Raw genomic sequence first — 252812 nt, 5'->3', positions numbered from 1 at the left:
TGATATTCTTTAGGGACTGGTGGTCAATCCTCCAATCTTATAAAATGAAATGCACACAAGATAATGCTCCTCCGATGGTAATACCATCTGAAGTCTACAATATATATGAATGCATTACAAATTAGCAAGATCATGAAATACATTGTTGAAGCAAGCTGATATGATATTCTGATTATAAGAATATTCTTTTGTAACACAACAAATTAGCCCGGAAAATGCAAGTTTAGCGATCACTTCCACAATATCCAAACACATAACCAAGTGAAATATACCTAAGAGATAAGACTCGAAGCTGATTTAAATCTTATTACAACCACTGAACTTCTGATAACATTGGTTTGATACAAACTGAAACACGTTGCAAACACCACTATATGCTTATACAACCCCAAAATGAAGGAAACGCACCCAAAAATGAAACAACAGTTGATAAGGCACTCCAAACTGCTACTAAACACACTAAAACACATTATATCAGATTCGTGAATATTTTTAAACATGTGCAGGTCTGAAACAAAGTATTTGTTGCTGGTCCAGTGGTTGTACAGACCTAGGAAAACCCCCACAACACATCATAAATCATCTTTCTCCAATGCCAAAAGGGGCAACAATGTTAGGGATGGCCTAGGTGCCACTAAACTCACACAAATCACCTGAAAATGGGCAGCAAACAGCATAAGACATCACAGGCCCAACAGGTATAGATACGTGAGAGAGTAGTGCTAATTCAATGCCCCCCCAACACTAGACAGATGAGGTGGAAGGATGCTCTAGATAAGGACGTTGCTTCCTACCAGGTGGGGGGAATACAACCTAGCATGGGGTATGGTGTTAGAATATTTAATCTTTACTTGGCTTAGGTTTATTTGTATTTAGTTTAGGATATTCCTTTGAAATTCCTACATGTAATTTGTCCTCTAGTACATGTGTGAGGACAAGTAATTTCTTTTATTTTTCTTTATTAAGGAATATTAGATTTCCTCCATAAGAGGATGTGGACACATGGCACACACATTTTATGAATGGTGGCATTTATAGATTTGGGAGTTACTTTGTAACTCCTCTCCTCATCTCTATTTAAGAGATGTCTCCTCTCTCATTTCTTCTTAATGAAATTATCGTAAAGAGCTTCTTGCTCTCTCTATCTCTCTCTCTCTCATTTTAGGCATTGCCTCATTCATAATATCACAAGGGGTTTTTCTTTGCTTTTCCCCTTTCCAAAGTTCTTGTGCCTCCTTCACATTTGGGTGATTGCTCCAAGGTTTTTGCATTTCTCTTGGTAACATTTACTTCATCAATAAACTTACTTGGATTTTGTTTTTCTTTCCTTGCTCTTGTATTTCCTTTCATGGTATCAGAGCAGGTTTCTAATCCTTGTTTTAAGTTGACATTGATAAAGGTTACCATTCTGTGGAGTTCACCTTCTTGGAGGCATTCTTGAGAGGAGAAGAAGTTCTTTCTCTAATATTTTCTACTGTGCAGGTTTTTTATTTCAAATTTTAATTTTTTTTTCAAACTTGTTAACAAGTTTGCCTACAGGTTTAATCTTCTATTCTAGTTTTTTATTAAAAAAAAAGCTTTGGAAAGCTTGCCCCCAAAGTTTTTTCTTTTTGGTTTAAACTTGTGGCTTTGGAAGGCTTGCCGCCAAAGTTTCTGTTTTTCTTATTGTGAATAGTTTGGAAGGTTTACCGCCAAACTTAGCCTCCTTAATCTGTTTGGTCGGCTTGCCGCCAAAACTGATTTATTAATAACTTGCTTTCTCTATTTATTTGGAGATTCTAACATTTTATTTCACTTGCAGATTATTACTAGTTTATTTTTCTTTTCTAACTATTTCTGTTTGATTCAGAGATATATTTTAGTTAGTTTTTTTCTAACATTTTCTGCAGGTTCTGTATTTGTTTATTACCAATACTTTCTTCACTTATTTCTTAAATCTATTAATAGTTCAAAACAAGTTAAGAGGCTGTATTTTGTGTTATTCTGATTGTTTCTTTAGTATCTGTTGTTGTTTATTCTTTTTGTTAAGGAAGATATATATTATTTCACTTGTTTGGCAGAGCTATCTCCCTTAACTTGTAAATTTATTTTCTTTATATGTTGTTCGTGTTCCTGCATTCTCAGTTTTTGTATCTTTATCTGCTGCATGATTCTTTGTTTTAGAAATAAAAGTGCTTTCAAAGGCTTTCAATATTCGGCAGTTTTTTGATTTTGCAATCAATAGTTTCTGGTTTATTCTTGCTTACGTTTCTGAGCTAATCATTCCATTTGCAGTAATAGATTTTAATATTTCAGCATAGTAATCAAAATAATGCCTCTCTGTTTTGTTTTTTCTGTTCTACCAATCTCCTATGTTAACGTCTTCTGTAATTTTTTTCGCTGACCAGTCACTTTAATGATGGTAAATTAACTCTTCCCTGCATGCATTGAATTCCATTTTAACTTTATGGTTTCTTATTTTTTTGTTTGAATCTTATTTCATCTCATGCATCTCCGTTTAAACTTTTCTTTTACGTATAAACTTTATTTAAAACTTTATAAAGTTGTCTTTCACGTATAATTTCTTACTTTCTTTAGCATAAAGTAAAGTCTCTTTCACATACGGTAAACTTTATTTTTAAGTTAAAGATTAGTTTATTTTTAAAAAAAGTTTCTAATAAAGGTTTTTAATTAATTTTTTTATAAATAGTTTTTATAAAATTTTTAAATTTTTTAATAATATATTTTTTAATATAAGTTTGTTTAAACAAAATTAAAGTTATTTTTTAAAATAATTAAAATTTATTATTAAGGATTTAAAAAATATATTTTTCGATCTATAATATTTTTAAAGCAAATTTGGTTATTTTAATTAAGGAGGTTAATTTTCGTTTTTTACTCAAGTGGTTATTTTTTCAATAAAAGGGGCATTTTTATTTCGAATCATTAGTTTACTATCATGTCTACTTTGATTCCTGAAATTACGTTAAATAGTAGTAATTATCATTCATGGAAAACACATATCTCGTTTATTTTTCGTTTCAAACACCTTTTGGATGTTGCAACTGATAAAACCTTTGAGCCTGCTACAACTGCTCCTCAAGCTGACCAAGATAGATGGAAGGCTCAAAATGAGGAAGCACTTGGTTTAATTGGTATTTCAATGGTTCCTGATTTGTATGTTTTAATTGGAAATTGTACAAAAGCGTATGAAGCTTGGGAAATTTTAAAAACAACTTATGATAGCTCAAATGAATCCCGAAAAATTCAGCTTCAAGATCAACTCGAAGATCTCAGGTATACGGATTTTAAAACTATGGATGAATTCTTATTAAAGTTTGATTCTATAATAGTCAATTAATTGGTTTAGGAGTTACTCTAGCTGATTTACGTTTAATTCATCTTATTCTTAAAAAATGTCTTCCTCGTTAATTTCAACAATTTATTACGAATATTCATACTCAACTTGCTATTCCTAGTTTAGCTACTCAATTAACTTATGATATTTTTTGTAATTTATTACGTCAAGAGGAAGCTAAATTAATTCAATTTGGTACTCTTAAAAGTAGTGAACATGCTTTTATGTCTAAAAATCATAATAATAATAATAATAATAATAATTTTAGATCCAATAATAATAATCACAAGTCTTCTAATTATCAATCTCATTCTAAATCCTATCATAACAATTCTCATAATAATAATCATAATAATTCGTACAATAATCAAAGGAATAATTCTCAAACAAGACCCCATTGCACATATTGTGGGAAAGAAGGACATATTACTAATAATTGTTTTAAGAAGCAAAATGGTAAAAAACCCATGAACCAAAATAATCAAAATAATCAACAACATAAACCTCATTATAAGAAAGGTAATAATAATGATAAATCTTCTCGTCATGCATTTACATGTACTTATAATGTTTCTCAACCACTTGAGTGGATTATTGATTCTGGTGCATCTCAACATGTTACCTCTCATAAAGAATGTTTTGAATCTTTGCATCCTGATACTTCTAATATTCCTGTTCAATTAGCTTATAATCATAGTTGCAAAGTTGAAGCTATTGGTGATGTGAATGTTCCTAATGAGAAATTACATGATGTTCTTTATGTTCCTGAATTAAAATCAAATTTGATTTCAGTTCCTAAACTTTTTCAAGATTATAAGATTAACTTTTATAGGGGCATATGTTATATCATTGATCCAAAAACTAATCATGTTATTGCTACTGCTAAAATGGATAGTGATAACTTATTCAAGTTCTATGAATTTGCTCCTCCAAAGTATTCTTTGCTTACTACTGTTGATTTTACTATATGGCATGAAAGACTTGGCTATCTCAATTCTGATTATATTTCATTGATGCAAAAAGAAAATATGGTTGATGGATTGCCTAGTATTGTTCCTTCTCAAATTGTTTGCAATGGTTGCATGAGTGGTAAGATGCATAGGGAACCCTTTCCTCATGGTCAATCTTGGAGGGCATATACTAAATTGCATCTAGTTCATAGTGATCTTTTGGGTCCCATGGAGAATCCCCCCATCCAAGGTTCAAGGTATGCTCTTATCTTTGTTGATGATTTTTTAAGGAGAACATGGATATATTTCCTTCATAGTAAAGATCAAGCGCTTGATGTGTTTACTGAATTTCATATGTTTGTAGAAAGGCAATCTGGTTCTAAAATTAAGATTCTTCGCACTGACAATGGAAGAGAATATGTCAATAATGCATTTAATGCTTATTTGAAATCTTTTGGAATTAAACATGAGCTTACTATTCCTTATACACCACAACAAAATGGTGTGGCGGAACGGAAACATAGGACAATTGTTGAAATGGCAAGATGTTTATTGCATGCAAAAAATATGGATTACAAGTTTTGGGCTGAAGCTATGGCTTGTGTAACTTATTTAATTAATAGAACACCTACCAAAGCCTTAAAGGATAAAACTCCTGAAGAAGCCTGGTCTGGTAGAAAGCCCAATTTGCAGAATTTAAGAATTTTTGGTTCCATAGCTTATGTTCACAAACCTAAGGAGAAAAGAAAAAAATTAGATGCTAAATCTTCTCCTTTTATTTTTGTTGGTTATGATGAAAATACTAAAGGTTATAGAGTCTACCATCCTATTACTAACAAGGTAAAAGTTGCAAGAGATGTTTGTATTGCAGAAAAAGGCATTCACGATTGTTCTAAAGTAGAGGATGATGAACTTTCTCAAAGCAAAGTTGTGCTTGTGGAGGACCAACCTCCTTCTCTTAACCCTACTCCTAATGCATCTCTTTCTATTCCTTCTAGTGATAGTGATGATGATAATAATAACTCTACTCATGACTCTTTTTCTAGTGATGAATCCATTACTTCTAAAAGAAGACCTAAATGGTTTAAATCTTTAATTCAAGATAGTGATGAATACTTAGCTAGAATGGATAGAATTCAAGCTAGAATAGTTAATTATTGTAATTATGCTTTAATGACTACTATTATGAATTCTAATGATCCTTAAACATTTGATCAAGCTAAAAATCAACCACATTGGCAAAAAGCAATTAAGGAAGAATATGATACTTTAACTTCTAACCAAACTTGGGATTTAGTTCCCTTGCCTCATGGTAAAAATCTTGTTTCTTGCAAGTGGCTTTATAAAACTAAATTGAATGCTAATAATCAAGTTAGTAAATTTAAAGCTAGATTAGTTGCTAGAGGTTTTTTTGAAATTGAAGGCTTAGATTATACTGAAACTTTTGCTCCTGTTGCTAAAATGCCTACAATTAAACTTGTGCTTTCTTTAGCTTCTAGAATGAATTGGCCTAATCACCAAATGGATGTTAAAAGTGCTTTTCTTAATGGTGATTTACATGAGGAAATTTATATGTCTCAACCTCCTGGTTTTATTAAAGAAGGTAATGTGCACTTAGTTTGTAAATTAAAGAAATCAATTTATGGATTAAAGCAATCTCCTAGGGAGTGGTATTCAAAGATTAATGCATTCTTTCTTTTTCAAGGCTTTATTAGAAGTAAAAATGATCCTAACTTGTATATTAAACATAGTGAAGATGATATTAGCATTATTATCTTGTATGTAGATGATTTGATTCTTACTTCAAGTTCCAATACTTTGATTTCTGATATTAAGTTTCAACTTAATAAAAAATTTCAAATGACTGATTTAGGTCTTTTACATTATTTCTTAGGAATGCAAATTTGGCAAACCTCTAAAGGAATTTTCTTATCTCAAAGTAAATATGCTCAAGATCTCATAGATAAGTTTAAAATGAATGATGCTCACCATGTTTCAATTCCTATTGAATTAGGCACTAAGTTAATGCTTGATATGCAAACTCCTCTTGTTGATCCTACTTTGTATAGACAATTAGTTGGAAGTTTGAATTATTTAACTCTTACTAGGGGTATGTGCAAGCTAATGAGTCACAAATTCGTGGAAGTCTGAATAATTGGAAAACGCGCTCCGCAAAACAGGCCCGTTCTAAAAAACGGGGGCCCGTTAATGGTTCGGCCTCCCGAGCCGAAAGGTCACGGGGTGCCGAAGCTAAATAAAATGGGCCCCCGTTTTGAAATTCTATTTTTACCCTTTTTTTGGGCAAATTTTTCATTTTCACTGTGACAGTGAATTGACAAGAAGAGATCAAAAACGGGCCCCCGTGCTGTGGTTTCCACTTCAAGCCTCCACCACTATCCCAGGTACACATTCAATCATCTATTTTCACATTTCATAATTTTCTTGTATATTTTTCTTGTTTTTTTGTGTATTATTTAGTTTTTTTTGTATTATTTTAGTTTTTTTTATAGTAGCCTATAAATAAATTATTTTTTATATTTGTAAATTCTTGATTTTGATCTAAAATATTTTTGAACAGTTAACCCTAAACCGTAATCAACAAATTTAGAAATCAAAACCAAACCTAGATAAATAACAAAACGAAATCGACACAAACAAAAAAATGAAAATGAAATGGAAACAAAAACAAAAACGTTCGAAAATGAAATTGAAATAAAACCGAACATATGTACCTAAATTGTTCTTAATCCTCATTAGGCAGTACAAAAATTACCACTAAATTAGTATAACCTTAAAAGTAATTAACATTACTCTTCAAATTTTAGATATCAAAGTTTAGGCTTAGGTTTATGCCATGTCATGGCATAAAGGTCCTATTATGGTCCTATTATGTCATGTGATGGTATAAAAGGATCAATTATGGACACATTATGTCATGTCATGGCATAATAGGTCACATTATGCCATGACATTGCATAATGGGTTCATAGTTGGTCCTATTACATCATGTCATGGCATAATAGGACCTATTATGCCATCTTAGGTTTATGCCATGTCATGGCATAAAGGTCCTATTATGGTCCTATTATGTCATGTGATGGTATAAAAGGATCAATTATGGACACATTATGTCATGTCATGGCATAATAGGTCACATTATGCCATGATGGCATAATAGGACACATTATGACATGATGGCATAATATGTCCTATTATGCCATGACATTGCATAATGGGTTCATAGTTGGTCCTATTATATCATGTCATGGCATAATAGGACCTATTATGCCATGACATTGCATAATAGTCCACCTATTATGCCATCATGGCATAACAGGTCCATAATAGGACCTATTAAGCCACAACATGACATGATTTTCTCAAAAATTGCCAACTTCGTCATCTAATTCATCTCCAACATTGAAACTATGCTAATTCAACATGTTTACTTAGTATGATAGGACCAATTATGGACCTATTATGCCATGATGGCATAATATGTCCTATTATGCCATGACATTGCATAGTGGATCCATAGTTGGTCCTATTATGTCATGTCATGGCATAATAGGACCTATTATGCCATCATGGCATAATAGGTCCTATTATGCCATGACATTGCATAATAGTCCACCTATTATGCCATCATGACATAACAGGTCCATAATAGGACCTATTATGCCATCATGGCATAATAGGTCCTATTATGCCATGACATTGCATAATAGGTCCTATTATGCCATGACATTGCATAACAGTCCACCTATTATGCCATCATGGCATAACAGGTCCATAATAGGACCTATTAAGCCACAACATGACATGATTTTCTCAAAAATTGCCAACTTCATCATCTAATTCATCTCCAACACTGAAACTATGCTAATTCGACATGTTTACTTAGTATGATAGGACCAATTATGGACCTATTATGCCATGATGGCATAATAGGTCCTATTATGCCATGATGGCATAATAGGTCCTATTATGCCATGATGGCATAATAGGTCCTATTATTGCATGATGGTATAATAGGTCCTATTATGCCATGACATTGAATAATGGATCCATAGTTGGTCCTATTATGTCATCATGGCATAATAGGTCCTATTATGCCATGACATTGCATAATAGTCCACCTATTATGCCATCATGGCATAACAGGTCCATAATAGGACCTATTAAGCCACAACATGACACGATTTTCTCAAAAATTGCCAACTTCATCATCTAATTCATCTCCAACATTGAAACTATGCTAATTCGACATGTTTACTTAGTATGATAGGACCAATTATGGACCTATTATGCCTTGACATTGCATAATGGATCCATAGTTGGTCCTATTATGTCATGTCATGGCATAATAGGACCTATTATGCCATGGTCCTATTATGCCATGACATTGCATAATAGTCCACCTATTATGCCATCATGGCATAACAGGTCCATAATAGGACCTATTAAGCCACTGTTGTCCTCAATTTTTGATTTCAAAAATTGGACTATCACATGGAAATTTTTATTAAAAAATGAAAAATTTTACTCTATGGCACGCTTCCCGAGACATAAATTCGCCCAATCCTTGGACTGGATCGATTGTTGATCCATCCCCAAGCTACGTTTCGAATTTCATCGCGTTTCGAGTCCGTTTGCTATGATTTTGCTTCAATGTAGGGGAATTTTTTGATAATTACCAGTAACTGGTAATTTGTTTTTCAAAACCCCCTTGAAGCTTTTTGGTCTTGTAGGGGAATTTTTCTCCTATTACAAGTTTTTGGAAACTGGTAAAAAGGGTTTTAAAACCCCCTTTACTAGTAGAATGACTTTTAAGTGTTTTGTAAAACTTGTAAATGGGTTTTTAAAACTCCTTTACATGTTTTTATGACTTAAAGTTATTTTTATTTTTAAATAGAACTTGTAAATGGGATTTTAAAATCCCTTTACATGTTTTAAGTAAAATCACTTGTAAAGGGAATTCTATTTCCCTATTACAAGTAATTTAACTTGTATTTCCTTTTCTAAAACCCGAAATTTGCCTTAGAGGCAAAAATATGAACATTTTGAAAACTTCTTGTTTCATTTCTAAAACCCGAAATTTCTCCCATGCCTTTGCAAATTGATTTGGGTTAGAATTTTTTTGGAGGAAGGATAGGGATTCCTTCCAAATGCGGATTTTCTGCAACTTTGAAGGATTCAAACCCTTGTTCTACGCATCTATCAAACTGATTTTCGCCATTTGTTTTCTTCAACGTTTTTTTTTCTGAATCATGTATTTGTGCCATTTGCCATGGTTTGGAGGTTTGAATCTACCCTTTCCTAAGGCGTTTTTGATTTAATCATAAATGCGTTGGATTTCAAACTTCATTCAAACCGTTTTGTGCGCATTTTGGGGAATCGATTTGCAAAAACGCCCTAAAAACCAATCACGTTTTTTGCAAGTTTCGCACCTTTCTCATTCAAGGTATGCTTTCAATTCTAAATCATTTTTTCTTTCTCTTGTATTTAATGATGAATCAAATCATTTTCGAACTACTTCCTTGGTATTTTTCATGGCATTTTTATAGCAAATCGGTTTTTCTTTGGTCACCATGCATGGCTAAGTTTCTTCCTTTGTTTAATTTCTATTTAAAGGGTTTCATCTTCCATGTTTGGTTGACTCTACAAGCTTGGATCTCTTGTCATCTTTTCAAGGTAATTTTTATTTTTGTATTTCTTTCTTGTTTCTTTCCTTGCATTTTCTTGTTTAAGTTTTGGTTTTATTCATGTTCATATTGGGTTTATGAGAAGAAATTCCCCATTTCACAAAGAAATTTGTAAAGTAAAAGTTGTTCTTCCCCATTGAAAATTCTCCTTCTTTACTTGCATTCGGGTTTTAGAAACCCGATTGCAAGTAAGAGGAAAATTTGTGTTCTTCCCTTTTTTGGACAAAGACTTAACCTTCTTTGATCCAAAAGATCAAGTTTCAAAACAAGAAAAATGTGTTCTTCCCAATATATTCTTCCCAATTTGCAAAGAAATTTGCAAGTGTGAAAAGTTCTACCTCAAGATGTGTTCTTCCCTTTTTTGGACAAAGACTTAACCTTCTTTAGTCCAAAAATCAAGTTTCAATGACGAAAAAATCAAGTTCTTCCCAATTTCGGGTTTTGAAATCCGGATTGCAAGTTGAAAGTTCTTCCCATTTTGACATGACAAAGTTCCAAGTGATCTTCCCGAAATTCATTTTTACCTATCCGCTTCCAATTCCCTCATCCGTACTTATCATCTTCGTCATTTCCCGCATGCCTAAATACCTTTTTTTTTCGTCCATTCCTTCGATTTTTAGTTTGTAAATAAGTTTGCATTTGGATTTAGAAAACCAATTGCAAATGTGTTCTTCCCAACTTCCAAACTGAAAATTCATTCTCCTTCCATTTATTCATGCTTCGTGTTTTGCAAGTATAATTGCATTCCGAATTTAAAACCCAATTGCACGTTTGTACTTCCCTCTTGTGTACTTGCAAAACATGTTTCAAAACCCGAAATAAGTCAAAAGCTTATTTTTCCACCTCTTATATTTCCTCTCACAAAGTCAAAATACGAAAGTTGAACTTTCCCATTTGGAGGAGTGAAAATGTCTAAAGATACTGACTTTGATGTTGCCTTGATACTCTTGGATTTACATTGCAGCATTCCCAGTTGTTTCCAGATGACAGATGTATCATCATCTCCCACTCCAAAAAAGATGAAATACAGGTATGATAAATACCAGAATGAAGTTCCGCAGTCACAGATCTCCTCCTCCCTTGATCATATACTGAGATAGGGCATGTTGACATGTCCGAATTCATACAAAGGATTGAAGATCCGAAGGAGGGTGATATGCAACGGTTGCTGGACAGCCATATCCATCATGCCACATCCTTTCCAGTTGCTGCCCTAGAACTAGAATTTATTCTAGCATGTGCTCATCATTTTGACAAAGAGACACGAGTCATTAGAAATGATGACGGGGAAGTGATCATTCGCCTGGATGCAGAAGCTATAGAGAGGGTTTTCAAAATACCTTCCGAAACCATTTATAGAGAGATTTCCAAGCAAAGTGCAGCTGGATACTTTGCCAAAAGGGAGAAAAACTGTAAGCGTCATATCAACAAATGGATTCATGAACCTCGTACTGCGCTTACCAGATGGGCAAAGTTATATCAGTCAGATTTCAAGAATGAGATCGGTGATACTATTACTCTTCTTAGCCGTATGATGGGATTGGAGCATTCCAATGTTTTTGAACCTTGGATGTACCAATTTATTATGTTAGTAAGGCAGTCTCAGCACATCTGTTGGGGTGAAATCATCAGTGATGCTTTGTGTGAGCAACTTGCAGTCGTCCCTACTACCTTCACCTTCTACATGAATTCATATCTCGTGTATATTGCTGCGTCACTTAGACATTTCCCAGGTCTTTCCACCAAGGGTGACCGCATGCTTGTACCGGTTTGGGAATACTATGATCAGTTGCCTCTAAGATCAAGTAGGTCTCGTTTCAGAAGGGTTCAGGACGCTTTCTTTGGTCATTATTTGTGTCAATTTGACAAGAACCTGAAGAACAAAAGAGTCTCAGATGAAGCATGGGAAAAGGTGAAAGAATATGGTTGTTTGTTTCTCCAATTTCCAACTTTTACCTACATGAGAGTTGGATGCTATGGCGGGCAGCCTTACATGCTCCCACGGTACCCAACAGATAAGATTATTCTCATGGAGTTGGGAAGGCAGATCATGGCTATGCATACACACGAGTCAGTTAAGCACAAGGTTGGCATGGGTATTTCTTCCAACAACCCATTGAAGATTGGTCAATATTCTCTAATGATGGAGACTGAGTTGCAGGAAATTAGACTCAAAAGATTCAAACCTAGAGTTGATTTCGATTACCGAGGCATGAAGGAGAAGATCAAGAAGACCTTCATCCATGTACACCGGATAGAAGATATCTAGGCTGATCTTCGTACAGAAAAGGAGATTCGCAAGATGGATTACTGCCGACTCACTGCAGACCATATTGTGGATCTAAACCTCGTGAACGTGCCATAAGGTATGATTGATGATGGTAACGTTCTTGATCCTGACTTTGTCAATCAGAATGTTGATGAGGCTCCGCTTCCTTCTATCCACTGGTCCCACAAGGAAGGCACTTCTATCTTGGATAGATTTCAGTCAGTTCTTGCCAATACCAATATCTGGCTAAAGAATAATGGTGTCAAGCTCATTAAGATTAAGGTTGGGAAAGAAGATGATTCTATAGGTCCTCTTGGGCGGAAGTCTGAAATTCAACTAGACAACAAAGAAGGTGCATCCTCTTCTAGTATGAGGATTAAATTGCGAGTCAGCCGTGCAATGGTGCTTCCTCCTCAGGAAATAACAGTTCAAGGCAAGGAGAAGCCACAGTTGGAAATTCATGTGATTGATCCTGAAGCTTCAGAGGAAGAAACTCAATTTGATAATGCTCCTCAGTCACTTTCTACAGAGTCTCCACATAATTCTCTTTCTTCACTTCCTATTGAGGTACCCATGTTTCCTCCTGTGATAGATGTGAGCTCTCAATCTGCCCCTTTAGTTTCAGAATCTCCACAGAACGTCCTCCCACTTTCAGCAGTAGAACCATCTCAAGGCCATCCTCAGGAGAATTTGTTGAATATCTTTTTGGAAGATCCTTCATATGTACCTGTGTCTGATATTGATACTTCTATGACCTGTTTTGATGAGTTCATGACATCTTCATCACATCCTGCCGTCACTCAGCAGACTATGGTGGCTATCCAGATGGACACTTCTCCCAGGGTCACCACTGTTATTCAAACAGAAATTGCTTCTCCCTCTATCCCAGAATCAGAGTTAATGGCTTTACCTCCATGGCTCAGTTCCTTCATTGCAAAGAGGAAGAAGCAGGTGATCTCACCTGATCCCTTCGACTACCAACAGTTGAAACAATCAAAACCTAAAGCTGTTAAGAGGGCAAAGACAGTTTCAAGGGTGATCGTTGATGAAAACCGGATGAGAGTGGCAGAGATTGCTGAACCAATATCAGATAAACCAGTTGAAGAAATGCAAGCAGCTGATTATCGGATCACCAAAGTTCAACTGGGTAAGCAGACTCATGAGGTTGTCAAGCACGATGCTCAACAAACAGTGGCTACATTAGTACAACGGTATGATGAGGTGTTGACCAAGAAAGATCAACTGGAAGTAGAGAATCAAAGACTCATGGCAGCCATCCAAAGTATTACTCAACCTTCAAGTGGAGAAGGCCAAGTACCTATTTCTTCCAGGGTCAGCGAACCAATCCAGGGTATCGAGAGAGCCGCCCAAAAGGTTCAAGCCTTAGACACCTGGGTTGATCAACTGCATGACTTATGTTCACAAGTCATAAGACAGGTAATTGAAACGATGGTTAAATTGGAGATCATTGAAGATAAGTTGAATCAAATCTTGGGTGCTTTCAAACTAAATTTGGAGAAGGTTGAAGGAAATTTAGTTTCTTGGTGAAAGATGCCTCAACATCAGTTGGGCGTTCTTCAGGTGCATGACGTGATTCCTTCCAGAGTCACGTACATTGAATATGAGGAACTTCTGGAGAACAAATCTCTTGTTCTCAAATCACTCATTGAAGAAATTGATGAAACCTTAAAGTTGCGTGAAGAAGTCTTTCAAGATGTAACCTCCCATTGCAAAAAGGCATCCTGCGACATTTTAAATCAGAATGATGAGCTATTGCCCGAGGAAGAAGTTCTTGCAGACCTGCAACTCAAGATTCATGATGAATGGAGAAGTGAGAGATTCTCAGTCGCTTCCAATCAAATATTGATTAAGTATCAAACTGAGTTGCAAGAAATCCGATCAGCATTGGAAAAAGGCAATTCCACGCTATGCCAATGCCATGATGTCATCGTAAAAACTAGGGTGGTGGCTATGAACACTCATGAACCAGATCTTGATGAATTGCAGAAAGTTATTCAGAAGTTCGAATTGTTCGTATCTTCAAGAGTTGCAACTTAAGTGTTTTTAACACTTGTTGTAAAATTTTAAAATTGTAATTTCAGAATTGTAATTTCCCTTTCGGCAAGTTGTCATCACTTACATTTTTGTAATTATTGGTAAGGCAACTACAAGTTGTATCCGATTAGGACTGTAGTTGGAATAAGTCTTAGTTAGTTAATGAAGTCATAATTAGTTGTTGAATAGGTCTTGGTGGTTGAAGGAATTTCTCAAGTTAGTTAGGATCCTCCCACCTTTTTCTCAAGGCTCCTCTCCTATAAATAGAAGAGAGGGTCCTTTGTAATCGATATCTTTTGGGAAAGCAAGCAAAAACTCTGCCAAATTTACAGCAAGAAGTCTTTGAGCTTATGTATGTGAATTGAAGGTTTTGAAGAATAATAAAGAAAGATTACTCAAGTTTTGAGTCTTTGAGCTACAAGTTTGAGTTTCATTCTTTTTATTTATTCTATGCAAAGTGTTTCTAAAGGAGCTTAGTCCAATCTGATTTGAAGTCTTTGAGCTGCAAGTAGAGAAGATTAATTAAAATAGGAAATCTCTAGAAGGAGCAACAAGTCTTTGAGCTTGCGTCTGTTCTTGAGAAAAAATTATTGTTTGATAAGAAATAGCAACAAGTCTTTGAGCTTGCATTAGTTCTTGTCTTTGTGTTAAAAGAATAAATTATTCCAATCTTTGTGCTGTTGTCTTTTATTCATTGTAAAATTTTAGTATAGCAAAGGGTAGATAGGACTTCCAATAGTCAAGTCTTTGAGCTTGATATTGTTGTCCCGTCTCGAAGGAAGTGACGGAAGTCTTTGCGCTTTCAGGAAACTTCATTTCCTTTCTCTCATTTTACTTAAAAGTGGTTATTACTGTTCATATTCAATCGCTATCCTTTTCTGTGAAGAGAAAGGATATTGTCTTTCTTAAAGAAAGAAGGAAGACTGCTGTACCATCCTGTTTTTATTTCAGTTTTAGTTAGATAGGGGGAGCCTTCCCTTAATTAGGAGAGTTTTTACTCGTGTGCTGTGGTTGAAACCACAATTTTGTATATTTCCCCAAGTGTACAAAATTTTCAACCAACAGCCACAACATGACATGATTTTCTCAAAAATTGCCAACTTCATCATCTAATTCATCTCCAACACTGAAACTATGCTAATTCGACATGTTTACTTAGTATGATAGGACCAATTATGCCATGGCATAATAGGTCCTATTATGCCATGACATTGCATAATGGATCCATAGTTGGTCCTATTATGTCGTGTCATGGCATAATAGGTCCTATTATGCCATGGCATAATAGGTCCTATTATGCCATGACATTGCATGATAGTCCACCTATTATGCCATCATGGCATAACAGGTCCATAATAGGACCTATTAAGCCACAACATGACATGATTTTCTCAAAAATTGCCAACTTCATCATCTAATTCATCTCCAATACTAAAACTATGCTAATTCGACATGTTTACTTAGTATGATAGGACCAATTATGGACCTATTATGGCATAATAGGTCCTATTATGCCATCACATTGCATAATAGGTCCATAGTTGGTCCTATTATTAGATTTTTAAAAACTTATAAATATCCTGTGTATCATTTAACATATCCACACCTAAAGGATTTGGTTTTGCATAAAAATTAAAAAATAGAGAAAAGTAAACATAAAAAGTAAAAAGAGAGAACTGTTACAAAAAAATTGAGAAGATGAGTAACATATATCCACATCTCTACCAAAGTAGGGAGTATGAGTTGAACATGTGATGCCTACCTAGGTCTAGATATCTACCCAAGTAATCTTATCCTATCCTCTAGGTGCAAATATGCAATACAATAGTTAGGTAAATGCAAGAAAATAATGATGCACCAACAAAATGAATGTACACATTGGGGTGACACATAACATAAAAGAGAAACCACTAGATATCACATGATTTAATATTTTATGTTTACTTCATATTCTATTACTTCATGTGTTTTATCTCCTATTTTTACATTAAATTTAATCTTTATTAGTAACTACTAATTTCCCAAAATGATTGATGTCTTATACTTTCATCTTTGTTCTAGCTTATGATCTTCAAAACTATTTGCTTCACATGTATGTTCATATATAGTGTTTTTTTAATCTTATTAAAGCATTATCTTATGTTTGTATATTGGTTAATCTATCTTCTTAAAGTATTATCTTATGTTCATACATTGGCCTATTATTATAGAGAATATAATAGATTATCACTATTTGATGACGCATTTTTGCATCTTAATATCATATGATTGTGCCTCACATGACGATCTTATGATCATATCTTGGTTTATAGAGCGTAATGATCTTACATTTCAATATCTTATTTTAAGCACTTATCATCAATCATTATATATTCTTACACTAGAAGGAGGACCATCTTATTTTTCACTTCTTTATTGATCTTATGTATGAAATATTTTATATTGATTTTAATAGTTGATGTATTTTACAAGAAATGAATTTATTAAATTGAATATATAATAGATTTATGATGTTTCATTGAAAGTTTTTATTAAGTTTTGCGCGCAAATTTTATATTTAAATATTCAATAGTATGTACATGTATATTTTTTTAAGTTCAATATTATATTATATATTTCATGTGTATCTCATTCAACAACATAGAAATGTTACTATTTATAAATGTTTTTTTTTTAATTTAGTAAAATAGATTCTTCTTTGACATAGAGTTGTATATAATTCATGTATATCTTTATATATGCAGGAGTTCTTTGTTATCATGGATGTCTTTGACATAGATGAACTATTAGGTAAAAATCCCCCACCACAACCCACTCCTCCTCCTCCTCCACCTCCACCTCCACCTCCACAACAACCCCCTAGATTGGATGAAATTCGTTTAAGAGAACGAATTAATGAAAACCTACAAGTGATTGAACAGAACATTGCTGCTATCCAAAATGAGAAAATCACGCCACCCCATTTGATAGAGTTTGCAAAATCAATGCAAACTGTTGTCGAGTCAGTTAGATCTGTTGATTCTCAATTAGATCAATTTCATAGATGACGACAAAAGTTGTGCGATTTTTATGCCGATGGTTTAACTTATAGGCAAATCACTGATTTGAAAATAACCAAAGCTCATTTATGTCCATATTTTACCAACCCAAAAACAAGAGAACCAATGCAACCTAACCAGAAAAGAATTTCAATTAGGTGGTGTGTGCATCCAGAAATGGCTAGATACTTTTGGGATAGATGGTGGATGTTTTTTGATTATCCACCACATCGTAATTATGAGGTCCCTTTTTATTTTTTGAAGAAATTATACTGTGAGTTTGTAATGAACCAAAAAACAAATTATTTTGACATTAAGTCATTCCAGGGTGTTGGTCGTGGAATGCCACAACATAGATTAGGGGCACGGAGTAATAATCCCCTACTGGATCCACCCATAGTTCCACTTGTTGCTCCATCGATTCCTGTAGATGTCCAAAATACATCATTCATTTCGACATTAGATGCTTTGACTTCCCTCACAGGTAACCTGAGTGAGCAAGCTGCTCACATGGCATCTGCTCCTCGATGGATGCCACATATGTGTTCGAGTTGTCATGAGACGTGTGTAGGTCCTACTGCTGCTGTAGGATCTACTTCAGTTCCAGCTGAGCATGATGCAGCAGATGATAGTATGATGACATCTTATATGGATTTTCTTTGCTCGGATGTTCATCTTGACCAGGTATAGATATATATACATGTACATGTCAATCTTTTTATACTTCATTAAATATAGGTATAAACTAAGTGCATCTCTTTTTTTTATACAATCTAATACTTCATTAAATAAATTTTGTTTATGTAGATAAGGACTACACCTAATATTAGAGTCAATATTGCATCTACTGGAACACAACTCGGCACACCTTATGGGGTATAGTATAAATTTCTATCTAGACATTGTACTATCTTTTTAAGTTAATATGTTATCATCGTATACTATATAAATTTTCATGTTGATACATTGAATGCTTCTTTCTCCAGGATTCAGGTCATGAGGGACCCTCTACATCACATCGAGAAGAGGGTCTGACTATTGTGACACCATCTATGACATGTATCTTATAATTCTTAAATTAAATATGAACTCTTACAATATTGTAACTTAACTTGAAATTATTTAGTACACATATATATGTTCACTAAATATGATTTCATTAAATGCATGTATGCAGGTGGACACTACCATTAGGATAGGTTATCCTCATAATTTTGATCAGAGCCAATTTGAATGCACATCGACATCCTTTAAGGTATTAATATGTAATACTTAATTTGATCTTATTTTGACTCTTAATTTAAGATTTAATTGGACACTTTGAATTTGACCTTGTACAGGAGTTAGCTAGCACTAAATTTGGTGTTGATACTACACAAGATACTGCTAGAGGAGATATTGCTAGAGGATCTGATGAGCATATGGTAAGTTTGTAACTTAATTTATGAATTCTACTATATTTGATAAATGATTCTTTTAATAGTTAATTTCAAGTAATATTTTAATATTATTTTTTTATTGTACAGCATGAGACAGGTGGATCTGGACCACGTCCCGGGGACAAGAGAGATACTGCTAGAGGATCTGATGAGCATATGGTAAGTTTGTAACTTAATTTACGAATTCTACTATATTTGATAAATGATTCTTTTAATAGTTAATTTCAAGTAATATTTTAATATTATTTTTTTCTTGTACAACATGAGACAGGTGGATCTGGACCACGTCCTGGGGACGAGAGATACTGCTAGAGGATCTGATGAGCATATGGTAAGTTTGTAACTTAATTTACGAATTCTACTATATTTGATAAATGATTCTTTTAATAGTTAATTTCAAGTAATATTTTAATATTATTTTTTTCTTGTACAGCATGAGACAGGTGGATCTGGACCACGTCCCGGGGACAAGAGACCACGAGATGTTATTGATGATAGCACTTAGATTTTACTGTTTATTTGGCTTTGATATGTACTTTTTTATGGACTTTACACATTTGTTTACACGTGCACATACTTTATATATATGGATAGTTGCATAATAGGATTAGATCATATATATTTTGTGCATACTTTATATATTTTGTGCACATTAGATATTATGTGGAGTGAACATCATGTTACCATCACGTTTCCCCATCTTTCCATCCTTTAGAGGGTATTCTATATTTTTAAATCTCCTAACATCAACCATTTTTTGTCCAAACTCAGATGAAACATGTTCATGCAAACATTCACCTATCGAAGAATAGTTCCCACATAAATTGCAAAGGCCATAAATGCATGAACTGGAAAGAAATAATTGTTCATTAGGTGGTTTACAAAATAAACTTCCAATAAAATCTTTTATAGTTTCAGGTGGAACATAAACACCACAATCCTGCACAAAATCATTACCATGCAACATACAATGTATATATCGAAAAACATCATAATAGTAACGAAACTGAACATGAGTTTTACAACAACAAGATATTCTTTGTTTATTGATTTTAACATACCAGGGTTTGCATTTTTCAAATGATCTTTGACTAATTTGTAAATTCATAACACAGATTCATCACTAAATTTTTTAAAGAATTCAGTTTGAGTCATGTCAAGAATATGTTTTGGATGAGGATCATGAATTTTTGATCCCACCCTTAACTTTAAAACATCTCTAGCATTTGATGAAACTCTAGTGTTATCATGCCAAAATTTTGCAATTAATTGTTTAGTTTCATCATTTAATTTCATGTCCGACCTTTGAAGTCTACCACTAAAACTCCAACAATGGTTTAGTGGATCAATTTCAATTGTGTCTCTTCTTTTGGCTGCTCTTGACAAGGTTCTACGATGTAAGTTCAAATAGCCACTTATATCACTTAACATTCTTTTACTAACAATCATTTTGTCAACTATAGCAGTCGTTATAACTCTACGTGCTGCATTCTTATCTTTAGATCGACTTGTTTTTCCTATAGAATCGATGGCACTGGCAATAGTAGATACAACTTGCTTATATGATTCATCTATTCTTTTTGGTTTTGCATAAATACCTATTTTTTTCATGACTTTACGCATTTTTAACATTTTTATTAATTGTAGCATTAATTGACATTGGAATCCTAACTTTTTATTATAGAAAAATTGTTTATATAATCTGTTCGCATGTGTTCTGATTTGTCTCCAAGAAACTAACCCATTAAGATTATCTAGCACATTGCTATCAATAGTAAACAAATTACATTCATTTTCTTTCAGAGAGGGTGGTGTAATATTTTCAATTTTTATTTCTTTTCGTATTGGTGTATGAAATTTATATCCAGCTTCATTTAAATCAGCAATTTGATTGGCATCATAGTCATCGGGATTTAAAAACATACCAAGATTCGCATCCACATCAACATTTGCATCAACAGTCATACCCGTGTATGGTTCTACATTTCTTGCATCCATCATGATGTCTTCAATGGTCTCATCTACAATGGGTACTGAACTAGATGCTTCAGAAGTGTTATTCAATTGTCGTTGTTGTGATCTTTGATCTCTTTGGCGTTTTGCCTCCTCTCTTTGTGCTTGAATTTCGTCCACTATCATTGTCCTCTTTTTTTTCTTTTGACGTTGCTTAGAACCCATTTTTATAAACTCGTCTTCAAAAAATAATATCTTTTTACGGAGTTCTTCAAAAAATCGTGTAAAAAATATTAAAATGTACTGCCAAATGATGTAAAAAATCTTTGTCAGTACGGATTTCAATGATAGTGTGGTAAATCGATGCAATCTATATTTTTTTTTTACAGTAACAGTTATTTAGAAACAAGGGCCCGTTATTTAAATAACAGGCCCCTGTTTTTAAAACAGGGGCCCGTTATTAGATCCAACGGGCAAAAAATGGAACAGGCCCCTGTTTTAGAAATGGGGGCCCGTTATGTAAAATTTGAATTCACAACCCGCCACTTGCCTCGGGATTAGGCTCGGGATAGGCCTGGGATGGCCACACCTGAGACATGAACCTGCAAATTCAAAGCTCCATGAATGAAAGCACAAATATGATGAAATGAAATAGTTTGCGTGCCTCTAATCAGAGAATTTTTATACAAAATTGAAACCCATTTCAGATTATACTGTCTAGATTCTAAATATGTAAATTAATTTAAAAATTGATTATTTTAACTATTTTTCATTTAATTTATACTAAATCAGGTCCATAAATTTGAAATATTAACTAATTTTCTTAATTTAATAACTTTTTTATTTTAATGAATTTTGAAAAAAAAATTGTCATCAATCTACACAAAATTCTTTTCAATTTTAAAAAAAAAAATTCAAAAAAAGCTAAGTTTACGTCAAATTATGTGGGTCGTACACGTCAAATTTTTAAAAAGATAATTACGGCCATTGAAAAATTAATTAAAAAAAAATATTTGAAAAAAAAATACAGAAAAATATGCTCATCAATCTTCAGTGTGTTACAAACCATTTCCCAAAACGGTTTGAGAAAATAATTTTAATTGTGTCAAAAAGTGTGGGTCGTACACATACATGGTATGGTCCTGAAACAGACATTTTTAAAACATAGTTTTTAGAACTCCATTCAAAAAGTTATTTTTTATTATGTGGGTATTAAAATAAATTACATATTTGAAAAGTACACTCAGAGAGCTATCTTTTATATTACTGACTTTTTTTAAGATTCAATCTCTAAGTGTTTCAAAATTTAAGCTCAAGTGAGACAAAATCTGAAAAACAGGGAAAACACTTCCACTTTTTGGCCAAAAAGTGGACTCATCTTCTTGCACTGACCCCTAGGCCAGATATTGCTTATAGTGTTGGTTTGGTTTCAAGATTCATGTCTAAACCTCAACAAACACACTTTAAAGTCGCTAAGAGAATTTTAAGATATATTAAAGGAACTATTAATGTAGGTTTGTTTTATGATGCAAATTCTGATTTTACTTTAAAAGGTTTTACTGATTCCGATCTAGGTGGAGATCCCAATGATGGGAAATCTACTTGTGGTTATTGTTTTTTTGTTGGTTCAGGGGCAATTTCTTGGAATAGTAAAAAGCAACAATCTACCTCTCTTGGATCCACTGAAGCTAAGTACAAAGGATGCACTAATGCTTCCAAAGAAGTCTTGTGGCTTAGAAGACTACCTGAAAATTTGGGTCTACCTCAACACGAACCAACTCAATTGTATTGTGACAACCAAAGTGCCATTGCCTTGGCTAAAAATCCAGTTTTCCATGCAAGGACAAAACACATTTCTCTCCAACACCACTTTATTAGAGAACAAATTGAAGACAAACAAGTTTCACTCCTCTATTGCAAGGTGGAAGACCAAGTTGCAGATATTTTGACCAAGCCACTTTGTAAAGAAAAGTTCCAACTTCATTGTAAAAATCTTGGATTGCAAACCATTGAAGGGTTTGATGTAAACTCCCCAAGTAAAGCTTAAGGGGGGGTGTTAGAATATTTAATCTTTACTTGGCTTAGGTTTATTTGTATTTAGTTTAGGTTATTCTTTTGAAATTCCTACATGTAATTTGTCCTCTAGTACATGTGTGAGGACAAGTAATTTCTTTTATTTTTCTTTATTAAGGAATATTAGATTTCCTCCATAAGAGGATGTGGACACATGGCACACACATTTTATGAATGGTGGCATTCATAGATTTGGGAGTTACTTTGTAACTCCTCTCCTCATCTCTATTTAAGAGATGTCTCCTCTCTCATTTCTTCTTAATGAAATTATTGTAAAGAGCTTCTTGCTCTCTCTCTCTCTCTCTCTCTCTCTCTCTTATTTTAGGCATTGCCTCATTCATAATATCACAAGGGGTTTTTCTTTTCTTTTCCCCTTTCAAAAGTTCTTGTGCCTCCTTCACATTTGGGTGATTGTTCCAAGGTTTTTGCATTTCTCCTGGTAACATTTACTTCATCAATAAACTTACTTGGATTTTCTTTTTCTTTACTTGCTCTTGTATTTCCTTTCATATGGTACAAATTCAAACACCAAATAACTCCTCCAAAAGGTGCAAGAATGCAATCATAGCAACAATTCCAAATTGATTTAAATCATAGAAATTGAAAACCCAAAGCTTAACAAGTGGTACTTTTTGCACAGCTAAAGAGGTATGGCCCTTGTCAAAATCTCCACCAAGCTCTCCAAAAACCACCGAAATCTCAAACGCACAATAACAAACCTTTTAGCAAATCAAAACACATCAAAAATATTCATTTTTAATAACAAAATTGGAATTATTCATTTGCAACCAGTGCTCCATGGGGATATGTCCCCGCCTTAGTACCCCCATCCCATCTCCGAAACATTTTAGGGACTCGAGGACTTGGGGACTTGGGGTTCCATTGCCTAAGTCAGCGGTTTATACTACCAGTGACTCAAACTCAAGCTCCAATTTTGATACAGACCTACCAATTGTATCTGCTGATTAGGGACAACCATATATTTTCTATGTTTTTGTCAGTTTATAGTTGAAACTTAGAGCCTTTGGGCATTTTGTTATAATTCTTTTCTACTATGTATGCACATTGACAATGAAAGCATTTTAATTTTGTTAATTTGTTTGTCAATGCTCGTGAAATCTCAATTCAATTCTAATGTTGTGTATTATACTTCTACAATGTCTATGATGAATGCTTTAACAATGTTATAATATGAATATTTGAAATTTCTCTATTTTTTAATAGCCATGTCATGTTGCCATCCTTAACCCAAGAATCAAATTAAAATGTCTGTCCACTATCCATGATCCGGCATATCTAAGAGATGGCATCCTATACCGATCAGGCAATAAAATATAATAATATTCATTAATGGTCATGCCCGATCTGACATTAAATGAATAGTAAACCAATCGTAAGACTTCACGATTTTAATAATTGTAGTCATGCAACCATGCACACAATTGGTAACAGGTTGTGAGGAATGGAGAATATTATATGCATCATTTCTGCTCTCTAAATAACAGCAATCACATATTTGGTGAACTAATTTGCTAAAGGCATAGGAAATATCGTTAAGGCATGGAAAGGATTAGCATGAGATAAAGAGGTGACTGATTAAGGCTAAGACGACTCAAAAGGTAGCTGATTAAGTTGTGAAAGGGCAGCAATCAAACATTAAGAGTCGCTTCTCCCTCCTAAAATTGCAACTGTAGGAAAAGGCATAACTTCTCATCATCAATGGAGACATATAAAAGGCCATTCCAACATCCAAGAAGGGGATAAAAAAGGAGATCAGATTTTGTTAAGTTTATTTAAAATTCTGTTATCAAGAAGATAGGAGAGATGGAGATATAACCTGAAAGTTGTATTTGATCTGCTGTAGTGTGAATTGAAGGATGCAACACACTTATTGATTTCGGTGTGTTCATCCTCCTCAATGTATGCATGTTATATAAGTGGACGAGGGGTTACGTAGTGAAGAGATATGTCTTCTCACGTGGGAAGACACATCTCTTCCCTACGTACCACTCACCATAGCACGTTAACAAGCATTAGGATCATTTACTTGCCTGATCGGGAGGAGAGCGATTTGTTAAGAATTGCTTAATCAAAACCCTATAACATGTAACGGTGTAACCGGTGATAAATGCAATAATTTAATTTTGATTTATGCATTATTTGTTAACGTATATACTAAGACACATCTCTTCCCTACGTACCACTCACCACAGCACGTTAACAAGCATTACGATCATTTACTTGCCCGATCAGGAGGAGCGTGATTTGTTAAGAATCGCTTAATTAAAACCCTATAACATGTAACGGTGTAACCGGTGATAAATGCAATAATTTAATTTTGATTTATGCATTATTTGTTAACGTATATACTAATAGTTAATCTATTATTATATATGTTAACATGTAATCAAATTAATGCATCGGAATCATGAAATAGCACGATCGATGTTACAAGAATTTAACACTCCCTCTTAACTAGGGAGGACACATTTCATGTTAGAGAAAACATCACAATTCATCCATTTATTGTGAAGAGAAGAGATATCACACCATAGTGATATTCAGAGATATGGTTCAACAATGAATATCAAGTCTCATGATACTCACCGTAACTCATAGTTATCAAGTAAGGTATGTGCACTGGCATCAAGTCACATGATGCCTACCATACTGATAATGATTTCATGGCATGTCCACGAATATTATGTTCATAATATTCACCATGAAGATCTCTATCATAATTATGGTTTATTTAATGATATCGACCAACTGATATCTACCATAATGTCTCAGAGATATATATATACTATCATGACATGTCCACAGATATCAAGTCACATGATATCCATCAAGATAGATAAATTGATAATTGTAAAGTCGTCACCTTACAATATCAATTTGAAACAAGTGTTCATTATTGAAAAGTCGTCACCCTACAATAATGTTCACGGGGGGGGGGCATGGAGTCACACACATGACAAATAAAAGAGTTTACACATTAAACATCTTAAATATATTAGTATATCAGAATAAATGAGACTCTATCTCAAAATTAAATAATATTTTCAACCATACCAAGTTTATCTCTAAAGTAGAGTTCCGTGACTTGCTAAGACTCGCCAAAACTCGGCGAGTCACGAGCCGAGTCACCCTCAGCGAGTCCTGGGTGGTTCAGACCTGGACTCGACAAGTTTTGGCTGAGTCATGGCGAGTCACGTGACTCGGCTCGGACCCGGCGAGTCCCAAACCCATAACTTGGCCGGCGTAAACTGCCGAAAAAGCAAAAATAAAACATGTTAAAAAATGGTTTTACTTGCTTTTTTTTTCATTTATATTTTATGCTAAGTTGTAAAAGGCATCTCATTTCATTCTATTGAAAAAATAGGAGGAGAAGAGTGAGTTGTGAGGAAAAAGAAGAGAGCATAGTAGGGCAACCAGCAAGGAGGAGTAGAATTTCTTCAACAAATCACATTGGGGCAGTGTAATACTTGCATTTGGTGCATCAAAAGCTTGTTAGAGAGGATTGGAAAAAGGTTGCATTTCATTTCAACCTTCTTATAAGAGGTAAGATTTATATGTTTTGGTTTTTTGGGTGTTTTAAAAGCAAAATTTACATTTTTTTTTAGACATTTGTAATATGTATTCATTTCTTTCAAATAAATCAGCAAACCCTACCATGTAGATTGTTTTTTGTTTTCTCAAAACTTAAAGAAATCAGCAAACCCTACAATGTACATTTTTTTTGTTTAAAAATGTACATTGTAGGGTTTGCTGATTTCTTTATGTTTTGAAATGAAAAAAACAATCTACATGGTAGGTTTGCTAATTTCTTTGAAAAAAATGAAAACAAATTCTATTACATTGATTCTTGTATCAAAATCAAAACATTGCTATTATATATTTTTTTGTATTAATATATAATTTAACAATGGACAAATATTCATTTTTTTTGTAATTGTGTCTTATTCCAGCAACCTTCAACTTTTGAAAACAATGTCTAGTTCTAGTCCTCCTCATAGAGCAATCCCGGGTAGAAAAGATCTAGCTTGGAAATATACAGAACCTTTTCCTGGGCAAAAAATAGGAGAGGCAAAATGTAAATTTTGCAAAACAATCTTTCATGGAGGCATAAATAGATTGAAATACCACCTTGCTGACATACGTGGCCATGATGCAGAGCCTTGCGCAAAAGCACTTCCTGAGGCTATTTGTGAGTGCCAAGTGCTATTAGACACATTTGAGACTCGAAAAGAAATAAAGAAGAGGCAAAGGGAGGAGTTGGCTAAGACTAGCATTGGTTGTGTTGGAGATGCCTCTTCCATGCCTCTATATTGTCCTAGTGGGAGTGCTAGTGCTTTTGTTGCCGGCAGTGTCAGTGCTAGTGGGAGTATCAGTGCAACTCCAACCATTGGTCCTAGAGTTCGTAAATCTAGGATGGATTCATATTTTGAGCCATGCACTACTCCTGGTGCCCAACCTTCACTTGAGAGCATGGCTTGGAACAAAGAGGTACACAATAAGGCAAAAGGTGCAATTGGAAGATTTTGGTTTTATTGCAATATTCCATTCTTCGCAGCCAGGTAATTCCTTTTAGTTTTTATTTGATTGTTTTAAGTTTTTAAGTTGTTAATATTTTTAGTTTGTTTTGTGACTTTGTCTAAGACTCTAATATTTATAATTTTATACTTATCTTATTTAATTTATTTGTGATAGGTCTCCTTCTTGGCAGAACATGGTTGATGCCATTGCTATTTGTGGGGCGGGTTTCAAAGCCCCTTCTGATTCCGAGTTAAGTGGCCCAATTTTGATAGAATTGGTGGCTGATGTAAAAGCCACATTAGAGGATCAACGAGAGATATGGAAGAAGGGGGGTTGCACCATCATGACCGATGGTAGAACTGATAGGAGAAATCGGACGCTCCTAAATTTTCTTATTTCTTCTATAGGTGATTGAATAACTTGAATTTTATTTAATGATTCCTATTTTATTTTTGAGTTGAGATTTATTGAATGATCATTGATCACTATTTTTGCTTTGTTTTCAAATTTCAGGTGGCACCATGTTCGTGAAGTCCATTGATGCTTCCGCACATTCTAAAAATGCCACTTACCTATGTGAGGTTATAGAGGAGGTCATATATGAAGTGGATGAGGAGAATGTAGTACAAGTGGTGACCGATAATGCAGCAAATTATGTTGCTGCAAGTAAACTTTTGATGGAGAGGCACCCATCTATATTTTCGTCTCCATGTGCCGCCCATTGCATTGACCTCATGTTGGAGGACATTGGTAAGATTGCATGGATCAGGACATGTGTAGAGAAGGTAAAAAATATTTGCAAATTTGTATACAATCATGCATGGGTCCTGTTGATGTGTTTTTTATGCACATAACAATACAGAATAAATTACCAAAGTAATTTACCCTCTCTTGAACAAAATCACCTCAGATGCTAAGAATGAGATCAACTAAAATGATTCCAAGGTTTCTACATGTCAGCTCTTGACGAGTGGGTAAGTTCAATGGTTGATGTGAATTGTTGTGTTTCACTTGGGGACTTACGCAAATGTTTGGATTATCATGAATGATGCGGAATAGGTGTGCTGACCACTTAAGATTTATCAATATGGCTCTGGATTTACTTCTTACTAAAAAAGGGGGGAAAAAGAATAGTGTTCAGGAAATCTATTCTAAACCTAAGAATGTAGGAAATGATGAATGGATTTAGTGGAATCAAACTAGGCAAGGTCTCACAATCAGGTATTGACACAAGCTTAGTGCAATCATCTAAGGTATACTTAAAGATTTTCAGGCTATCACCATCAAACGTAGACACCATCCAAGTTGATGCTTGTCAACGGACGAGTGATAGTTGAAGTCATGCTTACTTAAATTCCAGTTGACCACACAAGGCGCACTTACCAGCAGCAAGAGGCTAGTGGTATGGATTAAGGATTCCACACAAGTGAATTCAACAAATCTTCCACTCAATCTAACATACATGAAAATAAATTCTAATCTAACTTGGAGGAATTGAGAACCATGAATGCAAATACAACATTTGAAGAGCAAAATCACGAACAATTGAACAATGATTAGGATTCAAATAGCTGTAACATATACCAACAATTCTACAAAAACTCTCTCTTACAAATGAGAGACAAAGGGGCATATATTGAGCCTCTTACAAAAATGGATGGCCTAGATTGGTCTAAGATCAACGGCCGAGATCATGCCAACAAAACCCTAGAATTGCCCTAATTAGGGTTACATAAAAAATGGCGCCGCCAACATATGGCCCAATGAAAAGATACCTAGTCATCAAATAGGGAATCTTCTAGAAGATTCCTTCCTTCCTTCATCTCTCTCTCTCCTAGCATACTCCAAGAATCTAACCAATACTGAATCTAACTCCTCCATGGAAATGCTAGGCAAGGTATCCTGCTGTAAATCAATCACGTCCAATGAATCCGAGCAAGCATTCAAAGTGTTCTCCCATTCTGGCATGAGCTTCTGCGAACTATGAACATGAACCAAAAAAGAGACTAAGTCATCTATCTGACTCTTCTTCAAAGAGTCCAACTGGAAAAAATACATAAATTTCATCTCGTCTCTTAATTCGGCTAAGTGTAAACCACTAGCATCACTAACATCAACACCCAATAATTCCTCAATCGAGGCAAGGATCTTCATCTGAATGTCCTGAATTAATCCTTCCATCTCCATACAACTCGATTGGGCGTTCTCATAAGCTGATTTCTTCAAGGCTAATGCACAATACCAGCCATGGAAATCGTATTTGTCTCCACTATGCACAATGTTCTCGCTGACCAAGGTGGAATTAGGAACCTTCTTCAATGCCAGGAGGCGTGGAATAGTCTTGTCTTGAATAGGCCGAAATTCTTCCCAAACTCCCTCCAAATACTGGATTCTGAATACGAGTGATGTTGTCTTATCATATGCATGAACAAACTGAGTAAGGAAATCATCTGCCTGCTTTCTTGTGCTTTCAATCCACTTTTCCACCTCCGAGTGTGTACCTCTCGCTACATCGCAGTGTGAATGTATTCCATGGTCAACTGCAATAGGGGAAATAAGGGTGGGATCTTCACGCTTTGTCCCTGCAATATACTCTCTGAGTCTAATATTTTCTTCTCTAGACCTTTCATTCTCTGCAACCGCTCTGCCTAACCTTGCATTGATTGCCTGGAGGTTGTCACCAATCTCCTGGAATTCCTGCTCTGTGGATGTACGACCAAGGGCGAATGAAGTGATTTGGAAATCCATAGGAGTAGCAATGTCCGCTGTCACGCCTGCAATAGGAACAACAATTTGCACAATCCGCTTTCCTGTCTCATCTCTAGCTATGCGATAAAATCTCCGCTCTCTTGGGCTCCTTCTCCTTAGCACTCCTAGCTAGGTAGTCATCAATATCATGAATAGGTTGTACTTCTATCATCTATTTACTTTTTTCCATACTCTTCTTCAACCATTCAGGAATAGCGGCCATCTCCATACCATCATTGAGACATATTTCGTGATCAAGTCCTTTCAATGCCGAGATAACTTCATCATTATCATCAGGATTATTCCTAGTCCAATCATATACATCATTTCCCAAACTAACTTCCAAAAGGACAGTAGGGGATCCCGGCTGGTCATCATTCTCCTCAGGAGGAGCAGATGTCGCTGTGGCATGAAATTCTTGAGTATTCTCTGGTAGTATCACTATGTTGGGACACTGTTGAGTCTCCTTATTCTGTTCTGTTACTTCAATCACTTCGATTGATGAGACACTAGGAGGGGGTGAAGGAAGGATAAGTGGAGGAATGATAGTCTTCTGTTTCTTCTTCACATCCTCAATCTTCTTCCCTCTGGCCTTGACTTCTCCTGGCGTGTTCTTCCTTCTCTTGGGAGCTTGACTCTCCTCTTCTGCATGAATCTTGACATCACTGACAGTCCTTTGATCATCCTTGGAAGTAGACTCTTCCGGCTTCATCCTTTCATAAGTGAAGGGAACACCCATGTCAACTAACTTATTCATCTGTATATGCACCCATAGGCAGGAGAAATTCAAGACCTCTCTCATCAATACATTCAAGTCAATCTCTTCTGACTCTGACCAATTTGGCAATAGGATTGCCTTCTTCATTTCACTCTCATACTGTGGATGTGTATGATCTCTATCATCTAATACCTGATCAGGAATGAGGAAAAATCCACACTTCCTCATGAAATCCACTGACATTCTGGACCACATTCTTCTCTTCACTGCTTGCTCGTCCATTAGGTTAGCCCAATAATCTTTTATGTCAATCTTATGAGTGAACTTCTCTCCTCTGATACTTCTGACCTTCTTGTCTGGATCAAATCTTTCTCTCTTCTTATATGTAGCAAATCGGTAGAATGCAATCTCCTCACTTGCAGTGCTGGCAGCTATGGCGGATTGGCAAACCTCCAATGTCTTCCCAATTGAAATAGGGAATGTCATTCCTGTCCTGTGCTTCTCTCTCTGGATAACATCGAACTCTAGAAGCTGTCTCACCACTTCCAACAATATCATTCTGTCGGTTGGATACCTAGGAAGTCTGTAGGGTTCAGATTGAAACCCATGAATCTTGAGGTATGTGAAAGTGGGAAACTGTATATACCACGATCCATATTTTTCTATTAACTCTGTTGCCTCCTTGGACAATCTTCTGTGGATTCCGCCTTGCAGCATCCGTGTGATGTACATAGTGAATGCATCATTCACTCTTTTGTAGTCTTCAATTCTATGCATGCTCAGCTGGGGGTAGCATTCATAACTCTTAAATTGTCCTTGCCCATTCCTGACTTCACCTTTGCATATTAATCCTCTGTATGAAACAAATCGTGCAAGCAGGTACATGTTGACGGGGATGAAATCGCATTGCTGCAAACTCCATACGGCCAACGCAGAATAGAATAGCCGACTGATTATCCTACTCTCTCTTGAGATAAGGAAGTCTCTAATGCTATTTTCTAAGTTTGATCAAAGGAGACAACCTCAAGGTTTCTTTTGTCAGGTCTTGACTGCAGGATCTCTCAGTGGCTTGATGTGTTTTTGCTGGAAACACAAGGGGACTTACGATTTGCAACAAGCTAGTCTGCTATGATTCTCGAATTACGCAATAAAAAGCAAAAGGAAAGGTTTAGGAGATCTAAAACTAACAACACGGGTATGCGAGTAGACAGATTCAACATAACCAATTCCTGCTTGGCCAGAATAGCTCACAACCTTGCAGGAACGGTGCAATATTCAAAGGGACTTGGAAGATTTTCAGACTGGAGACGCACGGCTAAGCACCCAATTCTGGCGCAGCTCAGACGGACACCTGCAATTGAACTAAGCACAATTAAAGGCTCAGGTTAACAACACAAAAGGATACACAATCAATATATCTTCAGTGGTATGATCCTGAATCTATCAAATACCTGCACACCCAAAATAGAAAGATCTATCTAAAATGCTGAAAGAAACCATGCAAACAGGATGAAAACAAGACAATAAACACCAAATCAATGTTCATATATTTGCTTCAGCTGCCATTACAACAATTTCTGCAGCATCTCTCTGCTACTGCTAAGATCTAACCTATTCTAACCTCTAAGATCTAACTATCTAACAAGCTCCGATTATCTCCAACTATCTAACAATCTAACCCTTTACAAAAGAAAGGCCTCTGCCTTTTATAGATATTACAATTTTGAATCAGAGGCCAGGATGGACTGCATCCAAGGGTCCTGATCTGTCTTCCAGAAGCTGGCAGCTTTAACCCATGCCGAATTAATTCTCAGTTATCCAACCAACCACAATTTCAACCACCTACAACTATTTTGGCATTAATTTGAGTCTATCCAACCTTCTTGGTGGTTGGGAATAGTTATCCACAAAAATATCTTGCACAGGACCCATAGGCAGTTTACAATAAAGCAATTACAGCTTTTTAGGAATTTCTAGACTTAAATCCAGCTATGTGCTTTTTGAGAATGCATAAACTTGCAGCATTCAGAGTGTTCTTTTGCTTTTTTTTTTGCCTTCAATTTCGCCGGTGGACTTTATCTTTGTTCAGTGGCACGGTTCCCAATGCTCAGTTGCTTTGATCCTGCATTGCATCTTTCTCTTCTAGCTTCCAGCACTTGGCCTTGGATTGCGATCCTTCCTTGATTTGCGTTTGAGGTTTTTCTCCTGGTTCTTCGATGACGTCCTGCGATCAATCAACCAATTTTATTTCATTAAATCAATTTGAAAAATTAATTAATTAATTTAACAAATATTAAATTTAATTACAACGTTTGGCTTGAGAATCTCTTTGTGAGATGTATCTTGAAAATGCTTCTCTTTTCTCTTTGAATGTGAAATCTGATCCTTGGTCTTGATGGTGTTTGGGTGATTTACTTCTGCGTGATTTTACCTTTGGAGTCTTGGGCGCTTTGAATGGGTTTTACGGCGTTTTGAAACTTCTTATGGCGCGATTCTCGAGGTTTGAAGAGCTTCTGCAAATTTTAAAACTCTAACTCTCATGCTTTTCTGGTTTTCGGAGCCTGGGAAGGGTTTATCAACTTCGAATTCCCTATACTGCTTCTTCGCGTTGCAGTTTTTGAAGTTTATGGTGAATTTCGAAGCATTGGCACTATTCTGCAAATTTCAAACTGCCCAAATTTCAAACTGCGTTTTCCAATCCTAAGGGCGAACTTCGTATGCCTTGGCATATTCTGCGATTTTGAAATAACTTCGGAGCATTCATGCCCTTTTGCAAATTTGGAAGTGTTTCAGACGTTTTGCATGTTTGGAATTTTGCGTTTTAACCCTCTGGCAAATTTCGGAGCGCTTGGGGTTTTTGTTCCAGCTGAAGGGTAATTTTCGGACCTTGAACACCTCTACAAATTAAAGAAAACTTCGGATCCTTTGTAAGATTTTGCAAACTCGGAGCATTAAACGTTTTTGCAAGTTTTCAAAATCTTTCACTTTTGGCTCCTAGGTCCGATTTTGAGGATTTAATATGAATTTCGGACCTGGAGGAGTTTTTGCAACTTTCGACGCTTTTCACATATTTCACATTTCGCCCCAGGGTCTGAAAATGAGGACTTAAGGCGAATTTCAGACCTTATGACATGTTTGGCGAATTTTTAAAGAAACTTCGGACCTAGGGGAGCTTTGCAAGATTTCGCACCTTTTAAAGGCAACTTCGGACCTAAACGCCACTTTGCAACTCTTCACATTTTTCAGTTTTCTCCCCAAGGTCCGAAAATGAGCATCCAAAGTATTTTCCGGAGCTAAACGCGTTTTTTGAAATTTCGCGATTTTAATACCAAATTCGGAGCTTAAGGTGTTTTCTGCAAGTTGGATTATTTTTGGACCCTAAGCACATTGTGTAAACTTTTGAAGACTTCGGACCCTTAGGTGCTTTCTACAACCTGTGCGAATTTCGGACCATCAACATGCTTCGCAAATTCCCTTAAAAAACTTTGGATCTATAAATGTGTTTTTTAAACATCGACGCACTTTCCATTTACCTCCCAGGGTCCGAAAATAGATGCTGTTAAGTGGATTTCGGACCTTGAAACATATTTTGCAAAATCGCATTTTTTAAACATTTCGCCCCAGGGTCCGAAAATGGACATTTAAAGTGTTTTCGGACCTTGAGGGTCTTTTGGCAACTTTATAACAAACTTTCAATTTCGGAGCTAGGGTCCGAAATTGGGCGTTTTAGTGAAATCCGGACCTAAACCACCTTTTGGCAACTTTTCACTTCTTCAACTTTTGGCTTCTGGGTCCAAAATTGAGCATTCTTATACTTTAAGTAATATTCCATATATACTTTCAGGATGTTTGAGAGTGGTTTCAGACCTCCAAGAGTTGTATTGCAAATTCTGGTTTTTGGAGGTTTCCTCAGTTTTTCAGAGTTAGTCAAATTTCAGGATTAGGACATTCCAGACTTAGCCAAATTTCAAGGTCAGGAAATTCCAGACTTAGCCAAATTTTAGGGCATTTGAAGATCAAGACGACATTTCAGACTCCATCACTCACCAACTTGACCCTTCATATCCCCTTCCTCTTCCGTAAAGACAGAAAGGCACAAAATCGGGGGGTCCCTGTCCAAGATAGGGATGGGTGTGCAATTCGCACAACAGTACACCAGGTAAGAAGTCATGGCGAATGACTTGGACCGCTCTACATTCCTCAGCTGAAAATCCAGATTGTCACTTATAATCTTGGACCAATTCACTAGTGTTCCTCTAAGACAATCCTGGATGAGGTAGAACATCCATCCATGAAATATTGCTCCCTGCGGCATCTCCATCACTCTGTTGAATAGGAATATCAAATCACTATATTCCTCCTTAAAATCTATGCACATAAGAGTCTTGGGAGCCTTTGAATGATGAGACCTAGACTCAATCATCCACTCTTTGTTAATTAAATTCTTACATACACCCATCTTCTTCGTGTATCTGTCTGCATAATCCTCCTTGGTCACATTCTTCATATCTGTTCCTCGTGGAATTCCGAACACCTCAGCAATGGCATCCTCAACAAGGTAGGCGATGACAACGCCCTTCAACGCCCTTAGGACTCTTGATCATTCTTGTGAGTGGATCGTAACATCGTGCACATTCCAAGATAAGCTCACTACACTGTATGGACTGTGGAAACCCAGCGGCATGGAAAATGCCACTCTTCATAATATTCGCATATGCTGGGGAGGGAACCAGATCTCTGACTCCGAACATCCGACGCTGCATCTGGTCGAAGTCCAGGAAATGCATGTTTGTATCTGTGATCTCCTTCCATCTAGATGAAATCTTAAACTCTGGGTAAAATCCAGTCTTCAACAGTTCTTTCCTTTCCTTGTATCCTGAGTTTGACATCGCACCTGTACGAAGCTCGAAGTTAGACTTAAGAAAGTAATACTTGCAATAAAATTCCTGACTTTCTAAAAATTTAGCTAATTTAGAGAATGGAGTCAGGAAAATAATCCATACACTTGGTAAATTTTAGCAATTGTTCAAAGTGTGACAACACTAAGGCATGGAAGCCTTCCATAAAATTCATTTATACCTCCTTATGCTTAGAAAATATGCAAGCAAAAATGCAAAGGAGTATACCAGATAAGTGATGACTAAGGAGAGGTGTGAAAGGTTGTGTTTACACACAATGAATGTCTGAAGACACCTTCTGCAGTCAACAATGGAGGTCAAAATTTCTGAAGACAACCTAAAAATCAGACTTTTAAAACATGTTGCAATCTTCAGAAATGTGCATAAAATCAATAAAAATCAGTTTTATTGATGAAAACAATCATTTTCTGAAATGTAAGTATGGCTGGTAAAATTTAGTTTTCTGAGGACAAGTCTGAAAATCGAATACTTCAGACTTACCAGCACCTTGCAAAGTGGTTTAAATCTCTGAAAATGATGAAAAATTGCTAAGGAAACAGCCCCAAGCAAATTCGCCAAAATTGGTTAGGTGGCTGGAAATGAAATTTTTTGAGGACAAACGCCTAACAATGGAGTTTTAGACCTGCAACAGCGATAAAATGGTCTAAAAAAATGCACAGAAAACTCCATAAAACACCTCCAAATGCTAAATGTTTAAGTTGGAATTAGCTGGGCAATAAAAACTTAAGTCTGAAAATTAATGGCAGCCATTAATGGAGGTCAAAATATGAAGCAAACCTCAGATCTGAAGCGAATCAGCAGGCTGGAAATGATGGCAGCCAAAAAGAATGCACGAAAACCATCAAAATGTGGCACCAAACCACCTCCTTAGCAAAATCGAATTTTCCCAACTATGTCGCCAAATTGAAATCTGAAGATTGATGTCAATGGCAGCCTTGATCTGCAGTAGCAAGGATGGTAGCAATCTGAAAAATCGCCCAAATTGGGATTGGATATCCCAAACACAAAAAATTGCCTTCCTTAGCAAAAATCGAAATTTTCATAATTCTGAAAAATGTTGCTAATGGCAGCAATCTGCAGCAATGAAGGTCTGAACAAGCAGCAAAAATGGTGGAGGAAAAATCGCCCAAGTCTCCAAACATGAATTTGCCAACTTTCACCAAAAAATGCTAAATTTGGAAAAAATCGCCAAACTTAGCAAAATCGAAATTCTGAAACTGGTCTTTAATGGCAGCCAAGAGGAATAGATCAGCAAACTGGAAAAAATGGAGGAAAATAAATCCTCAATCCCACACTTGACAAAAACGCCTTGCTAAAAATTCGCCCAACCTGGGGAAAAAAAATCGCTTTCATGGAGACACCTGACTGAAATAATAATAAAATAATGCTAAAGTTCCTCTCATATACTTGCTTTCACCTTTCTCTTTCACCACACATGCAATGTGGGATAAAATACTTGTATGAATACTTGCTTGGTGAAACCCTAACTTGCTTCTAGAAGGTTCAAACATTTAATAATTATTGCAAGTTATTAAATTTGCTTTTAAATTTTAAATAATCATTAAAAATTATTTAAAAGCAATAAAAAATGGGGCTTACTTATTAAAATATTGCAAATTAAATCCAAAATAAGCCTCCAGGGGAAAATCGATATAGGTTGGGATTGAAAAATCCCTTCAAAAATCACTAAGTGTCAAAATTTACCCCATAAGGGAAATTCGACCCATGCTTGGACAAAAATCCATGCTCAATTTCATCAAAATGCACACAAAAAACCTCCAGGGGAAAATCGATGTGAGTTTGGACAAAAATCCAGACAAAAATGCACTCAATTTGCAAAAATCACCCCCAGGGGAAATTGGATGTGTCTGGACAAAAATCCACACTCAAAACTCACTTAACTTGGAAAAATACCTCCCTAGTGGAAATTCGACCGCAATCTGGATGAAAATCCGGACTCAAAACTCTTCAAAATATTCCCAGTGGAAAATCGATCCCTGTTTGGATGAAAATCCAAACAAAAATCCTTACAAATATTCTCAGGGGAAATTCGACCTCTGTCTGGATGAAAATCCGAACAAAAATCCTCACTTAGTTGTCACAAAAATCGTGGTGGCAAATCGACCCAGGCATGGAATCATCCTCGCATTTCAGTCTGCACTCCTGGTGGAAAATTGATTGCAGTCTGGATAAATCTTGACACTTTGTCAAATTTTAGCACTTCCAGGGGAAATTCGACCCAGGTATGGATAAACAGTGAGGGAAATTAGTAGCCAGTATGGATTCCAAGGTAAACACATGTGTAGTATGGATTTTGAGTGGGGGAATGGGTTGGGTAGTCTGGAATGTGAGGGGAAAAGCACCTCTAGCATGGAATTTTGACCCTTTAACCCTTGGAACATGAATTTCCCTTAGGATTTTATCATTTTAACCACCCAAAATCACTCAGCGACTTTAAACTTGACTGGACTTATACTAATTTTCCATAAATATGAGCGAAATGCTAGGAAAATATTGGAATAAAGTGCGAAACCAACATAAATATTACCTTAGGAGCGAGAAAACAACTCCAAAAGGTCTGTGAATACCTTGGCACTTTAAAATCACTTAATGCGCGTGTTTAAAAACACGTTAATGTTCAAATGGTCAAACACTTAGCAAAACTTAGGATCATTAAAATATCAACTTTTTGCAACTTGATCCTATAACTTCAAAAACCCTAGACGACACTAGGCATGATCAAAACTCCGAGACTCAGGCACGGGAAACGCAAAATTGCCCACTAAGCAGCCAAAACCCTAACCTAACAACATATAAAGCTAGAAAGAGGGGGTCCCTGTTAGCAATGGGGCGATGTGTAAAAAGGTCACAATAGGTCCTTAACTCAATGAGGCAATACACGGGGCAGAAGGAGTTGGCTCATCCTGGAATCACTAGATTTGCCACTAACTTCATCACATTGCAATCCTTGATTCAGAGTAAGGCAACTTTGAGACGTATGTTTGTTGGTGAGGAGTGGACTTCGTCATCCTATGCTACGAGTGCTGCAGGAGTTGATGTTGGAGATTACATTTTTGATGAGCCATGCTTTTGGACCCCTTGTGCTGAGATTGTGAAGGTAAAATTTTTAAGCATTCTAATTTCTACCTTATGTTTTAAGTTTTAAGTTTATATTTTTATTCGTATTTTTCGTTTATTTGCTTATTTTCATTCACAATTTCACACTTACATTAACTGATATTACATATTGTTTCATAATATTTGCAATTCATTGAGCCCTTGGTAGTTCTCCTACGTGTTGCTGACGGGGAGAAGCCCGCAATGGGCTACATATACGAGGGCATGGATAGGGCCAAGGAGGGCACCAGATCTTCCTATGAAGGGGATGAGAGTAAGTATCGTCCCATTTGGAATATCATTGATAGGAGATGGCAGACCCAGCTTCATAGGCCCCTTCATGCAGCTGCTTATTACCTCAAGCCGGCATTCCATTTCTGCCCTGATTTCAAGGCAGATGAGGAGGTTCTTAGTGGGCTCTACTCAGTGATAGAGCGAATGTCGCCCAGTCATAACAGTAGTATAGTCCAGGAGCTAGAGGCTTTTTCTAATGCTAAAGGGGAGGTCTTCTCTCGTCTGCTTTGCAAAGAAAATCGGACAAAAATGCAGCCAGGTAAAATGTATATTTTAAGAAATTAAGAGCATAATTTTAATTATATGTTATTCAATTTGTTATTAATTATTAAATGAGGCTGATTTTTTTTTACTTTTTCTCATCTCAGATAGGTGGTGGCAGATGTTTGGTCCTAAAACACCAAATCTTCAACAGGTAGCCATTCGTACTTTGAGCCAGCCATGTAGTGCTTCCGGTTGTGAGTGCAATTGGAGTATGTTTGAGCACATACACTCCAAGAGGCGCAATAGACTATCTGTGGAGAGGTTGAATGATCTAGTCTTTGTTCATTACAACCTCCATCATAGACACAAATAGGTTATGGACCATGACAACACCCCAATCACGCTAGAGGAGATTGATCCAGAATTTGAGTGGATCAGTGAGGCTATAGATCCTATCTTTGGTGATGAGGACTTAGATTGGATCGACTAGGTAGATAGAGAGGCTGAGGTTGTAGCCATGGCAGAGGAGGACGTTAGAGCGCGAGGAGAGCCAGAGCTAGAGCCTGACACAACTGATGTTGGTGAGGGTAGAATGGAGTCACGGGCAGAGAGTATGGCTGTTGATGCATCCATGACCTACCTTAGAGTTAGATGCCTTCATAGGAAGGACCCAGGCTCCTCTGAGCCATAGACTTGTAGTTGTTTTACTTTTGATATATGTGTGGAACTGAAACATTTGAATTTTGATGTCATGGATTTCATATTCCATGACTTTTGTAATATTTTACATTTGACACTATTTATATATCTATGATTATTGGTTGCTATTTCCTTCAGCTACAATTTGCGTTTATACTAATCATAATGTGATCGATGTATACTTGACACTTGTGTATGTGATCAAATTAACTTCTATTTGATGATGTTATTGTGTATTTAAGGTTTGTTTAATAAAGGTTGCATGAAACAAGTTTTAAATCCTTAAAAATCAATAATTTCTTGGGTTTTTCACTTTGCCGAGTCCTAGACGATCCGAGTCCTGAGTCTCGAGTCGAGTCACCCTTGCCGAGTCCACGCCGAGTCTGAGTCCCATTTCTTTGCTCTAAAGTGTTCAATCTTGATCCTAGAGAGAGGCTTGGTAAGAATGTCTGCAATTTGATCACCTGTACTAATATAATTCAGTCGGATCACATTCCTTTCCACCATATCTCGAATATAGTGATAAGAAATCTCAATGTGTTTACACCTGTCATGAAATACTGGATTCATTGAAAGCTTGATGCAACTCTGATTGTCACTATAGATGACAATAGGATTTAAGGGCTGACCAAACAATCCTACAAGCAATTTCCGGAGCCATGTTGCTTCTCTTGCTCCCATGGAGGCTGCAATGTATTCAGCTTCTGTAGAACTCTGAGCAATTGAAAACTGTTTTCTACATATCCATGAGATCATTCCTGATCCTAGACTGAAGCAACATCCTGATGTGCTTTTCCTGTCAACTACGCTTCCAGCCCAATCAGAATCAGTGAATCCATGTAGGTCAAGGTCTACATGTTTATATTTCACACCAAAACCAATAGTTCCACGAAGATATCTCAAAATATACTTTGTAGCAAAAAGATGTATTTCCCTAGGTTCACACATGAACTGACTTAGTGCATTAACAACATAACATATATCAGGTCTTGTGTTTACCAAATACATCAGAGATCCAATAATCTGTCTGTAGAGGGTAGGATTTGCAAACTCTGATTCTGCAGCTGCTTCCTTTAGCTTGTGCAGATTTGTCTTCATAGGTGTGGTCATGGATCTACAATCCATCATTCCAAATCTCTTGAGTATATCAATGGTGTATTTTCCTTGATTAAGGATTATACCATCTGCCTGCTGCCAAACTTCCAATCCAAGGAAGTAGTGAAGAATTCCTAAATCTTTCATATCAAACTCAGAGGCTAATTCTTTCTTACATCGAGAAATAAAATTATCCTCTCCTATGATTAGTAGATCATCAACATAAAGAATAAGAATTAATAATTCACCATTGATTACCTTGTAGTAGAGATTTGGATCTGCTTCATTCTTGGAAAACCCTAATTCCAGGAGATAGTGATCAATTCTTTCATACCATGCTCTGGGGGCCTGTTTCAGTCCATATAGAGCTTTCTTTAATCATTCAGAAAAGCAATCTTAACATCCATTCGAGGGAATTTCCATCCTTTAGATGCTGCAATAGCCAAAATTGTTTGGACAGAAGTGTATCTAGCAACAGGAGCAAATGTCTTTTCATAGTCAATACCTTCTTTTTGTGAGAAACCTCTGGCAACAAACCTTGCTTTGTGCTTCTCAATGCTGCCATTTGATGCATGTTTGATTTTGAAGAGCCATTTAGAAGATACCACAGATTTGCCTTTAGGCCTAGGCATAATATCCCAGACATCATTTTTTAGAATTGACTGAAACTCTTGTGACATAGCATCTTTCCAAACTTGATGTTTGAGAGCATCTCCAACACAGAAAGGTTCTGCATCAATGATCTCACTCATCAAGGCAGTATAGCTAGAAAATAGGTTAGGTCTCTTACTTTCTCTGAAGGTCCCCTTTGGAGCAGCATAATTTTCAGCTTCTTGAAGCATCTTTTTAGCCCAAAGTGGTCTCTTCCTAGTTTCGGGATAATGTTCTTGTAAAGGTAAGTCTTGAACTTCATGCTCAACGTTTTCAGGGGTCTCCCTCTGAATCTCAGGGGTGGAAACCACATCCATGCTTGTAGGAGGATCTTGGTGTTCTAATTCATTAGAGCTTTTGGACCTCCTGAATGCTATGTCTTCTTCGAAGATGACATCTCTGCTTAGTTCAATTTGCCTTTGACCAGGTATGTATACTCTGTAAGCCTTAGAGGTTTCACTGTACCCAACAAATACTCCTTTCTTTCCAGAAGGTTCTAACTTTGATCTCTTTTCTTTGGGGACATGAATATAGACTGGACACCCAAAGATCCGGAGGTGACTTATGTCAGGTTTGTTACCAGTAAAGGCTTCTTCGGGGGTTTTATTATCAAGAAGAGAATGAGGGCATCTATTTTGAATGTACACAGTTGTCCTACATGCTTCAGCCCAAAATGAGGTTTCTATATTTTGGTCAAATAACATAGCTCTAGCAGCTTCTACTATAGTCCTATTCTTTCTTTCAGCTACCCCATTTTGTTGTGGGTTATAAGGTACAGTTAACTCCCTCTTAATCCGAGCATTTATACAATAATCTTTTAAAATATCAGAAGTGTATTCCCCCCCTTTGTTTATTCTTAAGGTTATGATTTTCTTACCTGTCATGTTTTCTGCAAGAGCTTTAAATTCCTTAAATTTAGAAAGGATTTCTTCAGACTCTTTGTACTTCAGAAAGTATATCCAGGTCTTCCTAGAATAATCATCTACAAATATTACATAATATAAAAATCCCCCTAAGGAGGGTACAGACATGGGTCCACATAAATCAGAATGAACTAATTCTAATACATTTTTGGATTTACTGTTGCTAGAATTGAAAGGACCCTTTAGTATTCTTTCCCAAGGCACACCCCTTGCATGCTCCTTCAGAATTTTAATTTAGCTTGGGTAAGCCAATCACCATCTTCTCTATCTTAGGTAGGGCATGGAAATGAAGGTGCCCTAATCTTTTGTGCCAAAGTTCATTCGAATCTAGAGTCTCATGAATCAAGGCTAGAGGTGGAGTGGTGCAAAGTCTGTAGAGGCTCCCTTGTCTTACTCCAATGGTGTGGGCTTTCTTGATGGTGGAGTTCTTTGGCCAAGCAAGTACCTTTACTTCCATAAAGGTTAATCTGTAACCCTTATCTTCAAGTGCAGAAATTGAGACAAGGTTTCTCTTTATACCAGGTACAAATAGAACTCTCGTCAGCTGTAGGGATATGCCTGACTTTAGGTTGATATTGCAGGTTCCTATTCCCATAATTGGATAATTTGCATCATCACCAATTGTCACTTCTTAATTTGAATTTTCCACAAGTGTATCTAGGTGCTCACGAAATCCAGTGATGTGTCGAGATTGTCCACTATCAATCACCCATGTGTTTACCCTCTGGGTGAATAGTTTAGAACATACAGATAGAATACTCAATGCAAAACAATAATGCCGTAGATACCAGTTAAGATCAAGCAAATATAAGAGATACTATTCCATTCATAATCATGTGTCTTTACAAGTGACCTTCCATGGTATATAAAGGTACCGAGGGGGTGCAAGGGACAACCGTCGTACCCGTAACTACCATCCCTCGGTTACCATACTAACAAAGACAAGTACTACTTAATTAACTACTATTTTATTCCCGTACAATATTACCGCCAACATCATCCCCCCAAAAAAACAAGGTCGTCTCTGGACGACTTACAAACAAAATGGGGAATACATTGTTACAACAGGACCCAAAATCAAAAACTAAGAGGGTGCAGAGGGTGTCCCTGATGAAGAGGGTGCCGATGCGCGGGGTGCGTCTGTCAAGCGAGCCCGTAACTCATAGACCTGCTCAGTCTGCTGCTTGAGGTCCCGCTCCGCAACCATCTGACGCTCCATCGCTGTTTTCACCATCATTGCCGCCTCCAAGACCTCTTTATCTTTCTGCTCTACCATCTCCAAGACACTCCCCAAGCGACTCTCCAACATAGCCCTGTCCTCGCGGGCTTCCGCCAACTCTACCTCCAAGGCACCCTTCGTCGACCTCTCCTCGGCTAACACTGAGTCCAAGGTAGCGCACTCTGCATCCCATGAGCCTTCTCCCGAGCCAATTGCTCTATGTGACTCCTCCATCTGCTAGAGTTGAGCAGCCAACTTGTATCATGCCAACACAATCTCCTGGCGTTGGGTCTCGGTACACTCAGCAATAGACTGCGTCCTCCGTAACTCATAGTAGGTCTCTCAGAAAACCTGCTCTATCCTCTGCAACAAGGACTGTCTACAGGTCTCACAAACCTGCTCGCGGAGGCCCCAATCCTCCAACATCTGTAAGGTTTCCGTAGCAGGCCATCCACCAGACTCAAAACATTGCGCAAAGTGTGTTGTGCACCTTCCCCTCATAAACCCGAGTAGCTGCTCCAACTCCTCATTTGTCTGAGCATCTCCCTGAGACCTCGCAGACGCTACCATCCGCCGAGCTTCCACAACCATATCTGCAAGGAACTGCTCTAATTCCCTATCACCCTCCACTCTCGAAGATGCTAGGACACCATCTCTGTGAGGACTCTCGAATGGCTCATCAATGCGGGAGGCTCGGGATCAACTCCTCCTCCTGTTTGGGACTCAGCACCAACTCACGAATGGGTGAGTGGTCGCTCTGCACAATCCGTGCTATCTCTGGTGAACTGTCTCCGAGTAGGTCCACAATCTCGTGCGGGCTCGTCTCATGCCGTGGGGAGAGGACTGCTACTCCAACTGGTGCTAGTGGCGTCATTTTGTACCGACTCAGCCATGCACTCATGTCCATCTGGGAAGGCATACCATTCCCTCCAAGCTGCTTTGCTCATATGGCTTCCCTATCCACCTTCCCACTACTGTCCCCAACCTCCACTACTGCCGTGAGACTCCTGTCATCGACCACGTGGTGCTCTGGGAAGGCTACGAATGTCGCGATTGCCTGTGGGGGGACCATAATCATGGGTGTCTGGCCCTGCCCTGCCCAAAACCAAGAATGGGCACTGCCAATACTGCCGCTCCAGAAAGAGGCCGAGTGGTACTCGCTGAGACCGTCTGCTTGGGTAACTCACCCGAGGGTCGTGTGGCTGGTACTGGCACAACTGAGAGAGATGGAGGTGTGGCCGTCTGTGCTACTGTAGAAGATGTTTCCCCCGTCTCCTCCTCCACCTGCTGTTCGCCTCTACCCACCATTCTGAAACTACCCTCGGTGACTTGTGATGTATTACTGGAGTCTTCTACCTCCTCACTCGGGCCACTAGACGCGGACTCCGACTCTGTCTCCACCTTAGACACCACCACCCGTCGCTTCTGTTTCTTGCCTGATTGTGTGTCTTCGCTCGGTGCCATCATATCCAAGTGAATCCAATAAAATATAGGGGGGAGTCCAGGGTGTACACGACCTTGTGGTGCCAAGTGTTGTGCGTCTGGTGAGCCCCGAAGGTGTACCACATCCAGGAAGAGTCCAATTGCATGGTAGGGCATGCAGAAGGTCCAGTGCTGGAGGGTCATGAATTCCTCCATCCTATCTGCTAGTACTGATGCCCAGTAATATACTACGCCATTACGGATGCCATTCACCAGCACCACCTGTGCCATGGCAATATCTGAAGCTCTACTAGCTCCCATCAGGCGGCTCTTCAATACATCGACAAGACACTGCCATATCCCCTCTCTCAGGAATGACTTCTTCAGACCTCTTCCTTTGCTTGCATGCTGGAGACTATCAAGTTTCGCTTGTGTGAGGCCGTCGCGACACATCAGCTTCAGAAGTTTATCTTTTAAATCTGGGGAGATTTTCTGCCCCTTGTCCACTTTCTTTCCTTGCATCCCCGGAATACCAAAAACTCTTGTAAATTCTGTCGAGGCGAAGGACACTGTAATCTGTTGGTGCTCGTAGTCAAATACGGACTGCCGCCTGTGTGGGTCATAGGCACCAATCATGGCCCGCAACACCACCTCAAAGTCCTTAATGCAAAAAATGGGCATCTAGATGGCCCACTGTGCCTGTGCAAGTTGTAGCTGTGTCTTCATAGGGTCGTCATGTGGGGTCTCATTCCACCATTTCCTACAATCTGTTCCAGTCAAACCCTCGAAGGTAATGGTGTCCATCGTCACATCATTCTTTGTTGCCATCTGCTACTGCACTTTAGGTTGCACCTTTTTCCCTTTACTTTTGCTGCTCTCAGCCATGCCACCCCTGACCTTCACACCCGAAGGCAAAATCCGAACAGCCTTCTTATTCCCAGAGGTTGACGACACTGTAGCAGGTAACTGCCGTAACTGCTTTTGCCAATTTTTCCCACCGCTGGCGTCTATTAAATAATTCCGCCTTTGTCTTTTGTGTCGTCTTTAATAAAAAAAAAATGGGTTAGAATACAAGCTTCTACACATGCCTATTTTTCCTCATGGGACCTTTCCTTTTCCTCCAACTGCTGCCCTTCGAAATTTTCCTTTGTTTTAAATGCTCTGCGGGGTAATATAAATCCCACTATGGTGAGACCACAGGCTCCACCGCATGGTGGGCAGGTAGGCTCCACTGTACGGTGAGCACGTGGTGCCACCGCACAGTGAGCGCTGCTTCACCGTACGGTGCACTTTACTATACGGTTCCACTTTTTTTTTTTTCTCCTTCCGTACAGCCCCATATGGCCGTACGGTTGCCTGCCGTGCGTTTTTTATTTATTTATTATTTCTTCGGGAGGGTTCGGGGTCGGTCGATCGCCTCTGCTCGTGATACAATTTTAATTTCGACCCATTGGTGCTGCTTGCAACCTCCCGTCCATCGAGTGTTCACAACTTCACTACCCTGTTCTCTGGCACCTCGCGGACTTTATATGGTCCTAACCATCGTACCTTGAATTTGCTTGGTTTAATCTCATTACGCCTATTATATTTCAGTACCAGTTGTCCTGGAGCAAACCTCATTCATTTCAAGTGCTTGTCATGCCACAACTTCCTCCTTTGTTGGGCTGCTTCCGTAGCCCATTGGGCCATCATTCTTTTCTCATCCAGCTTGTTCAAGACATACAATCTCCCCCTCAGGCTCTCCATGCCCCCCAGTCTGTTCTCGATTGCAATGCGAAGGCTTGGTACCATGAATTTAGCTGGCACAACAGCTTCCTGCTCGTACATGAGTTGGAACGGAGTCTAGCCGGTGGTCACCTTGTAGGTTGTGCGGTAGGCCCACAAGACCGAAGGTAATTTTTCTTCCCAGTCTTCTCCCTCGACACCGCAAGACTTGTAAATTACTCCCACAATAATCTTGTTGGTAGCCTCGGCCTGCCCATTGGCTCGCAAATAATAGGGGCTAGACAATGAATGAAATTTTTTAAATTCACTAGTGAGGAGTTTAATAACGTGGGTCACAAAATGTCCACCCTTGTTGCTGGTCAACTGCATAGGGATACCATACCGTGTAATGATTTTCTCATAAATGAATCTTGCTATACTTACGGTCGAGTTGTCAGGCAGGGCCCGCGCTTCAACCCACTTGGTTAAATATTTTGTGGCTACCACAATGTAGCGACATCTCCTGGCACAGTTGGCCTTGAGTGGCCTAATAAAATCCAACCCCCAACACTCGAATAGCTCCTAAGCATGCGAAGGGTTGAGGGGCATGAAATCCCTTTTTAGCAGCCTCCCTGCTCTCTGACACGTATCACAACCTACTACCCATTCTCTCGCATCATTATACAATGTGGGCCACCACAGGCCTGCTAGCAACACCTTTCTTGCCATAGTGTCTGGTCCCATATGGCCTCCCGCGGGCCCTTCATGTGCCTCCCTTAGAACGCTTGGCACCTCTTCCTCCATCACACACTAACGTAACACCTGGTCAGGTCCCTTTTTATACAACAGTCCATTAATCAACTGAAACGTGCGGCTTCTCAACACGAGTTTTCTTCATTCTCCCGGTGGCATACCTTGGGGGAATACGAAGGTGGAAAGATATTCCCCAATGGCAGTATACCATGGTGGCAGTACTGCGATCTTGAATAGGTGGGCATCTGGAAAGTCGTCATTCACCCCCTTTGGCGACTCTCCGGACCTAATCCAGGACAACTGGTCAGCAATGACATGGCTCTTGCCTGGCCGTACAATTATTGTGAACGTGAACTCCTGAAGGAGCAGTAGTCACCTGCTTATCCTATCTTGGATGATGGGTTTGTTTACCAGGTACATCAAAGCCTGGTGATCCACATAGAAGGTGAAGGGTGTCGCCAGCAAGTAGTGTCGAAATTTCTGTGCGGGATAGACCATTCCGAGGGCTTCCCTCTCGGTGGTACTGTAGTTCTTCTCGGCTTTCAACATTAACCGACTGGCAAAATAGATGGGATGGTCCAACCCATGTCCCCCTTCTTGCGCCAGTGTAGCCCCAATGGCATAGCTCGAGGCATCCACGTGTACGTGGAATTCTCGGTCCCAATTTGGATAGGCCAGAATGGGTGTTGCCACCAGTCTCCTCTTGAGTTCCTCGAATGCTTCCCCTTGTGCCGATTCCCATATGTATGGTTCGCCCTTGTCAGTTTGTCTAGTGGGAATGAAAGTTGGGCAAAGTTCTTAATGAACTTCTGGTAGTATCCAATGTGTTCCAAGGACTTGACTCCCGTCACATCAATGGGCGACTCCATTTCTACAATTACCCGTACCTTATCCGGGTCAGTTTTCAGTCCAACTTAACAAACGATATGGCCCAGCAACTTCCCTTGTGGTACCATGAATCTGCATTTCCGTGGATTTAAGGCGAGCCTGGCCCTTCGGCATCTCTTCATGCACTCTCTTAGCGCTACCAAGTGAGCGTCTTCGCTACTGAAAATTGACCAGTCATCCAAAAAGGCTTTAAAATTTCCCACCGACATCTTATCAAAGATGTGAAGGACTATCCTCTGGAAGGTTGCGGGAGCATTGCACAACCCGAACGGCATCCGGTTGTACACATAGACTCCATCCTCCACCACAAAGGTGGTCTTCAACTTGTCCTCCTCAGCTATCGAAATCTGGTTGTATCCTGAAAAGCCGTCGAGAAATGAGTACATTTCATGGCCAGCCACCTCCTCCAGGATGTTATCTGTGAAGGGTATAGGAAATGGGTCCTTGATGGTGATTGCGTTAAGGCACCGAAAATCCAAGCAGATGCGGATCTGGTTGGCCTCCTTCTTGAGTGAGATCACAATCGGCGAGACCCACTCACTTGTCTCCACTTGAAATATGATGCCGACCTCCAATATCCGTTCGATCTCTTCGTTCACTTTGGCAGCATAGTTCTTATTCATTCGGTACGGCCTCTTTCGTATCGGTTGGGCTCCCGGGACCAATGGTATCCGATGAACGCACATTTCTGGCGGGACACCCTTCCGATCCTTGTAGGACCAGGCGAATACGTCCTTGTATTCCATGAAGATTTTGAATTTTGCGGCCTTCAGCACCGGGCTCCAATCGTCACCCCCCCAGATATTTCGGGGGTTGGCAGTGTCTCCTTAGTTTGTCTCCTTCACGATGGGGTCTTCGTACCGCATTGGTCTATCCTTTGAAAATTCATACGCCGAAACATCATTTACTTTGGTGTCTCCCTCCTTGTATTCCGTGTATTCTGGCGGAAACTCCTCGCCTGGCTCGTCCTCAATTTGCAACATGTGACAAGCAGGCTGAAACACTTCATAATCTTCCATTTGCCAGTGGAAGAGTCCATTCAATGAGGAAGTGTCATCTTTTGAGGATTCACCGAGTTCAAGCACTCCTTCGTCGTTTGGTTCCCTCTCGTCTTTACCTTCATAGGACTCCCACTCCCATCTGTTTGAATCCTCTAAATCCGAGTCAGATGGCGCAAGTTCCTCGCCGACAACCTGGGTCCTCAGATCAATGGTGTATTTTTGCCCCCCTTTCTCCATGGAAAGGGTGTTCTTCCAGTCGTGGTTCACCTTTGCTGTAACCAACTACCCTCTCCCTAAGATGGTGTCATACCCCTTCTTCTTGAGTGGGATTACCACAAAATCTAGTAGGAAGGGTTGTGTGTCGATGGTCACCAATTGGACCATCAGGGTGCCGAGTGGCTTGATGTCGTGTTGGTCTGCTCCTACCAAGTTGAACGTGGGTGACCATAGTGTTGGCTTCCCGAGATTCTTCCACGTATCCTCTGGCAGCACATTGTAATGTCCCCTACTAGTTTAGGTCTGTTTTAACCATAATTAATCCTTCACAACACTCTTAAACTGCATTGATTAGGAGACAAAGCTTCATAACATGAATCCGATCATAATCTTATATCGAATTGATAACTTAATCTGATTGATAACCTCAATTTTATATATATATATATAAATTATTCTCATATAGTATTATATTATATATTATAGTAATTATAATCATTATATTATCCTTTATAATTATAAATATATATATATATATATATATATATATATATTTTATTACTAAATTCTACATAAGAACATTATCATGCCTCTTATATTAAGCATTCATACTGAGTACACTCCTATGCATACCACCAAGAGCAAGGGTGTTACCACCTATAACTTAATATCGGTTATGACCTGTTCTGATTCGTGGAAGTCACCAATAGAATGACCACGTCAAATTAGAGATTATATTATTATGAAGTTAGTATAGTGAAATAGATATTATCTAGAGGGTGCTATGATGCTGGATCCTTATTTAATATTCACAAGACTTGTCCAATGGATGATTGGTATAGACCGATTCGATGGGCTTTGTTGATGAGATGAAGCGATGCTTTTGAAAGTGTTTCCTACTTCTATTCACATCCTACGAAATGTACAACCTGATTGATGCCAAAGGCAATTACTCCATCAAGCAGATCCCACTATGAATACACATATTAGAACTCTGATAAATCTCCATATATTATTAGACACACTAGATTATCCAAATACCATTACTTATTATGCAAAATGCAAATCTATTAATGTTATTTACTGTATTGATTAGATTCACAGATTATTATCGTATATCCTCTATACATCTATTGGCAGTAATATCCATTAATTTATCCGCCTATGATTATAGTCTAACAGTTTACCGTATCATTCGATACTGAGTCTATACATTATATTTATTATATTTTTATATTACCAAATGCTTGCCATAGGCTTATCGTAAAGGAACTTACCTGGCACGGTTCCTTCTTAAATATTTAATCATCGTCTGGAAGCTTTTCTCCCGTAAATTCCTTCTTCCCTTTGACTGCCAGATCTTCTGTTGCTTTGCAGAGAGTGCAGACATGGCCTTAGGAAGCCTGACAGATCGGCAACGTAACTATTCGTTTGGCCTTTTCTTTTTCCTATCCGCTTCTGACTTATTCCTGAATGCTTTTTCCTTCTTGAATATGGTCTTGATCGCCATGCATTCGATAGTTATGGTTTTGATAGAAATTCTGAAACTTTGCTCCCAAAAGGGACGTCGGATAAGAATATCAATCTGATATATCTTTGGTTATGCAACAATAGGATCTCCTCAATGCAATATAACTGTAATCTTATAATTCTGTGTTGAATAAATAAAGATTTGATCATATATTTGAAGACAATAAGATCTTTTCTTTTTGTTCGCTCATTCTGTATATGTGCTTTATAATCCTATGTTCATTTGACGTAAAGTCCTGATTAATAGACTCCATGTGCGTGTGTATCTTAGCCTTGCATATGGCAGAACATATACCATCTCCGCTTTATAGTTCAAAGACTCCCATGAGAACTACCTGCTCTCCGCTCCCCCTTCCTCCCTTGTTAGAAATGCCTTATTATACACTTATATTTGAAAAGATAAGTCACAATGTAGAGGCGCAACTCATGTCTTCATAATTACTTTCTAATCACACCATTCCATGATAATTAATCTTTAAATTGTAATCAATATTAACACTATTTAGTTTGCGTAATTTGTAATAATAAATGAAAAGGTAATAAATAATGCAATACTTAAATATAACCTTAGTGTGGTTAAGGAGAGCGTTTAGTTTGTAGTCATAAATTGTTTATTTTGTAGATAGGTTTCTATCAATGATATGGTATTAATACGATATTAGTCCAAATAATAAATATAATGTATTTTGACAATATTTGTTATATTTTATATTTATTTTTTATGGTAAGTGTAATATTATATCATATTTTCAATATATCTATTTTATGTATTTAATGGTAAAAACTCCTTTTAATAGTTAATATAATATTAGTAATTGAAATATGGACATTATATTAAAGTAAAATAATAATCATCATAAATAATAAATATTAATAATTGTATATTAAAGGAAAATCGTGAAGTCTCATAAATGAGACAATTTTTCAATATTATTAAATGTTAATTATCGTCTTTATTTAATCCTATGCCCAAAGAGGGGTTATGACACACATTCACCCCCGAACCTCCGTCCACGTCTTTGAGGATAGCCCCGAGAATTCCCATCTCTACTACCGCAGGGTGCCAACCACTATTTAAGGGCAACAACATTGGGTCAGCCGAGGGGCTGACTGGAACTTCCGCCCGTGTCGCACACAAAGGTGCCTGTACAGTGGTTTGTACGGAACTGAAAATGGCGGTTCTCAGCTGTGGCATTGTGTCTAGAAGGTCCTTCACTCTTATCGGAACCTCCATCTACAGGACTTGCCTAATTATGTTATTTTCGGCTTCAGTACGGGATGATGTACTCACCACCTCTCTGTTCCGTCGTTCACCCGTCATCTCACACTCAATGTTGGCTTTTGCCTCCCGTAATCTCTCCTTCTCCGTACGGGGGTTGGGAAAAGTGGCCTTTTTGGTCTGAGCACGGGTGATTGCTAGTACTTCTTTCTCACCAGTCTTTTCAATGTTGAGGAGGTTAACCCCTGGCTTGGGGTAATTTGTCTCATCGTGGTCTCCAGGACCACACCATCTACACAAGTGTTGGGGTGCCTCCTCTTTCTGGCAATCCTGCGCAAAGTGTCCCCACTGGTTGCATGCCCAACACTGAATCATCGACCGTCCCTTGGCATCATACCACATTCGACTCCGATTATTGCTGTTATTATTGTTGCCTCTTCCTCCCCTTCGGTTACCTTTGTACCTGCCAGATGATGTCGTGGTGTTGGCTTGAGGCTACGATGTGCCTGCTGTCGCTGACAACTGCTCTTAGGTGAAGAGCACTTGGTTCTCACGTGTCTTCAAGTTGTAGTGACATTCTTTGGTAGAGTGTCCCAACACTTGGCAAATATCGCAAAAGGCCTTTTTTGGACAAGAGCCTTTTGTGTGACCTTCCTCCTTACATTTTGCGCACCATACTTCCTCATTTTTGCTGGTACTTCCCTCCATGCTCTTGAATTCCTTCATCATGCGATGCATATCCTTTTCAAGGGCTTGCACCTTTTTACTCGACCCCTCGTCACTGCTACTTCCATCAAAGGAGTCCTCCTCTCCAGAGGATCTGTCATTTTTCTTGGATGTCTTCCCTTCACTCTCCAGGTCCATTTCTCGGTTATAGGCATCGTCATAGGATGTGGGGGGTACAATTTTCATTTTCCTTCTGAGTGACGATTTTAAGCCCTCCACAAACCACCTTTCCTTCAACCCATCGCTGCGCTGGTTATCCATTCTTCCCAACAATTCCTTGAGGCGTCGGCTATATGCTCGGATGGTCTCACTTTTCCCTTGCTTGGTGCTCAAGATTTCTGCTACGATTTCATTATCATCTCTGAGGAGTCAAAACTCCTTTTCGAAGGCTTTGTGCAATTCATCCCAAGTTGTCAATTGGGTTTTGTCAGCATCCGAGTACCAATCGATGGCTACTCCTCATAGGATGGCAGGAAATTGCACCATCCATTCCGCCCTATCAGTCACGCCATTGGCCGACTAGATTGTCTCACATGTACGACAATGCCGTACGGGGTCTTCCTTCCCATCTCCGGTGAACTTCGACAACTTTTGCCGATTCGCCATTACGTTTCTTGGCGGCGGCCCGATCTGCCCTTCGGAACTTGAATTTGAACCTCCAAGAACTCCTCCTCCAAACACTGGTCCTCCGGAAGGTAATCCATCGAGATTTGGTCCGTTGGGTCCCACCAAGTTGCTCTGACTACCAGGGTGTGATGAGCCTACCCTGAACAAATTGCTTCTACTACCGTGACCTTGTGTCCTCTTGACACCTTCGGTCGCACCGGTATCCTCGACCTCTCTGTTCTCGATCTCTATCTCGTCTTCTCTCCTGGTCTCGGCACCTCTGTATGGCGTGTACGGCTCTACCGTACTCCCGTCACCGATCTCCTACAATGTTAGGGAAAGGTCCCCCAACCGTTTCCTGGTGGTTTCTATTAACGTGGAAACTTGGCCCTCACCAGAGCCATTGTTGTCATTTCCGCCGCTTCCTTCCTCGGCAATCCTCTTGAATCTTCTTCTTCGTTCTACTTGTTGTTCGAGAATTAATGCTCGTTGAGCGGCTTCAAAATCCCCAATGTATTCCTTCATATTTTTGTCCTTATTTAGCAGATTGGGCATTGATTCTAAATTCTTCGTATGCAATAGAACAAGGCATCATATAGAAAATAACACTTTTATTAATTCATCCCTAGTATACAATGTATGTCACTACAGTGGGGGTGTTCTTTGTTTTATTCTCCTTTGCCCCTACACATTCAGGGATTATTCACCCCTCGATCGGTTTCATTGCACTCCTCCTCTTGGCGCTCGTGAAACTCCTGTAGGATTTGCTGGCGTCGGTTCTCTCGATAGGTGTCTTCCCTGCGGTTTTGGAGAGCCAAAAATGCCTGTGTCAGAAGGTTGGGCAAATTGCTCATCAACCGATTTACCACTAGGCTTACACCAAGCGCACTCCAAACGTCGCCCTCTGGAACATCCTCGGTGGTGGCTTCCCTTCGTACGTGTGTTTCAATCGCCACTTGGAGGATGCAGGAGAAATCTTTCATGAGTGCTAGTTCTCCCTCAAACAGTTCTTTAGGTTCTTCGTCCACGTTACCACTCGCCACTTCGGCCAATGGTTGTCCCATTATCCGTGTGCCATGTAGTATATTCCCGTGCTCCGGATAAATTTCGGCAACAACGCCAGATGTTTACCCTCTGGGTGAATAGTTTACAACATACAGATAGAATAATCAATGCAAAACAATAATGCCATAGATACCAGATAAGATCAAGCAAATATAAGAGATACTATTCCATTCATAATCATGTGTCTTTGCAAGTGACCTTCCATGGTATATAAAGGTACCGAGGGGGTGCGAGGGACAACCGTCGCACCCGTAACTACCATCCCTCGGTTACCATACTAACAAAGACAAGTACTACTTAAGTAACTACTATTTTATTCCCGTACAATATTAATGCCAACACCATGTGTCGGAATTGGAGGCGACTTGACTAGAGAGGGCTGAGTAGACGACTAGTTTCTCGGAATCACTCCCTTTCTTAATTTCTGCCATTGAAGCCTATTGCCTGATCCTGTCTGGGAACTTCATTGCATTGTGCCCATATTGGTCACATTTGAAACATTGTACTTCAGAAATGTCTCTCTTCTTCTTTGAAGGCCTCTTTCCATTTGAGCCGGTTTCCCTCTTTCTCTTAAAGTTCTTCTTTCCTTTCTTGTGGGAATTAGAGTTTAGAACTTGAATGTCTTCATTAACATTGTTTTGTTTTATTCCTTTGTGACAAGCCGAGATTCCTCTTGAATGCAATCGGTTTTCAATCTATCAAACTTAGGAAATTCAGAACGAGCACTAATTCCTTGAATGAATGATTCCCATGAGGTAGGAAGTCCATTTAGGGCAATCATAGCAAGTTCTTTGTTGTCTACTAGATGTCCAATAGTAGATAGTTGATCCCTAAGCTCAGTGATCCTCAAAAAATAGGATGTAACTGTTTCTCCTTTATTCATCTTTATATGGTGTAGTTGATTCTTTAAGGTGAGAGCCCTGCTAGTGTTGTTGATTTCATAAATGTCAGCTAGGGCTTTGAACATCTGAAAAGCCATCTCATATTCAGAAATAACTGGTACAATGTGGTCTCTCATTGAATCCACAATTATCTTAAGAGCCTTCTCACTATCCTTGCTCCACTGAGTTTTCTTTGTATAATCAGAGGGTTCAGGAATTTCACTTTTGACATGGGAGTCAATTTTATTTTCTTTCAAAACAAGCATGATCCTGAATTTCCAAGATACAAAATTTGATGGTCCATCTAATCGATCTTCAAACCTAACTTTGGTTGCCATTAGAATTATAGGAATGTGATCTACTAAGGGCTGGGTGAAAGTCTATGAGATCGTTACAAAATATTAATATGATCTTCCTTAACTTCGCTCTGATACCATGTTAAGTTTATTTAAAATTCTATGATCAAGAAGATAGGAGAGATGGAGATATAACCTGAAAGTTGTATTTGATTTGCTGCATTGTGAATTGAAGGATGCAACACGCTTATTGATTTCGGTGTGTTCATCCTCCTCAATGTATGCATGTTATATAAGTGGATGAGGGGTTACGTAGTGAAGAGATATGTCTTCCCACGTGGGAAGACACATCTCTTCCCTACGTACCACTCACCACAGCACGTTAACAAGCATTAGGATCATTTACTTGCCCAATCAGGAGGAGCGCGATTTGTTAAGAATCGCTTAATCAAAACCCGATAACATGTAACGGTGTAGCCAGTGATAAATGCAATAATTTAATTTTGATTTATTCATTATTTGTTAACGTATATACTAATAGTTAATCTATTATTATATATGTTAACATGTAATCAAATTAATGCATCGGAATCATTAAATAGCACGACTGATGTTACAAGAATTTAACAGATTTGATATTGATAATAAATTGAAGCATACAGCAATTTGACCATATATTGTGATTTTGGTGTGAGTTTCTTGTCATATGCATAGCATAACGTATCCCCGTTATGGCTGTACAAATATAATTATTGTTCGTCTTTATACTTTCCTATGAATAACATAAGAAAGGAATGACAGTGTAATAATGCTTTCCTTCTCTAACTGTTCATATGATGATTAAGTAAATTATATGATGGATTATGTAATAACTTTCAATCTCACCCTCCAATTATGGACGGAGAATACAAGGAAGCAAGAGCACTAGTCTCCAACAAGTACACCAACCCCAAGTGTAGGCCAAGAGGCCAAGTTGACAAGGTCCTTGGTGCTCTTCGGCTTGTTGGAGAGGGATAGACTCGAGGCACCTTGTGTGATTCTCCTTGAGCTCCAGGTGTAGGGAGAGAAAGGGTTGTTGAATCCTTCATATACACTTTGCAATATATTAAGAATGATGAATATATGTTCTATCATGACTGTTAAGGCCCAAAAGTGCACCCGATACTAAGCTATTAAAACCTAGCACTTTGGGTAAACATGGGGACAATCACAAGTCTGTGGGTAAACTGTTATTATGATTGAACCTCCGGATAGGCCGGTTCCTCAAAAATGAGGTATCACTACTCTAACAAGACCTTAAGAAAAACCTTTGAGGAAAAGGGAGAGAGAATAAGAAATAAGGATGAAAGAACTGCTAACAACATAAACAAGGTGATACACCAAATGATCTGAAAGATTACAGAAAAACTCTTTTAAATGCACCTGTTCTACACATATGACATCTCTGAATTCATATCACAAAAGTGTTTCATACAAAGGGTTATTGCTCAAAAACTTGAAAGGAAATGACTTTCACAAACAATTATTTTGATAAACCACAATGCATGACCTGTGATTCATGCATGAGATAGAAAATTCAAGAAAGGTTATTTCACAAATAACACAAAAATGAAAATTGCTCTCAATCACACAATGAAAAATAACTCAGAAATGATAAGGCATAAACTGATATCTTTATTGAAATCTTCTGTCAAAACTGCAAAATGGGTTACAAGATACAAAACTCAGCTAGGCTTGAGAAAAAATCCAGAACCCCCTGAAACTGAAAACCTTCCTTCCTTTATGCAAAAAGCCTTCCAAAGGCAAGGAAGAGATGACTAGTGCTCAACTGAAAATCTCCATGAGTGATCTCCAAGTCAAAAATATCTTGAAATCCGAGTAGGGAAAGGAACCCCCACAAAAAGGCTTCAAACTTTGCATAATTGTGTGAAATCAGGTGTAAACACTTGGTCAATTGAAGGTTGACCCATGAAATACTCAAAATCAGGCTCTAAGTGCTGGAGAACTAGCCTAAACTCATGAATAACTGCATCCCAAGCCCAAATTCGACCCCAAGTTCTTGTGATAACTTCACCTATCTAAGGTTCAATATTTTTCTTCCATGTGCATATTGGGAATGATTTTAAAGACACAATTATAATAAATATTAATTGGATTTATAATCCATCCAATCAAATATTCATTTTACATTATCATGTGTATATGGAAGAAAAGTATTGAATCCTTAGTTAAAAGATGCAAAAAATTATAATTTCCTTTAAAGAGTATTGTTAGGAAATTTAACATGCAAAAAGTAATTAATTAAATATTTATTAATTATATAAATGTTGTTTAGAAAATAGCAATTTTTTACAACATTTATATAATTTAATAAATATGAAATTAATTTACATCTTTTAAATTTGATAAGTCTTTGAGGACTTAAGGGTTTTAAAGCCTCCCCACGGCTAGGCAAAGTTATAATAATACATAAGTGGGAGTTTGTGGAAACCTCGACCACCATGCATATATTACTTTCGCATTTCATAAATGAAATACAATCCCATAAAAATGGGCAAAAGCAAAACAAGAGGGCAATATAGCGATGAAAACCTAAAATGTTCCTCATTTTGCATTTGTAAACTTGGATGAAGACGAAACTGCCAAGCTGCTAGGGTTTGACTGAAGATGAAAATCTGGGAACTGCGTGTTTCACTCCTCTCTTCGGCAGTTGTCTATGACTCGAACAGGTCTACTCCATGCGTTGAAATTATAGGGTTTTCATAAAGCCATGGCATAACTCCATTATTGCAGAAAATGAGGTATTTTCAAAGCTTCAAACTGCGAATTTGACATTCTATTTGGCACGAGCTCTGTTAATGATATTTCATTTGCATTTTCTGGAAAAAGAAATCTCTGCATATTTCACTTATTCTGAAAGGAAATTTGACTCGCATAGCAGCAATATGTAGTTTTTACATTTTCTGAGAAATTTCCATATGAACATGATGGGTATATCTTCGCCATGAACGAGATTTCTGCAATTTTTTGAAAGGAATATCTGTAATTTTTTGGGTTATCTGCATTTTCGAAAAGGAAATTGGGGCTTTTGCTTGCATTTTAACTTTAAGAGAAATGGCTTGTTTCTTCGTAGATATTATCTTCAGTTTCAAAGGAAGAAAACTCTGCATTTTATACGAACCCTCTTTGTTATTTCCTGTTCTCTTTTGAAAATGAAATTCTGCAAAATTTTCATTTTCTGGGTTGTTCGTATAAAGGATGGAATATCTGCAATTTTTTTTTTGGGGTTCTCTTTATACTTTGAAAACAACATAAATAATTTTGTTTTTTACACTGTATCACCTCCTCAACTGTATCACTTCTTTCACTGTTCTTTTCTTGACCGCATCTTCATGGCCGCTTTTAAAGTTTTTTACAGGTCCATGTATATTGTATACTTGTCAAAGTTCCTCTCCATGCATCTTTGTACTGACCATTCTGCTATTTTGCCTTTGTTATTTTTCATGTTTGACACTTGACACACAACACTTCTCTGTTTGAATTCCTTTTGATTGTTACAAAGGCCTTTGATTTCTGAAGTTTTACTAACATGGAACTTATATTCATAACTCTGCCCTCTTATGCTTGATTCCTGCTATCACATATTATTCCTTAGCACTGTAATGTGTGGAGTATACTTGTCTTTTCATTACTGTCTTCTCTGCCATGTTTGTTTTTGAAAGCACTGTAACTTCCAAAATAACTGTGGTTTTCTATCAATTTACAATATTGATATTTGCATGACATATCCCTTCAGACTCCAAAAACTTGGGCTTTTCTTGTCTTTTTCCACTGCAGCAATCTGCATTTTCATGGCTGCCTTTACACCATCTTATGCTTCCTGTGTATACCTGCAAGTACCCTCTGAACAATCACATGGTTTTTATGAGCTGGGCTCAACCCTTGTGGGAGCCTCATTTAACCCCACTCATAATAGACCCTCTGAAATTTGCAATTCTTTACCTGTCTCTGCACATTAAACAAATAGTTAGAAAACAATAATTCTCCAAGCAATGAAGATGACCTTTTATTCTTTGTCTTCCAAGATGCTTATTTTTTTCTGTCAAGGGGAGCTTGATTATATGATGCAAATGTATAGGTAAGATCAGTAAGCATTCAGTCATTGCTTAGATCCATTGATCTAACCCACTTCACTTTTTTACTTTTTTACAGGACAAGGAGGAGACTGGAAGAGAAAGGATTCTAGAGTTGCAGGCTTACGACTTCGAGAGCAAACTTACGCCAGCCATATACCCCCAGGCAATGGCTGGTTCCTTTCTTATCTTATCTATGCATTTGCTTTATTTAATTCAATTTTTCTCCTTTGCATAGGAAAGTAAGGATTACTCTCACGATCTTGTGTGAGAGAAAATTTATTTGTAGATTACTTCTCGTAATCCTTTCAACCGTATAAAATATAATGAATCAAATAACAATTGAAGGATTTCACTTATGTGACTGTAATCTTTGCCTAGGTACTAAAATTTTCCATTGAATTGTAAATATAATGAAAATTTCAGTAACAATGACATAATGGAAATGTTGTCTAATTTGTTGTGCAGGTTCCAGACCAAGCTTTAGTTGACATTAGTGTCCTTCTATTGTTCTCTATGTACTAAAATTGTGATTCGAGGATTGAATATAAGAGGGTCCCATTAGGGGATATTACAAGCTGTCCCCTATCGGCCCCCCCTAAAAAATGGCTCAAAAGTATCCCTGTACCAGAAACACGTCCCGCCATCCCCCGTCATTCCCTTCCCCGAAACTTGGTGAAGCATAGCTTGCAATACAATTGTGACTTTAGGATGAAATAACCAAACCTAGATAGGAAGGTTTTTGTCCATAAAACAAGTATTTCTAAAGGTGTTTTGTTATCAAGAAATTTGAAAAGAACTCAAGTCTCACTCAGAGACAATAGAAAATATGAAAATGGTAACCCCTTTTTGTCCACAACTACCTCCTTTTATAACTTTTGTCGGTGAATAAAATATTAATTTCTCCTTTTTCAGCTCCATATTCACTTTAATATTTTTTTAAAAATTAAAGTGTGCAAAAATGTCACCTGTGAACACAAAAATACAAAAAGTAATTTTTGACAACTTAATTATTTAAATTATTTTTCCTCTTTATTAATACCAATTAGCTTATGGAAAAATATGGGAAATAAGCTAATGGCTAAATAATTACTTACATGCAAGAAGGGAACATTACAGTATTCTATCACCTTTAAAATTTGAACTAGCATGTTCTCATAGTGAAAACCAATACCTTTTGAATAACACCTCTATAGTATTTTTGTTGTAAAACCATACCTTGTGCTTGAGACAACATGAATACAGCCTTGTGTGCTAAGTTTAAATCAACCCATTACTAAATTACAATGTGTTAAAAAACAAATATAGTTGTCTACTACTCATTCTAAAGTTTAAAATTTAATTTAAATTTTGAAAATGTTGCCTCCCATTAATTCTAAACAGGAACACAATCCTTTGCTAAAGACCAATTCATTTTCTCTCTCCAAAGTGACAAAATTGAAAGTACAAGTTTTCAATCTCAAGGGTATCCAAAAGGGAAAGCATTTACATAATTAACCATTTATTGGGCTATGTTATTGTGTAATGTTCCCTTCCCAAGTTGTAATAAATCTACCCAGAGATGGTCTTTGAAGTAGACCCTCGATCTTTAAGAGAATTGTCCTCCCTTTCTATGTTGCTGTAATCCTCCGCTCTGCTGTGTATCCCTTTCCTTCTTTCTTTTTTTTCTTTATTCTGGTTAGCAATGATTGGCAGCTACTTTGTCTCCTTCTACAATGGCGGTTATCAAACCCTCATCATGCTTCACCTTTATTTCCACTTGATTATCGATACTTGGTCCAATGCTCTATAAGAGCAACCTAATAAGGATGAGAAATGAGAAGATAAACTGATTCCTCCCGAATGATGTTTGAATGGATTTGATATCCATTTTTATAGATGGTTCTAAGCGTCGAATGGGTGTCTCTTTCTTGCAACCTTAGTATGAGTATCTTCAGCACATCTTTTGACTTATGATTAATTAACCTTTTCATGATCGATGAGGCACATCCTTTCTTCATCGTCTCTCTTCATAAAATACCAATTACTTTATATTTGTTGTTCTAAATAACTAATCAACGTTGGCATCAATTTGACTGATTGCTGCCTGACATCGGGAGAGATGGTTATCGTTTCTTTGGAGATTACCAACATTAGTGGCAGTAGCATTTGATCTCGATTGCTTCTCAAGAAGCTCAAAACTTCTATTTGTGTCTGCATTGTTAAGATGGAATACTCATACAGACCACCTCGCCTCAAAGTCTAGTACATGACGCTTAATACTGTGGTGCTGGTATGCGAAGATATTCTAGTGGAAGATATCCATATCATCTATATTAATATTTCGACTTTTTCACAAGTTAATTGCCGTCTTCCTTTATGGACTACAACGCTGTCCAGTATGAACTTGTTTATTGTTCACAATATAGTTGAGAGGTGTCAATTACTTTTCACACATGCTGTTATGATGCAGCAACCATGACTTAATCAATCAATATCTTTTGGTGGCAATGGAATCAGATGTTTTTTCTGAAAATCATCATTTTCTATGTTATTCCTCTTCACACATCGATGGCAGTCTCAATCTTCATTGTTGCTCTCAACGTCCAATGACTTTGTCGTTTGTCAGAGAAACCATATGATTTTTCTGTGTCATTCGCTCCTTCATTTACTCAGCGTATCATGATGCATAATGAATCGGCTTCAACCATTATATTGGTCGATTATTACAAACTTAGTTTCTACGTGGAATTTCTTCGCTGATTAGTATTAACCTGCTATCTTACTAATAGTTCTCATTCACTTATTAGAATCATTCCCTAACATACGTAACTCTTGTAGAGATTAACCCATGATGAACTTGAAGGTAGAAACTAATGCTTTCCTAACAAGTCAACACATCCTCGATAATATTCGAGTGTTCAACACCAATCAAGATCCTAACATTTACGACACGTCATGACCATAGTCTTATCTTCTGGATTCGATGCATTATAATAAACTTCTTTCAAATTCCTTTATTCACAAGGAAGTTGGTAATACCCCGACTCATCATTGTTGATCTTGGGTTGTGTTGACTATTATGTAAGTAGATCATAAACTGTACATCATAAAGTCGATCATGTGTTGTATTTAAAGTTGATCATACATTGACCATACTTTGACCATTACTAATGACGTAAAGTCGGTTGTCACCCTCTAGCGAAGCCACTTGTTATAATGTTGTGTTGTGCGTCGCACACGCTCCCTGTCGCCGACATTCCTTTTTTGGGCCTTTTCGTCTTTGCCTTGTTGAGCTCTGTGCAGAGTGGCTTGCGTCCTTTTGAGCGTGCCCGTAATCAGTCCGTGAGATGGTGGTGTCATGAGCAGGAGCTTGTGAATCCATGAGATTAGTTGAGCCTTCGGGCATGAGATTCCAAGAGACAGTTAAATTCAAATCGCTTGAGTTTTCAGAATGGCTCAAATTGCCCGAGTTTTCAAAATGGCTCAAATCGCCTAAGTTTTCAAAGCACCTCAAAACAAGAAATTCGCATTTTGGAGGGCAAGTGCAAAAGTGCGAAATTTTCAAAATCCCATTAAACCCCGAAGTTCGCACTATTTAGTGAAAACGGAAGAAGTTAGAAGCTTGAAAAATGACTAAAAAGTGCAAAATTGGCAAAAGGAGTCAAAGTGCCGCACTTTGCAAATGCACTCAAAAGTCCGAAATTCGCCGTCCAAGGGATAAGTGACAAAAGTAAAAACTCGCAAATGGTCCATAAACCCCGAAAATAGCAATTTGAAGGGGGAAGTTTGAAAAAGTTTTAAAAACACCGAAATTGGCAAAAAGCCCAAAAACGCCGAAATTGGCAAAAGGTGCAAAAAGTGCGAAGTTTGCAAAACACCTAAAAGGTCCGAAGTTGCCAAACTTCTTCATATCGCCGAAGTTTGCATTTTCAAGTGAAAACGTAAAAAGGGAGTGTTAAACTAAAGTTTTCAAAAACCTCAAAAATGCCGAAGTTGGCAATCCACCCCAAATCGGCGAACTTCGCATGATCAAGGTAAATCGCAAGGATTTTAAAAATCGAAAAGTGCATCAAAAATGCCCAAGTTGGCAAAATGTCCTAAAACCCCGAAAATGGCATCATCAGAGAAAAGTTAAAAACTTACGAATTCCCTCCCATATCGCCGAATTTCGCATTTAGGGGATAAGTCGCGTGGAAATTAAAAATTCAAAACCTCTTCATAATCCTGAAAGTCGCACAGTGAGAAAAGTGAAAGTTTATGAAGCTCGCAAACTCCTTGAAAGGTCCGAAATTCGCCATCTAGGGCAAAATCGCGATTTGGGAGGCAAATGTAAGGAATTTGCAAATTGGCAAAGGCCCTAAAATCTCCGAAATTTGCAGTTCAAGGGAGAATCGCGATTTAAAGCCTTTCCGCCTCCTCCTAAACCCCGAAATTGTGAGCCAAGGCGTGGGTATAGATTTTTATGGTTTGTAAGAAGCAATAGAAAATGCCTAAGTTTGGCGACTGAAAGGAAGGCCATGAGATTTGAATTCCGAAGAACGCCACAGCTTCCACGCAGAGGTTTGGTGTTTGGTCGAAAAGAAAAACCCATTCAAACATTCAAGTTCAATCACCATTTCGCCCAAGGTAAGAATCGCTGTGTCTAAAGCATAGAAACGGGACTCGCCCAGACTCGGCGAGTCCGTTTACGAGTTAGGCCCGACGAGTAAACTCGCCAAACTCGCCAAACTCGGCGAGCCCCGAGCCCTAGACTCGGCCGGCGTCAAGCCAAAAGAAAAACACAAAAAAAATTATTTTGCAATGTTTTTTTAAGTCCGTTTTTTTTGTTAATTATCTTCTACCCCTAAAAGTGACTTTCATTTCATTCACTTGCAAAAAAAGGAGGAGTAAAGTGAGTTGGGAAGAAAAACAAGGGTGCATAGAAGAAAAACCAGCAAGGAGGAAGCTCAAGTTTTCTTCAATTTGTCACATTGGAGCTGCATTGTGTTTTGATTTGGTGCATCAAGAGTTGGATAGGAAGACTTTGCAGCTCATTTCAAGCTTGTTGTAAGAGGTAAGATTGTTTTTTTGAAGATTAGTTTGTTTCTTGTATGCAAAAATTCCATTTTCTATTCATTTATTTTGAAAGTTTTACATTTTCTTTCAAAATCTTTTGCATGTTTGTATGTAGCATGTAGTATGTAGTTGTAGTGTTGTACTATGTAGGGTTTGTAAATTTCTTTTTTTTAAAAGTAGGGTTTGACAAACCCTACTTTAGTTTTTTTGAATGTATGTAATATGTATTAATTTTATTTTTTATTTGTAATGTTTTATTGCAGCAAACTTCACTTTATTATTTGCCTCAACTTCAAGTTTCAGAAAACTATCCTAAAATGTCTACTTCAGCTTCTAGACCCCCCCCATTAGAAAGGACCCTACTTGGAAATATCATGAGGATTTTCCAGGGCAAGGAAAGGGGCAAACAAAATGTATGTTTTGCAAAACAATATTCCATGGAGGTATATATAGGCTGAAATACCATATTGTTGGTGTGCGTGGACATGATGCCGAACCATGCCTAAAAGCAGTCCTTGAGGCCATACATGAATGTTATGTAATGGTTGAGGAGATTGAAAGGAAAAAGAAACAAAAGGAGGATCGAGTGGCCATTGGGAGAGAGACAGTTTTAGGAAGAGGGACACAGTTAGGTTGTGTTGGAGGCCCTTCTTCCTTACCTCCATATCGTCCCACTCAGTTTGCTACTGCTGGTGCTTCTGTTTTTGCTTCTACTTCTATAAGTGGCAGTGCCACCGCCACTTCTCATGCTCCTAGCACTAGTAGTTGTAGTGGGAGTGTTACCTGTTGTCCTCATTTTTGTTTCCAAAAATGAAGGACCACTATGGTGAAATTTTTATGAAAAAATGAAAAAAATTACTCTATGGCATGCTTCCCGAGGCAGAATTTCGACTAATCCTTGGACTGGCTTGATCCTCAGTCCATTCTCGAACTAAGTTTCGAATTTCGTCCAATTCTGGGTTCGTTTTCTATGCCTTTCCTTCAATTTCGGGTTTTAAAACCCAGACTGCAAGTGGAGAATTTTCTTCAAACTGGAAGTTTTAATGAGATTCATTGTTATGGTCTTTGTAGGGGAATTTTTGATCAATTACATGTGCACTTTTATTTTAAATATGTCACTTGTAATTTATTTTAAGTTTCCCCTTTAATGTTTTTATCTTTTTATTGTTTTTTGGTCATTTTTAGTTAAAATAAGGATTTTTTGGCTCAACTGCAAGTAAACTTGCAGTTTGTTCAAAAAACCCCTACTTTAATGGTTTTCACATGTAATAGGGATTTTAAATCCCCATTACATATGTGCAAGTGTTTTTAACTTGTTGTAGGGATTTTATTTCCCTTTTACAAGTATTTTTAAACTTGCAGTTTGCTCCAAAAAACCCGATTTTGCCTTGCAAATGCATTTTTGACTATTTTAAACTTGTCATTTGTCCAAAAAAACCCGATTTTGGCTTGATGAGTGAAAAAGTGAAAAATTAAACTTGCTATTTGTCTTAAAAAACCCGATTTTGACATGAAAGTGGGAAAAGTGAAAATCGAACTTGTTATTTTCTCTCTAAAACCCGATTTGCTTCATTTTGGACAAATCGAACTTGTCATGTGTCTCCCAAAACCCGATTTGCATGAAAAATTGATTTGTTGAAGATTTCAAAGCAATATTTTGTGGAGATTTTTTAGGGAAGGAAGGTGTTTTTGCTTCTACCCTATTTTCATGCAATCATCAACATCTTTCATGCCAAATGGAGGTTATATTGACTGGTTTTTGGAGCTAAATCAGCAAAAACGTGGTTCTTTAAACCCACATTTTGGGCGCTTTTTACTTCATAAATTTGCACACTCCTAAATCGTTTTGCCCTTTCCTACTAAGGCGTGGAGGGTGAGAGGTTTTTCGCACCATTTGATGATGCTGTTGGAGTTTATTATGGTGGCCACGTTTTCTCCCTTTGGCAGCGTTTTCAATCATTTGGCGTCATTATTTCTTCTTCTACCTTAGGCGTTTTGCTTGGATGCACACTCTCATTGGCATTTTGGTCCTCCAAGTTTAAGATTGCTGCTATATTTGGGGCATTTTTACAAAAAACGTGATAAGGGTTTGATATTCCGGATTGCTCCTTTTCACCGGTTTTGCTTCTTCATTTCAAGAATTGTTGTATTATTGGAGAAGCATTTTGCATTTTTAAGAAAGGTATGTTCTCCTTCCTTTCTTCTCTTCATTTTATTATTTTCTTGTTTTCTTTATTTTTCGTTATTAGTTACATTTTTTAGCATGTGATGTTCTTCCCCAAAAAATTTGGTTTTCGTGAAAGAAATCTTCCCCTTGAAATGCAATTGTTGAATTGCATTGTTCTTCTCAAAATTCTCTCTTAACTTGTATTCGGGATTTTTAATCTCGATTACAAGTTTGCTGGAAATTTTTGTCCTTCCCCTACAATTAAGGAATTTAATCATTTTTTATTAAAATTCCAAGTTTGAAAAGTGTGAAATACCCCTCCCTTGCAAATTCGGGTTTTAAAAACCCGATTACATGTTGAAGAGTTCTTCCCATTTTCATAAAAATGACTTTCCCGGATATTCCCGTTTCTATTCATTCACGTTCCCCATATCCGTACTTTCCATTTCCATCATTTCCCGCAAGTCAAAATCCCATTTTTCGTCCATTTCTCCATTTTCGAATTTACAAGTGTACTTGTATTCGGGTTTTAAAACCCCGATTGCATGTATGTCCTTTCCAACTTGTATACTTGCGAAAATTCTCCCAAGATCCGACATTGGTCAAAGTCAAGATTTTCCCATTTCTACATATCTCCCCTCTTCCTCTCACAAAACCGTGAAATTCAGAGATCAAAGTTTTACCCATTTGAAGAAGGAAGAATGATATTTGCAGCTGATTATGATGTTGCCTTAACTCTTTTAAGTCTTCATCACAGCATTCCAGGTTCACAATCAATGTCAGATTTGCCGGCATCGCCAACTCCAAAGAAAATGAAATACAAATATGACAAATACCAGAATGAGGTTGCACCTTCCCAGGTTTCTTCTCCGTTGATATGGCAGAGTTCATTCACAGGGTAGAAGATCCACAGGATAACAACTTGCAGCCGCTGTTGGACAGCCATATCCATCATGCATCTTCTTTCCCAGTGGCTGCCTTAGAACCTGAGTTTGTTCTTGCATGCGCCCATCATTTTGACAAAGAGTCAAGAGTCATCAAAAATGATGATGGTGAAGCTATAATTCGTCTTGATGCGGATACAATCGAGAAGGTCTTCAAAATACCTCCTGCACCTGTTTATATGGAAATCACCAAAGAAAGTGCAGCAGAGTATTATGTGAAAAGGGAAAAAGATTGCAAGCGACACATCAATAGATGGATCCAAGAGCCTCGTCCTTCCTTCTCAAGATGGGCAAAGTTGTACCGTTGTGATTTCCAGTGGGAGATAGGAGACACCATCACTCTTCTCAGCAGGATGATGGGCCTTGAGCACTCTAATGTCTTTGAGCCATGGATGTATCAATTCATTATGTTCATATGGCAGTCGCATCACATTTCATCGGGTGAAATCATCAGCGATGCTTTGTGCGAACAACTTGCAGCAGTTCCTACCACTATGACCTTCTTCATGAATTCTTATTTGGTATATTTAGCACCGTCACTTAGACACTTTCCAGGTCTTTCTACCAAGGGTGATCGCTCGCTTATACCAGTTTGGGAATATTATGACCAGTTGCCACTGAAACCTAGTAGACTGCATTTCAGAAGAGTCCAAGATGCATTCTTTGGATATTTCATGTGTCAGTTTGACGTGGATCTCAGAAACAAAAGAGTATCAGATGAAGCATGGGTCAAGGTGTCTGAGTATGGGTGTTTATTCCTACAATTTCCCACCTTCACCTATATGAGGATTGGATGTTATGATGGTCAGCCATACATGTTTCCAAGATACCCAACCGATAAGATAATTCTTATGGAGTTGGGAAGACAGATCATGGCTGTTCATACTTTTCAGTCTGCTAGACACAAGCTTGGAATGGGGATCTCTAGCACAAACCCATTGAAAATTGGTCGATACTCCCTTGTCACATCTATGAAGGCTAAGGCCATGGAGGCTAAATTACAGGAAATCAAGCTTAAGAGGTTCAAACCTAGAGCTGATTTTGATTATAGAGGTATGAAGGAGAAGATCAAGAAATCCTTTGTGCATGTTCATTGCATTGAAGACATCTGGGTAGATCTCCGCACGGAAGCCGAAGTTCTGAAGATGGATTACTGCAGGCTCACTGTTGAGCAAATTGTTGACTTGAACTTGGCGGATATCCCACAAGGGATGATCGATGACGGGCATATACTTGATCCTGAATATATTTCACGAAGGGTTGAGGAAGCTCCACTTCCTTTGATCCAATGGTCACACAAGGAGTGCGTCTCCATCCTTGATAGATTTCAGCCTATCTTGGCCAACACTAACGCATGGCTGAAAAGTAATGTTGTTAGACTTATCAAAATCAAGGTTGGTAAAGAATATGATTCTACAGGGCCTCTTGGATGGATGTTTGAGATTCAGATTGATAACAAGGAGGGTGCTTCATCTTCAGGCACAAGGATCAAGTTACGAGTTAGTCGTGCAGTAATGCTTCCTCCTGAGGAGACGACTACTCGTGGGAAGGAGAAATCACGGTTTCATGTTCGGGTGATCGATCTGGATAATCCAGAAGAAGGGCAGCAATCTGACGATGCGCCTAGGTCTCCAGTTTCGGACTCGCCTCACGAGGTCATTCCTCCAGTTTCCATTGAGACGCCTCTTTCTCCTCCTGATTTGCTCATTGATGAGTCTCCTCAGAATGTAGTTCCCATTTCGGCATACGAGCCTTCTCTTGATCAACAGCGAGAAAGTGTGTTGAAAGTTCCTGAAGATATTCCCATTTGCATTCAGTTATCAGAAATTGACACTTCCACTTCTGGTTTTGAAGAATTCATGAGGCAATCTTCATGTCCGTTGGTAACTGAGCAAAACATAGTCGCTATTCAAACAGATATTCCTCCCAGGGTGACCACGGTGATTCAAACAGAAACTGCTTCTCCTTTGCCTACAGCTGCTACAGGAAGTGAGTTGATGACTTTGCCTCCATGGCTTAGTTCTTTCACCCCGAAAAGAAAGAAGCAAGAGATCTCACCTGATGCCTTTGACTACCAGCAACTCAAACAGTCTAGATCCAAAGTTGCTAAGAAGGCAAAGACTATCTCTAGGGTAACTGTTGATAGCAACAAGATGAAAGTAGCTGAAATTGTGGAACCTACTGCAGATAAACCACTTGATGAAATGTCAGCTGCTGATTATAAGGTTACAAGGGTAGAATTGGGCAAGCAAACACATGAGGTCATTAAACATGATGCTCAGTTTTCTGTTGCTTCACTAGTGCAAAGGTGTGACGATCTTCTTGCAAAGAAAGACAAGCTAGAAGAAGAAAACCGACAGCTCATGGCAGCCATTCATAAAATCACAAAACTTGCTGCTGAAGGGAGTAACTCCATAGGTTCTTCCGGTTCCCAAGAATCGATTCGTGGAGTGGAAAGGGCTGCTCAAAAAGTACAAGCACTAGATTCTTGGGTTGATCAGCTTCATGATCAATGTATACAAGTGGTAAAAGACATTTTTCAAATAATGTCTAAGATGGAAACTATTGAGGAGAAACTGGATCAGACTTCTAACACTTTCAAAAAGAATCTGGAAAGTGTTGAGAAAAGTCTGGCAATCTGGCGTACCATGCCCCAACAACAGCTGAGTATTTTGCAGGAGCACGCCATCATATCTTCGAGGGTCATGTACTTGGAATTTGAAGAACTCATGGAAAACAAGACCCTTGTTCTTAAATCCCTCATTGAGGAGATCAGTGATGCAAGGAGATTCCGGGATGAAGTCTATCGAGGTATTGTCTCACATTGTGAAAGCGCCTCTTGCAATATAGTAAGTCAGGATGGAGAGCTGATTCCAGAAGAAGAAGTTCTTGCTGATTTACAAATGAGGATTCATAATGAATGGAGGAGCGAACAATTCTCGGCAGCTTCAATTCAAGCATTGATGAAACACCAAGCCTTTTTGCATGAGATCCAGTCTATCCTGGATAAAGACAATTCCGCGCTCCTCCGCTGTCACGACACTATTGTGAAGACTATGGTAGTTGCTAAGAACACCCATGAACCGAATCCCGAGGAACTACAATCGAGCATCCGGAAATTTCAAGGATTCGTGTCTTCACAAAAGGCAACTTAAGTGTTTTTCAACACTTAGTTGAATTTTCCCTCTTTTGTAATCTTTAGTTGTAATTTTGTTTTGACAAGTTACATGTAAAAGTAATTTTTGTAAAATGCAAGTTACACATTACTTGCACTTTTGTAATTACATGTAAGGCAACTACAAGTTGTGTCCGATTAGGACTGTAGTTGGAATAAGTCTTAGTTAGTTGGAGTAACTCTTAGTTAGTTAATGAAGTCTCAGTTAGTTATTGAATGAGTCTTGGTGGTTGAGAGAATCTCTCAAGTTAGTTAGGATCCTCCCACCTTTTTCTCAAGGCTCCTCTTCTATAAATACTTGAGGAGTCTATTGTAATTTTTATCTTTTGGAAAGCAAGCAAAAACTCTGCCAAATTTACAGCAAGAAGTCTTTGAGCTCATTGTTGTCCTCATTTTTGTTTCCAAAAATGAAGGACCACTACGATGGAATTTTTATGAAAAAATAAAAATTATTACTCTATGGCACGCTTCCCGAGGCAGAATTTTGACTAATCCTTGGACTGGCTTAATCCTCAGTCCATTCTCGAACTACGTTTCAAATTTCGTCCAATTCTGGGTTCGTTTGCTATGCCTTTCCTTCAATTTCGGGTTTTAAAACCCCGACTGCAGGTGGAGAATTTTCTTCAAACTGCAAGTTTTAATGATATTCATTGTTGTGGTCTTTGTAGGGGAATTTTTGATCACTTACATGTGCATTTTTTTATTTCAAATATGTCACTTGTAATTTATTTTAAGTTTCCCATTTAATGTTTTTATCTTTTTGTTGTTTTTTGGTCATTTTTAGTTAAAATAGGGGTTTTTTAGCTCAATTGCAAGTGTTCAAAAAACCCCTACTTTAATGGTTTTCACATGTAATAGGGATTTTAAATCCCCATTACATGTGTGCAAGTGTTTAATACTTGTTGTAGGGATTTTATTTCCCCCTTACAAGTATTTTTAAACTTGCAGTTTGTCTTTTAAAACCCGATTTTAACATAAAAGTTCATTTTTGACAATTTTAAACTTGTCATTTGTCCAAAAAAACCCGATTTTGGCTTAATGAGTGAAAAAGTGAGATTTTAAACTTGTCATTTGTCTTTTAAAACCCGATTTGCTTCCTTTTGAAGAAAACGAACTTGCCTTTGGCTCTTCAAAACCCGAAATGCAAGAGAAAAACGATTTTAGACCTTTTCAAGGCGAAATTTGTGGAGGAATCGTTGGATGAAGGAGGCGTTTTGGGTTTGCATCCTATCTTCATGCATTGTTGGACATCTCTCATGCCATTTGAAGGATACATTCGCTGGTTTTTACCCTAAATCAGCAACCACGCTATTTATTAATGCCACGTTTTTAGGAGTTAAATCTATAACAATTTGCACACTCCTAAATCGTTTTGCTCTTTTCTACTAAGGCGTGGAGTATGGGATTGGTTTCAAGACATTTAATAATCCATTGAATGTGTATTGAATACCACGTTTTTTGCAAAAACGTGATTCTCTTTGGCTGCGTTTTAAACCTTTGGCATTGTTACCTCTTCAAATACCTTTGGTGTTATTGCTTCAGCAAATACCTTGATCGTTTTGCTTCAACAAACTTGAAATGAACACTTTCATTGGCATTTTGCTCCTCCAAGTTTAAGATTGCTGCCATTATTGGGGGCATTTTCACAAAAACGTGATAAGGGTTTAATAGTCCAGTTTTGCTTCTTCATCTCAAGAAGTATTGCATTGTTGGAGAAGCATTTTGATTTTCTAATCAAGGTATGTTCTTCCTTTCTTCTCTTCTTTTTATTATTTTCATATTTTCTTCATTTTTCGTTATTTGTTACATTCTTCGCATGTGTTGTTCTTCCCTTAAAATTGGTTTTCATGAAAGAAATCTTCCCTTTGAAATGCAATTGTTAAATTGCATTATTCTTCTCAAAATTCCATCTTAGCTTGTATTCGGGATTTTTAATCTCGATTACAAGTTCGCTGGAAATTCTTGTTCTTCCCCTACGGTTAAGGAATTTAATCATTTTTGGTTAAATTTCCAAGCTTGAAAAGTGTGAAATACCCCTCTCTTGCAAATTCGGGTTTTGAAAACCGAATTACATGTTGAAAAGATCTTCCCATTTTCATGAAAATGACTATCCCGGATATTCCCATTTCTATCCATTCACGTTCCTCATATCCGTACTTTCCATTTCCATCATTTCCCGCAAGTCAAAATCTCGTTTTTCATCCGTTTCTCCATTTTCGAATTTACAAGTATACTTGTATTCGGGTTTTAAAATCTCGATTGCATGTATGTACTTTCCAACTTGTATACTTGCGAAAATTCCCCCAAGATCCGAAATTGGTCAAAGTCAAGATTTTCCCATTTCTACATGTCTTCCCTCTTCTTCTCACAAAACCGTGAAATTTAGAGATCAAAGTTTTACCCATTTGAAAAAGAAAGAATGATATTTGCAGCTGATTATGATGTGGCCTTAACCCTTTTAAGTCTTCATCATAGCATTCCATGTTCGCAATCAATGTCAGATTTGCCGGCATCGCCAACTCCAAAGAAAATGAAATACAAATATGACAAATACCAGAATGAGGTTGCACCTTCCCAGGTATCTTCTCCATTGGATCGCATCAGGGACATAGAAATAGGGCACGTTGATATGGCAGAATTCATTCACAGGGTAGAAGATCCACAGGATAACAACTTGCAGCGGCTGTTGGACAGCCATATCCATCATGCGTCTTCTTTCCCAGTGGCTGCCCTAGAACCTGAATTTGTTCTTGCATGCGCCCATTATTTTGACAAAGAGTCAAGAGTCATAAAAAATGATGATGGTGAAGCCATAATTCATCTTGATGCGGATACAATCGAGAAGGTCTTCAAAATACCTCCTGCACCTGTTTATATGGAAATCACCAAAGAAAGTGCAGCAGAGTATTATGTGAAAAGAGAAAAAGATTGCAAGCGCCACATCAATAGGTGGATTCATGACCCACGTCCTTCCTTCTCAAGATGGGCAAAGTTGTACCGTTGTGATTTCAAGTGGGAGATAGGAGACACCATCACTCTTCTCAGCAGAATGTTAGGCCTTGAGCACTCTAATGTCTTTGAGCCATGGATGTATCAATTCATCATGTTCATACGGCAGTCGCATCACATTTCATGGGGTGAAATCATCAGCGATGCTTTGTGCGAACAACTTGCAGCGGTTCCTACCACTATGACCTTCTTTATGAATTCTTATTTGGTATATTTAGCTGCATCACTTAGACACTTTCCAGGTCTTTCTACCAAGGGTGATCGCTCGCTCATACCAGTTTGGGAATATTATGACCAGCTGCCTTTGAAACCTAGCAGACTACATTTCAGAAGAGTCCAAGACGCATTCTTTGGATATTTTATGTGTCAGTTTGACATAGATCTCAGAAATAAACGAGTATCAGATGAGGCATGGGTCAAGGTATTTGAGTATGGGTGTTTATTCCTGCAATTTCCCACCTTCACCTACATGAGGATTGGGTGCTATGATGGACAACCATACATGCTTCCAAGATACCCGACCGATAGGATAATTCTTATGAAGTTGGGAAGACAGATTATGGCTGTTCATACTCTTCAGTCTGCTAGACACAAGGTTGGAATGGGGATCTCCAACACAAATCCATTGAAAATTGGTCGATACTCCCTTGTCACATCTGTGAAGGCTAAGGCCATGGAGGTTGAATTGCAGGAAATCAAGCTTAAGAGGTTCAAACCTAGAGCTGATTTTGATTATAGAGGTATGAAGGAAAAGATCAAGAAATCCTTTGTGCATGTTCATCGCATTGAAGACATCTGGGCAGATCTCCGCACAGAAGCCGAAGTTCTGAAGATGGATTACTGCAGGCTCACTGTTGAGCAAATTGTTGACTTGAACTTGGCAGATATCCCACAAGGGATGATCGATGACGGGCATATACTTGATCCTGAATACACTTCACGAAGGGTTGAGGAAGCTCCACTTCCTTTGATCCAATGGTCACACAAAGAGTGCGTCTCCATTCTTGACAGATTTCAGCCTATCTTGGCCAACACTAACGCATGGTTGAAAAGCAATGCTGTTAGACTTATCAAAATCAAGGTTGGTAAAGAAGATGATTCTACAGGGCCTCTTGGACGGAAGTCTGAGATTCAAATTGATAATAAGGAGGGTGCTTCATCTTTAAGCACAAGGATCAAATTACGAGTTAGTCGTGCAGTAGTGCTTCCACCTGAAGAGACAACTACTCGTGGGAAGGAGAAATCACGGTTCCATGTTCAGGTGGTCGATCTGGATAATCCAGAAGAGGGGCAGCAATCTGATGATGCGCCTAAGTCTCCAGTTCTAGACACGCCTCACGAGGTCATTCCTCCAGTTTCCATTGAGACGCCTCTTTCTCCTCCTGATTTGCTCATTGATGAGTCTCCTCAGAATGCAGTTCCCATTTCGGCATACGAGCCTTCTCTTGATCAACAGCGAGAAAGCGTGTTGAAAGTTCCTGAAGATATTCCCATTTGCATTCAATTATCAGAAATTGACACTTCCACTTCTGGTTTTGAAGAATTCATGAGGCAATCTTCATGTCCGTTGGTAACTGAGCAAAACATAGTCGCTATTCAAACAGATATTCCTCCCAGGGTGACCACGGTGATTCAAACAGAAACTGCTTCTCCTTTGCCTACAGCTGCTACAGGAAGTGAGTTGATGACTTTGCCTCCATGGCTTAGTTCTTTCACCCCGAAAAGAAAGAAGCAAGAGATCTCACCTGATGCCTTTGACTACCAGCAACTCAAACAGTCCAGATCCAAAGTTGCTAAGAAGGCGAAGACTATTTCCAGGGTAACTGTTGATAGCAACAAGATGAAAGTAGCTGAAATTGTGGAACCTATTGCAGATAAACCACTTGATGAAATGTCAGCTGCTGATTATAAGGTTACAAAGGTAGAATTGGGCAAGCAAACACATGAGGTCATTAAACATGATGCTCAGTTTTCTGTTGCTTCACTAGTGCAAAGATGTGACGATCTTCTTGCAAAGAAAAACAAGCTAGAAGAAGAAAATCGACAGCTCATGGCAACCATCTATAAAATCACAAAACCTGTTGCCGAAGGGAGTAACTCTATAGGTTCTTCTGGTTCCCAAGAATCGATTCGTGGAGTGGAAAGAGCTGCTCAGAAAGTACAAGCACTGGATTCCTGGGTTGATCAGCTTCATGATCAATGCGTGCAAGTGATAAAAGACATTTTTCAAATAATGTCTAAGCTGGAAACCATTGAGGAGAAATTGGATCAGACTTCTAACACTTTCAAAAAGAATCTGGAAAGTGTTGAGAAAAGTTTGGCAATCTGGCGTACCATGCCCCAACAACAGCTCAATATCCTGCAGGATCACGCCATCATTTCTTCCAGGGTCATGTACTTGGAATTCGAGGAACTCATGGAAAACAAGACTCTTGTTCTTAAATCCCTCATCGAAGAGATCAGTGATGCAAAGAGATTCCGGGATGAAGTTTATCAAGGTATTGTCTCACATTGTGAAAGGGCCTCTTGCAATATAGTAAGTCAGGATGGAAAGCTAATTCCAGAAGAAGAGGTTCTTGCGGATTTACAGATGAGGATTCATGGTGAATGGAGGAGTGAACAATTCTCGGCAGTTTCAATTCAAACATTGATGAAACACCAAGCCTTTTTGCATGAGATTCAGTCCATCTTGGATAAAGACAATTTCGCGCTTCTCCGCTGCCACGACACTATTGTGAAGACTATGGTAGTTGCTAAGAACACTCATGAACCGAATCTCGAGGAACTACAAGCGAGCATCCGGAAGTTTCAAGGATTCATGTCTTCACAAAATTCAACTTAAGTGTTTTTCAGCACTTAGTTGAATCTTCTCTCTTTTTGTAATTTCTTGGTTGTAATTTTGTTTTAACAAGATACATGTAAAAGTAGTTTATGTAAAATGCAAGTTACACATTACTTGTACTTTTGTAATTACACGTAAGGTAACTACAAGTTGTGTCCGATTAGGACTGTAGTCTGAATAAGTCTTAGTTAGTTAGAATAACTCTTAGTTAATTAATGAAGTCTCAGTTATTTATTAAAAGAGTCTTGGTGGTTGAGAGAATCTCTCAAGTTAGTTGGGATCCTCCCACCTTTTTCTCAAGCCTCCTATTCTATAAATACTTGAGAGGTCCATTGTAGTTTTTATCTTTTTGAAAGCAAGCAAAAACTCTGCCAAATTTACAGCAAGAAGTCTTTGAGCTTATGAATGTGAATTGAAGGTTTTGGAAGAATAATAAAGAAGGATTACTCAAGTTTTGAGTCTTTGAGCTACATGTTTGAGTTTGAATCTTTTTATTTCTTCTATGCAAAGTAGTTCTAAAGGAGCTTAGTCCAATCTGATTTGAAGTCTTTGAGCTGCAAGTAGAGAAGATTAATTAGAATAGGAAACTCTCTTGAAGGAGCAGCAAGTCTTTGAGCTTGCGTCCATTCTTGAGAAAAATTATTGTTTGATAAGAAATAGCAGCAAGTCTTTGAGCTCGCATTATTTCTTATCTTTATGTTGAAAGAATAGATTATTCCAGTCTTTGAGCTGTTATCTTTTATTCATTGTAAATTTTAGTATAGGAAAGGGTAGATAGGACTTCCAATAGTCAAGTCTTTGAGCTTGATATTGCTGTCCCGTCCCGAAGGAAGTGACGGAAGTCTTTGCGCTTTCAGGAAACTTCATTTCCTTTCTCTCATTTCACTTGAAAGTAATTACTGTTGTTCATATTCAATCGCTATCATTTTCTGTGAAGAGAAAAGGATATTGTCTTTCTTAAAAAAAGAAGGAAGACTGCTGTCCCATCCTGTTTTTATTTCAGTTTTAGTTAGATAGGGGGAGCCTTCCCTTAATTAGGAGAGTTTTACTCGTGTGCTATGGTTGAAACCACAATTTTGTATATTTCCCCAAGTGTACAAAATTTTCAACCAACAATTTTTTGGCGACTCTACTGGGGACACGGACGCATTCGGGAGCCTCACGCTTTCGTTTGAAGACTAGTGTCCTACCGTTTTGAAAGAAGATCTTGGAAATTCCTTCATTTCTTTAAGCTGGAAAGTTCGCGTGTTTACGTTCGTCGGAAGAAAGGTGAACATTCAGAAGAAATATCTGTTGCTGAAAGAGCTAGATCCTTTTTGCTCGCTAGTACATCTTCCCTTTCATGAACCACAAGTTATCCTCCTTCAAGGAAGAAGAAATCCATCCCAAGTGAAAATTCTTCCTTCTTTTTCAAACCACTAATATCTTCATTACCTAATATGGCTAATCCACCTCCACTTCCTCCCCCCGGTCCATGGGGAGTAGCTTTTGGTCCTTTGGCATTAACCCCGCCTCTTCATCCGCTTCCACAAGGTTCACGCAAAAATCTTCCCAAATTTTATGGCGATGGAAAGCAACACCCAGATGAACATGTCAAGTCCTTTTATATGGCATGTGGTGTTCTTGGGGTTGAACATCAAGATGTTGCTGTTCGGTTGTTCATAGAGACTCTTCAAGGTATTGCAGGCGACTGGTTTTTCAATCTTACGGCTGGTTCAATTGTTTCCTGGAACTCGTTGAGAGACAAGTTCGAGGAACGTTTTAAGCCTACAGAAGATGAGCACGCCTTATTGGCCCAGTTGACACAAATGAAGAAGGATACGCATGAAAGCATGCGTGAATTCATTGCTAAATTTAACAAATTAGCAAATAGAATTCCTGTTAATTCTAAGCCTACTCCTGAAAACCTCAAGTGTTTTTTCATCAACACTCAATTGCCCGAGGTCAGTTTCTTCTTAAGACGAGCATCTCCTGCTGATTTAGAAGTTGCTCAATCAATGGCTACTGAAATTGAGGACGATTTGATCTTAGCTGGTAAGATCAAGAAGGATTCTAATCGGTCCAAAGGAGTTTCGCACCAGGATAGTTCATTTTCTGGTTCTACCGATCCAATGGTACAGAAATTGGCAAATGAACTTCTTGCTTTGAAGAAGCAAGTGTCTCAGAATTCCTACCCCGCACCGTACAAGGATATCCCAAGAAGGACATATCCTAATGCTGCTGCCAGTTATGCTGCCAAAAATCAACCCAAGTTGCCTCCCCCTCCGGAGAAACTTGCGCTTGAGCCTCCTTCTTCAAAGGCAGCAATTGGTTATTATGAGACTGATCAAAATGAGTCTTCTTATTTTGATTATCAGTCCGATGAAGTTGCTCTTCCTCAACAAGAAGAAGAAGAAGTGACTGGCGACTCTACTATACGTTACATGCACTATGATGACTCTGTTGCTACCGACAGGACTCATAGCCAAGCATTTGCTGTAACGACAAGATCCCAGACCCGGTTGGCCCAGCAAGAAGAAGCTGCAAAGATCGCAAGTGATTTACAACCACCTGTTGTTATTGCTCAAAGAGGAACACCGCTGCCTTATATTTCAAAGGATGCAGCAAAAAACCAAGTAACAAAAGTCCTCCTCTTGCTTCATCTGTTGACCCCAAGCCTAGTATGCCCAACCCCAAAACATTCTCGGACAATGTTAATCCTTTTCCAGCTGGTTCATTTCAAGCCTTTGATATTATTGACCATGCTAGGAAGACTAAGATTCAAATGTCCAAAGTTGAGTATTTGCAAGCTAATCCTGATCAATTTGATAGATTAGCTGATTTTGTTAAAAGCAAGGAGACTCGTCCTATACTTGAAAACACTATCCCACAAGAACCCAAGAAGTTGCCTAATCATTTGGTAACCATTCCATCTACCACCCAGGGAAAGATAGAACCTTTTTACATTTCCTTGTTGATCAATGGTTTTCAATTAAGTAATTGTGTCTTGGATTCTGGTGCTTCTGATAACGTCATGCCCGCGAAAGTTGCTCAAGCTTTGGGGCTGACTTTGACCAAAACTTTTGGTCATTGTTATTCCATGGAGAACAAGCAAGTGCCCCTTATTGGACAAATCAAGAACGCACAATTTGCATTTGCTGCTTTTCCGGATAATAAAATAAAGATGACTGTCTTGGTGGCTGACGTTCCTGCATCATACGGAATGTTGCTTGGCCGTAATTTTTGTAAAGATGTTGGAGGTGAACTCAACATGGATATGACAGAAGCAAGAATACCTGTCAAAGGTGTTGTGCAGAAGTTAATTCCTGAAAGAGAGACCAAGTACACGGTTGTCAAATCCAATGACCCTCATGCTCAGATTCTTTTTGAATCTTCAGGTTTTGGGAATTATTACCTCCATGTTGATGAAATTTCAGAATTTGCTGAAGATTATCCTTCTAGCAGCTCTGATATTTCATTACTTTCGGCAAATGAAAGTTTTGTTGATATTGATCAGGACCAAACATCAGAAGATGGGTCATCCAGTTCATATGTTATGGTTGAAGAGGTCGCATCTTCATTTGCTGATGAAAGTTTTCCATCACCTCCTCAACAAGAAGAGCTTAATTCTTCGTCTGTTCAAGAGGAAAGTTCATCCTCTCCTATGGAAGAAGATGATAACTTTTCTTTTCACAATGCACTCATCTCGGAGGAAGGCAGCTCTAATCATTCCAATGAAAACAACAATTCAAATGATGTATGGACTCTTGAATTTGATGGCAGCTGTGCTACGAATGGATCCGGAGCTGGTGTAGTTCTTATATCTCCCAAGGGAGAGATCTTCCCTTACTCTTTCAAATTACAATTTGCTAATACCAACAATACGGCTGAATATGAGTCGCTCTTGTTGGGAATGAGTGTTGCATTGAAAAGAGGAATCAGAAACCTTCATGCCCAAGGCGATGCAGAATTAATTGTTTGTCAAGTGAGAAACATATATCAAACTAAGAATGACAGGCTCAAGCATTATCGCAATTTGGTATGGGAGAATATTGAAGAGTTTGATTCTTTCAATATCTCAGTTGTTCCTCGTGAATACAATGATAGAGCTGATTCTCTTGCTGTTTCAGCTACTTCATTAATTCCACATCTTGACTTTGGTCAAGATAAATACATCATTGAGATAATCTGCAGACCTAGTGTGCCTGATAATTGGGATCATTGGCAGATCTTCAATGATGATAAGCAGATTAATAATTTCTTGCAAGCTGAGGATGGTTTCAACAACTTGTATTTTGAAGGAAGTAATTCTCCTTCTTCTTCGTCTTCAGATCTGATGTCTGATACATCATCTGAATCAGATGAAAATATCCTTTAGCTGAAAGGAAATAAAATCCCCAAGGGATTGGTTTCTCTTGAAAAACTTTTCGATCAACATGATCATTATATCAAGAGACGACAACAAGAGAGTACTGATTCTCTTATGGGATATGAGAAATACAATATTGGATCTGACGGAGATCCAAAGTTTGTTAATATTGGCAATAACTGCACTTCAGAAGAGAGAAATCAGTTTATTCAGCTTTTGCGTCAATACCATGATGTCTTGGCGTACTCATATGATGATCTAAAGTCCTTCCAACCCAAGGAAATGCAGCATGACATTCCTCTCAAGCTTGGGGCGGAACCTTTTAGACAAAAGCAACGCCAATATAATCCAAAGATTTCAGGTACCATCCTTTCTGAAGTTCAAAAGATGCTTGATGCTCGGATTATCTTTCCCATCCATCATTCAACATGGTTGGCAAACATAGTACCGGTGCGTAAGAAGAATGGAGAAATACGTATCTGTGTGGACTTTAGGAATCTTAATCAGCTATCACTTAAAGACAATTATCCATTGCCAATCATGGATCAAGTCCTGCAAACAGTGACAGGCTCCGAGATGCTATCTATGCTCGATGGATTTTCGGGATACAATCAGATTGAGGTTAATGAACTTGATCAATACAAGACTGCATTCACCACTCCATGGGGTACGTTTGCATACCGCAGAATGCCTTTCGGTTTGATCAATGCAGGAGCTACTTTCCAGCGAGCTATGGACTTAGCTTTCCGTGGTATTGTGGGGAGGTATATTGTAGTATATCTTGATGATCTTACTGTTTTTTCTAAAGATCGTGAGAATCATCTTTTTCATCTACAAGATGTACTTGAAAGATGTCGCAAGCATGGCATCTCTCTTAATCCCAAGAAGTCAATTTTTGGGGTGACGGAAGGAAAACTACTTGGTCACATTGTTTCCAAGGAGGGCATAAAGGTTGATCCTGAAAGGGTTAGATCTATTCAGAATCTCCCTTTGCCGTCCAACAAGACTGCTGTTCATTCTTTTTTTGGTAAGGTTAATTTTCTGCGAAGATTCATTCCTGACTTTGCGGAGAAGACTCGTCATATTGTGGACATGATGAAAGGAAAGTCTTCTTTCCATTGGAATTCTGAAGGAAGAGCGGCATTCAATGAAATCAAAGATGCAATTGCTCATGCACCTGTGTTGGTTTGTCCCAACTACACTAAGGAGTTCATTATGTATAGCTATGCTTCCGAGCATACTTTGTCGGCTATTTTGATGCAGAAAAATTCAGAAGGAATTGAATCTCCTATCGCTTTCATGAGTTGTCCTTTGAAGTCTCATGAACTCAAGTATTCCTCTATTGAAAAGAATGCTTATGCGGTGGTAAAAGCAGTTAAGAACTTCCGTTTTTACATATTGAATTCTCATACCATTGTGTTAGTTCCTGATACATCAGTCAAATCTATCTTAACACAACAAGAGTTTGGTACAAAAAGAGGAAATTGGATTGCTAGAATCCAAGAATATGACTTGGAGATCAGGCCTACAAAGCTCGTTCGAGGAAGAGGACTCTGTCAGTTGATGGCGGAAGGTATTCCAGAGGAGCGAGAATTGAATGTTTCAGAAGATCTTCCCAAGGTGCTGTTTGTTAGTACTACTGATGAATGGTACTCTAATATAGCATTTTTCTTGACCTATGGCGAATGTCCACAACATTTGACATTCAAGGAAAAGAGAAGTATCAAGTTGAAAGCTGCAAACTTCGTATTATGGGATACTGGTTTGTATAAGAAAGCCATTGACGGTACTTTCCTCCGTTGTGTTGACAAAGCGCAACAAACTAAATTGCTGGAATCTTTTCATGACAAGGCTTGTGGAGGACATTTTTCTGCGCCAGTGACCGCTCATAAAATTTTGAGAGCAAAATATTATTGGCCTACACTCTTTCAAGATGCTTTTCGGTGGGTACGTAAGTGTGTACATTGTCAGCAGTTTGTAGGTAAACCAAAACTTGCAGCATTACCATTGAAGCCGGTTATTGTTGAAGAACCTTTCCGGCAATGGGGCATTGATTTCATTGGTGTGATCAATCCCTCCTCAAGTGCAGGTCATTCCTATGTCCTTACAGCTACTGATTATTTCACCAAGTGGGTGGAAGCCATACCAGTAAAGAACGCTACTTTTGAGGTAGTATGCAGATTCCTCAAGGAGAATATTATTTCCAGGTTTGGTGTTCCTTTCAAGATTGTGACTGATAATGCGGCTACTTTCTCTTCCTCAGAAATTTCACAATTTTGCTTTGAGTATAATATTTTGTTAACTCATTCATCTGATTATTATCCCCAAGGTAATGGTCAAGCGGAATCTAGTAACAAGAATTTGATTACTATTATTCGCAAGCTTGTGGAGGAAAATCAAAGGTCTTGGCATAAGGCTCTTTTTGATGCTTTATGGGCGGACAGGATTACACCCAAAAGGGCTATTGGTATGTCTCCATTTCAGCTCCTTTATGGGATTAATGCAGAAATACCCATCACTTTGGAACTTCCTGCTCTCAAGTTATCTAAAGCAATTGAGGATCAAACTTATGAGGATGCTTTAGATAAAAGGATCATGTATCTTTCCCAACTAGAAGAACAAAGAACACAAGTGGTAGACCGAATTGCTCAGCATCAGCTACAAGTTAAAATTCTTTTTGACAAGAAAGCAAAACAAAAAGGATTCCAAGTTGGTGATCGTGTTTTGCTTTGGGATAAGCGAAGGGAACCGAAAGGCTTACATGGCAAATTTGATTCTCTTTGACAAGGACCCTTCACCATTCACCGTATTGCTGGAGAAGATAGTTTTATCTTGTCTTATCATGATGGAACTCCATTTGTACTGCCATATAATGGTCAGCATTTGAAGCATTACTTTGAATGAAGGTTCGAGGTAACTTTTCGTAAATAATGTCTTTCTCTTGTTTGTTTTTCGCCTTTTGTTTGTTTGTTTTTTGCTTTGTTTGACTCTGTGACCCAATGGATAAGAGGAAGGCACTTAGAGTTCTGGATTCTTTTCTCTCATAATCTTGAAGGATAAATGAAAGAATTCCCCAGTCAGAGCCTGTTGTTGTCCTCATTTTTGTTTACAGCAAGAAGTCTTTGAGCTTATGAATGTGAATTGAAGGTTTTGGAAGAATAATAAAGAAGGATTACTCAAGTTTTGAGTCTTTGAGCTACATGTTTGAGTTTGAATCTTTTTATTTCTTCTATGCAAAGTAGTTCTAAAGGAGCTTAGTCCAATCTGATTTGAAGTCTTTGAGCTGCAAGTAGAGAAGATTAATTAAAATAGGAAAATCTCTAGAAGGAGCAGAAAGTCTTTGAGCTTGCGTCTATTCTTGAGGAAAATTACTGTTTGATAAGAAATAGCAGCAAGTCTTTGAGCTTGCATTAGTTCTTGCCTTTGTGTTAAAAGAATAAATTATTCCAGTCTTTGAGCTGTTGTCTTTTATTCATTGTAAAATTTAGTATAGCAAAGGGTAGATAGGACTTCCAATAGTCAAGTCTTTGAGCTTGATATTGCTGTCCCGTCCCGAAGGAAGTGACGGAAGTCTTTGCGCTTTCAGGAAACTTCATTTCCTTTCTCTTATTTCACTTGAAAGTGGTTACTGCTGTTATTCAATCGCTATCCTTTTCTGTGAAGAGAAAAGGATATTGTCTTTCTTGAAAAAAGAAGAAAGATTGTTGTTCCATCCCATTTTATTTTCCAAGTTGTAGTTAGATAGTGGGAGCCTTCCCTTAATTAGGAGAGTTTTTACTCGTGTGCTGTGGTTGAAACCACAATTTTGTATATTTCCCCAAGTGTACAAAATTTTCAACCAACATTACCATTGGACCTAGGATTCGTAAATCTAGGTTGGATTCCTTCTTTGTGCCTCGCACTACTCCTGGGTCCCAACCGTCGCTTGAGGGGCATGGGTTGGAACAAGGAGGTCCATGATGCTGCTAAAATGGCAGTCGGCAGGTTTTGGAGCTACAGCTGTATTCCATTCTTTGTAGCTAGGTGAATGTTTTACTAACTTTTATGTTTGATAACTTTGATTGTTTTAATTTTTATACTTAACTTATCTCATTGAATTTTTATACTTAACTTATCTCATTGCATTTCTTTGCGACAGGTCTCCTTATTGGCAACAAATGGTTGATGCCATTACCATATGCGGGGCCGGGTTCAAAGCCCCTAGTGAGAGTGATTTGAGGGGACCCATTTTGTCTCAAATGGTGGATGATGTGATGAAGGATTTAGATGAACAATGCCAGATATGGAGCACTAAAGGTTGCACCATCATGACTGATGGTTGGATGGATAGGAGAAATAGAACTCTCCTTAATTTTCTTGTTTCTTCCGCAGGTGATTGATTAATTTTAGTTTCATATAGTCTTTAATTTTTTATTTTTTATCTAATGGTTTATTGAATGATCATGAAACTAGCTTTATTTTTTTATTTCAGGGGGCACCATTTTCATCAAGTCCATTGATGCCTCCGCCCATTGCAAGAATGCCACCTACCTATGTGAGCAGATAGAGGAGGTGATTGAAGATGTGGGTGAGGAGAACGTGGTACAGGTGGTGACCGACAATGCAGCAAATTATGTTGCTGCGGGTAAACTTTTGATTACAAACTAATTTTGTTTCAAAATTAATTACTATCTTGTAGTTTGTACCTCCATTAATTACAATTTACAATGCAACAAATTATGTTGCTACAGGTAGACTATTGATGGAGAGGCACCCATCTATAGTTTGGACTCCATGTGTTGCTCATTGCATTGACCTCATGTTGGAGGATATTGGAAAAATCCCATGGGTCAAGAGATGTGTAGAAAGGGCAAGAAATGTCTGCAAATTTGTATATAATCATTCATGGGTGTTGGCTCTTATGAGACAATACACAGAGCAGAAGGAGTTAGCTCGTCCAGGAATCACAAGATTTGCCACAAACTTCCTCACATTGCAGTCCATGCTTAGGTCTAAGTCTGCTTTGAGACGTATGATTGTTGGTGAGGAGTGGTCTTCCTCATCCTATGCTACCACCCCTGCAGGGAAAGATATGGCAAACTGCATTTTTTATGAGCAAGGCTTTTGGGTCCCTTGTGATGAGATAGTGAAGGTAATTTTTTTATAAATTCTACAATTTAAATTTTAACTTCATGTTTTATAACTTATTATATGTATTCTCTTATTTGCTCATTTTTCTAAATTACACAATATTTTCAATTTTGCAGTTTGTTAAGCCCTTGGTGGTTTTGTTGTGAGTTGCGGATGGAGATAAGCCCGCAATGGGCTATATATATGAGGGCATGGATAGGGCAAAGGAGGCCATCAGATTCGTCTATGGAGGAGATGAGAGCAAGTATGGTCCCATTTGGGAGATCATTGATAGGAGATGGCATCATCAGCTTCATAGGCCCATCCATGCGGTAGCCTATTATCTGAATTCGGCATTCCGTTTTATCCCTTCTTTCAAGGCTAATGTGGAGGTCCTTAATGGGCTATACGCAATCATGGAGAAGATGGGACCTGCTGGTACTTCTCAAATAGACCTTTTTCGAGAGCTACAGTTGTTCTCAAGTGCACAAGGGGGGACTTTCTCTCGTCCTATCGCCAAAGACGGCAGGACAACTATGATGCCAGGTAAAAATAAATTGTAAGGCTTAATTTTAGTTTTATTCAATACTATATTGTAACTTGTTAAATGAGTTCATGAGTGAGACTGATTTTATTTATTTTTCTCATTTCAAACTCAGATCATTGGTGGAGCTTTTTTGGCCCAGACACACCAAATATCCAAAAGTTGGCCATTCGCACCTTGAGCCAACCATGCAGCGCATCAGGTTGTGAGCGCAATTGGAGTATGTTTGAGCACATACACTCCAAGACGCGCAATAGATTATCTATGGAGAAGATGAATGATCTCGTCTTTGTTCACTACAACCTCTGCCTGAGAACGAGAAAGAATGCATTAGTTGACATCTCTCCTATCATTCTAGATGAGGTTGATCTTGAAGCAGAGTGGGCCAATGAGAATCAGAAAGCTCCTGGGACTCCTATAGTTGTCTTTAGTGATGATGACATTGATTGGATCGACCAGGTAGATATAGAGGCTAAGGCTGTAGCCATGGGAGAGGAGGAGCAGAGACGGGAAATACTGAGACTCAAAGTGACACAGTTGTTCCTGATGTTGGTGAGCATGACACAGTTGTTCCTGATGTTGGTCAGCATGGCATGGTGTCACGGGGAGCGACTATGGCCGCTGAATCATCCAGGACCTACTTTAAACGCCTTCGCAAGGGGCCAAGGCGAGAGGGTGCATGACCCTCTGAGCCATAGGCTTGTACACTTGTAGTTGTATTTAGTATTTACTATTTACCTTTGGTATTTGTATGAAACATTTGATGATGATCATATGATGACATGGATTTTTTATTCCATGAGTTTTGTAATATTGTATACATTTGACCATATTTATATATCTATGTTTGTTATTTTCTTCAGCTACAATTTGCGTTTATGCTTATGTGATTGAGGTATACTTGTGTATGTAATCAAATGAGCCGAGTTTGATGATGTTTTTGTGTCATTAAGATGTATTCAATAAAGGGTGTTTGAAACAAGTTTTAAATCTTTAAAAATCTCTAAATTTCTTGAGTTTTTCACTTTCCCGAGTCCAGCCGAGTCTAACGCCGAGTCAGCCTTGCCGAGTCCGAGCCGAGTCCGAGTCCCATTTCTTTGGTCTAAAGTGTTTAAGTTCGAACTTCTCTCCCCAAATCTTAGGCGCGAAAATCTAGAATAGGGAGTTAACCATTGAAATTTAAATTGCAGACTCTCCCATTCAACATTTGGGATTCATTCTTGCAAGACAAATTGTGCAAATTCTCGCCACTCATTTTCGCCAGGTAAGTATACTTCGCCTCTCTCGAAATCATTCGAAATATTTGCAAAATCATATAGATGCATATGCACAGTAAATTTAACTGATTAAATCCGAAATCGCATCTTTTTACCCATTTATAAGACGTCATGCAAAGCAATTGAAAACAGAGTCTAGGAATTAGCCAGAAAACGTATTTTCAGACTAAGAATTTTTCTTTAAGGCGTCGTCCATTTTGAAATTTGATCCTAAAATGCCTGAGTATAAATTCGCAATTGAAAGCTTCATAAATATTCATGTTTAAATCAATCAAGCTTCTAGCTAAGGATGTCATGTTGTTCTTTCAGTTCGGGTTTTGAATTGGTCCATGTATGCTGGCTGTAATGTCCCTACTAGTTAGGGATCACTGTCTTGCAAAACAGATTGTTAGAAATACAACAAATATACATATATAACTAATCTAACTTGCAATTTAACTTTAAAATGCTTAATTAACACTAATCACAATTCTCATCTAAAAAAAGGATACGAATGCTATACAGAGATATGTCCTTAGGCGGCTGTGAAGCTCACCTTCTTGGAACCCATCTTGGTTCCAAGCCATCCAGGAAATCGAAGATGAATTCGATTCCTATCTTGGATGTAATTTTTTACACCCAAGCCATCCAGGAAATCGAAGGTTAATTCGATTTCTGTCTTGGATGTAACCTATTACACCCAAGCCATCTAGGAAATCGAAGGTTAATTTGATTCCTGTCTTGGATGTAACCTCTTACACCCAAGCCATCCAGGAAATCGAAGGTTTATTCGATTCTTGTCTTGGGTGTAATTTCTTAAACCCAAGACATCCAAGGAAGACTATATGTCAATTCCTTGCCTTGGATAATGTAGCCCATCATCCAAGTCCTCAGAGGGGACCGGCCAGATCCGTCTCTTCTTGGATGAACTTAGTCAACCAAGCCATATATATGCATATAGATTTTCAGTATATATACTGCCCTAGGGATTATCATAATCCCTCCCTTAGACTAAGGGAGTTTCCTCCCTATAGCCTCCAACATGTAATCACATTTATAATACATTTTTGCATTTTATTGCTATTTTTCATTCCATAATCCATATTTACATATTCCTAAATTTAACATGTATTCCCTAACATATATTCAAAAAATATCCATTAGCCCAAAATTCACATTTATTTATTAACGTATATCCCTAACTATTCATTGATATGTATTCATTAACATCTAAGAACCATTCATTAACATATGTATTAAAATTGTTCATTACTTATATTCATCAACATATGTATTAAAATATTCATTAATATATGCATTAAAATATTCATTATTACTATTCATTAATATATATATTAAAAATATTCATTATTAATATTCGTTAATATATATATTAAAATATTTATTAACTATATCCATTTAAATTAATTATTCAATATATATATAATATTTTATAATGAACAACTCTGCAGTAAAACATATGGTTTAATACTATCTGAATATATATATATATATATATATATATATATATATATATATATAAATCAATTATATTTCCTATAATATAAATGACTAGTACTGCCATTTACCAAAGCATTGATCCTTTATTCTACCTGATGATTGTGATGGCAAACAAATCTGACATGCGTCAGATCTGGTCTGCCACATTATGTGAATGCCTTTATATTAGTATTACTATTATGCATATTGTTGTAGACTTATGCTAATATTATTATTATTAAATTCTGCCCACAACATTATTGGGCTACATATATTAAGCATACCACCTAGAATAGGGATGTTACTGTTGGTTACTTAATAACAATTTTGATCTGCTCTGATCGGTGCTGCAGATAATACCTTTTTCCTTCCTCCTTTATTTGACGAATGAGGGCGGGTCTTAATATATCCCCATCCTTGGATGGAACGGTTGTTTGGGAGGGGTCACGTCTCCTGTCTTTTAGCAAGCGCACCCTCCTTTAACTTGTAAACAATTCGTGAATCGTGTTTGTTTGCCAATGATCCAATCGGTATTCATTAGTGATACTTTATTAGTAAATTCATTGCTAGCAAATTCACTACCGGTAAATTCTTATTTAGCGATTCTTTAATTACTTATCGCTGCCTCTCTTTTTTGTATGTGGATATATGCATGTGCTCATATCCATATATATGTGTTTATATATTTTTATATATGAACTTTAATTAATAAATATTGAGAATATTATTAATGATAAATTTTAATAAATATTAAATAATAACATCTAATAAATTTTCAAATAATTACTTGTCGATAATTATTATATTAATAATAATAATTATTGCCTCGTTTAGGATATATATATCGATCAAGGAGGGGACATGACAGTCCGCCCTTCCCGAAATTGCTTGTCCTCAAACAATTGACATTTTTTTTTTTTCTCAAACTGAGTCATCTCCTCGTATACATGAAGTATACACACAATACATGTAAGGTCATGAGGCATGAAACCCTAAATACATGTAATACACATGAATACATAAGACTTGAGTCATACCTATATATACACATAAGACTTGAGTCATACCTATATATACACATAAGGCGTGAATCCAGAGTATATAAGGTAAGAGGCATCTACGTAAAGCATAAAGTATACACATGAATATACACACGGTGTGAAGCATATGTGTAATATAAGTGAATGTCATTAAGGCATGCAACATACATGTGAAACGCATGCAGTACATAAAGTATGGAGTATACACTTAAGGCAATACATAAACATAAAGTATCACATAGGGCATAGAGAATATGCATGAATATACTCATGGTCTGAGTCATACACATGAAAATACTTATGTTATAATCATACATATGAATACGGATAAGGTATGAAACACTAATATGAATACGCATAAATCACATAGGACATGAAGCATACATACAAATATATGAGCATTCATTCAAGGTATACAAATATTTTTAAAGCATATGAAACAACGCTCATTGGATAGTTGCAAGTCATGAATCATGGATGTAAGGCATGAAGTCCACATGTCAAGCATAAGGCAATGAATACATCAAGCACGTAAAGCATGAAACAGTACACTCTATTACACCAAGCAAACATTAAACATGCATGAGGAATGTCCTCATGGAGTAAACAAGTGTGAGGCAAACACAAGTGCACATATGAAGGGTATACTTGGAGTAAGCATGTAGTCTAAAGCACATTGGATTGATCCACATTTACTAGTCAATTCAAATCTTTGGAACTATTTTAGATCAACCAAAAGTAGAACCACAATGATTTACTTCCCATAGATACAAGAGACTCGTCTTCCCTATTCTGCTAATCTTTACAAGATGGAGGATTTATTGTGCCAAGGGTGCATGACACAGTCTACATGCGGCTCCCTCAAGGTTTGCTACCCGTCTTGGGACATTTTTGCCATGTGACCGATTTACTCAGCCTTTCCCCCACACACTCCCTATCTTTGGAAGTATTAGAGAAAGGCAAAGAATCCCATCACTACAATATTATTCGAATTACATTGTCAATTGTTTACTTAGGGCAAGAAACTTTCAAATGAATACACATGTAAGGCAATTAAATACAGGCAAGGCATTAAGCACATTCATAAGAATTCACACCACTAGCCTTTAAAGCAGAAAGCATGTACATAAGTACATACAATATGAAGCATATGAAAACCTGTATGAATATACGCATGGCATGAGTTAAGTAAGGAACATACATGAAGAATGAATTTAGTATTCACAAATATTCGCAAGGTAGGAAGCATATACTTGTAAGGAATAAAATATTCATTTGGAAAGTACACACATATTAAAGAGCAATGTTGTAGTTTTGTCCCACAGGATGGTAGGATTATGCTCTGATACCACTGCAATGTCCCTACTAGTTAGGGATCACTGTCTTGCAAAACAGATTGTTAGAAATACAACAAATATACATATATAACTAATCTAACTTGCAATTTCACTTTAAAATACTTAATTAACACTAATCACAATTCTTATCTAAAAAAAGGATACGAATGCCATACGGAGATATGTCCTTAGGCAGTTGTGAAGCTTGCCTTCTTGGAACCCATCTTGGTTCCAAGCCATCCAGGAAATCGAAGGTGAATTCGATTCCTGTCTTGGATGTAATTTCTTACACCCAAGCCATCCAGGAAATCGAAGGTTAATTCGATTCCTGTCTTGGATGTAACCTCTTACACCCAACCCATCTAGGAAAGCGAAGGTTTATTCGATTCTTGTCTTGGGTGTAATTTCTTACACCCAAACCATCCAAGGAAGACCATATGTCAATTCCTTGCCTTGGATGATGTATCCCATCATCTAAGTCCTCAAAGGGGACCGACCAGATCCGTCTCTTCTTGGATGAACTTAGTCAACCAAGCCATATATATGCATATAGATATTCAGTATATATACTACCCTAGGGATTATCATAATCCCTCCCTTAGACTAAGGGAGTTTCCTCCCTATAGCCTCCAACATGTAATCACATTTATAATACATTTTTGCATTTTATTACTATTTTTCATTCCATAATCCATATTTACATATTCCTAATTTAACATGTATTCCCTAACATATATTCAGAAAATATCCATTAGCCCAAAATTCACATTTATTTATCAACGTATATTCCTAACTATTCATTGATATGTATTCATTAACATCTAAGAACCATTCATTAACATATGTATTAAAATTGTTCATTACTTATATTCATCAACATATGTATTAAAATATTCATTATTAATATTCATTAATATATGCATTAAAATATTCATTATTACTATTCATTAATATATATATTAAAAATATTCATTATTAATATTCGTTAATATATATATTAAAATATTTATTAACTATATCCATTTAAATTAATTATTCAATATATATATAATATTTTCTAATGAACCACTCTGCAATAAAACATATGGTTTAATACTATCTGAATATATTTATATATAAATCAATTATATTTCCTATAATATAAATGACTAGTACTGCCATTTACCAAAGCATTGATCCTTTATTCTACCTGATGATTGTGATGGCAGACAAATCTGACATGCGTCAGATCTGGTCTGCCACATTATGTGAATGCCTTTATATTAGTATTACTATTATGCATATTGTTGTAGACTTATGCTAATATTATTATTATTATTAAATTCTGCCCACAACATTATTGGGCTACATATATTAAGCATACTACCTAGAATAGGGATGTTACTGCTGGTTACTTAATAACAATTTTGATCTGCTCTGATCGGTGCTGCAGATAATACCTTTTTCCTTTCTCCTTTATTTGACGAATGAGGGCGGGTCTTAATATATCCCCATCCTTGGATGGAACGGTTGTTTGGGAGGGGTCACGTCTCCTATCTTTTAGCAAGCGCACCCTCCTTTAACTTGTAAACAATTCGTGAATCGTGTTTGTTTGCCAATGATCCAATCGGTATTCATTAGTGATACTTTATTAGTAAATTCATTGCTAGCAAATTCACTACCGGTAAATTCTTATTTAGCGATTCTTTAATTACTTATCGCTGCCTCTCTATTTTGTATGTGGATATATGCATGTGCTCATATCCATATATATGTGTTTATATATTTTTATATATGAACTTTAATTAATAAATTTTGAGAATATTATTAATGATAAATTTTAATAAATATTAAATAATAACAGTTAATAAATTTTCAAATAATTACTTGTCGATAATTATTATATTAATAATAATAATTATTGCCTCATTTAGGATATATATATATATATCGATCAAGGAGGGGACATGACACTGACATATCCTTTATCTAACCCGCTTTACTTCCTTTATAAATCGCCTCGTAATCCGTGTCCGGCTGTGCAGGATAAATGCCTAAATCGGCGGTAGAATCATCAAAGACACCTGCTGCAGCCGAGACATCACGAGCATCCAAATCAGATATCCCTCGCAGAGTCGAAAGGATGAAGTATCAGTATCAGAGAGCAGGGCTGAGGGAATCGAAAGTTCAGAGTGTCTAGGAAAGTGTTGGTGATATTGACCTGGGCCATATTGATATCCAAGATTTCAAAAACCGAGTCTTCTCCCCTAATGCCTATGGCAAGCCTAGACGGATGATGGAAAGTGGCATTGCCCAGGCAGCAGGATTTCCCCCGGCGGTGCAAAACTATGAGTTAGTAGTAGAGGCTGCCCAACATTACCAACCAGGTTCCAGATTGGTGCTCCTCGAGAACATGGTCCTCGCTAACTTCACTCTCGAGGCCATTGGCGACGCATTTGACATTCCCTTCCCGAACAACCCCACAGCCACAACTATAGATGAAGCGCAGGGGGCGTATGATATGAACCCCACCAAATGCAGAACACTGATAAATGAAGAGTGGTACAAGGAGAGAAGACCTCCAAGCGTCGGGATTGGGAAAAAGACCCCTAGAAGCGACTTCCACAATGAGAATGGGGACATGGTCACATTGCTCAGCAAGATTATGGGACTTCCCCAATCCAATTACTTTGAAGAATGGATGTTCTACTTCACAGAGCAGGTCTTCGCTGGGAAATCCAAGTTTGACTAGGCCCATATCATAAGCGACAACATTCACACTCAGTTGATCGAACTTGAGACAAAGAAGTACTTCACTATGACCTATTTGGTCTACATGTTCACCAGGAACTAGCCACTGCCAGGTTTGATCATGAAAGGTGAAATTGGGAATGGACCTGATCAAGTGAAAGTATACGATTGTTACCCACAGCTACACTATCAGGACATAGCACAAAGAGAAAAGAACAGCCCGACCTATGCATTTGGTCAATATGATCCCGTCAATGACTCCTTCACAATGTGCTTGGTCAGGCTGATGTAGGGAGGACTACACATAAGGCTCTCAGAGCAAGCTACTATTCTAGTGCAAAGATATGGTGCCTGGTTCATCCAGTTCCCAAGGTTCTCGTGCATCCGGATAGCTGGCTTTGAGGGCACCCCTTTCCAACTTTCGCGTTACCCAACCGACAAGATAGTTCTCCTGGAGGTTGCAAGGTAGTCACGTCTGGCAAGCACCTTGCTCAGGGACAGGAAGCAGTCTGGATTCGTATTCCCTATGATTATAGGCAACCAGGATGTCCATCTAAAGAGCCCATCCCAAGCGGAGGAATCCTTTGCAGAGCTAGCCTCCTATGGCCTATAGGAGCATTTTCCAAGGAAATGTTTTGATCACGACAATCTGGCAAAGAGGGCCTATGGCAGGCGATACAGAGCAAAAGAGTCAGTTGAAGATTATTGGGAGAACTGCTCTGATGACTATGAGGTCCGAAGGCGCGAATATTCAAGGCTGAGTGTGCAACAAATGCGACTCTATGAATACCGCCGAGTCCCAGATCAACTAGCAGATTCAGAAAATTGCCTGCAAGTCCGGGAATTTGAAGCAATAAGACATCTTTTGCCAGGCATCGATTGGTCGCAGGACCCGATCACTGATTTTGAGGCGGTTATGGCAGCCCCAGGAAGATACACTGACCAGTGGTTGCACCAACAGATTGAGCGACTAATTCATGAGGGTGTCGAGTTCACCTACCATTTGCTGGGTAACCTTGATTCTCAGTCCTCCGAAGATGAGGGAATTTCCAATGCACCTAAGGAAGAGATTGAAAAGCCTGAGAAAAGGAAGAAGGCTAAGGCTAGCAGAGAAACTCGGACATCCAAAAGAACAAGAAGGGAAAAGATCCCTATTATGAAACCAGATGTCACTTCATCATCAAAAGACCCTAGTTCGTTTGATGATGTAGTTGAACTAGATTATATACCTGCTCTGCCTTCCCAAAGTGATATTGACACATTTGGAGCTGATGATCCTCCTGCACTCGACATGTTGGACGTCGAGCTAAGAGCCATTGAATCAATCGAACCTGATAACCAAGTTGAGGAAGGAGAGATTCCATCCACTCAGGGGATTGAATTGCAGGAACCCACCCAACAGAGCCGCCATGAATTGTTGCTCCATAATACTACCAAGGATGACTCCACTGTTAAAGGAGAGCAAAGGATAGATGAGACCCGTGAGCCTGAAAAGACTGAAGAACAACCATCACACGAAGGTACCAGACAATTGTTCAGTGAAGTGGGAGAAAATTTGGCTGCAAGCAAGGAACTTGACACTTCCTCTACTCCTCCTGTAATGGAACAACTGCAAATTTGTGATGAAACGACTGAGAACATCAAAGAACAGAGTGCAAATTTAACCATAGCATCAGCCCAGACTGTACCTCAAGAATGGTTAATTGCCCGAGCTCAGCGGAAGACCGCTACCAAGCCACCCATCGATTTGGAGGACATCTTCTCACGCATAGACCAAGCCAAGGCCAAGGGGAAGAAAAAGCCCAAGGCATATTCCAGAATAACCAAGGATCAACAAAGAAATCGTACTCTTCATATTGCCACCCCGCCTGTAGACAAGCCCACAGATCAGATTACACTGGCTGATTATAGCATCATGACTGTCCCCATTGGACGAGCCACTAAGGAACAGGAAAAAGAGGAATTCAGGGATTCAGTACAGAACATACTCAGGCAACTTGAAGAAATAACAGCTGAAAAGAACATGAGGGATAATATCAACAAAATACATGATAAGTGCGATGACACTTTATCAAATGTGAAGCACCTTGGTGAGAGGATCCTCAAATCCATGGTTCCTGGTTGGAAGAACGGTATGGAGGGTAGTGAGGCGCAACCGCAGTGGGAGGACCGGCTCAATCCCAACGTCGCATACTCCATAGAGGATCTATATTTTGCTTCTGAGCTTCAAGAAGACATATCCTGTTTTGAAAATCACAAGTCATACTGGAGAGAGGAGTTGGGGAATTTAGATAGCCTCCTACAAGGTATCCATTACAAAATGTTCAATCCACCTATGCCGCCAATGACCAAATTATTCAAGTTATGCTTGAGATTTCAGGACTACATTCGAGTAGAACGTGTAGTTGATCGGGATATCTGGGGAGAGTATTTGCACGACGAAGTCGAGTTCATCACTGAGGAATCTAGAGATGGAAAAGAGAAAGTGCTTTCCTAAAGTGCTTTTTTCTTTTGAATTTTGAAAAGTGTACTTTTTGGCCAAAGGGTCATATTTGACTTCTAAGTAACTGTAAATGTAATCTTTGTGTATGTGCACTTTTTTATTTATGTTGGATAAGTTTTAATTACCTTTTTGGGTAGTTATTGCTCCCTTTGGGGTAGTTGCTGATATTTACCCGCCATTTAAGGGTATGGGTGCCTTTTGTAAGGATGAATCTGGGCCTCTTGTTTAGATTAGATCTTGGCCATTCATCCATTTTTGAAGCCTATTTAAAGGGATTGGTTTTCCCTCATTTTGTAAGAAGTTCATGGATTGTTGTTGAAGCTCTGGCGAAATTTACAGGATTTAATGCAAAGTTAAGACTATTTCAAGTTTCCTTGTGAGTGCATGGTCGCCTTCTTCATTAATTTGAAATTTTCAGTTATGTTTCTTTCATTTATATAGCATTTTCTAGATAAACATCCGATAGAATCCTCGTTGTTCATACCATTAGGGAATGACTGATTGTCTTTCCTTCTGCATGGTTAATCTGAACCTTTCATATGCTTAGTTCGGTTATCGAATACTCACTGAATGAATGTTAAAGTTCTGATGTTGTATTTAATAGCATGAAAACTCAATTTTCCCTTGAAGATCGCACTAGATTCATACAAGTATTGTGCTTAAATAGCTGGTAATGTTTAATCTAGTTATTTGGAGTTGTCTGTCTATTTTCTGAATATGCTATCCTAGTTAAATAATTTAGACTTTCTGTACCCCTCTTTTCCTATCCATCTTTTTCCGTTTTTTTACCAAGAAGAATCCACAGTCTTGCTGAAATAGTATCATGCAACCGAAACCAATCGATAACGATACTGTCAAAGTTTTAGGGAACTCATCCAACAATTGCCTATTTTACCGTAAGTCCCCTTGTGTTTCCAGCAAAAACACATCAAACCACTGAGTAATCCCACAGTCAAGACCTGACAATCAAAACCTTGAGGTCGTCCCCTTTGATCAAACGAAAAACAGCATTAGGGATTTCCTTATCTCAAGAGAGGATAGGATACTCAGCGAGATCATTCTATTTTGTGTTGGCCAGATGGAGTTTGCAGCAATGCGAATTTAGACACGTCAACATGTTGCCAGTATAGTTTTTGGTCTTATGAATCATTATCATATATCATAGACTATTCACTGTTCCTTATTTACATCATCGTAAATATAATATGAGGAGCTTTCTCAATATTAACTATACTTGACCGAGTCTTGTTTGGGGACATCACATATTGTTGCCCAGAATTTTGCTTTAAGTCTCTTAAAAATATTTGGTTGCAATTGTGTCTTCTGAAAATTAGTTAGTAAGTCTTTGTGGAAAAGAAGAAGTGCAAAATTTCTAACTCTTTTTCCTTCTTGTCAACATTTCTAAGCTTTTCTAAACTTTATTAAACTTTTCCATATTTTGCAAACTTTATGAAATTGCAATAAGTTTTTTTGGTGGCAACTTTGTGACTCTTCGAAAACCCAATAAGTTATTCTCATCCTGTTTTCGCTAGTCCATGAACTTTCAGTTTTCCTAATAATAGGTCTTCTCCTTGGGTATCACAAAATTTTATAGTTTTCAAGCTTTCGAATGCTGACAAGTCTTGTTGAAAGTTTTTAAGTTCTCCACTTCAGATATTTTGCAAGTTCGTGAACTTCCCAAAAAACCAACAAAGTTGGAGAATTGATGAAAAACTTCTTTAGAAAGGTTTCAAAGTTGAACTGATGGCTGATTTGTAAGTTCTTGAAATGCCTGAAAAGCCAATAAAGTGACAAGTTTCAAAAAACAATAAAGCTGCTATTGCATCTGCATTTTAGTGTGTTCTTGAAAATAATATCAAATGGACAATTTAATGTATAAATAAGGGTTTACAAGTTCCTATGTGACACTCTTTCTCTTAAAGAGTGAATTCCTATTGCTATGACCCATTGTTGTTGTTCGCTATTGCATTTGCCACTATTATTCTTGTTCAATGCTGCAAGGTAGGCTTGCTTTTCTCTTCTAATTCAAAAGTGTTCAAGATATTGAATTATATATTTCCAAAGCTTTTCACCACAAATTGCTTTTGAACTCTTGAATTTTCCCACTAATTGACCCATTCCTTAATGAACTACAAATATCAACAATATTATCTAGTTCTAAACAACATCCTCTTATTTTTTGTGCATCATTATTTTCTTGAAACCCTAGCTCGTTGTCTTTGGTTGCAAGAAGACCATATTACACCTATGACAAAGGCAATATTCACAAGTGAGTTAGCTCATGCTAGAGGATTCCCAATTGCAGTCCAATGTACAGATTTGGTATTTGCATGTATTAAGCATTATACTAGATAAATTAGGGTTGTTAATGAAAAAATAGGGTTGGTACTTGCATGTGTCTGGCATTATAAACCAAATACTAGAAAAATCGGGATGTTGGTGATAGAGAAAGTTCTCAAATTACCTCCAATGGATAGATTTGTTGAATTGGATTTGGAATTGAGTGTTGAAAATTGGAGAAAGAGATTATCCCTTGAAATCGTTGTGGCTCCACTCTTATACTAGAAGGTTGCAGTTCCACCTTGGAACTAGATGTCAACAACTCTTCCTTGGACTCCTATTCAACATCATTTGCAGTGATATTATTCAATATAATGTCTATTGCAGTAGTACAGCTACACCCTCCACAGCTTTCCCCCCAAAACGAGCAATCTTATCTTCTATAAACACAGAGGTGTCCTCATCCTATGCAGTCCAATCTCTATATGAATCAATCTCATCAAATTCTATAGGCTCTTGAGCAGATTTCCACTTTTTTTTATGTAAAGACGAAGGTTGTACTACACAAAAACTAGGTCATTGACAACTCATTACACTTCTTCATATGAATGGCTTAAAACAAACTCCAATCGCACTCACATCCAAAAGCACTATAAAGTTGAGACAAAAGAAAGTAGGCAAGATTTTAAAGATTTAGGATATTTCCACACTAATCTTCCACCAAAAATCTACAAATAAGAAATTCAAAAGTTTGTAAGAAATAATAGTAAGATATAAGTGAAGTCTTCAATTTTTAAAAACTAGAGTTTCAAACCTGATCTCCTTATATAGTTTGTGGTGAAGAAAGAGCCTTCCCTTGGAGTGCTTGTAATTTTGTAACCCACGAATAATTAAGTCCCTCACCTCAACCTCAAGTATCATCCTCCAATGCATGTTGAGAAGTCCTCCATAACCTTTCCATAACTCGGCGAACAAATTTGCAAGTTTTGGTACTTTTGCAACATTCCATTTATTGCAGCCAGATAATTCTTTTTGATTTGATTGCTTTAAGTTTAAAAGAAAATTTATAGTTTGAAGTTGAACTCTACTTTGTCTGATCATAATCTATTTGTGACAGGTCTCCTTATTGGCAAGGCATGGTAGATTCCATAACCATTTGTGGTGCGGGGTTTAAAGCCCCTATTGATGCTGAGTTAAGTGGCCCCCTCTTGTTACAAATGGTTGAGGATATGAAAGTTGAGCTAGAGGACCACCGACAGTCTTGGAGCCAAAAGGGTTGCACCATCATGACAGATGGTTGGACGGATAGGAGGAATAGAACACTCCTAAATTTTCTTGTTTCCTGCGGAGGTGATTGATCATGATTCATTCTAATTTGTACTTCCCTGAATGCATTGAATAAATTAAATTTTGATTTGTTGAAAGTCTATTTTCAGGATCCATCATGTTCTTGAAGTCTATTGATGCTTCCTCACATGTGAAAAATGCCACATACTTATGTGAGGCTATTGAGGAAGTCATACAAGAGGTGGGGGAAGAAAATGTGGTGCAGGTAGTGACAGATAATGCAGCAAGTTATGTTGTTGCAGGTAAACTTTGAACTTTTCAAGTCTTGATGGAGAGGCATCTATGATTATTTAAAATTTTCTTAACACATCAAAATTTCTAATTAACTTAAAATTGTTGCAGGTAAACTTTTGATGGAGAGGCACCCAAAAATTTTTTGGTCTCCATGTGCAGCCCATTGCCTTGACCTCATGTTGGAGGATATTGGTAAGCTTGAATGGGTGAAATCAATAGTTGAAAGCAAAGATGTAAATATCTTAATCGGCAATAAATCTTTTGGCCGAAATTTTTAAAAAAATCGAGAATCGGCAAAAAATGGGGAAAAAATCGGCAATAAATCGGCAAAATTATCGAACATTTGAAAATATATAATTTATTAAAATATTCTTTAAAACACACTCATATACATTAAATTTATAGAACATTTACCATAATCAACAGCTTATAATGTATAATTTAAAAATTGAGACCTTACGACTTAGAATTTTTTTTAATTCATTTCCAAGTCTGGAACTTACGATTTATAAATTTTTTTAATTCATTTGTCACTGTTGACTATCAGGTCTGGGTCTTACGACCTCCATGCTTTGTGAGGAATAAATATGATAGACAAATTCTACTCTTACCTATCCTGTCGACTCCTGATTCAGCCCACAAATTCCTTGTTTCCTTCTGTCGTTGCGTGAAGAGTCGCGTGCAGTTTAAAAAAAATCGCAAATATTATCAGAAGTAAAAAAATAAAGTCGCTTTTTTAGGGTTTATGTAACTTAAAACCAAATCGCTTTTAAAAACGCGATTTTTTTTGCATGGCTCACGATTTTAACGCAATTTCATCACGATTTAAATGCTTAAAAAGGTCGTGATTTTTTAAAAAAATCGCCTACGATTTCTTTGGCGATTAAATCGTTTACCCTTATGAATCGCCAAAAATCGCGATTTAAACGATTTTCTCGCGATTTTTTCATCTATGGTTGAAAGGGCCAAAAATATCAGCAAGTTTATCTACAATCATATGCATTGGTCCTTAGCATTATGAGGCAATACACGGGGCAAAAGGAGTTGGCTCGTCCTGGTATCACGAGGTTTGCCTCAAACTTCCTCACACTGAAATCCTTGATAAAATCAAAGGCGGCTTTGAGGCGTATGTTTGTTGGTGAGGAGTGGACTTCCTCATCCTATGCTACGACCACTACAGGGATAGATGTGGTAAATTGCATTTTTGATGAGCTAGGTTTTTGGACCCCCTATGGAGAAACTGTGCGGGTAAATTTATTACAATTTAACATTTAATATCTACTATCTAGTATCTACTATTTAGTAATTTAATTTTAATTTATTAACAATTTAACTTTGCAATTTTTCTTTTTTTTAAATTTAATTTGTGACTTAATTGTTTTTGTTTAACATTATGTGTAGGTCATTGAGCCCCTTGTAGTTCTCCTACGAGTTGTTGATGGGGAGAAGCCCTCTATGGGCTATATATATGAGGGTATGGATAGGGCCAAGGAGGCCATTAGGTCCATATATGCAGGAGATGAGGATAAGTATGGCCCCATTTGGGAGATTATTGATAGGAGATGGCAGAACTAGCTTCACAAGCCCAGCGATGCAGCAGCCTATTACCTCAATCCGGCATTTCGATTCCGTGATGACTTCAAGGCGGATGAGGAACTTCTTAGTAGCCTGTATACAGTGGTTCAAAAGTTGTGTACTGATGGCATAGCCTCAAGTACAACGCTCCAGCTGGATAAATATAATAATCGAGAAGGGGCAATCTTCCCAAGCAGCATGTGCATAGAGGCTCGGACACAATTGCAGCCAGGTAGAAATATATGTAAACTTAAGATTCTTAACTTTATGTCTTATGCATTTTAATTTTTGATTTCATAATCTAGCCTTAAAGTTGGAAATGAGTTTGATTTTTTTTTCTTTTTGTTATTTCAGGTAGATGGTGGCAAATGTTTGGGCTCTCAACCCCAAACCTTCAAAAAAGTGCCATCCGTATTTTGAGTCAGCCATGCAGCGCTTCTGGATGTGAGCGCAATTGGTCCATGTTCGAGCACATCCACTCGAAGAGGCGTAATAGATTGTCTGTGGAGAGGTTGAATGATCTTGATTTTGTTCATTACAACCTCCGTCTTAGGACCAGATAGAGTTTGGACACTGACTCCTCTCCGATCACTTTAGCGGAGATCGATCCAGAGTCTGAGTGGATCACTGAGTCTACCGATCGCATCTTCACTGATGAGGACCATGAGTGGGTTGACCAAGCAGACAGAGAGGCTGAGGCTATGGCTATGGCAGAGGAGGAGGATAGAGCACGATCCGGTACAAGCACCTCACAGGCGGAGACTATGGCTACTCAGTCATCCAGGACCTACCTTAGACGCATTTGTAGGAGGCAGACAGACTACTCTGAGGCTGAGGATGAGCTAGAGCCTGAGCCATAGACTTGGTTTTGTTTACAGTTATATATATGTTTGGGAACATTTGATGTCATGGATTTTATATACATTTGACAACATTTATAATTCTATATATCTATGTTTTCTATTTCCTTCAGCTGCAATTTAAATTTCTACACATGTGATGGATGTATGTTTATGTATGTGATCAAATTAGCTTCTATTATGATGGTATAGTGTCTTTAAGCTTTATTCAATAATGGGTGCATGAAACAAGTTTTAAATCGTTAAAAATCTCTAAATTTCAAGGGTTTTTTATTTTGCCGAGTCATAGCTGAGTCACGAGTCGAGTCGGCCTTGCCGAGTCCGAGCCGAGTCCGAGTTTGGGAACTTTGGTTGTATGTGAAGTCATCTAAGGAAAACTTGGGTTGAGGTAGTACCTTATTACATGAAAGAGTTGGATTTCATTGTTCCACCTTCAATCAATGATTTTCCAAATGGGATCAAACTAGTCACTCTATTTCTCCTCCATAGTAGTTTTAGTTAGCCTTATAAATCTATCCTAGTAGGTTTTTCTCCCCATCCACTAGGCACAAAACTTTCACAAAAAGCTCTAATACCTACAACCTAAAACCCTATGGTAGTGAAGATGGGCCATCTTCCAAACAATGAGTTGTTACCCTAGAAATTTCTAGTCAAAGTGTTTTAAGTTTCATCTAGCAAAAGTTCTTGTTAGTTCTAATTGCAAAGCGATGCCTCTAATGGCATTGATATTCTAAGAAGTTAAGAACCAGTTTTTTATCACATTAGATGTGAAAGTCAGCATACTGAATAGCACTCTTGATGTCTTTAAAGAATCAAGTGACCCAATTGAAGGTGTGAACAATCACAACCAGCATATGAGAAATAAGCTCTGATCATCAAAATTGCTGCCCATAATAATGAATATCTGATCTAATAAAGTTTATGGGTGACAAGATTAAAGAAGGTTTTTGAAAGCTTCTAAAGTCGTGGGTTTTTAATTTCAATTTCTAGTGTTGACAAAATCCGAAGAATTATTTCTCTACTTGTGGATGGGTTCATAGTGCTAAGGTTTTAGATTTCTTCAAAAGATCTACAAGATTCACAAATTTCAAATAAAAAACTGTTTCAAAATCATAGAAAACACTCATGGTAATTGCTACCTTTAGCAATGGATTTATCAAGCAATTGTCATTTCTGATCATGTTCTATTTCCGGTAATGGATGGCAGCCTTTTTTTAGGCTGCCTAGTTAGGTTGTATTTTATTAGTTGTTTTAACTTTGATTTTATCTTAAGTTCCTTTCTTTCCAATATTTTTAAAACTCTTGCATAGCTTTGTTCTAAAGGACTTATCTTTGGGATATTTAATTATTGTTCTCAAATCCCTTAAAGATATTCATTGTAACCTATAAATAAGTGCTTTGGGCATAAAACATTTTCAATAATAGTTGAAGTTGAACTTATGCTCTTGAAATATCATACAATATATTTTCTCTCTATTGGTTTTTTGTTTGTAGTTTCATGAACTAAACTGAATGTAGATCATCTTCAGTTAAGCTTTATACTGATGATAATCATCTACCTAGGGTTGTAGCTTTGCATGCAACATAGTCTTTCAATTCCTGGAATCATATGTTATCTTTATGTAATATACCCATCTCCACCTAGTAAGTAAAGAACAAAATTTGAAAATCTTGCTGCAGGGCACAACCATTGATAGTTTGATGCATGTATTTAGGGCAAAATTATAGGCACTTATTATTTCCTTTACGAAAACCCACTTGGTAAAATATTGCATGGTGTAAATATCTGTATATCTTGTCTATAATTTTAGTCTAGGTTCTAGTATTTTAGTTGGATCCGAGGGAGTTTTCCACCCTAATTTGTAGAGAGGTTCAACCTCTCACTTTTCCATATTGTGTTGTCATGGAAAAGACAAACTAAAGTGTTCACAAAGCCTATAAGGAGATATTTTTGTACTTGTTCATAGTCTTATAGTCTTTTTAGCAAGTTCAATGGTATTGATATTAATAATGATGTCTATTACAAGTATGTTGAGAGAAAGAACTATCAGTAACAAGAATCCAAGACGTTTACTCTTAAAGATATGTAAAAACTTTACTAAATGCATTATTTTTTTTCCTTTTTGGCATTTACAAACAGTTTCCACTCATTTTATATTGATACAACATTTGATACTTCATTAATCCATACACAAAAAGTAATAAGAAACTACTCATTAAACTCTACATTGTAACAGATAGAAATCTTACTTCATTCCAGGCCTTTCCTTGAGCAATGCGTGGATAAACTGGAGATTTTGGATGCAAAAAGCTGATAGTGTTTGAGATTGCCAACAACACTGGCTGTTATAAAAAAATGTGTCACAATTTTGGGTTGAAAACATCTATAGTGCCACAATGGCTTACAAGCTGATCTAAAATTATCCTATTTGCAACAAAATCAGAAACAATGACATTTTCTACTTCATTTCCAATATTTAAAACTTACATTTTTACATGAATAAAAGCATGGAAGGTGACAAAAGAACAAGCACCTACCATCCTATATAGAACATGGAACTTTAAAGCATACCAATACAAGACAAAATTCTCAAGTTGACAGATTTGATACAAAGGTTACATCGCTTCTAAAGATTAAAATGCCAATGTCCTAAGGACAAGTACAAATGGATGTTCTTTGTTCTTGAACTGTAAAGACTACCAAAAAAATCTGACATAAAACAAGATGTAAATATTGTGACCAAAACACTGAACGTTTGATTTCTTACAAATTTTTGAGCTAGTTAACGGGATTATTTAGAGTTGACTCTAAATTGATGCCCCCTATTAAAGCTAATAGAGATAAATATTCTGCACGGTTTGTCGATGACCCTCATTTTTCTGCACATGACGAGCATTCTCATATGACCATATGAAATTTGCAACTCAAAAAAAAAAAGGAATGTTTCAGCTTGACAATGATGAGCAAACACAAAAATTCCATGCCAAATTTTTGGAGGTCTCACATCAATTAGAGACTAGTAAGTTGTAATGGAAAAATAGCATTGATGTCAATCTAATGCATCGGAGCAAAAATGCTGATCATATTAGATAAAAATAGAAACATATAAGGATATCAAAGATCCCTGATGGATCCCTTCGCTGATCTGCTGTAATTGTTTTAATTATTTTAATTGAATTTTCTGTTTATTACTATAATCTTCCAGAAATAGACAGAAGTTGAAGAAGGTTGAGTTCTTTTTATGTTTTGATAGATTTTTAGCAAGTAATAATTGAAGAACAAGTACATGAAAAGAGTACTGGAAATAAATGTTCATACACAACCAAATCAGAATCGTACCAAGCAGATTTCTGATTATTTAAATCAAATAATTATCCAGATAGTGATTCCAAACAATTCCAGGAAGATTACAATAAGCAATGAGTCCAACCTGGATGAAGAGTGAATACTGTAATCAAGAAGGAGGTTGCGGCAAACGTCCAAAGCTCTTACATAGCTCCACCTGGGAAGAGAAACGGCTGCAAAGTACAGTCGTACGGCTATTAGGTGATGCCAAGCTCGAAACCCCAATCTCCACGCTGAACCCTAACTTTGTCCACTGAATCCTCCAGAAAAGATGTCGTACCAACTCTAAGGCACTGAAAACTAAATGCAAGAACCAAATAACCACTATGTTGGGGGCTACGTCCCAGACAGGCAAGACCCTGGGGTTTTCGTCCCAGATGCTGAATCGCTCTCTAGAGCAAATTCTCCAAATCAAAGATGAATGTTTAAAGATGGATGATAATTAGGTTACCATCTCCTTATAACTCCTCCCCTCTAGCTCGAACCCTAAAAGTGTATGAAAAGTGCGCTTAGGCTTATAAAGTCTTATTTCTCATTTTTAGTCGCCAAGTATAGAGAAAATGCCACCTTTTTAATATAAAAGAATTTCGTTCATCAAAAGGGTCCCTGACAAATGGGAAACATTTAGAAAAGTTCAAGACCTTTCCAACGAGCTATAACACATGGGCATATGCATCCAGATGAAGCCAAAATCCACTTATTACTCCAAAATGGCTATAAACATAGCCTTTTTTAATTAATTAAATGCTAACTTAGGAAATATTTAAATATAACCCAAATACTTGCAGAAGGCTCAAATGACTCCAAAAGCCGAAAACGGAACCTTCCACCTGTTTGTGACTGAAGTCGGAAATCATGGATCCACTGGCAATCTTATCCCTAAAATCTAGGGATGCTCTTAGAAACTTGGAGACATACCCAAATCTTCTGAAACTGAAACCAAGGAATAGTCTCATGGAAACCCAACCCTGGATACTGTCATAACCTCCTAAATAGTAGGAATAGCCAACACAAATGTAGGAATTGCCTCCTAAAATTAAGGAACTGCTCCAAACTAGTCTACTACTGCCAGAACACCAAATCCCAAACACTGAATATCCTCACTGAGTCTCTATCCACCATTGTCAGCCTACAAGACTCCAATGATAGGCCAACTCCTCCGTCTCTTATGTCCACTCTAGAAAGGGGACATGACAAGATAGGTCTAAGATCATTGTTATGAACTATCTCCAGTTGATACCTGCGACTGCACACAACATTGAAATACAAAGATACAACCTTAAACATCTATATGCATATTAAAAAAATTGGTAATAAAAACACGATGGGTATGAAATAAATGGAGACTATTGTAATGTCCCCTTTTATGACCTTAGAATATAATTAAACGATTAAAATATGTTGTCAAAAAATAAAGTAAATTTAATGATGACTAATTTTTATTGTTTAGAATGGTCAAAAATATAAAAATCTCTTTTTTGAGGGTGGTTATTACAGTCATGCTATACCAGCAAATTCTACTAGACATTACCAAGTTTTCACAGTTAAAATTTCTTTTTGTATATGGCAAAATGACCAAAGCTCCAAAGTATTTATTTAGCAATAGGAATTTTGTTTTAGCTCAATGTCGATCAAAGTATTGGATAGATTGGCTGTCATTTCACATTTGTCTTTTATCCATCACCTTCCACCACACTCGAATCAGCAAAATGGCAACAAGTGGTTAAATCACGTTGTTTACTTTTTAGGAACTCTTTTTGGTTTTCCTTTGATCATTCAATTTGTAGTTTGTGAATCCAATACCCCAAGTATTTGATATTATGACATTCGTCAACATCTCATTTTCTCAAGCAATTAGGATGTTGCTCTTTTTTGACAATTGCTCAATGCATGAATTGTATTGTCGATAATCTGAGTGACAAAGGCAAGTACATTGTTTCATTCACTCAACTAATCAAGTTTTCCTTTATTGGGTTTACTCTAAGGTTTGCTTTTTGCAGCAATGTCCCATGTTTTCCTCTATATGTTATGTTATTCTCTTACTCTCTCAAGACTCTAATATTTCGAGTTCCCAAGATGAAGACTAGTGTCAACATCCCATTCTTTCAGCTCATAACAAGGAGATCCATCAGAGTCCGATAGCCCAATAAAATATATGGAAATTTTAAAAGTGAAATTCAAAGTAATAAATTTGATAGTCATAATCCATCAAAGTATCAGCAAACTGGGCAGACAAGGGAACATACGAAACTTAACCAACAACTTTGAGACTCAATTAAATGAGACTGCATCACATGGCAAGATTCCAAGGACAAAGGAGAGTTGTAAGAGAAGTTAATGCATGAAAATTTAAACACTAGCATATGCAGACCTCAAGAAAGAAACTTGATGGGAAAAGGTGGTGTAGTCACTTAAGTGATAGGTGTCAAGTACCATTACTTATTAAGTCACCACTGAAGTTCTAATTTCAAGATTGTTACTTTAGGTACTTAGGACAGTGTTGGTTAAAAAAATTGTACAATTGGGAAGCCGTGCAAAATTATGGTTTCAGTCACAGCATGTGAGTTAAAAAATCTCCAAATTCTAAGGGAAGGCTCCCCCTTTCCTACTTCTAACTATTACAAATTAACTATAACCTATAAATACTAATTTAACTTGGGAGGGACAACATCCTTTTCTCTTTTTCAGAAAGATGATGTTCTTTTCTCTTTTTTCAGAAAAAAAACAACAACTTAGAGTAACAAATTCAAAAACTTTCAAGAAATTTTAACAATTACAAAAATGCTTATACAATAGGAAGAGAAGTTTCCATAAAAGCACAAAGTCTTCCGTTGCTTCCCCAGGAAATAGAAACAAAAGCCCAAAGTCTTCAACTCTTGTAATGTCCTATCAACCTTCTAAGATGATTATTATGGTAACAAAGTACAACATACAACAACTCAAAGTCTATCAATATAATGTAGTCCTAAATTGCTATGAACAAGAACAATTACAAGCACAAAGTCTTGTAGCTTCTTCAATATTTGTAGCACGAAGTCTGCAAGAAATCAGATTAAAGCTCTTTCCAACAACCTCACTTGAATCTGAAGTATATGTAGAAAAATATATCACTGTAACATAAGAATACGATGAACATATGAACAAAGTATCAACACAAAGTCTGTAAACTCAAATGTTCTCCTTATATTGCTTGAGAGTCAAATTTACAAGTATAAAACACAAAGTTTTTATCGCTGTAAATTTCTACAAAGTTTTTCTTGCTTGCTAAAAAGATACCTATTACATAGAGCAACCTCCAATATATAGGAGAGGGGCTAAGAGCAAACAGTGGGAGAAGTCCAACTAACTAAGACTTATTCAACAACTAACAACGACTTATTCCAAATTACAGTCCTACTGTCTTTCAACTTGTAATTTGTTTACATGTAATTACAAGTTACAAGAATACAAGTAATGTGATTACTTGCAATTACAACTTTTGACATTACATGTAATTTGTCAAAGGGAAATTACAAATGCATAATTGAAACTAATCTAAGTGTGATGTCCCCAAACTGAACCTCATCAAATATTGTTGATATTGAGAAAGCTCCTTGTATTATCTTTATCATAGAGTGATGCAATAGAAACCAAATGATTTGATGACAATTTGATGAGGAATTTGAAGCAGTTAGAAATGCATATGTTAATGAAGAAAGTATAGAAAATGGCTAAGAAAGCACACCAATCATTATGTGGACCAATGTATTAAGGAATACATTATACATCAACCATTGTCTTTACCGATAAAAGGAGTGCGATCTAGTAAGACCTTGCAACACGTGTTTAAAAATATTAGTAAGGCAGCGACTACCATTGTCAATGAACAAGCCAAGCAATCAAAGGGAATAAGCTGGCCAACGAAATTAGTTAAGAATTGATTATAATAGAAAGGTGAGATTAAGAGATAACAAGTAAAGTCATTTAGAAGGACGTGATCATTAAGAATAAACCTTTCCGTTGGAACGACATGAATATTAATATTAGACTTGTCCGATACATATATAAAGAGGACGTATGGACTCAAAGGGGGAAGCAATTCAGAAGACTTCAAGAAAGCAGCGATAATTATAGATAACAAGGGATAAATGTGGATGTCAAGCAGTAATAAAAGACAACGATTATGATCTTATAGGAGCATCATTTATAATTATCTTGTGATGTGGAGCAGATTATAAAGGAAGGAATACCACGTGGGGAGGGTCTTGGATCTGACAGATAGCAGAATTAAAGTAACGTGGCTTCAATAGGAATTTAGATTTATTAGTATTAGAATAAGCTTTCCAAAGTGCTTTGTGGGCCCCACACAATAACATTTAGATTCCTATAATAAAAGAATCCTCAAATAGTGTTTGCAGCAATTAGGAAAGCTTTTGGAGATTTCACTATTATTGTTGTATTTTCAGCAGCAGCTCCACTAAAGGGAATGGGACCCACTTGGAAGACTTTGTTATATGTGTGGTGGTTTTTTATTCAGCCTCACCTAAGCCTTGCAGATTATTGATTGTGGTTTGAACAATCAGCATTACCCAAGGGTCAACAAAGCTCTAAGAGGAGTCAACAGCATGTTGAAAATTGAAGATTTTTGTTTCGGGAAAATTACTTGTGTTTTTTAGTCCATTCTCCACTACTTGTGAGATACCAATCAGATTAAAGTTGTAGATCAACAATAAGAGTGAACACATGGTTTAGAGGGAGTTATATGAAGATTATGGCATGGTGTATAAGGGAGACATATCAAGTATATACATTAAGAGGAGGGAGAAAAATATATATTAAAGGATAAGTAGGGGAAATCGGAGGAAGACACTTGAAGACTTTTATTTCTTATTTTCAAATTTGGATTTCTCTAGTAAAGCATAAGTTCATGATACAGAAGCACCACTCTCAAGTATATAAATCAAGAAAGCTATCAAGATAAGTTCTACTTTCCGAATTACTCATAGAAATTTAAGTTAAATATTATAATGAAATGTCCTCAGATTTTATAAAATTATATTTATAAATGTATTATAATTCACACTATAAGTTGGAATTGTTGTCTCGGGACTAAATTAGGGTAAATCTCAAAGAGGTACATTACAGTGGTATCAAAGCAATGATCTTGCCATCCTGTAAGGTAAAAGATGAATGAATAAATCATTCTAGGATGGAATCTAACAATTGAGTATTGCGTTTATGCTTTGTGCTTACATATATCCAATGTGTATGCTTTGTGTTTCCAAATGTATACTCTGTGATTGAATAAGTGTATAATTTGTGTATGCTCGATATCTTCATGCATTCATGTAATGTCCCCTTCTCATTGATGCTCTTTCAGTGGTCCATTAGCCTATTCCTGAGACTCGTAGGCTAGGTGGAATGAGTAATTAGGGTCTAGCATCGATGAAACGAGCACTTACTATTTATAGTAAGTCAGGGAATGACCATTCTGGTGCCACTGTCCTACTGAGCCCTCCTTGCTTTCCCTCTAGACGCGATGATCATATTTTTCTGAGCATTCATTCTTGACTTACTATTTTTAGTAAGTGGCTGTGTGGCAAAATTCTATTTTTGGCAGTAGACAGAGTTCTGATTTCTGCGGCAGTCTGTGGTCTTCCGGGCTCAGTTTCATCCTGGTGGTGATAATAATCAATACGGGAGACATTTGCAACATAATTAAATATTATTTCCTTATCCTAAGCTTAATATTTAATTAATCTATTTATTGGCTACTGGTTATTAAATTTGGGATTAATGCCTATTTAATCCTAAGTTTGGCGAAATTCAGATGTTTTATGAAATGAGAAATATTTTAGAAGGATATTATTTAACTTTTGCATCGCCATTATGTGCCTAAGTGTTTAACGTGGGTCCTCCCCCTTCTTGGGCGTGAGTTTTGACTTAGGAGAATGGGCGCTACACTTGGGTCCACATGTAAGTGGAATGAAATTCAAATGCAAGCGTGGAATTTGGAGGGATGTCATTTGAATTTGAAGAATGAAGTTATAAATATGAGGCTTGGGTTCCCATTTGGACTATCTTGAAAATCTGTAATGTTATGCTGCCGGATTGGCGACGGAACTTGAGGCTTCGGAGTGCGTCTCCCTAGTGCTACCCGGTTTCGTACTTGAAATACAGTACTTAGCTGTGCCTTGTATTCCTATCTTCCTTCCCAGCACTGGCAATAAACTTTGTAAGTTTATAGCATGTTTGTTTGAGCTTTAAATTTATTATGCTAAATCAAAATCTCTAGGCTAGGTATGGGTTTTTTGCCTTGCATTGGGATGCGTGCAAGTTAAATAAGGGTCTTTTTGGGGTGTTGTTTTGATTGGTTACCATTGCATATGTTGTACGGTGGGTTTGGGACTGGTTTGAGTTGGTTCGGATGTAAAATGGGGGAGTTATGAGTATTTTGGCATTTCTCTAGGCTGTTGGTCTGTGTTTCCAGCCTACAGATTGGTTGTAACAGAAATTTATATCTTTATTATAGAAATCTGCATTACTCTCCTTCTATCATTTCTATTATTGTAAGGTTAGGTAGTAGTACTACTAACTAGTTCTATCTTTGTAATTCTCATCCCACTGAATAAGTGGAAGAGGCTGGCTTGCCGCCTGTTATGCAACAAATTTGTAATTTTCAGTCCTCCCGCTGAATAAGTGGTCGAGTGATAAGTTCAATGTTTTGGTCCTCCCGCTGAAATATGCGGTTGAGTGATTGTTAATGTAATGTCCTCCTGCTGAAATACGCGGTAGAGTGATTGAACTTCAATTTCTTGTAATCTTCCCTTGGTTGGTTTACCGCCAAGAAGTTTAGTTTCTATCCTGCTGGATAAGCAGAAGGGGCTCGCTTGCTGCCCATGCATTGTAATTTTCAGTTTGTTTATTGATGCTGACGATCCCTGGAACACCGTATGCTCTCACCCTCCCAATCTGGGCTCTCGGTGAACAAAAGGTGGAAGGGTTCCCTTTCAGTTTATTTGCTTATTACTCTAACCTTAACGGGTTATTTGTTGTGGATGAATTGTTATTGGCCTGAAAAAACAAAAAAAAAAATTAATGGGATACTACAGTGGTATCAGAGCTGGTTTTCCTGCTAGCCTGTGAGAGTCAGTGGGTTCAGAAGTCTCCATGAGTGACAGAGACGTCAGACACTACAACAGAGAGCAGAAGAGACAGCAGTTTCAGATACCTATAGTGCCCGAAGAGGACACATTTTCAGAAGTACTGAGAAACATAGGGAAGAATCTAGATACGTCAGATTCAGTGGATTCAATGGCAGATAAGACTACAGAAACAAATGAGGCACCCGACAAGAAGGCAGAGAGGCAATTCAATGCCATGATGGACATGATGTCTTTACTACTGGCAAAGCTCAACCAGAACATTGTTGGGATCCCTAATCAACCCAACAATGGACCGGAAGCCAGCACTTCTAACACTCCTGTAGGCAATAGAAATGGGAGCAATAACGGGAGTAACAATGGAGGTTCAACCCCAAGGCCTTTACAACCTGTCTTTTTGCCCAAAGAAGTACAACAAGCTGAAACAGAGATACCCACAACTGATGAGATAAGAAATAGCTACATGGAGTATGCTTCCCTTCCTAGTGAGATCCGAGATATCCTAACTCTGGATCAATTCATGAATCAGAAAATGAAAAGAGGAAGGAGGAATGACTACAAGTCTGCTGCCCCAAGAGATTTCCAGCAAGCTCTTGGAAGAGTGACCTTAGCACACTTTGATGGGAGCGTTAAGAGTACTGCCAGAGCATGGTACAGAAGTTGGACAATTACTTGTCCTTGAGACTGATGTCGGAGGAGGATGCCATCAAGTTTGTTACCTTGCACTTGGATGGAGTGGCCCATGAATGGTGGTACCATGGGTTGGTCACCCTTGGTCACAACTTAGTCACCACCTACGCTGATTTCACCAACAAGCTAATTGAGAGATTTGACACCAGGGATCCAGAAGTGAAGTTTAGAGAACTTGCACAACTGAGGCAGCAAGGTTCCGTGGACACTTATGTGACTGAGTTCCAAAACTTGTCAGTCATGGTGAGTAGCATCTCAGAGAAGCGACTGGTTGTCCTTTTCACTGAAGGACTTGAAGAACCATTGACAGGATGGGTCAAAGCTTTTGATCCACCCACACTGGCAGAAGCTATTAAAAAATCTAGAAGTATGGAGTTGGCTGCCCCTAAGAGTAAAATTCAATCCAAGCCTTTCCCTTTCAGAAAGGATAAGAAGAAATTCACTAATCAGACCAAGAGGTTGCCTCCACGAATGGATGATGGGCTCCGTCAAGAGCTCCGGAGAAAGAATCTATGTTATTCTTGTAGAGAACCTTGGGTTCCCGGGCATAGGTGCCATGGAAAGGGGAATTTACATCAAATGGAAGGCTATTCCGAAGATGGATCAGATTCTGAAATTTCAGAACAGCAGACTGAAGTTGAGGACAGCGAGTATGAAGAGGCTCCTGAAGGGCCTGAATTTGGGTCAGAAGATAGAGGAGTGGTTGCTCAACTCTCGAGCATTCACAAAAATGAGTCTTTCAGAGTTCGGGTGTGATTGGAGAGCATCGTGTCATAGCTCTCATTGACACAAGTGCAACACACAACTTCATTGATGAAAGGATTGTTGCAAAAAAGGGACTAGTGGCAGAGGAAGTTGAAGGCTTCAAAGTCATGGTAGCAGATGGCTTCACTATATCCTGTAATAGAATGATTTCCAACATGTCTCTGAAGTTGGAAAATCATGAAATCAGAGATGATTTCTTTGTGGTAAGCATTGGAGGGACTGATGATGCAGTCCTCGGGATTCAATGGCTGAGATCTCTTAGTGAGATCACACTAAACCTACAAACCATGGAGCTGAAATTCATGTCTGAAGGCAAAAAGGTAGTTTTGAGAGGAATGTCGCATGGGGGACTTAAGGTTGTATCCTTGAAAAGAATGGAAAGGCTGATCCGCCATAATCAGGTGGAGTGGGCAGCGGAGTGTTTGATAATGTCTTCCAATCCATTGGTGGATAAGGGCAACTATTCCTCAGACATTTCAGCAATGGTCAAAGATAAGAGCAATATTGTGGTAATACCTTCAGAACCACAACAAGAGCACAGAAAGTATCCTAAAGACATTCAAGCCATGATAACTAAGAGAAGCAAGGTGTTCGAAAATCCACCTCCTAGCAGACCTCCTGAAAGAGGTGCTGAACACATTATTGAGCTTGAGGAAGGAGCTAAGCCAGTCATGACTACTCCTTACCGATACCCCAAAAAGCAGAAAAATGAGATCGAGAAAGCAATTCAGGAATTGCTTGACATGGGTTACATCCGGCCTAGCAAAAGCCCCTTTGCTTCGGCTGTTATTTTGGTGAGAAAGAAGGATGGGACCATGCGCATGTGTGTGGATTACAGAGCGCTGAATCAGAAAACCATCAAGAATTGGTATCCTATTCCGAGGATTGATGAGCTCATTGATGAGCTACATGGGGCAGTGTTCTTTTCCAAGATTGACCTCAGATCGGGGTACCATCAGATTAGAATGAGAACTTCAGATGTGGAGAAGACTGCTTTCAGGTGCCACTTTGGGCACTTTGAGTTCTTAGTCATGCCCTTGGGTTTGACTAATGCTCCTGCTACATTCCAGTCATGCATGAACAGAATCTTCCAAGAACAGTTGAGGATGTTTGTTTTGATATTTTTTCATGACATCCTAATTTTCAGCAGATCTTGGAAAGAGCATCTTCAGTAGTTGGATGAAGTGTTGGGCATACTAGAATCCGAATCCCTGTTTGCCAAGGAATCTAAATGTGAATTTGGGATGGAAGAGTTGCTCTACCTTGGTCACATCATCAGTGCAGGTGGTGTGAAGGTAGACCCTGAAAAGATTAGGGCTATCATTGATTGGCCTACTTCCGAAAACATAACACATCTAAGAGGATTTTTGGGATTGTGTGGATTCTATCGGAGGTTTGTAAAGGGATACTCTCAGTTGGCTGCCCCCGTTACAGATCTTACCAAGAAAGGGGCTTTTGAGTGGTCCGAAAAGGCACAGACAACATTTGAGCAGTTTAAGAGGATCATGAGCTCCTGCCCAGTTTTAGCATTGCCCAATTTTACCAGGCCATTTGAGCTACAATGTGATGCATCTGGAGAAGGTGTTGGTGCGGTCCTCATGCAGGATAAGCACCCTATAGTTTTTGAGAGCAAAAAGTTGAGAGGTCCTGAGAGACTATATTCCATTTATGACAAGGAAATGCTTGCCATAATGCATGCACTTGCAAAATTCAGACAATATTTGGTGGGAAGTGAGTTCATTGTTAAGACTGACCACAACAGTCTTAAGCACTTCATGCACCAGAAGGATCTGAATGAGAGACAATAGAAATGGGTGAGTAAGCTACAAGCTTACGACTTCGATATTGAGTATGTTAAAGGGAAAAACAATGTGGTGGCAGATGCCTTATCTAGGAGGCCCCATTTGAGCTCACTTTGCGAGCTTACTGCTGGTTGGAGAGAGTTATTGCTTGTTGATTATGCCAAAAATCAGTTTGCAATCAGTCTTATAGAAGGTACTTTTCATGATGAAAGGTACGAAGTGGTTGAGGGATTGATACTATACAAGGGAAGAATCTTCATAGTACCTGAATCTAAGTTAAAAGAGAAGATTTTGAAGACTTTCCATGACATTCCCCTTGCTGGTCACCAAGGTTATTTCAAGACATACAGGCAGATCCGAGAGAGATTCTCTTGGAAGGGGCTTAAAAATGATGTTTTGAAGTACATTAAAGAGTGTCATACATGTCAGAAGAACAAGGATGAGCACACTCTACCTGCTGGTTTGTTACAACCCTTGCCTATTCCCGGTCAAAAATGGGAAAGTATTTCAATGGATTTCATCACGGGGTTGCCTCGGGCTCAAGGAAAGGATAGTATTTATGTGGTGGTTGACAGACTTACAAAGTTTGCTCATTTCTTCACCATTACCAGCTCTTTTACAGCAGCACAAGTTGCTGAAGTGTTCTTCCGGGAGGTATTCAGATTGCATGGTTTACCGAAGAACATTGTGAGTGATAGGGACAACAAGTTCCTAAGTGCTTTTTGGCAGGAAATTTTCAGATTGTGTGGTACTGTGCTCACTCCAAGCACCAGTTATCACCCTCAAACTGATGGACAGACCGAGATAGTGAATAAGTAGGTGGAAGGTTATCTTAGAAACTATGTCTCAAAGCAACAGAATACTTGGGTGAGGTGGCTTCACCTAGGGGAGTATTGTTACAATTCTTCCTATCACATGTCCATCCGGATGTCACCATTCATGGCACTATATGGGTATGAAGCTCCTAGCTTCGCAGACTTGGTATTTGGTGATAGCAAAACCCCTCAGGCAAAAGATATGATGCAGCAAAGTCAGGAAATTTTGAGAATTTTGAGGGACAATCTCCAACATGCACAGAATCAGCAGAAGTTGTATGCTGATCAGCAGCGTATTGAGCGCACCTTTGAGGTGGGCGACATGGTTTATTTGAGGCTCCAGGCCTACAGACAGTCTACTCTCAAGAAGAGTGGGGTTGAGAAATTGAAGCCTCGATTCTATGGGCATTTCAGAGTCAGCAGAAGGGTTGGAGAAGTGGCTTATGAGTTGGAATTACCAGCAAGCAGCAAGATCCATAATGTATTTCATGTGTCTCGCCTTAAAAAGGCTTTGGGACATAATGTTGTTGCTTCAGCTGAGTTACCTCCACTTGATGAGGAGGGAGAGTTGGTTTTGGTTCTAGAAGCTATCCTTGAATTCAGGGAACGAACTTTGAGGAGAAGAGTGATCAGGGAATACTTGATCAAATGGAAGAATCTACCAGCAGAGGATGCTACGTGGGAGAATGAGGAGATTTTATTGCATCCAGCCTTACAGTTGCTTGAGGACAAGCAATTTTGGGGAGGGCGGACTGTAATGTCCCCTTCTCATTGATGCTCTTTCAGTGGTCCATTAGCCTATTCCTAAGACCCATAGGCTAGGTGGAATGAGTAATCAAGGTCTAGCATCGATGAAACGAGGACTTACTATTTTTAGTAAGTCAGGGAATGACCATTTTGGTGCCACTGTCCTGCTGAGCCCTCCTTGCTTTGCCTGTGGACGCGATGATCATATTTTCCTAAGCATTAATTCTTGACTTACTATTTTTAGTAAGTGGCTGTGTGGCACAATTCTATTTTTGGCAGTAGACAGGGTTCTGATTTCTACGGCAATCTGTGGTCGTCCGGGCTCAGTTTCATCCTGGTGGTGATAATAATCAGTACGGGAGACATTTGCAACATAATTAAATATTATTTCCTTATCCTAAGGTTAATATTTAATTAATCTATTTATTGGCTACTGGTTTATTAAATTTGGGATTAATGCCTATTTAATCCTAAGTTTGGTGAAATTCAGATGTTTTATGAAATGAGAAATATTTTAGAAGGATATTATTTCACTTTTTCATCGCCATTATGTGCCTAAGTGTTTAACGTGGGTCCTCCCCCTTCTTGGGCATGAGTTTTGACTTAGGAGAATGGGTGCTACACTTGGGTCCACATGTAAGTGGAATGAAATTCAAATGCAAGCGTGCAATTTGGAGGGATGTCATTTGAATTTGAAGAATGAAGTTATAAATATGAGGCTTGGGTTTCCATTTGGACTATCTTGAAAATCTGTAATGTTATGCTGCCGGATTGGCAACAGAACTTGAGGCTTCGGAGTGCGTCTCCCTAGTGCTACCCAGTTTCGTACTTGAAATACAGTACCTAGCTGTGCCTTGTATTCTTCTACCTTCTCAGAGTTTTGCCATGGACATCTTGGTGTTAAAGTGATTCTGGAACTTGCTGATTTCGCCTGTGGCTGAAGCACATTTTTGCTCACACCTCTCCGCTGGAGAGACTGACAGTTATGGGTTATCATTCCTATCTTCCTTCCCAGCACTGGCAATAAACTTTGTAAGTTTATAGCATGTTTGTTTGAGCTTTAAATTTATTATGCTAAATCGAAATCTCTAGGCTAGGTGTGGGTTTTCTGCCTTGCGTTGGGATGCGTGCAAGTTAAATAAGGGTCTTTTTGGGGTGTTGTTTTGATTGGTTACCATTGCATATGTTGTACGGTGGGTTTGGGACTGGTTTGAGCTGGTTCGGATGTAAAATGGGGGAGTTATGAGTATTTCGGCATTTCTCTAGGCTGCTGGTATGTGTTTCCAGCCTGCAGATTGGTTGTAACAGAAATTTATATCTTTATTATAGAAATCTGCATTACTCTCCTTCTGTCATTTCTATTATTGTAAGGTTAGGTAGTAGTACTACTAACCAGTTCTATCTTTGTAATTCTCATCCCGCTGAATAAGTGGAAGAGGCTGGCTTGCTGCCTGTTATGCAACAAATTTGTAATTTTCAGTCGTCCCGCTGAATAAGTGGTCGAGTGATAAGTTCAATGTTTTGGTCCTCCCGTTGAAATATGCAGTTGAGTGATTGTTAATGTAATGTCCTCCCGCTGAAATACACGGTAGAGTGATTGAACTTCAATTTCTTGTAATCTTCCCTTGGTCGGTTTACCGCCAAGAAGTTTAGTTTCTATCCTGCTGGATAAGCAAAAGGGTCTCGCTTGCCACCCATGCATTGTAATTTTCAGTTTGTTTATTGATGCTGACGATCCCCGGAACACCGTATGCTCTCACCCTCCCAGTCTGGGCTCTCGGTGAACAAAAGGTGGAAGGGTTCCCTTTCAGTTGTTTTGCTTATTACTCTAACCTTAACGGGTTATTTGTTGTGGATGAATTGTTATTGGCCTGAAAAAACAAAAAAAAAAATTAGTGGGATATTACAATTCATATGTATAATTCGTGTTTACACATGTATGCAAAATACTATTTGTAATCCTGTTGAGACGTATTCACACATTGCCCCATTACAAATGGGGACCCCTACTTTTTGCTTTTTATGGTTGGTCTTCCTGGTTTTGTCTTTTAGGTTCTTGGCTATTAGCCTTTGCATTGATGAGTTGTCAGAGAGAGCATTAGGATAGCAGGGTCTGCTTGAATTGAGGTGGGTTAGTAGGTGGTCCAAGTTAGGGTCTCTTTGAAAGCCTTCTCTAGGTCAGACCTTGCTCTAGTCTTGGTGTTATGTCTTGATTGAGTTTTAGAGAGTCTTTGTGTTATGTCTAGGGCCTTGTCTGATACCAATTTTACCCTTCGAGGAGAAAAGGACATGAAGATTAAGCATGAAATCTTGAGAGATGAATGAGGAATTTGGGTGATAGTGTCAAATTCGCTCCTGACCCTTCCAAAGGGTCCAGAGCGAAATCTTCCTTAACTCCCTTTTGATTCCTATTTTGGACAAAACCTTCATCCTAAGGCATGGATTGAGGGAAATAATCTTGAGTTTACCCTTAGAGACGCCTTGGACAAACTTAGACGTGGAAATTTGGAGAAAAGGATGAGAATTGAGCCTAAAACATGAATTTTGCTCCTGACCCTTCCAAAGGGTCCAAAGCGAAATCCTTCAAGGGACCTCATATCTCACTCAAATAGTTGAATGAATCCTATTTCAAGTAGATTTGAGGGCAAATAGACTTGATTGAGATGGAGGGAGGACCAAAAAGCCAAGTCTAAGAGCAAAGTTGAGGGGAAAATGAAGAAATTGGGCTTAAAACATGAATTTCGCTCCTGACCCTTCCAAAGGGTCCAGAGCAAATTTCTCTAAAAACCTCTCCTGCTTCTACCATAGGTTAAAATCTTTGATTACAAGCCTTGAGTGAATGAAAAATGGACTTATACATGCCTTTGGAAATGAGCTAAACCAAGTGAAATGAGGAAAAGTGAGGAATTTGTGCAAAAAAGCAAATTTCGCTCCTGACCCTTCCAAAGGGTCCAAAGCGAAATTCCCTAAAAGACCTAGTCCTTCACCAAAGTCATTGAATGGTGGTCATGCATGGTAGAGAAAAGGATCAAAGGTCAATTCTAAAGCAAAGCTAAGTGAAAAAGGATGAGAATTGAGCCAAAAAGAGCAAATTCGCTTCTAACCCTTCCAAAGGGTCCAGAGCAAATTTCTCCATAAAACATTATACCTTGCTCAAACCTACGAACTAACTCATTCCCAAGCATTTTTTGAAGGCAAAAGACTTGTTGTTGATGATTAAAGGATGAGAAATGGAGTTTTGTGAAGGAAAATCAAGCAAAATGTAAATTTCACTCCTGACCCTTCCAAAGGGTCCAGAGCAAAATCCTTAGGAAGACTCTCAATTTCACCTAGCACACTAAATTTATCTTGTTTTGATAGAAAATTGAGTTTATGGTGATGGGAGGAGGTATAGTAAGGTAAATTCAAGACAAAGAAAGGATGAATGGATGAATTTGAGCCAAGAATGCAAATTTCGCTCCCGACCCTTCCAAATGGTCCAGAGCGAAATTCCTTAAACCTCTATTTTGCTCCATGCTTGAGACCAAGATCTTTGTTCCTATGGCATAGTTGAGGGAAGATTGATGTATTCTTGCCTTGAGAAGTGATTTGAGGCAAAGAGATGATGAAATTTGAGCTAAAATGCAAATTTCACTCCTAACCCTTCCAAAGGATCCAGAGCGAAATTCCTAGGAGGTCTTTTGTTCTGCCTAGGCCTTTGAATGACCCCGTTCCTAAGCAATTTTTGGGAGCAAGCGACTTGTCTATACCTAGAAGAAGCACAATTATGAAGTCTAATGCCTTGAAGAATGAGTTATGATTAGGGAATTAAGTGAAATATCTAAATTCGCTCCTGTACCTTGCAGAGGATCCAGAGCGAATTTCATTATAGGGCCTATCCTTGGAGAGGGTCAAGAGCGAATTTCATTATAGGGCCTGTCCTTGGAGAGGGTCCAGAGTGAATTTCATTATAGGGCCCGTCCCTGGAGAGGGTCCAGAGAGAATTTCATTATAGGGCTTGTCCTTGGAGAGGATCCAGAGCGAAATTGATCCTAATATCTTCTTGTTGATGATTTAAGGTAAGAAATGCTATGTTAGGATAAATATATTATGTATACTTAATCATCTTTTGGTTTGTATTGTTGATCAAGAAGGTCGGGCTGGTAGAAGATTAGGCAAGGACAAGGACGGCCTCTTCAAACCTCATCATCATTAAGGCCACCTTAAATGCATGGAGAGACCCAAGGTGCTGCTAGGGTGAAAGGACTTCGAATGATCAACAATTACAAGCAATAGATCAAGATATTCTCAAGGACCTCATTCTATCACATGGAGAAATCACAAGATGCCAGAGGAGTGACTTGACCGTGAAGAGGCTTCATCAAACACAAGAGAGTCAAGGAGAGGTACATCATTCATCAGAAACATCAAGGACGAAGGAGGATCAACCAAAGTCAGTGAAAGGGTACGTTGAAGAGGCAGATAGTTTCAGAAGAGTTAATTAAAGTTAGCTTCTCATCATCATCACATTGAATATCAAGAAATACAACATTCCTTGATTAACCAAGCACAAACGCAAGACAAGGTGGCATCCCTGTCACTGTTCCTCCAATCAGATAGGTCCACATCAGCATGTCCAAATTCAATGTACCTGACTCAACAATTATGGCACAAACTTCGAGGCACCTACCCCGATTTCCTATTGGTTCACAAGCATTGAATGCAATTTTCTCATTGGCTAAGGGAAGTTTGTTGTAACAAACCCTAATTAGGGATTTCATCTTGTAATCCTAGCCATTGATTGTAAATCAATCAGAGCCATTGAATTGTAAAGAGCTCCCTATATAAAGCCCTGGCTCTTCATTTGTAAAGGTTAATAGTTGGTAAATAGTTAGTTAATAGAGGTTAGAATAGCTAATAGTCAGTAAAATAGAATAGCAAATAGAATAGCAACTAGAATAGAATAGGAGGAAAAGGCAAGAAATTGTTGCCTAAATTGTAAATGAATTCCATTTTCATTGAAGTTATGGTGAAATATGTCGTTTCTTTGCAATATGCATGGTCTCTTGTTTAATCTTCATTTTAGATGGTAAATAATTAGATTGAATGAAGGAAGTTATTGAATGTACTCGTGTGGAATCCGCCTAGTCCAAACCACTAGCCTCTTGTTGATTGTAAGAATGCCCTGCGTGGTCAAATGGCATAGAATGAACTTAATCTCGAGTCGTTACGCGTCTATTGTTCATGCATTGACTTGAATGGTGATCAGTGTCAGATGGTATAACGATTTGAACATATTCGAAGCATCCCTTAGAAGATTGCACTGAGTTGGTGTCGGATTGTTCAACCTGATGGTGAGGCCCAACCCAATAGGACTCCACCTAGTCGTTCAACTATCTTCTTGCATTCTAGGCCTTAGAGTAGACTTTCTGAGCCCTTCACCTTTTGCTATTTTTTTATTCTTCTCGGTGATTAGATAGGACTCAAGTTCCAGCAGATTAAATGCTCAGGCAATCAAACGTAAGTCCCCTTGTGATTCCAGCATAATCACATCATACCACAAAAGCTTATCCACACTTGGAGACCCTACATATAAGAACCTTGGAGTTATTTTGATTGATCCTTAGGCAAATCTTCAGCTTTCGGATAACTTTGTTCAAGAGAGGATAAGATACCTTGGTATTTTATTCTATGTTCGCATGTGCATGAAAAACACATCGAAAAAATCCACTTATGGGAGAGGGCTTGAAGAGTGAGAGATGGGTCGCGAGGAGTCCGTAAGTAACCTAAAAAATAGATAGTTACAATTGAAGAGTCAAGTCACCCCTTACGTCTTCCCCTCGATCCTACAAGAGGGCATGCATAAAGATTGATGGTATAAAACCCATCTTGTGGAGTGGGCTTGAGATGTAATGAAGAGGTCACGAGGGGCTCATAAGTGGCCCAAAAGAAGGTCGTTACAATAGAGGAGTCAAGTCACCTGGTTACATTCTCCCCCCAACTTCACAAGATGGCAAGTTCTTTTAGGGAGATGAGGCCTTGATGGGAAAGCAAGTAGGAGATGCCAAATGGAGCAAAGGGGTTATAAGCAACCTCTCTTGGGCTTGGTGTAGAAATGGCTCCAAGAAAACCCATCCCATCTCTTCCTCCCAAACTCTAACATGCTTGTATTATGTATGATGTAGTTGCTTAAACCTTACAATGGGATATCTATATATTTGCATGTGTGGTTCATAATGTAGTGACAAGTTATCCTTACAAATGTTGACTCATCTAAGTACAAGGCTTCAAAGTCAAGAACCTTCATGACAAATTTAAGGATGCTTGTATAGACTAATATACAAAAACATGATGGCTTTGGTAAAGTAAATGAAAGAGTTGGTACAAAACCACAATATTCAACCTTGAAAAAACCTACAATACAAAGGTTGCATATTTGGTAGAAACTATTTAATTATAATATACCTCAACACACAACAAAACATCCTAATAGACACTTAGAAGCAAGATAAGCATAATAAATTTTATTAAACAATTATACATTGAATTTTGGATTAAAAATCACAAATATTTGATGAACAACGATTTCTACAAGCTTGGCAATTACTATTAGAAATCTAAGTTCAAGATAGCACTTATGCATATTGTTTTATAAAGCTATTGCATGAAAATAGATTAAAGGCTAACAACTACTACTCTAAGAATAACTAGTTGTATGATTACAATTTTTATTACAAAATACTTGTAAAGCACACAAATATATCAAGAGCGGGAGAGTGAATCAGTATATGCCAATTTCCAATTGATTAAACATTAATTGCCATTAATAACTTCTCCAAGCATCAAACCCAATTCATCAAAGTAGCATTTACTAATTTTTCTTTACTGATAAAGCACCTTTTCAACACACACACATCCTCACAAATGAACACCAGATTTACATGGAAACCCGAAAGGGAAAAACCACAGTGAGAAAAGTTGCTTGGATCTATTGCCCAAATCCAACATCACATGAATATAATAAGGAATTTACTATATCAAGTAGGCACTAACCTAATAGAGACAGCAATCCCCTAATCCAAGGTTTTGTATTGTCCCTTTCTCAATGAGGTGCTTTCAGTGGTCCATTGGCCTATCTTAGGGACCCATAGGCTGTGGAATGAAGAATTAGGGTTTCAAACATTGGGGCAACATGAACTTACTATTTTTAGTAAGTCAGGGATTGATTGTTTAGATGGTGCTATATTACTGATTTTTCCTTGTTCTGCCACTAGGTGCGAAGATGACGTTTTTCAGAGCTATATTGCTTGACTTACTATTTTTAGTAAGTATTAGTTCAAGTGATTCTATTTATAGAAGGGCGGTTCAAAGATTCAGTTCAATCCGATGGATGGTTCAGCACTTCAGTCCTCAATTCATTTGGGTTTTGAGCAGTATTTGGCTTGCAGGATGATTTATTAAATATTAACACTACATTCTAAGGTTAATATTTAATTATATTATTTTGGACGAGTTTGGGAAATAGAAATTTATTTTATTCAAGTGATTTTATCAATTTTTCCTAAGTCAATGGCATAAGGGAAATCGAATTATTTCATGAGCATCACTCAATGTCTTGTTTGCAAGTTATTATCCTAGGCAAAAGTTCGAACTTGCCTAAGGGAAGGGGATGCCATCCTTGAGGGACTTATTTAATATTTTTCAAATGTTTTTGGGCACCTTTGGGAGGAATAATGAAGTGACATGTAATTTGGATGTATTTGGGCGCATTTGCATTTGAATTTAGGGAGCAAAAAGTTATAAATAAGAGCCTTGGGCTCTAATTTGGATAATCAAAAGAATTTGAATTGTTATGCTGCCAAAATGGAGAGCAAAACTGAGCTTCGGAGTTGAGGCTTCCTAGCTAGCACAATTTCGTACTTGCAATATAGTACCTAGCTGGTGGGTGTGATTGAGAGTTGTTTTTGGTGTGAAGATTTTCAATTTTAGAGTTATGGTGAGTTTTCTATGTTGCTGGTTTGGAGTGGCTGAAGCAGATTTCTGATTATAACTCTCTGCCTGAGTGTCTGTTTCTTATGGGTATAGGCTCATCGGAAGGGCCTTGCAGAGGCGATCATTCCTCTGGAAGGGCATTGGGTTTGGTGATGATATGATTTTTTAGAGCAAACGGAAATTTGCAGTTGGTCATACCTTTCCTGGAGTGTCTTGGTTTGCGTGCCTTTTGCGTGTGGTGATTTGGGTGCTGGTTTGAGCTCCTGGTTGATTCGCCTTGGTCATAACAGTTGTTCGCCTGAGTTCATGAGCATTTTGGAGCTGATTTGGAAGAGTTATGTGCATTTCCTTGTCACTAGCCCATTTCTGGAGATGTTGGTATTTATATCAAAATTGTTGTTTTTATGTTTTAGCCTGAAATCAGTTCTAGTCTATGATTGAATGTTGTAGTACTTCATAGTAATCATCTTGTATCATTGGTTAGTAGTACTAACCTCATATTGAACTTAAAGTGCTCATTGTAATCCCCATTGCATAAGTGGAAGAGGCAGGTTGGGCCGCCTTAGTGTTTGTAATTTCTTTGTGCTTCTGTCCTCCCACTGAATAAGTGGTTGAGTGGTATTGTCCTTCCACTGAAATATGCAGTTGAGTGATATTTTTTATGCATAAGTCCTCCCGCTGCATAAGCAGTGGAGTGATTTGGTTCAGGTTATGCTTTTGTTTCCCTTGGCTGGTTTACCGCCAAGTTCTTGTTCTTCATCCCACTAAAAAGTGGAAGGGGCTGGCTTGTTGCCCAGCATTGTACTTGCTTTATAAGCTCCAACAGATCCGTGAGCTAACGAACCCCTTATCACCGTATGCTCTCACCTTCCCACATTCGGCACTTGGTGATCAGAAAGTGGAAGGGTTACAATTTCAGCAAGCATTTAGTTTATATTTTCTAACCTTAACGGGTTACGCGTTTGTTTGTAATTCTTATTGTGCTAAAAAATAAAAATAAAAATTATTCGGGATATTACAGATTTGAGCATCAACTCAACATGTGAGACATCAATCTCATCAGAAAATAAGAGATACGAATGCGGACTGTTGTCCTCATTTTTGTTTCCAAAAATGAAGGACCACTAGATGAAATTTTTGTGAAAAAATGAAAAAAATTACTCTATGGCACGCTTCCCGAGAAAGAATTTTGACTAATCCTTGGACTAGCTTAATCCTCAGTCCATCCTCGAACTACGTTTCGAATTTCGTAAAATTCTGAGTTCATTTTCTATGTCTTTCCTTCAATATTTGGTTTTAAAACCCTGATTGCAGGTGGAAAATTTTCTTCAAACTGCAAGTTTTAATGATATTCATTGTTTTGGTCTTTGTAGGGGAATTTTCAGCTTATTACATGTGCACTTTTATTAAAAGATGGTACCTGTAATTTGTTTTAAATTTCTCCTTTTATTGTTTTTATAATTTTTATTGTTTTTTGGTCTTTTTTAGTTAAAATAGGGATTTTTTGGCTAAATTACAAGTAAACTTGTAGTTCTCTCCAAAAACCCTTACTTTAATGGTTTTTACATGTAATACGGATTTTAAATCCCCATTACATATGTGCAAGCAAGTATAACTTGTTGTAGGGATTTTATTTCCCTTTTACAAGTAAAACTTGCCTTTCTCTCCAAAAAACCCGATTTTGAACATAAAGTGCATTTTTGACATTTTTTAAACTTGCAGTTTGTTCCAAAAAACCCGAATTTGCTTTGTAAGTGAAAAAGTCAAAAATAAAACTTGCTATTTGGCTAAAAAAACCCGAATTTGGCTTTTCAAGTGAAAAAGTGAAAATTAGAACTTGTCATATGTTCTAAAAAACCCGATTTTCACATACATGCATTTTGAAGTTGTCTCTCTCTCCCAAAAACCCGATTTGGAAGAAAATCGTTTTTTGTTGAAATTTTCAAGGCAAATTTTGTGGAAAATTTGATGGAGGAAGGCGTTTTGGATAGCTCTCTATTTTCATGCATGATTGGACACTTTTCACGCCACATAGAGGTTGCTTTTGCTGGTTTTTAGCTTATAACAGCCATCACGTTTTTCCAAAAAACCACGTTTTTAACCCTTTGGAATGCCACAAATCTTCAACAATATGAATCGTTTTGGCTAAGAGTGACAAGGCGTTGAGGGTTAAGGAGGTTCTAAGTATTTTCCATGCCATTTTATTTGCATTTGCTGTCACGTTTTTCCACATAAAACGTTTTTTCCAAAACGTGGCAAGGGTTTAGTGTTGTGGTTTGTCTCTATTTATTGGATATTCTTCTCCATTCCAAGTTTGTTGCATTTTTGGAGAAGCATTTTCAGTTTGAAGAAAGGTATGTTCTCTTTCCTTTCTTTCCTTCATTTTATTATTTTCTTGTTTTCTTAGTTTTCTTTCTTAGTTGCATTTTTGGAAATATGTTCTTCTTCCCCCAAAAATCGGTTTTTGTGAGAGAGATCTTCCCCTTGGTATGCAATTTTTTAATTGCATTGTTCTTTCCAAAATTCCCTCTTTACTTGTATTCGGGATTTTTAATCCCAATTACAAGTTCACTGGAAATTCTTGTTCGTCCCTTACGGTTAAGGAGTTTAACCATTTTTGGTTAAAATTCCAAGTTAAAAAGTGTGAAATACCCCTCCCTTTCAAATTCGGGTTTTAAAAACCAGATTACATGTTGAAGAGTTCTTCCCATTTTCATGAAAATGACATTCTCGGATTTTCCCATTTCTATCCATTCATGTTTCCCATATCCGTACTTTCCATTTCCGTCATTTTCCGCAAGTCAAATTCTCATTTTCCATCCATTTCTCCATTTGCAAATTTACAAGTGTACTTGCATTCGGGTTTTAAAACCCCGATTGCATGTATGTTCTTTCCAACTTGTATACTTGCGAAAATTTCCCCAAGATCCGAAATTGGTCAAAGTCAAGATTTTCCCATTTCCATATATTTCCCCTCTTCCTCTCACAAAATCGTGAAGTTCAAGAATCTAAGTTTTTCCCATTTGGAAAAGGAAGAATGATATTTGCAGTTGACTAAGATGTTGCCTTAACTCTTTTAAGTCTTCATCACAGTATTGCAGGTTCACAATCAATGTCAGATTCGTCGGCATCTCCAGCTTCAAAGAAAATGAAGTACAAATATGACAAATATCATAACGAGGTTGCACCTTCCCAGGTTTCTTCTCCTTTGGATCACATCAGAGACACGGAAATAGGGCACGTGGATATGTCAAAATTTGTCAAGAGCGTAGAAGATCCACAAGATAATAACTTGCAGCGGCTATTGGACAGCCATATCCACTATGCATCATCTTTCCTGGTGGCTGCCCTTGAACCTGAGTTTGTTCTCGCCTACGCCCATCATTTTGACAAAGAGACAAGGGTCATAAAAAATGATGATGGTGAGGTGATAATCCGTCTTGATGCAGATATGATCAAGAAGGTCTTCAGAATACCTCCTGCACCTGTTTATATGGAAATCTCCAAAGAAAGTGCAGCAGAGTATTACGTGAAGAGGGAAAAAGATTGCAAGCGACACATCAATAGGTGGATCCAAGAGCCACGAGCCTCCTTCTCAAGGTGGGCGAAGTTGTACCGCTGTGATTTCACATGGGAGATCGGAGACACCATAACCCTTCTCAGCAGGATGATGGGCCTTGAGCATTCCAATGTCTTTGAGCCATGGATGTACCAGTTCATCATGTTCATAAGGCACTCTCATCACATTTCATGGGGAGAAGTCATCAACGATGCCTTGTGCGAACAACTTGCAGCAGTTCCTACCACCATGACCTTCTTCATGAATTCATATTTGATATACTTGGCAGCATCACTTAGACACTTTCCAGGTCTTTCTACCAAGGGTGATCGCTCACTTATACCAGTTTGCGAGTATTATGACTAGTTGCCATTGAGACCCAGCAGACTGCATTTCAGAAGAATCCAAGATGCATTCTTCGGATATTTCATGTGTCAGTTCGACAGAAATCTCAGGAACAAGAGAGTATAAGATGAGGCACGGGGAAAGGTGTGCGAATATGGATGTTTGTTTCTGCAGTTTCCCACCTTCACCTATATGAGAATTGGATGCTATGGTGGTCAGCCATATATGCTTCCTAGATACCCAACTAATAAGATTATTCTTATGGAGTTGGGAAGACAGATCATGGCTGTCCACACTTTTCAGTCTGCTAGACACAAGGTTGGAATGGGGATCTCTACCACAAATCCATTGAAAATTGGTCGGTATTCCCTTGTCACATCTGTGAAAGCTAAGGCCATGGAGACTGAACTGCAGGAAATCAAGTTCAAAAGGTTTAAACCTAGAGTTGATTTTGATTATAGGGGTATGAAGGAGAAGATCAAGAAATCTTTTGTGCATGTGCATCGCATTGAGGACGTTTGAATAGATCTCTGCACGGAAGCCGAAGTTCTGAAGATGGATTACTGTAGGCTCACAGTTGAGAAAATTGTTGATTTGAACTTGGTGGATATCCCACAAGGGATGATTGATGATGGGCACATACTTGATCCCGAATACGTTTCTCGGAGGGTTGACGAAGCTCCACTTCCTTTGATCCAATGGTCGCACAAAGAGTGTATATCCATCCTTGAGAGATTTCAGCCTATCTTGGCTAACACTAACGCATGGTTGAAAAATAATGTTGTTAGACTTATAAAAATCAAGGTTGGAAAAGAAGATGATTCTACGGGGCCTCTTGGACGTAAGTCTGAGATTCAGGTTGACAACAAGGAGGGTGCATCATCTTCGGGCACAAGGATCAAGTTGCGAGTCAGTCGTGCAGTAGTGCTTCCTCCTGAGGAGACGACAGTTCGTGGGAAGGAAAAATCACGATTACATGTTCAGATGATCGATCTGGATAATCCAGAAGAAGGGCAGCAATCTGATGATGCTCCTAAGTCTCCAGTTTCAGACTTGCCTCATGAGATCATTCCTCCAGTTTCCATTGAGACGCCTCTTTCTCCTCCTGATTTGCTTGTGGATGAATCTCCTCAAAATGCTATTCCCATTTCAGCATATGAGCCATCTCCTGATCATCAACAAGAGAGTGTGTTAGAAGTTCCTGAGGATATTCCTACTTGCATCCAGTTATCAGAAATTGATACTTCCACTTCTGGTTTTGAAGAATTCATGAGGCAATCTTCATGCCCATTGGTAACTGAGCAAACCGTGGTCGCTGTCCAAACATATATTCGTCCCAGGATGACCACGGTGATTCAAACAGAAACTGCTTCTCCTTTGCCTACGGCTGCTACTGGAGGGGAGTTGATGACTTTGCCTCCATGGCTCAGTTCTTTTACTCCAAAAAGGAAGAACCAAGAAATCTCACCTGATGCCTTTGATTACTAGCAACTGAAACAGTCCAGATCCAAAGTTGCTAAGAAGGCCAAGACTATCTCCAGAGTAACTATTGACAACAACAAGATGAAGGTAGCTAAAATTGTGGAACCTATTGCAGATAAGCCACTTGAAGAAATGTTAGCTGCTGATTATAAGGTTACAAGGATAGAGTTGGGCAAACAAATGCATGAGGTCATTAAACATGATGCTCAATTTTCTATTGCTTCGCTGGTGCAAAGGTGTGATGAGCTTCTAGCAAAGAAAGACAAGCTAGAAGATGAAAACCGACAACTTATGGCAGCCATTCATAAAATCACAAAACCTGCTGCTGAAGGGAGTAACTCCATAGGTTCTTTTGGTTCTCAAGAATCAATTCGTGGAGTGGAAAGGGCTGCTCAGAAGGTACAAGCACTGGATTCATGGGTTGATCAGCTTCACGATCTATGTGCACAGGTAATGAAAGACATTTTTCAGATGATGTCTAAGTTAGAGACCATTGAGGAGAAACTGAATCAGACTTCTGATACTTTCAAAAAGAATCTGGAAAGTGTTGAAGAAAGTTTGACAATCTGGCGTACCATGCCCCAACAATAGCTGAGTGTTTTACAGGAGCATGCCATCATCTCTTCCAGGTCATGTACTTGGAATTTGAAGAGCTCCTAGGAAAACAAGGCCCTTGTTCTTAAATCCCTCATTGAGGAGATCGGTGATGCAAAGAGATTTCGAGGTGAAGTTTTCCGAGATACTGTCTCACATTGTGAAAGGGCCTCTTGCAACATAGTAAGTCGGGATGGAGAGCTGATTCCAGAAGAAGAAGTTCTTGCCGATTTACAAATGAAGATTCATAATGAATGGAGGAGCGAGCAATTCACGACTGCTTCAATTCAGACGTTGATGAAACACCAAGCCTTTCTGCATGAAATCCAGTGTATCCTGGATAAAAACAATTCTACACTCCTCTGGTGTCATGACACTATTGTGAAGACCATGGTTGTTGCCAAGAACACCCATGAATGGAATCCCGAGGAACTACAAACGAGCATCCAGAAATTTCAAGGATTTGTGTCTTCACAAAATGCAACTTAAGTGTTTTTCAACACTTAGTTGTATTTTTCCACTTTTGTAATCTTTAGTTGTAATTTTGTTTTGACAAGTTACACATTACTTGCACTTTTGTAATTACATGTAAGGCAACTATAAGTTGTCTCCAATTAGGACTGTAGTTAGAATAAGTCTTAGTTAGTTAATTAAGTCTTAGTTAGTTATTGAATAGGTCTTGGTGGTTGAGAGAATCTCTCAAGTTAGTTAGGATCCTCCCACCTATTTCTCAAAGCTCCTCTTCTATAAATATTTGAGGGGTCTATTGTAATCTTTATCTTTTGGAAAAGCAAGCAAAAACTCTACCAAATTTACAGCAAGAAGTCTTTGAGCTTATGTATGTGAATATAAAGTTTTGAAGAATAATAAAGAAGGATTACTCAAGTTTTGAGTCTTTGGGCTACATGTTTGAGTTTGAATCTTTTTATTTCTTCCATGCAAAGTGTTTCTAAAGGAGCTTAGTCTAATCTGATTTGAAGTCTTTGAGCTGCAAGTAGAGAAGATTAATTAAAATAGGAAAATCTCTAGAAGGAGCAGCAAGTCTTTGAGCTTGCATCTATTCTTGAGGAAAAATTATTGTTTGATAAGAAATAGCAGCAAGTCTTTGAGCTTGCATTAGTTCTTGTCTTTGTGCTGAAAGAATAGATTATTCCAATCTTTCAGGAGTTGTCTTTTATTCATTGTAAAATTTAATATAGCAAAGGGTAGATAGGACTTCACATAATCAAGTCTTTGAGCTTGATATTGTTGTCCCGTCCCGAAGGAAGTGACGGAAGCCTTTGCGCTTTCAGGAAACTTCATTTCCTTTCTCTCATTTCACTTGAAAGTGGTTACTGTTGTTCATATTCAATCGCTATCATTTTCTATGAAGAGAAAAGGATATTGTCTTTCTTAAGAAAAGAAGAAAGATTGTTGTCCCATCCTATTTTATTTTCAAAGTTGTAGTTAGATAGGGGGAGCCTTCCCTTAATTAGGAGAGTTTTTACTCGTGTGTTGTGGTTGAGACCACAATTTTGTATATTTCCCCGAGTGTACAAAATTTTCAACCAACACGGACCTTCAAGGCTGAATACTCAACTTCTTGATTTGATCAATTTCAGAACTTCCTCATTGTGTGCATCAAATCTTCAAATGAAACTACACTGTGATTGAGATACTACTCATATAGCATCACCAACATACTCACACCTCAATCAAACCTTTTGAAAATTTACATCCACAATCACACTAGAAATGAACCTAGAACAACTATATATGTGTATTACCAAAGTTTGAAAACTCGGACTTGGCAGCCCAAAAGAAGACTCTAAATGGACTTGACAAAAAAACAAAGAAATTAATGCTTTTAGAGAACATAAAAGCCTAATTTGACTATCAATTTGTCATAATTCAAACATTACACGTCATATAATCTTCAAACATTCAATATTTGAAATTTCATGATTCATGCTCATAGTTTCAAACTTTCAAATGTTTAATAGCATAACAAGTTTATAAATCTTTACATATAATGATATGTCAAAATGAGAAAAACAACCAAATACAATCTACGTCTTCCTCTTTCCCCTCCTAATGTAACTCTATTTGTCAAGCCTCGAACTAAAAGGTGCTACAGTATCAAAATGATGATGAATTGTTTCTTCAACATTGTCTTTTTGGATCTTAAATGCTACTCTTCTCTCCTTCCTTTCCTATTTTTCTATTTAGACATATTTTGGATGAGAGTGGACAAAAAAAAGTTAAGAAGAAATCACTTTTTTGTGTTTTTTTACCTCCCTAGCTGCACCTAAGCGGACCAGAGAGTCCACACCCCAAATATCAGGAGTTCGAGTCTAGGAGTTGAAAAGTCTTGGAGCAAGACTTGAATCAGTACTCCCCAAAACTCTTCCGGACTCACCATAAGAGTTAGTGGCAAGTGAAATCATCTAGAGATAGGACTCAAGAGTTTGAAGAGTTTTGTTGAGTACTACCAGAGTTTTCAAACTGTGTATTACAATGATAATTACATTCACAAGTCAGGCTAGAACATAGTTACAATATTTGCAAGTTGGCCACAAGAATAAACCTTAAATCAAACATGTAATAGATTTGGTCCAAAAGCCCACACGTTACTCCAAGAGTAGGACATGGTATGTGTTAACCAACACACACTATTGGCCCCAAGGAACATCAACACACTGTTGGCAAAATGTCAGCGCTCCCCTCGGGATTCTTGAAAAAGGACTAACCGCCTCCCGTACGATCCATATCTCTACAGTTTGTATCAGGCGTTGACGGATCAGTCTTTTGACGCAACGGCAAACTGGGCCAACACACACTATCTCTAACTAGCGCACATTACAATCCTTTGGCACATCAATCTAAAACATCAACATAGTTGGCCAACTAGCACAACGAACACTCTGACACTTTAAACTTTCTATATATTAAAGCTTAGCCTCTGCAACACTAGAATATGATACTTCATAGGTAGTACTAGTCTTACTTATCTTCCAAACCACAAGCCATAATACGCAACTATAGCAAAATGCAGAGCTAAAACACCATGATAGTACAACTGCGTGCACATACTATTTTTGAGCAACAAACATTAGAGGCATACCGCATAAACATCTACACAACATCACATATGATCAACAATCAGAAACTACCAAAACCAGAGCATAATGATAGCATTAAGAAAGCTATCCAACATAGTTTGTTATAGTCCTTCCAAAACTCAACTCCTCAATCATATCATGCCAAAAGCAATTAAAATTGTTGTAGCTATATGACATATGAGATCACGCACAATTACATTTAATTCTCACTAATCTACTGGCTCCTTTGACATCAATAACACGATGTTCAATAACACTATCAACTAATTCTAAACCTAAGACCATGCAACCTCCAATTAAATTATAAATTGAATTTATTACAAAGTATGACTTAATAATCGCATGTCTTGCATGGAAAAACATCTAAAAATAGTGGAAAGCGGAAAATGGCACGAGGTCCTTTTGTTACAGACAGAGTTCCAAGACTAGTCAGATTTCACCAAGACTCGGCAAGTCCCGAGCCGGGTGACCTTGGGCGACTCTCAAGGGCCTAGACTTAGGCCCATCCGATTCTTGGTTGAGTTTTGGAAAGTCCTGACAGATTCGGCCCGAAACTGGCTAGTCCCGATTCCCGGACTTGGACGAACTCAATAAAAAAAAATTAATCTCAAAAAATGAGAAAAACGAACATTTTTTTGATGTTTTTCGGAGGGTGGGTTTTTCTCACATCTAATTGTGCAGCATGTCATTGCTACTCCTCAAACCCATTAGCGCCTCTACTCCCAAACCCCCACTAGTTAGTGGGAACTACCTTAGATGCCTCCATAGGAGGGATGCAGACTCCTTTGAGCCATAGACTTCTAGTTATTGTTTTGATATTTGTTTGGAAAATTTGATGTCATGTATTTCATATTCCAAGAGTATTGTATATATTTGGCAATATTTATATATCCAAGTGTGCTATTTCCTTCAACTATAAGTTGCGTTTATAATCATGTGTTCAATGTATACTTGCGTATGTGATCAAATTAGCTTCTACTTGATGATGTTATTGTGTCTTGAAGGTTTTTTTGCAATGTCCCCTTCCTTATGATGTTGCATTCAGTGGTCCATTGGCCTATTCCGGAGACTCGTAGGCTATGTGGAAAGGTGAATTAAGGGTTCCCATGTTCCTTGGAGTTCCGACCAAACTTGTCAGGGGTGGAATGTGAACTTACTATTTTTAGTAAGTTAGGGTTTGGCCGTCGGGATGGTGCAGAGTTGCTAAGCTCGCCAAGATCTTTCTCTGGTTGCGAAGATAATGATTTTCGGAGCATTATTTCATGACTTACTATTTTTAGTAAGTGGCAGTTTGGGGCATTCTATATTTGGCAGTACTGGATTTGGTCCTGTTCTAGCACAATTCACTAATCCTCATTGCTCAGCCTCATCCGGATTCTATTGATAATCAGTAATGGAGTTATAAGCGATTTAATTAAATATTATTCCTTATCCCATGGTTATTATTTAATTATTTTATTACTGATTGATGTTATGGGAAATTGTGCAGAAATTGATATTTTTCCTAAGTCTTGCCTAGGCAAATTATTTGATGGATATAAGGAGACTTTACTTTCAATATACTTCAAAGTTATATCATGCCAAAATCGTGGTCTTCTTCCTAGGCGCGATTTTTGGACTTGGGAAGTGGGCGCCATTTTGGGTCCACCACATGAAATGAAATGCAGTTTGAATCAGGAGAATTTGGAGGCAATTTCATTTGAATTCCAAACTTGAAAAGCTATATAAACAGGTGTTTGGCTCCTCATTTGTTTATCTAGAGAAAATATATGGTTATGCTATCGGAATGACTCCAGACTTCTTCGAGGGTGAATACCTCCTAGATCTTTCCTTCCAGTTTCGAGTGTGAGACATAACTCCTAGCTGTGGTTCGAAGTTGTGAGATGTTTGGTGATTTTTGGGTGTGTTGGTGAAGAGTTGTGTGCTACTGCGTTTTTTGGTGTTGCTGCTGTGTGTTGGCTGGAAGTGTATTTTGCTCGTAGCTATCTGCGTGTTGAGTGCATCATTTTGGGTGAGGGCTCGCTGGAAGCGTATCAGAGAGACAATAATTCTCCTACATTGGTGTGGCATTTGGAGAAATATCCAATTTACAGTTGCAAATCGAAATATTCAGCCAAAACGCCATTTCCAAAATTGCCTTGGGTTGCGTGCATCACAGTTGTTTCTCTCCAGTCGCAGTTTCAAGGTATTGATTTGATTGTTTATGTTATATGCTTCATTTGTATTTGGTTTGGCATGATTCCATTCAGTTTTGAGAGAGTTAGAAGCATTTTAGTGGTTTTTGGGATGGCTTGTTCTGTGTTTAATCGTATCTGATTTCAGAACAGCAAGTAGTGTTTATGGTGAGAATGTTTTATTGAATTCTTGAGATATGTACTTCATTCTATTTTCTTTCACATCTCTATCTTTGTAAGAATTGCTTCTGTAGTACTAACCAATTCATTCTATAATGCATTTCCCGCTGAACAAGTGGAAGAGGATGGCTTAGCCGCCTGTATGTTTTGTAATTCAGCTTTGTCCTCCCACTGAGCAAGTGGTTGAGTGATATTGTCCTCCCGCTGAAATATGTGGTTGAGTGATAGTTTTATGTAAAAGTCCTCCCACTGCATAAGCGGTGGAGTGATTTGGTTTTGTTATGCTCTTGTTACCTTGGTTGGTTTACCACCAAGTTCTTATTCTTCATCCTGCTAAAAAGTGAAAGGGGCTAGCTTGCCGCCTAGTATTGTATTTGCATTGTAATTTCCAGCGGATTAGTGAGCTAACGAACCCCTTATCACCACATGCTCTCACCTTCCTGTTAAGGCTCAAAAGTGCACTCGAAACTAAGTTCTTAAAACCCAACACTTTGGTATAACATGGGAACAATCATGAGTCTGTGGGTAAACTACTGGTATGATTGGACCTCCGGATAGGCCGGTTCCTGATACTGATGGATCACCTATTCTAACAAAAACCTTGGAAAAAGAGCTTTTTGGGAAAGGGAGAAGGAAAAAATAAAGATGGAAAGGAAAACTAACAACCTAAATAGAGTGATACACCATATTGATCTGAAAATATGACAGAGAACTCTCTAAAGCCACCTGTTTTACACAAAAAACACTTCTGATTTATATCACAAAAAATGTTTTATGCAAAGGATCTTAACTCAGAAAAATTGAAAGGAAAAAAGACCTTCTCAAACAATTAAACTGATAAATCACAATGCATAACCTCTGATTCATGCATGAGACAGAAATTTCAAAAGCTTATTTGATGAATAACACAATATGATAATTACTCTCAATCACACAAACAATAATAAACTCAGAAATGTGAAGGCATAAACTGATATTTTATTGAATTTCTTGTCAAAACTGCAAATGAGTTACAAGAAAGAAAACCCTGCAAAGCTTGAGAATAAAAATCCAGAACCCCCACCAAATGAAAAGTTTTTTTCCTTTATACAAAAGGCCCTTCCAAAAGAAAGGATGAGATGACTCCAAGTCAACTGAAAGCAAACTAGAGTGATCTCCAACTCAAAATATCTCCGAATCCGAGTAGAGAAAGAAATTCCCCCAAAAAGGCTTCAAATCTTGCATAAATGTGTGAAATCTAGTCCAAACTCTTGATCAACTGAAGGTTGATCCATGAAACACTCAAAATCAAGCTTCAACTGCTGGAGAACTAGCACAAACCCATGCATAACTGCACCTTTAAGCCCAAATCCGACCCCAAACTCATGAGATAACTTTACCTCTTTTGAGTTCAATATTTTTCCTCCATATGCATATTGGGGATAAATATTAAAGACACAACTATAATAAATACTAATTGGATTTATAATTTATCCAATTAGAATATTGATTTTACAATTTCAATGTGTCTATGGGTGAAAAGTATTGAGTTCAAAAGGCTAAAAAGATGCAAAAAATAATTTCCATATAATGGGTTATTTTCTGTATCTTGTTATCTCTGCAATTCGTACTGAATTTATGGATTTTACCTGCATTTTTTTTTAAAAGAGTTATTAACAGTCTTTTGAAATGCATATGCCCTCATCACGAATGACAATGTATTCCTTCTCTCTGTCTCTAATCATGCCAAACAAGAATGCGATGGCCCTCACCAAAGATGCCGGTCAATACATCAGTTTTATGTGTTTGAAAATCACTGATTGAAATTATTCTAAAACCCTTCTGATATGAGTTTTGAGTCTCCATCCTTCAGAACCTTGAGAGCTTTCTTAGACAAAAATTTCATTATTACAAACCTTTACTTACTGATAAAGGGTTTGATAATATTTACCACCTCTCTGAGGTCTCAGCACTTGTAGGGTATATGGTTCTGCCCTTATCTGCATTTCCAGATTTAGATTTTGTCAACTCCACTCTTGTTCATATCTACCAAATGGGAGTAATTTTTGGTTTCACTAATGCTTTGAGAAGCCCAACCTTCTAATATACTGAGTAGTTTGAAGAAGATTCTCAACTAACAGAACTGCAAATTTTGTGTGTCCTAACGCACATATTTCATAATAATATTCCTATTCACTTGCACCATAGGGTCTAGGATTATTATGGAATAAACTCTCATATATTTTCTGCTGGACAAACAATTTTAATTCGGGGTTACTGCACATAGTTTATGAATAAGCATCTAATCAATATTGTGATAAACTTTGCTTTTAAAAAGAAATTCCATATCTATTGTATGCATCTGAGAATTTGTTGTTTATAACCCTCACGCTCCTTTGCATCTCCTGCTTTGGCAATATGCCTAGCTTTTGTTCCCTTGTGATCACGAAGCAGTTTTGTAATGCTTTTAATCTCTTTAATCTCTGAGCTTCTTGTATAACTCCTTTGAATGGTCATACAGTTTCCATGAGCTAGGCTCAACCCTTGTGGGAGCCTCATTTAATCCCACTCATAAATGAAACCCCTGAAATCTGTAGTTTTAACTTAACCTGTTTCTGCACATTGAACAAACACAATCAGAAAAACACTGATTTTCTAATCCAAATGAGAATGACCTTTTCCTCTCCATTTTCTTGATGTTTATTTTTCTGTCAAAAAGGATCATGATTGAATAATACAAATACATAGGCATGATTAGTGGATAATTAGTCATTGCTTGGATCCCTTGGATCTAACACATGCCACTCTTTGACTTTTTTCAGGACCAGAAGAGAACTGGAGGCCAAAAGAAACCGGGGATGCAGACCTACAACATTAGAAACAGACTTATGCCAACCATATACCCCCAAGCAATGGTTGGTTCCCTTCTTATCTTTTCTATGCATTTGTTTTATTGAATTTTGCATTTCTCCTTTGCATAGGAAAGTTAAGATCACTCTCATGGTCTTGTGTGAGAGAAACATTTATTCAATAGATTACTTTCTCTTAATCTTTCCAACTGTATGAAATATAATAAATTGAAAACAATTGAAAGATTCTGAAATTTTCTTTATGTAACTATAATCTTTACCCGTTACTTGAATTTTCCATTAAATTGTAATTAGTATGAAAATTCAGTAACAATTTTAGCGACTTCTGCTTCATGTCTGCCTGCTAGTCATAGGGAAACCAGTAGCCTAAACAGTCCATTGGGCGAATAGAGTCATTCTTAGGCTTTCAGCAGCAATAAAACCTCTTAAAACTCAAAATTACAACTTGACAACAAAACGGAACAGCAAACTAGAAAACTAGGGTGGTTTAAGCAAAACCACAAATGTGCAAGAGCACTTTTCTGGAAAGAAAAACAAATCTGAAAAAGCAAGAAACCCAATTGCATTTTTTTCTCTCATGTATGACTATAAAGGTTTCATGAACAAATCATGTCCCTTTCAAGAGTCATTTTTAGAACCTTAAATGAATCTTTTAACTATCCCCTCTTTGTTGTTCATCAATGAAGCTCATTAGGTAATTATAAGGTTTCAGAATAACAACACTGTCCCTTAAATAATTCTTTGTTGATACTTCCTATCTCTGAATCTATTCAGATCCAGTGTTTCTACCGCATGATTATTCTGGTGACAAGGCTAAGCCTGACATCAATAATTCATCGGATTACTCATTTAGTAGAAATCTGAACCTGAATGGTTTTAGGGGTAAAAGTAGCAAACTTTCAAACACAATCAAAAGGGCCTTTTGCTGAAACAAAAACAACAAGTAAAAACTACAAAACAGAGGAAAGATATGCAAAGCACTTATTAGCAAAACATGGATCAAAAGCATGCTTTGAGATGAATCCCATTGACTGGGATTGGTAGGATTTCCCCATCCATCTTTGAGAGCTGGAACGCATTATGCTCTTTACATTCCACGATCATGAAAGGACCAGTCCAAATATTGTCAAATTTAGTATGGTGTCCTGGTCTGCTTTTAAAAGCATCCCACTTAAGAACCACATCTCCTTCCTTGAAGCTTCTGAAATTTGCTTTCTTGTCAAAGGCTTTTTTTGTCTGGAGTTGACGGTACTCCATTGTCCTATAGGACTCTTCTCTTTTTTCCTCAAGTTGAAGCAACTGTGTATATCTTTGCTGCAAAGGGTCTCCTTCAAACAAAATAAGTTGGTTAGCAAGGTCAAGTGCTGGAAACTCAGTTGAAATAGGCAGTCTTGCTTCTTTTCCATACACCAACATGTAAGGAGAATTTCCTATAATCTGCTTGGGAGTAATTTTATCAAGACATAGGGCAAATTTAAGCTTAGTATGCCAATCTCTTTGGTTCTCTTGTAATGTCCTTTTAATAATCCTGATCAGATTCTTATTGGTTGATTCAGCTAACCCATTACCTTGTGGGTAATAGTTTGAAGAAGTATTCAGAAAAATGTCATTTTTTAAAGCCCATTCAGTGACCTTTGAACCAACAAATACAAGAGAATTATCTGATATGATTGACTCAGGTACAGCAAATTTGGTTATGATATCTTCATAAAAGTTTAGGACAGCAAATTCATTAGCCTCCCTAAGTGCTATAGCTTCAGTACAACGGGTGAAATAATTTGTTGCTGTCAAAATCCATTTGTGACCAGCACTGGAACTTGGATTAATGGGGCCTATAAAATCAATACCCCATCTTGCAAATGGCTGTTCAACTAAAATAAGTTGCAAAGGAAATGCAGCCAGTTTTTCCTTTCCTGCAAACATGGCACATTTTCCGCATTTTCTTACCCAAGAGTGAGTGTCCTTGAATAAAGTTGTCCAATAAAAACCAGCCCTCCTAATTTTCCAAGCTGTAGTTCTTGGATTAAAATGACCTCTAGAAGATCCATCATGGAATTCAAATAGAATCTTATGAGTTTCAGCAGTATCAATACATTTAAGAAGCATTCTAGTATAATCTTTCCTGAATAAATTTCCATTGATTAAAACATAAGGAACAGATTGAAAACAGAAATACCTTATTTTTACTTTGTCAAGGACAGCTGGACATTCTCCAATTTGAAGGAAATTGGTCATATCAGTTACCCAACTGGTTGATTGATTTTGATCAATAGGATCATCTTGAACCAAGACAACCTCTTTATTAGACTCTATACTTGGAACTTCCCCATCAGTCAACTGCATACATAGACCTTTTCCTCTTACCAGCTTGGTAACATGAAAGCTCACATCATACTCCATAACTTTAGTAATCCAGCCTGCTCTCTTTTCATTCAAATCCCTACTTAGCAAGAAATCTTTGACACTTGGGTGAGCAACCATCAAATGAATTTTGTTATTAGAAACCAAGTGTCTGAATTTCTTGAGGCTTTTAACAACTGCTAGTACATGTTTTTCAACAAAACTGTACCTTTGTTCATACTCTTCTAATCCTTTGCTAAAAAAAGCAATGGGTTGTTCAAGTCCATCGTCATTTTTTTGAACCAACATAGCAAAAATAGTGTCAAATCCTCCGTATGCATACAAAATGAAATCTTTTAAAAATTAGGATTTACCAATGTAGGGGCAGCAGATAAGGCCTTCTTGATTTCTTCAAAAGTTCTCTTCCCCTCTTTAGACCACCTGAAAAGAGCATTTTTCTTTAACATTGTTGTCAAAGGTTTCAACAAGTCAGCAATATCTGGTATAAAGCGCCTTACAAAATTAATTCTGCCAATAAAACTTTGTAACCCTTTCTTATCACTTGGAAAAGGCAGATCCAAAATAGCTTGAATTCTCTAAGGGTCAACTGTAGTACCATATTTAGAGACCTAGTATCCCAAAAGTCTCCCCTCATGAACAGCAAATACAGACTTTTTAGGATTTAGAGAAATACCAAATTCTCTACATCTTTGAAGAACCTGTCTAAGATGATCAATGTGATCACCAGCCTGCTTGTTGTAAACAATAATGTCATCCAGATAAACCAGCACAAATTTATACATAAGATTATTAAAAGCCATATCCATAGCCTTTTGGAAGGTAGCACCAACATTTGACAGCCCAAAAGGCATCCTCCTATAAGCCATAGTGCCCCATTTCGTAGTGAAAGCAGTTTTGAATTGATCTTCATCCTTTACAAGGACTTGGTTATAGCCAGAATAACCATCTAACAAGGAGAACCTTTTTGATCCAAAAACAAACTGCAGGATTTGTTCCATAGAAGGTAATGGGTGTCTATCTTTCAGAGAAGCCCTATTCAATCCCTAAAATCCACACAAAGGCGGAGCTCTCCATTCTTTTTCCTGACTGGAACTAAAATAGAAACCCATGAAGTGTGTTTGATAGAAAAAATAATGCCACTATTTAAGAGTTTATTCAGTTCCTTAAGCATAAGGAGCTCTAATCTAGGATTGATGGGTCTCTGCTTTTGCCTAATTGGCTTGGCGTTAGGTTCTAACTCAATGGTATGCTGGGTAAGTTGAGGATCAAATCCTTTCAAGTCAGAATAATCCCAAGCAAAAACATCATTAAATTCTTGAAACAAAGCAATAAAAGCTTCTCTTTCTTTTTGAGAATTAATCTTACCAATTTTGAAGAGTTTGCTTTTGAATATTTCAACCTCTTCATAGTGCTCCTCCTTAATCAGTATGCTGGTTTTATTCCTTTTTGCTTGGTCATCAGGATTAAACATTGTCTCCAAAGTGACCAATTCTCTTGGCAACTTATTTGATTTTAGTTGAATAATTTGATCACTGAATTGTTGGTTCAACTTGTTCTGATCAGAGATTGAAAACACATCCTCTTCCATGAGGAAACTTAAAATCTGCTCATCACTGTCAAAAACTTGCCAATTAAACTTGTTATCAGGAATTGAAGGCCTAACAACAACTTTTACATGATGTTGCACATTCTCTTTATTAGCATTTTCAAGCATATTGAATTGTGCACCTACAACAGCAAGTCTATCAGCATGTTGATTCTTGCTTCTAAGAATGGATATAAGGTTAAATGCATCAAATTCTTCCATGATATCCCAGACCCTATTTTTGTATAACTTTAATGCATCATTTTTAACAGTATGCAAACCTCTAACTTGGTTGACAATCAATTCACTATCACCGAACACCTGCAAGTATCTGATTTGCCTTTTCCTAGTCCACTCCAATCCTTGAATCAAACCTTCATATTCAACATTGTTGTTCGAACAAGGAAATGCAAAATGAAAAGCTGAAAAATATCTCTCACCTTGTGGAGATACAAGCATTGCACCTCCACCTGCCCCATTTTTGCTTTTTGATCCATCAAAGAACAACTATCAAACTTGATTATGCAAATCTGATACTTTATTTGCATCCTTTACAAGATTTGGCATAATAGAATCTGGTTCACAAATCATGTAAGTCCCAAAACCAGCATCTTCCACTCTGTTGTTTTGTGCATTATGAGCATCTTCTATTACCCATTCATCCAACAGGATGTCTGGAATATTGAAAGATCCCTGATGGATCCCCTTGCTGATCTGCTGTAGTTTTAAAATTAATAAACTATATTTTCTTGTGTTTCCTTTAATGATTTTAGAGAATAGACAAAAGTTGCAGAAGGTTTGTTTATTTTTTGTGTTTTTGATAGTTTTTCAGCAAGTAATAATTGCAGAACAAGTACATGAAAAGAGTACTGGAAATAAATGTTCATACACAACCAAATTAGAATCGTACCAAGTAGATTTCTGATTATTTAAATCAAATAATTATCCAGATAGTGATTCCAAACAATCCACGAAGATTACAATACAAAGATTCCAACCTGGATAAAGAGTGAGTATTGCAATCAAGAATGAAGCTGCTGCAAATGTCCAACGCTCTTACATAGCTCCACGTGGCAAGAGAAATGGCTGCAAGGTACAGCCGTACGGCTGTTAGGTGATGCCAAGCTGGAAACCCCAACCTCCACGCTGAACCCTAACTTTGTCCACTGAATCCTCCAGAAAGATGTCGTACCAACTCAAAGGCAATGAATCTGAATGCTAGAACCAATAACCACTATGCTGGGGGCTACGTCCCAGGCAGGCAAGACCCTGGGGTTTTCGTCTCAAATGCTGAATCGCTCTCCAGAGCAAATTCTCCAAATCAAAGATGAAAATGTGTAAAAGATACCAAGAATTAGGTCTCAACTTCCTTATAACACCTTCCCACTTAGCTCGAACCCTAAAAATGACTCAATGTGGCGTTTAAGGTTAAAATGTTATATTTCTCATTTTAAGTTGCCAAGTGCATAAAAAACGACCCTTTTTAAATATAAAGAAATTTGTTCACCGAAAAGATCTGAGTCAAAAGAGAAATATTTAGAAAAGTCCAAGACCTTTCCAACGAGCTATTACACCAAGGGATACACATCCAGATGAGGCCAAAAACCCCTTATTATACCAAAATGGCTATAAACATAGCCTTATTTAAATAATAAACGCTAACTTAGGAAATATTAAAAATATAACCCAAATAGCTGCAAAATGCTCAAATGACACCACAAACCAGAAAGTCAACCTGCCACCTATCTGTGACTGAAGTCGGAAATCAAGGATCCACTGGCAATCTCATCCCTAAAATCTAGGGATGCTCTTAGAAACTAGGAAACAAACCCAAATCCTCTGAAACTGAACCCAAGGAATAATCTCAAGGAGACCCAACCCTGGGTATGATCATAACCTCCTAAATAGTAGGGATATCCTCCGTAAACGTAGGAACTGCCTCCTAAAAATAAAGAACTGCTCCAAACTGATCAACTACTACCAAAACACCAAGTCCCAAACACTGTATAACCAACTGAGTCTCTATCCATCACTGTCAGCTTACAAGACCCCATAATAAGCTGACTCACATGTCTCTGCTAGACAGAGCTAAAGAGGGGACATGACAGTCCTCCCCTCTCGGAGATGCTTGCCCACAAGCAACTGTAATGCAAGATGTTGTAAAATAGCCTCACCCTCCCAAGTGGCATCCTCTATGGGAAGACCTCTCCAACGTACCAAATACTCACGAATCACCCTGCTTCTCAACCGTCGTTCCCTCACCTCAAGAATCTCCTCAGGAACCAAAGTCAATTTACCTTCCTTATCCATGGGAGGCAAATCGGGTGAAATTGTAATATGCTGTCCAAGGGCCTTTTTCAGGCAAGATACATGAAACACGTTATGAATTGTACTGCCTGGTGGTAATTCAACCTCATAAGCAACCTCTCCAACTTGCTTGAGTACCCTGAATGGTCCATAAAAACGTGGTTTGAGCTTCTCAGCTCCCCCCCCTTTAAGGGTGCTTTGCCGGTATGGTTGTAAGCACAAGAAAACCATGTCATCCACCTCAAATGCTCTCTCAACCCTATGTCGATCAACATATATCTTTTGCTGATTCTGTGCATGCTGTAAATTCTCCCTGAGAGATCTCATGATATCCTGGTTCTCCTGTAACCAATCCTGAGCCAAAGGAACTCTACTGTCACTCAGAGCTAAATCAATGAAGGATAATGCCTCATAGCCGTAGAGAGCTCTGAAAGGCGTCATACCAATGGACATATGGTGCGTAGTATTATAACAATACTCGCCCAAATACAACCAACGTACCCATGCCTTCTGCTGCCCTGACACATAATTACGCAAATATCCCTCAACCCACTTATTGACTATTTCGGTATGTCCATCTGTTTGAGGGTGGTAACTAGTACTAGGTGTCAACTTAATGCCTGCTAGCCTGAAAAGTTCCTGCCAAAAGGAACTCATGAATCTGCTGTCCCTGTCACTCACTATGGTCTTGGGAAGACCATGGAGTCTAAACACCTCTCTAAAAAATAGCTCAGCCACCTGAGATGCTGTAAAATCAACTACAATGGGAAAGAAGTGGGCATATTTTGTTAGCCTATCCACGACCACATAGATACAATCCTTCCCTTGCACCCGAGGAAGACCTGTAATGAAATCCATAGAAATCCCAGTCCACTTCTGTTCCGGTATAGGCAAGGGCTATAACAACCCCGCAAGATAAGTATGCTTCGACTTGTTCTGCTGACAAGTCATACACTCACGGACATGCCGCACAACATCATCTTTGAGACCCTTCCAAGAGAATCTCTCTCGAACCGCTCCTGGATGTCCTGCAGTAGGAGTATCATGGAAAGTATGCAAAATTTGTTCCTTCAACTATGAACCCGGAACAAGATAAACCCTGCCCTTGTAATAGATAATATCATCTACCACACCGTATCTGTCATCCACTATCAAACCATCCATGACCTCACAAGCATGCTGATTATTGGAATACCCAACCAAAAGTTGAGCCTTCCAATCTGCTGAAATCTCGCTCAATGAACATAGGGCAGCAAGTGAGGGTTTCCTAGAGAGTGCATCAGCCACAGTATTATTCTTCCCCTTTATGAATTCGATATCGAAATCATAAGCCTGAATCTTGCTCACCCATTTTTGTTGTCGATCATTGAGTTTTGTCTGATCTAGGAAATATTTCAAACTGTTGTGGTCGGTTCTTACCACAAATTTGCTGCCAACAAGATATTGTCTGAATTTGGCTAAAGCATGCATAATAGCCAACATTTCCTTATCATAGGTAGAGTACAACCTCTCATTATGTCGCAGCTTCCGGCTCTCATAGGCAATGGGATGTCTGTTCTACATCAACACAGCTCCTATGCCCAGACCTGAAGCATCACACTCTAGGACAAATGGCTACGAGAAATCAGGTAATGCCAAAGCTGGACAAGTGCTCATAACCTCCTTGAGTCTATCAAAGACTCCCTGTGCCTGTTCTGTCCATCTAAACGCCCCTTTCTTTGTGAGGTCTGTCAAAGGTGCTGCCAATTGAGAGAAACCTCTCACAAATCTTCTGTAATAAGCACATAAACCAAGGAACCCACGTAACTCAGTAATGTTCTGAGGGCAGGGCCAATCCCGAATCGCCTGAATCTTCTCCTCATTGTAATGTCCCTGGAAGGAGTTGTCTATTTGAAGCTTAAGACCTGTAAGTCAACGTTAGTACTTCTTAAAAAAAATGCATGATAAGTAAACATGTGTGTTATTTATACAAGTAGTAAAGATATATATATATATATATATATATATACTATTTTACATATTCAACAATTAAATGCTCATCGATTGGTTGCTATACAAAATGGAAACATTCCTTAGGTTGATCTTACCTTGACTGACCCAACCCTCTATTGAGAATTCTTTCTTGGTTAGGACAACCCAGGTAATATCTGCCTAAGGTATCTATGGGATCCCTATTAATGAGTAATCTCATCAATGCTCTCATAACCTGGTAGAGATCCCACCTCTATCCAAGTTTCCCTATCTCTGACATATGCATATGGTTAACCTCTACAATATATATATTGCCTCTAAGGGTTTCGTTATGAATCCCCCTCTGGACCACGCTCGTTATATTTGTCGGGTATACTCAATACCAAACCCAATATAACACTAACTTTTGATCCCTCATATTGAATTTATCTTAAAATTAGGATTATAATCTCGCGCTAGCCATTATTATATTAGTACTAAGGGTTTTGGTAAAATTAATATTTAAAATGTAGTAATGGATGTATTCCATTCTTTAATTTGATTTAACTTATCTATATATATATATGTAAGACAATTGCATTAAAACTAAATACATCTCAATTTAACAAAACAATTTATTAATACTGCATTACCTGTGGATCCCGTAGACTGCGTATACCCTCTGCTCTGGGCATCCGCACTGGGGTCTCTTTCTCTGTCATTTATCGTGCAGGGGCAAGGCGTGGCGATGGCGACGCTCTTCCGATTTGCCTATGCGTGGGGGTTACACAGGCATACGAACCCGACGGTGACTGCTTGTTCGCAGCGTTGTTGATCTTCTGTGTTCGTGCTTCCCTACACTCCTCCGCCCTTTCCTTCTTCCTTCCTCCGTGTTTTCCAGACACACCATTTATATGCCTCGTGGGGTGCTTCCTCGGCGGCCATGACTCCTGGGCGTGTCTCTTGGTTTTACTTGCTATGTTTAAACCATTACACGCATATCCCTTCTATACGCCTTTCGATTTTTTTTAATGTTTTATTTACCATTCACTACTTTTATTATTATTATTATTTTTTTTATTTTTTTTTTCCTATTTAACTTAATTTACATTTTAGTATTTAATTTTCTCTATTTATTCATTAGTTACTCTTATTTTAAGAGAAACTTGATTAATCATTTATTTTTTTCTTGATTAAAAACAATAAGTATTATTTGGTCATTTTTTTTATATTTATTTATTTCTAAATAACAATTTATGATTAGTGATTTTATTGATTTATAATAATTATTATTTTATCATTTATTGGTACAAATAACAATTTATGATTAATGCTTTATTATTTATTTACTTGATAATAATTTATTATTTATCAATTATTATTATTTATAATTAATGATTTATTATTTTTAATTGGTCAATGATCCATGTGTTTTGACAATTTAAGTACCAGGGTCTATATATTCATTAATCGGGGGTTATTGCAATCCTTCCCTCCCAATTTTGCTTGTCCTCAAGCATTTTAAGAGCCTCTTCCTTCTCCCAAGTAGCATCTTCATTGGGTAGTCCCTTCCATTTGATTAGGACCTCTTTCACAGTTCGGTTCCTCAACTGCTTTTCTCTAGTATCCATGATGACTTTTGGCTCTAGAATAAGTTGTCCCTCATCATCAAGTGGGGGCAATATTTCACACAGTACCACTTGTTGTCCCAAAACTCTTTTTAACCTGGATACATGAAATACATTGTGAATTCGACTATCTTTGGGAAGCTCTAATTCATAGGCCACTTCTCCTACCTTCCGTGTTACACGGTAAGGTCCATAGAATCGAGGTTTGAGTTTCTCTGTCCCATTCTTTTTGATGGATGTCTGTTTATATGGCTGCAACCGTAAGAAGACTAGATCCCCTATTTCAAATGATCTCTCCACTCGTTTCTTGTCTGCATAGAATTATTGCTGATTTTGGGCATGATGTAAATTGTCTTTGAGTGCCTTCATGAGGTCAATATTCTTTTGGATAAACTCTTGAGAGCTAGGTACTTTGCTATCTTGGGTGTTCAATCCTCCAAGAAATGGGGCCTCATAACTGTATAGTGCTTTGAATGGACTCATCCCTATAGACAAATGGTGGGTGGTATTATAACAATATTCTCCCAAATGCAACCATTTAATCCAACTTGTTTGTTGGCCTGTGACATATTTCCTTAAGTACCCTTCTATCAATTTATTCACTATCTCTGTCTGCCCATCAGTCTGGGGGTGATAGCTGGTGCTTGGTGTTAATGTTGTTCCTGCTAACCTGAAAAGTTCTTGCCAGAATTTGCTAAGGAATTTACTATCTCTATCACTTACAATGTTCTGGGGAAGCCCGTGGAGGCGAAAGATTTCTCTAAAGATAGTTCTGCTATTTGCTGTGCCTTAAACTCTAAGGAGGTAGGGAAAAAATGAGCATATTTTGTGAGTTTGTCCACCACTACATAAATGTTGTCTTTCCCCTGAACTTTGGGTAATCCTGTTATAAAATCCATAGATATACTTTCTCATTTCTGACTTGGGATAGGGAGTGGTTGCAATAGTCCTGCCGGATGTGATAATTTTGTTTTATTCTGTTGACATGTCATGCATTCCTGTACATATTTGTAAACGTCCCTCTTTAGTCCCTTCCATGAGTATTTCTCCCTTATATGTTTGTATATTTTGTAGTACCCTTGGTGTCCAGCTAGAGGGCTATCATGATACTCCCTCAGGATGGTGTCTTTTATTTTAGATTGAGGAGTTAGATATACTCTACCTTTGTAGAGGATAATACCATCCCAAACTCTGAAATCTTCACTGGGCATCTTCCCTTCCATGATCTCGGCGGTCAGGGGGTCTTTGACGTATTCTGCTATTATATCTTTTTTCCAATCCTTTGTAATTTTAGTGATAGTGTTGATGTGAGCTCGTCGGGATAAACCGTCTGTGGCTCTGTTATTCACTCCTTTAACATACTCTATATCAAAATCATATGCTTGGACCCTACTCACCCATTTTTGTTGTCTATCATTTAAGTCCCTTTGGCTTAGGAAGAAGCGCAAGCTATTATGGTCTGTTTTCACCAGGAACTTTCCACATACCAGGTATTGCCGAAACTTTGCTAAGGCGTGCATTATGGCCAACATTTCTTTATCATAGATGGAATAGTGTTTCTCCATTTCTGTGAGCTTGCGGCTCTCGAAAGCTATCGGGTGTTTCTTTTGCATAAGGACAGCCCTGATACCTTCCCCTGATGCATCACACTGTAATTCAAATGGTATGGAGAAATCAGGAATGGCTAATACTGGGCACGAACTCATGGCTTCCTTGAGTTGTTCAAAGGCTTGTTGGGTTCTGTCGCTCCATGAAAATGCCCCCTTTTTGGTCAGGTCTGTGAGCGGGGCTGCTATCTTGGAGAATCCTTTTACGAATCGTCGGTAATAACTGCATAACCCCACAAAACCTCTAAGTTGTGTGAGTTTTGGGTCTGGGCCATTCCTTGATGGCTTTGATTTTTTCTTCATCCACACTTACTCCTTCCGCATTAATTTTATGCCCTAGGTAGAGTATTTCTTCAAGACCAAACTCACATTTCGAGATTTTGGCATATAGTGACTTTGTCTCCAGTATATTCAGCACTTCCTCAATATGTTTGAGACGTTCCTCCCATGTTTTTCTGTAAATGAGAATGTCGTCAAAAAATATGAGAAGGAACTTCCTTAATTGTTGTCTGAAGGTGTGATTCATACAAGATTGAAAGGTGGCTGGAGCATTCGTAAGTCCAAATGGAAGCACTAAAAATTCGAAATGCCCATAATGACATCTAAAGGCTGCTTTTTGTACATCTTCCTACCTCATTCTGATTTGATGGTATCCTGACCTTAGATCAATCTTGGAAAAATAACAAGCTCCATGTAGTTCATCCATCAGCTCGTCGATCCTGGGGATCGGGTATCTATTTTTTATGGTTTTCTTATTTAAAGCTCTATAATCAATACACATTCTCATGGTTCCATCTTTTTTCTTGACTAACACCACTGATGAGGCAAAAGGGCTGCTGCTGGGCTAAATGTGACCCATTTCCAATAGCTCCTTAATGGTCTTCTCAATTTCCTCTTTAAATTTGTGGGGGTGTCTATAAGGTGTGGTAATCACTGGTTTTGCTCCTTCTTCTAATTCAATAGAATGTTCAAAACCTCTTTTCGAGGGAAGACCAGGCGGAATGTCTCCAAAAACCTTTTTGTATCTTTCAAGGATGGGTTGGACATCTATATGGATCCCTTGTTCATCTAAAGGAGTTTTATCTAGTATCATGCATTGAGCTACCCATTCACTTTGATTGTGTCTAAGGATTTGTTCAATTTTATTGCAAGATACTAGCTTGGGACATCCATCTGGCATGCCTTTTAAGATTACTTCTTTTCCCTCATGCTCAAAGCATATTTCTAAATTAGGGCTATCCATAATGAAACGTCCCAAAGAATTTATCCATGGCATTCCAAGGATAACATCATTTTGTATGTTTGCTACATAAAAATCTCTTCTGATTGTATGTTTCCCAAAAGTGATTTCCACTTGAGGAATTATTTTTGTACATTGATTTATGGATCCATCTGCAAGGGTGACCTTAAATCCTGGGAAGTTTTGGGTTTTTAGTCTTCTTTTTGCCGCCAAATGTTGACTAATGAAGTCATGCGAAGCACCTGTGTCTACTAAGGCAACCACTTTCTGTCCTTTAAGAGTTCCCTTAATTCAAAAGGGTCTATTCATGTTCTGAGTTATGACTGCTAGTGATCCCTCTGTCTCGTTGGTCTTAGCCCTCTTGTTAAATTCTTCTATTTGGTTTACTCTGCCTCTCTTACATTGATGCCCTCTTTCCCAAGGCTCTCTACATTTGAAACATAAATTTTTCTTCATTAATTCATCCCTCTTTTGACACCTATGTCCTGCACTCAAGGGCTCCATACATAAATAACATGGTTTCTCTAAATTGTTTTTCCTTGAATCAGCTCTTCGGTAGGATGGTTTGGAGGGGTAGACCTTTGTCTTTTCTTTGGATTGGTTAGATTCAACCCTTCTTGCTTTCCTGATAGCCTCGGCTAAACTTTGGGGTTCGAATGGTTTCACTACATTTTTGGTGAGGTCTTTGAGCCCTTCTATAAACATATGAGTCAACCGCTTCTGAGATAGGTCAGGAATCATAACAGATAATTCTTGGAACCTGCTAATAAATTCATCTACTATGTCTGCTTGTTTGAGGAGCACTAATTCTTGAAAGTACCATTCGGAGTCCCTTTTGTCAAATCTGCTGGTAAGTTTTTGAGAGAATTCCCCGTAGGAGTTTATACTTTGATGACCTAGAGAAACAAGTCCATTATGCCACCATTCGTGAGCTGCTCCTTCTAGGTGGAGAATCGCAAATTGGAGAGCGTTCTCTTTTGTCATTGGGCTTAAAGTGAAGTAGGTATTTAGTTTTTGTAACCATGCATGGGCTGCAATTTTTCCTGATCCGTCAAAATTGGGAACGCTGTAGTGTCCCCATTTTAGCAGACATGGTTTTTTGGGTGATTAGCCTATCATTATGACCCTCGTAGGCTAATGAGTATGGATAGAGCGTCTTCCGAGGCTTGTATCATCTCTAGAGTTCAGTGTATTTCGATCTGGCTTTCATTTGGTATCATTTGGACTTCATTTGCTATACTTACTATTTATAGTAAGTTTGAGATGTTAGAGATGGCCCCTTCTATTTTTAGTAAAGGGGTATGATCATATGCAGCTTCATCATGTTAGCTCCCAGTTCAGACGACGTTCAAAAATGTTGAGTATTAATGGAGATATTAATGTTTATTTAGTTTAAATAAACATTAATGTTTTGAGCTTATATTATTAAGTTATAATATAATTTTATATTATTATATTATAACTTAAGTAAAGGTCCAAGTATCATTAAAGGGGACCATTTAATTAATTAATTGTGGCTCTTTTACGAAGGTGAAATATTAAATGACAAAGTGAAAATATAGTATCATTAAATGTCATTTAATATCATTAATTGATTTAATGCCTTATTGGAGAAAATCGAACCTTCATGGGAAATATATATAAGGCTTTTGAAAAGAGGAAAAAAAAAAGAAAAAGATATTTGATCATTGTGATTTTGAACTCTGAGAAGGGTTTACAGCTTTGCCGTTGGAGAACGTAGTTCTTCTATGTGATTATCATTTGAGCCAGTGAAATACCTGGTGAATTTGATAATTCTGAGAGAATCTCATACAGATTTTCTGATTGTGCTGCAACAGTATTTATTTCAGTATTCATCGAATTCACAAAATAAGGGAGAGATAAGGTGCAGCTGTGAATGGTTATTTGCTACAGTGCACGTGAACAGTGACGCGTGAACAGTACCCATGAATAGTACCCATGAACAGTGACGCGCTACAGTACCCCATGAATAGTGACGCGCTACAGTGCTGCAGTGAATAGTAAAATGCTTCAATTCCGGTTGAAGGCAAAGAAGAATCAAATAAAAATCAGGTTCCATGTTGTTGCTGCCATTATTTTTATTATTAAAAAAATAATGTATTTTCCCATCCTCTTGAGAAACAAAGATACATTACAGCAGTAGTTCAGTTGTTTCAAAATTTTCAAGATTATTGTAATTAGTTTCAGTTTTAGATTATTTGTTTTCAATAAACCCTCAAAATACAAAAAAACAATATATCTATTCAAAACACCCAAAACTAATTCAAACAGGGCATTCAGTAGTAGAGCAGTATAGAAGCAAAGAACCAGTAGGGTTCTTACATTGGTATCAGAGCGGTTTCTTGCCAACCTATTGGGTAAATTGATTCAGGTAGTTAATCATGGTTACTTCGGGTACCCAGAATCAGTGGGACCAGAATAGGAAGCAAGTGTATTCCTCATTGGAAAAGTTAAAACAAAACCAGAAGAAGCTGGATGAATTGATTTCACACCCTGCAAAACTTGATAGAATTGCTCGGTATATGATATCTATTTTTAAGGATAAAAAGGTGAAACTTGAAGAGAATGTGGTGATTATTGGCACTCAAGAAGTTGTTATCAGTCATGATAACAAGTCTCATTTTCATGACAGCAGCCTTGCCCTTGAGCGTAATGATGATTTGAAAGTCATGGAAAGTTCAGAAAGTGTTGTGGGAGTGACCTTGAGTATTGGCACTCGTGATACTAGTGTCAAGAATGAGGATTGCATGGGAATTTTGGCTCATAAGAGTTCTGATCTACATGACAGCAGTGATGAAATTTTGCATCAGCATGAGAGAGCAGTGACTACACATGTGCAAGATGCTTCTATTAAGTTGCCGCATGAAGGTACCCGAGATTTGGGTACTAATGGGGTAATGTGTGATGTGGATTCATGTCATTTAGAGTCTGATTTTTCAGATCAGACCTTAGAAAACAAGTTTGAAGATTCATGCTTTGGCATAGGATCCCAGAAGCATGAGTTGGATGGCCATGTAGTTGCATTGGAAGTGGAATTGTGTGAAGATATTGTCATAACAACAACTTCTACCTTGCCAGTTGAGCTATCCTACGAGGTACATAGCAGCAGTACCTTAGATATTGATGTGTGCACAATTGATTGCACACATGATGTTGTTGATCATGAGGTGAGTGATGTTGATTCGGTTTCATACCATAGTGCAGATTTGGGTGGAAAGAATGAGTCACGGGGGTATCATCATCTAGCTGGGCAGTTGAAGGTTAATGATGATATGATTGCTACAGCTTTGGAGCATTTTGATGTCGCTCGACAAATGTTGGCGACCTTTGGTTGGAGTACTCCTGAAACATATGAGCACGGTGATAGTAGCCTTTCCCTGGCAGAGTTCCATGCACTCCGAGTAGCTATTGGGATAATGAAACAGAATTACTTGCAGTTACTTGCTGATAGGGATTATCTTCTTGAGTGGGATTGCACTTGCTACGATGCACTGAAGGGAAAGGAGGAGGAGGTTGATGAGCTCACCCATGAGCTTGAGGTGACTATGGACTCGTTGGAGAGCGCTCAGTCAGCCCTTTGTGAGTCACAGTCACAAGTTGAGGAACTTACCGTGGCGTTGAGTTTAGCACAATCTTCACCATCTGTGGATACAGTTGAGTTTCCTATAGCATCACTTGGTGATGAGTTTACACCCACGGGTTGTAGTGATGGGTGTGTTGAGGATGTGGTTACATTCGTCACTGATGCAGGTACAGGTGACTTAGCTGGGATGAGTATTAGGGTTGAGAGCAGCAGAGAACCACTTGTTGCATCAGGTTCCCCTGAGGTTAGTGCTATGACGGATGATACAGGTCAGATTGTTGATAGCTCTTGTGTGGCAATGGTGGACTCTCCAGAGAGTTGTGTGTTAGTATGCGGTGTTACTCCATCCACTTCACATGGAACTCGCATAGTGTCATGTGGTTGGGAGTATGGCTCTCATGTAGATTTGTTTCCCTCTCCTGGAAGCAAATCTGTTACTTCATCCCATGCAACTGATTTTGGACGCCAGCTTGTTGTTTCTCAGAGTCAGAGTGATCAGCTGCAGGTCTTCAAGGATAAGGTTGACTCAGCCTTATATTGTTTTTACTGCATAGATTCATTTATTGAGTACCTTCTCGAGAGTCCTGAGTTTCGAGAGGGTCCGTTTGGAGCCACCAAGGATACTCTCATCCGAGGTTCTCTCGCCATCAGGCGTGGTGTGGGAGTAATTATTGATACTATGACTACAATACTTCCTAATAGAGATTTTGTGATTGGGTTTGCAGAGAGGGTTACCAGAGCCCCAACCCAATCAACAGTTCGGGGTCAAAGATTGGAGCCATCTCATGATTCCAGTATTGTTAGAGATGAGCCCTTGACCGAGGTTGGAGCGTTTTATCACAACTACACGGTGAGGAGTGCTCATCACTTTTCTTTTGATCCACACATGGAGGACTTGATGATGCATCGATGTGGATTGGCTTCAAGATTATACCATCCATTGTGGGATGGAGAGTTACCATCTTCAGTAAATGAAACTAGCAGTTGCAAGTACCCGACTCAGTTGATTGTTGGTGGCTACTTGCTCGAGCAATGTTCAGTTTCCCATCATGTTGATGTGTATCCAGTGGAGATTGTTACTCCTATGACACAAAGGCTACCTTTGGATACATGGCTTCAGAGAGACTATGGTGACAATGGGCATGATGGTTTAGTTGGATATCACATCCATGAGGGTTTAGCAAAGCTTGTGGAGAGATGTTGCGTAGCAGATGTTTCCAGCTACTCCTATCTTCACAGTACAGATGGATGTGTGTTTAGATTGCACTGGAATCCAGGTATACTATGTGGGACACTAGCGAGTATGTTGAGGGATCCTTTGTGTGCATCCGAGTTCTGGTTGGTGTTCCCTGGTAGGTTTCATTGCATGTACATGGTGTGCATCGTTGGTAGTCTCATTTCAGGTTCTCATGTACATGATTTGTCTCAGATGTATAGTTCAGTTGCGCATGTGTTAGATGATATGTTTGACAGCTTATCTTGCGCGTAGCAAACATTGTCAGTTTTTAGAGTTGCTTCCCCTTGATGTTCATGTTCTTGTGACACCTACTATTGAGGTTGATTTAGTTTGGCAGGTCTTGTTAGTTGTGCCCTTGGTGTGGGCATTACAGGACTTGGTTGGTATTACACAGGTCTTCATTTGGGATCCAGGTGGAGGAGTTTATTTGCAGTCGATATTGCTTGGGGACAAGCAATTTCAAGAGGGGCGGACTGTAATGTCCCCATTTTAGCAGACATGGTTTTTTGGGTGATTAGCCTATCATTATGACCCTCATAGGCTAATGAGTATGGATAGAGCGTCTTCCGAGGCTTGTATCATCTCTAGAGTTCAGTGTGTTTCGATCTGGCTTTCATTTGGTATCATTTGGACTTCATTTGCTATACTTACTATTTATAGTAAGTTTGAGATGTTAGAGATGGCCCCTTCTATTTTTAGTAAAGGGGTATGATCATATGCAGCTTCATCATGTTAGCTCCCAGTTCAGACGACGTTCAAAAATGTTGAGTATTAATGGAGATATTAATGTTTATTTAGTTTAAATAAACATTAATGTTTTGAGCTTATATTATTAAGTTATAATATAATTTTATATTATTATATTATAACTTAAGTAAAGGTCCAAGTATCATTAAAGGGGACCATTTAATTAATTAATTGTGGCTCTTTTACGAAGGTGAAATATTAAATGACAAAGTGAAAATATAGTATCATTAAATGTCATTTAATATCATTAATTGATTTAATGCCTTATTGGAGAAAATCGAACCTTCATGGGAAATATATATAAGGCTTTTGAAAAGAGGAAAAAAAAAAGAAAAAGATATTTGATCATTGTGATTTTGAACTCTGAGAAGGGTTTACAGCTTTGCCGTTGGAGAACGTAGTTCTTCTATGTGATTATCATTTGAGCCAGTGAAATACCTGGTGAATTTGATAGTTCTGAGAGAATCTCATATAGATTTTCTGATTGTGCTGCAACAGTATTTATTTCAGTATTCATCGAATTCACAAAATAAGGGAGAGATAAGGTGCAGCTGTGAATGGTTATTTGCTACTGTGCGTGTGAACAGTGACGCGTGAACAGTACCCGTGAATAGTACCCATGAACAGTGACATGCTATAGTACCCCGTGAATAGTGACGCGCTACAGTGCTGCAGTGAATAGTAAAATGCTTCAATTCTAGTTGAAGGCAAAGAAGAATCAAATAAAAATCAGGTTCCATGTTGTTGCTGCCATTATTTTTATTTAAAAAAAATAATGTATTTTCCCATCCTCTTGAGAAACAAAGATACATTACAGCAGTAGTTCAGTTGTTTCAAAATTTTCAAGATTATTGTAATTAGTTTCAGTTTTAGATTATTTGTTTTCAATAAACCCTCAAAATACAAAAAAACAATATATCTATTCAAAACACCCAAAACTAATTCAAACAGGGCATTCAGTAGTAGAGCAGTATAGAAGCAAAGAACCAGTAGGGTTCTTACAGATACTTTATTCACTTTGTGTTGGAGTTCTTTATTCTTATGTTTCCGAGGTGCTTCCCTACGCTTATCCTCACAGAAATCTCTAAAGGATACCACTTCCCTGATATGAGGATCTAGATCGGCATATGCTCTGGCGATGTCCTCAGTGCTAATTCTATGTGGTTCTATCCCCTCCTCTTCCTGAGATGGTTCACTGTGAGGTAAGAATTGGGGTTGAGGCACCCTGGATGTTGAGCATTCGTTATTATTCTCTGAATGATTAGAACTAGTATCTCTTTTATCGGTATTATGGCCTTTATTGGTTGAATTTCCCATGGATTTCAAAGCTTGGAGGATGGCCTGATTGGATTCTCTCATCTCCTTAATCAGGGTGTGATTTGTTTGTTCCAAATAAGATCTCATCTCATTGGCAAATTCATTCATGTTGGGCTTCTTTTTCCTCTGGTAGACTAACATAAACTCCACAGGATAGCAGGATTATGCTCTGATACATAGTTTTAAAACTCATGGACTCGCCACGGACTCGCGAGTCCATGGGAGCCACGAGTCGACTCGCCAAGGACTCGCGAGGCGAGTCCTGGCGAGTCCATCTGAAAGACTCGCGAGTCTTTTGCAAGGACTCGCGCGAGTCTTTTGCATGGACTAGCGAGTCTTTCAAATGGACTCATGCGACCCAGAGAAAATGTCATGCAAGCTTTAAAATTGAGTTTTAACATGTGAAAAAATTAGGTCTCTCCGTCAGGATTCATATATGGAATATAACATTTAAGTATAAGAAAGAAGAAAGATAAAAATACTTTAAGTTATATTCCATATATACTGTCAGGATGTTTGAGAGTGGTTTCGGACCTCCAGGAGTTATAATGCAAAATCTAGTTTTTGGAGGATTCTTCAATTTTCCAGACTTAGTCAGATTTCAGGATCAAGAAGACATTCCAGACTTAGCCAAATTTCAGGGCATTTGAAGATCAAGATGACATTCCAGACTTTAAGTTATATTCCATATATACTGTCAGAATGTTTGAGAGTGGTTTCGAACCTCCAGGAGTTATAATGCAAAATCTAGTTTTTGGAGGATTCTTCAATTTTCCAGACTTAGTCAAATTTTAGGATCTTTCGGCGATGCCCCTTGACCCCAACTTGGGGGCGTTGCCCCGAAACCCCCATCGAAAAATATGGGGGGAAATTGCGCCGATGGAAGTAGGGAAAATTTAACCTCCGAGTCTGATTAGGCTCCATATAAAAGCATAATTAGCATTGAAGAAATCTTGGTATTATACATTTTAGAGTTGAAAGTTTGAAACTATGAGTATGTGACATGTGTAATGTTTCAATTATGGCTCTTATGTTCTCTAAATGCATTAATTTCTTTATGTTTTTTTGTAAAACTACGGTTTTTTTTTTTGCCGAGTCCTTGCCGAGTCTTTCACGAGTCTTTCACGAGTCCGAGTCCGAGTCCAAATTTTTGGTTTGCCGAGTCCGTGGCGAGTCCGAGTTTTTCAACTATGCTATGATACCACTGCAATGTCCCTGGAGGGAGTTGTCTATTTGAAGCTTAAGACCTGTAAGTCAACGTTAGTACTTCTAAAAAAATATGCATGATAAGTAAACATGTGTATTATTTACACAAGTAGTAAAGATATATATATATATACTATTTTACATATTCAACAATTAAATGCTCATCGATTGGTTGCTATACAAAATGGAAACATTCCTTAGGTTGATCTTACCTTGACTGACCCAACCCTCTATTGAGAATTCTTTCTCGGTTAGGACAACCCAGGTAATATCTGCCTAAGGTCTCTATGGGATCCCTATTAATGAGTAATCTCATCAATGCTCTCATAACCTGGCAGAGATCCCGCCTCTATCCAAGTTTCCCTATCTCTGACATATGCATATGGTTAACCTCTACAATATATATATTGCCTCTAAGGGTTTCGTTATGAATCCCCCTCTGGACCACGCTCGTTATATTTGTCGGGTATACTCAATACCAAACCCAATATAACACTAACTTTTGATCCCTCATATTGAATTTATCTTAAAATTAGGACTATAATCTCGCGCTAGCCATTATTATATTAGTACTAAGGGTTTTGGTAAAATTAATATTTAAAATGTAGTAATGGATGTATTCCATTCTTTAATTTGATTTAACTTATCTATATATATATATATATATATATATATATATATATATATATGTAAGACAATTGCATTAAAATTAAAAACATCTCAATTTAACAAAACAATTTATTAATACTGCATTACCTGTGGATTTCATAGACTGCGTATACCCTCTGCTCTAGGCGTCCTTACTGGGGTCTCTTTCTCTGCCGTTTATCGTGCAGGGGCAAGGCGTGGCGATGGCGACGCTCTTCCTATTTGCCTGTGCGTGGGGGTTACACAGGCATACGAACCCGACGGTGACTGCTTGTTCGCAGCGTTGTCGATCTTCTGTGTTCGCGCTTCCCTACACTCCTCCGCCCTTTCCTTCTTCCTTCCTCCGTGTTTTCCAGACGCACCATTTATATGCCTTGTGGGGTGCTTCCTCGGCGGCCATGACTCCTGGGCGTGTCTCTTGGTTTTACTTGCTATGTTTAAACCATTACATGCATATCCCTTCTATACGCCTTTCGATTTTTATTAATGTTTTATTTACCATTCACTACTTTTATTATTATTATTATTATTATTATTATATTTTTTTCCTATTTAACTTAATTTACATTTTAGTATTTAATTTTCTCTATTTATTCATTAGTTACTCTTATTTTAAGAGAAACTTGATTAATCATTTATTTTTTTCTTGATTAAAAACAATAAGTATTATTTGGTCATTTTTTTTATATTTATTTATTTCTAAATAACAATTTATGATTAGTGATTTTATTGATTTATAATAATTATTATTTTATCATTTATTGGTACAAATAACGATTTATGATTAATGCTTTATTATTTATTTACTTGATAATAATTTATTATTAATCAATTATTATTATTTATAATTAATGATTTATTATTTTTAATTGGTCAATGATCCATGTGTTTTGACAATTTAAGTACGAGGGTCTATATATTCATTAATCGGGGGTTATTGCACTCATGCACCTTCACCCCATCAGCACTGATCACATGGCCCAAATATAAAACCTCCCTAAGTCCAAACTCACATTTGGATAACTTAGCAAATAGAGACTGGCTCTCCATAATGCTAAGCACCTCCTCAACATGTCTGAGATGGTCCTCCCAAGTACGACTGTAAATCAATATGTCATCAAAGAACACTAGAACCGACTTCCTAAACTGCTTGTTGAAGATATGGTTCATACAAGACTGGAAAGTGGTCGATGCATTGGTAAGGCCAAAAGGCATTACCAGAAACTCATAGTGCCCATAGTGACAACGAAAGGCAGTCTTGTGTACATCCTTTGCTCGTACACGTATCTGATGGTAACCTGAACGAAGATCAATCTTAGAGAAGTAGATAGCTCCATGAAGCTCATCCAGCAACTCATCAATGCGTGGAATAGGGTATCTGTTCTTGATTGTCTTCTTGTTCAAGGCTCTGTAATCTATACACATCTATAGAGTCCCATCCTTCTTCTTAACAAGCACTACAAAAATGAAACCCATATCCAACAACTCATGAATAGTCTTCTCAATTTCATCCTTATAGGCTCTAGAATGATGATATGGGGTAGTAATCACTGGCTTCGCTCCAACCTCCATCTCTATACCATGCTCAAAACCTCTATCTGGAGGCACTCCAGAAGGTATGTCACCAAGTACTCTCCCATGACGGTCCATCACTGACTGAATATCAACATGAAATACCCTGCCATCCTAAGGTGTAGGTGTTTTGGACTTCACCAAACAGTGTGTAGCCCAAATCACATCATTATGTCTAATAATAGTCTCCATCCTGTGAGAAGACATCTCCTTAGGTCCACCATCTGAAGCTGCCCTCAAGATAGTCTTCTTCCCCCCAAAAAGGAACTCTAACTGCATACGGTGGTGATCAATAATGTAACACCCAATACCCTGTAACCACTGCATGCCCAAGACCACATCATAATCCTCTAATGGAAGCACATAAAAATCATCGGTCAGAGTATAATCCCCCATCTAAATACTAAGCTGTGGAATCCGTTTAGTACAGCCCAAAACTGCACCATCTGCCACCTTCACTCCAAAACCACCAAACTCCTCATATTGTAATCCACGCCTCTCCACTAACTTCTGATCAATAAAGTTATGTGTGGCACTTGTGTCTACCAAGCTCATGACCCCCTTGCCCTTCAGTGTACCTTTCAACCGAAAGGCATGAAATTTAGGATAACTGGAGAGGGTAGCCATAGTTACTTTGGCTGTCGCCAAAGGCTCAAGGGTATCTAACTCCAACTGTGTCTGCACCTGCTCAACATCCTCCATGCTATCCTCAGTGTCAGTTTCGGGTACCTCCTCATCCCCTAACTCGGATGTCACCTCAATCAAATGAACCTTTCCTTTACCCATAAAACGGTGTCCTGGTTCCCAAGGTTCCTTGCAAGAAAAGCATAATTTTTTCCTTCTCAATTCGTTCCTCGTCTCTTGATTCATCCAAGGGGGTCTAGATGATGACCCTCCTCTATTCTGTGAAGTATTGGCCTTCTGTGCAGGCCGAGAGTCCCTGAATGGCTTCTTATTTGCCTGATAAGAAGTGGGAACAGTATCCAGTCTCAATGTCACATCAATGGCCTCCTTAAGAGTGGTCCATTGGAAAGCACGTACCAATCCCTTAAGTTTATCTTGCAATCCCTCAATAACTAACATCACACTCTGCCTCTGGGGCATATCAGGTACCATAACCGCAATACGCTAGAACTCATTAATATAAGCTTCTGCATGCCCAGTCTGTCTAAGATATGCCAATTCTCTATAGTAGAGCTTTGTATCCTTACGGTCAAACAGTGTAATGAGTCGTTCAGTGAACTCGGCATAAGAACGTACCAAGGCGTGATCCTGGGTGACCAATCCATGGTGCCACCAATCATAGGCAATCCCGTCTAAATGCAACACAACAAACTGAATAGCCTCACGCTCAGGCATGGGCCTCAAGGATAGATATATGTCCAGCTTGTGCACCCAAGCTCGTGCACTCGTATCACCAGAGCCATCATATGTAGCTAATGTGATCTTCCCAGTAGCTCTATTGAGGTCATAGTTTTGTTGCTGTGGTGGTCTATAACCACGATCTCCTCTGAACCTAGCTGTATCTCTACGCTGTGCACAATACTGGGGAAGAGGGAAAACATCCCTAACCTCTGGGGGTAGGGCTCTCCACTCAGCTGTGGCTGCCAAAACTGACTCCTGGAACCCAACCTCTGGTGGATCTACCTGTGTTGGCTGTTCACCTAGTACAAACTGAGGAAGCAAAGTTCTATCCGTAGCAAGTGTACGACAGCGTTCCCACCTAGAGGAATGAAGGGAGCTCCCAACTGATGAATGGAACTGATGGCTATGCTGACTGCCTGCCACTGAAACTGATCTGCTCCGCCCATGTCTGCCCCTACTCCATTCCTGCCAAGGTTTCCTGCAATCTGTCAAGTGTCTGGACTATCCTGGGCTGTGAAGTGATGAGAGTTCTCATCATCTCCTGTTCTTCATCCTCAATCCAGTTCTGTCTAGCACCCCCTTGTTCATCCGCCATACTGGGTACCTGTTCAATTCCACTCTCACGCTCCTATTGAGCTGCCCTGCGTGTTTAATACCTGTGTATCTCCTCTCTACCCGGATGCATAGAATAAAATGTAACCCTAGTGTAAAAATTCCACACAAACCCTACAGGCTGGCAGGATGATAGCTTTGATACCACTGAAACATCCTTGATGGATCCCCTTGCTGATCTGCTGTAGTTTTTAAATTAATAAACTATATTTTCCTGTGTTTCCTTTAATGGTTTTACAGAATAGACAGAAGTTGCAGAAGGTTTGTTTATTTTTTGTGTTTTTGATAGTTTTTCAGCAAGTAATAATTGAAGAACAAGTACATGAAAAGAGTACTGGAAATAAATGTTCATACACAGCCAAATCAGAATCGTACCAAGCAGATTTCTGATTATTTAAGTCATAATTATCCAAATAGTGATTCCAAACAATTCCAGGAAGATTACAATACAAAGATTCCAACCTGGATAAAGAGTGAATACTGCAATCAAGAATGAAGCTGTTGCAAATGTCCAACGCTCTTACATAGCTCCACGTGGGAAGAGAAATGGCTGCAAGGTACAGCCGTACGGCTGTTAGGTGATGCCAAGCTGGAAACCCCAACCTCCACGCTGAACCCTAACTCTATCCACTGAATCCTCCAGAAAGATGTTGTACCAACTCCAAGGCACTGAATCTGAATGCTAGAACCAATAACCACTATGCTGGGGGCTACGTCCTAGACAGGCAAGACCCTAGGGTTTTCGTCCCAGATGCTGAATCGCTCTCCAGAGCAAATTCTCCAAATCAAAGATGAAAATATGTAAAAGATACCAAGAATTAGATCTCAACTTCCTTATAACACCTTCCCACTTAGCTCGAACCCTAAAAGTGACTCAATGTGGCGTTTAGGGTTAAAATGTTATATTTCTCATTTTAAGTTGCCAAGTGCATAGAAAAACGACCCTTTTTCAAATATAAAGAAATTTGTTCACCGAAAGGATCTGAGTCAAAAGAGAAATATTTAGAAAAGTCCAAGACCTTTCCAACGAGCTATTACACCAAGGGATACACATCCAGATGAGGCCAAAAACCCCTTATTATACCAAAATCGCTATAAACATAGCCTTATTTAAATAATAAACGCTAACTTAGGAAATATTAAAAATATAACCCAAATAGTTGCAAAATGCTCAAATGACACCACAAACCAGAAAGTCAACCTGCCACCTGTCTGTGACTGAAGTCGGAAATCAAGGATCCACTGGCAATCTCATCCCTAAAATCTAGGGATGCTCCTAGAAACTAGGAAACAAACCCAAATCCTCTGAAACTAAACCCAAGGAATAATCTCAAGGAGACCCAACCTTGGGTATGATCATAACCTCCTAAATAGTAGGGATATCCTCCATAAACGTAGGAACTGCCTCCTAAAAATAAGGAACTGCTCCAAACTAATCAACTACTGCCAGAACACCAAGTCCCAAACACTGTATAACCACACTGAGTCTCTATCCATCACTGTCAGCCTACAAGACCCCATAATAAGCTGACTCACATGTCTCTGCTAGACAGAGCTAAAGAGGGGACATGACAAATATCTTCGATCTGAGTACTAGGAGTTGAAATAGAATGATCATCATGTTCAAAAGCTAAACAGTTTGCATTTATTGGGCTGGGCACATAAGGTTCAATGTGATCCTTAGCAAGAACCTCGGACTTTATGGTGACCTTTGTACCATACCTGGTTCGGAAAAGCATATGAGACCAGTTTGAGGAAAGGTACCCCCCTATTTTAGCTGTGAATTCCCTTGATAAACAAAGAGCAAAGTATGGGGGTAAATCGATCACATAAATATCTTGAGATATGAAGAATTTGGGGCAAGCATGAAGGGTTAGACTTGCTCCTTTTATGAGACCCACTGTGTTAACAGATGAGCCATCTAATTGCACTACTCCTTTCTCAAGAGGTTCATATTCCAATCCTAACTGGTCTGCTACCTTTTTCAGCATGACTGAGCTCGTAGCTCCACTATCAACCATACAATTATGAACCATCTTATCCCCAATGATTAATGGGACATAGAATGGAGGGGGTTTTCACATCTTTACCTTGCATCTTACTCCCTTTGTTGTCAATGTTGAGAGGTACAGCTTCTTGATTGGTCAACACAACTTTGCGGGGTTCATTAGCAACTTGTTTGGAAGCTACCTCATTAGATAAGGCCTACTTCAACAGGTCAGTTTGCCATGGAATGGCTAAAGAGTCCCACATAGACATAGTCACATTCATTTTTTTCATATTTTCAACTATATTGAACGGAACAGTAGCATGTACCTTTGGCTGGACCTTAGTAGCAGTAGGGTATACTTGTTGTTGTTGCTGCTCATGAGCTGCCACAGGATGAGCTCTTTGTAGAATATGTTGTACTCTAGGCATAGATGAGTCTGCTGCTGTTGTATCTTTATTTTTTGGTGCAGAATCATTATCCAAGGCTCTTTTCTTAGCTCTGTTGTATACAGCAACAGGAGGATCATCTTTGCCTATAGCACAGAACTCATCTCCTTGCCAATTTATGTAAGTAGCATCTGCTGGAATTATATCTTGTTGTTGCTCAGGTTCAGGCTCAGGTACATATTGTGAAGTTGAAGTACCTTGAACCATTCAAGCCTGATTAATGACTCCATTTGAACACGTAGCTTGATTGTGAGGCTGGTTGCAAGGATAGCACCAATCATATTCTGTGGCTAGATTGTTTTGCGTAGGAACAATATCTCTTACTACATTCAGAGGTGCAGGTGCATAAGGCCTATAAGGTCTTTGATTGACATTCTGCCTATTTCCAACATTATTATTCTGATATGGTTGTCTATTACCTTGATATTGGCCTCGATTCGGTTGCTGGAAAGGCTGACTTACAACTTGGTTCTGAGTCTAATAAGGTTGCCTAGTTTGGGACTGCTGCTTTTTGAGGTTTACAAGCTCATTGCTGAAAGTTTGTAGCAAACCTTCAATCTTTTGTTGGTTGTTCTTAATATCTTGCAACTCAGGAGAAGGACCCGCAACCACTATTTCTTGGCTAGGAACAGTTGGCAAAGGATTGAAGGGTGGTATACTTAGTGGCATGTTAGACTCGATATTTGGAAAGATGGGCATTGGAGGCCTGGGTGCTATTTTACCCGCTTGGATAAGACTATTCTCAACTCTCACAGAAATACCAAAAGCTTGGGGCAAAGGCACACCCCCCATAGACTATATCATTACTCATATATCACTATTCAAACTTTTCAAATAATATAAAAAAGCATGATCAGCTGAAGGTCTTACCAAAACAGGAATCCTATTCCACCTTCTTTGAAAATGGCTGTTGAAATCCATCATCTACTTTTGAGGAGCACGTTTGATGATGGTCAGCTGCTCTACCAAAGACAAGTGATCAAATTTGTCTTCAAAATGTTTGGTAAATAATTCACCAAGCCTATCCCATGAATTAATTGAAGCTACAGCCAACATTTTGTACCACTCTAATGATTTACCCTTGAAGTATGCTGCCAATAACTTAATAGCCACGTCTTCTTCGGTAACATGATGTACACTACATAGGGAAGCAACATCCCTTATATGATCAATTGCTGTAGTTTGACTTTCACTAGTAAAGTCAGGCAAACTTTTTTGTGCTGCCAATGGCACATCATGATGCTGAACAAAATTCAAGGGGCTGCCTTGATCAAAAGGCACAAATGCATCCACCCTTGGAAGAGCCATTATAGGAAAAACAGGAGGAACAACAGCTGTAAATGATGGAACAGCAAGTAAAACAGGTGTTGTAACAGATGTTGTACTTACAATGGTTGTTGTCAATACTAGAAATTTTGAAATTTGAGGATCAAATGTCTCCAATCTGCAAGTTGGACTTGCTGAATGCCTGATTTCCTTTTCCTTAGATGATCTTCTTCTCCTTCTATATACCTGAAAATCAGGTGTTGATGACTGAAAACGATTCAAAGGCTGAGCCCTTGCAAGTGTTCTTCCTCTTCTCTTGGGAGGCTCTAGCTGTAAATACTCAAAAGAACATGAGCTCCTAGTCTGGATCTGTCTCATAAAATATGAAAAACACTGATCTTTTCCGCTCCTTTCACAAACAGAGTCGCCAGATATACAAATATATCTTTACTACAGGCAAACAATTTGTTGATGCATATCAATAAGAACAATAAAACCTCTGACCTTAGTAGGAAAAGGTCCCACCGGGCGTGCCAAACTGTTAAGACCCAAAAGTGCACCCGAAACTAAGTTCTTACAACCCAGCACTTTGGTATAACATGGGAACAATCATGAGTTTGTGGGTAAACTACTGGTATGATTGGACCTTCAGATAGGTCGGTTCCTAATACTGATGGATCACCTATTCTAACAAAAACCTTGGAATTAGAATAGGTGATCCATCAGTATCAGGAACCGGCCTATTTGGAGGTCCAATCATACCAATAGTTTACCCACAGACTCATGATTGTTCCCATGTTATACCAAAGTGCTAGGTTTTAAGAACTTAGTTTCGGGTGCACTTTTGGGCCTTAACACTTCCCACATTGGGCTCTTGGTGATCAGAAAGTGGAAGGGTTACTTTTCATTAGCATTAGGATTATATTTCCTAACTTTAACAAGTGCATTGTAATATTTGTTGTGCTCGAAAACTGATAAAATAAGAGGGAATATTACATTTTTTTAGAGGGTGCACGAAACAAGTTTTAAATCTTTAAAAATCTCTAAATTTCTTGGGTTTTTCACTTGCTGAGTCATTGCCTAGTCTGTGTCGAGTTTTTTTGCCATGTCCTGAGTCAAGTCACCCTCATTGAGTCTGCTTTGAGTCCGAGTCTCATTTCTATGGTTACAAATAGCACAAAGTATCCACTAAAATAAGAAAATCCCACAATATGCTTTTCTCTAAAAAATGGTAGCAACTGAAAATAGACTTATGGATAGGCAATTCCAAATGACTTTAATGATTCTGCAACGTTTCCTCCAATTGTACCTAACCCTCTAAAAAATCTTGAAAAATTTGATATAACATTTTGAATTCCCTTTATAGGAGTGCACTTCTACTTTACACATCAATACACTATAAAACAAACTTTGAACTTGCACTTTAATTTCCTTTGTATAGGTGTGCACTTCATTGCTAAGTGTTCACTTGATAACATGATTTTTGAAATTTGAAAAATCCCTTTGAAGAACTGCACACCTACACCCTAGACATGGACCTAATAAAGGTTTTTATTAAAAGTGTGTTATTGAGGTGCATCCTTGACCCCAAAAGCAAGCCTGAAAAATGGGGTTTCCAAAATTTGATGTATACTGAAAAATTTCTTAGTTGAATTGCACACTTGGACCTAATAAATAGGTTTGAAAGTTGTCTTGGTAAGGTACACAACAAGACTGCTCACAAACACCTATACATTGGTTTCAAACTTTGCATTTAAAATTTGAGTTGTCCTTTATGAGGTGTTCCCTTTCTCCCAAGCACACACTTTTTAACTTTCATTTGGAACATTGAATTGTTTCCTTTAATGAGGTGTGCCTTAGTCCTATTGACGTGTCTAAAATCGCATTGCTACGACTCTATCCGACCAACGCAGAATAGAATGTTCTCGCTGAGCATCATATCCTCTCTTGTATAAGGAAGCCCTGATGCTCTTTTTTATTGATCAAAGGGGACAACCTCAAGGTTCCAAATGTCAAGTCATGACTGCAGGATAACTCAACGGTCGATGTGTTTTGTTGGGAGCACAAGGGGCCTTACGTTTTGCAACAGGCTGGTCAGAATTTGATTCTCGAATTGGGAAATAAAAGCAAAAGAGAAGGGTTTAGAAATCCTAAGGACATCGATAAGAATGACTAGTGTAGCAGGTAGACATATTTCCATTAATAGATTCTTGTTTCGCCAGAGGCATCCTCACAACTAGACAAGAACAATGCAATCTCCAAGGGATGAAAGATTTTCAAACCGGAGACACTCATTTAGGAACCCAATTTTGGCTCAGCCTAAGACGAACACCTGCAGTTGAACTATGCACAGTTTGGGTTCAGACTAACCATGCACGGTGACCTACAATCAGCAGGCCCCCAATGGGATGAACCTGAAATGCATCAAATACCCCTCCACATTTTGCCATTAAAACCACGGAACTCTAATTCTAACTAGCTGAAAGAAACCATGCAAACAGAAGAAACAAAGATAACAAACACCATATTTCAATGTTAATATATTTGCTTCAGCTACCATTACAACAATTTCAGCAGCATTTCTATGCTACTTCTAACTACTAAATTCTAACCAGAATCTGACTATCTAAACCTAAAAATCTAACCCCTTACAAAAGAAAGGCCTTTGCCTTTTATAGATTTTACAATTCTGAATCAATGGCTAAGATCGACTGCATCCAAGGGCTGCAATCTACCTTCCAGAAGCATGGTAGCTTTAACTCATGCCTACTCAATTCTCAGCTATCCACCCAACCACTATCTCAACTGCCTACCACTATTTGGCTTTAATCTGGTCTAACAGGTAGATAGACATAACTGCCCACAACTGACTTGTGTTCCACTTTGTTTCAAAATATCTTGAGTGGGACCCATAGGTAGCTTTACATTAAACAATTTCAGTTTTTAGAAACTGAACTTCTGGAATTAAATCCAGCGGCGTATCCTTCTGATAATGCATATTTTGAAAATTTTGTGTGTTCTTTGTCTTCAATCTCGTTGATGGACTTCAACTTTGTGGTTCAGGTGGTGGCGTGCTTCTCTGTGCTTCGTCTTTATCCTTCTAAGATGTTTTCTTCATTGGTAGCGCTTAGGGCTGTCGCTTTGATCCTGCACTCCTCCATTTTCGCTTCAAGACGTTGGTCACGATCAAGGCTCCTTAACGTTTCAGGCTTTTTCTGGTTCTTCCCGACAACGCCTTTGACCTGCAAATAATCAATTTCCACTCCAGATTAATCATTTTGAAAAATTAAATAAATTAATTTAACAAACACCAAATTATAAAGGGACGTTGGGCTCTGTTTTGATGCAGATGAAAGACGTTCACTCTAAAACAACCCGATCCTTTGAATTGAAATGCAAACTCGATCCCCAGGAACATTTTGCGAATTCGGCCATATTCAATGGAAGATGCGACTCAAGATATGCCGCTTAGACGTCCCCTCTCTAATACTAAAGTTTGGTTGCCATCAACTTCGGGTATTTTGTTTGAGATGCGCGATTTTAACTTGAAACATTTTCGGCTCAGGAAGCAATTTTGCGAACTTGGTCCCATTTTCTTTTCGGCGAAATGATCCCCTTCGCGCGATTTTAGACTCTTAAGTCATTTCGTCCTTTTTGATGGTTTCACGAACTTGGAGATTTTCACATTTTCTATCATTTCCTCACCTTTTTCCGCCTTAGAGGAAGACGCGCGATCTTTATCTGACTTAAGTTCTTTTCGGCCATTTTCGGCTCATAAAGACGAATTGCGTCACTTGCTTCTTTTAGGTGTTTTTGGCTTTAAGGAATGATTTGGCGAATTTCGGCCCTTTGAAGCCTTTTGTGAGTTTTAGTTGTTTGCCAATTTCGGCCCAAAAGCCCGAAATGTGCAACTTAGAGGTTTACGGTTGAATGGGGCTATTTGAAATCTTTCCTTTTAAGTTTGTTCATTTTGGTGTTTTAAGCCAATTTCACCCCTCTTCGGCCTAATAATCCGTTTTAAGCGATGTAAAAGCTCGAAGCCATTTTGGCCTGAAAGACCCTTTGGCAAACTTGGACCCCGACATTTCACTTTACATTTTCTGGCATATGGGTTGAATTTGTGAGCTTGATGTCCTTTCGGCCATTCATAGGAAAATGCACGACTTGGAGATTCGGCTTGCACAGCAAACTTGGGGTTTGGAGAAATTCGCGAACTTGGGCTCTAATTCTGTGAAATCCACATTTCATCCTTGCATTGAATGATTTTCAGGTTGTATGTGCATTTCGCGCAACTTCACATCTAGAGTCGTATTCGGCCTAAAAGACAATTTTGTGAGATTTTAAATCTCACTGTATTTTCGGCATAATAGCCAATATGGCGAACCTGAAGCCTTTGTTCATTATCGGGCTTATAGGAGATTTTGCACGAAGTGGGGACAAACTCGGTGATTCGAGGGCATCCGAAAACACTGGAAGGCTTCATCATGCTACCTTCAACGTTGGGAGGCGTTTTGCCCAACACTTTAGTGATTTTCGCGCTTTGAGGATTCACACATAGTTCAGGATTTGGTTCGAATGTCCAACCTTGAGAAGGAATTTCGGGCAAATCAGTTGCCCTACACGACTTGAAGATTCGCGATTTTTGGTCTTAGAAGGATATCTCGGGCCGAAATGTGTGATTTCATCTATCTTGCCATGAGACAAGAGATGCCGAGTATCCATTTTACAACTCCTTTCTCAGGCGAGTTTGGGTTTGAAGACACTGTCCTGGCTCCACCTTTCATGAGCAAACAAAGGGTGAAAACAAAGCGGGTCTCCATCAAGGACGGGGTGTGCAGTGCAAAGCACAACAAGTCCCATGTGTGCACCTATAAATTGAGCATTAAATTTTCAAAATGTACATGCATCCTTTATGAGGTCTATTCCCCAAGTCAAATGCACACATGACAATAGATGACAAGTTTTGACAAAAAATGCTCTTTACCGAACTGCACACTTCCCTCTAAGTGCATGCCTGACAATGGATTTTTGCAAACCAGTTATTTTTCCCTCATGATTGCACCCTTAATCTTAGATGCACACCTATTTATTGGTTGAATTTCATTCATTCTTTGTATAGATGTGCCCTTGTCCTAAGGTACACACCTAAATATTGGAATGTAATAAACCTTGCACCAAATTCCTTAAGATAAACAAATACATATTCTTTTAAGCATCTATACACTATTAGCAAAAAAATTAGTTTTGTAGCTTAATTACAAGATCCGTCCTCAAACCTTGACATGTTCCCTTGTATTTGTTAATTCTTGTAGCGTCGGTCGTACAATTCCATAACTCCGATGCATGATAATTGATTACTTGAAATCTGAATGTTAACATATATAATAATAGATAAACTATTATTATATACGTTAACATTAAATGATAGATAAATCAAATATGAGTTATGGTATTTGCCACAGATCGCACCATTTCATGTTAACGAGTTAAAAAAGGCTGTGATTAGCAATTCATGGTAAATCGTATTCCTTGCGATCAGTCAAGCAAGCGATCTGATCTTAGTGTTTGTTAAGTATTGTGTTATCATGAGTGGTACGTAGGAAAGAGATGTGTCTTCCCACATCGGAAGACATATCTCTTCAATACGTACCCTCTTATTCACATATATAACATTCATACGGTGAGGAGGAAAAACAATACAGCAATCGATAAGTGTTGTGCATCTTTCCCTTCACACTGCAGCAGTTTGGATTTGATTTCAGATTATATCTTCATCTCTTCTATCCTCTTGATCAGCATAAGGAATACCTGAAACAATAATCATTAGAATTAGATTGTTGGAGTTAGAACTCTGAATTTTGATTGAAACTATATTGATCACAGAATTTGACTAAATTTAACATGGTATCAGAGCCAGGTTAAGGAAGATCAAATTAAATTCTGTAACAATCATATAGACTTTCACTCGACTCTTAGTAGATCACATTTCTATAATCCTAATGGAAACCGGAGTTAGGGTTGAAGATCGACTAGATGGAGCATCCAATTTTGTATCTTGGAAATTCAGGATCATGCTAGTTTTGAAAGAAAATAAAATTGACTCCTATGTCAAAAGGGAAATTCCTCAACCCTCTGATGATACGGAGAAAATTCAATGGAGCAAGGACAGTGAGAAGGCTCTTAAGATAATTGTGGATTCAGTGAGAAATCACATTGTGCCAGTTATTTCTAAATATGAGATAGCTTTTCAGATGTCCAAAGCCTTGGCTGACATTTATGAAATCAACAACACTAGCAAGGCTCTCACCTTGAAGAATCAACTACACCATATAAAGATGAATAAAGGAGAGACAGTTACATCCTATTTCTTGAGGATCACTGAGCTTAGGGATCAACTATCCACTATTGGACATCTAGTAGACAACAGAGAACTTGCTATGATGGCCCTAAATGGACTTCCTACCTCATGGGAATCGTTCATTCAAGGAATCAGTGCTCGTTCTAAATTTCCAAAGTTTGATACATTGAAAACCGATTGCATTCAAGAGGAATCAAGGCTTGTCACAACAGGAGTAAAACAAAACAATGGTAATGAGGACATTCAAGTTCTAAATTCTAATTCCCACAAGAAAGGAAAGAAGAAGAACTTTAAGAGAAAGAGAGACAAAGGCTCAAATGGAAAGGGGTCTTCAAAGAAGAAGAGAGACATTTCTAAAGTACATTGTTTCAGATGTGACCAATATGGGCACTATGCAATGAACTGTCCAGACAAGATCAAGCAGCAGGCTTCAATGGTAGAAGTTAAGAAAGGGAGTGATTCCGAGAAACTAGTCTTCTACTCAGCCCTCTCTAGTCAACTCACCTCCAGTTCCAACACATGGGTGATAGACAAAGAAGTATCTCGACACATCACTGGATTTAGTGAGCACCCAGATACACTTGTGGAAAATTCAAATGAAGAGGTGACAATTGGTGATGACTCAAATTATCCAGTTATGGGAATAGGAACCTGCAATATCAACCTAAAGTCAGGCATATCCCTACAGCTGACGGGAGTTCTATTTGTACCTGATATAAAGAGAAACCTTGTCTCAGTTTCTGCACTTGAAGATAAGGGTTTTAGATTAATCTTTATGGAAGGAAAGGTACTTGCTTGGCCAAAGAACTCCACCATCAAGAAAGCCCACACCATTGGAGTAAGACAAGGGAGCCTCTACAGACTTTGCACCACTCCACCTCTAGCCTTGATTCATTAGACTCGAGATTCGAATGAACTTTGGCACAGAAGATTAGGGCACCTTCATTTCAAGGCCCTACCTAAGATAGAGAAGATGGTGATTGGCTTACCCAAGCTAAGTCAAAATACTAAAGGAGCATGCAAGGGGTGTGCCATGGGAAAAAAAACTAAAGGGTCCTTTCAATTCTAGCAACAGTAAATACAAAAATGTATTAGAATTAGTTCATTCTGATTTATGTGGACCCATGTCTGTACCCTCCTTAGGGGGAATTTTATATTATGTAATATTTGTATATGATTATTCTACGAAGCCCTGGACATACTTTCTGATGTACAAAGAGTCTGAAGAAATCCTTTCTAAATTTAAGGAATTCAAAGCTCTTGCAGAAAACATGATAGCTAAGAAAATCATAACCTTAAGAACAGACAATGGGGGTGAAAACACTTCTGATATTTTTAAAGATTATTGTATAAATGCTAGGATTAAGAGGGAGTTAACTATACCTTACAACCCACAACAAAATGGGGCAGCTGAAAGAAAGAATAGGACTATAGTAGAATCTACTAGGGCTATGTTGTTTGACCAAAATATAGAAACCTCATTTTGGGTTGAAGCATATAGGGAAGCTGTGTACATTCAAAATAGATGCCCTCGTTCTCTTCTTGATAATAAAACCCCTAAAGAAGCCTTTACTCGTAACAAACCTGACATGCATAAGTCATCTCCGGATCTTTGGGTGTCCAGTCTATATTCATGTCCCCAAAGAAAAGAGATCAAAGTTAGAACCTTTTGGAAAGAAAGGAGTATTTGTTGGGTATAGTGAAACCTCTAAGGCTTACAGAGTATACATACTTGGTCAAAGGAAAATTGAACTAAGCAGAGATGTCATCTTCGAAGAAGACATAGCATTCAGGAGGTCCAAAAACTCTAATGAATTAGAACACCAAGATCCTCCTACAAGCATGGATGTGGATTCCACCCCTGAGATTTAGAGGGAGACCCCTGAAAACGCTAAGCATGAAGTTCAAGACTTACCTTTAGAAGAACATTATCCCGAAACTAGGAAGAGACCACTTTGGGCTAAAAAGATGCTTCAAGAAGCTAAAAATTATGCTGCTCCAAAGGGGACCTTCAAAGAAAGTAAGAGACCTAAGACATTTTCCAATTATGTTGCCTTGATGAGTGAGATCATTGATGCAGAACCTTCATGTGTTGGAGATGCTCTCAAGCATCAAGTTTGGAAAGAGGCTATGTCAAAAGAGTATCAGTCAATTCTGAAAAATGATGTCTTGGATATTGTGCCTAGGCCTAAAGGCAAATCTATGGTATCTTCTAAATGGCTCTTCAAAATCAAACATGCAATAGATGGCAGCATTGAGAAGCACAAAGCAAGGTTTGTTGCCAGAGGTTTCTCACAGAAAGAAGGTATTGACTATGAAGAGACATTTGCTCCTGTTGCCAGATACACTTCTGTCCGAGCAGTTTTGGCTATTGCAACATCTAAAGGATGGAAAGTCCATCAAATGGATGTTAAGACTGCTTTTATGAATGGCAAGATTGAAGAAGAAGTTTATTTGGAGCAACTTCAAGGTTTTGTGATTCATAAGGCTCAATCACATGTCTGCAGATTAAAGAAAGCCCTATATGGACTGAAACAGGCCCCCAAAGCATGGTATGAAAGAATTGATCACTATCTCTTGGGATTAGGGTTTTCCAAGAATGAAGCAGATCCAAATCTTTACTACAAGGTAATCAATGGTGAATTATTAACTCTTATTCTTTATGTTGATGATCTACTAATCTTAGGAGAGGATCATCGTATTTTTCGATGCAAGAAAGAATTAGCCTCTGAGTTTGATATGAAGGATTTAGGAATTCTTCAATACTTCCTTGGATTGGAAGTTTGTCAGCAAGCTGAATCAAGAAAAATACACCAATGATAGACTCAAGAGATTTGGAATGATGGATTGTAGATCCATGACCACACCTATGGAGACAAATCTGCACAAGCTAAAGAAAGCAGCTGCAGAATCAGAGTTTGCAGATCCTACCCTCTGCAGAGAGATTATTGGATCTCTGATGTATTTGGTAAACACAAGACCTGATATATGTTATGTTGTTAATACACTAAGTCAGTTCATGTGTGAACCTAGGGAAATACATCTTGTTGCTGCAAAGCATATTCTAAGATATCTCCGAGGAACTATTGGTTTTGGTCTGAAATATAAACATGTAGACCTTGACCTACATGGATTCACTGATTCTGATTGGGCTAGAAGCATAGTTGACAGGAAAAGCACATCACGATGTTGCTTCAGTTTAGGATCAGCAATGATCTCATGGATATGTAGAAAACAGTCTTCAATTGCTCAAAGTTCTACAGAAGCTGAATACATTGCAGCCTCCATGGGTGCAAGAGAAGCAGTGTGGCTCCGGAAATTGCTTGTAGGACTGTTTGGTCAGCCCTTAAATCCTACTATCATCTATTGCGACAATCAGAGTTGCATCAAGCTTTCAACGAATCCGGTATTTCATGACAGGTCTAAGCACATTGAGATTCCTTATCACTATGTTCGAGATATGGTGGAAAGGAATGTGATCCGACTGGATTATATTAGTACAAGTGATCAGATTGGAGACATTCTTACCAAGCCTCTCTCCAAGATCAAGATTGAACACTTTAGAGATAAACTTGGTATGGTTGAAAATGTACTTTAATTTTGAGATAGAGTCTCATTTATTCTAATATAGTAATATATTTAAGATGTTTAATGTGTAAACTCTTTTATTTGTCATGTGTGTGACTCCATGACTTCATGGGCCCCTTGTGAACATTATTGAAGGGTGACAACTTTTCAATACTGAACACTTCTATCAAATTGATATTGTAAGGTGACGACTTTACAATTATCAATTTATCTATCTTGATGGATATCATGTGACTTGATATCTATGGACATGTCATGATAGTATATATCTTTGAGACATTATGGTAGATATCAGTTAGTTGATATCATTAAATAAACCATAATTATGATAGAGATATTCATGGTGAATATTATGGACATAATATTCGTGGACATGCCATGAATCGTTATCAGTATGGTAGGCATCATGTGACTTGATGCCAGTGCACATACCTTATTTGATAACTATGAGTTATGGTGAGTATCATGAGACTTGATATTCATTGTTGAACCATATCCTTGAATATCACTATGGTGTGATATCTCTTCCCTTCACAATCAATGGATGAATTGTGATGTTTTCTCTAACATGAAATTTGTCCTCCCTAGCTAAGAGGGAGTGTTAATTCTTGTAGCGTCGGTCATACAATTCCATAATTCCGATGCATGATAATTGATTACTTGAAATCTGAATGTTAACATATATAATAATAGATAAACTATTATTATATACGTTAACATTAAATGATAGATAAATCAAATATGAGTTATGGTATTTGCCACCAATCGCACCATTTCATGTTAATGAGTTAACAAAGGCTGTGATTAGCGATTCACGGTAAATCGCATTCCTTGCGATCAATCAAGCAAGCGATCTGATCTTAGTGTTTGTTAAGTGTTGTGTTATCATGAGTGGTACATAGGAAAGAGATGTGTTTTCCCACGTGGGAAGACATATCTCTTCACTACATACCCTCTTTATTCACATATATAACATTCAAACGGTGAGGAGGAAAAACAATACAGCAATCGATAAGTGTTGTGCATCCTTCCCTTCACACTGCAGCAGTTTGGATTTGATTTCAGATTATATCTTCATCTCTTCTATCCTCTTGATCAGCATAAGCAATACCTGAAACAATAATCATTAGAATTAAATTGTTGGAGTTAGAACTTTGAATTTTGATTGAAACTATATTGATCACAGAATTTGACTAAATTTAACAGTATTGGACCACATTTTTTTAATTTTACAACCTATATTGTAGTGTGTCCTTGTCATGAGGTTTGCACCTACATATTGGAATTTTTTTTTTTTTCTTAACATCATTAGCAAGTGCACCTTAGCCTCCACACACATAACTCTAAAATATAACTTTGAAATTCAAAATCTTCAACCATATGATCCCTTATCTTTCAAGTGTGTGTCTCTCTATTGCAATTCTATTATTGTCATTGGGAAATGAATTGGTTTTATTGGCATTGGCAGTACAACATGAGCTTCCTCATGGATCAAGGAAGAATTTTCAAGAGTCTATGGTGATGGCAAACAACATCTCGATAACATATTTCATGCCTCATTAAAACATGTGGAATTTAGATTGTCAACAACCATCCAAATATCCTATATACAACCACCCAACACAATCAGCAACCAAAAGTAATTGTGTTTACATTACATAATAATGTGTGTCCCAAGGAGATCAACCCACGGGGAGATAGAATTTAGGCATTTAACTAAAAGGAACTGACAAATAAAGCACCAAATGAAAGGAAATTAATTGAAGAAAAACTTCCTACACTAACTAGATACAAGAGACTCTCATGCAAGATCAAACATTTTTGAAAATAAAAAACAAATGCAAAAGCATTCATCAAAACGGCATAGTGTCTACCTTGGGAAAACCCTTTCATGAAAAAACTCAGCCTCCAAATCTCGAAATTCACACAACCAAATCCAGTTACAAATTACAATAGATCAAGCTTTCACAAGAGAAAAACAATACAAATATAGAGAAATTTCAGCAATATAACTTTTTGTTATAGCAAACTAATCACATAAACATTCACCTAAGTATAGGCAAGACCGAAAACTACTTCCAAATCTTTTGTTACAGCAAACTAATCACATACTTCTCCAAACTAATAAGCAATATATATAGGCAAGACTGAAAACAAGAAACCACCAATGGTTTCTAAAAACATGACAGAAAATCATGGTCTAAAAGTGGCACCACTATCTCCATGCAAATCCCAATTGGTTAAATTAAGAAGAAAAAAGTTTGAAACTTTCTCTTTCAATTAAAGCACTCTACTTTTGATTTTATCTACCTTTATGGTAACATGCACATGTGAATTGAAGATATTGCTCACCTTATCCAAGTCCACATTCAAATTCCCCCCTTGTCACACTCTTTCTAATCCAACAACTTGTCTACCTTACAAGCTGTCATCGTTGCACTTAGCAACTTTCATTACAACTAAGTGATAATTACAAATTGCCAAATTAAAACTACATATGACAATGAAATACAAGTAAATAATTAAATACAAAAAATGGAAAAAGCAAGATTGAGACAGTTTCTCCCAACAATAAGCAACAATGAACAAAGAAAAATTAATAGGGAGTAGTTGACTATAAGTGCTTGACCACCTTTAGTGAGAGCGTCTAGCCAAAAGGGCTCAATGAACTGTCTAAACAGTTATAAATATTATTCAAAATCGTTTATAAACCAATGGCATACTAACTAAGTCGCTGAATCGTGGGATCTTTCAGGCAATTCCAGGTACAAAACGTACCAGAATCGGATTTTGAAATGAATCTCCAGTAGGTTCATCCGGAGTTCGTGGTTTTAGATGCCGAAATGTTTCCGAAATGTTTAGTGATTCTAGTTTGATGTTTTTGATATTCTTAAGACCTACAGTGCTGATAAGTGAGCTCAGAACTTATCTCTCATGAAATTCTAGTTTGATCTTTTTGATATTGAAAACTGAATTTAAATTAGTATGTTATGTTGCAAAATTGGAAATTTGTAATGGTCTTGTTTAGCATATGTTTTGGTGTATGACATTCTAAACTTAATTCTATTTTTTGGCTACATATACATATATATACATGTATGTATTTATGTACATGCATAGATGTATATATACATACAATACATGTATGTATGTATAATGTATATATATAGTATAATGTATAGATGTATGTATCTGGGTATATATGTATACTACCAAAAACATACCCAAACCCCCAAAAAATTTCTATCGTGCCAGCGTTTCGCACCCACGTACCCGTTTTCGTTCCTGTACCCGATTCGGCAACTTAGCATAATAACAAAATATATCTGTCATATTCCTCTGCCTACAAGGAATGAAGAGATGTCATAGAAAAATGTAAGAAAAACTTTTAAACAGGTTGTAAATTGAGGTACAGTTATTCTGAATTTCTGATAACTAGAGGATTGCATTTTTATTGGATATCAAGAATTTACAAGCAAAATACAAATTTCTAATTTTTCTACAAACTATAGGTTAATGATTTGGAAATAACAAGTATGAGCTTGAAACTCTACTTGCAAATAATGCTAAGGTGAAGTCCTCTTGCTAGTTAATAAGAAATTATTTAGTTTGCTTAGTGACATGACAATTGTGGTTTGCAAGGCTGTTATGCATAAGTCTCAAAGAGAACAATATATGCCAAAAAAAAGCAAAAATCCAAATTTGGACTGTAAAAAGCCTTGATGAATGCATAGAAACATAAATGTAGAAGTTTTGGATAACCCTTACTCCTTTGAAAATTTTCTTGATTATGAATTAAGTTTAAAGTATACATAAAATATCAATCTTGCTAAATTCCATTTCTCTTCGGCAATGGAAGTCATAGCAAAATGTTCTGGAAAAAAAATTACTAAATTTTAAAAATAGTTGTTCAGATGACTAGAGAATTACATGTACACAATATGTTAGACTGTAAACAGAAAAAAACAATAATAAATCCAACCCTTCTACATATTTCAAATCGATAATTTATATAAAGAGAGCATACATTAGAAAATCCCCCAGAAAACAATGCGAAAGCAAAGTCGGCTCGCTGATTGATCAACTGAATATTTAAAGATCCATTTCCTGTGCGAACATAGTCATGCGTTGAAAAATTTGCATATTGGAACTGCAAAAAGCACATGATATACAAATTTTATGAGATGCACCTTATGAGTACTTTCTTTTGATTTAGCTGTCTACCCTCTAATATTCACACTTTCCTTCATATTCCATATAAAATATTAATGTCCCACGAAAATACTTATTACCTTTATAGGTGCAGTACATAGAAATGGGATTCCATCTAACTCTGGAGCATTATCTAAGCAGACAGACCCACTGAAATATTTAACCAGATATGCTTGTTAGTTGGTAAGATTTAAGGTGCATGATCTTAAACAACTTCTTTAATAGCACACACCACTCATTATTTCATTTACCAATTACTATATAATCAGATATTCCAGGACTAACAGAATATAAAAAAATGTATTTAAAAAAATAAGCAAAGAAGAGGATATGTGCTAATGGAAAGAAATAAATTGATAGTCAGATAATAACTAAAAATATCATAGTTATGCTTTGCATCTTTTCTATCTAGAAACTGCAAAAAAAGATCAGTACTTGAATTTTGCTGGAGAGAAAACTCCAACCCAATCATATTCTGATGGAGAAGTGTGGTGGAATTTTACTGTCACCCATTCAACTGTTTCACCCTGCAGATTTACAATGAAATTGGAAAGAAAAGAACATTAAAGTTTGAAAGGTATATATTTCAGAACCTGCAAAAAATCTAGATATCATCCTCAGAAAATATATCTTCCACAATAATCATCTATAAGGTAGAACTTTAAATTTAAAATCACAAGCATGCGAAGTATATCCGAATATGAAACATATAGAGGTGCCTACAAGGAAAACAAATCAAACTTCTGATCTTATTTATCATAATATTATGCCCCACACAAATAGTTGAAAGAACCCACTAAGACCCAAACAACTGTGCAATATTCAAAGTTCTGCAAGAGAAAGTTTACTAAACATGTTACTAAAAAATGACTATAAAATTTGAAAGATTATCAAAATAAACAAGCAGATTTCAATTTTTTTCAAGATATAACACACAATGAGTGCTCAATTGTGGTTGGCTCCAACAAATCTTGTAGGATAATAACACTCTAGGTCCAAAAAAATTGAATCAGCACATTAAACTTGGACACATTTCTCACAATGTTTATTGAGGTGAAGGCACCAATAAAAGTGTTAGTACCCTTGCAAAACTTTGCCCTCAATCAAGTTAGTGTAAGCATTGTTCCAGGGGACCATTATCACCCCCCTCCCCCCCAAAAAAATCCCCATGTTTCAAAGATGGGGACATCCCCCCGCTGTCCCATCACTGCCACTCAAGACCCAAGGATGTTTCAAGGTCGTCCCCCTCAAGGAGAGGATATGTTTTTAGGATGCCTCCTAGTTTGGGGACTTCAGGAGATCCTTGAGATGTGTAGGTGACTTCAAGGAGTCTCCCATCCATCCTAGGGACTTCCAAGCATCCCCCATGGCAGTAAAATTAAAAATTCAATATTTTCTACAAATAAAATAGTTTTTTTTTTACTTTCATACCACAAACCCTAACTCCAGTGGTCTATGGGATTCACCCAAACCCTAAGCACTCACAAAAAACTTATAAATAGGCATCTAACTTCTAAGCCTCGTTCAAATTTTCAAATGACTCCTAAGTTTCAGAATAGTAAGAAACTTGGTGTTGTAAAAAATAAGTGGACTTGTGAAAATGACATTCAATGTGAAGGTTTGGGTGGTTTTGAAGCCCTTAATTTGTGCTTGGTGGCAAGGGCTCTATCCCTCAACCCCCGCCATATATCACGACAAGGAACACGCCAAAAGCATTGCCCCAAACCTCATGAGGGGTTCTCTCCCTCAATCCCATTGGGGACTCTACCTCCGAACTCCTTGAAGGGGCACCAACCCTTGACCTCATTGGGTGCACTACCCTTTGACCCTACTAGGGGAGTTGCTCCCAAACTTCCACCCATCACTGTTAAATGTGATCATTGTCACGTCTTTAATATTTAGTAGTTTAAATTTTACTTACTATGCCAAAATTTAATTTGCAATTGTTATACTTATTCCTCACCCATCTTTGTATAACTAATTTTTCAAGTACTATATGCATTTGCACCATCAACCCATTGCCCTACCACCCTTGTGTTGTCATCCCCTCGTCGTCCCCAAACTTAGGCCCTTTATCCCCATGCCCCCAAAATGCGCCCCCTATTACCCAATTAGGAAACTCCGTAGAACTACGATAGTAAGTAACCATGTCATTCTTGCCATGCTCTCAATGTCAACCAATTTCCCTTCTTATTGAAATTCCAAGGTTATCAATTCTTGGTATATTTTGTCAATCAACAATGGTTCAAGGTCTCTCGAGGATGAAATGTGCCAAATGCAAATGTCAAAGATCTTGACAGTTTGATAGCTCCAACAGAGAAAGGATGAATGTCAAAAATGTTGATTCTAATTGCAAGATTGGCGATTATCAAGGAGGCCTCCTCTAACACAAGGAAAAGCAAGAAAGAGGAAGAAATCAGTTGATGTGGCACCATTTTATGGTGGCAAAGCCAATACAAATTTTTTTACAAGCATGCAAATTTGTTCAACTACATGTATAAATAGTAGGACAAAATATTCTTGTGCCTAATTATTTGGTTTCAAAATATAGTTGTGGGATTACAAAGTACCATTTAACACCTAAAAATAGACATATTAGGGCACTAAATCCACCTTAGACCATATAGCACACTTAATCAAGCATCACATGAGAACTTTAATACCTAAAGTGTAATGTCCCCTTCCTAAGCCAATTCAGCATGGTGGTGACATTATCACATTCAGTCAATCCCCATGGGCTGAGGATTAGGGTTAGCGAATCTTGGAGGCAGTATCAGGTGTGATTTCATATTCTGGTAGTAGGATGAGCGTAACGCTCTTTTTAGAGCCTTTTCGACTTAATTCTCCCACACACTATTTTTAGTAAGTTAGTTATGGGCACCAACAGGGTCAGTTGGCATGCTTGCTATTTTTAGTATTGTTGGTGGGTTTTGTTATGTTGCAAACATACACACCCCATTGCAAATGGGGACCCCCATTTCTTTTTCTTTTAGTTTTGGTGTTTTAGTTGTCCTAGCTTGGCAACATTTCTTGGTATTTAGCCTTTGCTTTTGAGAAGAGGTATGTTTGTGAATGTTAAGGGGGATATGAAATATGCAAATGTTGTCAATGTTGCTAAAGTTGCTACACCGTCAATATTGTCAATGTTGAAAAGTTGTCAAGTTGGTAAAATGTTGTCAGGATTTTGTTAGGAGTAGATTGGAGAGTAAGGAGTCATAAGTTTGCTTGTAATTCCATCAAGAATTGCAAGAAAAATACTTTAAGGGTCATGAATTGCAAACTTACATTAAGCAAGACCTAGGTGGGGGAAAATATGAAAATTTGTCTAAGTCTGGAGTCAACCCCCTCATTTCATGTATAAATTTGTGCAAGGGCAAGGGGGGTAAGTTATGCACTAATGTCAAACCCTACATCAGGTTGATTGTTTGAAATCGCCTAGGTGTGGATTCAAGGGCCCTTACACTTGAATTATTTTGTGCAAGTAACCTAGCTAATTGTGCTCTCCTCAAAGTGTTGTCCAGGCACACCCATCATATGCGCTCCACCTTCAAACATGTGTGATTTTGTGTAGGGTAACTGTTCTACTGCGCCTAGGTGATTGAAGAGAGGTAAGGAGGACATGTTTGTGCATGCTTAGTCTTTAAACCTACTCCACTTGCACTACATTGTGCAAGGCGATATCCAAGGTCCGCTCAAGACATTCTTTGTGCATTCAACCATTGCATGTAAGCTCAAGTTATTTAGTGCAAGCCACCATTCGAATTCCGCCCAAGGAAAGATTTGTGTAAACACAACCCCTAGGTGTGCTTCACCTTTATTTTATGCATTGAAATAACATCTTTTAAGGGCACTCCAACTTACATTTATGCAAGCACTAAAATGCGCTGAAGCATCAGCTTTGTGCACAGCAACAAGAAAATCCCACCCTACATTGTGAATGGGAATGCTTCAAATCCACTCCATGTTTTGTGCATAGGGGCCTTCAAAATGTGCCCTACATCTGGTTTGTGCAAACAAGGCTTCAAAATGCACTTAGTTGTGCAAATATACATGCTATATGCGCTCTAGTTGTTATACATTCACAAACTTTGATTACACCCATCAATCCCCTAAATACCGCCCTTCATGTGTGTGTTGTGTAGCCTTAGACCTTAGATCCACTGTGCAACCATATACTTGAAATCTGCTCCAACTCTAACTCGTGCATGCTTACCCTTAAAACCCACTCATCCTTCTCTTTGGTGCAAGGTTGCCTCTCAAACCCGCTGTGCAAGCCTAGCCTTCATATGCGCCCAAAGGAAAGAGATAAAGGGGTTGATCAAAGTGTGGAGATCAGACCTAAAGGCACATCAAACATTAAAAACTCAGACATGAAACAATAAAAAAATCAGAACTAACATGTTCAATCAGACCTGAATTTCTCGGCAAAGCACAATATGTTATTGAACCTGAATTGTGTGGTGGAGTGCAATGCTGAACCCTCCTTTATACTCCCCTTTCATTGGTGTAATCAAGCAAAACCGACTTCAAGACCAAGGATAAGTCAAATGATACTCAGGGCCAGCCTCAATTTGTCCAAGCCTCCCAATCAATTGTGCCTAAGTTTGCGCCTGTGAGCTGTCAAAACCCGCTCATAATAGAAACAAGACCCTAAGTCCACTTATAAGAGGAGGGAAAATTCAAAAGCCAGCTGACCTAATTGATGATTAGCTGAGGTCAAGGGTTGTTGGCATTGTGTTGTCATTGATGTCAACCGGTATAGGATGGCAACCGGTATGGGAGATGTCTGTGCAGTGTCGCTTCTTTGAGTCTTGTCTGGTCTAGGGGTCTTGTATATATAGTCTTAGGGTAGCTTTTTTTGTAAGTGTTTTAGTTTAGTTGTTTTGTCGATCCAGGTTGGTAATTTGCCTTGAAATTGTTAGGTGGCTCAGGACACAAGTGGCGAAATTTTCAAAATGAATAAGCTTTTGAACCAAATGAGTTGACTATAGAGGCAACCATTAATTAAGTGCTCTACCAAAATTGGCATCAAAGGAATAGACTAAAATATATCCTTGACCTCATACACCAAAGTTGGACAAAACACAAACTCTTGCAAAATAACAGAGGACCAACCCCTCTGAAAGCAAACCTAAACTAAAGCAGAATACTCTAGAGACTAAAAGAACACCTAATCTAAAGCAGAAAACAAGAAATCCGAGCTAAGAACAAAAAACCAAAACTAAACTAAATATGTACAAAGAAAGGTTTGTTGGTTGAAAATTTTGTACACTTGGGGAAATATACAAAATTGTGATTTCAACCACAGCGTGTGAGTAAAACTCTCCTAATTAAGGGAAGGCTCCCCTTATCTAACTACAACTTTAAAAATAAAATAGGATGGGACAGCAATCTTTCTTCTTCTTTCAAGAAAGACAATATCATTTTCTCTTCACAGAAAAGTGATAGCGATTTGATATAAAACAGCAATAATAACTCTCGAAATGAAATGAGAGAAAGGAAATGAAGTTTCCTGAAAGCTCAAAGACTTCAGTCACTTCCTTCGGGACGGGACAACAATATCAAGCTCAAAGACTTGATTATGTGAAGTCCTATCTACCCTTTTCTATACTAATGCTATCAAGAACAAATTATAACAGCTCAAAGACTGGAATATCTTATTCTTTCCTATACAAAATAGTGGAAAGTAGTACAAGCTCAAAGACTCACAGCTATTTCTCACAAAATCTGCTCCTAAATTCTCTTAAGAATAAGTCCAAGCACAAAGACTTACAGCTTTTCTCAAAAGAATATTTATTCTAATCTATATTAACCTCAAATACTTGCAGCAGAAAGACTGCAAATCAAATTCAATTAAGTTTTTTGAAGAAACACTTGCAAGAAAGATAATATAGAACACAAACTCAAGAATGTAGTAAAAAGACTCAAAGCTTGAGCAATTTCCTTATATTTCTTTCAATTCTTGAATTCACACATGAAAGCTCAAAGACTTCTTTGCTGTAAATTTGGCAGAGTTTTTGCTTGCTTTCCCAAAAGATAAAAATTATAATAGACTCCTCAAGTATTTATAGAAGAGGAGCCTTGAGAAAAAGATGGGAGGATCCTAACTAACTTGAGAAATTCTCTCAACCACCAAGACTTATTCAATAACTAACTATGACTTATTCCAACTACAGTCCTAACTGAACACAACTTGTAGTTGCCTTACATGTAGTTACAAAAGTGCAAGACTTAACTTGCAATTTACAAAAGGTTTTTACATGTAACTTGTCAAAAGAAAAACTACAACTAAAAGATTACAGATCTGGAAAAATACAACTAAGTGTTGAAAAACACTTAAGCTACATCACGTGAAGACATGAATCCTTCAAACTTCTGGATGATCATTCGTAGTTCATCAGGATCCGGTTCATGGGTGTTCTTGGCAACAACCATGGTCTTCACAATGGTATCATGGCATCGGAGGAGCATAGAGTTGTTCTTCTCCAAGATGGACTGAATTTCATGCAAAAAGATTTGGTGTTTCATCAAAATTTGAATTGAAGTAGCTGAGAATTGTTCGCTCCTCCATTCATTATGAATCCTCATTTGTAAATCTGCAAGAACTTCTTCTTCTGGTATCAGCTCTCCATCCTGACTTATTATGTTGCAAGAGGCCTTTTCACAATGAGAAACAATATCTTGGAAAACTTCACCTCGTAATCTCATTGCATCACCAATCTCCTCAATGAGGGATTTAAGAACAAGGGCCTTATTTTCCAGAAGCTCTTCAAATTCCAAGTACATGACCCTAGAAGGGATAATGGCATGCTCCTATATAACACTCAACTATTGTTGGGGCATTGTGCATCAGATTGTCAAACTACCTTCAACACTTTCCAGATTCTTTTAGAAGCGTCGGAGGTATGACTCAATTTCTCTTCAATAGTCTCCATCATAGACATCATCTGAAAAATGTCTTTCAGCACTTGTGCACATAGGTCATGAAGCTGATCAACCTAGGAATATAATGCTTGTACTATCTGAGCAGCCCTTTCAACATTACGAATTGATTCTCGTGCCTTGGTAGTCGGTAAAACTTGAAGGATTACTCATTTCACCAGTATGTTTTGTAATTTTACGAACAGCTGCAACAAGTTGTCGGTTGTCCTCTTCTAGCTTGTCTTTCTTAGCTAAAAGTTCATCGCACCGCTGTACTAGTGAAGCTATAGAAAACTGAGCATCATGTTTAATCACCTCATGTGTTTGTTTGCCCAATTCTATCCTTGTAACTTTGTAATCAGCAGCTGACATCTCTTCAAGTGGCTTATCTGCAAGCAGTTCAACAATTTCAGCTACCTTCATCTTGTTGTTGTCAACAGTTACTCTGGAGATAGTCTAGGCCTTTTTAGCAACCTTGGGTCTAGACTGTTTAAGATGGTGATAATCAAAGGCATCAGGTGAGATTTCTTGCTTCTTCCTTTTTGGGGTAAAAGAACTAAGCCATGGAGGTAAAGCCGTCAACTCTCCTTTAGTAGTAGCTGTAAGCAAAGGAGAAGCAGTTTCTGTTTGAACAACCATGGTCATCCTGGGAGGAGTATCTGTTTGGATGGCGACCACGGTTTGCTCAATAACCAATGGGCATGAAGACTGCCTCATAAATTCTTCAAAGCCAGAAGTGGAGGTATCAATCTCTGACAACTAGATACATGCAGAAGTATCTACAAGAACTTTCAGCACACTTTCTTGTTGATGATCAGGGAGCGGCTCGTATGCTGAAATAGGAACGACATTCTGAGGAGATCCTTCCACCATTGTGTCAAGAGGAGAAAGGGGCGTCTCAATGGAAAGTGAGGAAGGGATCTCAAGAGGTGAGTCAGAAGCTGGAGATTTAGGAGCATCATCAGATTGTTGCCCTTCTTCTAGATTATCGAGATCGATCACCTGAACATGAAACCGTGACTTGTCCTTCCCACAAACTGTAGCCTCCTCAGGAGGAAGCACTACAGCCCAACTAACTCGCAATTTGATCCTGGTGCCAGAAGATGATGCGCCTTCCTTGTTGTCCACTTGAATCTCAGACTTACGTCCAAGAGGCCCCATAGAATCATCTTCTTTTCCAACCTTGATTTTGACAAGTCTAACACTATTACTTTTCAGCCAAGCGTTGGTGTTAGCCAAGATAGGCTGAAATCTCTCAAGAATGGTTATGCACTCCTTGTGTGACCATTGGATTAAAGGAAGTGGAGCTTCCTTAACCCTTCATGAAATATATTCAGGATCAAGTACATGCCCATCGTCAATCATCCCTTGTGGAATATCCACCAAGTTCAAATCAACAACTTGCTCAACAGTAAGCTTGCAGTAATCCATCTTCAGAATTTCCACTTCTATACGGAGATCTACCCAGATATCCTCAATACAATGCACGTGAACGAAGGATTTTTATATCTTTTCCTTGATACCCCAGTAATCAAAATCAGCTCTGGACTTAAACCTTTTGAGCTTAATTTCCTGCGTCTCAGTCTCCATAGCCTTGGCTTTGATGGATGTGACAAGAGAATACCGGCCCATTTTTAATGGGTTTGTTGTAGAAATCCCTATTCCAACCTTATGTCTGACCGATTGATGAGCGTGGACAGCCATGATCTGCCTTCCCAACTCCATAAGAATGATCTTATCACTTGGGTATCTAGGGAGCATGTATGGCTGCCCACTATAGCATCCGACTCTCATATAGGTAAAGGTCGGGAATTGAAGAAACAAGCATCCATACTCATTCACTCTTTCCCATGCCTCATCTGATACCCTTTTGTTCTTCAGAGTTTTGTCAAACTGACACATGAAGTAACCGAAGAATGCATCTTGAACTCTTCTGAAATGCAATCTACTGGGTCTCAAAGGAAGTTGATCATAGTATTCCCATACCGGTATAAGCGAGCGATCACCCTTGGTAGAAAGACCAGGGAAATGTCTGAGTGACGCTGCCAAATACACTAAGTATGAATTCATATAGAAAGTCATGGTGGAAGGGACTGCTGCAAGTTGTTCGCACAAGGCATCGTTGATGACTTCTCCCCATGGTATATGATGGGATTGCCTTATGAACATGACTAACTGGTACATCCAAGGCTCAAAAACATTAGAATGTTCAAGACCAACTATCCTGCTGAGGAGAGTAATGATGTCCCCAATCTCCCATTTGAAGTCATAGCGGTACAACTTAGCCCACCTTGAGAAGGCGGTTCGTGGCTCATGAATCCACCTGTTAATATGACGTTTGTAGTCCTTCTCCCTTTTCACATAGTACTCAGCTGCACTATCTTTGGAGATTTCCATATAAACAGGTGCCGGTGGTATTTTGAAGACTTTCTCAATTGTGTCTGCGTCAAGGCGGATTATTGCTTCGCCATCATCATTTTTTATGGTTCTTGTCTCCTTGTCAAAGTGATGGGTGCAAGCGAGAATAAATTCAAGTTCTAGGGCAGCCACTGGAAAAGAAGATGCACAATGGATATGGTTGTCCAACAGTCGCTGCATTTTGCTATCCTGCGGATCCTCCACCCTCTTGACAAATGCTGACATGTCCACATGCCTTATTTTTGTATCTTTTATGCGATCCAAAGGAGAAGAGACTTGAGAAGGTGAAACCTCATTTTGGTACTTATCATATTTCTACTTCATCTTCTTCGGAATTGTAGATGATGGCAAATCTGACATTGAAGGACAACCTGGTATACAACGATGAAGACTTAAAAGTGTTAAGGCAACATCATAATCAACTACAACTAACATTTTTCCTTCTTCAAATGGGAAGAATTCGAACTCTTGCACTTCATGATTTTGTGAGAGAAAAAGGGGAAATAAATGGGAAATGCCGGGAATATTGACTTTGACCAATTTCGGATCTTGGGGAAAATTTTACAAGTATGGAAGTTTGGGAAGAATGCACATGCAATCGGATTTTTAAAACCCGAATGCAAGTATACTTGTAAAATGGTAAATGGAGAAATGGGTAAAAAATGGGAATTAGACTTGCGGGAAATGACGTGAACAGAAAGTATGGATATAGGCGTTATGGGTGGATAAAAATGGAAAGATTTTGGGAATGACATTTTCATGAAAATGGGAAGAAATTTGAACATGCAATCCAGTTCTAAAAACCCGATTTTGGAAGGATGGACATTTTTCATCTTTTCAACTTGGAATTTCAACAAAAGATGGTTAAAAAAATTATACCATAAGGGAAGAACAATGATTTTCATCCAACTTGTAATCGGGATTTAAAATCCCGAATACAAGTAAAGAGGGAAAATGGGGAAGATCAATGCAATTCAAAAAAATGCTTATCAAGGGGGAAAATCTCTCTCACAAAATCGACTTTTGGGGCAAGAACAACATATTTACAAATTTACAACTAGAAAGGAAAATAAGAAAACAAGAAAATGAAACATGAAAAGGAAAGAAATCATACCTTGCTCCAATCTGAAAATGCTTCTTCAACAAGATCATTAATCTTTGAATGAAGAAAACAATCCCTTAAATAAGCAATGAATGAACTCCCAAAACCCTTGGCACGTTTTTACCAAAATGCCTAGGGTAGAAAAACGTGGTATCAAATACAAGCAAAATGGCACAAATGGCCAAATCTCCCTCTAACTTCAACACCTAGGCAAGAGAGGCAAAAACGATTTAGGAGAATGCAGATTTGTGGAGTAAAAATCCGCCAAAATGTGGATTCAAGGAACCACATGGAAGGCGATTTTAGCAGAAAATCAGCAAACAAGAACCCCAAATGGCATGAAAGATGTTTGCAATTGCATGAGAATAGGAAGGAATCCTAAACGTCTTGCATCTCCAACAAATCTCCACAAAAATTGCTTTGAAATCTTCAACAAATCCGTTTTTCTTGGCTGGTTGGGTTCTTTTAGAAAGATGAACAAGTTCGATTTTGCATGTATGGGTGAAAATCGGGTTTTTAGATAAAATACCAAGTTTAAAATTGCACTTTTTCATCAACAAGGCAAAATCGGGTTTTAAAAATGCAATTACAAGTTTAAAATCTTCCAAATTGCACTTTATAGAGAAAATCGGGTTTTTGGGGCAATATAACAAGTTTTAAATGTCACTTTATTTCATTTCTAGGCAAAATCGGGTTTTGGAGAGAGATGTGCAAGTTACAAATTACTTGTAAAGGGAAAATAAAATCCCTACAACAAGTTTTAATAACTTGCACATATGTAATAGGGGTTAAAAATCCCTATTACAAGCAAAAGACATTAAAATAGGGGTTTTTCAAAAGAATTACAAGTTAACTTGTAACTTATCCAAAAAATCCCTATTATAACTTAAATAACCAAAAAGCAACAAGGGGGAAATAAAAAAGCAAATTACAAGTTCTTATTTTTCAATAAAGTGCACTTGTAATTAGCCTAAAATTTCCCTACAAAGACCAAAACAAAGGAAATCGTTAAAACTTGCAATTCAAGGAAAATTTCCCACCTGCAATCAGGGAGAAAAAACCCAAAATTGAAGGAAAGACATAGCAAACGAACCCAGAATGCGACGAAATTCGAAATGCAGTTCGAGGATGGACTGCGGATTAAGCCAGTCCAAGGATTAGGCAAAATTATGCCTTGGGAAGTGTTCCATAGAGTAAAATTTTCATTTTTTGACAAAAATTTCATGTAATGGTCCTTCATTTTTTAAAACAAAAATGAGGACAACAAGGTTTACTAAACAAACTATGGGCTATCCGTGTAAACCCTGACCCAAGATGATTTCTCAGAATATGCAAAAGTAACAAGGTAAAGGGCATAGTCTTAAGTCTAGCACATTCATCTTTGTATTTTGAGAGAAAAATTATCAGTGGGCCACTCTCATGCTCAACCAAAACATCAGTCAATATCAGCAATTGGGGTAATTCATTGGGTCCATGATTGATCCATATGCAAGTTATTTTCCCTAAACCATTATCAAATTGATAACATTCAGAATTAAGAGTAGCAGGGAAAGAGACAACCTGGTGCGTTTCTAAATTGTGCAACAAATATTGTTTACCGTCCAACGTTGTGCCATGAGATAAAAGATTTTCAGGAGGTCGCAACTGGTGGTGCAGCATCTCGCTTACATTCGGCATGTGTAAATCAATATCGTATTCATCAATGATTTGTGCAGACTGAAAATCAAACTTGAACTTGAACTCAGGAATATGGAACATCTCGCCTGTTTGTGTGTCTTCGTGTTGCATAAACCATGCAACCTTGTGCATTTTTGCAAGCATATCTTCAAACACTAAGGTCTCTCTAATAGAATGATCTTCAAATATCCTCCCAGGATGCTCCTCATTTCACTCCTCTAGTTTACTTGAATCCTCATCAAGGGTTGCTTCCTCTTTGATTGTATTGGAGTCACTTCCTTGTTCTTGAAATGGTGAGGCATCAAGTGATAACGGATCATAATGACCCTCCAAATCACTTATGCTTCTTGCTACGTTCTCCTTCTCAATTCCTTGATGGTCTTCACAAGTATCCATGATTTGTAGAACTTCATGCTCCGATGTTTCCATACATTGATCATTACTTCCCACTAGTTTATTTACATGAATATTTTCCAATGTTTCCTCAACTTTCTTATGTGCAAGGTATGTGTAATATCCCAAATATTTTTTTTGTTTTTTAGACCAATAATAATCATCCACAAACAAATAACCCGTTAAGGTTAGAAAGCATAAACTCAAAGCTTGCTGGAAAATGCAACCCTTCCACTTTTTGATCACCAAGTGCCCAATATGGGAAGGTGAGAGCATACGATGAATAGGTGATCGTTAGATCTCAAATCTGCTGAAAGATGAAGTGAAATACAATACTGGGCGACAAGCCAACCCCTTCCGCTTATCCAGCGGGAAAGCAAGAAACTTGGCGGTGAACCAGCCAAGAGAAACACACAAAGACACAAATCACTCGACCTCGATATTTCAGCGGGAGGAATGAAAATACAAACAAACTCAACTCAACCGCTTATGCAGCGAGAGGACAATTACAATCAATCATCACTCGACCGCTTATGCAACGAGAGGACTAAATTACAATTTAATTGAAATAGGCGGCAAGCTAGCCTCTTCCACTTTTCAGCAGGATGAGAGTTTACAAGCCACAATTGGTTCGTAGTACTACTACTTAACCTTACAATAATCAAGATAGTGACAGAAGAAGAGTAATGCTGAACATCCGAATAATAGGCATGAAATTCTGCTAACATCAAAATCTGCAATCTGCAAATTGTAATATCCCAGTAATGTTTTTCTTGTTTTTTAACAATAAGAGTTACAAGTAAACACCACAACCCGTTAAGGTTAGAGAAATAATCCAAACTGCTGAAAGGGAACCCTTCCACCTTTTGTTCACCGAGAGCCCAATCTGGGAGGGTGAGACCATACGGTGTTCCGGGGATCGTTAGCACCAAAAATCAAACTGAAATTACAATGCCTAGGCGGCAAGCCAACCCCTTCTGCTTATCCAACAGGATAGAAACCAAACTCTTGGCGGTAAACCAGCCAAGGGAAAATGACAAGAAATTGAAATTCAATCACTCTACCGCATATTTCAGCGGAAGGACATTACATTAAGCTATCACTCTACCGCATATTTCAGTGGGAGGACAATTGCATTAAACTTATCACTCGACCATTTATTCAGTGGGAGGGCTGAGTACATAAACTGAATTCAAAGCAAGAAGGCGGCTAAGCCAGCCTCTTCCACTTATGCAGTGGGAATTACAAATAAGGGCAGCAAGAATGATTGATCAGTACTACTGAAACAAACTTACAAAATAGAGATAAGATGAGAAGAGTGATGCAGATTATAATATTACGAACAATTAATTTCTGCTACATCCAAACTGCAAGTTGGAATTACAAATCAACCACCTATGGAAATACTAGATTGCTCATAACTCCCTCATTTTACATTCGAATCAACTCAAACCAGTCCCAAACCCACCATATAAAATGTGCAATGACAACCAATTAAAGCCACAACCCAAACAACCCCTTATTTAATTTGCACGCATCCCAATGCAATATCAGAAACCCACACCATACCTAGGAATTTCGATTTGGCACAATAAATTCAAAAATAATCAAACAACCTATAAACTTACAAAGTTGATCGCCAATGCTGGGAAGAAAGAAGGAGATGATACCCATAATCGTCAGTCGCTCCAGCAGAGAGGTATGAGCGAAAAGATACTTCAGCCACAAGCAAACTAGCAAGTCTCTAGCATCATTTCAACACCAAAAATGTCTAAGCAAACTCTGAAAATGTAGAAGGAATACAACGCACAGCTAGGTACTGTATTTCAAGTACGAAACCGGGAAGCACTAGGGAGATGCACTCCGAAGTCTTAGTTCTGTCGCCAAACCGGCAGCATAACATTACAATTTTTCAAGATGATGCAAATGGGAGCCCAAGTCTCATATTTATAACTTCACACACCTCAAACCCAAATGCAAATTCCTTCAAATTCAACGCCTTTCATTTGCATTTCATTCCACTACATGTGGACCCCAAGTGTGGCGCCATTTCCCACAAGTAAAACTTCATGCCCAAGGCATGGACCCACGTTACACTTTGGCAAATATTAGAGATAAGTCATAAAAATAATATCTCTCTCAAATATTTCGACATCTCTTTAATAAACATGAAATTCGCCAAAAACTTAGGAAAAATATAGACATTAATCCCAAATTCGATAATCAGTAGCAATTAAATAGATTAATTAAATATTAAACCTTAGGATAAGGAAATAATATTTAATTATGTCACATATGACTCCCGTATTGATTATTATCAAAACTAGGATGAAACTGAGCCAGGACGACCACTGAACTGCTGCAGAATCAGAAACCTGTCCACTGCCAAAAATAGAATTATGCCACACTGCCACTTACTAAAAATAGTAAGTCAAGAACTAATGCTCTGAAAAGCATGATCTTCGCATCCAGAGGCAAAGCATGGAGAGCTCAGTAGGACAGTATCACTAGAATGGCCATTCCCTGACTTACTAAAAATAGTAAGTCCTCGTTTCATCAATGTTGGACCCTCATTCTTCATTCCACCTAGCCTACGGGTCTCAGGAATAGGCTAATGGACCACTGGAAGGTCGTCAATGAGAAGGGGACATTACAGTCTGCCGTCCCCAAAATTGCTTATCCTCAAGCAACTGTAAGGCTAGATGCAGTAAGATTTCCTCATTTTCCCACGCAGCATCCTCTACTGGTAGATTCCTCCATTTGATCAAGTATTCCCTGATCACTCTTCTCCTCAAAGATCGTTCCCTGAATTCAAGGATAGCTTCAGGAACCAAAACCAACTCTCCCTCCTCATCAAGCGGAGGTAACTCAGCTAAAGCAACAACATTATGCCCCAGAGCCTTTTTAAGGCGAGACACATGAAATACATTATGGATCCTACTGCTTGCTGGTAATTCCAACTCATAAGTGTTGTGCATTGCACACACTCCCTATCGCCAACAGGGTCCCCTTTCCTGTTTTGAGCTTTCGATCGTTGTCCCGAGGTTTCGAGCAGAGTTTCTCGTGTCTCTTCGAGCGAGTTCGTGACCGATCCATAAACTGATTAATGTTGAAGTAATGAACCGATGAGTCCTCCTGACTAGTCTAGCTCTCGGGCATGAACACCAAGAGCTTTGTCCGAAATTTTGAGAATCGCCTTAGATAGGCGTAAGGTGGTAGGAATTGGCGGATCCCGCCAAGCCAGAGCTGTGAGGCCGATTGCATAAGGTTTGTCGCCCGACCTTTGTAAGGTTTGGGCGAGAGATGATTTTCGCCTACTGATGAAAGATTGAATTGCCCGGCCAAGTGCCTTAGTATTCTGATGCCTCCTAAATCCAAATTTGTGGAACCTGGCAAAAGGCTAGTAGGAGGTTCGACGTTCCGTGCAAATTTTCAAAATTGTCTAAGGGGCGAAAATTTCAAAAATGGATGCTCCCTACTTAGTCCGATCCAATGCAAAAGTTCTTTTAAAATGTTGCAAAGATAGCTCTAGCCCCCGAGAATCGCTTTAAATTCCAAATTTGGACCCTGGGGCGAAACTGGAGCCTGTAAGAGGCACGTTTTGATCCGAAAGTCACTTCAAACGTCTATTTTCAAACCCCGGGGCGATATGTTTAAAACACGATTTTGCAAAATGTTTGAAAGCTCGGAAATCGCGAAAGTCCCAAATTCGGACCTTGGAGCAAATTGCTTTTTTTTTTTTAAAAGATGGAAAGAGTGCAAAATATCCCAAGGACTCTCCTAGCCCCGAAAACCTTTAAGTTCGTCTTTTTTCGGACCCTAGGATAAAACGGCGAAAATCGTAAAACATGGCCAAAGTGCTTTAGCCTCCGAAATCGCTTAAGTATTCCCAAATTCGGACCTTGGGATAAAAAAGAGTTAAAACGCGAAATTCTAAGATCGCCTTAAGTGGTCCGAAGTCTTTTAAAAGGTTGCAAAACATGTCCAAAGGTCCGAAGATTTTTTTGAGTTCGCAAAATGTGTTAAGTGGTCTGAAAACGCCTTGGTAAAACAAATAAGTTTAAAGCTCCGAAAATCGCCGAAGACGCAAAAATCGCGAGGGAGGCAACAACTCCGAAGTTTGTTACAAATTTGCCAAAACGCCTCCAGCTCCGAAAACGCGAAACACTTAAAGAGACGCACTTAGTTCAAGAGACGCAAGAACGCCCCCATCCTTCGAAGTTTTTATTTGTGAATAAGGGCGCCGTGACTCCAGGGTTTTGCAAAGCTTGCAAATAGCGTTCGGGCTCCGAAGTTTGTTTTAAATTCACAAAATACACTTCACAACCCCCATAGCCTCAGCAGATTGAAAAATCGCAAACCCTCCAGCTCGCAAGAGACGTTCAAGCTCCGAAGTTTGAAGGGGCGAGAGCATGCGAATAAGGGCGCTCAGGTTCGAAGTTTTGAAAAGTTGCGAAACGTGCTAAGTGCTCCGAAAATCTCCAGCTCGCCTAAAACCCCAAAGACCTCCGAAATTCACCAACGGGTTGAAAATCTCCAAGTTTGCAAGAGATGTTCAAGCTCCAAAGTTCATGCAGGCTGGGTAAAACCAAGTTTAAATTTCGAAACCTCCAAATTCGTCAAAGAATCCAAAGTTGGAGAGAAAATGCAGTTCAAAATTTGAAAAAACTCTCCAACATCCGAAAACAAGAAGGTAAAACGCTACATCAACCCCTCCCGATCATTTAAATTCAGATTGCCAATCACCCAGGGTAAAACCATTTAAAAATGATAAATTCTCTTTCGTCCAACAAACCGCGAAAATTTAAATCAAAGGGATAACCGTTGGGATTCAAACTTTGCAGGATCATCCGTTCATTTCACACGACGAGGTCGGGTAATCTCTCGCCATCCGCTCCCATCAGGTAAGTACGCTTTATCACGTATGATCATTTGAAAAATGCTTAAATCGAATAGACAAATGCGTGAAATTTGATCACAATGCTTGAATTCTTGAAATCTGCATCTCTTTTTCATAAAACGTTGTTCAAAGCACTCGAAATTTAGAATTCACTCCCAAGGTTTAGCCAAAAATTGCATCTCTTTTCAAACTCAAGAAAATTTCCATGCTTTGCCTCTGTTGAAAGTTAATCCAAAATCCAAAAGTGATAAGTATAAATGCGTAGTCACAAGTCTTCAAGAATACGCTGCGGTTAAAGTTAATCAAGTTGTTAGCTAAAATAATATTGCTCCATGTCCAGACTAAACTTTAAATTAATCCCGGCCTACTGGAGCACTTCTTTTGTTATCTAACCCGCATCACCTTCCTCGTATCACCTCGTAATCCGCATCCGGCTGTGCAGGATAGATACCTAAATCAGCGGTGGAATCATCAAAAACGCCCGCTGCAGCCGAAACCTCATGAGCATCCAAATCAGACATCCCGCGTAAGGTTGAAAAGATGAAGTACCAGTATCAAAGGGGAGGATTGAGGGAGTCGAAGATTCAGAGCGTCTGGGACAACATTGGTGACACCGACCTTGGCCATATTGATATTCAGGACTTCAGGAATTGGGTCTTCTCACCCAACGCATATGGCAGGCCTAGGCAGATGGTGGAAAGTGGCATCTCTCAAGCGGCAGGTTTTCCTCCAGCAATCCAGAACTATGAATTAGTAGTAGAGGCTGCTTGGCATTACGAACCAAAGTCCAGATTAGTGCTTCTAGAGAATATGACTATCGCCGACTTCTCCCCTGAGGCTGTTGGTGATGCATTTGATATCCCCTTTCCAAATAATCCCACAGCTACAACCATAGACAAAGCACAAGGGGCATATGATATGAATCCGGCCTGATGCAAGGCACTGATTAACGAAGAATGGTTCAAGGAGAAAAGGCCTTCGAGCACCAGGATTGTGAAAAAGACCCCCAGAAGTGATTTTCATAATGAACATGGGGATATGGTCACCTTACTCAGCCGAGTCATGGGACTTCCTAAGTCCAGCTACTTTGAAGAGTGGATGTTCTATTTTACAGAGCAGGTCTTCGCCGGAAAGTCTAAGTTTGATTGAGCCCAGATCATAAGCGACAACATCCACACTCAGCTTATTGAGCTCGAAACAAAGAAGTACTTCACCATGACCTCCTATTTGGTCTATATGTTCGCAAAGAACCAGCCACTGCCAGGATTGATAATGAAAGGTGAGATCGGGAATGGGCCCGGTCAGGTGAAAGTCTATGATTGCTACCCACAGCTGCACTACCAGGATATAGCTCAAAGGGAAAAGAACAGCCTAGCTTACGCGGTTGGTCAGTATGAACGCGTCAATGACGCCTTCACAATGCGCCTGGTCAGGCTAACGTAGGGAGGGTTACACATAGGGCTCTCGGAGCAAGCTACCACTTTAGTGCAGAGGTATGGAGCCTGGTTCATTCAGTTCCCAAGATTTTCCTACATCCGAATAGCTGGCTTCGATGGTGCCCCCCTTCGACTTCCACGGTATCCAACCGACAAAGTAATCCTTATGGAGGTGGCAAGGCAATCACGCCCCGCCGGCATCTTACTTCGAGAAAGAAAGCAGGCTGGATTCACATTTCCTATGATCATAGGCAGCCATGATGTCCAATTGAGGACCCCTACCCTAGCAGAGGAGTCCCTTGTGGAATTGGCCTCTTATGGCCTCCAAGACCATTTCCCAAGAAAATACTTCGATCATGATAATCTGGCAAAAAGGGCCTATGGTCGAAGATACAGAGCAAAGGAGTCAGTTGAAGACTATTGGAAAAATTGCTCTGATGACTACGAAGTCAGGCGACGGGAATATTCTAGGTTGAGTGTGCAGCAGATGCGACTCTTTGAATACCGTCGGGTCCCAAATCAGCTCACGGACTCAGGAAATTGCCTCCAGGTCCGAGAATTCGAAGCAGTAAGACACCTCTTGCCAGGCGTTGATTGGTGTCAGGACCCAATCACAGATTTCGAAGCAATTATGGTAGCCCCAGCAAGATACATAGATCAGTGGTTACATCATCAGATCGAGAGGCTAGTCCATGAGGGGGTCCAGTTCACTTACCATTTGATGGGCAATCTTGACTCTCAGTCTTCCGAAGACGAAGGGACATCAACTGAGAAACCAAAGAAAAGAAAGAAAGCTAAGGCTTGCAAAGGAACTCGGACGTCAAAAAGAACAAGAAGGGAGAAGATTCCCATAAAGAGGCCAGAGGTCACTTCATCTTCAAAAGATCCTAGTTCGTCCGACGATGCCATAGAATTGGATTGCGTACCTGCTCCGCCTTCCCAGAGCGACATCGATGCATTCGAGGCCAATGATCCTCCTGCACCTAATGTACTGGACACCGAGCCAAAAGGCCTCGAGTTGACCAAACTGGGTAACCAGATAGAAGAAGGAGAAATCCCATCCACCTAGGGGGTCGAAGTGCATGAACCTACCCAGCAGAGCCGTCACGAGTTGCTACTCCTTAATACAGCCAAGGACGACTCCACCGTCGAGGGAGAACAAAGGATAGACGAAACTCATGAGCCCGAGAGGACTGAAGAGCAACCTTCACAAGAGGATGTCAGACAGTTGTTCAGCGAAATAGAGGAGAACTCAGCTGCAAGCAAAGAGCTTCCTCCCTCTTTCACTCCTCCGATGGCGGGGCAGCTACGAATTTGTGGCCAGCCAGTTGAGAACGTAGGAGAACAGAATGCTAATTTGACCCTATCATCGACCCAGGCAATGCCTCAAGAGTGGCTGATCGCCAGAGCTCAGCATAGGGCCGCCACCAAAGCACCCATCGATCTAGAGGATATCTTCTCGCGAATGGATCAAGCAAAAGCTAAAGGGAAGAAGAAACCAAGGGCATATTCTAGAGTAACCAGTGATGAGCAAAGGAACCGCACTCTTCATATTGCCACCTCGCCCGTAGACAAGCCAGCAAATCAAATAACACTGGCAGATTATAGCATCACGACTGTCCCCATCGGACGAGCTACAAAAGAGTAGGAAAAGGAAGAATTTAAGGATTCAGTGCAGAACATACTCAGACAGCTCGACGAGATCACAGCGGAAAAGGATATGTATCGGGCCCGTGCTGACCAAGCCGAGGGATACATCGATCAACTCCTACGGCCATTGCACAATCCCTCTGAATCCCATATTCCCCCAATGGCATTGGCACAAAGGACCACGACTGAATTTGAAGGAATTCAAGATACCGCAAAGGCCGTCAGGGAGTGGATGCAGGACATCAAGAAAAAGGGAGAACAGATCCTTAAGGAGGTGAAAGAAATGGCCCTCCATCGAGAGCTCACTCTAGTCAGGCTGTTGGAGGTAAAGAGGGAATCCCTTCACATGCACGAGGTGGCAGCCTCTACCCTTCCCCTCATGAGAGCTCTTTTCTGGACACATGCACAAATTCCCACGTTGTCTGACATCCTAGATCCCCATGGCATCAGTGTTCTCAAAGAATGGTACTGGACCATCACCATGAAGAACGACGCACGGGAAATTATTGACAAAGAAAGTGACGCATGTGAGGTAATTTTGGGGAACATGCAAGAACTAGGTAAGACCATCCTCCGATCAATGGTTTCAGGATGGATAAATGACCTATCCGACAGTGTAATCCGGCCAGACTGGGAAGAAAGGTTGGGAGCAGATAAGGTTTCTTATTCCATTGGAGACTTGAGTTTTGCTAGTCAGTTCCATTCAGACATATTATGCTTCGAGCGTAATTGCTCCAGCTGGAAGGACGGTTTAAAGTACGTGGACCAATATCTCGAGGGCATGCAGTACAAAATTCGCCACCCTCCCATGCCTCCTTTGAGTCTACACTTCCAGTTATGTATCAAATTCCAGGAATACATTCGCAAGGAACGGGCAACAGGACGTGATTTATGACGAGAATACCTGCATGGCGAGGACCAGTTTCTAAAGAAAGAGTGTGAAACCGAAATAGAGAAAGTAGTTTCTCAAAAGTGTTTTTTCCCTTCCAAATCTTAAAATGCACTTTTTGTCCCAAAAAGGTGACAGTTGACTTTTGGTCAACAAATTGTAAAACTTTTGTGCCCCCTTTTTGATTTATTCCAAATTGTTGTAATTATCCCTTTTTGGGTAGTTATTGCCCATTTTCGGGTAGTTGTTGATATTTGCCTCCCATTTATGGGTATGGGCAACACTGCTTTATGGATGAATATGGGCCACTTATTTAGATTTAATCTAGGCCATTCATCCTTTTTGAAGCCTATTTAAGGGACTGGTTTTCCCTCATTTTGTAAGAAGTTCTTGGATTGTTGCGAAAGCTCTGAAGGAATTTGCGGGAATTAATACAATGAATTAAGACTATTTTCAAGTTTCCTTGTGAGTGCATGGTCTCCTTCTTCACTTAATTTTGAAAGCTTTTAGTTATGTCTATTTATTTTGCACAGCAGTTTTTCAATCAAGCATCTGATAGAATCTTCACAGTCCATACCATTAGAGAATAGCTGATTGCTTTTCTTTCCGCATGGTTAATCTGGACCATTTCATGCTCAGTTCGATTATCAAATATATACTATGAATGTAGAAATTCTAATATCGTACTTGGTAATATGAAAATCTGGTTTCTCCTTTGAAGATTGCACTAAGTTTATGCAAGCATTGTGTCTGAATGGCTGATGATGTCTAATCTAGTTTCTTGGAGGTGTCTGTCTGCTTCACTGAATTTGTTGTCTTAGTTAGAATTTACAGTTCATGTCTCTCTCTCTCTCTCCCTATCCTTCCTTTCTTTTCTCCCCCTTTTTTTATTTATTCGAAAAAAATCTGCAACCCTACTAAAGCAGCATCAAATTAACCAATATCATCTGATGGAAAGATCGTAAAAGGTTCCGGGGAATTTATCCATAGAATTGCTAGTCAAGCGTAAGTCCCCTTGTGTTTCCAGCATAAACTAATCAAGCCACTGAGAGATCCCGCAGTCAAGACTTGACAAAAGAAACCTTGAGGCTATCCCCTTTGATCAAAACGTAGAAAACAGCATTAGGGATTCCCTTATTTCAAGAGAGGGTAGGATACTCAGTGAGTTTATTCTATTCTGCGTTGGCCGTATGGAGTTTGCAGCGATGCGATTTCAGACACGTCAACAATAAGCCACTTCTCCAACCCTTCTGCTGACTCTAAAAGGCCCATAGAATCGGGGCTTCAATTTCTCAACCCCACTCTTCTTGGGAGTAGACTGTCTGTAGGGCTGGAGCAACTTCTGCTGACTTTGTGCATGCTGGAGATTGTCCCTCAGAATCCTAATAATATCTTGACTTTGTTGCATCATATCCTTTGCCTTAAGGGTTTTGCTATCACCAAATACCAAGTCCGCGAAGCTAGGAGCTTCATAACCATATAGTGCCATGAATGGTGACATCCGGATGGACATGTGATAGGAGGAATTGTAACAATATTCCCCTAGGTGAAGCCATCTCACCCATGTATTCTGCTACTTCGAGACATAGTTTCTAAGATAACCTTCCAACTACTTATTCACTATCTCAGTCTACCCATCAGTTTGAGGGTGATAACTAGTGCTTGGAGTGAGCACAGTACCACACAATTTGAAAATCTCCTGCCAAAAAGCACTTAGGAACTTGTTGTCCCTATCCCTCACAATGTTCTTCAGTAACCCATGTAATCTGAACACCTCCCGGAAGAACACTTCTGCAACTTGTGCTGCTGTAAAAGACTTAGTGATGGCGAAGAAATGAGCAAACTTTGTAAGTCTGTCCACCACCACATAGATACTATCCTTCCCTTGAGCCCGAGGCAACCTCGTGATGAAATCCATGGAGATACTCTCCCATTTTTGACCGGGAATAAGCAAGGGTTGTAACAAACCAGCTGGTAGAGTGGTCTCATCTTTGTTCCTCTGACATGTATGACACTCCTTAATGTACTTCAAAACATCACTTTTAAGTCCCTTCCAAGAGAATCTCTCCCGGATCTGCCTGTATGTTTTGAAATAACCTTGGTGACCAGCAAGGGGGATGTCATGGAAAGTCTTCAAAATCTTCTCTTTTAACTTAGATTCAGCTACTATGAAGATTCTCCCTTTGTACAGGATCAGTCCCTCAGCCAATTTGTACCTTTCATCATAAAAAGTACCTTCTATAAGGCTGGTTGCAAACTGATTTTTTGCATAACCAGCAAGCAACAACTGTCTTCAATCAGCAGTAAGCTCGCAAAGTGAGCTTAAATGGGGTCTTCTAGATAAGGCATCTGCCACAACATTGTTTTTACCCTTAACATACTCAATATCGAAATCGTAAGCCTGTAGCTTACTCACCCATTTCTGTTGTCTCTCATTCAGATCCTTCTGATGCATGAAGTGTTTAAGACTATTGTGATCAATCTTAACAATGAATTTACTCCCCACCAGATACTACCTGAACTTTGCAAGGGCATGCATTTTGGCAAACATTTCCTTGTCATAAATGGAATACAGTCTCTCAGGAACTCTCAACTTTCTACTCTCAAAGACTATAGGATGCTTATCATGCATGAGGACCGCACCAACACCTTCTCCAGATGCATCACACTGTAGCTCAAATGGCTTGGTGAAATCAGGCAATGCTAAAACAGGGCAGGAACTCATGATCCCTTTAAACTGCTCAACTATTGTCTGTGCCTTTTTGGACCATTCAAAAGCTCCTTTCTTAGTAAAATCTGTAAGGGGGCCAGCCAACTGAGAATATCCCTTCACAAACCTCTGATAGAATCCACACAACCCCAAAAATCCCATCAAATGTGTTATGTATTCAGGAGTAGGCCAATCAATGATGGCTCTAATCTTTTCAGGATTCACCTTCACACCACCCACACTGATAATGTGACCAAGGTAGAGCAACTCTTTCATTCCAAACTCACATTTGGACTCCTTGGCAAACAGGGATTCGGATTCCAATATGCTCAACACTTCTTCCAACTGCTGTAAATGTTCTTTCCAAGAATTGTTGAATATAAGTATGTCATCAAAGAATATCAAAACAAACTTCCTTAGTTGTTCTTGGAAGATTTTGTTCATGCATGACTGAAATGTAGCGGGTGCATTAGTCAAGCCAAAGGGCATGACTAGGAACTCAAAATGCCCCAAGTGGCATCTGAAAGCAGTCTTCTCCACATCTGATGCTCTCATTCTAATCTAATGGTACCCTGATCTGAGGTCAATCTTGGAAAAAAACACTGCCCCATGTAGCTCGTCAATGAGCTCATCAATCCTCGGAATAGGATACCGATTCTTGATGGTTTTCTGATTTAGGGCCCTGTAATCCACACACATGCGCATGGTTCCATCCTTCTTTCTCACCAAAACAATAGTCGAAGCAAAGGGGCTTTTGCTAGGCCGTATGTAACCCATATCAAGCAATTCCTGAATTGCTTTCTCAATCTCATCCTTCTGCTTCTTAGGATATCGGTAAGGAGTAGTCATGACCGGTTTAGCTCCTTCTTCAAGCTCAATAATGTGTTCGGATCCTCTTTCAGGAGGTCTGCCAGGAGGTGGCTTTTCGAACACCTTGCTTCTCTTGGTTATCAAAGCTTGGATGTATTCAGGATAGTTCCTATGCTCTTTTTGTGGCTCTGAGGGCATAACCATGATCTTGCTTCTATCCTTGATCATTGCTGAAATATCTGAGGAATAGTTGCCCTTGTCTACCAATGGATTGGAAGGCATTATCAAACACTCTGCTGCCCACTCCACCTGATTATGGCAGATCAGCCTTTCCATTCTTTTCAACGATACCACTTTAAGCCCCCATGCGACATTCCTCTCAACACTACCTTCTTCCCTTCAGACATGAATTTCAGCTCCATGGTTTGTAGGTTTAGTGTGATCTCACCAAGAGATCTCAACGATTGTATCCCGAGGACTGCATCATCAGTCCCTCCAATGCTCACCACAAAGAAATCATCTCTGATTTCATGATTCCCCAACTTCAGAGATATGTTGGAAATCATTCGGTTACAGGATATAGTGGAGCCATCTGCTACCATGACTTTGAAGCCCTCAACTTCCTCTGCCACTAGTCCCTTTTTTGCAACAATCCTCTCATCAATGAAGATGTGTGTTGCACCTGTGTCAATGAGAGCAATGACACGATGCTCTCCAATCTCACCCCGAACTCTGAAGGATTCATTTTTGTGAATGCTCGAGAGTTGAGCAACCACTCCTCTATCTTCTGACCCAAATTCAGGCCCTTCAAGAGCCTCTTCATACTCGCTATCCTCAACTTCAGTTTGTTGTTCTGAAATTTCAGAATCTGATCCATCTTCTGAATAGCACTCCATCTGATGCAAATTCCCTTTTCCATGGCACTTATGTCCGGGAACCCAAGGTTCTCTGCAAGAATGACAAAGATTCTTTCTCCAGAGCTCTTGACGGAGCCTGTAATGTCCCAATTTCGCAAATCTAAGAAAACACGTAAACAATGGATTTTAATGATTGATTAATTCATCTAGGGTGTAATTAGTCAAAATTCATTTGAGTTCATTTGTTATCAATAAGTCAATTCCATATTTAATTCCTAGCGGGATCAAGAGGATAAGCTACCTTAGGATGCCCGTAGCGCTTATCAGGCCCAAGGGCGGTACACTCCCCCTTGGCCCTACTGCCAGAAGCCCTTTGTCAACTGCAATGGGTGGCCTACCTGACAGAGGCCTAGTTCCTGCTATCCCTGTTGCCTAATTCCTCATTTATCTCACTGGGTTTGGATATGCAATTGCTTTATTTATTATCTTAGTAGAGATCATTCCTCAGGTCCTTAATTGCATAATGTGGTTCATCCTTAATTAGTAATTGTATATTATTTATTAATTTATTTAATATGTGTAGATGTATTCATATTATATATATATATATATATATACCCATATATATATATATATATATATATATTGGATTTCATTATCTAATTTCTATATATAAAAAATGTATTTTAACCATCCTTAAATATAATTATATTGAATTTAATAGCTACAAAAATTTATGCTTTTATTAAATAAATACTTATCTATTTACCAGAATGTAACTCCATTAATGTATGATAATATTATTGCAAACCTAAATTGATGCGGTAAGAATCTTACCTGCGTCTCCTGCCTTGACTTTATCGCCCTTCGTTTCCTTCGTATTCTTTTCTTCCTGTTTCCCGTGCGTCTCCTCCCTCCCCACCCTTCCTCTCGGCTTGCACTTGAAATACCCGTGGGAGGGGTATGTGAGCGGGTGCCATCGGGGATCGTGGCTGCTGCGGTGAGTGGTGGTGACTGTTGGAGTCACCGCTCCTGCTCCAGCCGCAACCTTTGGCGTTTTCATTAACAGTTACCAGCGTTTAAAACATTGCATCTTTATTACGGTAATGTGTTTTAATATGGTTTGTTTAGTAAATACTTTATATTGCATGTATTAACGTTTCAATATTATCGTATGGTGTTTTGGGTTTACTTCATAATAATTATAGAGTATTTCTTGGGTGGTCTATATTATCTATTCATATATATCTTTATGTTTATTTTATAATATATATTATATGATCAATATAACGTTTTATATTATGTATTAATATAATAATTTATATTGTATATTAATATTGCATTTGTACGAAAGATATAATATTATATTATATTATGTATCTAAAGTTCAATTAATAGTTAACATTAATAATTAAAAATATGATCAATACATATTTTATTAAATAATAACGGAAAATATAAATGTTATCTTTTATTAAATAATTACAAAAATGTGGGGTTATGACAGCCCTCCCCACTCAAAATTGCTTGTCCTCAAGCAATCTGGGATTAAGATGATTAATGGTGTCATCTCCCTCCCATGTGGCATCTTCCCTAGGAAGGTTCTTCCATTTGACTAAGTACTCCGTTATGGTCCTCCTTCTTAATTCTCTTTCTCGCTTGTCAAGGATAAGCTCAGGCTCCAAAATCAACTTCCCTTCATTATCAATTGGGGGTAGCTCGGTACAAGGGGAAATGTGTTGACCCAAAACCCTTTTTAGTCGGGATACATGAAATACATTGTGTATTTTACTGTGTTCTGGTAGCTCTAATTCATAGGCCACTTCTCCTATCTTTCTCAAAATTTTATAAGGGCCATAAAATCGTGGTTTCAATTTCTCAGCTCCACTGATTTTAATGGATGTCTGCTTATAAGGCTGGAGTCTTAAGAATACCAAGTCTCCTACTTCAAGAGATCTTTCAATTCTTTTTTTGTCTGCATACATTTTCTGTTGATTTTGTGCTTGGTGAAGGTTATCTTTAAGGGCATTCATGATATCCGTGTTTTGCTGGAGGAAATCTTTTGCACCTGGTACATGACTTTCGGAGCGGATGAGATCCCCAAAGGATGTTGCTTCATACCCGTAGAGGGCTTTAAAGGGACTCATTCGAATTGACATATGATGGGTTGTGTTGTAACAATACTCTCCAAGATGCAGCCATTTGACCCAAGCATTCTGCTGACCTGAAACATAATTCCTTAGATAACCTTCTATCCATTTGTTTACTATTTCTGTTTGCCCATCGGTCTGTGGATGATAACTGGTACTTGGTGTTAACTCTGTCCCTGCTAGTTTGAATAGTTCTTGCCAAAATATGTTAAGAAATCGTCTATCTCTGTCACTCACAATATTCTTGGGTAAACCGTGTAACTTGAAGATTTCTTTAAAGAAGATGTCGGCTACGTGAGATGCTCCAAAACTTGAAGGAATGGCCATAAAATGTGCATATTTTGTTAATCTGTCTACTACTACAAAAATACAATCTTTATTCTGTACCTTTGGGAGTCCTGTTATGAAGTCCATGGATATACTCTCCCATTTTTGATTTGGGATGGGTAGTGGTTGGAGTAACCCTGAAGGGAAAGTGTGTTCTTCTTTATTTCTTTGACACACCATGCACTCTTGGGTATGCCTCAATACATCTTCCTTCAACCCTTTCCATGAAAATCTTTCTCTGATCTGCTTGTAGGTCTTATAATACCCTTGATGACCTGCTAAAGGAAGGTCATGGTAAGTCTTTATAATGTCTACTTTCATATTGGATCCGGATGGAATATAGATTCTGTTTTTGTAGAGGATGAGGTCATCAATTACCCGATAATTTTCATCTGTTTCTTTCCCATCTAGAATGTTGCTAGAGAATTTGTCTTTAGCATATTCGGTACTTAGAGCTGCTTTCCAATCTATAGATAGGATTGATAAAGACCCCAAGTAAGGTTTCCTTGAGAGAGCATCTGCCACAACATTATATTTCCCTTTCATATATTCTATGTCGAAATTATATGCCTGAAGTTTACTCACCCATTTCTGTTGTCTATCATTCAAATCTTTTTGATTGAGAAAGAACTTCAAGCTGTTATGATCAGTTTTAACTATAAACTTCCCACAGATCAGGTATTGTCTGAACTTCTCTAGTGCATGCATAATAGCCAGCATTTCTTTATCATAAACTGAATAGGTCCTTTCTGTGTCTCTAAGTTTCCTGCTTTCGAAAGCTATGGGATGCTTCTTTTGCATTAAGACAGCTCCAATGCCTTCTCCTGAGGCATCACAATAAAGCTCAAAGGGTGTTGAAAAGTCCGGAATTGCTAAGACTGGGCAAGAGCTCATTACCTCTTTAAGTTTTTCAAATGCGGATTGGGCTTCATCTGACCATAAGAATGCTCCCTTCTTAGTTAAATTGGTTAAGGGAGAAGTTAGCTTTGAAAATCCTTTAACAAATCTTCTATAGTAATTGCATAAACCTAGGAAACCTCTGAGATGAGTGAGGGTTTTGGGCTTTGGCCAATTTTTGATGGCTTCAATTTTTTCTTCATCCACCTTAACTCCATGGGTGCTGATCTTATGACCAAGATACAAAATTTCTTCCATCCCAAACTCACATTTTGACATTTTGGCAAAAAGAGAATGTTGTTCAAGTAGGCCCAAAATTTCATCTATATGTCTCAAGTGTGCTTCCCAAGTTTTGTTGTAAATCAATATATCATCAAAGAATACTAACAGGAACTTTCTTAATTGTCCCCTGAAGATGTGGTTCATGCATGACTGGAAAGTGGCAGGGGCATTTGTAAGGCCGAATGGAAGGACCAAAAACTCAAAGTGGCCATAGTGGCATCGGAAAGCTGTTTTGGGAACATCTTCCTTCCTCAATCTTATTTGGTGGTATCCTGATCTCAAATCTATTTTTGAAAAGTATACTGCTCCATGTAATTCATCTATAAGTTCGTCCACCCTAGGGATAGGGTATCGGTTCTTTATAGTCTTCTTGTTGAGTGCTCTATAATCAATGCACATCCGCATGGTCCCATCCTTCTTTTTTACCAGTACAACAGAGGAGGCGAAAGGACTGGAGCTAGGTTGAATGTGCCCCATTTCTAGAAGCTCTTTGATAGCTTTCTCAATTTCTTCCTTATAGCCCCTTGGATGGCGATAAGGGGTGGTGATTACTGGTTTTGCACCTTCTTCAAGTTCAATAGTGTGTTCAAACCCTCTCTTGGGTGGCAGTCCTTTTGGGATGTCTTCAAACACTCTTTTATGTTTTCTAATAATGGGTTTAATATCAACATGAATGGCTTCCCCTTGGTTTGAATTTTGGTCTAGTATCATGCATTGGGCAGCCCACTCTCCTTGACTACGTCTAAAAATCCTTTCCATTCTTTTGGAGGTTACCATTCTGGTTGTGCCATCATGCAACCCTTTGATTAACACTTCCTGTCCATTTTGAGTGAAACATAGTTCCAATTTGGGGTGATCGAGATAGAATCTTCCCAAGGAATTCCTAGGATTACATCTGAATCCCCTAACTCGACCACATAGAAATCTTCTTTGGTAGGGTATTTCCCTAATGTTATGCTTAATTGAAGGATTTTTTGGTTACATGAGGAAGTGGATCCATCGGCAAGGGCTACTTGGAAACCCTTAAACTCTTGTGTTGTCATCTTCAATCTCTTAACTAAGCTTTTATCAATAAAGTTGTGGGTAGCCCCGCTATCCAGTAGTGCAATTACTCTCTGCCCTTTGATCGCACTTTTGATTCTAAAGGGATGGTGTTTTGAGGCTACGGAAATTGCTGCTAATGATACTTACACCTCTTCGATAATTTTTCCTCTTTTGCTTGGGGGTTCATTGAATTCTTCTTCATCATCACTAGATAAGGCTTCCAAGTTATGGGCTTGGCTCTTCCTCCCACATATGTGACCCGATTGCCACTTTTCTTTGCACTTAAAACAGAGATTTTTTTTCTTAAGCATATCTCTTTCATTTCCCTCTTTGCAACTGTGACCATGTTCCCATTTCTCATGACAATGGTAACATACGTTCTTTCTCTTAAGCTCTTCCCTTTCTTTAAAGGTGTTTCCCTTCCTAGGCCATTCTTTAGTATGTGTCTTTTTAGTGAATGTTTTGGAGGGTTTCTCCCCAGTTGAAGTGTCTTCTAGGCCCAAAGCTTTAACTATGGCATCGTCTAGGGTAGGGGGTTTTAATGCTCTCATCAATCCTTTAATGGAGTCTTTGAGTCCCTCCACAAAAGATAGGTGAGCCTGTCCTCATCCACTCCTGAGACCCTTACAGAAATTATTTGAAATTCAGTGATGTATTCTTCCACTGTTCCCCTTTGTCTTAAGAGGGTTAATTCTTTGAAATCTTTTTGTGGGTGTTTCCTCTCAAATCTCTTAATGAGTTTCTGAGTGAACTCATCATATGTTGTTATACCATCATGACCTTGTGTGAGGGTGCCATGATACCACCACTCATGGGCTAAACCTTCTAGGTGTAAAATGGCAAATTGGACTGCATCATCTTCTGTCATGGGGCTGAGATTTAAATATGTATTTAGTTTTTGTATCCATGCTTGAGCTGATATTTTTCCGGAGCCATCAAAGTTAGGTATTGATAGTTTATTTACTTTGTGTTTTAGATCCCTGCTGAATGGTTTTCTCCTAGGGGTCTCATTTTTCTTTGCTTCACAAAACTCCCTAAAAGATACAACCTCTCTTACTTCTGGCCCTAATCTAGCATAGGCCATGGCCATTTCTTCTGTGTTATTCATGGAGGAGTTATTTGTTTCTTCCCCATTATTTCCCTCTCTAGGTAGAAAATTGGGTTTTTGGATCCTGGAGCTAGAAGATGCATTATGAGTGTTTTCAGAATGATTAGAGTTTTCTTCTCTGCCATTGGAATGATTTCTAAGAGTATTCATGGTGGTATTCATATCTTGTAAGGCTTGAAGCAAAGCCTGACTTGTTTTTTCATTTTGCTCTATTAGAGCTTGAGTTTTTCTATCATTGTTTTCCATGAATGTTCTAAGTTCATTTTCCAATGGTTCACCCATGTGGTTACTACTTCCTCTGGTTCTCCTTTGATAAGTTTGCATTAACAACCCTTAACAGGATGGCAGAATCAGGCTCTGATACCAATTGTAATGTCCCAATTTCGCAAATCTAAGAAAACACGTAAACAATGGATTTTAATGATTGATTAATTCATCTAGGGTGTAATTAGTCAAAATTCATTTGAGTTCATTTGTTATCAATAAGTCAATTCCATATTTAATTCCTAGCGGGATCAAGAGGATAAGCTACCTTAGGATGCCCGTAGCGCTTATCAGGCCCAAGGGCGGTACACTCCCCCTTGGCCCTACTGCCAGAAGCCCTTTGTCAACTGCAGTGGGTGGCCTACCTGACAGAGGCCTAGTTCCTGCTATCCCTGTTGCCTAATTCCTCATTTATCTCACTGGGTTTGGATATGCAATTGCTTTATTTATTATCTTAGTAGAGATCATTCCTCTAGTCCTTAATTGCATAATGTGGTTCATCCTTAATTAGTAATTGTATATTATTTATTAATTTATTTAATATGTGTAGATGTAATCATATTATATATATATATATATATATATTGGATTTCATTATCTAATTTCTATATATAAAAAATGTATTTTAACCATCCTTAAATATAATTATATTGAATTTAATAGCTACAAAAATTTATGCTTTTATTAAATAAATACTTATCTATTTACCAGAATGTAACTCCATTAATGTATGATAATATTATTGCAAACCTAAATTGATGCGGTAAGAATCTTACCTGCGTCTCCTGCCTTGACTTTATCGCCCTTCGTTTCCTTCGTATTCTTTTCTTCCTGTTTCCCGTGCGTCTCCTCCCTCCCCACCCTTCCTCTCGGCTTGCACTTGAAATACCCGTGGGAGGGGTATGTGAGTGGGTGCCATCGGGGATCGTGGCTGCTGCGGTGAGTGGTGGTGACTGTTGGAGTCACCGCTCCTGCTCCAGCCGCAACCTTTGGCGTTTTCATTAACAGTTACCAGCGTTTAAAACATTGCATCTTTATTACGGTAATGTGTTTTAATATGGTTTGTTTAGTAAATACTTTATATTGCATGTATTAGCGTTTCAATATTATCGTATGGTGTTTTGGGTTTACTTCATAATAATTATAGAGTATTTCTTGGGTGGTCTATATTATCTATTAATATATATCTTTATGTTTATTTTATAATATATATTATATGATCAATATAATGTTTTATATTATGTATTAATATAATAATTTATATTGTATATTAATATTGCATTTGTACGAAAGATATAATATTATATTATATTATGTATCTAAAGTTCAATTAATAGTTAACATTAATAATTAAAAATATGATCAATACATATTTTATTAAATAATAACGGAAAATATAAATGTTATCTTTTATTAAATAATTACAAAAATGTGGGGTTATGACAGAGCCCATCATCCATACACGGAGGGAACCTCTTGGTCTGATTCGTGAACTTCTTCTTATCCTTTCTGAAAGGGAAAGGCTTGGACTGAATTTTACTCTTTGGGGCAGCCAACTCCATACTTGTAGATTTTTTAATAGCTTCTGCCAGGGTGGGCGGATCAAAAGCTTTGACCCATCCTCTCAAAGGTTCTTCAAGTCCTTCAGTGAAAAGGACAACCAACCGCTTCTCTGAGATGCTACTCACCATGACTGACAGGTTTTGGAATTCAGTCACATAAGTGTCCAATGAACCTTGCTGCCTAAGTTGTGCAAGTTCTCTAAACTTCACCTCTGGATCCTTGGTGTCCAATCTCTCAATCAGCTTGTTGGTGAAATCAACATAGGTGGTGATTGAGTTATGACCAAGGGTGACCAACCCATGGTACCACCATTCGTGGGCCACTTCATCCAAGTGCAAGGTAACAAACTTGATGGCATCCTCCTCCGGCATAGGCCTCAAGGACAAGTAATTGTCCAACTTCTGTACCCATGCTCTAGCTGTACTCTTAGCGCTTCCATCAAAGTGTGCTAAGGTCACTCTTCCAAGAGCTTGCTAATAATCTCTTGGGGCAGCAAACTTATAGTCATTCCTCCTTCCTCTCTTCATTTTTTGATTCATAAACTGATCCAGAGTTAGGATATCTCGGATCTCACCAGGAAGAGAAGCATACTCCATGTAGTTGTTCCTTATTTAATCAGCTGTGGGTGTCTCTGTTTCAGCTTGTTGTACTTCTCTTGGCAGAAATACAGGTTGTAAAGGCCTTGGGGCTGAACCTCCATTGTTACTCCCGTTGTTACTCCCATTTCCATTGCCTACAGGAGTGTTAGAAGTGTTGGCTTCTGGTCCATTGTTGGCTTGATTAGGGACCCCAACAACGTTCTGGTTGAGCTTGGCCAGCAGTAGAGACATCATGTCCATCATGGCATTGAATTGTCTCTCTGCCTTCTTACCTTCTTATCAGGTGCCTCATTTGGTTCTGTAGTCTTATCTGCCATTGAATCCACTGAACCTGAGGTATCTAAATCCTTCCCTCTGTTTCTCAATACTTCTGAAAATGTGTCCTCTTCCAGCACTATAGGAATCTGAAACTGTTGTCTCTTCTACTCTCTGTTGTAGTATCTGACATCTCTGTCACTCATGGAGACTTCTGAACCCACTGACTCTCATAGGCTGGCAGGAAAACCAGCTCTGATACCACTGTAATATCCCAGTAATTTTTCTTTTGTTTTTTAACAATAAGAGTTACAAGCAAACACCACAACCCGTTAAGGTTAGAGAAATAATCCAAACTGCTGAAAGGGAACCCTTCCACCTTTTGTTCACCGCGAGCCCAATCTGGGAGGGTGAGAGCATACGGTGTTCCAGGGATCGTTAGCACCAAAAATCAAACTGAAATTATAATGCCTGGGCAGCGAGCCAGCCCCTTCTGCTTATCCAGCAGGATAGAAACCAAACTCTTGGCGGTAAACCAGCCAAGGGAAAATGACAAGAAACTGAAATTCAATCACTCTACCGCATATTTCAGCAGGAGGACAATTGCATTAAACTTATCACTTGACCACTTATTCAGTGGGAGGACTGAGTACATAAACTGAATTCAAAGTAAGAAGGCGGCTAAGCCAGCCTCTTCCACTTATGCAATGGGAATTACAAATAAGGACAGCAAGAATGATTGATCAGTACTACTGAAACAACCTTACAAAATAGAGATAAGATGAGAAGAGTGATGCAGATTATAATATTACGAACAATGAATTTCTGCTACATCTAAACTGTAGGCTGGAATTACAAATCAACAACCTATGGAAATGCTAGAATGCTCATCACTCCCTCATTTTACATCTGAATCAACTCAAACCAGTCCCAAACCCACCATATAACATGTGCAATGACAACCAATTAAAGCCACAATCCAAACAACCCCTTAATTAATTTGCATGCATCCCAATGCAATATCAGAAACCCACACCATACCTAGGAATTTCGATTTGGCACAATAAATTCAAAACTAAATCAAAAAACCTGTAAACTTACAAAGTTGATCGCCAATGCTAGGAAGAAAGAAGGAGATGATACCCATAATCGTCAGTCGCTCCAGCAGAGAGGTATGAGCGAAAAGATACTTCAGTCACAGGCAAACCAGCAAGTCTCCAGCATCATTTCAACACCAAAAATGTCTAAGCAAACTCTGAGAATGTAGAAGGAATACAACGCATAGCTAGGTACTGTATTTCAAGTACGAAACCGGGAAGCACTAGGGAGATGCACTCCGAAGTCTTAGTTTTGTCGCCAAACCGGCAGCGTAACATTACAATTTTTCAAGATGATGCAAATGGGAGCCCAAGTCTCATATTTACAACTTCACACACCTCAAACCCAAATGCAAATTCCTTCAAATTCAACGCCTTTCATTTGCATTTCATTCCACTACATGTGGACCCCAAGTGTGGCACCATTTCCCACAAGTCAAACTTCATGCCCAAGGCATGAACCCACGTTACACTTTGGCAAATATTAAAGATAAGTCATAAAAATAATCTCTCTCACAAATATTTCGACGTCTCTTTAATAAACATGAAATTCGCCAAAAACTTAGGAAAAATATAGACACTAATCCCAAATTCGATAATCAGTAGCAATTAAACAGATTAATTAAATATTAAACCTTAGGATAAGGAAATAATATTTAATTATGTCACATATGACTCCCGTACTGATTATTATCAAAACTAGGATGAAACTGAGACAGGACGACCACCGAACTGCTGCAAAATCAGAACCTTGTCCACTGCCAAAAATAGAATTATGCCACACTGCCACTTACTAAAAATAGTAAGTCAAGAACTAATGCTCCGAAAAGCATGATCTTCGCGTCTAGAGGCAAAGCATGGAGAGCTCAGTAAGACAGTATCACTAGAATGGCCATTCCTTGACTTACTAAAAATAGTACGTCCTCATTTCATCAATGTTGGACCCTAATCCTTCATTCCACCTAGCCTACGGGTCTCAAGAATAGGCTAATGGACCACTAGAAGGTCATCAATGAGAAGAGGACATTACAGAAATGCAAAACCAGCAGCCTATGGATTCACTAAAACACTCATAACTCTCTCATTACTCACCCAATTCACCCCAAATCAGTTCTAAACCAACACTACACCAGCCACAATGAAAACAAACCCAAAGGAAGCTATCAAAACACTCATTTATTTTGCACGCATCCCAATGCACTCCCTAAACCCAACAACTAACCAAGGAATTTCAATTTGCATTATAAAATTCCACACTCAACATAAGGTACTAAAAACTTACAAGATGCATCGCCAGTGGCAGGAAAGATAGATGAGCCGGTACCCAGAATGATGGAATCGCCTGGCCAAGAGGTATGAGCAAAATATAGTTTCAACAGCTTCGCAACCAGCAACCAGAAAACACTCCAATCCCACACAAAACACTCCACAATCTACAACTCACTCACCAACAGCACTGGAAATACAAGGACACGGTCAAGTACTATCTTACAAGTACGAAACTAGGACTTAGCTAGGAAGCCACACTTCGAAGCTTAGATTTTTTAATCGCCAATTCGGCAACATAACAATGCAAATTCATAAGATAACCAAAATGGGAGCCCAAGGCTCTTATTTATAACCTCTAACACCACCAAATCCAAATGCAATTGCGCCCAAATTCCACTTTCCCATTTGCATTTCATTTACCAAGTGGACCCAAGGATGGCGCCCATACCATAAGTCAAAAATCGCACCAAGTAAGCACAAGACCACGATTTTGACTTAGCAAATATTTTTGGTGAATAAAATAATATCTCCCATTATAAAAATGGCGTCCCTTTCTAGACATAATAATTCGCCTAGCACTTAGGAGACATTATGTGCGATTTCCATAGTCATTAATCAGTAGTAAAAATAATCAAATTAATTAAATATTAAACCTTAGGATAATAAGGAAATAATATTTAATTATATCACTTATGACTCCAATACTGATTATTGTCAAAACCAGGATGAAGTTGAGCAAGCAAGACCACTGAACTACTGCAGGATCAGGACCCTGTCCATTGCCAAAATAGAAATATGCCATACTGCCACTTACTAAAAATAGTAAGTCATGAACTACTACTCCAAAAAGCATGATCTTCGCACCTTGTGATAGAGCATGGAGAGCTTAGTAGGACAGTATCACCAAAACGGCCAACCCCTGACTTACTAAAAATAGTAAGTTCTCGCCTCATCAATGTTTGACCCTCATTCTTCATTCCACATAGCCTACGGGTCTCAGGAATAGGCCAATGGACCACTAGAAGGACATCAACAAGAAGGGGACATTACAGTATGCCAAGCGACCATTCACTGCTACAAATTGATCATCAATCATACTTGTACCATCTTCTTGCATCTCAACCCCTTCACCTTTGGATGATGTAGCAATGCCTTGTTCTTGTGTTCTTCTATACTCATCAGCTACAAGATGCGCACTCCAGATGTTATCTGTGAGGCATTCATCTGGTGACTCTAGCAATCCAAACTAGTATCTAACTTGATTAACAACCTCTAAACACAATGAACTAGTAAATTTGGAATGAGGTGCGTTGCGAAACCTACATCACCAAGGAAGTAATATGTTCTCCAAATTTAATTCCTCATCAAGACTCAATTGATTCTCAATCAACCCCCTGAATCTTGTAAACTCATTATTTCTTTGTGAAGTATTGGAATCAATAGATTCCACGAACACCTCTGGCTCGGGGATATCCCAAGATTTTTCCTTGCAATGCTAGCTCAACTCTTGACAAGAATGCTAAGCAATGTAACTCATTGATCTCAGTCATCTCGTGAATTCAACACCACCCTAGCAATGCAAATTTGCACAAGATGTGTGGGTGTAGTTGTGCATTCAGACTCCACCACAAATGAAGAATATCAACTCGTTGCTCATCCATTGAGAAATCCTTTTTTGATTTTCTAATTTTATTTTAGTTTTTGGCTTTTCAGAATTTTTTAACTTTTTTGGATTTTTCAATATAGAAGAGATCTAACATATCTCTGATTTGGCCTTTGAAAGCTCATACTAGGCTCAGCTTGTTGCTGATTTGAATTGCCCTCTTTCTAGTGCCAAATTTGTTGAGCATGGAGGGAGGTGAAAAAGGCTTGAGATTAATCCTAGAAATATAAATTGATAGGATCTGGAGTTCAACTATTCACATCTGCCCCTCCCTCTAGCGCCAATTTTGTTGATTGCGGAGGAGGGTGAAAAAGGCTTGAGATTACTCCTACAAATAAAAATTGATAAGATTTGGAGTCCAACTGTCCACATCCGCCCTCCTCCTAGCACCAATTCCATTGAGCGCAGAGGAGGGTGAAAAAGGCTTGAGATTACTCCTGCAAATATAAATAGATAAGATTTGGAGTTCAACTGTTCACATCAACCCTCCTAGCACTAATTTTGTTGAGCACGAAGGAGGGTGAAAAAGGCTTGAGATTACTCCTGCAAATATAAGTTGTAAGATCTGGAGTTCAACTGTTCACATCCGCCCCTCCCTCTAGCGACAATTCTATTGATGGGGACGTTTGCACTTCTGTCAACGCAGAATAAAATATACAGAGTATATCCTATCCTCTCTTGAATAAGGAAATCTCATATGTTGTAGGACTTGATCAAACGAGATGACCTCAAGGCTTCGCATGTCGAGTCTTGACTATACTTAAGATAACTCAGTGATAATGTGATTTTGCTAGTAATCACAAGGGGACTTATGCATCTAACAAGATAGTTTGCATCTGATATGGCAATCTAATTGATGCTTCACTTCTCAAAACTAGTTAAAATAAAGAGCAAAGGGATAGGGTTCAGAGAAACTAAGCTAACTCCTATGAACAATGACAATAATGGTTGGTGTTGTAAATAGACAGATTCCTCACAAAACTAATCCTCGTTTAACCATAGATATACTCACAAGGCTACAAGAATAGTGCAATCTCCTAAGGAAAATGAAAGATTTTCAGATCATGAACATACATCTAAGTACCCAATTCTAGCGCAACTCAAACAAACATCCACAATTGAACTAACAACCATGACAGGCTCAAACTAACCATACACAAGAACTTACAATCAGCAAATCCCCAATGGTATGAACAAGAATTCAATCAAATATCCTCACACTTCACCATTAAAATCATTGAGCTTCAACTAATTTGATGAAAGAAACCATGCAAACGGGATAAGGCAAGTGGTAAAACACCATACTTCAATGCTTTATTCATTTGCTTCAACTATTGGCACAACAATCTTTGTTCAACAACTCCTACTCTACTCTATTCTACTTCCAATTCTATTTGTTGGTTGTTGCTACTTCTAATCTAATCATTGCAATAGGAGAGGCACTGGCCTTTTATAGATATTACATTTCACATCAACGACCAAGATTTAATCCATTCAATGGCCTACATTTGCCTTCTAGAAACCCTAGACAACTTCATTTAATGATTCTAACAACTTCCTAATTGTTTCCATTACAAGACGAAATTTACATGTTTCTCAAGGCAAGATAACTTTTTGTCACAAAAGGACAAAACTACCAACTGGATAAATAACTAACATTCTTGGGAGAATAATAATACTTGGCTTTATAATATTGCTTTTGTTTAGCCAAAATAATACTATTTCATAATAAATAAATTTCCCCTTTTTACAATAAATCATCAACTCATATCTAGATGTCAATTTTTTATAGCTCGTCACTATATTTCCAAAAATTTGAAAGACACCCTCTGGAATGTGATAGTGGTTCTCAATACTTCATCTCCATCTCCATGACACATTCCTAATTGGCACACATTCGTTGATATCTTCAGCTGTTTATAGAATTCTTCATGTCTATGAACATATTACTCTAAATCTTCTTTAGAAAGATATCTTCAAAATTTTGATCTTGAATTTTTCTTCTTTTCACCTTGGTAACCTTCTAGCACTCTTGGGAAATACTATCTGAATTGCTGAAATCATTGGCTCCTCCGAGCGGCCCCTTCCTCCTACAAACGTCTCTTTATTGTGAACTTGCCCTGGATTTTCAATCCTCTATCTCTTCTCCAATGGCATTAATCCTACAACCACAAATTACCATTATAAGCCTTTAAGAATTTAGCGTTTCAAACATTATCGTATCCATGCCCTCTATTCATATGTCACAAGACTTCATTAGGTGCTTCTATTTATCATTTGAAAGATATGGCTATACCACCTTGGAGCAACTAGGTTAATGAATTTCCTTAAAGATCCTTGGCTTGCACTTAGACCGCTCTTCACTTGATCAACCATCATATTTATTTACACATGTCCCTCTTTAGCACAAACCATAGGACTTTATCATTTAGTCCTTCTAGAAATTCAATCTGGGACTGCCACCTTATAACTCAAAAATATGAATCAGATTAGAAACTAGTCATTCCCAAATCTGAACTTGAAAGGATGTTCCACACCTTTTTGAAACTTAGTGCAAGTTAAGAGCAGATTTCTGACTTCAATGCAAGCTCAGACCAAAGAAGACCACCAAAAACACGAACTTTGAGAGCATGGCCATCAAACTTTGGCCCTTTGAAGGATTTTGGAACCAATTTGCTAATTCAGGCTAGGGAAGAGTCTTAGGATTTGATTTCAGTGAAAAATGGCTTTCACAGGAAAAAATCTAGTTTTGGGATTAGCACAAATCTGGTTTGGCCTGCAAACACCGATTTTGGGAATGGAAACCCAAGTTTGGGAAAAAACTTGGTGATAGGATGTAATGTCCCCTTCTCAGCAGTAACTAGTTCAGTTGGCCATTAGCTTATCCCAGAGACCCGTAGGCTAGTCGGGAGAAGAAATTAGGGTTTCCTACCTCTAGGGGGATGTTTCGGCGTTTTTGGCGGCTTGCATGTTGGAATTTGTCAGTTATGGTTCTGGATTCCTTCTAGGTTTTCAGAAAGCTTTGTAATGATAGTACATGCATAGCAAGCAATGGAGTTTGACAAACTATTTTTAGTAAGTGGAGGTGAGGACGACTTATTTCTCTGGGTTTTTCTGGGTTTTCAGAGAGTTTCGCGATGGTGTAACATGCAAATGAATCTGAAGACTTTTCCAGACTTGCTATTTTTAGTAAGTTGCGACGGCTCCTCAGAATGTGGCTAAAATCACTTTGGAAACACTTACTATTTTTAGTAAGTGTTATTTTTAACAGTACTATTTATAGCAAGGGTTCAGCAGGTCAGTTCAAATGGCTATTTCCGACAAGTCAGTTTGAGCAATTTTTCTTCCAACATTTTTGGAGCTATTTTGGCAAGTCAAAGCGTATGTTGGGCGAATTCATGGTTGAGGGAAAATATTTTACAAGTGAATTATTTATAAGGCATGATGAACACCTTAGAAGAAATATGTTAATTATATGAAATAATTCACTTTATTAGCTTGGACGCCAAAACACACTTTATGAATATTTTATAAAATATATTTGCTACCTTGAGGGGGTCGATTTGGTGAATAAAGTAATATTTTTTGACTTAAGTTAGCATCCCCCTTTGAAGAAATTACATGACCTTAATTAGAGTCAAATATTATTTTTGCTTGGGCATCCAAATTGGAGGTAATTTCATTTCATGGCAATTTGGAGGGAGTTGAATTTGAATTTGGACCTTCAAAAAGTTATAAATAAGAGTGTTGGGCTCTTGTTTTTGGTATCCATGATTATTTGCAACAAAGTGTTGCCGAAATTCTGATTGATTGATTCAAGGAATGCATACCTCCTAGCTGGTTCTTGGCTTCTTCCTTCAAAGATAGCAAGTAATTGAGATTGTGAGACTGTTCTTTACATTGAAGAACAGATGGAGTTCATTGATGTAGTGACATTTGATGTTTTCTGATGTGTTTTGGGGTGTTTGTGAGTTTTCAGGTTACAAGTGGATTATAGAGCTTAAGTGTTTTTTCATCATAAGTCTAAGGGGGAAATTTTGTGGCTTCTGGGAATTCTCTCTTTATTTTCCTAAGGCCTAGGCGATCTCTTATGCCAATTTTCAAAGGGTAATTCGAAGCTTTGTGTTTTATATTGCAAATCGCCCTAATGCCCAAGCCGTACCATGTCTGAAGTTGTCCTTAGAGGCGTGCATTAATGTTTTGAGAAATTTTGCAGCTTTTTTTTGGTCTTGGCTAGGTCGCCTCCTTAGAATTCATTAGCATTCAGTTTCGAGCCTTTCTGTCGAGTTTTGGAGGAGTTGTGAGCATTTTAGTGTGATTTGATGTTGCTAGCCGGTGTTTTTCAGTTTGTTGGAAAAGTATATCAGATTTAGAAATTTTGGAGTGTGGGGATTGTTTTTGGGTAGTTAGTCTCTTGTAGCTTGTGAAGTGTTTTGAACATTATTTGCAGCTTTGGACAATGATATCTCTTGATCTGAAAAATCCATGTTATGCATTGTAATGCTGATTAGTAGTACTAACAGCTATCTTATTTCAGAATTGTTTTACAACACCCACTGAATAAGTGGAAGAGGCTGGCTTCGCCGCCTATCTTATTTCATTGTACTCTTGTCTGCCCACTGAATAAGCGATTGAGTGGATAGTTATTATTATTTTCAGTCCTCCCTCTGAATAAGTGGTTGAGTGATTGTCTTGTTTACTTCAGTCATTTTGGATTTGTAATTGGTTGGTTACACCGCCAATTGGTTGTTAAATTCCAATTTTCTCTATCCCGCTGAAAAGTGGAAGTGGCTGGTCCAACTGCCAATTTGTATTGCTCTCTACATTTTATCATGCTAACGCTAAAGGGTGAATGTATTGTGTGTAAAAATTGAAAAAAAATAGTGGGGGACATTGTAAAAGTATTGTAATTTCCAATTTAATGAACAGGTTATATGCAGGATGGTGTATTTTAATTTTGATATTATGACTATGACACTAATATTGCTATCTCTCTTTTACTGCAGGTTAGGAGGATGAACATGTATCAATTTCAATGTCATCTCCTTTGGTTTGAATAATGTATAAGTAGTAGGATGGCCACGATCAAGTGGCACCTTGATCGGACATGTCTTTTAGACATGTCCAACCAAGATGTCACTTGGTCGTGACCCTTACTAACATTAACCAATCCATAACTAATCGGTGCTACAAACATTAATGTATCGGTATAATTATAACAGTGCTTATACCCGATAATGAATCGTTTAATGCTTATGAACATACCCGATGGTGAATCGGTATCACTGTTAACGATAACAGCGCTTTATAAACACATCTGATCATGATAGTTTTAAAACTCTTTGACTCGCCTCGGACTCGCCACGGACTCGCGAGTCCTTTGGCGAGCCGAGTCGACTCGCCTAGGACTCGCGTGGCGAGTCCAGGCGAGTCCCTGCGAAAGACTCGCGAGTCTTTCGCAAAGACTCGCGCGAGTCTTTCGCTCGGACTCGCGAGTCTTTCACAGGGACTCGCGGGCCCAGAAAAAATGCGCCCGTGGGGGTTAAAACCACTTTTTTTTTCATTTTTTTGACTTCAATTTGGGTTTTTTTTGGCTGGAGCAGGTTAGAAGGGTTTGGAGGAGTAGAGGGAAGAAGGAAAAATCAGCAAGAGGAAGATGTAGTCTTCTCTTTGGTTTGTTCATTCACATTGCTGTTTTTCACATTTGCAGTTGGACTTGGACATATCATTATATGTAATTTTGTGAACATTTATATACTTATGCTGCCATTATAGTATTATACATTTTAGAGTTGAAACTTGAAACTTGAATATGCTGCCATGAATGATGAAATTTCAAATATTGCGTGTTTGTACTTTGTAGATCATATGACATGTGTAATGTTTCAATTATGGCACTTATGTTCTCTAAATGCATTAATTTCTTTATGTTTTTTTGTAAAACTACGGTTTTTTTTTTTTGCCGAGTCTTTGCCGAGTCTTTCGCGAGTCTTTCACGAGTCCGAGTCCGAGTCCAAAATTTTGGTTTGCCGAGTCCGAGGCGAGTCCGAGATTTTCAACTATGGTTTTTGGGTAGTTAGTCTCTTGTAGCTTGTGAAGTGTTTTGAACATTATTTGCAGCTTTGGACAATGATATCTCTTGATCTGAAAAATCCATGTTATGCATTGTAATGCTGATTAGTAGTACTAACAGCTATCTTATTTCAGAATTGTTTTACAACACCCACTGAATAAGTGGAAGAGGCTGGCTTCGCCGCCTATCTTATTTCATTGTACTCTTGTCTGCCCACTGAATAAGCGATTGAGTGGATAGTTATTATTATTTTCAGTCCTCCCTCTGAATAAGTGGTTGAGTGATTGTCTTGTTTACTTCAGTCATTTTGGATTTGTAATTGGTTGGTTACACCGCCAATTGGTTGTTAAATTCCAATTTTCTCTATCCCGCTGAAAAGTGGAAGTGGCTGGTCCAACCGCCAATTTGTATTGCTCTCTACATTTTATCATGCTAACGCTAAAGGGTGAATGTATTGTGTGTAAAAATTGAAAAAAAATAGTGGGGGACATTGTAAAAGTATTGTAATTTCCAATTTAATGAACAGGTTATATGCAGGATGGTGTATTTTAATTTTGATATTATGACTATGACACTAATATTGCTATCTTTCTTTTACTGCAGGTTAGGAGGATGAACATGTATCAATTTCAATGTCATCTCCTTTGGTTTGAATAATGTATAAGTAGTAGGATGGCCACGATCAAGTGGCACCTTGATCGGACATGTCTTTTAGACATGTCCAACCAAGATGTCACTTGGTCGTGACCCTTACTAACATTAACCAATCCATAACTAATCGGTGCTACAAACATTAATGTATCGGTATAATTATAACAGTGCTTATACCCGATAATGAATCGTTTAATGCTTATGAACATACCCGATGGTGAATCGGTATCACTGTTAATGATAACAGCGCTTTATAAACACATCTGATCATGAATCGGTATTTGTTAATTGTTTCAGATAAAACATACCCGATAATGAATCGGTATCAAGCATATAATAATGGATCAATATAAAGTAAACAATAACAATTACGGTTAGCATTATATGCTATCGGGTTAATACCCCGATAGCATATTAATGCCGATTCATATATGAATCGATATTAATATGCTATCGGGTTAGTAGCCCAATAGCCCTTTAGATTGACGCTTAACATAGTTAAGTAGATCGTCAATCTAATCCATCATTATCCAATATCAATATCATAATTATGATCAATGTTATAGTCTGATAAACATAAAGCATGAATGAGTAAACTAATAACAGAGTAGAGAGTTAGGAGAGTCTTATCTTGCAGAAGCTACTAATGCATTAACACTCCCTCTTAGCTTTTGGAAGATGGATAAAGTAACCTACATCACATTTCTTTTCATAATGTCAGTCTCCAAGAATATATATCATCTATACATATGATATGAAGTATCATCAGGACATAGGATACAAATATAAGATTTTACTCTAAGTATGTATCACCCAATCATGTGATATAAAGGATTCATCATTTTATTATAACAACATATCACCTAGACACGTGATATTAGTATTGCCGAAACACGCAACACTGAGGATAAACATATGAGGATGGTTAAATTCTCATCTTATCCATATTGTGATATGTGCACAAACATTTTATTCAAATGTTTTATCACAACACCATCATGGCACATCCATGACATACCAGAGATCCAACATGATAACTGGTTTGAGAATCATAAGATCGTCACCTTATGATGTCTGCATACAAGTGTTCATAATCTGAGAAATCGTCACCTCTTAGATATGAACACAGGGGGTAAAACCCATAATGTCTCAACATGACAAAAGAAGTTTTACATTTTCAACATCTTATTTACAAAGCAGATTACCTTTCTATCATACCTAAACCTTTTCTGAAGTGATCAACCTTCACTCTGGAAAGTGGTTTGGTCAGAATATCTACAGTCTGATCTCCCGTACTAACATATTCTAATTTGATCACATTTTTGTTTACCATGTCTCATACATAATGGTATGGGATCTCAATATGTTTGGATCTATCATGGAATACTGGATTCACTGAAAGCTTTATGCAACTTTGATTGTCGCAATGGATGATTGTAGGTTTCATCGGATTACCAAACAATCCCACAAGCAACTTTCTAAGCCACACCGCTTCTCGGGCAGCCATGGAGGCTGCAATGTATTCGACCTCGGTGGAACTTTGCGCTACAGAAGACTGCTTTCTGCTGATCCAAGATATCATGGCTGATCCCAAACTGAAGCAGCACCCAGAGGTGCTTTTTCGATCAATCACACTTCCAGCCCAATCTGAATCTGAGAATCCGTGTAGATTAAGACCAATTTTCTTATACTTGAGACCAAGGTTTAAGGTGCCTTGTAGATATCTCATAATGTGTTTTACTGCTACCAAGTGTATCTCCTTTGGCTCACACATAAACTGACTCAAGGCATTTACTGCATAGCAGATATCTGGTCTTGTATTTACCAGATACATAAGAGACCCAATCATTTGTCTGTATAGAGTGGGGTCAGTAGAAGGTGATTCTGCTACTGCTTCTTTGAGTTTATGAAAATTGGTCTCCATTGGAAAGGTCATAGGTCTGCAGTTGAGCATTCCAAATCTCTTTAGGATGTCTAATGTATACTTGCCTTGGTTTAGAACAATGTTATCAGGATTCTGCCATACTTCCAACCCTAGGAAATAATGAAGTAATCTCAAGTCCTTCATATCAAATTCTTTGGATAGCTCTTTCTTGCATTGATCTATAAGATGATCTTCTCCGGAGATTAATAAGTCATCAACATATAAAATTATTATTAGCATATCACCTTTATTCTATTTGTAGTAGAGATTAGGATCTGCATCATTTTTAGAGAAGCCTAGTTTTGATAGATATGTGTCAATTCTTTCATACCAGACCCTGGGAGCCTGTTTGAGCCCATATAGAGCTTTCTTGAGTTTGCACACATGAGATTCTGCATGATGGATCTCAAACCCTTCAAGTTGCTCTAGGTACACTTCTTCAGATATCTCTCCATTAAGAAAAGTTGTCTTTACATCCATTTGATGTACCTTCCATCCCTTAGCTGCTGCAATGGCTAGTACAGCCCTGACTGAGGTATATCTGGCTACAAGAGCAAATGTTTCTTCATAGTCTATTCCTTCCTTTTGAAAAAATCCTCTGGCTACAAATCTTGCCTTATATTTTTCAATGCTGCCATCTGTTGCATGTTTGATCTTGAAAAGCCATTTAGAAGAAACAACAGACTTCTTAGTTGGCCTGGGAACAATTTCCCATACATCATTTTTCATTATGGATTGATACTCTTCAGACATAGCATCCTTCCATACTTGATGTTTAAGGGCATCTGTCACATTGTCAGGTTCGTTTTTAAATAGATCATTCATAAGAGCAACATAGCTAGTAAATTTATTAGGTCTTTTGCTTTCTCTGAAGGTTCCAGAAGGAGCAGCAAACCTCTGAGCTTCATCTACTGTTTTGGTGGCCCATAGTGGTCTTTTCTTGAGATTTCTAGGTGAGTTTTCATTTTCAATTTCATCTAGATTCTCCCTCTGAAACTCAGGAGTAGGATTTTCATCTAAGTTAGAGGTAGGTACATAGATTTCAGGTTCTATGAAGTTCTGAGCTCCTTTGAAAGCTAGTTCCTCTTCAAATATTACATCCCTACTTAGTTCAATATTTCTTTGACCAGGTACATAGATTCTGTAGGCTTTGGAGGTTTCACTATATCCTACAAGTAATCCTCTTTTTCCAGAAGGCTCTAGTTTTAGTCTCTTTTCTTTAGGTATATGGATATAGACAGAGCATCCAAATATCCTAAGGTGGCTAATATCAAGCTTAATCTTAGTGAATACTTCTTCAGGAGTTTTGTCCTCAAGATGGGAGTGAGGGCACCTGTTCTGTATATATACAGCGGTGCTGGAAGCTTCAGCCCAGAGATTTGTGTTAAGGTTTTGATCTAGGATTATGGCCTTGGCAGCTTCAACTATGGTCCTATTTTTCCTTTCCGCTACCCCATTTTGTTAAGGGTTATAAGGTATAGTAAGCTACCTCTTAATCCCATTATCTCTACAAAATTCTTTAAATGAATCTGATGTGTATTCTCCCCCATTGTCGATTCTTAGGGTTTTAACTTTGTTTCCTGAGTGGTTTTCAGTTAGTGATTTAAATTCTTTAAATCTAGAGAGGATCTCTTATGATTCTTTACTTTTTAGAAAGTAGATCCAAGTCTTCCTAGAGTAGTCATCAACAAATATTACATAATACAAGAATCCCCCTAGAGAGGATACGAACATAGGTCCACATACATCAGAATGAACTAATTCTAGAATTTTGCTAGTTTTCCTAGTACTATTTTGGAATGCACCTTTGGTATTCTTACCTAGGGCACATCCTTTGCATGCCCCTGAATGATCTTGCTTTAACTTGGGTAGACCTATGACAAGGTTTCCCATTGAAGATAAAGCCCTAAAATTCAGGTGACCTAATCTTCTATGCCAAACTTCATTTGCATTAGTGGCTTCATGGATTAGAGCTAGATTAGGTTCCGTGCACAGTTCATACAAATAGCCCCGTCTCTGCCCAATGGTCATTGCCTTCTTGATGGAGGAGTTCTTTGGCCAAGCCAATACTTTGTTGTCCATGAATGTCACTCTGTATCTGTTATCTTCTGGTGCTGATATAGAGACTAGATTTCTTTTGATGCCAGGGACATATAGTACTCCTTCAAGCCACAGGGTTATGCCTGTATTCAATTTGATGGTGCAGGTTCCTACTCCTCTGACTGGATGTGTGGAGTCATCTCCGATGGTTACGTCCTCATCACTCTCCTCTGTCATGGAATCAAGTACTTCTCTAAACCCAGTGATGTGCCTGGATGAACCACTGTCAATCACCCATGAGTTGATTTTGTTAGAAGCTTGACTTGTGAGCGCTGAGTAGAATACGTATTTCCCGGAGTCATCTTCCCCTTTAGTCTTTCCTGCTTTAACAAATGTAGCATGCTTCTTTGTTCTTTCCGGGCATTTTGCAACGAAGTGTCCGAACTGATCACATCTGTAACATTGAACGTGAGATAAGTCCTTCTTTGAAGTATTCTTGCCTTGACAACCTTTTCTCTTTCTAAACTGCCTTTTCTTGTTATGCTTGGTGGAGTTGGTGTTTAGAACTTGTAGGTCTTCATCTATATTCTTGTGTTTCATTCCCATCTTGTTCAATCTTGATTCTTCTTGGAGACAGTCATCCCTTAATCTTTCAAACTTGGGATATTTGGACCTTGCACTGATGCCTTGGACGAATGTGCTCCATCCACTAGGCAACCCATCTAAAGCAATGAGTGTCAACTCTTTGCTTTGGATCTCATAGTCCAGAGTTGCAAGTTCATCTTTTAGAACTGATATCCGCATAAAGTAGGCGTTGATTGTCTCCCCTTTGTTCATGGTGATGTGATTTATTTCTCGTTTTAATGCTAGAGTTCAACTTGCATTTGATATCTCAAATGTGCTTTCAAGAGCTTTGAACATTTTACAGGTTGTCTGATGTTTTCTTATGATGGGCATTATGTTGTTTCTCACCCCATCAACTATTATTTTTATTGCCTTTTCATTTCCCTCAATCCATGCTGATTTGTCAGGTTCATTTTCGGGTTGATCACTTTTGGTTTGAACAAACGAATCCACTTTGTTCTCCTTTAAGATCATTTGAATTCTGAATTTCCAAGCTGAAAAATCATCGCCACCTCCGAGTCTATCTTCGAATCTGATAGCACTGGCCATTTGAAGAAATGTGATGTAGTATATAAACTTGTTCTTAACTTTGTTTCACGAAATTAAATAGCCTCAAGTTCGATCAACGTGGCTCTGATACCATGTAAAAGTATTGTAATTTCCAATTTAATGAACAGGTTATATGCAGGATGGTGTATTTTAATTTTGATATTATGACTATGACACTAATATTGCTATCTTTCTTTTACTGCAGGTTAGGAGGATGAACATGTATCGATTTCAATGTCATCTCCTTTGGTTTGAATAATGTATAAGTAGTAGGATGGCCACGATCAAGTGGCACCTTGATCGGACATATTTTTTAGACATGTCCGACCAAGATGTCACTTGGTCGTGACCCTTACTAACATTAACCGATCCATAACTAATCGGTGCTACAAACATTAATGTATCGGTATAATGATAACAGTGCTTATATGCGATAATGAATCGTTTAATGCTTATGAACATACCCGATGGTGAATCGGTATCACTGTTAATGATAACAGCGCTTTATAAACACATCTGATCATGAATCGGTATTTGTTAATTGTTTCAGATAAAACATACCCGATAATGAATCGGTATCAAGCATATAATAATGGATCAATATAAAGTAAACAATAACAATTACGGTTAGCATTATATGCTATCGGGTTAATACCCCGATAGCATATTAATGCCGATTCATATATGAATAGATATTAATATGCTGTCGGGTTAGTAGCCCGACAGCCCTTTAGATTGACGCTTAACATAGTTAAGTAGATCGTCAATCTAATCCATCATTATCCAATATCAATATCATAATTATGATCAATGTTATAGTCTGATAAACATAAAGCATGAATGAGTAAACTAATAACAGAGTAGAGAGTTAGGAGAGTCTTATCTTGCAGAAGCTACTAATGCATTAATAGACATCTCATAGGAAAACATTTAGGAATAACACTTATCCTATTCTGACTACAATTACCAAATTTTAAGGTGGTTTGGGTGAAAGTTCGGTGTTGGGAATACTTTTAGGAATAGTGGCCAATTTCTGATATGAGTTCAAAACACCATATTTTGGATTGTAATACTTGTTTGTGCTCATGAATTTCTTCTCAAAACTTTGATACCTTTCACAACTTTTGATTTGGACTAACTCAAATCTGCTTAAACATGAAATGTCATGGAGGCTGCAAATTCGATGCCTGGAGAACTTTTTGGAATACTACTTATTCCTTTTCTGAATGTAAATACTGAATTTGAAGTGGTTTCACTGAAATTTGGTGCTAGGAAGATTTTGGGGATTATCACTAATCCAGTTTTGTGTACAAGTACCAAGTTTGAAGGTCCTTGAGCAAAATTCGATGATTGGAAGGTCTTTAGGATTAGGAACTTATTCCCATTCTGAGTGCAAACACCGAATTTGGAGGCAAAAATTTCAAAACGTGTGAGTTGGCCAACAATTTGCGTTTTTTACTTTGCAGTTTGTCCATCCTTAAGCCAAATTTATGTTTTAGCTTGGACTTCCTAACTCTTGTCTTGCAAGAGGCAGGTCTTGAGCTTGATTTAAACCCGAATCCTTAATTTTTTCTCATGCCTTTAAACATTTATAAGTTCTCAAGCTCTTTGTAAGAGGCCAATTTTGGGATACACTTAGGCTCCTAGGCTTACACCTTTGAATCCTCATTCTTTACATTTCACCTGTTTCTAGGCTTTCTCACTTTACTTTGCACAAGGTTGCCACTGCAAGGCTTTAAAGAACACCTTCATGCCATACATTGTGCCTCATCTCTGGTAACTCTCACACTCCTATGATTTTGATCCAATCTCTCTCCTTCATACAATCTTAAATATGACAAGGTTGTTGCAAGATGAGTAGGCGAAATACAAGGGGTCCCTATTGGAGATGGGGTGTATATGCAACACAACATAACGTTGCAACATGGAGATACCTTGCATCAAGGCAGCGAATTCAAGTCTAAGGCGAGGATTCAATACAAGGATCAAGGTGAAATGCAACACAAGAATGAAGTTCCCAAGTTAGAGGATAGAAATGCAAGTGTGATCAAGGAGATAGTTTCAGAAGAGTTAAGCAAAGTTAGAATACTTGATCATCTAAAGATGATATAATTTGGGAATATACCCCATCATCATCAGATCAGGCAATTGGATAATGTTGAGTATCAAGAGATATTGCCCCAACACAAACACTTCTTTGTGATAATCTACAAGATGCAAGTTGAGGTGGCATTCATTCATCTTCAGCCAATCAAGTTATTCCAAGTCGAAGTGTCCATGTGCAATGAACTTAACTCATCCAATGAAGGAGAAAGTGACACATGGCACCACATCAATATTGTTTCACATACCTAACCTCATTCCTAATTGGTGCACATTTAAAGAGGGACGTGTGTCCTAAACATTGTAATTATTTCATTGGTCAAAAGAAAGTTGTGACTAATCCTAATTAGGGCTTTATCATGTAATCTCAACCATTGATCTTGAATCAATCTAAACCATTGAATTGTAATGAGACCTCTATATAAGGCTCAATCCTCTCACTTGTAAAGGTTAATAGTTACTAGCAGTAGACAGTTAACAGTTATCAATAGAGTGGGAGGAAGCAAAAAGTTGTTGCCAAGACTTGTTGAAATTAATATATGATTTTCATTGAAGCATGGTGGATCTCTTTGTGTTTTTTTTACATTTTGCATGGTTTCTTGTTACTTCTCAAATTTAGATAAAGTTCATTGATTATAATGGAGATGTGTCATGATATGTGATAGAATTTTGGCTCATACTTTTTGTGGTTTGCTGATTGTAAGCTACAATGCAAAGTTAGTTTGAACCTCATTAAGTACTAGTTCAATTGTGGATATTTACTTGAATTGCGCAAGTATTGGATGTTTGAATGAATGTTTATGATATGAAAACCCTTCGTTATCCTTTGGAGATTGCATCAGTTTTGTGTAGTTGTTCTCACATGGCGAAGCAAAGCTAGATTATGGAAACCGTCTATCAAAGCATCATCCTTTATTGACGTTGTCCTCAAGATTTGATTAGATCTCTTAACTCTTTATCTCCTTTTATCTTTTATTTTTCAGGCAAGTTAGTATAGATTGCACGTTCCAGTAGTGTTCTTAAGCATAAGTCCCCTTATGATTCCAGCATTATCACATCATACAACACTGAGTCTATCCACATCTAAAAGTCGATTGTTTGCATTGTAAATCTTGGAGTTCTCTCATTTGTTCATATTATTTAGCATACGGGGTTTCTTTGTTCAAGAGAGGATAGAATACTTGGTATTTTATTCTGTGTTCAAGGCATCCTGAAAAACACATCAACAAGTTCAGTTTTGATGATCATCTCAACTTCTAATATAACCTGGGGACTTTAAATTAAATAATGATAAGTTATTAATAAAGTTAAATCAAGATTTAACTTCATCATTATTTAAATTTATTTAATGAAGGAACTATAGATGCCAATTATTAATTAAAGATGATTTATTTTAATGGATGGGCCTTTATTATTTAATGCTACATTGGGAGATTAAAAATGGAAGTGACTTATTAAATAAAAGCAAAAAAGTGCTTTTCCAAAAAATATCGAAAAAGCAAAAAAGTACTTTTACAAAAAATCAATGAAAAGGCAAAAAGTGTTTTCTTGAAAAAGTAGTGAAAAGGCAAAAAGTGTTTCTTCGAAAAAGCAACCAAAAAGCCAAAAGAATGATATAAAAAGGAAGATTTGGTCTCTCATTTCAGGAGATGTGAGTATTGATTTTGATATTACTTCTGGTTTGGGGAGATTTCTTCTTCTCATAGGTTTGTGAGGACAAAAACCCTTGTGGGCAACATTCTCCACGTTGTTAAGAGATGCAATCAAGAGAATAATCTAGTGATTTCATTTAGAGGTCACATTTGGGAATATAGGAGTTTACATTTTCAGATTTGTGGAGCTTATTGAATATCAAATTTAAAGAGAACACTTTTGGAGAAGATTGAGAAGGGTATATTTTCAATTTTGCTGGTTGTAACTTGTATCTTCTACCTTGCTGGCCATACACTCTTTTGATGGGTGTCTAGTGTTTTGAGGAGGTCACACTTGCTATTTTGGGGTGTTTTGTACTTACACTTCCTTGCATACGTTCAACATAGCCTTGGAGCAGATTGTGAGAGTTGGCATTCATTTTGGAGTGATATTTTTATGAACTAGGCTGTTATTTTTGAGACAAAATGTATTTCTAGATCAAAAATTAAATATGGAATTTTCAGTTGTGTTATTTATAATATTAGTCATTTTCTTAACTGAAAAGTGTTGCATTATTATCTCTTTATCTGCACTATGTTGCAAAAACAAATCAAAAACACATTCAAAAACAAAAGAAAAAAACAAAGTACAAATAGGGTTGCATATTATAGTAGTATCAGGGTATTGTATCCTGTCATCCTAAAGGATACAAAACGAAAAAAAGTGGCATATTAGGGTTTGATCAGCCACCTTTTACACACCATTATAACACATGCAGAAACAGGTCAAACACAAATTTGGTTGCAGAAGAGCAGAGGACAACAAAAAAACAGAGAACAATAGAAGTACAATCTATAGAAAATATAGGTGATAGGAATACCAAAGATTGGGGAGAAGAGAGATTTCTGAATTTGCCAGATGTGCTGGTTAGAGGATAAGTTGCAGAACAAAGGGCCCAACAACAAAATCAGTTTTTGGAGTTATCAACAAAAATGATGGCTTGTCAAGTAGGGATAAATGTTGGTGCCAACAATAATGGAGGTAACAATGGAGGCAATAATGGCCAAGGAGACAACTCGATACATGGTGGAGTTCAAAATCAGCAAACTAGAACCATCAGTTCAAGGCCTCTTATGCCTACCTTTCCACCTAAGGTACCAGCACTAGTTGATAATGAGCCTCAACTAGCAGATTTGCAAGATCAAGTTGATAATGAGCCTCAACCAATAGATTTGCAAGATCAATTTAGACATGACTGGGAGAGTGGAGAACCTGAGTTCCAAGTTAGTATATCATTGAGGGACTGCACTAATGTTGAATGAAGCATACACCCTGTACTAGTGATAGGACAAAAAATTATGATCTATAAAAGTTGGTGGGAAAATTGACCCTTACTTATTACGATGGTTCAAGGAAGACTACAACTAGAGCTTGGTTTCAAAAGGTAGATACCTATTTCTAACTCAACCCTATGCCAGAGGAAGAGGCCATTAAGTATGCAATGATACATCTTGATGGCATTGCACATGAGTGGTGGCATCATGGGATGATCACTATGGGACATGATAGGATTACTTCTTATGCAGATTTTATAGAGAGGTTGATTGAGAGATTTGATAAGAAGGATTCAGAGTTGTATTTCAAAGAGTTAGAACAATTAAGGTAGTGGGGTTCAGTTGACAAATATATTGCATATTTTCAGAGGCTTCCAGTCTTAGTCACTGATATGTCAGAAAGAAGACTCATGGTACTTTTTATGGATGGGTTGACATATCCATTGAGAGAGTGGATTAAGGCTCTCAATCCACCTGCTCTATGGGAAACCATCTAAAAGGCTAGAGACATGGAGGCTTCAACTTCCAAGAGTGAATTCTAGTCTGAGGGATTCCGCCATAAGAACAGTAAGGACAAGAAATAAATCCAAAGGGAATCACATCAACCCAAGAATGATTCAAACAGGTTGGATGGTGAGAAACTAAATGACCTCAAAAGGAGAAAATCATGTTTCCAATGTAGGGAGCCATGGGACCCCTCACATAAATGCAGGATGAAGGCAAAGGCTAAGCAGTTGGAAAAAAATTCTGCTAAGGAATCTGCATCAGAATAATCAGACCAACAATCTAATTCAGAGAGTAGTGAGGAGGAAAATACATCAAAAGAAGAGCCCAAAGATGGTAGGACTATTACACAACTTACTAGTGCCCGAAAGGCAATCACTTTCAAAGTAATAGGTGTAATACAAGGGCAACTAGTAGTTTCTTTGATAGATACTAGAGCTATGCATAATTTTATTGGCAATAGGTTTGTAGCTAAGAGGGGGTTGCATACCGAAGAACATGATGGATTTAAGTTGATGGTAGCTACTAGGCACAAGCTTCCTTGTACTAGCAAGATTACCGAATTGTGTATACAGTTTGGTGACTATGAGCTGGAAGATGAATTCTATGTGGTGGACATGGGAGACAATGATTTTTATTCTTGGCATGACATGGGTGTTGTCACTTGTAAAGTTCTCTTTCAACTTGCAGCAGTTGGAAATGAGGTTTGAGCATCAGGGTAGGAAAGTGGTACTCATAGGAATTTCTGATGGAGGACCTAGAGTAATGTCACTCAAGAGGATGGAGCAATTGATTAGGCATGATCAGGTTGGGTGGGTAGCAAAGTGTCTCATCACACCAATAGTTCCTAAAATTCCAAATCAGCAAAAGAGCAGTTATCATCCATATGTTTAGAGAATGCTATCTAAGTATAGCAAGGTGTTCGGGAGTATCCCTCGTGGAATCCCTCTTGAAAAGGGAATAGAGCATGTCATTGAGCTGGAGGAGGGAGCAAAACCAATAATTACTACTCCTTATCGGCATCCTAAGAGACACAAGGATGAGATAGAAAAGGCAATTAAGGAGTTACTAGTGATGGGGCACTTAAGACCCAAAAAAGCCCATTTAAATCAGCAATAGTTTTGGTGAAGAAAAAAGATTGAACAATGCGGATGTGTATTGATTACAGGGCCCTGAATAAAAAGACAATCAAGAACAACTATCCAATTCTTAGAATAGATGAATTGATTGATGAGTTGCATGGGGCTCGGTACTTTTCTACGATAGATTTGAGGTTAGGGTATCACCAGATTCGAATGAAGGAAGAGGACATTGAGAAGACAACTTTCAGGTTTCATTTTGGACATCTGTGTGTGCTGTTAGATGATGGACTAGTTGGAATTCTACAATTCAGACTGCAGATTCCTTATGGGCTTTCCAAGAGCTTCGCAAATGTGTGACATACATTCTGCCCAAGGAAGTTTTCAGAACTTACTATTTTTAGTAAGTTGATGGCAACCGTCAAGGTTTCTAGGTATTTTTGGGTTGTCTGAGCTCATCCACTAGGTTCGAAGAGCAATATTTTTGGAGTTGTTATCAGGACTTACTATTTTTAATAAGTGCTATATCAGGCAGTCCTATTCTTAGCAGTTCAATGCAAAGCTCCAACCCAGTTCAGTTTTGATGGTTTCAGTACTTCAGTTTCCGGCTCAATTTGGTATTAAAAGTGATTTTATTATATATTATTACCTTAGCCTAAGGTTTTAATATTTTATTTTTGTGGAAGAACAACTTAGGAAGGGAAATATATGTTTTTTATCCCAAGTCTCATTTTATTTCCTAAGTCAGGTGGCGCCAGGAAAGGAAAAAATATTACACGCTTTATGATGTTTTTATGTTTTAACTTGTTGACCTTGGAAAAAGTTTGACTAGGAAAGTTGAAGAGGGGACGCCAAGCCTTAAGGGGCCATGAAATGAAATGCAAGTGAAAAAAGGTGAATTTAGGCACCATGTGAATTTGAATTTGAGCCTTCGAAATCTATAAATAAGAGAGTTGAGCTCTCATTTGGTTTATGCCTATTGAATGATAATGTTATGATGTCGGAATGGTGCCAGAATTGAGCTTCGAAGTTGAAAGCTTCCTAGCAACCATCAGTTTCGTACTTGAAAGACAGTACCTAGCTGATTATTTGTGACTATCTTTCATCCAAAGAGATAGATTGTGCTGATCGAAGAAGATTGAGAGATTTTCAGTTTGGTGTGTGGGGTGTGTTTTCAGTTTGCTAGTTTTTGGAGTGGCTGTAGGTGTTTTTCAGTCATATCTTCCTGCTCGAGTGATTGTTTGTTCTAGGTAATAGCTCGTTGGAAGCCTCTCTGTTGGACGATTCATCATCTAGAGGCTCGTGTTATTTGGTTTGGTGTGCATTTTTAACTTGCTGATCGAACTTCTCTGTTGGCCGTACATTTCCAGCCAACCCTAGGGCAGCGTGCAGCATTTTCATTGGTGATTCGATGGGGTTGTTGAGCTGGGGGTCTGATTGCCTATCCCCTAGCAATCATTTGCCGCCAGTTTGGAGCTGTTTGGTGGAGTTTTGAGTGAGTTGTGTGTTTTTCATTGTTGCTGGTTCATTTTGGTGTTGTTGTTAGTTTCATTTCAGTTTGATTAAGTTTGTGATTGGGTTGCAAGTTTGGTGTTTTTCCATTGTAATCTCCTGTAGAACTTTCTTTCTATTAGAGTTGATAATTCTCTTGTTCCGACAGTAGTTGCAGATTTCATTATTGTAAGATTGTTTCAGTAGTAATGATCAATCCCTTTGCTGCAATTTACTTGTATTTCCCACTGCATAAGTGGAAGAGGCTGGCCATGCCACCTTTCTCTATTTGTAATGTTGTCCTCCCGCTCCATAAGCGGTTGAGATGTTTGTAATGTTGTCCTCATGTTGAATAAGCAATGGAGTTTATAGTAATTTTCATTTCAAGTCCTCCTGCTGCATAAGCGGTAGAGTGATTGTTGTTTCAGTTGTTTGGTTTGTTCCTAGTTGGTTTATCGCCAGGAAATTTCAGAACTTCCATCACCCGCTGTATAAGCGGAAGGGGTTGGCTTGCCGCCCAAGTTTGTAATAATTTTCAGTATTTGCAGTTAACGATCCCCTCAACACTGTGTGCTCTCACCTTCCCAGATTAGGCACTTGATGATCAGAAAGTGGAAGGGTTGTAGTTTTCAGAATTATTGTATTTTCATTGCTTACCCTAACGGGTCTTTGTTGTGTTGTAAACTGCTAAATTTCAAAAAAAAATTGTGGGGATATTACACATACCCACAACAATCAAATAACAACTCGAACCAAGATGAATAGAAATGTACTTCAACTGTAGGGTTTGTTTTTCTCCAGAAAGAACACACCAATCTTCTCTAAAAACCACTAGAAATCTCTATATGAAATTCCTCAGACAGCTAGGAGTTATCTTTCAAACTCGAAACTGTGATAAAGCTAAGAGGGCACGCAACCCCGAAGCCAAGATTCTGCAAACATTTTGGTAGCACTTCGTTATCAAATTCCAACATAACCAAATGAAGGAGAGAAGAGTCTTATTTATAGACTGGAGACCTTAAAAAAGTCAAATTCCTTTTCCCTCCAACTTGGGTGCCACAATTGGGTAAAATAAAAAAAATAACTTTTTAATGAATTACCACAACCCCCCCCCATCTAGGCATCAAAATGAGTTACCTTTTCCAAGTCTAGCTTGGACGCCAAAAATTTAAAATTTATTATTTTTGCATTAGGTTAATAATATATTCACCCAAAATGCCTTATGAAAAATAATAAATAAAAACCTTAGTCATCTTAAAATTCCCGAAGAAAATATTGAACCAGACTGCCAAAAAGAACCACCAGACTGCCAAAAATAGGATTACTAAAAATAGCACTAACTAAATAAGCATACTACTAATAATAGTAAGTGATCCCAGACTTCATTAGAACACATTCTGAGCAGTCGCCTAAACCTACTAAAAATAGTAAGACCAAACATCATCTCCATAGAATTTGCATATCAAACCACACTAGAGCTCTCAAAAAACAAAACAAAAAACCCTATAAAGCAAACGGCCATCGCAATTTACTAAAAATAGTGAATTCATAAATCTTCTTTGATTGGAATGCATCTTATACCATCCTGAAGCTCATGAAAAACCCAAAAAGAATCTAGAGAGCAAGCAATTGTCGTAATTTACTAAAAATAGTAAATTCAAAAATCTTCTCTGATTGGAATGCAGCTATACCCATAGATGGACTACTCGGCGAGTTTCAAAAACTCACCGAGTTTTTGAGCCTGGCGAGTAGTTACTACTTCTACTTGCCAGAAAACTTGCCGAGTCCGAGTTAAAAACTCGGCCACCTGGGTCTCTTAGCTGAAAACGGCAAAACAGTAATGCATTTTTTGTTTTTTGATTGTGTTTTGGGCTGGGAAGGGGGAATTGGAGCTTGTTTGAAGCAATCCACACGAAGAAGAGGAGCAAGTTAGCGCAGAAACAGCTCAATGACCTTGTCTACGTGCAATATAATCTTCGATTGCACGTAAAGAAGGTAGAGGAACTACAAGGTGGTCCAATTGACTTGGATGATATAGATCCTTACAGTGATTGGACATCACAGGAGCAGCCTCCATTGTTTTCCGACACTGACATCACTGATTTGGAGAGGCAGGCTATGGAGGAGGGGGGTGGATTTGGTTTCAGGCTGGATGACATTGAGGAGGAGGATTCATTGCCAGTGCCAGAGGCAAGTGGAGACATAGCTTCATCCAAGATGGAGGATGAGTCTCAATCAACCATACCGAGCGAGGAGGCACAGTCACGCCCAGTCCCACAACAGACTTATACGACTAGACAGTCTAGACCCTCTAGTTCTACCTCTCCCCATGTTTTTGCTAGAGCTGGGAAGAGGAAGTTGTAATTGTAATTTGTAATGATGTATTTACTTTTGTTTTTATAAAAACTATTTAGTAATTTACTATTTTGCTTCCAGGCTTCCAGCCATCAGCATTCCTCATGAGGATGTGATTTTGTAGACACTTTGCATTTAAATATATCTAGAATCAGCTTATTTCTTTTGTGTTATCATTTATTGACTCATTGGATGCATCTTCTCATTAAATTTTGCAAAAAAAATGCATTTTTTACTAAGTTTAAGCGTGTTTTTAAGTTGCCGAGTTTTTCACCGAGTTTTGCCGAGTTTTTCCCGAGTTTTTTTCCTCGGGGCTTGGCAAGTCGAGCCGAGTCGCGAGTAGTTCAACTATGGCTATACCATCCTGAAGCTCATGAAAAACCCAGAAGGAATCCAGAGAGCAAACTGCAAAAATCCAACAAACACCCCTTTGAAAACCATCCTGAAGACAAAAACCCTAATTTAATCTCTAATTAGCCTATGGGTTTCCAAAATAGGCTAAGACTCCATCCATCAGTCTGAGAAGGGGACATTACAAGATTGCAACCCTCCTAGCCAATTTAAGAGTGGATTCATTTCAGAATTCACTGTGTATTGAATGTTAGAACATTGGTGGAGTTATGCTAAATAGTTGATAAAACATTTTCAGTTTTGTGTTGAGCTGCAACTTGAAGTGTAGATGTGAGATTTCATTGAATAATTTTGCTTGGCAGATAGTAATTAACAATTTTCTGGATATTCATGCATGAGCATTGTTGGGTGAGTGGCCCTGCACATTTCCTAGAGTTTCCTACCATAATTTCCAGCAGCCCAAGTTTGAGGTTCATAATACATAAAACATGCCATACTAAATAGTGGAGCATGCCATACCAAGGGAAGGGAGAATTGATTGATATTTTGGTGTCAAATGTATTACTTGTAAGGAGATTTTCTGCCCTAAACCCCAGTCATGCAAGTTAGAGTGGAATGTTTAAAGTTTGAAGGTAAGGCGAACAGATTTTGAAGTCCTTGGGTCTCAAACCCTAGACACACCTTTACCTACTGCGTATGTGCTTAAATATGAGTTGAACAGAAAGTGTGAGGACAGGAAATGGGACACATTGATTGCACCTGCAGATTTTGTTACATATAATATTCTCCAGTTCAGTCTGCTGAAATATAACAGCCTTTCATTGTGTTTCAGCTACAAATTGGAGGTTAGAGATTTAAACTATCTTTGTTTCAGTTTGAACAATGTGTATAATTTCGCATTTAGCAAATGATGAAGTGGTTGTGAGCATTTTTAGTTCTAGCATAGATCATTTCAGAATGGTACAACTATATTTCTTATAAGCATAAATATACTAGTTCCAGTATTTGCATTATCATTTCCTTGCCATCTCTTCAAATATATTGCAAAAAAAAAATTGGTCTGGAAAACTATACTAAACATCTTCAAGCATATTACTCTTGGGTGTCTATGTTGTAATGTTTTCAAGTGATCTCATAGATACTCCTACTAAAGCCACAATAACTCAAACTTGACGGGGCTGGCTTTTGGTGTAGAATCTATCATAATTGTGAGTAATATAGGCACATAGTTTAATCTAGAGGTTTTAATAATGTCAAATTCAATGAGGCATTCCATTTCCACAATCCATGAACAATCTATATAGTGCTTCTGGATTTGATTGCATAAAAGAAATTTAAGCATCAACATTACGTGAACCATCATCAGGATGAGAGAGAGCTCAAGGAGTTGTAAAATAGTTAGTTGCAGACCAAGACTTAAAAAAGGAGAAAGGGAGGGGAGAGAGAGAGAGCACAAAACACGAGAAGGTCAAGGATAAAGAAAAACCAAGAAATGAATAACAAAAGCAAAAAAGGGTTAATAAATCCATAGCTGAAAACAAATCTAAAGACAAAGGAAAATGCTGAAATAAAAAGAAATAAAATAGAAATCAGATCTAAAAGGGAATGTTAAAAAATTATTCAACTAGAACAACTAAAAAGCAAAAAATAAGCGAAAGATTAAGTAAACAAATATAAAGTAAAAAAAAAAAAACGTGAAATATATATAAAACCAAATAAACAAATGCAAAATTAAACCAAGTTGATAAAACAAAGAAATGCAAGGAAAGCTAAAAAAAAATGTCACGAAACTGAAAAAAGGAATAATGCATGTAGAAAACAAAAAAAAGCAAAGAAATAAGAATGAAAATGATAATCACTTAGAACAAACCAAAAAACATGAACAAACTAAAAAGAGCTAAAAGATAGTAAAGCAATAAAAATAAACCTAAAAAAATAAATGATACACCTAACTAGAAGGAAGAACGGGAATGCTATAGATATATATTAATCACAAAACGCAACTAAGAAATAAAGACAGTAGGAATAAAAAAAATCGAAATAAATACTCTATAAATAGTATAAACGTCATTTGCACTTAGATTTTGGGGATGGTAAGTCTTATGCTTGCATATTGTTGAAATTGCTATTTAGTGCTAGAATTTCATAACAATTCAATAGAATTTATTCTACATATCTTGCTTTTAAATTATTATTGAATTGTTTGTTATGTGCATTAAGGTAGATTAAATTGTTTATATCAAATATCCAAGCTTTGTATTGCAGGTCTATTCAAAATGATCGTGCCTTTGTACCAAATCCTTCATTAATTTACCAAAGTATTTGTTTCTTTATGTTTGATAAAATCCACACATATAGTAATGAAAATAATATAATGAAGAAGATTGATCTCACACAAAACATGAGATGTTTATTGGCCAATATGTCCTAATATCCAACATATGCAAATATAAAGTAAACACTTGAGGGAGGGTAACACTATACAACACTCCTAATGGAAGAAGCCACTCTATGCTATATTTCCAAGATATTCCAAATACAATACAATACTCCACACACCTATCCTTACAATGATAATCGCCTCCTTCATATGACCTCCTAATAATACAACGGAGAGGTAATCGTAATGAAGGCCTACTCGTCACCGAACATAATTAGTTACACAAATTATCCACATGATACAATATAATTAACTTAAGGGATATATGTCACATATCATCTTCATCCATCTAAATACATTATAATATCATATCCCTAGGTACATAACAATGTTTAACCTATTCAATCCTTGAGTACTATTCAATCCTTGAGTACTTGTATTATTAAGTCTTTGATTTTAGCTAAACAATGCAAGCGTGTAGTCTAGGATTCATTCTCTGTCAAAAATATATAAACCGTTTGCCTTAAGTTGAAGAGCATCCTAGCATTTTACATTAGGTGAATCCAAAAATATATACTTTAATTTAATTCAGTACGAGTGGGAATTACCATAAAACCACTGTAAATATTGTGAATAGCAAGTATATATTGTCCATAGTAGGTTATTTTTTTGTTTTACAAGTAACCTCCCCTTCTTATTTGAAGAGTCGTTCTACTGCACATCTATCCCAATTTATTTTGCACTAAAAATAAGAATTAAATTTTTCTCTCATTTTTGAAATTTTAGGACATCTTTTTTTTATCTTTACAATTTTTGGCATTGCCTTCCTTTTGGAGCTCACTTCTCCATTTAGTGTCCGTTTTTCCCTGCCTTAAACATTTTTTTTTGCCTTTTGTCTCACCTCCAAGCTCTGATCTTCAAGTCATCCAACGCATTGGAAAGCTCTTTTGGTCAGATACGTGAAGATACTGATTAGAGATTACAAACCTGACATTTCTGATCATGGGAAATAAGGATTCAATCGATGACTTACAATAAAAGAAATGGCTTTCTTTTGGCTTGTAAAATGACTCGATACAAAAAAGTTATATGGGTAAAACATATTTCTTGTTCAATATTTGATCGTCCAAACGAATTTGAAGTCTTCCTGTCAATAGTTAGATCTGTCATGGAGAAAAGGCCTGATTTAAAACGCTTCTTCTCTCCATTGAATGCCCTAGCCTGCTCAGTTTGCCAAAAGTGTCCCTACCTTCCTCTGTTAGTCCCGTACTGCTTCACTTATATCCTTCACCTTGCCTTCTTTCTTTGGTACTTTCGTTTCATTCCTTAAAGCTTAATCTTCTTTCTTCCCTGCTACTATTCAGGTATCCGTTGCTATTCACAATTTCTCTTGCCTAGTTTAGAATTTTGATTCCTGGGGAAACGTTGGTAAAGGTGCCACTATCAAGCACAGCAAAAAGGTCCAAGAGAAAAATAAACAGCATTAAACCCTGCTCCTTGCATACTTGTTATTCACTAATAGGATTTCATACATATAATAAAATACACAATCTCTGCTAAATAGGTTTTGGAGTATTTTCCAAATTTGTAATATCAAAACATTTTAAATACGATGGATGCCTTCGGATAGACTGATGCTTAAAACAAACTGTTATAGAAATGAGAACCAGCATGCTGCAAAAAGTTTTACAGCTGATGCTAGCTGTCAACATTAAAATATACTCAAAAGAACTTTGGATGTGGTCAAGTTATTTGTTTATTAAGAACCGTCCTTCAGGTGAGACAGAGTATTCTTCCTACAACTCAGACAAGAAGGTAAGTGATTTGTCTTGGAAAGGGGTTTGGCTACCTTAATGCTCTGTCGTATCTATGTCAAGAAATATGACTGGTGTATCAAATAAAGAGTCTGGGTTGCATCTAATTCAGCAGCAAATCTGACATTAGACTCTAAAGGGACTATCCTGTACATTATTTCCGTGTGTATAAACTAATTCAAGCGACAAGTCGGCATGACAGGCTTAGCTTCTGGATAAACAGCATAAAAATTGTATTTTTATTAATACTTGCAGTGAGCTATCTCTTTCATTTTCAGGGAAACGAATGTCTGTAAGGAATTTAACGTGCTTAGCTTCCTTTAACAATGGGGATTGTAAATCATCTTAACTATGCAATACTATTAACTGCTTCGAGTTAATTATTCAGATAGGTCATTGTAACACATCTAGGACTAGAAAACTAAACCAACATATAATGCAAAAAGAATCAAACTTTTCGCAGAACTTATATACAGTAATTTGGATGGCGTAGGAACTAAAAGCATTCACTGACATTTAAATGCATGTAAAGTATACTTATAAGTTTATAACATACCTTGATGCCAAGAAGAGTGGGAGTGACCTCAATGCTAGCAGAATTATGTAGGGCAAAGGAAGTCTTATGAATTTCAATTTTGGAAAGAGGCTGATTATTATGGGGATATGAAGTCCCAAATGCTGAACAAGTTAACCAAAGCAACATCACAATAACCACTCTCCAGATCTTCTCCATTGAATGGCTGTGCTGTTTAGCCTCGTGCACATTAATTTTTTTCTTCTTTCAATACACTGTTGATCCCTTGCAAAGATACACAGTACAGTAAATCAATTACTACCAACACTCATCTTTGAAGTAAAGAAAAGCAACCGAGTAACACCTATTAAGATGCCTTTTAAATTATATTCAAATTCAATCGTTAGAACATGGAAATTGCTTTTACCAGCATAAATCAACCTAATGTCATGATATGTTAGAAGAGTATTAGGTTTTTTAAGTTTATGCAAAGAATAAAGTCAACAAAGAGAAGGCGCTCAGCCACAAAGCCATAAAACTACCTAGTGTGAGAGAGAAGCGGCGGGAATCTAGAAGAGATTCTCAGGCACATTCTATCAACGATCGTTTCCCAATTGATAATGAAATTCCACCGCCATTAAATTATGGAACTTAACAAAGATAATCAAGTTCTATCTGGCAGTCAGACAAGAGATTTGATGACAACTAAGAAATTTATGGGCGGAGAGAAATGTGCTGATAGTCAAATTATATGAATAAAAACAGTTTTTATGTTCAATATTTTTGACAGTATTAGTAGTTATGACTTTAAAGTTGTTCATATTGATCAAGAGCGCTCATAATTAAATAAAATGTATGTCATAGATCTAAAAGCAACAAATCGTGTGGTGTCACATTGTTGTACTAATAAAATATGACTTAATGCACAACTATCGACCGACCTACCTTTTTGGGAGGATCATTTTGAACACTTCAACAAAAGCATGTTAATGTGGCATCATATTTGATGATGTGGATCTAGAGCCTTAATTAAGCAAGGGCATTGTCAAGTAGGTCATCATAAAAGAAATGGAAGTGATTTGAAATTGTCACGTATGATTTTGATAGGCACAAAGTTAACACGCTCAACTACTAGGTCTCTTCCCTAACTCGCATTAGCATAGATGTGAAGTTGGCAAGTGAGCAATACCTAAGGAGGAAGGAGTGGGAGATGACATGTCTATTTTGCAACAAGGGGGGTGGTTGACATATAATAGCACCACATCAGGGAGTGCATAGTATACAGTGACATCTACATCAAGTACAAAGACAAACTAAGAATATCCAATAGCATTAAAAAGCCCATATTTAAGGGATAGTCATAGTTAATTTCATGGCATGAAATGTAGTTTTCTAAATTGCTCGTTGGATGCCCTAGCACCACCAAATTGATGATTTTTTTGACATTTGATTGTTTTCCATGCTTGAAAAGCACTTCAAGTTGGCAAGAACCATTAGAAGAATTTATAAAGGACTTCACTACCCAAGTATGGGAACAAACAATTCATTCATACATGTTAGAGATTGTTTGCACTTTCCCATCAAAGTTTGGATATTTTGTATCTCATGTCTATTAAGCATCCTCTGTATTATATAAGGTTTAAGATATATGAATGGTGAGTCATCTAAAACTAATCTAACCCCTTGACATATTGGTGTAATAAATTTTATACCATGACACATACTATTTATGAATTGGTCACTTGTTACCCAAGCATTACACGAAACTAACACTCTTGGTAGCATTTGATTGCTTGTCATTATAGGGAAATCTATTTGAGTTGAAAAGATATTCTAGAATTTTTTGTAAAGGAATCATTTACATAATTGTAGGAATACATGATTTTGTGTATATATCACTACTTGTATTCTCTATCCTATCAAAGTTTGGCATGTTTCAATATTGTATCTTTTGCGAGACTTTATCTAACCAAAATATCTCAAAACTATGCAAATTTATCAATTGTTTCAATTCACCCTAAAGGTCGTAGTGTAAAATGGGCTAGAGATTTTTTAACCAAAAATGTATTTTAAAAAACATTTTCAACTAGATTATTCGAAGTAAAAAACATGAGCTTCATTAACCAACTCTTTTTTGCAAGTTTTTATGTTCACCAACGAGATTTTCTATTCACTGTCCTTAAAATTTGTGAATTTCAAGATACACAAGGGTTTCATTTTATTTTTCATTTGTTATCATATAATTTTGTTCTTTATTTTAATTTATTTTTTGATCGGTAATTCATGTATTATATTAATTCAGAAAAAATTACATTTCAATATCAGCCCTCAATTTCGAGCATCTTCATTTTATCCCTTTGCTTCCTATACAAAATTACAAAAAAATATTTTTCCTTTTCCGAACTACGACTATCGAATATCAACATTACAAAAAAACATCAAAGAAACAGGGTATGGTTCGCCACCTCCTAGCCCTCCTCCAC

The 252812-nt window shown here is 38.1% G+C and overlaps 2 protein-coding genes across 2 annotated transcripts; one reads left to right on the top strand and one right to left on the bottom strand.

Moving 5' to 3' along the window:
* The first annotated feature begins 26812 nt into the window (after positions 1–26812).
* LOC131857983 (uncharacterized) lies at positions 26813–38909 on the top strand. Its single transcript, XM_059210814.1, has 5 exons — positions 26813–27399; positions 27533–27765; positions 27872–28020; positions 38721–38861; positions 38904–38909. Exons 1-5 carry the CDS (start codon positions 26813–26815, stop codon positions 38907–38909), a joined length of 1116 nt encoding a protein of 371 aa, XP_059066797.1.
* A 67536-nt stretch (positions 38910–106445) lies between these two features.
* Positions 106446–251053, bottom strand: LOC131857981 (probable inactive purple acid phosphatase 1). Its single transcript, XM_059210811.1, has 6 exons — positions 250872–251053; positions 250372–250614; positions 185066–185157; positions 184711–184780; positions 184446–184568; positions 106446–106565 (listed from the first exon to the last, which is right to left on the bottom strand). The coding sequence occupies exons 2-6, from the start codon at positions 250546–250548 to the stop codon at positions 106446–106448; spliced, it is 582 nt and encodes a 193-aa protein (XP_059066794.1). The 5' UTR covers positions 250549–250614; positions 250872–251053.
* Positions 251054–252812: the final 1759 nt, after the last annotated feature.

Source organism: Cryptomeria japonica, chromosome 1 (genome assembly GCF_030272615.1).
Source record: "Cryptomeria japonica chromosome 1, Sugi_1.0, whole genome shotgun sequence".
Taxonomy (NCBI): Eukaryota; Viridiplantae; Streptophyta; class Pinopsida; order Cupressales; family Cupressaceae; genus Cryptomeria; species Cryptomeria japonica.
This window is presented reverse-complemented; position numbering and strand designations above follow the sequence as displayed.

Bases quoted from the DNA above. Each gene is read 5' to 3' on its own strand.
- LOC131857983 (XM_059210814.1), top strand. From the start codon at position 26,813: ATGTCTAGTTCTAGTCCTCCTCATAGAGCAATCCCGGGTAGAAAAGAT. The intron at 27,400-27,532 runs GTAATTCCTTTT...TATTTGTGATAG, and splicing joins ATTCCATTCTTCGCAGCCAG to GTCTCCTTCTTGGCAGAACA. The intron at 28,021-38,720 runs GCAAGTAAACTT...TCCTTGATTCAG, and splicing joins ATGCAGCAAATTATGTTGCT to AGTAAGGCAACTTTGAGACG.
- LOC131857981 (XM_059210811.1), bottom strand. From the start codon at position 250,548: ATGGAGAAGATCTGGAGAGTGGTTATTGTGATGTTGCTTTGGTTAACT. The intron at 184,781-185,065 runs GTACTGATCTTT...TAAATATTTCAG, and splicing joins TTCTCTCCAGCAAAATTCAA to TGGGTCTGTCTGCTTAGATA. The intron at 184,569-184,710 runs GTAATAAGTATT...TGCTTTTTGCAG, and splicing joins TATGTACTGCACCTATAAAG to TTCCAATATGCAAATTTTTC.